Source organism: Biomphalaria glabrata, chromosome 10, assembly GCF_947242115.1.
Source record: "Biomphalaria glabrata chromosome 10, xgBioGlab47.1, whole genome shotgun sequence".
In the NCBI taxonomy this organism is placed as follows: domain Eukaryota; kingdom Metazoa; phylum Mollusca; class Gastropoda; family Planorbidae; genus Biomphalaria; species Biomphalaria glabrata.
Window position 1 is genome coordinate 10381715 of NC_074720.1, and position 288358 is coordinate 10670072.

The 288358-nt window shown below is 37.6% G+C and overlaps 3 protein-coding genes and 1 long non-coding RNA gene across 7 annotated transcripts; 1 reads left to right on the forward strand and 3 right to left on the reverse strand.

Moving 5' to 3' along the window:
- Positions 1 to 327: 327 nt before the first annotated feature.
- On the reverse strand, positions 328 to 32418 carry LOC106074578 (uncharacterized). Its single transcript, XM_013235374.2, has 9 exons — positions 31946 to 32418; positions 14414 to 14533; positions 11186 to 11331; positions 10898 to 11041; positions 10304 to 10357; positions 4587 to 4941; positions 2760 to 2892; positions 1661 to 1803; positions 328 to 559 (listed from the first exon to the last, which is right to left on the reverse strand). The coding sequence occupies exons 1-9, from the start codon at positions 32040 to 32042 to the stop codon at positions 408 to 410; spliced, it is 1344 nt and encodes a 447-aa protein (XP_013090828.1). The 5' UTR covers positions 32043 to 32418; the 3' UTR covers positions 328 to 407.
- A 22610-nt stretch (positions 32419 to 55028) lies between these two features.
- LOC129928835 (uncharacterized) lies at positions 55029 to 57815 on the reverse strand. Its single transcript, XR_008780348.1, has 3 exons — positions 56773 to 57815; positions 56181 to 56290; positions 55029 to 55331 (listed from the first exon to the last, which is right to left on the reverse strand). It is a non-coding gene; the product is annotated as an uncharacterized LOC129928835 (long non-coding RNA).
- Positions 57816 to 89284: 31469 nt separating this feature from the next.
- LOC106074577 (tRNA (guanine-N(7)-)-methyltransferase non-catalytic subunit wuho-like) lies at positions 89285 to 178977 on the reverse strand. The gene is made up of 12 exons (XM_013235373.2): positions 178784 to 178977; positions 177602 to 177705; positions 165166 to 165312; positions 154380 to 154511; positions 108102 to 108324; positions 107594 to 107706; positions 98036 to 98093; positions 96078 to 96153; positions 91511 to 91655; positions 91108 to 91303; positions 90836 to 90911; positions 89285 to 89509 (listed from the first exon to the last, which is right to left on the reverse strand). Exons 2-12 carry the CDS (start codon positions 177691 to 177693, stop codon positions 89358 to 89360), a joined length of 1410 nt encoding a protein of 469 aa, XP_013090827.2. The 5' UTR covers positions 177694 to 177705; positions 178784 to 178977; the 3' UTR covers positions 89285 to 89357.
- LOC106074576 (one cut domain family member 2-like) lies at positions 177917 to 224383 on the forward strand. 4 transcript variants are annotated; one of them, XM_013235368.2, is made up of 5 exons: positions 177917 to 178093; positions 179646 to 180689; positions 190434 to 190490; positions 214759 to 214830; positions 216110 to 224383. In XM_013235368.2, the coding sequence occupies exons 2-5, from the start codon at positions 179648 to 179650 to the stop codon at positions 216397 to 216399; spliced, it is 1461 nt and encodes a 486-aa protein (XP_013090822.2). In that variant the 5' UTR covers positions 177917 to 178093; positions 179646 to 179647; the 3' UTR covers positions 216400 to 224383. The 4 variants fall into 4 exon arrangements, with proteins under 4 accessions (XP_013090822.2, XP_055899281.1, XP_055899284.1 ...); XM_056043306.1 differs by lacking the exon at positions 177917 to 178093 and adding an exon at positions 179096 to 179532; XM_056043309.1 differs by lacking the exons at positions 177917 to 178093; positions 214759 to 214830 and adding an exon at positions 179096 to 179532.
- Positions 224384 to 288358: the final 63975 nt, after the last annotated feature.

Consider the following 288358-nt stretch of genomic DNA (forward strand, 5'->3'; position numbering starts at 1 on the left):
GCCTTCATAAAACAACTGGTGTCAGGTACCTATAATACTTAGTGGAATTAAACTGCCTTCATAAAACAACTGGAGTCAGAGATACCTATGATAGTTAGTGGAATTAAGGCTGCCCCAATTCCTTCATGACGCATGTCCAGACCTTTATGATAATGATTGGTTATGACAATAATTGCTATTATTGGCTGCTCATTATTTCATCAATATTTATATATTCGCTTCATTTTTAATTAAAATCTTAATTATTGAACAGGATAAATGAAAAGAAAAATAATACAGAATGTTGCAGATATGCCTTAAACTACAAACTAAAAAAAAAAGTAGGGATAGATCGCAATAATTATAATTTATTGTAAGGCTACACCATAGACTACAAAAACTTCTATTGAAAACGTCTTTTGACATAGTTAAGTGCAGTCTAGGTTGGAATATCCTGAAGCCACCGTGTCCCAGCAATGCTCTGGAATAGCAGACCGGAAGAGCGAACACCATGATGGTCTAGGTGAGCAGACGATCTGTATGCACAGTTGAAATGCATGAACGCTTTTAGTGCCTTCCGCTGTACAGAGAAATGAAAATAGAATATTACAATCACAGCTTTCTATATTATAAGAGGAAGCGGATTTAGGGTTCTTTTTATTGGGCTACAAGTTTTTTGTTGTTGTTTTTTTATTTAGATCTTATTTAAATAGTAGAAATTCCTCCTTTTTTTCGACCTAATTCTACTTCTTAGTATTCTCATCGTAACTTTTCTAATGGTTGCGAAATGTTAATTTAGAAGTATCTTACTATTGTAATAATATAAGGAGTTTTAAAGGACAATGGATATATTAACAATATATGATTGCATTGTTGGAGGGAAATCAGCTTCCTAGGTTAACAATAATTTTAAATGCGTATGGTGGTAGTAGCTAATGCTGCCTTGTCTACTAGCAGGGCCAGATTTCGGTAGTGGGGGGGGGGGTGCAGGTTTGACAACACTGATTAAGTAGTGTCCGCTCGTTGCGTGCTCGTAATATAGAAATGCAGCTCCGGATTTACTGCAGCGTATCAGCCCAGGACCTTACTCTACAAACTAAAAAGTATTTTTTGTTACTAAAATAGTATTTAAAAAACGTTAAGTTCCTTTTTCAGACCTTGTGGTCTTTAGGGCAGATGATGTAAAGGTCATCTGTTTCTGTGGCCTACTGTTTACGTGGGTGTCATGTGGACAACACACCGACTAACCGCCACCCATTAAAGATGGGTGGACTTAGAGGCGCCCAAGGATCCTGAAATTAAAAATCCCAGGATTCAAACCCAGGACCCTGATTTGAAAGCCAAGTTTTTTACCGCTCAGCCACCTCGCCTCCACTAAAATAGTAGCCCCCCCCCCCCCTTATCCATATTGAATATTTTGTTAACAAGAAAAGAATAAAAAAGGATGAAGTTTACATGTAAACTACAGTGTGCTTTTAGATATTAGTATTATTATTAAGTGGATTTTTATTAATGCTTTAGAAGCATCCACTTACTTAAATCCGGCCCTGTCTACTAAAACTTTATGCCAGTTTTTACACCAACACTAGTTTGCCTGAGACTAAGAATATCTGTTTTATCTGAATAAATTAACTTAGGTACTATAAAGGATGTATTTGTGTATTGTAGCCTAAACTATTACCAGTTCCTGCATCCAAACATTGAACTACTTCGTTAGAAAGAAGGAATGTACAGTTCACTACAGCCGACTCTTTTTCTTCAACAGAGTCACAGCTGGCCTGGAAAACTTTGGCGGTCGTAGAACATAGTTTACCCAGATGATCACTGAAACAGAATATAAATAACCTACTCACCGATATCTTTATATTAATAGACTATTTGTTGTTGTAAAATGCTTACGCATGTTTTGGATGTTCCTTCAGAGTTTAAAATAATCTAGCCCAAACTTCGGTCGGGACGATGGGGGATGGTAGCGGGCAGGGTATGAACCCGGGAGCATCGAGACATCCGAACAACATTTCAGTGAGCATACCGCACAACCAGGTTTTGTATAATTGAGTCATTCCTTTAATTAAATGGCAAAAAAAAAAAAAAACAATCAAATCGTAAGTTTTATCAGATTCGACGACAGAAACTGGCCTACTTTATTTAGTCCAGTGTTTCTCAAAACTTTTACTAGTGACTTGATTACTTGAGAAACGCTCATATGGTTTAGAAAGTTTATAACTACAATTCACAGACAAAAGAAATTTAGTATAAGAAAAAAAAAAGCCTTCGCTCCCGTTTTGTCAGCAGGCTTCACAGAATCTAACACTAAGCTTATGTAAAATAGAATCACCATAATTGATTCACCATCTGTCCTTTGACCTTTGTTCTAGGGTTCTGTGACAGCATAACCAGATCCCTCCACTTTTCCCTGTCAGCAGCTGTTCTTAGCTGGATATCAAGAGAGGTGAGCATTTATTACATAATCTACGGCAAAGTGGAGCTCTTGGGGCGAAATAGAAAGAGACCTAGGAAATGACCAATATAGATCGCCAGTAGAGCATAGATAGATCTACGTGTTAATACTCATGGAGTATCCTTCATGGAAGACGACCACAAGCTCTTAGGAAGACATCGTAACAGCCCCGAGGTTAAGCTTTATAGATCTACATAGAGCAACAGAAATTATATTATTAAAAAATATAAACCTATTAGAAGTCGTAAAATCTGTAAAGTTAATGAATTTTACGAATACATTTCGCATTGATAGTAGTGGTAAGTCTATTACTACTTACGACAATTGTTTCGGAGTGTATGTCAGAGCCTGGTACAACAATAGATTCTCTCCGACCAAATCTGTTTCGTAGTGCTCTTCCAATGACCTTGACCCTGCTAAGCTTCTATTGGGGTAGATGAAGTCCACGTCGTCTGGTTGGGTAGGTGGTTGGAGAAACGATATGGTTCAGTTTGTATGAGCAAGACTTATTTAAGATGAATCGAGCACTACATGATGCTTTGTTGAATGAATTACAAATGACAAATAATGATATTTTGTTTTTACTGATAATACCTAACGATTCTATCAATAAAGGGGCAGGAGAACCACATACTAGTTGATATGGACAATTTAAAAATGTAATAAAAGGGGCTTTCTATATTTATAAGATTACTAGACGTATATTACCCGCGGTCCGCGGGTCTTAATTTGCGTATCAAGATTGGTCAAACGGTTTTGATTTTTATTCGGGACATACATTCACCTTACATTCTACTTTATAGTATATATAACAGGTAGCATAATCTCTTGAAAGCCTGCCTGCCTACTCTTGCTATATGTTCCTTTTAGAGCCTTGATGATTCATAAAGCAGATTATAATATTTCTCCCTTTCTAGTCCTACAATTAATGAGGGTGTATATGGCTAGTACAAAGACCTACAACCTTATAATTTCCCAGTGCCTCCACCTCCACCAACCTTTGAATCGAAGACTTATTATGACTCCCTGGTCAATGATATGCTCTCAATACGGTCATTTCTTCCCGTGATCTTATCCAATTTAATTATTGTCACCAGCCTCTATTGAGGTTTGGGCTAGGATGCAATAATCTTCCTTACTGAAGTAATGTTTAAGGCAAATCAAGCCAATCCTTCCCGTTTTATTAAATGATGCTGCTGTTAATTTAATGAATATAACGAATGTTTCAGTTTTTCTAAGTATTTTCCGTTTTGCAAACTGGGTCTAAAAAAAAGTAGTGGAATAAAAAAAAAAAGCCTGAATTGCTCTATGCATCTTGATCCTAAATGACACCAAATGACAGGCTTGAAATGACATGATCGCTGTGGTAGCTTGATGAGGGAAAGTGAAGCGCTGTGATGAAAGAAAAAAAAAAAAGAAGTCATCGATGATACAAATGTCAAACAGATTTAGGTTTAGCAAAGACCAAATGTAAAGTACGAGAGCTGTGTCATATTAAGAAATTAAAACCTTTTACATTTCTATTACATCTCTACAAAAGCATTAAAGCTACATCGTTGGCCCATCTCTAGTAGCCCATAACACCAACGTCTTAAGCACAATCTTACTTATTGTAGCAGCTTCTTCAGCACTATTTTATTCTTAGAAAAAAAACTCTATTAAAAATGTTAGTAATGACTGCTTTATTTAAAAAAAAAATAGTATTAAGTTTTTAGATAGTTTAAGTTACCATACATATCACAGATATAAAAAGGCAACATGATGTAGATGTAGGCCTACTATCAACTTCACAGGAGACAAAGGTTTCTGAATTCTCTTTGTTGTTTTTCATTGAATTTATTTATAACATTAATTTTCGGATTCGGGTTATTACGTCATAGTGGGTGCCGGATGATATAGCTAAGCTTAATAAAGTGATAAGCATTAATGATTAGGAATAAATGTTTAATAGCTTGCATAAATATACATCCGTATGTCTCAATAGCTAACAATGCTTAGGTCTACCAAAGTGTTTAACATTAATGATTTCGAATAAATGTTTAATACCTTGCATAAAAAAAGAAAGTGATAGGTAGCGAATGGAAAGCTCTGATAAATATTGAAGGTGACCATTAAGTTCATATCAAGGTCGTGTGACACAACTTACCACTGACGTAGAGGTACAGCACGGACTGTTGAGGGTCATCCACCGCTTCTAAGTCGAACGCCCTGAATCCCACCTCAAAACCGCAGTCCGGCACGGACACCACAGCAGTGTTGTCCTCGTCCACCTCGATCTGCACCAAGTGACCCCCACCGATGTCAAAGGCCGAAGGGTCCTCCCACGGAAGTTCATCCTCCCCCGAGCTGTCCTCTTCGTCACCGCTGCTGCCTCCACCGCCGCCTGAGCTTCCACCATTACCTCCATTACCTCCGCCTCCTCCACCGGTGGAACCCTCGTCTCCGTTACCATCTCCACTTCCGCTACCATCCAAAGTTAGGTCTGGATAATTGTTGGGGTCCTGTTCAAAAAACAAAAAAGCAAACTGTTGTAACACTTTTTCCTTATTTGTTGTCGCAATGCAAAAAAATAAATAAATAAATAAATAAATTAGGACGAGTTTAATACCAGCCTACTAATTAAGTGAAGGTGCAGTGGTTGAGCGGTAAAGCGTTTAGCTTCCGACCTGGGGTCTCGGGGTCCAATCCAGGTGAAGACTGGGGATTTTTAATCTCGGGATCTTAAGGCGCCTCATATTTCACTCAGCTCTAATGGGTACCTGGCATTAAGTCGGGGAAAAGTAAAGGTGTTTGATCGTTGTGCTGGCCACATGACATCCCCGTTAACAGTAGTCCACAGAAACGGATGACCTCTACATCATCTGTCATATAGACCACAATTTATTATCTTTTAACTGTTTACACTTAAAACAAGGAAGCTGTCTCTAGATACGCACAGAAAACTTATGGCCTATTCTTTTTATCTTGGAATGCAGAGATTCTTTCACAAATAGCTAAGTGTGACAAATGTATAAGGAATTAGAAACTAAAGTGTGACAAATGTATAAGGAATTAGAAACTAAAGTGTGACAAATGTATAAGGAATTAGAAACTAAAGTGTGACAAATGTATAAGGAATTAGAAACTAAAGTGTGACAAATGTATAAGGAATTAGAAACTAAAGTGTGACAAATGTATAAGGAATTAGAAACTAAAGTGTGACAAATGTATAAGGAATTAGAAACTAAAGTGTGACAAATGTATAAGGAATTAGAAACTAAAGTGTGACAAATGTATAAGGAATTAGAAACTAAAGTGTGACAAATGTATAAGGAATTAGAAACTAAAGTGTGACAAATGTATAAGGAATTAGAAACTAAAGTGTGACAAATGTATAAGGAATTAGAAACTAAAGTGTGACAAATGTATAAGGAATTAGAAACTAAAGTGTGACAAATGTATAAGGAATTAGAAACTAAAGTGTGACAAATGTATAAGGAATTAGAAACTAAAGTGTGACAAATGTATAAGGAATTAGAAACTAAAGTGTGACAAATGTATAAGGAATTAGAAACTAAAGTGTGACAAATGTATAAGGAATTAGAAACTAAAGTGTGACAAATGTATAAGGAATTAGAAACTAAAGTGTGACAAATGTATAAGGAATTAGAAACTAAAGTGTGACAAATGTATAAGGAATTAGAAACTAAAGTGTGACAAATGTATAAGGAATTAGAAACTAAAGTGTGACAAATGTATAAGGAATTAGAAACTAAAGTGTGACAAATGTATAAGGAATTAGAAACTAAAGTGTGACAAATGTATAAGGAATTAGAAACTAAAGTGTGACAAATGTATAAGGAATTAGAAACTAAAGTGTGACAAATGTATAAGGAATTAGAAACTAAAGTGTGACAAATGTATAAGGAATTAGAAACTAAAGTGTGACAAATGTATAAGGAATTAGAAACTAAAGTGTGACAAATGTATAAGGAATTAGAAACTAAAGTGTGACAAATGTATAAGGAATTAGAAACTAAAGTGTGACAAATGTATAAGGAATTAGAAACTAAAGTGTGACAAATGTATAAGGAATTAGAAACTAAAGTGTGACAAATGTATAAGGAATTAGAAACTAAAGTGTGACAAATGTATAAGGAATTAGAAACTAAAGTGTGACAAATGTATAAGGAATTAGAAACTAAAGTGTGACAAATGTATAAGGAATTAGAAACTAAAGTGTGACAAATGTATAAGGAATTAGAAACTAAAGTGTGACAAATGTATAAGGAATTAGAAACTAAAGTGTGACAAATGTATAAGGAATTAGAAACTAAAGTGTGACAAATGTATAAGGAATTAGAAACTAAAGTGTGACAAATGTATAAGGAATTAGAAACTAAAGTGTGACAAATGTATAAGGAATTAGAAACTAAAGTGTGACAAATGTATAAGGAATTAGAAACTAAAGTGTGACAAATGTATAAGGAATTAGAAACTAAAGTGTGACAAATGTATAAGGAATTAGAAACTAAAGTGTGACAAATGTATAAGGAATTAGAAACTAAAGTATGACAAATGTATAAGGAATTAGAAACTAAAGTGTGACAAATGTATAAGGAATTAGAAACTAAAGTGTGACAAATGTATAAGGAATTAGAAACTAAAGTGTGACAAATGTATAAGGAATTAGAAACTAAAGTGTGACAAATGTATAAGGAATTAGAAACTAAAGTGTGACAAATGTATAAGGAATTAGAAACTAAAGTGTGACAAATGTATAAGGAATTAGAAACTAAAGTGTGACAAATGTATAAGGAATTAGAAACTAAAGTGTGACAAATGTATAAGGAATTAGAAACTAAAGTGTGACAAATGTATAAGGAATTAGAAACTAAAGTGTGACAAATGTATAAGGAATTAGAAACTAAAGTGTGACAAATGTATAAGGAATTAGAAACTAAAGTGTGACAAATGTATAAGGAATTAGAAACTAAAGTGTGACAAATGTATAAGGAATTAGAAACTAAAGTGTGACAAATGTATAAGGAATTAGAAACTAAAGGTGTGACAAATGTATAAGGAATTAGAAACTAAAGTGTGACAAATGTATAAGGAATTAGAAACTAAAGTGTGACAAATGTATAAGGAATTAGAAACTAAAGTGTGACAAATGTATAAGGAATTAGAAACTAAAGTGTGACAAATGTATAAGGAATTAGAAACTAAAGTGTGACAAATGTATAAGGAATTAGAAACTAAAGTGTGACAAATGTATAAGGAATTAGAAACTAAAGTGTGACAAATGTATAAGGAATTAGAAACTAAAGTGTGACAAATGTATAAGGAATTAGAAACTAAAGTGTGACAAATGTATAAGGAATTAGAAACTAAAGTGTGACAAATGTATAAGGAATTAGAAACTAAAGTGTGACAAATGTATAAGGAATTAGAAACTAAAGTGTGACAAATGTATAAGGAATTAGAAACTAAAGTGTGACAAATGTATAAGGAATTAGAAACTAAAGTGTGACAAATGTATAAGGAATTAGAAACTAAAGTGTGACAAATGTATAAGGAATTAGAAACTAAAGTGTGACAAATGTATAAGGAATTAGAAACTAAAGTGTGACAAATGTATAAGGAATTAGAAACTAAAGTGTGACAAATGTATAAGGAATTAGAAACTAAAGTGTGACAAATGTATAAGGAATTAGAAACTAAAGTGTGACAAATGTATAAGGAATTAGAAACTAAAGTGTGACAAATGTATAAGGAATTAGAAACTAAAGTGTGACAAATGTATAAGGAATTAGAAACTAAAGTGTGACAAATGTATAAGGAATTAGAAACTAAAGTGTGACAAATGTATAAGGAATTAGAAACTAAAGTGTGACAAATGTATAAGGAATTAGAAACTAAAGTGTGACAAATGTATAAGGAATTAGAAACTAAAGTGTGACAAATGTATAAGGAATTAGAAACTAAAGTGTGACAAATGTATAAGGAATTAGAAACTAAAGTGTGACAAATGTATAAGGAATTAGAAACTAAAGTGTGACAAATGTATAAGGAATTAGAAACTAAAGTGTGACAAATGTATAAGGAATTAGAAACTAAAGTGTGACAAATGTATAAGGAATTAGAAACTAAAGTGTGACAAATGTATAAGGAATTAGAAACTAAAGTGTGACAAATGTATAAGGAATTAGAAACTAAAGTGTGACAAATGTATAAGGAATTAGAAACTAAAGTGTGACAAATGTATAAGGAATTAGAAACTAAAGTGTGACAAATGTATAAGGAATTAGAAACTAAAGTGTGACAAATGTATAAGGAATTAGAAACTAAAGTGTGACAAATGTATAAGGAATTAGAAACTAAAGTGTGACAAATGTATAAGGAATTAGAAACTAAAGTGTGACAAATGTATAAGGAATTAGAAACTAAAGTGTGACAAATGTATAAGGAATTAGAAACTAAAGTGTGACAAATGTATAAGGAATTAGAAACTAAAGTGTGACAAATGTATAAGGAATTAGAAACTAAAGTGTGACAAATGTATAAGGAATTAGAAATTAAAGTGTGACAAATGTATAAGGAATTAGAAACTAAAGTGTGACAAATGTATAAGGAATTAGAAACTAAAGTGTGACAAATGTATAAGGAATTAGAAACTAAAGTGTGACAAATGTATAAGGAATTAGAAACTAAAGTGTGACAAATGTATAAGGAATTAGAAACTAAAGTGTGACAAATGTATAAGGAATTAGAAACTAAAGTGTGACAAATGTATAAGGAATTAGAAACTAAAGTGTGACAAATGTATAAGGAATTAGAAACTAAAGTGTGACAAATGTATAAGGAATTAGAAACTAAAGTGTGACAAATGTATAAGGAATTAGAAACTAAAGTGTGACAAATGTATAAGGAATTAGAAACTAAAGTGTGACAAATGTATAAGGAATTAGAAACTAAAGTGTGACAAATGTATAAGGAATTAGAAACTAAAGTGTGACAAATGTATAAGGAATTAGAAACTAAAGTGTGACAAATGTATAAGGAATTAGAAACTAAAGTGTGACAAATGTATAAGGAATTAGAAACTAAAGTGTGACAAATGTATAAGGAATTAGAAACTAAAGTGTGACAAATGTATAAGGAATTAGAAACTAAAGTGTGACAAATGTATAAGGAATTAGAAACTAAGTGTGACAAATGTATAAGGAATTAGAAACTAAAGTGTGACAAATGTATAAGGAATTAGAAACTAAAGTGTGACAAATGTATAAGGAATTAGAAACTAAAGTGTGACAAATGTATAAGGAAATAGAAACTAAAGTGTGACAAATGTATAAGGAATTAGAAACTAAAGTGTGACAAATGTATAAGGAATTAGAAACTAAAGTGTGACAAATGTATAAGGAAATAGAAACTAAAGTGTGACAAATGTATAAGGAATTAGAAACTAAAGTGTGACAAATGTATAAGGAAATAGAAACTAAAGTGTGACAAATGTATAAGGAAATAGAAACTAAAGTGTGACAAATGTATAAGGAATTAGAAACTAAAGTGTGACAAATGTATAAGGAATTAGAAACTAAAGTGTGACAAATGTATAAGGAATTAGAAACTAAAGTGTGACAAATGTATAAGGAAATAGAACTTCAGTTTTTCGACTTGCCAAAACTTCTGGAGGCTCAAGTTTTAAATTATTGCTGGTTTTTTTTTTTTGGGGGGGGGTCTTAAATATAAAAGACGTGTATACAAGTAAACAATAATTAACTAATAAAAAAAAATCTGCGTTTTGGCAAAATAGTCAGGTTTTTTTTATGTTGTCTAATTGTTACATAATTACAATCTTATTGTCATAGGCCTACTTACAGTTTCTGTTAGAAAAACTTCTGGTCCGCAATCAACCAATCCCCATTCGCGATACTGTTAGGTGACAAAAAAAAAGTATTTTAAAAAAGTACTAGCAACACATGTGATATAAAAATGGAAATAAAAACTGCTTTAAAGTCAACTTTATCTAGTCATATAATGACTCTTATCTTCTTCTTATCTTATAAAATACAGACGTTGCTTTAAAAAAGAAGATGATGACGTCCTACGCGTGTCGCTAGGTCAATCTAGTCATGCATCGTGTTTTAATATCTTGCTCAAGCCTGGGCAGCCTCCACCACGGGAAGTGCGGCCGCATGTACTTCCTGATTTCTATGATATAATGATGTATGCAAACGTGACATGAATCCGTTTTAGCGTCAGCACCAACATTTGGGGGAAAGAAGCTCTGGAAAGATCGCAAATGGTTAAACTAACCAGAAGTAGGATGAAGGCTGAAAACCTTGCAGTTTCTGATGATTACAAAATGCCCAACTTGACTGCAGATGTCTCTCTTGGATTTGCCTCTTTAGTCAAAGGGAGAAGATCGTCTCTCCTCTCGAGATATAGAATACAACAACAAGAATAACTTACGTAATATTTCCCGCCTCGCTGTACGCCTGTCACCATAAGACACACTCCTTCCTCTGACAAGTGTGGGTCATGCGGACATCGGAAGTTAATGCGAAATCCATAAGCGATCGTTCTTCCATTTCGTATGGTATTAATACCGATAATCTATTAAAAAAAACAGGTATACACATAGATAGATAGATAGATAGATAGATAGATAGATAGATAGATAGATAGATAGACAGATCGACAGACAGACATAAAGATAGATAGATAGATAGATAGATAGATAGATAGATAAACTCTGACCTGTGCTCGACAATCTCTCCCGTTGCTATGCCGGGTACAGGTAAACTCCGAAAAAGAATAGCTTCCGGGCCATACAATTTTGTCTATTGCCTCTGAAAAGCTTGTCAGTGTGCTAGTATTTCCCAGGACTTCTGCTCTCCTACTGTCTGGGGGGAAGAAAACAGACTTAGTTGAGATTCTGATTTGAAACTTTTTTTTCCTTCTACCTCTAATAGCTGATATGCCAGTCGGTATGGTGACACAAATTTTCCTTTTTTAATTTTTGAAAATGTAGTCTAGAATAGTCTAGATCACAATGATTTTATTGTACCGGTGTTTTAATTTTTTAAATTAAAAAAAAAAGGGTTGGAGGGGTAAGGCGTTTCAGCCTTAAGACAGTTAAAGATATAGATAGAGAGACAGATATAGAGAAAGATAGATAGATAGATAGATAGATAGATAGATAGATAGATAGATAGATAGATAGATAGATAGACAGATAGATAGATAGATAGATGGATAGATAGATTAGATAGATAGATAGATAGATAGATAGATAGATAGATAGATAGATAGATAGATAGATAGATAGATAGATAGATAGGTAGATAGATAGATAGGTAGATAGATAGATAGATAGATAGATAGATAGATAGATAGATAGATAGATAGATAGATAGATAGATAGACAGATAGATAGATAGATAGATGGATAGATAGATTAGATAGATAGATAGATAGATAGATAGATAGATAGGTAGATAGATAGATAGGTAGATAGATAGATAGATAGATAGATAGATAGATAGATAGATAGATAGATAGATAGATAGATAGATAGATAGATAGATAGATAGATAGATAGATAGATAGATAGATAGATAGAAAAACTCTGACCTGTGCCCTACAATCTCTACCGGACAAAAAAAAAGTTAAGTTCCCCTTTCAGACCTTGCGATCTATGGGTCCGCTCTGTTACTATGGCCCACGGTTAACGAGGAAGGTGTCATGTGGCTAGCACAACGAACAACCGCCTTTTCCCCCAACCAAAGTTGGGTACCAATTAGAGCTAGATTCTAAAAATCGTAGTCTTCACCGAGATTCGAACCCAGAACCCCAGGTTCAGAAGCCAAGCGCATAACCACTCATCCACCATGCACCATTTGAAGAACAATGCCAGGATATATTACATCTTCAAACGCACAAACAGGGTTGTTATTAAGATATCTGGGCTCATTGACAGAGCTAATGAAACAATGCGTACGGCATACCTAACAATACTTAAGTCTTGACTAGCAATATCTAACTCGTGCCTTACACTATGGATGACCTACCTATCCCTTTACACCACCTGCTCTATACATCCCTAGTTCTAAAAGGGTAAAAACCAAATGTACCTAATCCAAAAACTTACCAAACTCTACCAAACGCCATTCATCATCAATCCTAGTTTATAGGCTTGCCTAGCGAAAAATTATTCTCATTAAAAAATATTACTCATTTCAAAATAACGGTTACAAAGAGATTGCTCAGCAGAGTACATGAAATAAAGTTGCACGTTTTTTTTAATTGATGTCGTAAAATTTGTACATTTTCTGTTACATTCAAGCACATAAAATAAATGTCGTAAAATTTAAAAAAACAACGATGGGTAAAATTGAGATGCTCAAGCAGGATTCGTTTTTTTTTGCTTCCCTTTTTAACCATTAAAAGTTATTGAGACTGTATTACATTGATCTTGATCTATAATTTAATCACTTCTAAAAAAAAAAATCTCACGCCATATAATTCACGACTTGCTTTTCAAATCGATTTGCCAGATGTGTTACATGATTAGGAGAATGTGTAACGAAATTCGAAATGTGTTTTAAATTTGGCAGATGTGTTACAATATTTTGACAGATGTGTTACGAGATTTGCCAGATGCATTACACGATTTGATAATTGTATTACGAAATTTGGCGGACGTGTTTTAGATTTGCAGATGTTCTCCAATATCTGACAGAGGTGTAAAAAAAATTTGGTATATAGGGCCTATTTTACACACTTTTTTTTTTGTACTATACGTATCGCTGGTTTTAACTCTTTCTCTCCGTAATTATTTACCACATTCTGGGGGAATCAACGCTGGTACCGTCAGTTAGGAGAGAAAGAGTTAACATTGCTATAATAAAGATTTGCATGGAACAAAGCGAATGATATTTTATAAAGTTATTCTTTCAACTGTAATGCAAACATATTGTATTTGTCCTCTTCTATGACAACTAAACAAAACAAATGCGGACGAGTCACACGTCGTAACCGTATTACCAACGAGAAAATCCAAAGCTAGTCGGTCACTCACTTCCTTGGCGAATCCGTAGTCGAACGTCACATGGGTTCTGCTAGACTGTCTTAAGACGTCAACTACACCTTTCAAAGTCTGCAGTGACACGGACCACGAAATGATGACAATGTCAGCTACACTTTTCAAAGTCTGCAGTGACACGGACCACGAAATGATGACAATGTCAGCTACACTTTTCAAAGTCTGCAGTGACACGGACCACGAAATGATGACAATGTCAGCTATACTTTTCAAAGTCTGCAGTGGCATGGACCACGAAATGATGACAACGTCAACTGGGATGAAACGGAAACTAACTTTGCTTCGTACCATCATCGGCGATTTAGATAAATAAGAGATATAAGGTGAGATGAAACTGAAGCCCTCACATCAGTGACCAATCTCAGGGGAGATAATGCGCCGAACGGAACAAGAGGAGATAATTTTAAATTCATGGCGGAAAAGGAATATCTGTCAGTGTTTGAAAGAAGTTACAGAGGGATAATAATAAATTATTCATTCAAGCAAAACTTAATGATACATAGCATGCTTCTAGGAAGAAACTATTTAGTTAATAAGGTTTATGTGATTATCTGCATTCTTCTCGGACCCATTGTAGAGCATAGACTGCGGCCTGACTGCGCTAATAATTTGTGTTTTTAACCCAAAAAATAACAGCTTCGCCCGTATAGACAATATAGTAAATGTTTGCGTTTTAAAATATCACATACCTGTAGGACAATGTTGCTCAATGTATAAGAACTTTATGATGCTTAATAAATGAACACTTTTATGTCTCGTCATCATAGATCTAAGGTATATAGAGCAACATACAAATAACTATCTATCATAAAGAAAACCACAGATTCAATAAAAAAGACACTAATAGGGATATTCATGCATACAAAACACTTGGAACTCACTTGATGGGTAACATTTTAAACTTCCATCTCCGTACTTTCCACTAGGACAATCGCAGTAAGTGTGGCTCCGACAGGAAGCTTCTCTCGTACACTGGTTAGTGCCACAGTGGACCCCAGACGCTGTAAAAAAAACAGGCACATAAAAGAGCGTTAACTTATAGATCAGGGGTGGGCAGACTTTTTCTAGCGAGGGCCGCATTAAAAAAAAAGTAGGAATGGGGGGGGGCGCATATATATATATATATATATATATATATATATATATATATATATATATATATATATATATATATATATATATATATAAAGAAGATAGCTAACTGTGTATAATGTATTATACAGTTACATATCATTTCACTAATTGTAAGGACAAGGGCCTACATTCCTTAATTGTCTTTTTTACATCGCAACAGTTGTGCCTTATGTGAAGTATTTAACTGTTTACAATCATATATATTGTTCCGGAACTTTGGAACTAGCTTACTAGTAGTTATTCTTGTGACTGATATCAAATTACAGTCAGTTAGCATCGACATGTTCATACAATAATAAAAAATATTTGTTCACAGATGTATGTGAAACCAATTAATGTGAAAGCTTGGTTTTTGAAGTGTGGAAACACAGTTTCTGGTACCCATTAAATTCCCGTGGAAGAACTGGTTGGAACTTCTCAGGTCATAATTTGCTTGGAGGTTCGTCCTCTGGAGCTGAATCAGCTTCTGCACTAAATGATGAACTGAGGGTATTGAAAACTGGTTCCAAGTTCTTGACGTCTTAAAATCCCTCTTTGACTTTCCAACTATTTTACTAGAAATTGTTTGACCTTTCAGCATAGAAAATAACAAAACCTGTGTTCACTTGCTTGTCTGGAGAAATGGGAAAGCTTTGTTTGAAAAGATTTCACATTCACGTGTATTTCATGAGCAAGCAACCCGTTGCAATAGTGCGGATGATAAACTTGAAGTATGTCTTCCACTCTTCATTAGAAATATTAGTAACAAAGTCACAGTCAATGTCCTTCAAGGAACATAACAATTTCTTCCTTGAGACTCCATATTCTTCTCAGTTCATTACCTATGCTAAGCCAGCGGATACTTCTTTGGTACCGAACATCCGAATGTTTTGTTTCCGAATTTCGGAACTGCCTGTGTTTAAGACCCCTAGCTATGATAAGTTTGATCACTGAGGTACTTGGGTCAACAATATGTTTGATATTCAATGCAGCTTGGCGCATCTTTCCTATTTACTCCGTTTAGAGTTTATGATTGGAATATTACTCTGTTATTTATTTAAAAAAAAACTCTGAGTTAAAACTCGGGCTCCATCAGTTGTTACACTCGCCATCTTGTTCCAAGCCAACACTTTCAACACATTTCTTCATCGCATTGAATAAATACTGGTCTGAGTTTGTGTCTTTGTTTGAGTCTTTCAAAATATTACCAATAAGAGTAATCTTCGTTTACTTTAAACTTTTTAGAATGACATGTAGAGACAATGTTTCTTTAGCCTCTTCAACAGTTTACAGAGACATTTAAGATAATCTATTTTTAATTTTGTTGCATTTGTAGAGCCGCATAAAACACTCTGGCTGGCCGCATGTGGCCCGCAGGTCGTAATTTGCCCACCCCTGTTATAGATCATACATATCACATTCGTTAACCTAATATACACTTCTAAAGCTTTGAATGTGACAAAATGTGTATGACAAAGATAGATTTGCGTGGTCGCGTGAAATACTGCACTTCTCTGTACTAAATCTTTGAACTCGTGAGAAAAAAACTTTTATCGCACCGATAAGTGAGTCACCTTGGGTAACATAAAGAGTTATTACGTCAAACATATAGTATATTTGGCCACAAGGTGGCATGCAGTTCATGAGCTAATTGGGCAGTATCAATTTTTTTTTTTTACAGAGCTTTATGATCTTAACATCATCTGCCCTCTAAACCGCATGGTCTGTAGGGAGATTTTTTAAATATTATTATTTATCTATATCAACTCACTGTGTCTATCTGGTAACAAGTGTGTACATGTTATTGCTCCCACGCCCATTCTCGGATGAAGTTGAAACTTCGCACAATCATTCAATGACAGGACATGAATCAATTCAAAAGTAACCAGTTGGCCGATCAATCAATAGTAGGCCTAATTAATTATTTCGTTTGATACCAACAAGGGATAGTAATTATTTAGTATTCACATATATGCCTAAATTTGTTGGGTTTATTCCCCTTAAATAATTGTTAACGCTACTTCTCCCTCATGCATTCTCCGATAAAGTTGATACCTTATTTTTGTACCTAACAGAACATGAATTTTAAAAATCTCCCGATTAGTCAATTAGTTATTGGTAATTAATTATTTTGAGTGATATCGAATAAGGGAAATAACGTGTACATTACTGGTAGATAGAGTTTTAAGGGCGGAGTTCTTCCCCTTTAGATAAGTTTTGTTTTGTTTTTTTAAAGGATACTTATTTTAAACTGTTTCTTGTTTAAACATTTGATTCACAGCAACTAATTAAATTGAGTTCAGACTTCAGGCCTAATATAAAGCCTATTTATTATGCAAAGCTGATTTTTTTTTTCTTTTTGGAGAAACATTCGTATTTCTTTTCTACATTAATTCTTTATTCTTTCTACACTTTAGAAGTTAAAAATATAAATATGTAAGCAAAATAAGAATCAGACTTGGCGATTTATAGCGCAAATGATGTAAAAGTCATCTGTTTCCTGTGGTTAGCGAGGGTATCATGTGGCCAGCACAACTTTACTTTTCCCCAACTAATGTCAGGTGCCCATTAGAGATGGAGGACTCAGAGGCGCCCTAAAGATCCCGAAATTAAAAATACCAGTCTTCGGTTGAAAAAGGGGGGGGGGAGCGGTGGAATGTATTTACTTATCATGAAAAAATAAAACAATAACATAAGTTGCACTTATATAAACTAATACATAACCAAAAACAACTGAATGATTGAATTCTGGAATTTAAACTTTCTAATTTTGCAAAATATAAGACTTTTAAAAAGACAATATCGCGTATATTGATTGCGATTACTTTGAATCAATCAAGTTATTATTTCTTTTAATAGATTTAGACTAACAATAATAAATTTGTGCGATTGGAAATATTTTTAGAAATTGTTTTTGTTTAGCGCAACTTTCATGCATATAGCAATATGCTCATTACAATCACTTTTGTGGATCAGTGTGTGAGGAGGAGGGGGAGGGGTTTCGGAGAGAAGGCTTTCCGTGCTGCCTTTTCAAAAGCAATTTTAAAAAAAAATCTTAACTACTTATTCGAACTTAAACCTGCATGACGGAAGGGCGACATGATTTGCCGCTAAGCTATTTAGGTAAAAAAAATAATAAGTATTCATAAGTACCTATAAAAATAGCAAGTTTTATTAGTATGTTTAAATATTTAAAAAAAACCTACCTAATTTTCTACATTATTGTCATTACGGTCACCGGCCGCCCGTCGCCTGTCTAGTACATTTTTAACTCCCTGTACAAATAATTAATTACAAATAATTGGCCAACTGAATGTTTATTTTTTTTAATGAATTCTGGTCTTGTCATCGATGAATGATAAGTGTCAATGGAAAGTGAAAGAAATAAAGTGTAAAAGATTTTAACCAGACTGACAGGAACTTGAAATATCCTCGGTAATAAATATAAAAAAGCTATGTGGTCTTATGAGTGTTGTAAGGTCATCCTGCGGGGTTTGACACCTATTTATGACATTTTAAGCTGCTTAAATACATTCTAGAACACACACTTTATTATATTAAAAATATCACAAAGAGAGTTAGTGTTTTCAAACAAACTGAGAGACGGCCCCCATGGGTCATCACTTTGAAATGCAGGTAAAAAAGTAGAGTAAAATATATTCATCAGGATATCAGAAGCTATGAAGTACAACCTATCAACAGCCACCATACTACCTCCCTACAAAGACATGTGCGGGGCGAAAAGGATTGGATTGTATGACTCTCTGAAAGTTGTTATTATTATTACAGTGTTAATATTCAAAAGTATTCAATGTATGGATTCCTGTGGTGACATGGTTCAGTGTAAGCCAAGCCTCACTATGATTAAATGATCATCTAGTTTATGGTTGACTTACGGACCGAGAAGGGGAGTTATATGTCTTATTCACAGCCTTTGGAACCAATCCTCCCATCCGTTGGTAATTCAGCTCAAGCATAATAGTTATAAAATTAATCAATAACCCAAAACACGGGCTTTTTTTTAAATATTGTTTGAACAAAATGTGTGGGGTATATACATGTTTAATATATCATTTCTATTTTTTTAACAAAGGTAAACGTATTTGGTAGATTTTTAACGGCTCTAATAATTAAAAACACCAGTGGCATCAGTGCTCTCGTTGGCTCAGGGTGTCAGCCCACTTCCCATCAAACTTTTTCCCTAAAAAAGTTTCCAATAGAAATTACAATTAGTTTTTTTTTCTTACAATTTGTCTATTCTCATTGATTTTTGGAAAAACCTGGACACGGATCTCGAATACGGCGCTAACGATTTTTCAAGTATTTTGACAGTTGATGTATATCTTTGGGAAAATATTTACTAGTTATTTAGCCCCATTGGGAAAACTCTAATTTGACCGCTATAATTTTTCAAAGTATAAAGAAAAATTAGTATAAATTGGCTAGAGGACTAAACAATCTTTATAATGAACAGACTATGTCAGACAATAATACTGATTCAAATATCAGGGAAATCCTTTTTTCTGTATTACTTCATAGAAAAGATGTGGTTCTGTTGTGTAAAATTAAATATTATTATATGTCGGCTAAAATACTATTTGACGAGACAGAAGGGAGGCTAATGAAGAAATCAGCAACTTTCTCTTCTTCCTGCTAGCATCATGTTCAATACAATTATGTCCCTTTAGCCATAAATTTACAATGACAATTGCCAATTGCTTTTAAAACAAAAACATAAACGAATGGATACAATTACATTTTATAAAAACATTTTTTTGAAAATCTCTACAAATTAATAGATATTAAATGAATTGCAATTTCTTGACCACTCATGTTTTTTAAATTTTTGTTCTCTTTTAAAGATGTCTACAAATTAAATGTAGGTTCATTGATAATTAATAGTCCAATATATTATTATTCTTTTGGCAATCATAGTATATTTGACTTTAATGAAACTGTTTTTACGATATGTAAGTATTTCTAAAACTTTTGCTACTGTCACTCACTAAGACAGACTTTCACCCTCTTTATATAGCCGGAGTCTGTAAGCTCCAATAGCCAGGTCCAGGGCGGTGTTGCATTACTTAGGGGCTGACCTAAGCCCGTGCCCTGATTAACTACTTGCATGTTCTGCCCAGAGATTTTTGAAAATATTATATTGTTCCCCAAATATATTTAGGGCCGGACTTAAGTAAGTAAGTCCCGGTCCGGTGCAGGAGTTTCATAGAGGCCCCTACACTTTTACGAAATCTTTACTAATAATCCATTAATTAATAATAATACTGTCACAAGCCCGACGAAAAAGGTGCAGTGTTTGGCGTGGGGCTAGCGACCCCACCCTGTATAACCACAATTGCTACAGAAACGGCAAGCTTGACGCATAAAGAAAACAACAGATCTTTGTGGAGACAGCTAGCCGCCCAATGCGCTGGGTGACCTAAGTCTAAGTCTATCTAAAAAGAAGCCATAATTTAGAAGAAAATACTTGTAAATTTAATCTCATTTTCTTCTCTTTTTTTTAAATTTAATAAGCACATATTTATATAATTTTTGAGTTTGTAGAGAGTAAAACAGAGGTCGACGTACTGCCGTAAGATCGCAGCTGCATTTCTATATTGTGAACACTTTACGACAGAACACGTCTTAACCCCGACAGTGTTGCCTACCGTAAGATTCGAAGTATTGTCGGTAAAAATGCGAACAAATACATGTTTGAAATAAAAAAAACAACAACATTAAAGTTTAAAGTTTATGACCCGTCGAAATTTGAATATATTTTTTTCTATCGCTACTATGGGAGCCGCTCTATTATGTTGCCCCGCCTGCCCTCCCTTTCACCCAGCCCTGAGTAGGCTACATTATTCAAATAATTCCAAGAACTCTTTTGTTCCCTTGATAAGTACAACATTGAGTAAACAGACCTATATATATTATATCTAGACTGGAAAACGGATTGATCAACTCACAGACCTATATATAAAGATTGCTATGTATTAATCACAGAACTATATATTCACGCAAATTCATGAAATAAAGCCGTTTCCCGTTAGTTTCCATTAAGATACTGTATCGATAATCCTAGATTGAAATAATTCACGTCTATTGATTTTAGTCATCTTATGTACATTTAAATAGATTGATTACCTAGATTACCTATATATCTAAAAATTGCAAAATAATAATTATGAAACGAGAGTGCTCTTTTTTGATGTTCATTTACTAGATCTAGATCTAAAAATGAAATTATATGTTGCATAGGTTAGGGTGGAAAAAAACAACAACCTAACTTCTTATAACTACTTTACAAAACAACGTCTTATTTCAACTATTTAAAAAATGTTCACGATATTTTGTGTAGTGTTAAAAGATCTCCATGTCCAGTCTAGATAGAATATACATAGGTCTGTGATTGAGTAAAATCCAAATTTTTTATGTAAATATCACATTTAATGTTTGTGAACGTATATTTTCAGTGTTTTCTGTGTATTCTATAATTCGTTTTCTGTTATAATCTATTGTTATAGTTAGGCGACAGTTGTAAGACAAATATCCTCACGGGGAATAAAACGTAATTTTTTATTATTAATATTATTATTACTTTACTATTATTATGTTAGAAACGAACGAGCATTCATTCTCTGACACTGCCAGGGTCGAGCTTCGTTAGAGAGAAACAAAATTCATTGTAGTCTCTTTAACAGTGTCCATTGAGAAATTTTCTGGTGATGTGGCAGGTCTGCAGCAGTACTGCCAGGAATGTTATGGACATTAAAGGTATCTGTGAGGTCAGTTGATAAAACAGCAGGGCATATTGTTATTTTAGACAACTTTCATAACCACTTAATCTCCAGCTTAGGTTCCCATATTTTCTTTGTTTTTACAACGCTTATATCAACTAAATCTGTTGTCTGTCTGCCTGTCTGTCTAGTAAAAAAGTGTGTATACGTTAATTCTCCCACACCCATTCTCAGATCAAATTGAAACTTTACACAAATATTCATTGGCATAGACCAAAACATGAATCAATACAAAAAAAAAATAATAACCAATTGGTCAATTAGTTATAGGTAAATAATTTTTTTGTTTGAAACCAGTAAAGGAAAGTAATCTTTCAGCATTCACAGATATGGCTACATTTGTTGGCTTTAGGCCCCGTAAATAACTGTTTAGGCTATTTCTCCCTCACAGATTCTCCGATCTTGTTGATACTTTAAAAGCAATAATGTATTGTAACTTAAAAACATGAATCAATTAAAAAACAAACAAGCAATTAGTCTCTTAATTATTGGTAATTAATTATTTTGTTTGATATCAAATAATGGAAATAACTTGTGCATTATTGAAATATAATTTTAAGGGCGAAGTTATTCCCCTTTGGATAGGATTTTTTTTTTAATACATTGTTTATATTTTGCTTTTTATTATTATTAATATTATTTTTCCAATGAAACACCCAAATGTTATTATTTTAACTGTTTAACTTGTGTGAGTTTGTTTAGAGGACTTCAGAGCCTGTCACAAATAGAGTAAAAAAACATCTTACTATTTCTTTCTTAAACAACTTTCCTTTACTCGTGTGTAGGTGTGTATCGATTGCACACGTCACAATAGTTACACGTTGTGCATTGATTGGACAATTTATGTGCTTAATTTATTGACTGTTTTTTTTTAGAATGAGGACAGAGAGTGCAAAGTTTAGACTGCTCGCCATGTCTGTCATGTTCTTATTAATTTTTTTTCCCTTATATTAATTTTTAAAGCTCCTTGATTCTATAGTACACAAGAAAATAGACATGCTTACCACGATGAATCCATCACTACTGGCGGGTAAGGCAGCAAATACTTATAGGTTGCTGGTTGTGTGGTATGCGCTCTAGACTGTTGTCTAGATGGACCCAGGTTTGAACCCTGCACGCCACCATTTACTGCCGTTTTCCGTGAGATTTTGAGCTTGGATGTAATAATATTATTTCTGAAGGAACATCCAAAAACATGTAAAACCAATATCCGGACATTAATTCAGATTTGTGGTACCTTAAGATAAAAAGACCTTCCTGCAGGGAACAGTACCAGGAATAGAAGATGAAGCAGACAGAAAGCTATGGGAAGACAGAATTAAAGACTGGACTGGTCTGTTATTGAAAGAGATTCTATTCAAGGCAAACATACAGAGGAGTGTATAGTGAACGAACGGCTCAACAGACTAAGAAATGGGTGAAGGGTCAAATTTCTAGAAAAATCGTTAGTCTTTTTTTTTTAATACCCGTCCATCAAGTGTCCAACCATTTTATTTCTGAAATCACGAAGAATTTGTGAGTTACAGGAACAAATGAGGGGAAAAAAGAATTATAAAGCTCAGAAATTATCACAATATAGATATGGATACGGTCCAGGATACGTACTCATTGAACTGGAGTTAAATTTTTTTTAAAGTAGCAGCAATTCAAGAGACACCAAACCATAACTTCGTAATGAAAACATTCTAAAAATATTTTTTTGAAAAATTATATGCACAATGCCATATACCGCAGTTTTTATTCCAAATGCTGGAATATGTTCATATAAGATCTCTCTCTCCTTTGGTGTCACTAGCTATAGAAGAAAGTTATTTAAATCCCTTTAAAACATTTAACATAAAGGACTAAATTGAATTTCTTTAAACGTAGAACATAACTTATATTTAGGAACGTACAGATATGCTTTTAAGATTATTTACTCAATTCAGTCAACACCTTGGGGTTCGGACTTGGAGACGAAAGGCCCAGGAGAGATCTGAATGGATTTGAGTCAATATTTTTAGACAGGATACAATCTGGTGTGACTAAAAAGCCCATTCTCAGTGGCGTAGCAAGGAATTTGCCATCATTTGGGGGGGGGGGGCGAGACCTCTTTGAGGCCCCTGAAATTTGCATAATATTTAATATTTAATGTAAAAAAAACACTCTTTTGGGACCCTCACTCAAATGGGGGCACGGGAGGATTTTCAAATTATCCACCTCCCCCCCCCCACCCTAGCTACGCCTCTGCCAGTTATGGAGCGGCAAAGTTTGCCACAGTTCGTGCATTTTAATTAATCTGTTTTAAGGCTAGCTTTCGTTTCTTTCTGTTAAACTAAGGCCGCTTCGTTTCTATACTTAATGAACGCTGGCGCTCGGTATAGAAACCGTTCACTTGAATAAATCTTTAAGTTTGTAAAAGTCATAAGGGATGATTGTTATCAGCATTTCATAAACGAGTTCGTTATCCCAAAGTCACACCCGGGAGCCTTGACTTAAGATGTATCCTGCATATATGTTGTTGTTGTTTTTTTTACATTTGTTACATGTTAGGGATTTTCATCAATGGCAGTAAAATTATGATTATAGCTATGTTTCTGGTGTATCCGGTGTTAAGACTAAAGAAGTGTTGTGTTCTTTCTTTCTATTTTAGTCTTTAAAATGGACTTTCTTTCAGATTTCAATAGTGTTGAGGCTTTTTTTTTTAAACTTGGTCACCGGGAAGCTTCAATGCAGCATCCATGAAATTGTTAAGTTTACTGTGAAAATCCGATATTTCATATGTTACTGTGATTCTAGTGTTATTTCAATAAAAAATTAACACCTTATAAATATTAACGAGTATTAAATGTTAAGTATCAAATGAACATTAATTCTCTTATTGGAGTAGTTTCACTTTCGATTTTCCTCCTTACGGCTGTCGCACTTCATACTACAAATTACGGACAACAAAAATTAATATTCCACTATTCAGGTCGCACATTCTTGGAAACAAATAGATCCTGGAAACAAATGGATCCTGGAAACAAATGGTTCCTGGAAACAAATGGTTCCTGTGTGGACACGGATCTCGAAAACGACTCTTACGATTATCCTAAAAAATAGACAGTTTGTGTATATCGTTGGTAAAAAAAAATACAAAATCGTTGGCCACACTAGGAAAACTCCAGTTTGACCTTTTTTTTTTTAAAGTATATAAAAAATATTTGAATTTGGCTAAACACGAGAGTGAAAATGACAAACTAATGTAAAAAAGTTTTATTTCATTTAAATATTTTTACTTTGTTACGCAACAAATCTTCAGACTACCCCCCCCCATACCCCCTTGTAACAAATTGTAACAAATTATATATTATATCCGAATGTTCCCTTATGAACAATCCTAACAGACGAGGATCTAATGCAACACCGCCAAATGTCATCACACAAACATTCTTGGAGAAAACAAAAGTGAAATGTGTTTGTTGTTTTCACAGTTCACTAATCAACGGACTGGAAAGTTACTTAATAGCCATTTTGAATTTCCCTAATTTATTTTCAATTATAACTAATTGTATTAGACGCATGTTTGCTTTAAAAAAATAAAATAAAACATATGTTGTTCTATAGGGAAGCGTGGTCTTGAACTTGGCTTGGCTACCTATGAAGCAGGCAGAGTTGTGTTTACTGAGTGCCTAAAGGCAGCATGGAAAACCTTCTCCCAGATACTCCCTCCCCCCACTAGTCCACAAATGAGATTGGATCATATCACCATAGCCTTCTGAGCATGCAATAAACATGAAAGTAGCGCTATATAAAAGCTATAATTTATTTATTTTATAGATCAGTATAAATTTGATGAAATAAATCAGTATGCCTAAATATTAGAGTATTATAGATCTCAAAAAAGCTTGAGGTAACTAAAGGAAGTCTACCTATTATAAAACATACTTTAACAAAATTATATTGAAATAGAAACTTTTGCCATACGTAGGTGTAATACACAATCTACCTCTGACACGAGTACATATTTTGTAGGGGAGATATTTGTAGCTCTCGGTGGAGACTGTTAAATTTCGTATAAATTTTTAGCGTATAGGCGGACAAGTAGTTACATAAAAGGTAGTCTTATAAAAGAAACTTATAGTAAATTTCATATGGTGACATAGAAGAAGATATTAGATAGTCCGATTACTGATGCTAACAATCAAAAGTGCCACGGTTGCACTTTGTCAACTGTGAAAGAATTACAGGAATTAGAAATTGTTAAAATACACAATATTTTTTGATTTGTTTGAACATACATGTATTTTTTTAAACACGATGAAATCAAGAGTAAATGCTCCTGTTGGTAGCAATCTCGTGACCGTGCTAAAGTGGTAAGCCTATACGCTTCGAACTGTCACAGTGTCTCCAATATCGACCATAATGGTTTCGATTGTTACGATTGTTCTGGGCAAGTAGTCAATAAGATTCTTACGAAGAGACGCTTAAAACTTCCAAGTCAAGAGAATCTTTTGTTTCCATAGAGACAAGGTGCAAAAGAGATAAAAAAAAAAAACGTCTGAAACCTGGGAAATATTTTGCTTGAATTTTGCCTTTACTTAATTTATAGGGAAAAAAAAAGGAACAAGTGAAACGCTTAGTGGGCTGAGAGTAAACGTTTTAGTTGCCTAGTCCTCTGACAGCTGTTAGGGTCAAGGTCAGTACCCTAGTCATCAATCAGACCTACTAGTTAATTTATTCCAGTAGTTCATGGAACACTTGTTCAGGCCTCGCGGAAAGCTGGGGTTCCGCGGAACACAGTTTGGGAAACACTGATCTAAACTATTTCTTTAACCTGTTAATTTCTTCCATCCCAAAGCATTTCAATTTATTCTTGTCCATCTTATACCTGAACATTATTTACGGATGTTCTATTTTTTTTTTAATTCGGCATTTTTAGGGCACCCCTGAGCAGGACCGGCCTTAGGGCACTGCAGCTTATGCGGCCGCAGTGGGCCCCGCACTTCCATAGGCCCCGCGCTAACCATTTTAGCTTAACAGCGTTTCCGCGGCCTCCTGATTTTCCAGGAGTTCCTGGAAATCTCCCCGAAATTGCAAAGTATACGAAAAAAGTCATAAAAATGTCCTGAAAAATAGACAAAATTGTCATTTTGGGGTGTCATTCAATATGGAAAACGCCAATGCTACTCGCGATAAAAAAAAACGGCATTGTCAGCTTTCATTTAATAAAAATAATAAGGCGAATTTAAACCCAAACAGGAAGTTCCAATACTTCATTTACTTTAATTAATAGTCAGTGGCATATAAATATAGATTTAAATCTATCTCGATCTCTTAAAGAAATCAAAAGCGATATTTTGCGAGTCGATAGTAAATCTAAAAGACAGATCTGAATGTTTATCGGCTTTTTTTGGAAAACTACCTTCAATTGTAGATGGCTCATCAAGTTAATTTGACCGTGATTTTGTGCTTAGTAAAGTATAAATAAAATGCTAAGATGTATTTATTTTCTAACAAAAAATCTTAAAATTTGCACTTATTTATCCATATCCCTACCCAGACTAGGCCCCGCGCTATCCGTTTCGCATAGGGCCCCTTAATCTGCAGGACCGGCCCTGCCCCTGAGACCACCCAACTCTAATGGGTACCTGACTTTAGGAAACGTAAAGGTGGTTGCTGGTTGTGCTGGCCATATGACACCCTGCTCGTTAACCATTTGCCAAAGGAATAGATGACCTTAAGATCATCTGCCCTATAGACCACATGGTCTGAAAAGGGAACTTTACTACTTTTTGTTTACAATATAGCCCAAAACTCCAGCGGAATAGACATGGTTCATTGACCCGGCCCATCGAGACGACTGACCATAAGATCATGCGGCCATCTATGTCTGTTGGTGTAGCTTTTCTTATTAATTCTATAGATTCGTGTGGTTTTATAAGAGTGGCACTCCCCCCCCCCCCCATCAAAACTTTCTATAGTCTGCACACCGGATAGAACAAAAAGAGCTAGCTAATTAAAAGTTTAGCCACCATAGACTAAAATATCCAAAAAACTTTTGTACTATAGTGTTTCCAAGCTCTCTCTCTCTCTGTGTGTGTGTGTGTGTGTGTGTGTGTGTGTGTGTGTGTGTGTTTGACGGATGGAATAGCGTGCATAATCAAATTAGTTTTGAAATTGAAAAAAAAACATTAACATAGGCCTTACGTATAAAAATATATCATTTTTAACACTAACTTACTAAAGGTCATTCCGTTCAATATCAACTGTAAATGTCGAAGGGGGTTTTATGTCAATCATTAAAAGACGAAATGAAAAAAAAAATGTAATTGGGAAACCCCGATAAGCTTCAGCTGTGAAATTCTCTTATTATTGTAGTTATAGAATACAAAATGCAGAACTGTCAATGATCTCCAGGCTCGAAGACAAGGTTGTATTGTTTGACACTTGTTTCTTTTCATAGATAGACTAGCAAGATTCGCAGAGGTAGTGAGATGCTATAGAAGTATCTTAGGTATCACCTACAAAGACGGTTTCACAAGTGCGGAGATTCGAAACAGGATCACAACGGCATTTGGACCCCACGATAACCTGCTGACCACTGTCAAAGAACTCAAACTAAAACTTTTTAGCGATGTCACAAGGTCCTCAGGGCTCGCAAAGACCTTCCTTCAGGGAACAGTACCAGAAAAAAGAAGAAGAGGGAAATGACGGCTAGACAAAAAATGGACGGGCCTGTCATTGAAAGTGATTCTATTCAAGGCAAAAAGACAGAAAGGAATGGAAAAAAACGGTTGATATAGAATTTATGGGGCCCCAAAGGCGACGGTGCCTTGTCGGTGTCAGTCGTTTGAGTCCTCCTCGGGACTTGTCTATATTTCGCTATATATTCTTTACCCTCTTGTCTCAATAACCTTGGTGCCTTAGTTCATCTACAATTATTAGATGCTACATGGCATATTTATTCATTATTAGAACAGGATGTGATTATGTTCTTTCCTTTATCTTCATTAAAATGGCCCTAATTATATCGAAATGAAAGTTGTTTATAAAAACAAAACACTATGAATATAAAGAAGTTAAAATACTGACTGAGAACTAACGTTAGGTCATTATGAAAAGAAAATATAAACATAAATATAGACAGAAATACAGAAATAGGCTTATTTGTGACTCGAATAGTGTACTATTATTTTTATAGCATAATTACAGATGTTGCCTCAATGTAAATGATTGTATCCCACAATTCATGTTCGGCATATCGAAATGAAATAATATAGCTGATAGTAATATGGACACGTAAGATTCACAGCCTAATTATCGATTCATCGTGTATCAATTAAAACCCAACTCGGTGACTTTATAAAAAATATCCAGTGGAAGTATAATTAATATAAATATTTTAAAAAAATAGAAGAGATGGTATATAGGTCAAATCGATGTGTCTGTTGTTGTTTTTTTAAACTATGACGTGTAAATGTGCTTCATGATGTGTATAGATCTATGTGCGGTTCTTTATTAAATCTTTATGATTCTTTTATTCATTGACGTTAAATGTATGTTGTGTGTTGTTGTCCTAATATTTGTCATTACAAGTAGGAACCATATATAATGTTTCTGTTATACGCGTATTCATGGGCGTAGCCAGGATTTTTTTTCGGGGAGGGTTTGGGGGGGGGAACGACCTCCCCCACCCCCGCGCGAAAAAGAATTATATATATATATATATATATGTGTGTGTGTGTGTGTACATAATTAATCTTTATTACATTCTGACCCTTTCGGAAGACGTTTATTGTTTATTGTAGACTCCCCGCCCTTGCTAGCAAGGGGGTCTGGGGGAGTTCGCAGCGCTCCCCCAGCGCGGGGCGAAGCCCCACCGCCTAGCACTATTTCTGGTATTGAAAGCCAACAAAATGCATATTCTGAGGTATCTACAGTGCATTATCTTGCTATTAAAAAGTTTTATTTCAAAAACCTAATGTGCTATTCTTACTGACTTAGACCCTCTCGCGCCGTTGGGCGCATTTTCCGGCTAGCTGTTTCCGCAACTCTTATTTTGCGTAATTCATTTTGTCGGAAAACATGTCCCGCAAAACCTCATGCGACGCTCTGTCACAACCTTACTAAGGATTCGACTCCCAGTTCGGCATATGATTTCTTTGATTTAGACCCGATCTCTATGACTGACTCCTAAAATCTGTCTTAGCCATCTTTGTTGAGACGCATTTAATGATTTTCAATTTCGGCAGAAGACTATTCACACCTTATTAATGGAGCCCAAGCCACTGGTAGAAATTTGTAACCTTTCTTGACTACGCTCTTGGAATTACATGCCTGTATTTCGCTTTAGATTTTATATCGATAAGGAAAGTTTTTTCGTCAAATCATCTGTTGAGGGGTTTTAAACTAAGAAATCTCTGGATTTTTTTTAAATTTTGTTTTTAATTCAAAACCCCACTTAGCTACGATCATAGAATTTGGTGACTATAGTTTGCTTTAAAATAATATTGAAGAGAGAGGTTTTCAACTCTAAACGCTCTGTAGGGGAATTTTAAACTCAAAACCATCTGGAGGGGTTTTAAACTTTAAAGAAAAAGCCATCTGGAGGAGGGGGATTTAAACTCAAAACCCCCTTTGGCTACGCTCATAGATTTTATAGTGTGTAATTTGCTTTTTTTTTTATATTGAAGAGGTACTTTTTAGCTTCAAACCCCAACTGGAAGGGGGAGGGGGGTTAAACTCAAAACCCCTTTGGCTACGCTCATAGAATTTTGAGTGTGTAATTTGCTTTTTTTTTTATATTGGAGATGGGGTTATCGTAAATTTTGGATGGGGTTTTAAAATCAAAATCTTCCTCAACTGTGCTGTTGGAATTTGGGGATTGTTGTTTGCATTTTTTTTGTTTTGTTTTATAGAAGAGGGGGATTTAACTGCAAAAACCTCTGGTAGGGGGTTTAAAATTCAAAACCCCCTGTAGGGGTTTTTAAACTCAAAGCCCCCTGGTAGAGGGATTTGTATCTCAAAACCCCCTGATAGGGTTTTTTTTAAATCTCAAAACCCCCTGGTAGGGGGATTTAAACTCAAAACCCCCTGGTAGAGGGTTTTTAACTCAAAACTGCCTCGGCTGTGCTGTGGTAAGTGATGATTTAGTATTAAAATCTCACCTAAAATAAATAAAATGAAAGCAAAAATCAGTCACTTAATTCCGTCCCCCCCCCCTGCGGGGAGGGGGATTTCATTTCGGGGGGGGGGGTTGAACCCCAAGAACCCCCCCCTGGCTACGCCCATGCGCGTATTGGTTATTACTTGTATTTTTATCTGAAGTTAGTTCAGAGATGAAGATGACTACGTCCTAGCCTAAACGTCCTGCAAGATGCAAGGGGAAGACGTCAAGTGTTTTTGAACTCGGGACAATTAGACCACAGTCCAAAGCGCATACACTTCAACCAAGGAGGCACTCATTAGTCTTATCACATGTATCTATTTTGTTTCTTTCTTTTATGAGTAAAGAAACCCATAAACTCTGAGAACTTAAGCTATGTCATGTTTGAAATAAACAGACCTTACTTAGATACTCAGACTTTACTTAGATAATCAGACCTTACTTAGATACTCAGACTTTACTTAGATAATCAGACCTTACTTAGATACTCAGACCTTACTTAGATAATCAGACCTTATATAATATCAGTGTTTCAATTCACAGTTCAACAAAGCAAAGTTACGCCTCCAAACATTTTCTATAGATCTAAGTTTATATCAACATTTTCCCCATTACCTTGATATCCGACAAAATTTTTAATATATATTTTTTCTGCATACATTTTTAGGATGTCCACAGTTACAAAGTTTGCCCAGCTTAAACTAGTTTAATCTATTTGTACAATTTTATATACATTTTCTGTTATAGTTTCCTCTGTGGTAAATGTGTTGTTTTTTTTTAGGATATTGAACGTTAAAATTATGGGTAAAAAGATATTGACAAATATTATAGATTTACAATTTTTTAATATTTCAAACAGGGCAAGACTAGCCCTACATATCTACAAGTTTTCCACTTTTGCACAAATTTTTAGTTCTGGATCGATAATTAAGACTTGACCAAAATTAAGTACACATAACTTATGTTCATATTTCTTCCTGAAAGTTTCCCGTTAGTTTACATTTCATAAACATAATTATACATTCATTTATTTACAATATAAAATTTTCTTTTTAAAAAGTCTTTTAATATTATGTATTTCTGAAACTTTTGTAAAACAGTAGAAAGTGCTTGGAAATGTCAAAGTGAGATTTTCCTGAATTTTGAGACATTTTTTTGGAGGTGTCCTAATCAAGTGATGCACAAACTACGACCCGCTTTCCCTATCCGGCCCTTTACGCGTTGCCATCTGGCCTGTCAGCACTTCTGCTTACAGCTCTTCATGACGCCTCGGAACTAAAGAATGGTGCCCGTGACACCTCTGTTCACATTTATTCGGCCCACGGGTTAAAAAGGCTTGACATAATCAGACCAAAGGTAAAATTCCAACTTACGTTCAGCTGAATAGACCAAATGTCCAGCGCTTCCTTGAGAACTGACCACAGGCAACATGTATCCAACAACTAAAATTGTGGTCAACCATCTTGTCATTTTGTGAGAGTCGCGTCGGGCGTCAGGCGTCCAGTAGCCGTTCCTATGGCCAGCAACCTCAGCCCCCGATACTTTTTTCCTCCGTTTCCTGGCCGTGGCCGAGCCTAGGGCTGTCTTTGTCGTTGTGGGAGATGTTGTAGTCAACGTCGCCTTCGTCCTCTTCTGTTGACGTCTGCACCGTCTGGCGGGCTGACAGTGAACTTCTATCTTGTTTAGTTGATGTCTTTATCAGCCGCTCACAGCAGACGACAAGCGCTCAGAAAAAAAGGCGCGCACGCGTAGCTCGCGTGCACTTCCCTTATATATGATATACCTACGGTGATGTATTCAATATATAAAGGCAAAGACTACGCCAAGGGACTGGACTCTCACATAAAAAGCTTTGAAGCTACTCCCGAGACTATATAAAGGGGACTTGGGGGAAAGGGGGGCTTCTCTCCCTTCGCAGTGAATCAATACACCATTCAGTTAGTTTATATATTCAAAAGAAGAATGTGGGCAGGCGTTATTAAGGCCCCTGTCAATCAAACATTAGCATATTTGTAAAACTTGTGCCGTTGAAAATTTTGCAGAACCGAAAAAAACAAACGTTAGATCGTTCCATATTGGTCAGTTCCATAAGAAATAAACATTATTTTCACTGACTGGAGATTGTTAAACTTTGGTATATCCGGTGTGCAAACTAAAGAGCGTGTCGCTATGCTAGGTGTTTTGTTTACAGGTGTAGGATACGTTTATGTGCACTTTTTAAAACTGCCAAATCCAATGTTCTAAGCTCATCTGTTTGTGTCACAAAGTCATTCTAATGGAATAGAAGCATTAGACTTTCCTTCTATGGCTTAATGTAAAAGTAGTGGGCAACTAACTAGCGATTTAATACAATATCAACTGCTACGCATTGAGATTTTGTTAAAATTATAGCGCAATCCTTTTTGTTTCATTTCGTTGTCAAAACTGATGTAAAAGTTTAGCTCTCTAAACATTTTGTTTTTCATGAAAATCTCCAATTAAAAACATTTGTGTCAGCATGTGTTGTTGATGGGCTGACAGTTACAAAATAATCTCCCTAACAAGAGCCCGCCTCGGAGTTTGAGCGGTTATTAAACTCACCAACCTTAAAGGCAGCTTTAAAAAAAAATGCATTCGGTAGGACATAGTTGTACAAATGTTTTTAAGATTTAATAGGCTGTGTTTAGTATTATCTATTACCAGTGTATTAGCTATTACCAGTATACCCCATTTTGCAGAAGTCAACGGTTAAAACATTTGACCAAAGAGAATGACACAAGGCCATGAGAGATTGGTCCACCATCAATTAGAAGATCAATGAATGACATCTTGCTTTTCTTAGATCATGACAAGAAGAAGGGGAAGGCATTGGGCAACCAGTGCTGACCTACACTTGCATCCGCATTGGGTGGCAAGCTGTCTGCATATAGATATGTCTGCAGCCTTTTTTTTTCTCCATGGAGATGCGGCGCCAATGCCAAGTTATACGAGGGCGCCCCTGTTGCGCTTTCCTCTTTTCGACCTCCATGTCTTTGCATGTTAAACCAGAACCAGCTCTGAGCTTTCTAGTTAGTAAGAATTAAAGAAGCTACCTTCATGTTAAACCAGCTCTGAGCTTCCTAGTTAGTAAGAATTAAAGACGCTACCTTCATGTTAAACCAGCTCTGAGCTTCCTAGTTAGTAAGAATTAAAGAAGCTACCTTTATGTTAAACCAGCTCTGAACTTCCTAGTTAGTAAGAATTAAAGAAGGTACCTGCATGTTAATCCAGCTCTGAGCTTCCTAGTTAGTAAGAATTAAAGAAGCTACCTGCATGTTAATCCAGCTCTGAGCTTCCTAGTTAGTAAGAATTAAAGAAGCTACCTGCATGTTAAACCAGCTCTGAGCTTCCTAGTTAGTAAGAATAAAAGAAGCTACCTTCATGTTAAACCAGCTCTGAGCTTCCTAGTTAGTAAGAATGAAAGAAGCTACCTTTTGTTTATGATATCTTTCTCTTTAAACTAATTTCTCCTTTGACCAGATAACATTAGAGAATGGCTACACACGAGACCAATCGTTTTAAAAGACCTAAACACTGACCTACGACGTCGCAGCCTGTGGGCAGGTTATACCAATAGCGATGGATTATAGCCACTCACGTCAAAATCCTGTATCCAGCATCACAAGACAAACGCTCCCCTGGAAACCCCAAGAAAAGAGGAAGAGGCGACTCCACAGAAATACTTGGCGCCAGATTGGGATGCGGATACAATGCAAGTGTGGGTAGTTTGGAGAGACTTACTCAGAATCGCAACACTTGCACAAAGCTGGTTGGTGGTCAAAGCACCAGGCGGGAACCCCAGTCGGAGATATAAGGGACTTATAATCTTTAGATTAAAAAAAAAACTTCTGTACCTAGATCTATGTAGGTCCTACTAATGGATACATTTTTCATTTTTTGAAGCCACTGCGCAAGTAGCTTGTGACCAAGTGAATTAATCAATAGACCACGCCTACTTTTGTTTAGTTTCTTGTTTGTGTATGTAAACAAAAGCCGATGTCTAGATCTATCAACTTGATACTTACAAGGCGGCTACCACAAACAACGTCCGAGCTTATTCTATTAGAACATTTTTCCTATCAGAAGAGTTATTTCAGAAGATCAATGTCAGAAGAACGATGTCAGAAAAACAATGTCAGAAGAACGATGTCAGAAGAACGATGTCAGTAGAGCAATGTCAGAAGAACAATGTCAGAAGAACAATGTCAGAAGATCAATGTCAGTAGAACTATGTCAGAGAACGATTTCAGTTTGTGATATCCTCAGTGGGCTTTCAAGGTCCATTCGATAGAAGCAGAAGGGCAAATACCAGAGCCATTTTTCAACACAGAAAAAATATACATTAAATCGAATCAAGTACGATTTTTGATATTACATTTAAATATCAAAGTAGATATTCTAATTTGGTGATAATGTGTTTCGTTAATAAAACGTGACAGACGGTCTCCTCCAGAAGACGTCGAGAGAGGTCTGCTAGAATCTCCAGAATGTCTAGACAGAGAAGCGTATTGGTCTCATAAGCAGCCTAGTGGTAGCCTGCATAACAAATGGTAGAGTAGTCATCATCTATATATATACTGCATTTCTAGCTATAAGTAACATCAACTTCTGAAAAAAGGTTTCGACAACGAATGGCTGAAATGAAAATAAATGTTTTTAGGTGTTTCATTTCTTTTTTCAGATGCTCTACGTACTGTCTTAAACACAACACAAAAGACAACACAACAAAGTGACGAGGACTTCTGAGGGCGCAGTCGTCATAATTAAATGTTTCACAATATCTGCTTTACCGGAAGCATGTCTGATTTAAAGTGGCTACTTTTAATTCAGTAGATGAGATTACACTGCCAACAACACATAAGACAAAAACGCAAGTTCCCGGTTTACACAACAGTTAAGGTTAACATTGTTCAGAAACTGTCCAAACTTGACGATCATTTGATTGTCCATTGTCCTCTTGTTGTAGACAAATGTACGTACACGAACGAAGTCCTTGAAATTGGGATTCTTTCGGAAGGAACTGTCTTTGTTAGCTATAGCAGTACAAAGGTTCGAAAAAACATACATGTTTTTGTTGATGCGTTTACAGATGGAACACAAATTGTTTTTTTTTTTAAATCATTTGTGGATGACTTCACATTACAGTCTATAAATTTCCATATTAAATGTAGTTTCCTATTATAAAAGTATTTCTGGTTTAAATCTATTTGAATAATTCATTCAATATTTTGAATTACTAAAATACATATAAAGAAATATTTGTTTATCTAGATCAGAGATTTTCAAAATTTTTTTGACCGGTGACCCCTTTATGTAGTCAAAACTTGCTCAAGGACCCCCTAAGTGAAAAAGATACATTAAATGCATAGTATATAAGTTACAAAATTTTTTTAAAAGTTTATTGAAGGAGTCAGTGTTTATTGAGATTATAATTTGGCTAACACTAAAATTGTAAACAAAAAAATAATGGCTTGTATATGTTGAGAATTTTAAGAAAGTATTTAGGTCCTGCTCAATGTTTGGCAGCAGCAACAGCAAATCTCCACCAGCAGAAACTTCTAGTCGGTTTCTTTATTTGTAATGATGTTCCTTACGGCAATGAATCCACATTGTTCTAAGAAAGAAGACTGAAAAGCAGTCAACAACTTCTGTACAATGACCCATAATGCAGGATATAAAATTGGTATCTTTTTTTTTTTTGTAAACCAGATTTTGTAATATCTTTGTTCAAACATTGGTTTAAGTTCCACGCTTGTAGCTATTTCAATTAGCTGCTCCTATATTTTTGTTAGTATGTTTTGATGTACGACTGGGTTATGAGTTTATCCACACGCAAATGGATCCGCACAAAATCGCAAAATCCAAATGAGGAATGTCTCTAATCTTTGGTTTGGATCGACATAGACTAGAACTTCATACAGAGAATAAAGCATTAATGAGGGACACGTTTAATATTATTAAAATTATCCGATCTAATAAAATGTCTTTTAGAAAAAAAAAGTTATTTTAATTTATAAAATTTTCCTTTCTTTGGACACCCTACGAGCGTCTCGCGGACCCCAGTTTGAGCACGACTGATCTAGATTACTATATATAGATCTACTAATAACCATAGTGACTTAGTGTCTAAGACCATCCAATACATTTAATATTAATATTATCGTGGCAGCATGATGATCACTTTTGTCATGAAGGGGGCTCAGGGCTTTGCACTACGGTTCTGTGCCTTCTTACCTGGCTTGTGAGACAGCGGAGACCTATGTGAGCCCGACATGTAAGACGTGTAGAAGTTGGGTTTAATTGGGTAGTTTCTTAGTGACAATAAAAACTTAGAACGGAAATACTAACGGACGAGAAGGACTTCTTGTAGTGTTGGCCTCCTTCAGTCGTAGAACGACTATGGCTCATCTCGCACACTTCCTCATGTGGCTGTGGAGCCCTATTTTGGAGTCAAACTCCCGTCCACAAATATCGCAGGTTAAGGTGGCTTTCGCTTCGGTGGTAGAGGAGCTGGTCATTTTACGCATTGTACGCTTTTCTTCCAGAGCTGAGACCCATGTTCTTTCACTGTCCATAGCTTTCTTGGTCACTGTCTCTCTCCATCTGGTGCGGTCCAGAGCTATGTCTTCCCGATGGTCAGTATTGATGTTCACAGATTTGAGGTCCCATTTTATTACATCTATGTAACGGAGGTGGGGGCGACCAGTTTTTCTCGAGTTGTCCATAGAGGATGACTTTTGGGATGCGATTGTCATCCATGCGGCGAACATGTTCAGGCCAGTGCAAACGGCGTTGTCTGAGGGCTGTAAAGATGCTGGGAATACCTGATCGCGCAAGGATCTCAGTATTGCACACTTTTTCTCTCTTGCTTTGCGTAGATGGTCCATGATTCACTGCCATACAGTAGTGTACTCATAGCTCATGCCTTGTAGACTTCCATTTCGGTCACTTAAGTGAGCTTCTGGTTTTGCCAAACTCTTGACCTGAGTCTAGCAAAGGCCGATGTAGCCTTCACCATGCGTTTTTTTTTAATCTCCTCTTCTAGAGACAAGTCATCTTGAATTGTGGATCCCAGATAGCAGAATTCATTTACGGCATCCAGCTTGTTATCTATGAGGATGGAGGGTGGTGCTGTAGCAGGTGGTCCCATAACATTTGTTTTTTCTTTGTGCTAATAGTTAAGCCATATTCTTTACAGGCCTGAGAGAAGCGGGACATTAGTGACTGAAGTTCCTCTTGTGAGTGTGCCACTACTGTTGCGTCATCCGCGAATAACATATCTCTGACAAGGGTGGTTCTGATTTTGGCCATCAGTCTGGCAATATTTCTGTATTACATAAGATAAGATGAGATATTTTGTAGTCACGCTTAGGAATGGACGTGTTTTATTTAGCTAACTAACACGTGGACTGTGCCCGTATTGTTTGAATACATGTTGAATTTCTAAAAGGCTTGGTTAATTTAATCTATTTCAATTTGTTCTGTTGGGTGTGAGGATATTTAAGAACTCGCAACTACAATATCAGCTCAAGTAGGCAGACTCACAACCTGTTCAACACCACCACCTCCACTCTAACCCCCAGCCTTTAAACTACACTATGAGCACTCTATTCCAGCTGGAGAAGTGACTTTCTCTGAGATTTTTCATAAAAGTGAAGAGGTCACATTGACCTCACACTCTCGCCCTGAGGCCCATCCTTTCCCCTTAGCAATAATGTGTCAAGACATTCGGGGACGAGTTTTGGTACAGTGGATGACCATGGACTATTTACGTATCTTGCCCTGTTCTTCTATGTTTCACAAGGTTGTATTTGAGATTGCATTGCATTTTTTTTTAAACTTATATCAAATCACTCTGTCTATTAAAAAGTTTGTACACGCTATTTTTTCTCACACCCAATCTCGGATCAAATTGAAATTTTTGCACATTTCTTGTACCTGCCAAAACAAGAATAAAAAGACAAACAAACAATTAGTTAAGAAACTATTCGTAATTCTTTCACTGTTTGGTATCTCGAACAAGGGAAATACATTTTACTGATTTGTTAGTATAAGTTGAATTAGTACCCTTTATACTTTGTAGAAAGAAAAGTTTGAAACTAACTATAGATAACTACAAAACCTTCTATTTTCATAAGCGCTTCCCTGGGGCTTCCCTGGCACAGTGGTTAGTGTGTTAGCTTGAGGAGGCTTTTGCCCTCGAGTTCGAATTGAAATTCTTTTTAAAAATATAATTGTAAGTACGAAACTTGTTCTTTTAGATAGCTTTTTTTTATATAAATATTTTGCGTGTTCCGTTTAGTCTTACTAGATAGACATTTCGCACAGTCAGCCAAGTCCAGACAAGTCTAGGCTTCACATGCTGGGTTTGATGAAATCAAAATGTTTACTGATTGTCGTGGACCGAGACCACTCGAGAAGTGGTAAATAGCTATTGGCCTAAACTTCCCACAGTTTGCGACGTCACAGGTCAGTGTTCAGGCCTTCTGTGACGACTGGTCTAACGTGGACACGTACGATACCCTCCCCTTGGATTAGCCAGCCAGTCAAAGTCGTTATTGTCGTTCCTACACTGAAACAAGAGACACGCACGTCATTGATTTTTTTTTACCCCACGTTGTAAACTTCGCGTCTTGGTTGTCGAATAAATATGAATGTCATGTGACATGACATCAACACGAAGTCGAGGGCCCCATGAAGACTTGTGTCGATCGGGTTCAGGCGAAGCACAGCTGTGATTTTCCTTGTCATAGTTTTATGGCGCTGGTGACCAAGTCAACTTTATTGACAATAAATAACGTCACGTGAGAAAAACAAAACAAGTAACACTCTAACTCTAACCCTAACTCTAAGCCTTTTCCGTCTAAAATTATAAATTCAATAAACTTTTTGACATGGGGGCATGGTGGCTGAGTGGTAAAGCTCTTGGTATTTGAATCGATGGGTTTCGGGTTTGAATCCAGGTGAAGACAGTGATTGTGAGCTTCAGGATTTTCAGGAATCCTGGGAACCTACCCAACAACAAGATAATTTTATGAAAGGGCGGTTGACTTTAGTTATCTGTAGGCAATAGAAACAGTTTAACATTATCTGCAACCACTTATTGTAAAATAAATGAAATTATCGCTCGGGCAGAAGGAACTCTTACACCTAGGCCAGCCTACCTAAGATAAGCGACTATTCTGAATCCTAATTTCAAATCTCTGCTGAATTGCACTATATCGAAAATAGGAAAGACTTTGGGGGTCAACCCTGAGGAAAAATCAGGAGCCGGTGATCCTTAGGCAGCTTGCAGCACATAGTGCTACAACCCGCTACAACTATATTCGGTACCTGCCTTTTTTTTTTAACACATCATCTGTCTGTTCCGACCATAGTCAATGCCTAGTATCTTTAATCTCATTTCAATTAGGTAAACAGAAGTTACTCAAAGAATAAAGGAGATCATAGATTATCGATTTCGGTATGACAACTATATTGAAGTACAGAGAAAATCTTCTTTCGGTGCTTTGTAGCTAAAATATTACATAAAACACTGAACAATTGCTTACAGTTACAAAATACAACACCGTAAAGTATTCAGAAAGACACAAACATAAAGGCTTATCTCTTATTCCACGTGCTAAGAATCAACAATGTGTATACACTTTCTCTTTTCTCTCCTCCTAGAACAGGATGTTTTCATTTTATATAAACTTCAAATATAAAATAGAATAATTCTATAATAATTTTGGATTATCAAGGAAAAGATTAACCCAGCTTTAACATTAAATTATCATCGAAATCTGAAATACGTAGCATAAGCACAGGTCATGACTCGATCTAGTTTCTTATGTTGGAAATGTCGAACTGAGTCAATTTTTAAAAAACATTTGGCGCTATACTAAACTCTTGTAATGGAAATATTTTTTGCATTTCTTTGTGCCTTGGTCTCCCTTTCTTATAAAGGCACACCTTCTCTCCCACTCACTGTTTCGTGGAGTTGTATACTTAGCAAACGTCTCCTTTTTACAGAGCTTATATAACTCATTGTCTGTCTGTCTGTCTGTCTGGATGCATTCTTTCACACGTTTATTCTCCTACTTCCCATTCTGGGAACAAGTTGAAATGTTGGACAATGATGGATTGTTAAAAAAGTTTAACCCATTTATTAACCAATTAGTGTTCATAAATTAATTTTGTTTTTTTATGGGGAAATGGGAGATAAACTTTGCAATATTAAGAGATATGGCATCATTTGGTCTATCCTCTCCCTTTACTTAATTTTTTTTTAAAGTATTTTTTTTTTAATTTTTGCTTGTTTTGTTGGAAGCGTTTCTTACTGAATCAAATCTTCGTCAGGAATGCAGACAACGAGAACGAATGGGACTATAGTCAGGATGGCTGTCTGGTCGCGTGGTGTACACTCCGGACTGTCGTCACGATTGACCAGCGCTCGAACTTTCACCGCTTCCATGCCATGCCTTCTTGGAGAATGTTTGGATTTGGACTCATGTCTTCTTTTCTGTAGGAAGGTCTAAAACTTCAAAAGTCGAGCTAAAAATCAAGTCAAGTTAAAAGTCAAGTTAAAAGTCAAGTTAAAAGTCAAGTGAAAAGTCAAGTGAAAAGTCAAGTGAAAAGTCAAGTGAAAAGTCAAGCTAAAAGTCAAGTTAAACTCAAAGTCAAGTCAAAAGTCAAGCTAAAAGTCAAGTCAAACTGAAAGTCAAGTTAGCGTCAGTTTAAGTTAAAGTCAAGTCAAGCTAAAAGTCAAATTAAAAGTCAAGTCAATGTAAATTCCAGTCAAGCTGAAAGTCAAAGCAATTTAAAAGTCAAGTTAAAAGACATGTCCATTTAAAAGTCAAGTCAATTTAAAGGTCAAGTTTAAAGTCAAGTCAATTCAAAAATCAACTAAAACTCAACTTAAAAGTCAAGTTAGGGGTCAACTTAAGAGTCAAGTCAAGTTAATCTCTTCAACAGCTTCAAGTTGAAAACGCATTCCAAACTCTCGATAACATGCCTTCGCATAGTTATTAAGTCTTACTTTCTACCAAGGGATAAAACCCACATATAAACTCGCCCCTGAAGGACAGACAACTAGCTGGTGTCCTCGACGACGTCTTTTGGCTACTGAAAGAAGAGATGTAGCGAGCACTGGGTAACATATTGAACTGTAATGCATCGGCTGCAGCACGAACCACGGGACACCGATATCCGTCAACTCCTGGTCGCTGTGACATTGAGTGATGGGTATAAATTCTCGGGTCAACTAGATGCCCTGGGTCCTTTTGGGAGTAACAATCTAGTGTCGGCGCCCTTGTTGAACTTCGTCGCCCAACCTGACAACGAGATTTGAACTGTTTAGTCACGTGCATACGATGATGAATACTGGTGGCTTTAAAAAAAAAGGTCTACTATCTCACTACACTTTCGTAGACTAAACCTCAACGTCTATGAGGTATCCAAAATAAAAATAATAAAAAAAAGAAACAAGCAAGCAAATAAACAAAAACTATATTAAGTTTAGTTGTATCCATTAGTTTAGGTCAGTTATGTGATTACATTTGTAATAGATCGAAACCGACAATTATAAATCTGTGCGATTAGAAATATTTTTACTAATTGTTTTTGTTTTACCCAATTTCATGCTTCTAACCTTCTCAATACTGTCAGTTGTCTGGACCTGTTGGAAAATGGGTAGGGGACAAAGAAGGGGGTATCTGGGTTATCGCTTTTTAAATGTATTTATAAAAAAGTGAGCGACCGGAATTCAAACTCGAGTGCTATGGCTTCCTCAGCCTCCTAAGCCAGTACGATAAAACATTGTGCTTATGAAAATACGTTTTATAGCTAATGACATTTTTCCCCGTGCAAATAATAAATGGGATTAGTTCAACCAAGCATCATTTCCGTTATTTTAAGCTTTAAAAAATGCATATTCTGAGGTATCTACAGTGCAATCAGCCCGCTACTCTTCCGCTAAAAAAATTCAAAAACCAAATCTACTATTCAGTGGAGTTCAGCGACTGGTAGACAATGGTAAAATGCTTTAGTTTTTGTATTGGAGGGGGGAAGGCAACCACGAAACCCCTTTTGGCTAAGCTCATGAAATTTGGTGACTAGTTTGCTTGAATTTAGGAAATTTAGGCACCGGATATTTAGGCACCTGGAAATTTAGGCATCCGGATAATTAGGCACCCGGAAATTTAGGCACCGGATAATTAGGCACTTTTTGACAAGGCGGAAAATTAGGCACTCTTTAATTAGGCACTCTTTAATTAGCAACCTTAATTTTGAAAATAATTAAAAAATGTTAACATATACTTTATCCTTAGGCCATGGGCTATCGGTGCCGTGATAATAAATAGCAACTATAACGATTCGAACTAAAGAAAAAGCTGACAAAATGGGGGAAAAATGGCAATCATGAGAATGTGTGAAAAAAAAAGACTCATGAGTCATTATAATTTAGAGATCACAGGATTCAGGGGAGGTGAGGTAGTGATGATTCTCCGCTCATTGCTTCCCTCCATCACCAACCCTTAAGGTTGACTAGTAAGTTTTTTTTAAATTGATGGTTATGCAATTTATTTAAATATTTGGTTACTAATGTAAATACTTTATATTAAAAAGATTTATAATATATTTTATGTCTGGGAGTGTTTGCGATAAATATAATCGCAATCGCCCTCTGCTTGTGGGGAAGGTAGGGGTCGTACTTTTAAAATAGGATGGGCCGGGGAGGGGGAGGGCACACACTCCCACTTAAACTAAAGTAGTATTCATATTTTTAATAACTGCATTAATCTCTATTATCAACACCACTTTTTATATTATTAATAGGTAACCCCTTTAGGAAGATCTATTGTGTGAGTTTATAGGTGTGTTACCTCCTTCAAATTTTGTTTATGGTAATTAATTTTTACCTATATCTACGCATATATTCAATATATATGTACATTTATGTGATATAATATTTATATACAATATATATGGTTGGACATTGCAAAATGGCTACAAATCACGATAAAATATAATGTTTTGAAAATAAAAAAAAATAAAGAGTTTATGGAAAAGACAGATGAGTTGAAAGTTTCTATGTTAATTTTTTGAAATATTGGTCTCTTCTCATCTTTTATAAACAGAATACTTATTCCGCTTTTAACAGATGGAAATCTTTAAATTTCTTAATATGATCATTATGTTGACAGTTTATGATAAAACAATGAATCAGGCTTCTTTACATGGGCGGGTATCTCAAAAGAAATTGGGTCCACCTGTTGATTCTATAAGACTCCTGGGTTCGAAATGTATCAAGTATTTTCCGCGACTTGCAAAATATTATGCAGCTACATCAAAGTCGATTTGTGGTCCAGTGTTAGTGGCCTGTTTCAGCAGGTCACGTGTGTATAATTATGTCTTACATAAAAAAAAAGAAAATAGTCTCATACATGCATTATTAAACACACTCACACACATAATTAAAACTCAGTACACTATATAGGCCTACACGTGTACGTCTATCTGGCCAGGTTGTTAAAATCAGTCGGACACACCGTCTATTTACTTTCTGGGCATGTAGTGTGTGTAACTATTTTAGTGTAAAGATATATCTACGAACATGCTTGACTAACCACGCCAGTGTGTTATTTTCTTGACTGACCACTCCACATTAAGCAAACACTATTGCATAACGCGTAATGAAAAAAATGCATGGTAGTCTTGTAGTATCATCGACTACACACGTACAGTACACTAGGCCTACATGTGTATGTCTAGCTGACCAGGTTGTTAAAATCAGTTGGACACAGTCTATTTACTTTTTGGTCAGAGAGGGCGTGGGTTAAGATTTTTTTTCTAGAGTTGGTTACCCTAATGCTTTTAGATCTATATAGACCTAGCTGTTGATTTAGACTTAGATCTCAATTATAAAACTTAAGACTATAAAAGGGTGTACTTGATGTTCCTGCAGTTAAAAAAATATTGCCGCAAATGAATTGATTAAAACCACTAAATATTGACCTAACTCACTAATCAGATTCCCACTAGAAACAGAAATTAAACACCACCACGTGGCTCACAAAAAAATTCGGAACAACCTCATTCATAATACTGCATAGAAGCTTTTGGCAAACAAATGTTTAACATTTTATTATACTGCTAGTTTCAAGTGCAAATATTTACTCCCATAACTTTTACCAGCATCTTACTTTACCCTCTTCAAATGCAGACAGACTAAATAGTCGTTAGGCCTAACTGCATTATTTTTTTGATAATCAAAGTTATTAATATCACATGACCAGAAAACAGGGATGTGTGTTTTAACCCTGACCACGTGTTGAAAAGTTGTACACATTTTAATTAAACTATTTAGTTAGTAACCTATTTAAACAATGGCCTTAATTAACTTTTTTTAGTTAAACTAAAAGTTTCTAAATTTTTAGTTAACTTTTGCCCATTACTAGAAATTAATGCTGGTTTTAATATTTTCCAAAGGAAAACAAAACAATGATAGAAAAATGTGATGCAAATGTAAGTGGAAACGAACATGATTTGTTAAATTTGTAATACCATCACTTTAAAAAAAAATGAAAACTAATGAATATAATCATGTGCGTTTCGCACACCTCACATTTAGTTTATAGGGGGTGGGAGAAGTATGTTAATATCATGGTCCAAAGTCGAGGTCTGACCTTTCATACTTTGTTTATTTCACATTTTTTTGAATTTTCCCTCAAAATTAAGGATTATAACATCCTAATAAAAACCTGCCACAAGATGGCGGAGGATTGTGACGGTGTCGCACCTAATGAATTGGTTGCTTAGCGCCGCGTTCATCACTAGGCGATGACGTCATTTGCGCTGTTTTTTTTTTATTTTATTGTGTAGGCTAGGGGAATGATCCGTGACCTCCGTGACCCCGTGTATGTCGAAGGTGCCGAATGATCTCCCCTTGTTGCATGTCATTATTTCTGGTGACGTATTGTGAGTGCGCGTATGACTTTCGTCATAGATCGTCTGTTTCATTCTTTCCATCTGTAGAGACAAGTTGTGTTTTTGGGGAGCTCCAGAATTTCTCCTTGTGCTTATGTTACTGGACTGCCTTAGCATTTGCCTTGGATATAATCTAAAAGGATTATCTTGACCCCCTGTTTAGGGTGAGTTGTACTTTCTTAAGATATAGGTGTTTGTAATTGGATTCGACCATTCGATCGTATTTGTATTTTTTATAATTAGACTGAAAGATTAGAAGAATTTGTTCTTTTGTCTTTCTATAAGGTCTTAGCGTCAAGTCTCAGTCTCAAGACTCAGTGTCAGTCTCAGTTCCAGTCTCAGTGTCAAGTCTCAGTTTTTAGTCTCAGTTTTCAGTATTAAGATTTCAACTTTAGTCTACAGGACTGAGGTCTTCATCTCAGTTAGTCTGTCTGACGTTCAAGTTTGTTTCACGAGTCTGAGGTTCCAGATTCCAGACTGCGGGTTGCTGTGTCCAGACCTGGTGTTACAGTGTGAATTATGAACTTTTGATAAATGGTCGTCGGTGAACAGTATCCGGGCCAGAAGCTAGATCTACGGGATTACCAGTTGTTGTCTTGAAGGTTTATGTGGACAATTGTACTGAACCTTACAGTTAATGTGAATTATTCTTGTTTATATTTAAATACTTAAGTATTTTCTACAATATTATTATAAGTATTGAATTTTTCTTATCATATTATATACACGTATATTTGCTTATCATTTCATAGATCATATGTCATTATCATTTGTAAATATATCATTAGATTAATTTCATAATTTTATTTTAATCATCATATACCTCGTTTATTAATTTATGTATAACATAGTGTGTATGGTGTGACTGTCGGGCTGAACTTGGGCCTAAAATATTACAAGTTTTAATTGTATTACAATATAAAACACACAATTGTAATTCAAAATTACTGTAATATCTAGACACATTAATACATAATAATAATTCAGTAATTTCATTCAGCAAAGACCTGACAGACGGGAAGGGTTTGATCCCGGGATTTTCGAGACTAAAATACAACAATACTAGGCAGCCATCCATAATCACACTGTCCATTAATCATTGTGACGTATCATTAATTGCATGTCTATGCCTGTTAGTGTTTCATTTTAAAGCATTTTGACTTGTGCATGTTTCTTTACTGAGAGGCACTTTTTTATAAAAAAAAACAACAAAAAAACAAAACAAACAAACAAAGAAAAATAAAACTTTTTTTTAAAACAAAAAAGCTTATACGAAGTGTAATTATATCAATAATTTTGGATTAGTCATGTAATTAAATTTGTAATAGATCTAGACCAACAACAAAAGATCTTTGCTGTTGGTAACATAAGATAGATTAGATAATTTGTATTGGTCAAATGGAAATTCATTTTGACTTTAACTGACCACCTCAGCGTTGTCACTGTAACAATAACAATATAGATGCAAATACAATTAACATTCACACACGAAACACATACACACTCACAACCAGCGCTTGATGAATTAGTCTTCTTTGAACTACTCCGTGACGACGATATTTTTACCAATTGTTTTTGTTTCATTTCATGCTTTTAGCTTTCTTATAACTTATCTGAACTAATCGGAAAATGGTGTGGGGAGGGGGCGGGGGGTAAGGAAAAGAAAGAAAGGGGTATCTGGGTGGATTTTACCGTAATTTTATAAAAATTGAAAGCATTTACAAACGTAAACCCTTTGTCAAAATACAATTCAGTGGGTGGGGATAGAACTCATTCTATACACACAATAATAGTGTATAGTGAAATATTTATTTTAAAAGTTACCTGTTTCTTAAATTATAATCAGAATATCTCGCGCCAAAACGTCCCTTGCGCCAAAACGGCTCGCGTCAAAAGGTCTCGCGCCAAAACGGCTGCTCCAAAACGTCGCGTACCGATATCTTAGACCAGTGGTTCCCAAACTTTTTTGTCTCGTAGACCCCTTGGCATGTTTTCTGGTTTTCGGTAGACCCCCTACTCAATTTGCAAATTTTTGCTAATTCATCAACAATATTTTTAAACCAATTTCTAGCTTTAGTGCGTTGAAGAGTGAAATAGTAATTTAAAACTACACAACTAAGGATATTATGTTTTATATACGAATCTGTTTTTCTATGAATTAGTCTTTCTAACATAAAATGTTAATTAATTAATTAATGAATATGCCTTAAGTATCGTTGTAAAAAGTTTCGCAAATAGCAGTTGCTAGTGTATTTCTTGATCTTTCACGTGTGGCTCAGATATTAAATCTGCGGAACTGTTTTCATTAACAGGAGAGGGGCAAAGGTGAATAACTGGAGCCTAAACCAGGTCTCGTGGGTCAACCTTAAGGAAATATAAGGAGACGGTGACCATTCGCGCCATGTATTCCTGGGCCGTCCCCTTTTCTTCTTTCCTTGTGGTTTCCAGGTTAGGGCTTGCCTTGTTATGCTGGATGCAGGCTGGCGAAGGGTGTGACCTATCCATCTCCAGCGTCTCTGAAGGATATCTACTTCAATGGGCTGCTGCTTTGTTCTTTGCCACATTTCCTCATTCGAGATCTTGTCTGGCCAGCGGATTATAAGAATCTTCCTCAGGCAGGTATTGATGAATACCTGGATTGTTTCATGGTGGTGATGGTGGTTCTCCAGGTCTCTGCTCCATAAAGTAGTATTGGCTTAACAATGGTGTTACATAGCCTAATCTTGGTGGTGGTGCTTTTTTCCAAAGATCCCCAGGTGTTGATAAGCTGATGGAAGGCTGCTCGAGCTTTACCATGGCACCGCGATTTGGAAGCAGATGCCAAGCAGATGGGCAAGACGTGGGGACAGTTGGAGAGTCTCGCCCAGAACCGAGATGCTTGGAGAAAGCTGGTTGGTGGCCTATGCCCAGAAAGGACCACAGGCATAGAAAAGATGAGATAAGATGGTGACCATTAGACAGTATTTAGCACACAGCGCTACACCTTGTCAGACCAAACTGTATTTCTATCTTTTGCAAAGATTTACATAAGAAGCTTTTAATTTTATAACTCATGCCACCGAAGCGACCTTAAACTGTATTGTCGCTTAAAGAAATTCTTTTAATAGTAACAGATCTAGGTTTTTGTAAAACGGCTGGTAAAATCGATGTTTGACCTTTGCTGTTTTCCGTATTTTGCTATAAGTAAAGAAATCTTGAAAGACGCTCACAAACCAAAATCTTCTCTATATGATGTCGAACAGAGATTTTGTGGGTCTTTTCTGAACTCTGAGTGGTCGGAAGTTGTTCAAATCTTAATTTTTGTCAGGGTGGCATTGTCTCAGATGATCCTCCAGCGTAACTGGTCTCATATTGTCATAAAAGAGTCACTTAGGCAACTGTGTGTTTAACAAGGAAGGAATGAATCCCAATTTTAAATAATTAATGCTGTACTGTCTACATTTCTTTTTTTTTTTCTAAATATTAGTTATATGTAGACAAAATTAAGCTATTTAAATAAGTATTGAAATTGAATACAACAATGTTTCGTTTCAATAGCAGGATAAATATTGAAAGGATTAACTTGGGTACAAATCATATATTAGTGTATGAAATAATTACATTAATGGAATGTGAAAATTAAGTAACGACCTGCTTAAATGAAATCTATTACCGTAGACCCCCGTGGACATCTCATAGACCCCCAATTTATTTTTTTACTTTCGTAGACCCCTTGGAGGTCTTCGTAGACACAAAGATAAAGGCACATTCCTCGTCCCATATGCTAGGACAAATTTGTACAAATGCTCCTTCTTCCCTAGTGCTATTAGAGCATGGAATGGGTTGCCTGAGCTAGCCAGGAAAATCAGTGACTTGGCAGAATTTAAGTCATTGGTTAATATGCATGACTAAATGCATGACGTGTAGGACGTAATCATCTTCTTTTTTGAAGTAACGTCTGTATTATATAAGATAAGATAAGATAAGTACAGGCTATGCCCGATGATTTGTTCTCAGGCTTTATAATGTCTACTAGTCGACCGGCGGCGTAGCATACGCCTGTATTTTGCAGTACCGACCATAGGCCACTGCAGACTATGCGATCGCACTTTCATAGGACCCGCACTTTCATAGGACTCTGTGCTAATTCTAGGTGTATAAATTATTAAATTAAACCATATTATAACTTAAAACAGATTTCCCGCGCCCTCCTGTCGATTTACCAGGAGCTCCTGGAAATGTCCCGAAATTACAAAATATACGAAAAAGTCCTTAAAATATACGGAAATATATAGACAAAAATTGTCATTTTGGGGTGTCATTCAATATGGGAAACGCCAATCCTACGCGCGATAAATAAAAAACGGCATTATGCATTAGCCGTAATTGTGTAATCTGGTGAAAGAAGCTTCTCGCGCCTCAAACTAATGAAGTGTTGTCGATTCCAGGGTCACAAATTCGAGCCTTGGTCGGCGCAGTCCTTTATTTTCGTCGCATTTAATACACTACTTTCTCTCATTTAAAAACTTGGTCCCTGGTGCTGCTTTTCATTTATGTTTAATATGTATGTATCATCATTTGTTTCAGCACCTAGGTTCACTTCTATATTTACTTTTTACCACGCAGTTTTCACACATAATCACTATGTACACTATACACTTGACAATGATCTAGCTTGATCTAGACCTAGATTTAGATCTAAAACTAGGTCTAGATCTAGCTAGATCAATGTCTAGTTTGTATGACAAATGACAACTTCAATAATTTCTAGGTAGTGTAAATGTTGGTATGGTCTGATGGTCTAATATTGAAGTGCATTGTGTTATTTTCGTGAAGTTGTCTTTCTTGTCAAATAGTCGTGTTTTTAAGCATAGAAATTAGTTGACATTGTGCCTGGGTTTTTTTTTGGTTTTTTTTTTTTTGGTCAAAAATAGTGTGTGTGTTTTACGTTCCGCTAAGTTTCTTGTATGATTCTTTTAGCTGAGATGGCGTACTAGCTTTAGATTCCTTCTATGCTACAAGTTTCACTGTTTCCTCGTGTTAACGGTACGTAAGTGAATAAATGTGTCAATTAGGTTGATATTTCGATGCGGATGTCTCTAATGAAAGTTCTGTGATTTAGCGGCATCGTTAGATCCAAGTATTTTCTTTGTTTCAGGGTGTAAGGCTTGTGGCTACGAGGGAGCGTGTAGTTTTGAGCTCGCCCTTGGACAGTGTCACTGACCCTTGGAACCGTGACAGTATCACTGACCCTTGGAGCCGTGACAGTGTCACTGACCCTTGGAGCCGTAACAGTGTCACTGACCCTTGATTAGTTTGAACCTTGCATCTCCGTGTTCTACTATTTGGAACCACCGGGCCGTGTGGCCGGAACCGAGCGTGAGGTGTGTTCATGTGTATAAATAACAATGCATTAATTTTTTTTATCACATGATTTGCACATATAATGAATCTAAGTATTTGTATTTAGTATTAAATATTGTTATTGTTCAACGATCGCTGACCACTTATTTTCAGTTCGGTTATTATGCAACTTGGTTTGCTGCTGTTCTTTGATCAATACATTTGCCCGTTGAGGCGGGGGAATCCGGTTCATTATATCATCCCCTAGATAAACCCATAAAACCCGCCTTGACAGGAGTGAAGCTGCAAAATAGAGGCAGAGGCTTATTTGATAGAGGCGCACTAAGATCTATTGGTAAAGTTCCCGTTTACTGATACAGCATGTATACTATTAAAAGTGTCTGTAAGTTAAACAAAAAATATGTACACAGTGCACAAATATTATTTCGGCCATAATTTTGGATTTAAAAAAATGGCTCACACAATATTCTCCAACGTTGGAAAATAGTTAAGTCAGTCAGAGCTACAATTTATAATCGAGTCCATTTAGACATAGCTTTAAAAAAAAACGAGAAGATAAAGCTGATAAATTTATTTTCTTACGAAATTCTCACAAAAGTGATAACATTTCCTTATCGAGTTTTTAACAACGTGATAAAAATAGACCACGGCGTCGGGAACTTTACCGTCAGCTGTAGCGAAGTCCGGCAGCCCTTGCTCTCCACTCTTCAAAACTTACTAAGTATTCTTCAAAGTTCTGGTCAGCACTATCCCACAATGTGATTAGGTCTAGCTACATTACACTCACCCCTGAAATGTGTCACCTGGTTTTGTCCATACTTTCCGCACCTCTCTAGTGACGCCGCTGATTATAGTATAAAACACGGTTACAAAGACAGTTTGTGTGAAACACAAACTCAAAATCGGCCCCCGAAGTTGTCAGCCTACAGTCCTCACCAGGATTTCATCACGGGACTTCCAGTTCCAAGTGCTTTACCCCTCAGCCACAGCATCTCCATATATTCATTTAGCGTGCACTAATATTTTTTTTAAATAATAATTATTAACTGTATGCATACATTCAAAATTAATAACATGTGACTGTAATAAAGAGAAACTCAAAAGATTTATTCTTCTAACAAAATTACATAAGTTTGCAACACGAAAAAAATAATTCTTGAACTTCTTTAAGCTACAATTGTGTACAGGTGACCAAACTTTCCCCTTGCAAATAAAAATTAATAGCTCCATTTGCATTCGCGATACAAACTGGAGATTGATCAAGCTAGATCTAGACCTAGTTTTAGGTATTACAATCCATTCTGGAAACATATAAAATCTTTACTTCTCTAGATAGACCATTATATCTGATGAATATTAGTGGCAAACTTACTTTATTGCCCAAAATCGTTTTTTTTTTTTTTTTTTTTTTTAAATCATCGTTAGAAGTTGAACCATAAAGTACAGTAATAATGTTGAAATGGAATTTGAGTAAATAATTTGTTTGTTATCTCCCTTTGACTATTCTTGGATCAAACAAAGGTTCTTTATATATTAACAAATTAAACTCAAGGGAAGTAAAAAAAATAATGCAGTAACTAGATCACATTCAACCTTTTTTGTGTAACCAAAGACTATATATTACATGGACTGCCAACTCTACGCACTAGGCCTATATTCTTCAATAAACAAGTCCCGTTCACGGAGGCGTCCTTGGTTGCGTGGTAAATTGACTTCCGGTAGATTTTTTTTTACTATATAAAGAAACCATTCCCGAAGATTTTTACCACCACTTTTACAGCAAATCATGAATGGAAACTGAATTGTTAAAGAAGAAGTTACAGAGGCAAGTGTGCATAAATCAATTTCTGACTTAGATCTATAACTGTAAAGCTTTATAGCTGATTTTCTTAGCCAATATAGACTAATTAGCCCAGCCTGTATTTCGTGTATTTTCTTGTTTACAACATTGATTGAATTGAGGTTCTTGTGAGAGCATAGCCTATATATATAGGCTATATAAACCAAATAGTAAGACTTATTCAGAAGGATAACCCGGTACATTTAGATCTATATGCTCTTACTATAATAGGCTAAAATGACCTTTCGTTTAAAAGTTGTAAAAAAGTCCTATATTATGTGTAGGCCTAAAGTAAAGGTAATAAGTCTAGATGTAAAATTTTCTCCGAGTTGAAAAATGTAAGAAAAGTATGTTTGGCATTTAGATGGTGTCGTTGATAAAATAGAAAAAGTACATTCTGTGATGTTTTATAGCAAGTTATTATAACACAGTGCAGGACAGGCCACTGTCCTGTTGCCTCATGTTTCTCACGCCACTCACGGCTATGGCCAAATTTCGAATCCCGGTGCCCCCGTGCCTCATATTCTGTTTGACTGCCCCAGACTTGCTGATCTCCGTCTCAACAGGTCAGAGAAACCAAAAATTCTCGATCTGTATGGTGACATATATGCACTACGCAATACAGCAGGGTTTCTGTCCAGAGCTTTTGCAAGAGAAGATTTGAGCCTCTCAAGCCCTCACTCAAATGGAGTTTGATGATGTTGACTTTTTATGCCCTTTTTTCTGTCTTGGTGAGAGTTATTGTAAGATTGAACTATTGACCTGCAGCTGTCGAAGTATTGACTAGCCTTTGTAATCATGACTGCGAATGGTAGTGAGAGTCACATCGTCGTCAAACATCAGTTCCCTAATGTCGTCTCCTCGTTTTGGTCAAGCCAGTTTAAGAAGCCTTCCATCTGATCTATTGTGGATATATACTCCATCTTCAAAGGCGCTATGAGATTACAGACGAAACAATTCCGAATAGTGTTGATGGCCAAAACCCATCCTTGTTTTACTCTGCTCTTGATAGATAATACCGGTACCTAAAAGTCTTAGAGGAAGAACTGTCAAACTTTACAGTTCCTATCATGTGAAGCTGACAGTAGTTTCAATAGCTTATTTGGACAGACAATTTTCACTAGTAAAACCCACTTCTGCTTAGTGTGAGCATATTGCTAAATGAAGTTCATATTTCTATTACTTTCTACTCAAGTCACCCAAGAGAAATTTTATTTAAAGCGAAAACTTTTTATAATGCATTTTTCGTTTGTTGTTTTTTTTTATTAAAGGAGCATACTACTTCCAAAAACCTGATTTGATTGTCACTAACTTTCAAATTGAAAGGGATCTACTAAAAGTGAGATTTTTTTTTACTTTCTCCAATAACATTGTGTTATCAATACATGTATCACTTTAAATTACTTGTAATTGTGAAATAATAGGTAAAAAATCTCCTTAAGTACATGTTATATTTAATCCTATGCATAAAATTTATTTACATTAAAAAAAAATAATTAAAGCAGGCCTAATTGTAGAGAAAAAATTATTTCTTGTGATTGCATTGAAATCAGCTTTAAAGATGCTGTCCATTGTTGTAACATAAAGTAGTCTTACATTTTTTATTAGCAAATATATATATATTTGTAACATATATTTATAACATGTCTAAACTAGTTTGAATTTCTTTTCTTTTTTTTTTCAGCTGCTCATGAATTTTGAGATTTGGCAGCAAATAGAGGAACAAATTTTATCTGCTTCCACTTAGACAAACAGCATGGAAATGTGCTATTGTAATGAGTAGAAGATATTTGTCATTTAGAGTATCATGAGTCATTGACTTATGAAAACAAAATGCAACAGCAAATTATCAGTCAGCACTTTTCAAGATGAGGAAAAGAACAGTATAAGCTACATTCATTGATGCATTATTTATACAAAAATGTATAGTCAACCAAGTCATCAATCCATTTTTTTATGAAGCCAGTTACAGTTACCATGAAAGGATGAAATTTCAGATAATATTCTGTTTGTTTTATGAAATGAGAATAGGCCTACATCAGAAATTGAAATGGTCATCTTCAGTATTTAATGTTTCATCTAAAAATGATAATTATATTAATACATATTTGATGTACAAACAAATGAAAACCATTCAAACACTTTTTTTTGTGAAGTATTAACTTATTATTATAGACTTTTTACAGGAATGTATCTTAAGCTTGACTGAAAGAGAAAGTTGCTATAATTTAAATAATAAAATTTAATAGTCTGAACATGTAACTAAAAATTGAATAATGCTAACATTTATTGACAAGTTAATATTGTAATGATGTGCTTTCTATTTTAATAATAATAATAACAATAATATTAGTAAGAACAATATTATCTTCACTTTCTTAATATTATAAACACAATATTTCCTGAAAAGATTTTTTTAAATTATAGAAATAATGCTCAAGTCTTAAGAAATGGTAGTTTTCAGAATCATCAAATCAAGGACAACATAGTATTCATGAACTTCCAGCTATCAGCAAGCTACTAGCAGGTATTATGGAGCACATTCTCCTTTAACTCAGAGGATCACAGGCACTGGACAAATTCTAGTACTGTTGATGGAATAGAAACAACATACATTAAATTCATAACAAGTCACCAATTCAATCTCAGTTTCATATAGTACCAAACTTCCATATGTTCAAGTCCTTTATGGATAAAATCAATTCTGAAAACATCTAACAAAACACTTCCTTAAAGAGTATATTAGGAGTATAGTAAAGTATATTAGAGGTTTTACACAAAAAATGCTATGGGAACATATTATGAAACTAAAATATTACAAAAAAAAAGGAATAGTATAATAATAACAATATTTAATCTTTTACATTATATTCAGTAATATTATGAAAATTTAATGAATGATTAAATGCACTTGAAAGTGAAGGGAACAGATTTAAGAAAAAATTCAGGAAATTTTCTGCACAAGCATGCTGAGGTAACCCAAATAAAGAGAGTCATTGAATATTGTACTGAGTGTTTGAAACATAATTTTTTACTGCATACATTAAATTATAAACATATCTTTGCAAATTTAAAGGGAGAATTTGAAGACAGCTTTTATTCTTTTTGCACTAAGATAAAAGTATTAAATTTTAAGCTGCCCTACTTACTGGAAGGAGGCCTGGTGGCTTAGCGGTAAAGCGCTTGGCTTCCGAACCGGGGACCGGGGTTCAAATCCTGGTGAAGACTGGAATTTTTAATTTGAGTCTGAGTCCACTCAGGTCTAATGGGTACCTGACATTAGTTGGGGAAAGTAATGGCGGTTGGTCACTGTGCTGGCCACATGACACCCTCGTTAACCGTAGGCAACAGAATGGTCAGAAACAGATGATCTTTACATCATCTGCCCTATCGATCACAAGGTCTGAAAGGGAAACTTTACTTTTTTTTTTACTTACTGGAAGTTTCGTAGGAAGAGTTTCTGGCATAACATGTGAGTTTTGTGGCATTCATCCTATTGATAAACTCTTAGAAATAAGAAAGCATCATTTCTTCTTGAAATATACATCTGCGGAAAAGAAAAGAACAATTGCTTTTAATGTGAGCAATAATAAAATTATAATTAAATTTAAAAAATCTCCAAAATATTTATAGTGACTTAGTTCAAAGAATTATGTAAAGACTTTCTTTAAGCATTTTCTCAACTCATCTGACATCCTTTTCCACCAAGATAACTGGTTAATCTGTACTTCTAATTGAGAATTGTTGCATAATATATTATATTTAATTCTTATGCAAGAAAGTATAATTTGAAGGAAAACACCTTAGATAACAAAAGAGTGGTATTGGCCTGCATGAGAAAACTATCACTTTAGAAATACCCTGCACAGGCTGGAGGGAATATAATATGTTTTATTTACAACATAACAACAATATTGTGTAAATATTCACCTAAAAGTTAGCTTTAAATAAAATAGCACATGGATTCTTACAATTAAAATAGACTTACATAACGTTTAAAAATAAATGATTAATTACTTAAAAACTTACTGTTAAATGTATTTATACAGCTTCTGGCACTGTGTGAAAACTCCTTTGAAAACAATAAGAGCATATTGTGGCAGTATCTGGGTAAATACTTGATTCCACACATTGAATGGTAGCAATTAGAGCCCTTTGGGTACCTTTCAACATCCTTTGTGTACTTCTTTGGTAGTTAAGAGAAAAGTTAAGATCTAGATCTACAGTGAATAAATAGCACAATTTGGTACCTATTGCCTACTAGAATATGTGAGAATAATGAAAAACGAAAATAGAACCGATTAGAATGTCTAGTCCAATCTAGTACAGTTGTTTATATCTAGGCAAGATATGAGTTGTGATCAAAAGAGCTAGATCTAGTACATGAGTAGGGCCTATGTTAATGGGCATGGCTGTAGATAGTAGTATTGCTCATCAGAAACATTAAATCTGTAGTGTATAAATCACAAATGGGAATAGATCTAGATACAGATTCTAGATCTTATAACTTTGTCTTTATTATAAGTATAAGAGTCTAGGTCTATTATTATCATAAAAAATATAGATATAAACTAGATATAGATTAGAGTCGTTAGTAAAGATAAAGTCGATCTTCAAATAGTTTAAAGAACGATCTGTGACACTGTGAGCCAAGCACTTCCATTCATGATTCACATATGAAGAAGCTAAGCCGGCTAAGGCTAAGGCGCCTAAGGGCTAAGTAAGACGAAGTTTAAGTTAACAAGTCAGGAAGTCAGATAAAAATTAATCATCATGATCAAGGTAAGATGAAGCTGAACATCTAGACTTGAAATTATCCTAGATCTAGTCTAGAGTCAACTAGAGCTAGATTCTATATAATAGGGGGCCTATATAGATTCTATATCTTCATTCTCTGGGTTTATCAGACACACAAAGATGTTGAATCTAGAGACTCGACGTTCATAATATTTTTAGTCATAATTTTGTTAAGAGTACTATAGGCATAGCCAGATTTTTTATAAAAACAAATTATTATTTTACAAACTTAAAAATGGGCATTTACATAAATAGTGTTTAGTGTTCTATTATATATTATATATATATATATATATATATATATATTTATATATATATATATATATATACATATATATATATATATATATAGTAGTGTGTTGTGTGTAAGTTCGTATTTGTAGATAAAGTTTATAGCCATAGGTCACTACATCTGGGTGAAAGTCTACATGTTAATGTGTACAATCACTTTCTAGTGAAGTAGAGCCTAATGATTCTAAAATTTTATTGGGCGAATATATTCGAAACAATATCAGATCTTTTTATAGCTTTTAGAAGAATTGGATGTTATTTGGGATTCTAGTTAGTTTAAAAAAATCACTAAAAACTTGAAGGCCGAAATTTTTATGCAGATTTTTCAGTTAGTCATACATACTCGTTGATTTTTTTTTTATGGTTGATTTTCCATTACTATAGATAAAAATGCACATTATCTTGAAATTAAAATCAAATTGATTAATAAAAATATTTGTAGATCTGAACAAAAGTTGGTAAAGATGTAAGATTGTAGGCTTATTGACTCACTATATTGTTATTTTATTTAGACTGACTCATTCACAGACTTAACTTAGGCCTATATCACCCATTATATACAAAATTAATAAATGACACTCTCAGAAATGTATTGACTCTTTCAGTAAATCGCTTATCACATTTAAAATATACATTGTAAAAATAATGATAATAATTATCAAATGTGATGAAAAAAAAAAGAAAAACATAATCCAAACTGGCAGCACCTATGAGCAGACAATTAATGTCGTAAACAAGAATACACGAAATACAGGCTTGGCTAATTATCTATATTGGCTAAGAAAATCAGTTACAAAGCTTTATAGTCATAGATCTAAGTCACAAATTGATTTGTGCACACTTACCTCTGTAACATCGTATATGACAATTAAGTTTCCATTTATGATTTGCTGTAAAATTGATGATAAAAATCTTCGGGAATAGTTTCTTTATATAGTAACAAATTCTACCGGAAGTAAATTTACCACGCAACCAAGGACGCCTCGGTGAATGGAACTTACGCTTAGTTTCCTTAGTGTTGGCAGTCCATGTAATATATAGTCTTTGGTGTAACGCAAAGTCTCATCAGAAGTCAAAATAGGTTGGTCGTTTATCAAATATCAGTATTCTAATCTAGATATGTGCATTTTTTTAAAAAGATATTATAAGTAGAAAATGAACATAGAGGAATGAGTATTTTGAGGAGAAGTTATGTATTCATAGTATTCATAGTATCGTAGTACCAAATAGGAAAGAGAGAGAGAAAACCGTTTTAATGTTATAAGATAGTTAGAATGAGAATGTTCAAGTAAGTAATAACTATACAATTAGTGGATTGATCGCCGTGGGAACAAAAATGTCTCAAATGACTTGATTATTGAAAGTGAAATTGTTCAATGATATTGTATTTCTCTACTAAAATTACTAAAATCAATTTCTCTACTTAAATCAATTTCTCTACTTAAATCAATGTCTCTACCAAAATCAATTTCTCTAATAAAATCAATTTCTTTAATGAAATCAATTTCTCTTATTAAATTAATTTCTCTAATTAAATCAATTTCTCTACTAAAATCAATTTCTCTAATTAAATTAATTTCTCAAATAATTTAAGCTAAGCTTAGGATTAAACACTACATTGATATTTACAACTATACCAAATACATACTATTTTTAGGAGTAATTGTAAGCTGGATGTTAAGAAAAGTATTGGTGAGCGTTAGGTCAAAGGTCATATATTGAAACGCAAATTATTATGAATATTTTAGGGGAAGAAGAGAAGACAACCTTTAAAAGTAACATGAAAAACAAAATATTGGTCTAGAGTTACCTCCCCCATGTTGTGATGTGTAGTTACTGTGTTGACTAAAAAATATTGTAGACGAACAGCTATTTATTATTATTTTTCTGTTAAAAACAAGATTTATTCTCTGTGATTTTGGAGAGTCGTTCTGCCTAGCACCGAAATTCCATTTTGTTTATCTAGCAACTATGTCGTCACTTCCTGAAAACTGTCACTTTATTACTGTCGTTATCCCTCATTGAGGGGCCTCGCAAATTTCTTATTCAGCAACAAATTTCTTATTCCATACGCTAGAACAAATTCATACAATTGCTCCTTCTTCCCTAGTGCCATTTGAGAATGGAATGGGTTGCCTGAATCATCCAGGAAAACAAACGATTAGTTTAGTTTAAGTCACTGACTAACATGCATGACTAGATTGACACATGAAATGCGTAGGTCGCTATTATCTTCTTTTTTGAAGTAACGTCTGTAATGTATAAGATAAGATAGTACAGTCAAGAAAGGGGGATGTGTGGCTGGGAGGAGAGAACCGCTTGGCTACCTATCAAGGGGACTCGAATTCAAATCCTTCTTCTTCTTCTTCTTCTTCGTTCTCATTGTTATGTTGGAGTGTTCAGATGAGTAGACCAATACATGAGATGAACTGCGCAGTGGTTTCCAAATCAGGGAGCTCTCCATATAGTTTCCTTTCTATTGGGGTGATTTGGGGCCAATGTCTTATACGGGCCTCTTGGTCTCCTTCGAGACGGAGAGCCCGGCCCCCTACCTGCGCGGCGGGATTCCACAGGCAAGACGCCACATCTATTAGAATCGTTACTGAACTCCAACATAGATGAGGTTGCGTGTCAATGTGTTATGCGCCAGGAGGCCCATTGACTCCGACTTCAGCCCGCTTTCTTTCTGGGTGTGCTCCCATAGCCTTTGATCATCCAAGATCATCTGCAAGGCAGCAGGTGTTTATTTTCGGAGTTTTCTCTCCTAGATGAACTGCTTTCCCTAGCTAACGAGTTTCATCTACCCGGGTTTAGAGTTAGAGCGCCCTATACTCGCTTTTGGCAATCATTTCCCTGGATTTCTGAGATGTTTTTAGTAAATATTCTAACCACTGGAATACTTCACCTCATCCTCCATGACTGCAAACCAGTTGGTCCGCGGCTGTTCACACCTAACCCTTATATCTAAGGGTCTTTCCCCTATCCGCCACCTGGGGACGCGCTTGGTAGAAGGTGGTAGCTCCCCCAAGATTCTAATCCTAATTTGACTGAGTTGTGTTAGCTGAGACAGATGTATAGATTTTCCTAGATACCTGCCTCACCCACTGGTCCACAAAAGGAATAGGACAATGCATACAGAGCATGGTATAATCATGAAAGTTGCGCCCTACAAAATGAATTGATATAAAAGTTATCTAACTTAAATTGTATTTGTAACTTTCACGTAATTTACTTTTTAGAAGCTAGTACACAGAAATGTCACTGGTATAAAATAGAAAACGTTTCTTAAATATATCTTACACTTAAACACATAATACTAGCATGTAGTAAGGGACGTAACTGGTTCATTTTTAAATATTACTGAATCATTTCCCCTTTACCAGTGACAGTCAAAAATCGAAGTAGGTCAACTGAGAGTTCTGTCGTATCTTACCAGTATCTTATTTGATATTTTTTAACAGATCTACTTTAGCCTGAGATATCATTACAATGCCTCTATTCAAGTCACACATTCGGACTGGGCAAAATTTTCTTGGTGGTCACTGGACACGTGTCACGAGAACGTCTCCGACAATTTTCCTAGAAATGTGACAGTTAATATTTATTGTTGGGAAAAGAATTACTAGCTCGTTGGCCACGTCGGGAAAACTCGACTGTTATTATTTTTTGAAAGTATAAAAAGAAACAAATGTAAATTTGGCTCGAGAACGTGGACATATTGATCTTGAAAGGATTCTTCGGGTATTTCCGCATGTTGGTCATATTCATTGAAGAGTTGAATGAATTAATGCTCAGGAAAACATTTGCGCATCTTCTTCTAGGTGTACATCATAGACATAGATCTTATCTTTTAAAATCTTTTAAAATACAGACGTTACTTTAAAAAAAAAAGAAAATAAGTCATGCATATTAACCAATGACTTAAATTCTGCCAAATCATTGGTTTTCCTGGCTGGCTCAGGCAACCCATTCCACGCTCTAATAGCACTAGGGAAGAAGGAGTATTTGTACACATCTGTCCTAGCAAAGGCCTATCATCAGACTATTATAAAATCAAGTAGATCTATACATTCGCTTAACCTTTTAGGGCAGCCAGTTATCAAGAATTTCATGTAACATCATTATCTACATTTTGCTGATCGAATTCAGAAGCATATTTTGTTATTGTTGTTGTCGCGTCCTAATTGTGTGTGTGTTTGTGTGTGTGTGTGTGTGTGCGCGCGCGTGTGTGTGTGTCGGTGTGTGGTTTTAAAAAGGTTTGACAATAATAAAAGCCTTCTTGTCTCGGTTCATTGACTTTGTGTTTATACTGCTTCGTTAACATTTTGCTATCACCTTTTTCACCTTTAAAAAAAGGAAGGTTGGGGGGGGGGGCGTCGTTATCATCTGCCGGAGACCTGTTGGTCGATGCGTCATAACACCTTTTGTTCCTGTGAATCTCCAAACGTCAAAGATTTTCATTATAAACGACGTGTTTTTCTTTTCCCCCGTTGTCACAGACGCTGATAAGCCTATGTCTTGTAGCTAGGAACAAAGAAGGGCAACTCTGGAAGATATTTCTCCTGGTAGAAAACAGATTGTCTACCCTGCTGTTGTCTCAACTAATGATGTTTGTAAAAAAAAACAACTAATACCTCGCTGTATTCAAAGTAAGATAAATATTTAATATGCCTTAAACCAAAACATTGACAATAATATATTGTGTATAACAACTCAAAAGCTGACACTATTTGTAATGTCCTTCTCACTCAAAAAACATAAACAGTATTTTTAGGTAATCACTTTTCAATTGTTTATGATTTAATACTTGTGAATTATGATAACTTACAAATAAAAATATATACAAAAAAAAGCCCACAAAAGAGGCAAGATGGCCCATAAAAGAGGCACATAAGCCCAAAAAAGAGGCAAAGAAAAGAGGCCTAAGGCCGAAGGATTCCTATGATGATAAAGCTAAAACTGAATAGCGCAAATTCTGAGGTTTCCTTAAAAAAAAAAAAAAAAAAAAAAAAAAAGCGGGTAGGTTCTAGAATGATAATTACACTACATTTTTTTACATTTACCATTGACCTTAGTCTGTTGAACCGTTGGGGCACCAAGCAGGATTTGTCGACCGTCTTTCTCCATTCCTCTCTGCCTTTTGCCTTAGTTAGAATCTCTTTCAGTATCAGTCCCGTTCATTCTTTTATGTTGTCCTCCCATCGCTTTCTCTGTCTGCCTCTTCTTCTTTTTCCTGGTACTGTTCCCTTCGAGCCCCGAATATGGCTATAGATTTTTAGCTTGCGTTTTTTTTTTTAAGATAGTTAGCAGGTCATTACGGGGTACAATCGCTACAGTAAGCCTGTCTCTAATGTCTTGGTTTGTAATGCGGTCATTAGTAATGTGTAATTGAAAAAATGTCTTTGTTAAAATAAGGTTTTGAATCGATGTTGTTACAGACTTATCTCGTAATAGCAGTAGTCTTTGAAATAAACTGAAAGGCCGTCCTTTAAATTAATAAATATATAATTTTAAACAAAGGTAAACTGTTTTTACTTGGTTAATGCTAAAATGAATATATCTTTCTGTCGCTATAGGAGCGAGTTTGAGAAAAAGGTAATTATCTCTCTTGTCCAAACCTACATCCCTCTTAGCCGACGAAACAGGCAATTTCTAGTCATCCAGATCAAGATCAAACTCATGGGGGATAACTTTTAGACCAAACGAGACGAAAAATGCAAATCCATTTTCTCACTGCGTGTAAATTTAAGTTTCTTTGTATTATTTTAATACCTCTTCTAGTAGTATTAGAATGTCTGTTGTGTATTAATGAAATATTCTTCTTCACATCACATTTGTTGTTGTGTATGTCTACTAGATCTACTGAGTAATATTACCACAACACGTGTAGATTCATAAGTAAACTCAATTGTAGCAGACATCATATTTATTGAACATAACATTGTAATTCACAATATATTGGCAAATCCAGACATCCAGAAATACAAGAAATTATTCACATCAATCCACCTTAATACTCTAGGAAATCTGGCAAGTACACCACTAGTGACACTCTCTACACACGTCTAGACTCCTCTAAAAACATGGAGGTTACTGATTTCAAGCCATGTGGTCAACTCTCAGATCGAGACTTTTTACCCATCATTCCACGCAAAAGTGTTTCTTACCCATGAATTTGAAATGTACTCCGTGATTCCTGACTAGTTCATGTCAAACAATGTTGTGACACTGTGCAGATCAGAATAACCTCTATTGACATTATGTTTTTGTGTATGTGTTTATTATTAGTCTGCAGAGTTATTTCACTTGGTAAGAAAGTTCATATCATAGTGTTGTGTGTAACCTGTCTTATGAGTGAGTGTGTTATTAAAGAGTTTGATGTACCCAGCCTCTAGTGTTGGCGTCGCTTATTGATTTTAGTAGTATTCCTTAGTGTACATTAAAGGGAAACTCCGATGGTTTTGACAATTTTTGATACAATATGTGTTTTGATTTACAGATAATGAATGTATGATTCTTTTTTTTTCCTTTGCAATAATAACTTAGTAATTGATGTTTTTCCGACGTAATTTTCCTGCGCATCCAAAACAGTCAGACTTTCACCGGGTTTCTATGTGACGTCACAAATGTGTTTTAATCTATTGACTTATTGTATAACAGGAGACCATACAGCAAAGTTTACATTCTCGTAAAAGAAATATATCTTGGTCTATGCAGTTAGATCTAGGACCTTGTAAGCAAAGAAAAAATGCGTATTAAAAGTAGATTTACATGCTTGACTAACCACGGCAGTCTGTATTGTCTCGCCTGACCACTCAACACACAACAAACACTATCGCTGGGTTGTCTTGTCATGACCGACTACACGTAGTCTCGACTAGCCTTACACTGACCAGTTCGTTCGAATCAGTCAGACACACGATCTATTTACGCCTACTTCTTGGGACAGAGAGAGGCTTAGATGAAAATGTTACTCTTTTTGTCGAGTTGATTATCCTAATGCTTTTAGATCTATCTATACATATATAACTGTATCATAGCTCTGGACTAGGCCGTCACTAAGCTTAACAGCCTAACAGCTACTGTAAGAATGAAGCGATACGATTGGTCCAATCTCGTTTCTTTTTCAGTATTGTTGATGGAAGTGACGTATGAACTAGCTTAAAAAAAAATCCATAGAACCCCGTTTTTTTTTTAGACGTCAAGAATTTACTGTCTAATTTATTAAATATAAATGTTTCTAAGCATTTAAATAAAAAACGGTAAAATGTTTACTATTACAACTTTTTACGCAGAATTTAAATATGTCAATAACTAAAATTTGAAAAACCATCGGAGTTTCCCACAGCAATGAAGTTGCTGAAACAGCTTCTCTCAAAATGGTTTGAGCATAAATAGGAATTAGCTAATGCCTTTGTTAAATATTTGCTCTTCAGGCGAATAAATTTTTCCCATTTTCCCTTTAAAACTTCATCTCTTGGAAACAAATGAAAAGAGACACTAATTTCTGTGTCAGCATACTTGCTGATTTTATCTTTGTGATTGGAAGTACTGCAACAAGCTGAAGAACAATATTTAATTTTCTTCAAGTAGAAATAGAGGTGTATATCTAGAATATTATTTATAAACAAAGACCAATTATAAATCAACGTGGAGACTACATCTAGCTGTGAAGCGTAACAATAAATGCGATCCGATAGGTCTAGATCTAGACTAGAGAGTTTATCGATTATATAGGTCTAGATCTAAATTTAGCCAGCACCCTTGTGACGTCACGTTTTTAAAAACTAAAAACATCTCGCAAAACCCCGTTTTTTGGGGGGCGTGAAGAATTTTCTGTCTAATTTATTAAATATAAAATTTTCCGAGCATTTAAATAAAAAATGATATAATGTTTACTATTACAACTTTTTACGCAGAATTTAAATATGTCAATAACTAAAATTTGAAAAACTATCGGAGTTTCCCTTTAAGCTTATAAGTGTATTATTTAAGCTAACAACCTCCACCCCAACCCCACAAGTTAATATGTACCTAATGCTAAGGAACATGTACAGAAGGGTTATCAAAGTGTGAAACGCAGATCAAATCGAGACCAACCGTGATAGTACCCCTGGACACTGACCTGCAACGTCACACCCTGTGGGCAGTGGAGACCAATAGCTCGTTGCCATGTTGTACAGGTAGCGTCACGTTGAGTAACGTGGCAACGAGCTATTAGTCAACCTTGCCCACAGGCTACGACGATGCAGATCGGTGTTCAGGCATTCTTTTACGATTGGTTTCGGTTAAATGCGACCCTCCGATACACCTTATATGACCCGTAGATACTTTCTAAAAAGTATGATGCTGTTTAATTTGATTACTATCTTTTTGTAATTGCTTTAAATATTGACCTATGTATCTACCAAAGATGTCAAAAAAAAAAAAAAAAAAACATTTGATAAATGTTGCAGAAATCAACATAATGAAGTTGTGTAACCTTTTTCTTTGTAGGCTGTAAATACAAATGTCCGCACAACAATGAGAGACGAGAAGTCACGAGGTGTGACGAGAAGTCACGAAAACGTTGGACTCACGTTTCTCAAAATAAAAGCAGAAACATAAACTAAAGGAGTTAAAACATTTCAAAACACACACATACACACACACACACACACACACACACTATTGTATGAACATGCACAAAAAAACACATACACAACGAAAAACACACAAACACACATGACTCAAACATACACGTTCATACGCACATACATCAATGCATATACATGCACACACATATATATACACAATCTTAGACACAAGTATGTCAATTATTTTGTATTCTTATTTGGTTATTTTGCAGATTTTTATATATGGCGGGAAAACTATAAATAGCTAGTCTTTTGATGTATTCGGTGTATACAATTAAATATATATATATATAAATGTAAATGTCAAGTTTGTTCACTTTTTAGCATTGTAGAATCAAATTTCTAAACATTTGTAGCACAGATTAATTTCTGGCAGCATTAATCTTTGAACATACCGTCCTTGACATTGTTTAGAAACGAGTATTTGTCGTGATGAGACCTCCCCCCTCCCCTTGTTTCTCCTTTCCACGCCATCTGGTGGTGAATGCAAAATGTCCCTCCCCTTATTGTCTACCTTTTTAAAAGCCGAAACAAAGTTTGTCAAAGTGGACGTTCTTTCTGCTGCAAACAAAAATTACAAACATTTGTTTGGTTGAGCACAAAAAAGGCGGGAAAAGTGAAAACTTTGTAATTTTTTATTTTCCTAATCTGTATGTGAGAATATCAGTATGCCTACTATCTTTAGAACCGCCATGTTGATCATTTTAAGGCAAAGACTTTCTGTCATAAAGGAGGTTTCCCCCCCCCATGACGTCACTAAACCACAGCATCAAATTTCACTAAACACTTTTGGTCCGTTTCTTAAACACCCCCTTGACCCCCCCCCCCCCCCGATAAACGAACTTCTGTCCTCGCTCTCACACCAGGGGACACTGCTCCTTCGAAACTTAATATGGCGTTCCTTGAGAACTTTGGGATCTTTGCCATCTCTCAGCGCGCCCCTTTACCGCTTTCCCTCCTTTCGCCAAGTCCAGTCTTACTGCCATTCCAAGCCTCAACAGCTTATCCTCGTTCTTCCTCGTATAGGATGACAGCCTCATACACACACTCACACACACACACTCATACACTTCTCCCCGTGAAAGAGATGGCAGGCACAAGTGGCATCAAATGATAAGCGACTGGTCGAGGGTGTAGGGAGGGTATGGAGATAGGCTTGGGAAAAAAAAAAAGCCCCTGACCGAGGGCTTTCACCTCGACGGTAATCACATGTTTCAATGAAGGGGACAGTACTTGCCCCACCACGCGGCCTCCGTCTTCCCGCCATTTACGAAGCTAATCACCAGCACGAGTAAATCTCTCGGCTTCCGAGACCGGATTAAATGGCCGGGGCTTGCGCATGCGCCATTAAAGTCCCCGGCATTACATTTCCTGTTTAAAGCCTCGAAATGGAAACTTTTTGTTCTTGTAGCCTTGTGTCTTTCTGTTTCTTGATAAATGAGAAAATTAAATTAGCGAAGATTTCCAACAAATTAGTTGAACACCTGAATGAAGACATGGAGGAGTATCAATGAACTCCAAAAATATTTCTAATGAAAATAACTATTTTCTAAAAAAAAATGTTAAGTGACCTAATTAACCTTCTTTATATTTGTACGTTTTAATGTACGAATTGTGAGTATAATTTATTAAAATTCCTTTTATTACGTAACACTTTCGTCATTATCCAAATCTACAAATCAAAAACTCAAAACCTCAAGTAAAACGAGCAACTTTTTAAAACAAAGCTTATATAACGGAAATAAACACTGTACAATTACAGTCACATATCTCAGTACTGTAAGATTTATTTCTCCTTTCTATATGAAACAAAATTTAATAATTAAGGCTAAATAAGTAATTGTTTTTTTTTTATTCAAGTTTTGTTAATTACAATGAATAATGGTGCAAATCTCCACTTGCTTCGAGGACTGGGAAGTGGGAGAAATACCTTGTACAAATATCTGTACCAGACAGAATGAGCTCAAAACAGTTTCGTAAGAAATAAAATAACATTAAATTTACAAAATACTAATTTATTCTGAGACGAAATAGGGAGCCAAAATATTCTGTCAGGTTAGATAAGTTGTTAGACCGTTGTGCCAATAATGCGAAAATCGTGGATTCGATCCCCATAATGGGCAGTTTTTCTCTATTATTCTTCAAAGACAAATAAATTATTCTTTCTTAGTTGCTATATTTTTTTGAAGATATAGTAGGAAATTATTAGAAAATTATATCTGGTGTTTATCTTATCTTATAAATTACAGAAAGAGAAGAATGCTTATCCATTTGTAAATATTAATTAAAGACTTAAACTCCGCTACGTTGTTAGGCCTAGCATAAAAATAATAGAAATGGCTTCGATTTCGAAGATAGAGGGCGAGTGCAGCACATCACATGACTACACAAACCCAGCTGCGACCTATATATATATATATAGATGTTTCCGCAACTCACGCAGACAAAGCCGTTGTCCGCCGGTATTTAAGTCTTCTTTTCGTTTCTTAAGGCTCGAGTTGGACAGATCTCACAAAGGCTGCAAGACACACATTTGAGACCCCAAAAAATCCCTTATAGCAGAAGTCCTAGAATATGGAATAAGAAATCTTTCTGAGTATTTTATTTAGTTGTTAACAAATCTGCGATCGGGACGGAACTTGATGGTGTAGATGCCCTCGTGCAGGCGTCGTCCTTTGTATTGAACATACGGCACGTTGAAAGGGTTAAAGACTGGAATACACGAGCATCATGACATAAGAACACTGGCAAGGTTTTGTGTTGAAAGATTGTTGATAAAGTTTTGTTGATGTGGGACCTTCTTATCTTGGAATCTGGATAAAGTAATGCATTGCAAGAACTTTCATGTTGATGCTTTTTCAAGTGTTATGCTTCACTCTTTTGATTATATAAAATTATTTCAGATTCATGTAATCAAATAGTCTATTCAAACGAATTAAAGTCGCAATATTCAAATTGTTTGTACAAATTGAGGTTTCCATTAGCAAATATGTCAGTATCTCATTTGGTGTTTTCAAATAGACTTAGTTCAGCCTGAGACATCATTACAATGCCTCTATTCAAGTCACACATTCGGACAGGGCAAAACTTTCTGGGCGGACACTGGACACGAGAATCGTCCTATTGTCTATTCAAATTGTTTGTACAAATTGAGGTTTCCTATAGCCCAGTATTTCCCAAAATGTGTTCTGCGAACCCTAGTTTTCCGCGAGGCCTGAATAGGTGTTCCACGAACTACTGGAATAATTAACTAGTAGGCCATGACGGGAAATAATCTCTCTAAAAAAATACGCGAAATGTTCCAGTAAAAACTCAGAATGTGCGAAGTGTTCCGTTAAGAAAAAAAGTTTGGGAACCACTGCTCTAGCCTCTATTTCTATCTAGATGTAGAACTGCAATACATTAATGATTCAATTAAGCCTATCAGAATCCGCGTTTGCGTGCTTGCGTTCAGCTTTCGATGCATTATCAAACTTTAATTATATTTAGGCAAGATAACAATAAATGTACGTTATAGGGCAATCCAATTGTGGGCCGGAATGTCAGGGCCGATTCTGACACTCTGTCCGCCTATGATCTAGTTATTACCACGCGTGTGAAAGATTCATATGTGTACACATTAACCTCGTTCTGAAACTGGGGCATTAATTAAGACGCATTAAGAAAGTTTACAATATACTTATGTTGGTGCACGAATCAGCCTCGTTCTAAAAATATACATCCCGTCTCTTATTAACATGGCGGGAAACATATATTTTGACGTCATATATCTTTCTAATTTGCAATCGTCACGCCTCCTTACAGGACAGCAGGGAGAGAAAAAAATCATGACCTCTGAAGGGACCGTGAAGATTTGCATGCTCCGGTGTACTCCCCCACCGGCTCAGAATTTCCGGTTTCCGCAATACGGCCCCTCAATAGCGCCCTCCTCTCGCTCATTTCACCCTCTTTGAACTCGATAAAATATGGCCTTCCTTGGAGTTTGAGAACTTCCGTTGTTGTCATTCAAGCCCGAACAGCATTTTTATGTAACAGAGGAATAGGGGGGGTGTGAGAAAGAGAGGGGGGAGGAGACGGGGCGTTGGGTGAAAAAGGGGGGGGGAGGCTGGGAAACGACAAGTGACAGTAAGTTATTAGAGGTGGGGTTGGAAGGTGCCGGTGAGAGAAACAATGGCTGCTCTCTAAGACAAACGAAAGATCCGCTTCAATGCAACCTTTTTTTTTTTTCTTCATCTCTGAAGTATGTAATTATCTACAAGGAGCGATACGATGTCTTTTATTGTTCGTTCCTCTGTCACTCTATCGCTCTCTCTCTCCCTCTCTCTCTCTCTCTCTCTCTCTCTCTCTTATTCAATTTTCTGAGTTTGCCTTGTTCTCAGTGGTAATAGCCCTTGCCTCCACAATGGCGTCAAGGGTCAAACTACTTCTGCCGTTACTTCCGGCTCACACATTGCAGCAGACGATCAAGAAGAAGAATGGAAAGTGTCGAAACATGGCGAGCGATAGAACAAAAAAAAAATTTATCGATATCTTCAACCAAAGATCTTAGCCACTACCATCACTAGCATCATCTCTGTGTGTGTGTTGGGAGGGATGTATGTGTGTTTTCTCGCCCGAATACAGCATTGTTCGTCTTTTCTTTCTGATCGCTTCATGGGCAGAATGGATGGCCAGGATAAGAGCTAATGATATCTCAAGTGTTATCGAACACAGAAGGGGGGCCACGAAGGCCACTCGAACTGATGCTCGTTTGTTATTGTTGTGGCGATACTCCCCCCCCCCAATCTACTAGAGACGTAGCGCCACGAGTGTGTGTGTGTGTGGAGCGGGGAGGGGAGGGGGGTAAGGCACTTTTCATCTAAGCGAATATTTACTATATGATATCGTGAGATAGTTCAAACAATTCAGCCTAAGCAGACACACATACTAGATCTGCAATGGACATGGGTCCAAATCTTGCTCTCGTGATGTTGATAATTACGACAATGGAGCTCCGGGGTCACGTGCTAAGGGTAATGTGAGGAGGGCGTACGTTTCTAAAAATGTGAACGTTAAGTAGGCCGATGTCACATTTGACAGTGTCTGTGTTACATTGTTACATCGATGTTTGTGGGTGGTTGGTTATAGCGGGAAGAAACAGAATAGACGTACGTCCCTGAACTGTTCAGATCAGAATAGATTTTTTTTTAAAGTGTTTTTTTAAAGCAGTTTCAAAAAGAGAGAGTCAGAGGGGGAAGAGTTAGAGGAGGAGAGAAAGGGAGAGAGAGAGAAGAGAGGGAAGAAGAAGAGGAAAAGAGAAAAGAAGAGAAAGAGGGAGAGAGAGAGAGAGAGGGCAGGAAGTTCCTCAGTTTGTATTTACTGAGCTGGTTCAGATCTTTGGCATTAGCTTAAAAAAGAAAATGTCACTGAAACAAACAGTAAACTAATTGAATAAATGATTGCCATATTAGTTACACATATGCTTTCATGCTGTGTTTACATATAGATTTTTTTTGTAAAAGGTCTATTGATAAATGACTGCATTGATACAAAGACCTATGTAGGGATACACATACCAATGTAAAATGATACACAGACCTATGTGAAGTAATACCACGGACATGAAGCGGCTTAGATGTCAAGAATAATATTACAGATCTAACTGGGAAGAGTGGAGAGATGCGGTTACGCCTACGCAAACTGTCACAGCTTCCTTAAGACGAACTGTCACAGCAGCTCTACGACAAACTGTCACAGCTTCCTTAAGACGAACTGTCACAGCACCCCTACGACAAACTGTCACAGCAGCTCTGCGACGAACTGTCACAGCACCCCTACAACGAACTGTTACAGCACCCCTACGACGAACTGTCACAGCAACCCTACGACGAACTGTCACAGCACCCGTACGACAAACTGTCACAGCAGCTCTACAACGAACTGTCACAGCACCCGTACGACGAACTGTCACAGCACCCCTACAACGAACTGTTACAGCACCCCTACGACGAACTGTCACAGCAACCCTACGACGAACTGTCACAGCAGCTCTACGACGAACTGTCACAGCTTCCTTAAGACGAACTGTCACAGCAACCCTACGACGAACTGTCACAGCACCCCTACGACGTAAGGGAGATGACTATGTTTACCATATTTTTTAACACATTTATGCAAACGGTTTTAGATTTTTTGACAAAACAATTATTTGTTTTACAATTGTATTACAAAGTAAGTTAGATAAGTTCTGTCATACTAACAACTACATTTACACAAAAAAAATTGTTTACTTTAATTTTTAAAGAGAAAAAATCTATTTAATATGCATATAATTAGAACATAATGTAAAACAACAATTAATAAATAATTTTTCATATTATCGCGTGAACTGCAATGCATCTGTCAAAATGTAGAGTACTGAACTAAAGGAAGGCGAGATTTTTTTTTTAAATTGTAGCTGCCCCCGAAAGGGGAAAAGAGTTTTAGTTTTAGTTTTGTGTGGTTTGTCCGTCCGTTCGTCCGTCCCGTTTAGATCTCAGAAACTAGAAGATAAATGAAAATCGGACATTATGATATTTTAGATCATTCAAAGTTCTGATGCAACGGCTACTTTTTCTTTTCCGAAAGTGAACCATCTATTTTTTAAAATTATCTATGCAAGCAGATTTTTAAAAAAATTACACCAGTTTTCAATGAAAAACTTCGTTTTAGTTATAAGTTTAAAAAATAACGAACTACTTTTATAGCGCGCAGTTTTGACATATCCTCATTATAGGGGCCTACACTTGACAGTCTAAATAAGACTAAATAGAGCCCAGATCTAGATATATTTATAATATATATATATATTATAAATGTATTGATAATTTGAAAAAAAAATCATTAAGGCAATAACTTATCTTCTGACAGCTTAGGGGTGCAGATTTATTTATTATTTAAACAGTAGTGTAAGTGACGTCACTAGGATGGGTGTCACCAGGTGCGGTGAGCTCAGGGTGTCACCAGGTGCGGTGAGCTCAGGGTGTCACCAGGTGCGGTGAGCTCAGGGTGTCACCAGGTGCGGTGAGCTCAGGGTGTCACCAGGTGCGGTGAGCTCAGGGTGTCACCAGGTGCGGTGAGCGCAGGGTGTCACCCCCCTCTCAAATTTTCCCAATAAAAACTATCGCTGTTGTAGTTCCTTTTGTTGCAAATCTTTTCTAAGGATGTGAAGATGTTGCAACAACAGGAACAACAGAGCTAGACAGGCCTTAGAGTTGAGCCCCCAGGGAACAAGACGTAGAGGAAGAACATGGCGATGCTAGTACTAGATGAAGCCGAGAGGACAGGAGCTGGGAAGTGACCTGTTTTTACTGAGGCTCTAGGTTCCATGAGGAATTCAAAGGAAAGATGATGATGATGTTGTTGCAACTTAATTTTCCTTTTACCTTTACTTATCCCCAAGTCTGTTGGACCGTTGGGGCACCATGCAAGACTCGTTGACCGTCTTTCTCCATTCCTCTCTGCCTTTTGCCTTGTTTAGAAACTCTTTCAATGGCAGGCCCGTCCATTTTTGTATGATGTCCTCCTATCGCTTTCTCTGTCTGCCTCTTCTTCTTTTTCCTGGTACTGTTCCCTGAAGGAAAATCTTTGCGAGCCCCGAAGATCTTGTAATATGGCCATAGATTTTAAGTTTTGCCTTTTTTTTTACGATAGTTAGCAGGTCATCATGGGGTCCAATCGCTGCAGTAACCCTGTCTTTTATCTCTTGGTTTGTGATGCGGTCTTTGAATGTGATACCTAGGTTACTTCTGTAGCATCTCAATACATTGAGCAAAGTTCTTACATTTATTCCTTGTTGTTACACAGCGTTATGAGTGTCAAGTCTATTTTGAACATTTCCTTGTTTCCATTTCCTAATTAGTTTAGACACCTATTAAAATTTAAGATGTTTTAATTAGAAACAGATTTAACATTTTCGGAACACTCTTTCCATAGTAGACTTTAAAGAGCTCCTATAAACATTGTTGTGTTATTATATCGACGATAAATGAAAAAACAATACAACCATACGAAAACTATTTTAATCGGTAAAAAAAAAACTTAAATAAAAAATATGTTATTAAGCTTTACATTTCAAAGCGAACAAGAGCTTTCAAAATAAAAAATTAAAAGTTTCCTTTTCAGGATTTCAAACTTGCAAACTTATAAATAACTTTATAGTCAATATCTTTTTCCATTTCGTTTTGAAATGCGTCTCACAAAAGTTCTTAATTAATAGTTCTTAAATTCAACTTTGAAAAGTTTAAAAATTTCGCCACATGCATTCGCCAAGAAACAGTTGAAAGCTTAATCTTAAAGAGATTCCTTGCAGTTTGATGTGCATGCCATTTGAATTGTAAAATTGTAGTACTGCCCAGTTATGACTTCTTCAAGATTTATTTTTGCTGCCTGTAGATGCATTCTAGTTTTGTTGTTTCAGTCCAAATATCTTGTCTGATTCAGTGTAAAAGAGATCAATGCACTCATCATTAACCTCTTGTTCTCAAGTTGAATAGTGAGTCCGGTATCTTGAGATTACTCTCCTAAAGTATTTTTTTCTGTTGCAATAACACCCTATTTTGATTTGACAAGAGTAATCTGCCTAGTTTATATATGCCTAAGGCCGGACCTGATCTGCACCTCTAGCGTCAGTTTTTTTCAGCGCTATGGGAAAGAGCTTCAATCAAATCATACATTCATAAAATCGTTCTTTCCTGGGTCAGATAGCAGCATGAAGAGCGCTCAAACGAGTTGTTTATAGACACCTCAGTTTGATGAATTGATCAAATGGTGAAAGCGGTGAAGAAAGAAACAAAAATTCTAGAGTTCAAAAATGTTGTGCAAGAATCATTTTCTGATCAAGAATTGTGATCACGGCTTCAGTGAACACATTGTAATATACTAAGTCAATTCATAACCTTAGAAACAAGGCTTTATTTCAATAAAACACGACTGATACACACAATAACACAGTACAGACTGGTCACGATTTACAGACTACGATAATGCGAACACGATTAATAATACTAGCACGATTACAAGCACGGGTAACACACAAGTTCATTTAACGATCACTCCATTCACCCCTCCTTTATTTCTTTCTGGGTCTTAGGTTATAACCATGCGTATGAAGGGAAGGATCCGGAGGTATCTCTGGCGTAGACTTTTCTCCTTGCAAGTCGTAACTGTCCTGTACGGGACTCGAGTCAATATTGGCCTCTGGCATTGGGTGGCTCCCCTGTGAGTCACTGATGACTTCTGGCTGGTTGTACATCATTGGGGTGGGACTCTGTGAATTACTGATAGTTTCAGGCACGTAGCGACTCCCTGGTGAGAGATCCAAAGAGTCACCGACCTCTTGAGGCAGAATACCATTCTCTGGTTCGAAATAGTCGTTCGTGGAACTTTCCTTCGGCGCCAGGTGCCTAAGCGACACTGTCTCCTCCCGGCCGTTTGGAAATCGTATATGGGGGTACTGTGGGTTGCAGCTAATAAGTTCAACCTCTTGTACCAATGGGTCAAATTTTGAAGATCTTACAGGTGATTTTAGTAATACTTTGCCTGGGTTCTGTAGCCAAGTAGGCAAGGATGTTCCCGTTGGCGATCTTCTGTTGAATTTGAAGATCCGTTCGTGTGGAGTTTCATTAGTAGAAGTACACAGTAATGATCGAATTGAGTGAAGTGCCTGGGGCAACACAGATTCCCACTGTGATAGTTCCAACTTTCCTGAGTCCAATGCTAATAAAATAGCCTGCCACAATGTTTTATTCAGCTTTTCTATTTGTCCATTTCCTTTTGCATTGTAGGGCGTTGTCCTGCTAGTGGCTATGCCCTTAGAATGTAGATATTCTGTCGTTTCTGTGGACATAAATGATGTGCCACGATCAGAGTGGATGTAACTGGGTGTTCCAAAGAGGAAAAATAACTGGTCGAAGCACTTTATCACTGTCTTAGATGTCATATCAGGACAGGGAAAAGCGAATGGAAACCGCGAATATTCGTCAATCATTGTTAACAAATACTTGTTGCGAGTAGTTGATGGCAAAGGACCTTTAAAGTCAACACTAATTCTTTCAAACGGCTGTGTGGCCTTGATGAGCGTACCTGCAAATTCCTTATAGAATTGCGGTTTAATTCTATTGCAGGTTCTGCATTGTTGAATGGTCTGTCTGACCTCTTCAACCGAGAAGGGTAAGTTCTTTGACCTGACATAATGTAGAAGTCTAGTGACACCTGGATGACACAGGTAGTCATGGTACGTCTTCAGGCTACTTTGTTTCGTCATGGTTGCACAGTGCCCTCTAGACAAGGTGTCTGCTGCTGTGTTGGCGTTCCCAGGTCTATACTGTATATCAAACTTGAAGCTTGCCAGTTCCAATTTCCACCTTTGTATCTTATCGTTTTTAATTTTCTTGTCATGAGTGTCTTTAAATATGTATGAAATAGACCGCTGGTCCGTAATAAGGGTAAAATAATTGCCACACAAATAATGCTTCCATTTGCGTATAGCTTCAATTATTGCAGTTGCTTCTTTCTCTATGGCAGATTGATGCCTTTCACTAGGTGAAAGAGTTCTAGAGAAGAATGCAATAGGTCTTCCGTCCTGATTTAAAGTGGCAGCTACTGCGATGTCAGAAGCGTCAGTTTCCACAATTAGAGGATGGTCATACTTTATGGTGAAAATTGCTGCTTTCTGCAATTCTTCTTTCAAGTCTTCCAACGCTGTTTTTACTTCTGTAGGTACAGGAAAAATTTGATTTTTCATTATAGGATACAATTTGTCGGAGAAATTTGGTATCCAGTGAGCATAATATGCCAAAAGTCCTACAATCCTTTTCTGAGACTTCAGATCTTTTGGAGGTGGCAAATCTCGCAGAGCTTGAAATCTATCAGGGTCCGGCTTTAAATGTCCTTTGGATATTTCATATCCAAGCAGCTTTACCTTCTTAGTAGCAAATACACTTTTACTTTCGTTGAAAGTTATTCCGTATTCCTGAGCTACCTTCTGAAAATGCAACAGATTTTTGTTATGGGAGTCTACATCTGTACCACATATTGTTACATTGTCGACATAGGCAAACGTGTCAGACAACTTTTCTTTTTCTATAATAGTGTCTATGGTTTTCTGGAAGCAAGCTACTCCGTTAGTGACCCCAAAGGGTATTCTGCAAAACTGGTAGAGTTTACCACAAGCTTCGAAGGCTGTGTATTTCTTTTCGCTCTGTTGGATAGGTATTTGGTGATAAGCACTCTCCAGATCCAATGTGCTAAAGATTTCATACCTGGAAATTTTCTCCACCATTTCATCCACTCTAGGCATGGGGTAAGCGTCCAGGTAAGTAAATCTATTTATAGTTTGGCTATAATCAACGACCATTCGCTTTTTGTGCCGCTCATTGGTCGTGACAAGGACTTGAGCTCTCCAAGGTGATTTGGAAGGTTCAATGATACCGTTTCGTATCAATTTCTCAACTTCAGCTTTAATAAATTGTGTGTCTTGGAAGGAGTAACGACGAGATTTAGTAGCAATAGGTCTGCAATCAGGGGATAAATTTGCAAACAATTGTGGTGCCTCTACCTTAACAGCATTGAGCGAGCAAACATGAAATGCAGGTCGACCACCTTTGAATGGAATTATCAGTTCTTTGTGCAATGCGAGGAAATCTAACCCAAGCACTACATCAGTGCAAAGTTCATCTAGTAACGAAAGTTTGAATTGATTGTAAACTTCCCCTTTGTATTTTAGCGATGCAAACATGTGGCCTCTTGTGACGCTTGACAGTTGAGATGACGCCATAGAAATTTTGTGCTTTGAACGTGTCACTGACCAATCGTACTCTCTTGGTATGTTTGAAGAAATGTAGCTTTCCCCGCTACCTGTATCAATTAGGGCTTTTAGGTTCACGCCATTTACAGAGATGTGTACTGTTGATTTAGTTAAACCAGATACAGACGAAGTAGCAATTAGTGATGTTAGATGTGTAGAGTCCTTAATGCAGCTACAATCTTTACAAGATTGTCTTTTAATCTCGTGGCTAGAAGATGTTTAACTTTTGTTTTGGTTATAGGAGTGTTGCGAGACCTGCAAACCTTCGAAAAATGTCCATTTTTCCCGCACGAATGACACATGCAGTCTTTGGCAGGGCATTTCGCTCTGAGATGCCGACTACCTCCGCAAAAGAAACATTTAGTACTCACTGTTGCGATTGTTTCTGAGTCCACCATTTCTTCGGTTGAGATTGCCGATGACGAAAGAGTTGACTCTACCAATTGAGAAGGAGTACTAAACGAACTGGATTCTTTTTGGGCCATGTCGAGTGTCTTGGCAATATCTAAAGCCATTTTCAAGTCAAGGGATCTTTTCTCAAGTAGCCTCTGTCTAATTACACTCGAACGCATGCCGCTAACAAAGGCATCGCGAATGGCGTCCTCTTCATTTTTTGTCAGCACTGACAGCTCGGAACTGACAATCTCTGGCCATCACTCTCAGCTTGTGTACAAATTGATCAAGACTTTGATCGACTTCTTGTTTGCAAGTTGCAAGCAAATGTCTGGCCAATGTTTCATTAGGGGCCTTCACAAATAAATTCTCAAGAATAGATTTTGCTTCTGAGTATTTAGAACAGGTAGAAATATATTGATATAAGGATGGAGACACAAAGTTGCATAGCAGGTCAAACTGTTCGCTTTCACTAGCCCCTACCTTCGTTGCGAATCTGTCAAAACAAGAAATCCAATGTTTCCATGTAACTGAAGCATTAGTTGAACTAGGATCAGCATCCAGTCTATTGGGACGCAAAAACTTGTCCATTTAAGAATGGTTTTATTGAAATAAATTGTAATATACTAAGTCAATTCATAACCTTAGAAACAAGACTTTATTTCAATAAAACACGACTGATACACACAATAACACAGTACAGACTGGTCACGATTTACAGACTACGATAATGCGAACACGATTACAAATACTAGCACGATTACAAGCACGGGTAACACACAAGTTCATTTAACGATCACTCCACACATCCAGTACAATTGTTTTAGCGTTCTTTTCCTAATTGTACCTTCAGTCCTTCATGAACCCCAGACATTGAAACTGCCTTACCATATCCCTGAAATTAACACATCATTAAGTTAAGCACATCCCTATCCGGGCATATACGATATTAGAATAATATCAACTTTGGTATATGGTAAGAACATTAACATTTCCAATGTAAATATATCTTACAACTTTAGAAATGTTTGTTAGGTGTAGTGTGATACAAGAGATAAGTGTACATATTTGTCTGATAAGTATATCCTGTACATGGTTTTCTTAAACATTTATATCTGAGTTCGGTTTCAATTTTAGATACAAACATTTTCTTTGTGCATCGCTGCCTTTATCTCCTTTTCTGCTAAAATTTTCCACATTTTAAAGCTAATAAATGATTTTCAGTCTTCTCGTGATTTTCTAATTTTGGACATGTCCATTATTTATCAAAACAACTAAATAAAAACTTTGGTGAATTTTTTCAACATTAGGCACAATGTTATACAACCATTCTAATGCTTTTGTATTTTGTTACTGTAATATATTTTTTTTACTTTTTTTTTGTGTGCAAAAGTACACTTTTTCCACTTGGGTGTCACCTGGTGCGGCCCGCACCCCCTGCACCACCCTAGTGACGCCACTGAGTAGTATCTAATTAAGACGTGAATCAGATATGAAACAGCATAGTCTGCCAGAGTAGATCTACAGCATAGTCTGCCAGAGTAGATCTACAGCATAGTCTGCCAGAGTAGATCTACAGCATAGTCTGCCAGAGTAGATCTACAGCAAAGTCTGCCAGAGTAGATCTACAGCATAGTCTGCCAGAGTAGATCTACAGCATAGTATGCCAGAGAAGATCTACAGCATAGTCTGTCTGAGTAGATCTACAGCATAGTCTGCCAGAGTAGATCTACAGCATAGTCTGCCAGAGTAGATCTACAGCATAGTCTGCCAGAGTAGATTTACAGCATAGTATGCCAGAGTAGATCTACAGCATAGTCTGCTAGAGTAGATCTACAGCATAGTCTGCCAGAGTATATCTACAGCATAGTCTGCCAGAGTATATCTACAGCATAGTCTGCTAGAGTAGATCTACACCATCTGTCAACTTTCTTTCTTCATTCTTCTCTGTTATTTGCCTTTGATAGAATTTCATTCGTATATTCCTTCTGAAAATATTGAAACCTGTCTTTTTACTTGCCTGGGTGGACCACTTCGGGGGTCCGATTTTGAGTTTGTGTTTCCACACAAACTGTCTTTGTAACAACCTTTATTATGTTAAAGAAACATGGTAGGTTTTTTTTTATTTGAAATGTCAATTAAAATAAACAAACAAAACCAAGTTAGTGTTTAACAATTATTTGTATAATAAAATCCCGAAAATCGCTATGTTTATTCCATTACCATTTAAGAAGACCTACATTATTACAATTGTAACCGACTACACCCGTTGAATTGCTTCTTCCTTACTATTGTTATTTTGGCCAGGGACCTTGTATCTTGTAACCTGCACCATTAGGGGATGAATCATTAGAACTGAAGGGAGTTGCATCGGTCACATTTAATGTCGACGATGTGGAAGTCAGAGATGATTTGTATGTGATCAAGAAATAAATAAATCCAGCTTTAGGTATGAAAACATCTATTGCTTTGAAGCTAATTGAAGCGAAAGAAAACGTCGAAGTACATGATGTCAAGTGACAGAATGCAGTTCCACGAGAGTTGATGCAGAGAAATCAACTCAATTCAACTTGTACGTCAGGTTCTCTATTGCATGAAACAGATAGTCCTCTATGTCTACTTGTATAAACACAAAGTCTATGTTATTATTATTGTTATTATTAATTAATGTCTACAGTATTTTATTTATATCTGTGACAACAGAACAGGGGCAGAATCTGAGTTGACTGAGCAAGCCAATTCTGGAGCGGCATGAGTTTGACACACTTCGTTCATGTATATGCATCAGTGCTAGGGCTAGCTGACAGGGCAGCTTTCTTTTTCTTGGCTGACGCAGCTTCGTTTCTCTCGCATTCGGAGAAGTTCGTACTATCACTTACAGTCTGTCTCCATTCTGTCCGGTCTTGGGTTATCTCCTCCCACATACTGAGCTGACAAAAAGAATAGGAAAGGTTTCTGCAGCCATGGCAAAACTCTCCAAGCACGTCTGGGAAAATAGCAAATTGACTACGGCAACAAACTTAATGCAACAGCTGCTTTATGCTACGTGACACTACGTTTCATTTTGTAGGCTGATCAAAACCAAGTTCGGTAGAGAGGTGTGGGTGGGACCCTATGCTCCCCTGGGAGTTCAGAAGATTTAGTAAGTAATTCTTCAGAAGATTCTTCGGAAGTTATATAGAGTATCATATGATTTGGTTTTGCTGTACGCGTCGTTAGTAATATATTGCCCTTTTTCTTCTTCTTCGTTCTCATTGTTATGTTGGAGTGTTCACATGACTAGACCAATACATGAGATGAACTGCGCAGTGGTTTCCAAATCAGGGAGCTTTCCATATAGTTTCCTTTCTATTGGGGTGATTTGGGGCCATATGTCTTATACGGGCCTCTTGGTATAGAGAGCAGTTTTGGAGGACGTGGTCTGCATTCTCTAGTGATACTCCACATGGGCAGATTTCACTGGTTCCAATTTTGAGCTTCATGTGTTGTCGCATTCTATTGCCCTTTGAGATTTGTTCTTCTGCTTTCTTTAATTAGCCTTAAATGTAGGTCACCGAAACTTGCCTAAGAGTCAATCGTGGACGCTGTGGAGCTCCATTATTGGTTAACACTCGAATTGGTGCAGCTCAACTGCAACAGTCAGGGAACATTGATGTCTTTGTTTATCCCAAGTTTGAGACTCTTATGATAAAAAACGTTGCTTGCGCTCGCACAACTCTTGTAGAGTTCATCTACTTATACTATATTATCTTTTCTTATCCGATCTTATCTTATCCTATCCTATCCTATCTTTTCTTATCTTATCTTTTCTTATCTGATCTTATCTTATCCTATCCTATCCTATCCTATCCTATCTTATCTTATCTTATCTTATCTTATCTTATCTTATCTTTGCTTTTCTTATCTAATGTTATCGCTAATGAAGTTACTTCAAAAGAGAAGATAATTACTTCTTTGCGTTTCATGTGTCAATCTAGTCATGCTTGTTCTGTTAAGTCATTGGTTTTCCTGGCTGGCTCAGGCAACCCGTTCCCATCTCTGATGGCACTAGGGAAGAATGAGCAATTGTACGATAATGATATGATCTTATGATAAGATATAAACATATAAACATATAAACATATAATTATAAACATATAAACATATAAACCTACCTACTTTATGAAGTCCTCGTAAAACTGTCAGACAGTAAACTTACACTTGCAAAACATTTTTCTTTCACGTGACGCTGAGTTCTAGAAAGTTTTCAGATTTGATCATTGACATTGACATTTGAAATTGAACCCAAGTTCAAAGACTTTCTAATACTATCATGATGTGTTGTACAGTTAAAAAGTAATTATATTCTGTAATAATAATAATAATAATAATAATAATAACAATAACATTCCTAGGAACATCTTCGTTGCCTGTCAGAGGGCGGTACTGCTGCAGACCTGCCACATCACCAGAAAATTCCTCAGTGGAAACTGTTAAAGGGACTACGATGAATTTTGTTTCTCTTTAGCGAAACTCGACCCTGGCAGCGCCAGAGAATGACTACTCGTTCATTTCTAACATAACAATAATAATAATATTCCCTTCGAGGCTCTTAACATTCCCAAGAAGTCTCTTGTTGCCTGTCAGATAGCGATATTGCTGCAGACCTGCCACATCACCAAAAAATTTCTCAATGGACACTGTTAACGGGATTTTTGTTTCTCTTTAACGAAACTCGACCCTGGCAGTGCCAGAGAAAGAATATTCGTTCGGTCTTCAATAGGGGTTTTTCTTTGGCTCTCAAATGTGTGTCCCATGGCCTTTGTGAGAGCTGTCTCTTTCAGAGCACATAACAAACACCATATTAAGATACGTTTGTTACATAGTAAAGTAAAAAAGAAAAGCTCTTTCTCTAAACCCTATACTACACAGGGTAGATGATGTAAAGGTCATCTGTTTCTTTGGCCAACGGTTAATGAGCAGTGTGTCATGTGACCACTACAATGGCCAATCAACTTTACTTTTCCAAACTAAAGTCAGGTAAACAATTAGAGTTGGTTGGACTCAGGGGCGCCCTAAAAAACCTGAAATTCAAAATACCAGTCTTCACCGAGATTCGAACCCAGGACCACAGTGGTATAGGATGGATAATAATAATTTGTATTTGTAAATTATAAGTCCAACTCTATGACCCAATATTCCTTGGTATGCCGGAGATCCTTACTTTTTAGGGGAAGTAAATTAGTAGTAAAGGTTCCATTTCAGACCTTGCGATCTATAGCGCAGATGATGTAAACGAGGGTATGATGTGGCCAGCACAACGACCATTTTTAGTGAAGAACAAAAATAATTCATCTTTACGAAAAAAAAATATTTTAATGCCTCAAGTAGAGATCCTGAAAAGTTTGACTGCACAATATATCAAGCAATCATACATTATACATAAATTCAATAACAGATTTACGAAAGTAGACCTGACAAAAAGCATCTGTTTTAGGGCCAGCTAAAAGGGAAGCTTTTTTTTTTCTTTTGGTGAGGTTCTTACCAGAACGCAAAGTCTGTCTCAATTCTGTCCCACATACTTTGATTGATGCTAGTAGTTCTCGTGTCTCACTTTAAAACATCTGTATAGGTTAATCTTGGCGGCCCGTGAGTCTGACTTCCTCTGCAAGCTCAGCATATAGGATGTCTTTAGAGATTCTTCCATCTGGCATGCGGGGAGGGCCGGTCTTAGCAAGTGCGGGGCCCTATGCGAAACGGATTGCGCGGGGCCCAGCCTGGTAAGGATAAGGATAATAAGTGAAAAATAAGATTTTGAAATTGGAAAATACATTCGTCTTTATAGTTTATCATTCTTACTCAAGTACAAAATCATGATCATATTTTGAAAACATTGCGTGTAGTGAAGTCATACAGTAGAGCATCAAAGTTCTGTTTCTGCATAGATCACGCTCAACAGCAATAATCGCCAAATTGTTCAATCTATCTTCGCGAATTGTTGACCTCAAGTAATTCTTGATTAGTTTGAGGTGTGAAAAGCTTCATTCACCAGATGCTACAGATTTGGGAAAGCTGTGTATCTTTCATTAGTGGACAGATAAACTAAAATTTCTACCGGCATTTGGATGTGATTACCTTATAGAGATGACAATTTTGTCTATTTTTCAGGAAACTTTTATGAGTTTTCAGGAGATTTCAATAATTTCCGGGAGCTTCTGGGAAATAAGGAGGCCTCGGGAACCCAATTATAAGTTATAATGGTTTAATTTAATAATTTACACCTCGGATAAGCGCGGAGCCTATGAAAGTGCGGGGCCCACTGCGGTCGCATAAGTTGCAGTGGCCTAAGACCGGCCCTGCATTCGGGTGACATGTCCGAGCCAGCGTAGTCCATATATAATCATTTTATTATCGTTTTATTATCATTTTGTATCCGCTTGCAATAGTTGTTTTAGCTGATTACAAGATGTAGTTGACTTTGACCTTATTTTTAAAAGCTGACTTCATACTTTTCTACAGCAGTAAAGAAAAAAAAAAAAAAGAGTCCCCTAATGAGGTTTTTATCACTGCACAGATGACAATTGGTCAAACCGATCAACCGAATCGCTTATCTCAGAATGGAGCGAAGAAAATCAACAAGGTTGTGCACAAGATGTCAAGTGTCCAGCCTAATTAGCGCTATCTGAGCGCTTTTAGTCTCATGCTGGACCCTGCAACGTTCGGTGTGTCCCTATTCATCAGCCCTGAGTCCAGATCACTTAAGAATGGCTTCATGAATCTCCCCCACCCCCACCAACATAGCTATCAAGGCCTTCAGTGCTTCACCGCCCTTCCCTTCTCCTAACATCATCATTATCAGTGGTCTGATCGTTCGTTACAATCTTCCCATAATGCCACATCAACTTTTAAAAAATCACCAATCAGGAAAAGGTAATCGATGCGTAAAAAAAAAAGGTCTTGATTGAATTACTTCCCTTGGTACAACCATAATCTAATCTCCCCTCCGTGTCTGTTCAAGACTAGCGTCCCTTCCCTCCCTTTCTTCAGAATCAAGCCCCCACCCTCCCCCCTAAACATACTCCACCACTCAACTAATGTCCTCCATAGGTTACTACTGCACCGTATTGCACTATACTACCCCCCTTGTCGCCCCCCCTCTACTACCTCATAATCCTCCTTTCACCCTTACACCACATGATGACGGTTCTACGCACCTGACATCTTCCATTCGGCCGCTGATTAGGTAGCTTTTCGGACCCGGAATAACGACTGGGTAATTACACGTGGTCCGCGCGCGCGCAAAACACAGACCACTCACACGGAGGGGATAATCGCCGGGGCCCCTGCTAATTTGATTAAACCCTCCCGCTCTGGTGCACTCCACCCCCCCCCCCCCGCGCCAGCGTCACGTTGTTTTCCGCCCCCCTTGTTACTAATTCGCCACAACCACGTCAGTGCCACTGACCTCAACATCGTCGCTTTTATGTTGGTTTCATCTCCCATCTTTCTGCTTGGCCCCCACCCCTTCCCCCTCTTTTTGTGTTATACTTGGAGGTATGGAAGTAGCAGACGAGTTTAGTAGCAGATTGGAAGACAGTTATGTGCCATAACTCTTGGCATAAATCATAGGCTACTCGTCCCTGAGGTCCGCGGGCTAACTTGAACCCGCATGCCTATTATTTCTAATTTGTTGCAATAACTCTGTTACTATGTTATCAAATCAGACTAAAAAACATAAAGAAAGATTTTAAAAAATGTCTTTTACGTTTATCACCAGCAAAACCAGCAAAGTTTTATTTTTCTTTTTTTTTTTGTACTAGATCTTCCCCTAAAAGTAAACATATATTGGAATACTCACAAGTATATCACTCTCTAATGGGAACACCAAAGACTCTAATGGGAACACCAAAGACTATCTAATCGGAACACCAAAGACTCTCTAATGGGAACACCAAAGACTCTATAATGGGAACACCAAAGACTCTCTAATGGGAACACCAAAGACTCTCAAATGAGAACACAAAAGACTCTCTAAAGGGAACACCAAAGACTCTCTAATGGGAACACCAAAGACTCTCTAATGAGAACACCAAAGACTCTCTAATGAGAACACCAAAGACTCTCTAAAGGGAACACCAAAGACTCTCTAATGAGAACACCAAAGACTCTCTAAAGGGAACACCAAAGACTCTCTAATGAGAACACCAAAGACTCTAATGAGAACACCAAAGACTCTCTAAAGGGAACACCAAAGACTCTCTAATGGGAACACCAAAGACTCTCTAATGAGAACACCAACGACTCTCCAATGGGAACACCAAAGACTTCGATGTTTCTTTTCAATAACAAGATGCTAAAATAAATGTAATGAGGAAACAAAATGATTAAAAAAAAAGAAGACAATGAATAAAAACAAAATGATATTTGACAAAATAAATATGTGGTAAAGGGAATGGGGCATTCTATTGAGGCCATCTGTGGATGCATTTTTACAAAACTAATCTCAACTCACTCTGTCTGTCACATACAAATTTTGAACACGTTATTTCTCCCAGTTTCCATTCTCGTATCATGGTTAAACTTGGCTCAATTATTGATTGTTTCTAACAAAAAACACAAATTAGTTAAAAAAAAAAAAAATTAACCAATTGGTTTATTCGCCGAAATAGTGGTAATTAAAAAAAATGATATTGAAAAGGGCGAAAATCGTACATTATGATATATATATGATTACGTCCTACGAGTGTCCTTAGGTCAAATTAATCATGCACGTTAATCAATGACTTAAATTCTGCCAAATCATTGGTTTTCCTGGCTGACTCAAGCAACCCATTCCATGCAATGTTTCTATGTTCCTGGCACGGCCTATGCTTTGCTCGTGCTTCGCTCACCTTTTCGTCTGCCTCTCATTCTCCAGCCTGGTGAAATGCAGTTATATATAAATATAAGCCACATTATCGCAATGAAGCATAGAGAACACGCGATTTTTTTAAACATATATGTTGACAGGGGCGAGTAAAGATTTGGGCAGACACCTCCACTCTCTGTTGTGTACAAGATTTTATAGTAGGCTAACTTCTTTTAAAAGATGTCAATAGTCCATGTAGTGCTCATACATTTTTTGTTTTGTTTCATAACTTAAGTTTATACACTGTTTTGTTTTGTTTCATAACTTGAGGGCATAAACTTTTTGTTCTAGTTACATTTAACTAGTAGGCCAATCTGGATTTTTTTTTTCTGGTTACTTTCGTTTGCTAATTTACATAAAATGTAGCCTATTTAAAAAGTGATCTTACCCATTTTTTCAGACATAAACACTACTTCCCTTCCTTTGCTATGTTAATGAGATATCCAGATAGTTTTATTAATAGTTTTAATTTCATATCTTATAAATTACAGACGTTTTGTCAGAAGAAAAGATGATTACGTCCTTCACGTATCCATGTGTCCATCTAGTCGTGCATGTTAATCATTGACTGAATATCTGCCAACGCGTTGGTTTTCTTGGCGGATTCTTCTTCTGGTCAACTTTTCGCTGCTAAGAACTTTTGCAGACTATGCCAAGGAATAATAGTGGCTGTACTCTTCAGTTGTTCAGCACTGCCGTACAGGGTGTTGGTTGTGTTGGGCTGTAGTGGTAGTAGGGTCTGCCTAAGGTGGATTAGGAAGGGGCATTCAAAGAGGATATGATTACCGATGTAATAAGCATGGGTGTGTCTACTATGGGGTAGGTGTGTTTAGGATTCCAAAGGACTGTCAATGCCCGGGGGGGGGGGGGGGGAAGGCAGGGGGTATGTAACTGGTGTATGTGATAGCGTTAAGGGGCCCGGATCCAAGATGTGACGATTACACAGGGCATAGTCAACCTTAAGCTTTGTAAAGAAAAATAGCTAGATTTATATTTGGAGAGCTGTGTGGATGGTGGAGAATGGACCATTGGCCAAGCCCACCTTTTCCCATGGATACTCCAATTTGATGCTAAAGTTATTTTGTTTAAATTTGTAACAAAAAACCTCCAACAAATCACATGATTGAGATTTTTTAAAATAATTTTTTTAAGAATACTTCCACACTTTCAATCCTCAAGACTTCCTTGTACTATGTAGTCAAGTGAGGTATCACTGACACTGAAAAATAGAAGTGAGCTTTGTACTATCCTGTGTACCAAGGAAAAGTATTTTCCTTACAGTCACTGGACTGTTTAACCTGCTGGGCTTACAAATAATTGATTACTTCTGGTCATTGGTTCCATTTTCTTGAAATAACACTTTGTCCAAAGTATTGATCACTTGAACTCATTGGGGTTATATTTTAATTACATTTAAATAGAAATAATTAATTCACCTAATCATTTGAGAAATGATTAAGATTTTTTTTAGATCATCAGATTTCATGTCTGTTAATTCTGACATGACTACATTCATTTTAATATCAAATCTTTTGTAAATCTTATATAGTGTATTCCACATTGAATAAATGTAAATAAAAAATTATAAAAACATGTTTGCTGAATGTATGAGTATATTGCTATGTTTTTATTATTTACAACTTTTTTTAAACAATATGCATTCAACATAAAGCAACCTTTTTGTCTAGACATTAATTAACAAACTTTAAAATATTAGTTTCCAATAGACTGTATTTATTATGACTAAATATGAACACATTAAAAAAAAAGAGTTCATCACAAATTGCTAGCTCGCTGCTGCCTCCACTTTCTGTTTCTTCTGGTCTTTCTTGTGTTTGGACTCTCCTGATGCTCTTTTGATCTTCCAATGCTCTTTGAAGTCTTCCTGGAACCCAGACTTCCAGAGCAGGGGAAACAAATCAAGGGCAGATGGAGGAGCTGTCATTAAACAAATCATACATGGAGTTATTTTAAAAACAAAAAGTTCTCAAAACAATTAATATTTAAATGAATACATTTTTTATAGGTGCTTCTCTTCATCCCCACCCCCCTTTTATATATAAAAAAGAACTTTTAGCCCCCAAATTTTGATGATTTAAGAATGTTTCCAGACTTTCCAAGCAATGATTAAGCACATGCCTAAAGATTCTCAGATTGTGTCCTAAACTTGAGAGCAACAAGAAATAAAAGAAAGGAAAAAAAAATATGTGAAAGTAAGGAAATAGTTTCAAATCTTTGGTGACCAACAACAGACAAATCTTTGGTGACCAACACTAGACAAATCTTTGGTGACCAACACTAGACAAATCTTTGGTGACCAACACTAGACAAATCTTTGGTGACCAACACTAGACAAATTTTTGGTGACCAACACTAGACAAATCTTTGGTGACCAACAATAGACAAATCTTTGGTGACCAACACTAGACAAATCTTTGGTGACCAACAATAGACAAATCTTTGGTGACCAACAATAGACAAATCTTTGGTGACCAACAATAGACAAACCTTTGGTGACCAACACTAGACAAATCTTTGGTGACCAACACTAGACAAATCTTTGGTGACACAATAGACAAATCTTTGGTGACCAACAATAGACAAATCTTGAGCTACAAACAGAAAACCACAAAAGAACTCTTGGTGCTGATAGATAAATGGTGCACTGCAAGTCATCTGCTAATAAGGTCTCTTCATTTCTCTCTGTTTCCTGCCATACGTAGGACTTCAGTCTTTGGTGTTCTTGGCAGGTTCGTCTTTGTGAATGCTGAGATTTTAGTAACAAGATCATAGCAATGACTTAGCCTTGTTTGACATTGATCAGGAGGTCCTTACATGGCCCAGAAACTCTTTTGATCCTGTCAGAAATGTCCACATTTGTGAAGAGTCCCTGTAAGTAGTGGTGAAAAACTTTCAGAAAAATCTCATTTCTACAGCCTTGAATTTTCTCATCCTTACCACCTCAGACGTTACCTTGGCATTGGAACAAATTAGAGTGGTGGCTAAGGCAGACCCTGCTACAGCCTATCATAACCCACACCCAGTACAGTAGCACTGAACAACTGAAGAGAACAGCAGACTATTTTATCCTGGCACTGTTTGCAAAAGAGCTCACAGCTCAGCAGCAAAAAGCTGGCTAGAAGAAGAAGAAAGTTGGTGGATAAAGAGTTAACCTCCAAAATTCTTGAAAAAACAAATCACAAAAGGACATATTGTCTGAGTCTTTAATAACAGTTACAGAATCAATCAATCAAAGGTTCTTACCATTGGCCAAGTTGGCTTGTGTATTAATGGTCTGTAAAATACAATGTTCTTTACTGTCTACTTGGACGTCAGTCAACTGTGAAGAACACAAGAGAAATCTCAAGAATCATAAACCATTAACCTTGTCAAAAATAGAGCTAAAAATATTACTGGTGTATTTTAAAACCTAATATCATGTAATAATTATGAAGATGTTTTAATATTAACAATAAACAACAACGTCTGATTGTCTCTCTGTCGCTCAAACCATTTTGTCAACATTTACAACTTACCAAAACTTGACCGCCCACATCCTGAATGTTGTATGCAGACAGACTAAGTTTGTCGTCAGATTTTCTGGTAACCCACAGGACACACTGACTGACTGAAATGTTAGTCACAATTCCAGAACCGCTCAGAGCAGACGCCAACTTTAGAGAGAAGCTCGAACCAGTAGAGAGAAGTCTGTAGACCAGAACATGCCTTGACCTTGAGGTTAGAGGTGACGTCAATAAATTATCAATAAAAATGACTAGACAAATAAACTTAAATCTAGGTGTCTTCAACCTAACAGTTCTCGTTCAGTGACTCTAAATAATACAACTATATATCATTAAAAACAGAGAGAATTTCCTTTCAAATTGTAAACATTTGTTTTCAGATATTTTTTAAGAATGTCATCAGATTTGTCCTTACTTATTAAGTGAAACAAACAAAAGACGGCACTTTGAGCAGTAGACCACAGACTGGACAGCCAAGCGGTCATCATCTTTAATTGTCGGCTGGACATTAGTAGACTTCTCCTGAGACACTGGAGCGTCTCTTGTTGTGTCATCGTTCTCTGGAAAGACACCGTTAAAGGATTACATTTAGTTTTTAGTGGACGAACTAGGTTCACATAATATATATATTTTTAATTTTCTAAAGTGGTTTTATGCTAACCCCCTCCCCACATTGGTGTAGCCTTTATTGAAAGTTGGTCACTATCTATTATTACTATCAACATGCATCAGATAAAAGAGCTTGATGTATTGGACATGGGGAGGTGGCGGAAATAAGGAGTAGGGTGATCTATGGAAGGAAAGTACCCCCTAAAATAATGAACGTAACATTAACAAAAATGCGAGTTCATTTTTAGATTGAACTCAAAACAATCGCTTTGTCGCCCCGCAATTTTTTTTTAAGAAAACTAAAAGTCTTACAATTAAAAAAGAAAAAAAAAAACGACTCTAACTCGCATATCTATGTATTCCTAAATACATGTTTTTGTATAGTGCTGAAATTACCTAGAGGCAACACACAATCTATAGCTTAGGGCACCCCACATGTTTGGCGGGCACCTCAAAGATAGTTCCAGGGATAATGTCAATTATTTTGAAGAAAGAGAAAATGAACGAAGTAATGCTGATTACAAAGAGCCCTATATCTCAAAGTACCTTTGGGACTTATCAAGTCTATATCCATTCCTATAATAAGGTCAAGGAAAAGTTCCTAATCCCTTACATCTAAGAAAGTGATGCCCAACTTTTTCTTTGCCAGGGGATTTATTTCGATTTCCGACACGCCTGTGGCATCATCGCAAAATCACAATAAATAGACGTGGCTGAGCCTATCGGGATTGATCAGGTGGGAAGAGGTTTCGAGGGACCTGATAGTACCGCTTCTCGGGCCGGATATGTCTGTAAATCGGACATCACTGATGTGAAGACACACTGGCAAGCTCCCTAAACAACAGAAAGCTGCCTAAAACCTTGTTTCCCTACGAGGACAAGATTTCAACATTCTTTGTGCCGAGCTATCACACAGTGAGGACACGAAACGTGGAGACTGATAACTGGTAGTGGAAAGGGGGGGGGCGACGAAAAGGAAGTCAGGTGAAAACCTGTGACAACTAAGGTGAAAACCTGTGACAAGTAAGGTGAAAACCTGTGACAAGTAACACTTTGTGGTTTGGGTACCAGAGTTATCTGGTTAGATTGATAACCCGCTGCACTGGAAGATCACAGGGATATCTCTAGCAAGACAACCGTTTGAATGACGTCGCCGCCACGTGACCAGTCGTCAGAGACTTGAGACACAACAAGAGCTTTTGTCTTCACACGAAAAACAAAAAAACAACAAAAAACAGAGACCTAGGTAACAAGCAAAAAGAAACAAACATCAGAAATCTAGGTCACAAAAACAAACAAAGAACAGAACAGAGACCTAGGTAACAAGCAAAAAGAAACAAACATCAGAAATCTAGGTCACAAAAACAAACAAAGAACAGAACAGAGATCTAGGTAACAAACAAAACAAACAACAAACACCAGAAATCTAGGTACCGGTAACAAACAAAAATCAAACAAACAAAAAACAACAACAAACAAAAAACACTATAGATCAAGGTTACAAACAAAAAACAACCAACGAAAAAAAGCCCACTAAAGATCTAGGTAAATAAAAAATAATAATAAATTAAGAAATATCACATGGCAAGTGGTCTGGGGCAGGAGGAAAGCACAGGATGAGGCAGTAGAGTATTTCCAGGTTTCTCTGAAGAGTCTTATTTCATATTTCGCTAGCTCTATTCCAATGTTACTACAAATTAGTCTTAGTCACTCCGTCAAGATAGACAATGACAATCAATGTAAAAACCATGAAGTCCTAGTTTCAAACTATGAATAGTACTATATTAAAATAATTATACGGTGCTATTTGTACCGGAAACATCTCAAGAGAATTCTTTACACCAGGAACATTTTTCTTGATTTACAGAAAAAGATCATGTTTTTTTTTTTATTTCCCAAAAATCTTGTGAAAGTAAATTGCGCTCGTTTCTTTAAGACTAAGACTGAAGACTAAGACTGAAGCTTTATTGATCCTGACGTTGAGATTACATGGGCTCTAGGAACTACCAACAACAACATTACACAAAGAGAACACAGAAATGTTCGTTGACTACACAGAAATGTTCGTTGACTACACAGAAATGTTCGTTGACTACACACATAAATGTTCATTGACAACACAGAAATGTCCATTGACTACACAGAAATGTCCATTGCCTACACACAGAGATGTTCATTAACTACACACAGAGATGTTCATTGACTACACACAGAGATGTTAATTGACTACACAGAAATGTCCATTGACTACACACAGAAATGTCCATTGACTACACAGAAATGATCATTGACTACACACAGAGATGTTCATTGACTACACACAGAGATGTTCATTGACTACACACAGAGATGTTCATTGACTACACACAGAGATGTTAATTGACTACACACAGAGATGTTAATTGACTACACACAGAGATGTTAATTGACTACACAGAAATGTCCATTGACTACACACAGAGATGTCCATTGACTACACACAGAGATGTTAATTGACTACACAGAAATGTCCATTGACTACACACAGAGATGTCCATTGACTACACACAGAGATGTCAGTTGACTACACACAGAGATGTTAATTGACTACACAGAAATGTCCATTGACTACACACAGAGATGTCCATTGACTACACACAGAGATGTTCATTGACTACACACAGAGATGTTCATTGACTACACACAGAGATGTTAATTGACTACAAAAAGAAATGTCCATTGACTACACACAGAAATGATCATTGACTACAAAAAGAAATGTCAATTGACTACACACAGAAATGTCAATTGACTACACAGAAATGTCCATTGACTGCACAGAACTGTTCATTGACTACAGACAGACGTCTTGATCTTTTCCAAGTTCTACGAGACTAAGAGAGTAGATGAGTCAAAGATCTTATTCTTGCTTTGGTATACAGCATCGTCCAGGCTCCTATTGTGTAGTCTGGACATGTTTAAAGGGGGGGGGGGTGAAACGATTTACGTCACTCGGACCCACATCCCTTCCAGTGCAGAGCTTTGAACCTCAAACACAGCCCAGACCTCAGAAAGCCTCTCTATTAGTCTGGTGTAAGATTTGACCCTATGGGCTAGACCTTTCCAATAGTCTGGTGTAATATCTGACCTTATACTAACAAGACCTTTCCAGTATTTTGGTGTAAGATCCGACCTTATACTAACAAGACCTTTCCAGTATTTTGGTGTAAGATCTGACCTTATACTAACAAGACCTTTCCAGTATTTTGGTGTAAGATCTGACCCTATACTAACAAGACCTTTCCAGTATTTTGGTGTAAGATCTGACCCTATACTAACAAGACCTTTCCAGTATTTTGGTGTAAGATCTGAACTTATAATAACAAGACTTTTCCAGTCGTCTGGCGTAAGATGTGACCCTATACGAACAAGACCTTTCCAGTAGTCTGGCGTAAGATCTAACCCTATACGAACAAGACCTTACTAATAATGCATACGCTCGCATTTTTAAGTTCCCCTTGGAGGAAGAATCAGCCCCATATTAGTAAAATAAAATATTTTTTTTTAAAACATGTTTCAGAATACGTCATGTATTTGAGGAATCTAGCCCATGTCTATTCGAGATTTTACAATATAAACAATTCATTTAGAATTTCAGAAAACTATTCGCATTAAGTCATCCTTCGTCTTCAAAGATATTAATGCAGGTAGAGACATACATGTACACATGCCCATATACAAATTAAAAGTTTGCAAACAAGTCCATGTAGAGTAAGACTTGACCCTACACTCAGTCATTAAAGCCGGGCTTGTCAGTAACAAAATAACAGAGCCAAGGGCAGATCATTCACGGGGAATTTATGACACTAAGAAAATCCATTACCACGGATTACTTCCCTTTCCCCACAGAGTTTTTCAGTCCATAAAAAAAAAATCTTTAAAAGAAGGAAAGTGGGGGACGAAGGTTTCATTAGTGTGTGGGCGAGTTGTTAGTGTGAGTGTTTTTGGGAATACAAAATTCTGAGGGAGAAAAAAAAGGGGAGAGTTTTCTCCTTTTTTTTTTTTTTTTAAAAAATCTGAAGCATGGCCTTCATTTAGGTTAACTTTACCGTGTGTGGTGGGGAGGTGAAACAGGGGAGCTAACGCCCCTATCTGATGTTTTTCTCAATTTTGTGAATTAACTACCATGCTGGCCATTTTCAGAAGAAAAATTATCTACTGGTAACCCCCCCCCCCTTCCCAAAAAAATATGATAAAAGCTGTTCAGTTCTAGACTGCTTCCAGCAGTCCCTATGTTACTAAAGTTACATCAGATGTCATATAGATCTAGGAGGGCCTACACTGAAGTATTGACAATGTCATGAACGCAAAGGGAAATCCGAATAGTAAGATACCTGTAGGCAGGTCGTCCAGTACATTCACTGTGGTCACCTGCTTTCCGTCCAGTGTCCACACTCGTACACTAGCGTCCTGGAAGAAGGAAAAACAAATCAACAAATTTGTAAGAACATTAAAACATAATCGACTGTCAAAGGAATGGCTCTGAAGATCACACACAAGGTCAATGGTTGGACGTTATATATATATATATATATATATATATATATATATATATATATATATGTGTGTGTGTGTGTGTTTCTCTCTCTATATATATGTATGGTATGCATATAATTTTCGCAATGAATTGATGTAATAACATTCGATAGTCGAATATAGTTAACTTGGGGTAGTCGAATATAGTTCTTTGTAACAAGGCTCTAGTTCGCTTTTATCATAGTTTGCTATTTCCAATAATAAAAAGTTAAAAAGTTCCCTTTTCAGACCATGCGGTCTATAGGGCAGATGAGGTTAAGGTGATCTTTTTTTTTTATTAACTGTTAATGAGCAGGGTGTCATGAGACCAACACAACGACCAACCGTCTTTACTTTCCCCAACTTAAGTCAGGTACTCATTAGAGTTGGATGGGCTCAGTGGAGCCCTAAAATCCCGAAATTCAAAATCCCAGTCTTCATCGAGATTCGAACACAGGACCCCAGGTTCGGAAGTCAAGCGCTTAACCACTCAGCCACAGCGTCCGTTTCCAATAATGGTAAACCTGTAATTAACTCTATTCTTACACTGCTTCGTGCACTGACCATGCCACGATATTAGGAAACAGGCTACACATATTGAACAGTTATATCGCCACCGATTTATCGACTCCTTCCAGATCATTATAGCTTGACCATTTGTAAGTTTGACTGATGCTACTTCTCAACAACGATGGCAAATCCTTGTGTTTTCATGTAATTTTATTCAATAAAATGTTTTGCTTTCGTGGAAGCTCTTAATCCAATCATTTTAACCAACATTATAAGCATAAAGAAATTTCATTTTTCTTTCTAGTAAATATCATTATGTATAAGATGTGTTTTTTTACAGATATATTGTCCGCGTAATAAATTCAATTTAACAAGCACCCACGTTTTTTTTTCTGGACTAGAAGACCAATTATTCATTTCAATGAATTATAAAATTAATTTACTAAGAGTCATGTCCTTTCCAATTGGATGTCTAGATTCCTAATACATGCCAACTTATTAAGGCCCACTTCAATATGTTAAAGTCATATTTATAAGATAATAACAAGTGAACACAAGACAAATTAATCCGACTTTTATCTTTGTGTGATGCTACAAGAACATACAGATATATGTTTGTAAATCTAATTATTTTTTTTGTATTTACAATTAAACACAATGGATCTAATTTTATGGTTTTCAACTTGTAAAACGTGGCCATTTGTAAGAGTGCATCGTAACACGATTGGTAAGTAGCATATGATGTACAGATCGTAACACATCCAACAGAAACATGCCTCAGTTGGAAGATGATGTGAAATTTCACCCTATGGGGCAGCTAAGTCAATATATGCCTGCTAACCATTGTTGGTCTGCATCTGCTTGGGGTCTAGACAACTGTTAGGACACATTGAAACTAATGTCGATGGTATACATACACTCTCACTCTCTTGGGAACACACACACACTACAAGAGACTTACGCAAAAGACGTTTAAACAGTTGGAGGTCAAGAAATAACGCGATGAAACTAAAGAGAAAACAATACGAGTCTAAGGTGGTCAGCTTTAGCTGTTGTTTTCATGTGGTTGAAAAAAAGTAGTGGAGATGAGTCGTTGTGCTGGCTACATGACACCCTCGTTAACAAATGGCCACAGGAACGCCTACAGTTCTCTTGGTCTCGACGGAGAAACAATACAATAGAAACTCTACAACATAAAGAGAAGGTAAAGTGTACTTAAGAAACAAATCAAGCACGTTAACACTGTATACTAGCAGTGACTACTTACCCCGGAACCTGAAATCAGGAGCTTCAGGTCTTCATCGTAGGCCAACGTCACAACAAATCTGTCATACATAAATAGAATAAAAATTATAACAGAGAAAAACATTCTTCCACAATAGTCGACAACGAATTATTTATAAGACACTGACGACATTAAAAAAAAATTAAACAAAACAAATTCAAGAGAAATATTCTTAACACAAGTTTTTCTGTGCAAACCGCATGACATTCGGGTAGAGCGATGAAATGCTTTGAGAAAGTTATTAGGTATAGAAAACATTTACAAAGTATTAACGCTTGCCAAAGAATTGAAAAGTTAGTATAGACCAGTGGTGTAGTTAGGAATTGGCTATCATTTTGGGGCCGGGATGGGGGGCTTGATCTCTTTGGGGGCCCTGCATTTGGCGTAACATTTAATGTCATAGTACAATGGACATGCAAATAGTTAAAGTGTAGGTGTGTGTGTGTGTTTGTGTGCGTATGTGTGTGCGTAGGTGTGTGTGTGTGTGTGTGTGTGTGTGTAGGAGACTACCTCCTGGCCACATTGAGAGTGAAATCCTTTTACTTTTACGTGCTCTAGATTTGGTTTCAGGCGTAAAACATTTTGAATCCACACTGAAAAAAACTGGTTCAATGAAGCAAAGAACTCTACACAATAAAAAGTTACTTTGTCTGAAAAATGCAGCAGAAAAGAACCTTTCTTACTTAATTCATTTCTCTTAAAACTCCAACCGACTGATGATGAGGTCTTCCTTCAATAGAAAACACGCGGCAAAGTTTTGAGACCTTAATTCTAATCGCAGGCCAGCCGCTGTGCATACATATAGGCCTATAGATAGAATAAACTATTGTATATTTAAAAAAAAACAAACAACTTAGTGATGGGTTGAAGTGGACAAGTTCTCCAGACAAGATGACGGGAAGATGAAACACATGGGGCGCTCTTCCAGCAATGTTTCCATGTCAAACCTTGTAAACACAAAGTTGGATCAATGTCTTCTATGGCGATAGATGTATGATAGTACAAGTTAATATCTATATGTGAGGGAAAATATAGTTTACCCTCATTATTATATATCATCATTATATCTATGGCTTATTAAATCATGAGTAACGTCTTCATGGCAAGGTCTCCTATCTAAACAACAACAACCACCATCTAATCTAAACAACAACCACCACCATCTAATCTAAACAACAACCGCATGTAATGTTAAGAAGTTATGTTGTAAACTTAGACGCTGAAAACAAACGACACGCCTCATTAAAAACACAAGACCACCAGACTAATGTACAAAACAAAGAAGACAATGAACAGTCTGTTCTTATCAGACATACACCATGCGCCATTGTATCTCTGCATGCACAGGAACAGAAAAGGGTTTTGAGCTTCCAACACACCATTTTATTTGTTCTTACAATAACTCGGTCATACTCTCTACTTCTTAGTGTTCATTGGAACCCCCCCCCCCCTTTTTTTTTCACTTATTCCCTCTACAAAGACTCATACAGGACCCCCACACCCACCCTCTTTATCATTTTCCTCTCCCTTATAAGTAAATACCAAGATATACTCCAACAGTACTAACCACAGCAGCTACACCCCCCCCTGTCCTCCTACCCCGCCATGCACGCAACATCCCAGAGCCAGATCGATACTTTAACTCTCTCCTACCTACAGACCTGAAGGAAGGAAATATATGTACATAAAACAAACAACAAATGGGCAGAGCGAGGGCACACAACACGACAACAAAACAATTCCCCGGCCAACAATAGCAATCACGTGACTGGAGAAAGTCAGACGACAATAAACAAACTGTAATTGTGTCATAGATGGAGAGAAAAACTAAACCAGACACGATATCTTAGTGGAGATCACTAATGTGATGGTGTATGTACTTACCTATGGTCAAAACAACATACAATATGTACAATAAACGTACACAATACAGGAGTTAAAGCTACAAAACCTTGACAATATACATGTATGCATAATAGTGTATATGTGCAGTAGCACATATCTGTAACAGTACACAGATGTCACGGTGCGTACATGTAAAACTTAATTGTAACAGTACATTTATATAAAGCAAGGCATATATGATTAGATGAGGTCTCCAATGATTCATCTGAAACATTGAGATGTATATACAAGGCCCAGAAAATAATACCAAGATGCAAAAATGACAAATGTCATAGTTCAGAAAAATCATCAGACTTCACGTGACGTCGTCAGAGGTTCAATTACTCTTTTTCCGAATCCCTGGACTAGAACTCCGCGTTTGTGCGCATGGGCATGTATGCCGCCATACAGGATAGTAGCATGTGACTTCCCAGACCTGTCAAAACGGCATTCAGTTTGTTTCGGACGAGACTGTTTCCTTTCGAGGATTTGATTCAGCCCTTACAAGAGAAACGCATGATAGGTGAGAACCAAGCGTAAAGACCATCGCCGTCGTCAAAGAGGCACCATGTCATGATTACTCTCATGTCCCCCCCCCCCACACACACAATCAGGCGCTTCTTTTCCAAGTAACAAATAATTGTTTCTCCTAACAAATCTACGATTCTAGAGACACTACACCCAACACAACATTGTAGTACTATAGCGCTATAAGAACACGATTCTCTGTTTGGGACCCCTCAACTCAAGAAAACATTAAGACAATGGAACAGACACAAAATAGAGCAGTGAGATTCATAACAAACGAGTATTCACATCTGACTAGAGTAACACCTTTAGTAAAATCACTAAATTTAGAAAGACTTCAGGAGAGAAGACTCAAAAGTAAGGTAGCAATTATACATAAAACACTGAACCATAATCTTCAAATACAAAAACAAAATCTAATAAAATACTCAGAAAGACACAAAGATAAAGGCACATTCCTCGTTCCATATGCTAGGACAAATTTGTACAAACGCTCTTTCTTCCCTAGTACTATTAGAGCATGGAATGGGTTGCCTGAGCCAGCCAGGAAAACCAATGACTTGGCAGAATTTAAGTTGTTGGTTAACATGCATGATCAGATGCATGACGCCTAGGACGTAATCATCTTCTTTTTTTGAAGTAACATCTGTATATTATAAGATAAGGTAGCACAATGATTTCAAAGAACAATTTCTGTAAAAAAAAAAAAAAAGTAACAGGGAAGAAAAAAAAATCCTCTATGGTCCTGATTTACTTCGACCTCAATAATTACTGCATAATAAATAAGGGAAAAAAAGGGGCGGGGCAATGTTTACCTAGCTCTATAACCCCATCCCACCGAAACAAATCATGGTTACATTCATGTGTATATCTACTACGAGTATAGAAGATTCTAGTTTGGTGATATAAATCCGGACTAGGAAACATAAAAAGAGTCTAGTCTAGATTAAACTATTGGATCTAGTTAGAGAAATAATACTGATATTGTGAACTGATAAATTCTGTACATATGATCAACATATGTTCATTGTTACAACATAAGATGGTGCGCAAACCTGTTCCTGAAATTTATTTATTTATTTAACTCTTCACTAAATACATGAGGAAATATCAACTGACGCGTGATCAATTCAATTTTAAGACGATTATATTTTGAAAAATTATGATGGTCAAACCAGAGTGTGGTCAATAAGCTAGTAATTTTTTTCACCATAAACTCAATAATTCTAGGAAATTAGTTAGAGCCGTTTTCGAAATCCGTGTCCAAGCAGGTGATGTAGAGGTCATCTGTTTCTATGGCAGACGATTAGTTTGAAGGTATAAATCGGGACGCCATGTTTAGAAATAAAAAAGTAAGGATCAGGTCACAATATTGAAGAAACGAAAGAATAATTTTTAAACTCCATCTGTTGCCAGGATTAACAGCTTCCCCTTTTTTTTTTTTAAGCAATGGAATGACGCCACAAGCATGCACACACAGAAGATTAAGATGTAAAGAAAAAACTCCCCCCCCCCCAAGTAAAAATGGTGAACACATTGCAGAGTTGATATCCACGTGGTGCTCAGATATGACCCTGTGTGGTAAGCCTCTTGTGTATTTCGTGAGTTTGAAACCAGACCGTTCACCCGGTGACGGATTCTCACTGTCACGAATGACGTCACAGGCTCCGCGAAGAGAACATGTGTAAAAAGGTGAAAAAATGGGGGGGGGGGGAGTAGAGTGAACATAATACTGGCGTCCAGATGGAAAGTAAAAGTAAAGTCTCCCCTTTCAGACCTTGTGGTCTATAGGGCAGATGATGTAAAGGTCATCCGTTTTTTGTGGCCTACGGTTAACGAGGGTGTCATGTACAACGACCAACCGTCTTTACTTTTCTCCAACTAAAATCAGGTACCCATTATGGCTGGGTGGACTCAGAGGCGCCCAAAGATCCCGAAATTAAAAAACCCAGTCTTCACCAGGATTCGAACCCGGGACCTCCAGTTCAGAAGCCAAGCGCTTTACCGCTCATCCACGGCGCCTCCAAATGTCCAGATGATAGAACAATATTGCGGAAGTTTGTACCAAGCGTAGACCATTGATCAAACGCAGTAAATCAAGTAACCTATTTTTGTTCTTCTACTTTTACTATCAGTTTACATTCTCTTCATGGGTGGAAGGGCGAAGTTGGTCAAAAGTTAAAATCACAAGTGCGCAGCGTAGTGTAAGTGTCGAATGGTGCGCATGAGTGTTGAACTGAAGAAAAATGAAAATGAACAGGAGATGAGAGGAAGTCCAGATGATTTCTATTCATGTATTCATTGATATTCCGAAATGAACTCTTTCTCACCTAACTAAAGAACGTATCATTGATTTGACCCTATCAAAATAAATCAATTTTTGACTTTATAAACTTTTTAAATATTTGTTATACAAAAAAAGAGCATGCATTCTCCTATAATTCTATACCAAAACTAACGTTTTCTGATTATAGACAAAAATGTTATTGAAGTTTGATCATAACAGAGTGGAATGCACAAATGTGAAGAAATCAATTCTGTCAGAACGTAGAAAATAATTACGGAGATAAAAGAGTTAATGCAAGTTCTAGACACTATTAGTAAGTAACGCGAAATGTGTATGTTCTATCCTCATACTGGGAAAGTATGTAGATACTGTCACGTGCAATTCATACCTAAGTATTTCAAACTATAAATACAACAGTCATGGAATTATAACATGTCACAGCAGGGAGTAGGGGGGTGTAATCAAGAACATTTTTAAAGGTGGGGGGGGGGAGTTATAAGACAAAACCTGTTCACAAGGCACCCTAAACAATCGTACATTCGTGACCATAATCACCAGAGGTGTTCTACTTAATACGTCTCACGTGTATCAAGGCAGCTTTAGGGACCACATTTTAATGAGACAACAGGGTGCATTAAACATAGCCAAATAATGAACAGTGCTGACTAGGACACGAACAGATTTTTTTTTGTCTCAATGATCCATAAGCTATGAATGTTTCGTTCATCATACTATTCAAACATACAGTAGACATTGATACAAAAAAAATGTCTTCATAATTGTGTTACTAAATATATTTTAATAACATTGGAGCATTATAACAGGAGAAGCGACTGTGGTTATGTACACATAATATGTTTAATTCACATTCGTTTTATCGCAGGAGCTTCGGTGGTTTTCAAACCAGCATCACATTCAAGCGAGGAACCATGTTGTCCACTGTGACATTCCTTCACAATATCCCTTAGTCTGTTGGGCCGTTGAGGCACCACCCATGAACCATGTCGTCCACTGTGACATTCCTTCACATATCCCTTAGTCTGTTGGGCCGTTGAGGCACCACCCATGAACTATGTCGTCCACTGTGACATTCCTTCACATATCCCTTAGTCTGTTGGGCCGTTGAGGCACCACCCATGAACTAACGACCGTTTTTCTTCAGTCGTTTTTGTCTATCGCCTTGACCAGAATCTCCCTCATGGACAGGCCTGTCAGATCCTTGATGTTGACTTTTCATCCTTTTCTCTTTCTGCCTCGTCTTCTTTTTTTCCTGGTGCTGTTACCTGAAGGAAGGTCTTTGTGAGCCCTGAAGACCTCGTGATATGGCCATACAGTTTAAGTTAGCATTTTCTGACTGTAGTCAGCAGGTCATCGTGGAGGACATATGCTATTGAGATCCTATTTGGAATATCCTCATTTGTGATGCAGGCTTCGTATGTGATAGCTAGGATCATTCTACAGCCTCTCAATCCCATGACTACTATCCTCCTCATTAATAAAATGAAAAAAAAGGGGGGAACGTCCTAAATGAACATGGAAGATTGTTTATTTATCTATTGTTTCTATAGTCTCGACCTATTTTTCAAGGTTGTGTTCACTAAGACTCAGACAACGGCCTACAAAGGGACTAATTTAAATTTAGCTTATACCACCACTTCTGTCAAGTACAACTTCTTTTCCTTGTTCTATATACCAAACAAAATAAATAACTGTCAGTAGTTTATTAACTAATTGGGTAATTTCTATTATTGATTATTGTGTTGTCAGGTAGAAGAAATAATTGTGCGAAATTTCACCTTGATCCGAGATTGGGTGTGGAAGAAATAGCGTCTACAAACGTTTGACCAGACAGACAGACAGACAAAGTGAGTTGCTATAAGCTTTGTAAAAAGTCTCCAAAAGACGGAAACAAGACTTAGAGGTTTTGTTTTGAATTGATTCTTTATATAGCACAACCTTGTGTGACCTTTAACTAAGTTTGCAGACAAGGTCAAGGTCATCATCATTAACAGATGATTGGCTTTGTGTTTCTGTGTGCAAAAAAAAAAAAAGGCCTGACCGGGGGGGGGGGGGGCAGATATAGTAAGATAGCATTGAGGTGAACTGGTGTGAGGGGGAGCTATGGTCGAATCCGAATCAAGAAGATTCTCCCCCCCCCCCGTCATCCTTTACCGTTCGTCTACTAACTGACCACAAGACGACCCAAGCCCTAATTAGACAGAGCTGATTGCTGACGACCAAGACAAGGCTAGTCACAATTAACTAAGACCAAAGAGGCAGGCCGGGGGAGCGGTAACGGGGTAGGGGAGTTTGTGTCACGTCAGTAACTCGGTTATGTGGCGCGTGAGACGACAGGAATGAGTCAAGCAAAGCTCTACTTAATGCTCGGCGATGTCAGCAGTCATGGTTCAATCTAGACATTCCAATCGATTCTTTTTTTTTCTCATCTTTCTTACTTTTTAGCTTTTTTTAAAAAAAGATAAGAACTACAAAAAGCTGTCAATTTTTGTAGATCAAAATGTTTCTTTAGTTTCTCTAGTATTTCAGACTCAAGCACTTTTTGAAACGCAAATTTGAACTTCTATCAACAAGATCAGAATCTAAATTTAAAACTGGTCAAAATTGGTCTTTTTGTTTTGTTCTTACTTAGAAGTTGTTTAAATCTCTTTTAAAGTTTGACAATTAACGTTTTTTTTCATTGTATAAAGGTTAAACAAGTTGTATAAAAAAATACTTACATAAACACAACCCTAGCTTATATTAAAGTCAACTATATGTGGTGATTGTCACCACGGGTGGCCTGCTAAAGATTGGTTGGTACTCGCCAGGATGTGCTTGTTTGTCGAGGTTCGATTTGGGGGGGGGGGGGGGTGAGAGTGGCGAGAACGGTTCAATCGATGCCATATCTCTATTATAGCAAGATTTATATCCCATTAGCTTAGTACAGTTTCCATATACAACCAAATTAATTAATTACGACTAAGAATTGGTTATTTATTTGTAATGATTCATGTGTTGTCATCGACAATGAAAAATTGTGCAAAGTTTCCACTTGATCCGAGACTGGGAAGTGGAAGAAATAGCAAGTAACAGATTTTCACCAGACAGACGGAGAGAGTTAATATAAGCTTTGTTTGACCAAACAGACGGAGAGAGTTAATATAAGCTCGGTAAAAGGAGAGACATTATTTACGTACAAGGTCACAGTGCTAGATTTTACTTTCATCACGCATCGGTGGCAAGCGGAAGTATTGAGTTTGCCATCTTGTTCGTCGGGTCACCTGAAATGTATGCTCCGTTGACTTTTTAATTTCATTTGTAGAAATCTATATAGATCTATATTCCTTTACCTTTGGATCGTTGGGGCACCATGCAAGATTCGACGACCGTCTTTCTCCATTCCTCTCTGTCTTTTGCTTAGTTAGAACCTCTTTCCATGGCAGGCCCGTCTATATTCATTACTACATAAATATAGATTTATGTAAACTCAATAATGAGAATAAGAACTATAGCTGCCGTTGAATTGAATTGCTGTTCCCCCGACCCATTTTTTTTTAACAAAACCTCTATTCAAGTCAGAATTTCATGGAGCCTGGAACGCTGATCTCAAAAACGGTTTTCCTAGAAATTTAACTGTTGATATATATCGCTGAGAAAAGAATTACTAACTCGTTGGCCACACGGGGAAACCTCTAGTTTCAGAGTTATAATTTTTAAAAGTAAAAAAGAAAATAAATTTAAATTCGGCTATAAATTGGAATTAAAAAAAAACAAAACATGGCGTTGTCAGCAGCAGTATACCCATAACAGTAGTTTATTAAATTTAAAGTTTCTTAGACTTTATTGATAGATTATCTAAGTTTTGTTTATATATTTACGTAAATCTAATATAGATTACGTCTAGATTCAAGATCTAGATTACATCTTACAGAGTTCTAAATCAGATACGTGTAATAAATAATTGCTTTCTTATACAATGCGCGGGTAGAATCGTTCGCTCAGAAGCTGATGATGTCAAAATCACGAGTTTGGGCTACATTTAAAAAAAAAAATTCTAATATAATATATTATTTTAAGTTGTATGAGGCTGGCATTTTGGTGCCGAGAGCTAAGCCTTTGTCTTTCCATATTATTTTAAGTTTTGAAAGGGCTGCTATGGACTGGGCCACTCGGGCCACTAGTTCAGGTTTCGTTCCCTCGGCACCAAAATCAGATTGATGCGCTCCCTGGTCATGGCCACATTCTCATGGTCGCTGAGGGAGGATATTAACAATTGAATTGAGATGCTACAGAAGGATCCTGGGTATCACATTTAAAGACAGCATCACAAACGAAGAGATTAGAGACAGGGTTACTACAGCGATAGGACCCCACGATGACCAGCTAACTATCGTATATTACAAGATCTTCGGGGCTCGCAAAGACCTTCCTTCAGGAAACAGTACCAGGAAAAAGAAGAAGAGGCAGACAGAGAAAGCGATGGGAAGACAACATAAAAGAATGGACGGGCCTGCCATTGAAAGAGGTTATATCTAAGTCAAAAGACAGAGAAGAATGTGGAAAGACGGTCGACAAATCTTGAAAAGTGCCCCAACTGTCCAACAGACTGAGGGATATTTAAAGGTAAAGGAATGTAGATCTATACATTTCTACCAATGAAATTAAAAAGTCAACAGAGCATACTAAGGAATAGGTAAAGGTAACAATGGAGGCATTGTCTTTAAACCAAATGTATTTATTCATTTTTTTTTTCTTGTTTTCAGTCAGAATGCACACAAGAAAACATACGGCGAGAACTGATCACAAACTTGCGCACCAAGATCTAGAAGTAGTGTACTCACTGTGTATGTCCCAGGCAGTAGGATTCGATCTGGAAGCCATCAGGGTATCGACTGACTCTGATCTTCTCATCTCTGTCACAGGTAACGATCAAAAAATCCCTCTCGACCAGAAGCTAGGGGGGGGGGGGGGAGACAAGAAAAAGAAATGTGAAAAATGTGTCACAGTACAGTGCGAGTTCAGGACAAACTTCACACTTCTTTGACCTACATAGTAACATAGTAATACGGAATAGTAAACCTAATAGTGACAAACAATATCCACTTCCAAGGTGAATGTACCAATTGAAATTATGAAGCGGAGCCCGTAAGGTTAATAGACAAAGTATTGCAGCAAAAATGGTCGAATAATTAACGGTGATCTTAGACATTTCCAGCCAGCCGATAGTAAAGTTCCCCACATATCTAGCAAGTCTCGAGCTCATCAGATTAGCAGCTTAGTGTACAACCATCAGACCACCCGATCCTATGGTAGCGTGTAATACATGTCGGTAGTATCAAGCGACCTTACCACATCCAGAACCATCGACAGGTGACCCAGGAGCAAGGTGCCGCCGTGAACCGCCGCATCTTCGCCTTCCCTGGCGTCCGTGGCAGGGCGGGAGTCGCCTGAAACTCCAGGAAGCTGTTCCGGGGCTACTGGGAAGCGGTAGGCGTCGCCAGACCGGTCCACCACGATCACATGTTTGTTGTCCTGGGTGAATACAACACTGGTCACTCTACGAGCTACGCACCTGAGGATACACAACAAAGGAATAGTCTAATCAATGACCCCCACATTTAATGACTGAAGAATACAAAGAAACGAAGAAACAGGAGAGAAAAAAAAAATTCATTTTTATAAAACCTTTTTTAAAACAAAGCTTTCACTTTCTGCTCATGGTGGCCTTCAACTTTAACCTGTAAATGACATGCCTCCGACCCACCCATCTCCTTTAAACTAGAACCTTTACATCCTATATCTAGTTGTTTCCATTTCTAAAAAAAAAGGTCTGTCTAGTACAACGAAAATCATACGCTCCCTAGACCTACTACTAGAATAAGTAATCTTTTGTTTTATTGCCGCCTGGTCGGCCATGACACTTTCTTAGCACGGGAATGGTAACAAAAAAAAAAATTGCGTATGATTCGTGTGAGTGTTAACGCGAGTGGGTGTGTGTTTGGGTGAGCCACTCGTGCATGTATGTGCGTGAGCCTACGACCACGTCCCGCTGATATAATTGGCCCATCGCTGCCGTCTGGGAAACCAGAAGCAAGCCCCTTGTTTGTTTTGTGTCTTTAAAATGTCCACTTAATTTCCCGCTTAGTTCTTATATATCGAGATAAATGGAATTGTACTACCGCTCAGAAGAAAGGGTTGCTGAGGTGGGGAGTGCGGGAGGGGGGGATAGAAATGAGGAGACTGTGATGACGGGGTGAAGGGGCGATGGGGGGTGAGGAGTGATGCCTTCGGGGCGCAATCAGTGAATAAAGAAGAAAAAGAACGAGTTTTAAAATAACAATCGTGGAAGTGGCGCGCGTGGCTAACGATACAAGATGGAGACCGTGCCTGATTCTTCAAGCGGCACTATTGGTAAGGAGGGAAGCAACACAAACAACTTTGATCAATTCTAGGCCTAATGTCTCTGAAAGTAAAGTTCCCATGACAGACCTTGCCATCTATAGGGCAGATGATGTGAAAGGTCTGTTTCTGTAGGTCCACGGTTAGTGTGCACGTGCTGGGTGGACTCAGAGGCACCCTAAGGATCTTGAAATTAAAAATCACAGTCTTCATCAGGATTCGAATCTGAGACCTCCAGTTCGTAAGCCAAGCGCTTTACCAATTAGCCACCACTCCTTTACTATCTCTTAAAAAGAAAACAAAAAAAAACATGTCGGACCGTTACCAAATGCTTAGTTATTCCAAGGACAGATTTAGACATATAGAGACCAAGAATAGGAGATGACGTCAACTCCCCCCCCCACCCCCTCAAAAGAATGCACACCCACTATACCCTTCACGCCCATTTTGCGCTCACACACACCAAAGACTTAATCCTCGTATTTAAGTCTGAAATGAAATTTAAACATGGGAAGATTATTTTTTTAACTAAGGGAGATAATAAATGCAGAACACTTGACTTTAGCCCTTGTTAGATCAAAAAAAAAAAAAAAAAGAGTTCCATTCAACGTTGGCACCAATTGTACCCACCTGACATCAAGCGCACTTCTTAAAGATGATGACATTATGTTTCTAGAACCCAACCTGGGGTCTACGCCTCTGTCCCTGCTCCTACAATTAGCCGCTTTATTCAGTTAACTCTACCCGTACACGCCCCTCCCCCACCTTATATTTTGTCTCCAGGTCTCCACCATTTCTCCCCTATTTAAAACATTGTTTTCTCTTTCAACGAACACATTCTTTGATATTTTGTTTTAATAAAAGGTACAAAATAAAATTAGCGCTGGAAAAAAAAAAGAAAGAAAAAAAAAAGAGAGGGGGGGTCACGTGACTTGTACTTATCATCATGTGCTTTCTATTCTTGCTGCCAAACAAACACATGGGACCGCCGCCCCCCCCCCCCGACCCTTCCCTCTAAGACTGCCACTTCAACTACTCTCCGACTCCCAGGTAACAGCCACAGAAAGAAGCAACCATTTCGTGGCGCGAAGTAATGACAGTTATTTATAGAAATGTTTGGACAGAACACAAAATTAAAAAAAAATTGGAGTGGCGGGGAGGGGGGGGGAACGAGGGAAATATAATGGGCGGAGAACGAGACAGGGACAAAGGCGTAGCCTCCAGGAGGTGGAAGTAAACAGGTCTTTCCCAACAGGAGTGCATGCAGGGAAGTAAAAGACATGTTTGGCGCTCTGCTAATTTAGCGGTATTGTCCTAGTTCATCAGCTGGGGGTTAGTACAAAGGTTAAAGGCCATGACTGTGTCGTCATGTTATATGAATGTAAAACTTACATTCAAGAAAAGAACAACTAATAAACAATGGCTTAAGCATTACTTCTTAGTTAACTAAATGAAATGTCAATGAAATGTAGACTTGTTCAAGAAAAGATTAGGACATACAGTCATATGGACAAGAAATAGGAGCCTACATGTACCGAATCATCCATCTCGGAGGGTACAAGATCTTGAAAACTAAGAGATGTAGTGGTGAAGTGTTCAGTCTGTTTCACCTACTCCTCCTCCAGCTCAACCCATTAGTTTCAACCTGGTTCAAGTCTTTTGACGCGTATTAGGGCTTTCACACTACTAGTACAATCCAACAAAATGTTCTTCACACTGTGTCGTCCATATCGCGTTCACATTTTTTTTAAGCAATAAAATACACTAAGGAAAAAAAAAAAAAGAGAAAGCGACTAGAAGAAATGAAGTGACGACTTAATGGAAGCTAAAGACGAACGTAAGAAAACAACAAGAGCAATTGGAAATAAATAGACAATGTCCAGGACGCCAAAGGTCACTGTTGACAAGCGAATAATAAAAATTTACTTTGCACCACAAGCATCTACAGAATGTAGACACGTGATTCCGCGGTGCTCACCATTGCACACTTTGGTTACTACTGTTAATTAGAAAGGCTTCGTTTGTCACTACTTCCGTATTCTGGACACCGGGAACACCAAGAAAGCTATTTTTAGACTTGTCTCCGTGTATACAAGTTTTCGCTATCTTTGAACTTGTTTTCACCGACTTCCCGTCAACTTTAAATGTATATTCATCAAGACTGTTTTGTTATGTAAGAAGCTACCCGGGTAGTTTCCAATGCATATTATGTCGCATGCATGCCATACGTTAGTATCAATACAATAGTGGTGTATTGTAGCATGTCACAGCAGGAACTAGGGGTGTAATCACGAAGGATTGAAGCTCCAGTCGCCTCAGTGTGGCGCCTCTGTGGAAACGTCTTCCCGGGAAAGGCAAAGAACGAGAGCGAACATGACCCTAAGTGGGCTGCCACTGTATGTTCTAATGACCGCACCTGCACGTGATGGGGATGTGAGAAGTGCTCGCTGACCAATTCAAATCCAACGCACCGTTCCACAGCGGGGGTCATACGGATGCTTATGGCTCCTCCACGGAACGAGATGGTTCATTATAGGAATAAAGAGTGTCCCCTCGTGGGCTCGGACTCCGGCCTTCGCGTAGGAGGAGGAACCTATGACGTTGGCTCAAGAAGCCGTTTCTCATGAAGGACGGGTGTGAATAAATTTTGATGGAGGCCTCTTGACAGATGGGTCAGTGAAGAGCTACTCCCTCATCCAGACCTCGGAATAAAGGCCTATCAAGGGTCAAAACTTCTCGACTCTTGATGACACTTCGACGAGGGGTGTAAACAAACACATTTTTTTGAGGTTGTTTTACGGGAGGGGGAGTTATAGGACATACCTATTCACCAGGCACTCTAAACCAGTCGTACACAAGTGACCACAAACACCAGAGGTCTCGTTCTCTTCGTTGTCTATAAGTATTTCGAGCTTGCATGAATGGTAGTGTCACTTGAGGATACTACCTTTGGACTTAGGGGAACTCTCGTGTTGACCGAGAAGAGAAAGCGAGCTCATTGCCGAGTGACAGACAGAACGTTTCCACATCACTGAATCCAGTAGAAGCCACAAGTACTTGTCCTAATACACATGCGCTGATGTAGGGAATGAAATGAGCGAAACCATATCTTTACAACCAGTAATCGATGAAATTTCAAATCCATCAAGATAACTGACTTTCCTAAATGACAGAAGTGTAGAAAGATTAGATAACTCTCCCCGATAACACTAGCAAATAATAGTGCCTTTCATTTTCTTACAAATATATTGATTTTCATAGCTATACTATTTGATAGTGGCTAGGAAACTGACCACTTGGTCTTACCAAAAGAATGCAGCTTATTTCTATGCAAGTGGGGCCCTTTAAAAAAAAAAAACGCTAATGACCTGAAAACTGACCACCGGGCAGTACCTAGCCGACTTGAATACTGTATCATTTCTGTGCAAGCGGAGCCCCATTACAGGAAGTACCAGTGACCAGCGCGGCACGAGACCTAGGCCCCATAAATCTCTGAACTGTTCAATTTGATACCTCAAAGGGCCGATAAATCATACCTCTCCTTTCCCTACCCCAGCCTCCCCCCCTCACATCAACCAGCTACACGTGCATCGTCTCGTGTTATCAGACATGGATCTTCTTCACCTACAAACCAAGAAAATAAGGAAAAGGGGGGGGGGGTAGGAACGAGTGGTCACTCACTGGTCGTCGCCTTATAAAAGCGCGTGGTGGGGCGGCGAGCATGTCGAGAGATAGATGAAGTCTGGTGCTAGTTTTTTTTCTTGTCTGTAAATCGCTTGCACCCGTTATCTTTCGGCCAGGCGACGCGAGGTGGGGGGGGGGTATAGAGGGGAAATAACTATCGTGTTTGTATCCCTCTGTCCGTCCGGACTGATGCGACCAGAGTATTTGTGTTTGGTTGTTTAGGGCTGTTTGTTCCGGCGATCAACGACAGGTATCGGGTAGCACAAGATAAGGGAGAAAACGTCAACTCGCCCCCCATCGCCGCCCCCGCGCCCTAATGCGTGGCGCAAAAAAAAAATCAAAAAAAAATCACCAGACTGGTCAGGAGAATAACGAGATGCAAGGAAGAAGAAGAGAAGACATTTACTTTGAATGTTGTCTGTGTGACAAGCTGCTGAAACCAAAATATAATAATACGCACATCAAACTAGTAACAAAGTTTTGTTATAGAGAATTCGTCCTTGATGAAGATTGTGACGTTTTGTAAAAACAATTCCTTTGCTTTAATAACTAATGAATGGTAGATTTAAAACAAAATGAATACTATAGTTTGGTGATAGGCTTATAGGAATAGATCCAGACTAAGAAACAAAAAAAAAGTCTAGGTAGATTTCTAATACAACGGTGAGTGTCTCTGAACGTCTATTCAGTGATTGAACTCTTTAATGGGGGAATAACCGCTGACGTATGTGTTTTCAAGATGTAGATTGTCTACACCTCCAGACAAAATGTAATTTTAAGATTATTATATTTTTTATATCTATTAAAGGAATTCAAATGTATAGAAGTGATCAGCTGATGAGGACCTCGGAATAAGATTGGATTAAGCGAACCAATGTCTAACAAGGTGACATTTACGGTATGGAGTAATATGGGGGGGGGGGAGGTGGCGCAGGGAAAAAATGAGGAGGCATAAGATTGAGAAAAAAAAACTTTTATTGAAACTACTCTAAAGGAGGTACAGTACTCTCGGGGTACAGTACTCGGTCATGAGGCCTCGTGAAAAAGGAGACAGTACCATTCACACAATCTACATCAATTTTTATTTAGCTTCCGCATCCTGGCGATAAAAAAAAAACAACAACCTTAGATCAACAATAACAAGACAACAACGTTGTTTCAGTCATAGAAAAACAACAACAAAGACTGTCTTGTCATCGTCTTCTTCTTGTTCTTTCACCTGGCACTGTGCCCTGTAGGTTTGTCTGCAAAGGCCCGGTGGACTTGGTGGAAGTGTGAAGATCGATCTGTTTGGATGTTTCGCTACTACAGTTTTTACTTTTTTACTGATAATGTGAGAAAAGGTGAAACAATGTGCGCGCGCGTGTGTGTGTGGGAGTTATTTTCACGTTTTTTTTTCTCCTTTTACAAAGCTTATCAACTCACTCTGACGTATTTCTGGGTGGGATCTTGTACAGGTTATTTCTCCCACTTCCTATTCTCTGATCAAGTTAAAACATTTAACAATTATTCATTGTCGATGACACCACATTCAAATTAATTTAGTTTCATAGAGTAAATGTACTAAGCTAAGGGGAGATAGGTAGTGTTTGTAATAACAAAGTAGTTTCCTAAAATTTTCAAACTACAAACTAAAGACTTTTTAGACTAAAACTAATTTTTAAAAGTACTTCAATAATTCAATGGCTTACACGTCGGCCTTCCACTGTGGAGGCTCGAGACCTCGGGTTCGAATTCCAAAATTGAAAAAGCAGCACAGAAACCTTCTCCCAGAACACACCCACACACACACACCCACAAGATGATCCACAAAAGTGATTGGATTATATCGCACTGATCATTCTATAAGCAAGAAAATTACTATTTGAAGAAAAAAAACTTTCACAAAAGTATTATTGTTAGTCTAGAGATTTTAAAAATTAATTACACGATTGATTCAAAATAATTGATGCAATTTTACTCAATAAAAAATAAAATAAATGAGAAATGGACAAGCTCTCATCCGAATCACAAGAAAGGTGACGCCTATTATGAGCTATCCAGACAAGATCAACGTCTAATCTTTCGTCTCATAATTGGACACAACAGAATGCGACAACACATGTACCGGAAGTGCAAAATTGGAACCAGTGAACTCTGCCCATGCCGAGTGTCACCAGAGAATGCTGACCATGTCCTTCAAAACTGCATTCTTTACCAAGAGGCCCGTTCAAGACACTGGCCCCAAAACACCCCAATAGAAAGAAAACTATATGGAGAGCTCCCTGATTTGGAAACCACTGCGTAGTTCATCTGATGTATTGGTCTAGTCATCTGAACGCCCCAACATAATAATGAGAACGAGGAAGAAGAAGAAGACGCGATATACGCTTTTTTTTTTTTTTTGTTTAAATTTTTTTTTTCATTTTTTTACTTTTTTTATTCTTTTTAGCATTAATTTAAAGTAAAAAGAAAATGCAGTAAATTTGCAGTAAACTTGCGTCGAAGTTTCCAAATGTATACGCTCTCGTCGAAAATCAGAATCTTTCCTTGACAAATTCTTCACTATTATCTGAATAAAGACAATGCACATTACATCTATCTCTCATATCGGCTCCTCAGCAAACGGCCTGCGCTCATCAGCCTCAATATTAGCAATCAAGCAATCACCAGGCAATAGACGACAGACAAACTATGACAACTCGTGACAGACTGACAAAACAAGTATCGAGAGCGAACTGTGTAGGCCTTTCACTCCCCCCCCCCCCAACCCCAAATAAAAACAACCCCACCAAATTAGGATAAAACAACAAAATGTACCCCCTCTTCAACAAATACTCATTCTTCTTTCTCTCATAAACTCTTTGAGGCTTCGAACCCTCTCGCTTTCTTCCAGGTAAGTCTGCAGGCTGTTCCAGCACCAGAGAGATCGATACATTGTAGCACTCAAGGCAAACACAGATATTTATACACCAGATAAACGGTCACACGCAAGTGGTTTCACGCGCTAGCTATTTATAGAACAAAGACACGCAACTTGACAAGAGCGACAATGTTAATATAGGAGAACTCCAAACTTTGGGGTTTGAACAGTACCAATGACTTGAATCAATAGTACAATAATAGAGGCTTTGGCTTGTATCTCTTATAAACTAGCTCTCTCTATATATATAGATCTTGTGTATACAAGGAGGTCAGAACATAAGCCCGCTATTTCATTAGATGAGTCTAGAACCTAGTAAACCTCTTTCATTTTCTTAGCTCGGATACTGGATGATGCAGCCCTTTCGTCAATGTGACGAAAGACTAATATAACACAAGACCCCCAGCTGCCAACTCCAGATGTATGACTAAAATGTTGAAATTATGAAAATGTTCTAAGTGTCCGGTGAGTTTTGTGACATGTTTGCTGTCCGGGATGGGCGACCCCCCCCCCCCCCCGCTCCCCTTTATTTTCACTCCGAGTCATGACTCACGTCTCCTACAGCAGTTTCAACTTTCACACTTTCACATAAAAAAAGAAGTGCTCACCCCCTGATTCATAATCGCTTTCTTTTTCTCTCTCTCTCTCTCTCACGTGCCAATATCATCGGGTCACAAGCACACCTAAAGACACGCGCGCGCACACCTACACACGCTTAATTAGCACACATACACAAACACTCCAAATGACACGCGCGCGCACGTGAATACCTGCGTTCCTAAAGGTCATGTCAAATATCCGCTCACCCATATTCCAAACACACACGTTCACTGGATCTTGTTTTTTTTTTTACTTTCCCCCAACCACTCATCCTAACTACGATTCATCATTTTACCTTTTTATCCCTATTCTCTCTCTCTCTCTCTCTGGGTCATTTTTCTCTCCATCTAGCTCAACCGCATCTCTGTCCCCCTCTTTCTGTCCATCTATTTCTTTCTCATTCTCCCTCTCTCTCTCTCTTTCTCTCCTGTTGACAAGCCCTGTTCACGGATGACTAAACCCTTGCTCGCCCATGCCGGCTCCGCCTGTCGTCACATCCTCCGGCACCGGCCTGGCTTTTAGTACCCTTACAAAAGGACCCTTGACCAGGAAGCAAGGCCGACTGCTACAGCATAAAGAAAACGTTCCATTCAAAAAAGATAAAACCAGGGCTCGTGAAATGTGAACCTTTAGTCGCCAGGAGAGTGGGAGCTGGTGGAGAAATTAGAAGGTCAGGTAGACAAGGTTTCAATAGAAACAATTTAAAAAGCAAATAAAAACGTATACTGTTGTGACATAATGAATGTATGTCTTTTGATCCAATTGAACAAAAAAGATGTTATCTTTTATATGGTAAAAATCTCGATGCATAATTTCCAAATTTAAAACCACATATACAATTAACAAAGACTATATTTAAAACTTAAAAAAACAACACAAATAACAAATTTCTGACGTAGTCATGAAGGGACCAACAATGACCTATATTAATAAGGACTACTGTAATGTAAGAAACGAAAACCTCAACTCCCCTTGGTCATATACCATCAGCAGCATCACGTCAAAAGATCAATACAAGCAAATACAGAGTGATAGTATATGAAATCATGTTAGAGAATAAATACTGAAGACCTGATTAGTCCACATTTTCGAAAGTTATAGTAACCATAGCGAAATATGCTTTCGCTCAAAATATCCTTTGGAGTGGAACCCATTTCGTGAAGTCAGCAATCCAAAGATGTGCATGTTTTGACATGCTTCGTCAGCTGGTGAGATCACAGATAGTACATTTAAAAATATATATATATTAAAATATGCGAACCGCCTAAGTGACAAGACATTGGTGAGCAGCCTGGAGACTAATCCACATACTGTGTTTACCCGTGGGCCCAAAATATTCACTACAACCAATGACCGAAAAACAAAACAAAACAAAACCAAAATGGCCGTGATTAAAGGTGGCATTGTGCTGTCCACCAGCTCCCCCGTTCGTACCCCCCATGTCACACAAGTGATGAAAGGCGCAGGCTGATAGAAGAAACGGAAAGAAAGGGGCCACTATAAAAAGATGAAAGGGGGGAGGAGGGGGGTGTCAGAAAAGGGCGATCGGTGAGTGCTAAATGGAAAACACATGTACTGTCGATATGGGTGAGCGAACACACTAGCGTCTTGAAACACTGCTTCATTCTGAGCGCGCGTGTGAGTGGAGGAGTGGGGGCCACTGCCACGCTCGGACGAGCCCCCAAGATGTCCAGGAGAAAGAAGGAGAGAGAGAGCAAACCAGAGAGGCTGGTTTCTAAAGGCAGGTCGGGTCGAGAATCATTAGTATTAGTATGTGTGTGGGGCAGAGCGCGAGGCTGTAAGTGGGGTCAATGGGTGGTGAACATCAGTATATTCATATACCGACAATAGGTCGATAAGGGCGCACGTCGGGTCATTTCTTTGCTGCCTGAGAAGGTCAACGCAGTAATCTGTGACTGGCTAAAAGGGGAGAGAGAGTCAACAAGGAGAGAAACGTGGACAGGTAAATGGGCTACTACAATTTAATACATATTGGGGGGGGGGGGGGGAGAACAGTAGACAGCATGGTAGCCTAAAAGATGGAGAGAAGGAGTCCAGACATCAGAAACCAAAAGACTGGGAGATGGGCTTAAGACATATCTGACCAGCATATTAATTGAGTGAATAGCAAGCATGCCAAAGCCATAATGGTACTCTAATTTAAATTTTACAATTTTATAGTAGATTTTGTTACGAAGTTTATAAAAAGAAAATGACTATATGTTTTGATGGTTACTGTTTTTATTTGGGTGCATTTCACTAAATATTTGTTGCAACAAAAAATAGTAACTAACAGTTCAATCATTGACTCCTGTACTACCCATTTAACCTTTGTGAATCTTAGAAACAGTTTCATAAAAACTCAAATATTTATTTTTCAAACAAAAACACACATGGTTTATCGATCGAGGTAGAACAGTAGAGTTTGATAAAAGACCCCCGGTTCTCCCCCGCTACCAACAAACACAGTCACCGACCCACTGGCCAAGGTATTCTGAATCAGGTGACAACAATCCCCGCGGGTCACCGATTGTGTCCGGCTGTCTTTTGACAGACCGAAGCCTGGAAACACTTTTACTGGCACAATGTGGACCTGTCAGCTCCAACCGTGGAACACTCCCTTACCGCCCGCCATTCCGAGCAAGCCCCCCTATTATGTTTCATATGTCCACCATCCACCCTCGCCGTTGACAGCCCCGCTTCTCCATAGTCTGCTTGCCTCTCTTGTAATGCCTGTCTCCGGTACCACGGTCCAGTGATCACCGAGAAGAGGAAAGAAGCCATACAAAAAAAAAATACACTGAGAGACAGAGAGAGAGAGAGAGAGAGAGAGACAAAATGAGGATGAGTCGATAAAAGAGAACGAAAGAAGAGAGATTCGGTGAAAGAGAAACAAGGAAGAGAAATTCGGTGAAAGAGAAACAAGGAAGAGAGATTTGGTGAAAGAGAAACAAGGAAGAGAGATTCGGTAAAAGAGAAACAAAGAAGAGAGATTCGGTAAAAGAGAATGAAAGAAGAGAGATTCGGTGAAAGAGAAACAAGGAAGAGAGATTTGGTGAAAGAGAAACAAGGAAGAGAGATTCGGTGAAAGAGAAACAAGGAAGAGAGATTCGGTAAAAGAGAAACAAAGAAGAGAGATTCGGTAAAAGAGAATGAAAGAAGAGAGATTTGGTGGAAGAGAAACAATGAAGAGAGATTTGGTGAAAGAGAAACAAGGAAGAGAGATTCGGTGAAAGAGAAACAAGGAAGAGCGATTCGGTAAAAGAGAATGAAAGAAGAGAGATTCGGTGAAAGAGAAAGAATGAAGAGAGATTTGGTGAAAGAGAAACAAGGAAGAGAGATTCGGTGAAAGAGAAACAAGGAAGAGAGATTCGGTAAAAGAGGAGGCGAAAGAAACACAGAACGTAAAAGAGAGAGAGGGGGGAGACAGAGAGAGAGGGAGTAGGAAGAGAGGAGAGAGAAAGGGAAGAAGGAGAAGTGTGAAAGAAAAGTAATAGAGTGAGCAAAAGAGAGAATAGGAGAGCTTGGGATGGAAAGAGTGAAAAAAGGAATGAGAGAGAGAGAGAGAGGAAGAGTGCCTCTAGAAAGATAGGTAAAATGTGGACTAAAAGAGGAGTGAGGGATAAAAGAGAGAGAGCGAGAGCAGGAATGAGAAAGACAGAAAGAAAAAAAGGAGTACGAGGGAAAGAGTACGAGCTAATGTAGTTCTAGGGAGAGAGAACGGGAGGACGAAATAGCAAGAAAGAACGCGACTGAGAGAGCGAGAAAGAGAGAGAGAGAGAGAGAAAGAGAGAGAGAGCAAGAAAGAGAGAGAGAGAGAAAGAGAGAGAGAGCGAGAAAGAGAGAGAGAGAGAGAAAGAGAGAGAGAGAGAGAAAGAGAGAGAGCAAGAAAGAGAGAGAGAGAAAGAGAGAGAGAGCGAGAAAGAGAGAGAGAGAAAGAGCAAGAAAGAGAGAGAGAGAGAAAGAGAGAGAGAGCGAGAAAGAGAGAGAGACGGTGCCAGAAAACAAAAGGTGAGCACAAGACCCATTGTCTGACAAGTAAAACAAAAGGTCGGCCATCTTTCTGCGGCCCGGACTCCACGGAGGCAAGAATGAAAAGACTCTAGTAGCGTGAAATAAAACCGGAGGCCTGAATAACGAATAGGGGAGGAGTAGAAACAATGAGCTTAATGTTGGGGGGGGGGAAGAATGGGCGGCCGGGGTGGAAGGGTTGAAACAGTGGCGCCCAGTATTTTCACAGCCGCCATTACAACGATAGATAAACACAAAGACAGACTTGGAACTGGGAGGAGGCTATAATAAAGGAGAGAGGTGGAAAGAGGAATGGATGGAGGATGAGAGGGAAAATAAGAGAGAGAGAGAGACAAAGAGAGAGAGAGAGAGAGAGAAGGAGTGAAGATACAAAAAAGAAGAGTTAATGATCACGAGACTGGGAGCTCGAGAGTTGAACAGAAAGAGACACAAGAAGAAGAGAAAGGGGGAGGATGGTAAGAAGAATGTGGCAGAAAGAAAAGAGAGAGAGAGAGAGAGAGAAAGAGAGAAAGGAGAGAGAAACAGAGAGAGAGAAAGGGAGAGAGAAAAAGAGAGAGAAAAAGAGAGATATTGAAACAGAGAGATAAACAGAAAGAAAGAGAGAGAGGAAAAGAGATAGAGAGAAATAGAGAAAGAGAGAGAGAGAGAAAAAAAAGAGGAGAAAAAGAGAGAGAGAAAGAGAGAGAGAGAGAGAGTTGGGATATGGACTAGTAGGGAAAGAAGAAGAAAGAGTAGAGTGTTATTTCAACTAAGGTTATGAATGACCGAGCACTTCCATAGTTTCCCTCCATTTCTCAAAGGAAAAGACTAATACCACGACTAAGACTACTTGATTGCTCCGAATTGCAAATGTCTCAAGATATCATGGGCTCTTTTTACAATTAAAAACAAAACCATTCCGCACAAGAAAACACAGACACAACACATAGGTTCTACGAGTGACGACACACAGACCTCTTGATGTGTTCCATGTTCCCAAGTCAACGAGTAGCGCTGACAGTCTCACAGACTAAGGAATAATCCAGTCTTTGTACCGTTCACTTCTTGTCTTTAGGACCAAGAGTCGCCAACTTACGCTATTAATTTACTGATTTGTCCTGGAAGCCGAATTTATAATAAAATGAACAAAAATCAAGTCAGCAGTAGTATTTCTAAAATTTAAAACAAAAATAAATTTCAATGACCGTCTTACAACCACTGGTTTGAAAGCAAGAGAGAAAAATAGTTGTCAAAAAGGACAAAAATAAATTAAATAAATAGATCAATAAATAATAATAATTGACAAAAAAAAAAAAAAGATAACAAGTTGACATGTTGCAGCAAAGGAAAAAAAACACTAAAAGTTGGCAGCAGGAAGCCTACTCTTGTGAAGTCGCTGCAGTACCATGATGTTTTACTGTGCTGTTATAAAGAAATTGTTTTAACTTGCTAGACTCCACAACGGACGACCTCCTCGATTTCCTTTCAATTCTTGGCAAGAAGAGGAAACATTGCTACAATTTACGACACTATATCATTTCAACATAAAAGAATAAAATACGAAAAGTGGTGTCGGGTGGGGGAGTATGAGAGAGTAGTAAGGATCAAAGGTAGCCATTTTTGACGGCACGCGCTTCAATTAGGCCCACGTGACAATACCATTTAACGTGCTTCATTTCAGATCTCAAGTTATGCTAAAAATTGTATGTATATGTGTGTCGGTCTCTCAAAGACTAAAATCACACTAAATATTTTATCCCAATATAGCCAGCGGACATTTTGTGTTTTGTTTTTTTCTCAATGGCCAGCGTCACATAATTGTCGCGTCAACACCCCTTCACGTCAGGTGGAGGTGTTAAACTGTTAACCTACGTTATAAGATCAAACCATCCCGTTTTAAAAAAATGTGCCTTTATGATAATTAGCTTTATGTATGACTCATTTAAAAAAAATGGGGTCAACTTAAATATCATAGCGGGCGAATAAAAATATGTACTTCAAGTAGCGAGCAAAAGGGGAAAAACTATGTCATTAAGTGCATTGAAAATAAAAAGGCCTCGTATAATCACATAGTCAACATGGCGGAGTCCAGTTTGAATGACAGACAAATGTGAGGCAACGAAAGAAATATTTTTTGTTCTTAAATTGATATCTTCCTTCACTTATGGAACTACTGAAAGTAACGGACATTTTAAAAGCGTAATGGCCAAAGTCGAGCAGTTCATAAAGAACTCAGACATGCCATGCTAATTGTAAGCGTTATCAAACATGCTAGTTGTAAGCGTTAACAAACATGCGAGTTGTAAGCGTTATCAAACATGCTAATTGTAAGCGTTATCAAACACGATAGTTGTAAGCGTTATCAAACATGCTAGTTGTAAGCGTTATCAAACATGCGAGTTGTAAGCGTTATCAAACATGCGAGTTGTAAGCGTAATAAAAATGTTTTCATCTTGCAGGAAGCGCAAGTAAACAAGAGAAAACAAAATTTCTTTCCAGAGTTTCCCCATGAACTTATTTGTTTCTCTTGCAGACTTCCGTGTGGCTGACAACTCACTGGCGTCAGCTGTGTCGGTCACCTTACACTTTCTTAAAAAATTCAGAAGTTAGTTAATTCAAAGAACCAACAGTCAAGAATGGGGAGACAGTGGACGCCTGCCCCCCCCCCCTTCCCCCGTGGTGTCTTCTGGTAACTGGAGTAAGTTCATCCTCTTGGAGTGTTCGGTTGCGCAGCCTCCGATTCTTCCTGGCCTGGCTGCACGCTCGGTGCACAGTTCTGGTGGTGGGGGGTTGGGGGAAACGCCGAGTTCTGACTGACATGGTTCTAGCAATCTCAACCGGTGTAGGGACTGTGTCCGTCGGGGTTTAGAGCTAGTGCAGAAATTGATCAGCCGCCCCCATGGAGCCTTTTCAAATCTACAGGCTTTTCACTGGTGGTATAAAAAAAAAAGCTTCTCCTGCCTCACGCAATTTCATGGATCAAACCGTGCTGGTACGAGGTTGAATTAACCGGCATTTGACCATTTCGTACGTCTATATATAATAAAGAAGAATGGGACTCAAAGACTCAGGTCTGTCGATGATGGAGTCCCCAAACCTTCCATGACTATACAACTGAGCAGGGGCAACCTAAAACTAAATACCACTGCAGATGTTGTCAGGCGCCACTTAGGCGACTTAAAAGGACACAGAAGATAATAATGAAGAACGAAAATCACGAAAGAAAGAAAGAAAGAAGGTACAAGAACAACAAAGACATAGTGGAAAGAAATGGAGGGACAGAGAGAATGAGATGTAGACAAACAAATAACTGGAAAATGATACACATGAATGAGAGAGAGAGAGAGGGCTGGGGAGAGGGAGATAAAAGCAGACAAAAGTGTGCTACAGAAATTGAGAGAAAAAAAATGGAGAAACAGGTGACAAAGAAAAAGGCGGCAATCAAGAAATGTCTTTTGGTTCTATAGTAAAAACACTGGTTTTATAGTCAAACCAAGGTTTAGCCTTAGTTTTAATGACTTCCTTCAGCCTACAACATATATTCTAAAGTAAACATTAACAAAACGCATGTCAAATAAAATTGTTCACTTTTATAAACCGAATCAAAGACTGTATCGATACAAATCAAACCTAGCACAACATATAAAACACAAGCAAGTATTGGACCTTTTACTCACAATAGGGATACTTAGAAACAAAAAATGTAGTTAATAACTCAATCAGCCAATAAGGGGGAATCACTCCAGTAAATTAAACAAGAGATACAAACAAGGGTTGTGGTCCTTGCCACTCTCCAGTGAGATACACAGAAGAGGCCGAAGACAGAAAGATGAAGAGAATTGAGTAAAAAAAAAAAAAAAAGCTTTCTTGGAGGGAGAATGGAGGAAGGGGTGCTCTAGGAGACATGGGATTGGGATGGATATGGTCGCGGGAGGGTGAATCTCAAAGAGGCTGAGTACAAAACGGGGAGACGGTAGGGCGCTGAGAGAGAGAGAGCCCGAGTGGAGTGGGAGGGGGGGGGGGGGAGAAGTGCAAATACTGTGAGAAACCCAACACGTGGTTAGTCGTCTTGTTTTAATATTTGCTGGCCACTGGAAAATGTGGGGAGGGGGGGGGGGTGAGAGCATAAGCGAGTGGACAGAAACAGGGAGGTGGGGAGGTAAATGTGAGTAAGAACGAGAGAGAGAGAGAAAGAAAGAGACAGAGAGAGAGAGAGAGAGAGAGAGAGAACTCTAGAACATGAAAGACAAAAGCTACTGAGAAAGAAGAAAACTTAGAAAATGAATGTGTGAAAGAAGAAAAAAAAAGACTTCAAAGAAAGAGAGAGAGAGAGAGAGAGAGAGAGAGAGAGACAGAGAGAAGGGGGTGAGGTGGTGGACGAAACCAAAGAGAGTAAGAGGGGAGAACAGTTATAAATGGTTAAAATAACAGAGAGAGAAAAAATAACTAAGAAAAGGCAGAGCATGAGAGAGAGAGAGAGAGAAAAATATAGCAAGTGATTCAATGCATATGTAAGCAATAGCCATATATTTTATTTCAACATTTGAAACCCAGAAATGACCCACCTAAACGTCGAGAGTTTGTTGTACCGCCGTGGAGTGCTGTATGCACCCAGTCACATCCGATGGAAAGGAGATGTACATTTGACGCGTGAGTAAACATGTGCTCGAGAAGCACAGAATGAATACCGGCCAGCGAAAAGAACACCTTTTGTCTCAGATAAGTTAATGTATATAGTCGTCCAACTGTGTGTGGGGGGGGGGGGGGCTTCCAAAATGCGCAAGCACTTTAAAAGTCAGGAAAAAAAAATGTTTACCAGTTGAATGATTAGAAAAGCTTAATAGTTAACAGAGACAAAAAAAAAAAAACAACAACAATTTCTATTTAAAACCAGAAAAATAAATTAAAAATATATTTTGTATAAAAACAATACCTCATTTATACAACTTATTGTTCGATTGTTGTTCTCTGAATAACTAATGAATGTTAGATTAAAAAAAAAAAACTGGGACATTTTGCACCGCTCCCCATTCTTACCCCGAGATATATTCTTGATTAAGAGAATGTTTAGATCTACTAGACTTGATAATATTCCAATGAAAGGCCTTTACACTTAGAAGACGATGCCCAAACATTGTCCTGAACATTCATTTACTAAACTCTTGAATCAATAATGCCTGACATTCGGAAATCCCCGAATTCTTTCAGTTCAAGAACGCGATTCTCCTTTCAATACCGATGCTGGATCTTATCTTATCTTATATAATACAGACGTTACTTCAAAAAAAGAAGATGATTACGTCCTACGCGTCATGCATTTAGTCATGCATATTAACCAATGACTTAAATTCTGCCAAGTCACTGGTTTTCCTGGCTAGCTCAGGCAACCCATTCCATGCTCTAATAGCACTAGGGAAGAAGGAGTATTTGTACAAATTTGTCCTAGCATATGGGACGAGGAATGTGCCTTTATCTTTGTGTCTTTCAGAGTATTTTATTAAATTTTGTTTTTGTATTTGAAGATTATGGTTCAGTGTTTTATGTATGATTGCTACTTTACTTTTGAGCCTTCTGTCCTGAAGGCTTTCTAAATTTAGTGATTTTACTAAAGGTGTTACTCTAGTCAAATGTGAATATTCGTTTGTTATGAATCTCACTGCTCTATTTTGTGTCTGTTCCAGTTTCTTAATGTTTTCTTGAGTTGAGGGGTCCCAAACGGAGGATGCATATTCTATTATTGGCCTAACCAAGGTTAAGTAACATTTTAGTTTTATGTTCTTATTTGATTTATAGAAATTTCTTTTAATAAATCCTAATGCTTTGTTTGATTTTTTTGTAGTTTCATCAATATGTGGATTCCATGATAGTTTTTCATTTATTATAACACCTAGGTATTTTGCGTTTTTAGTCTGTGATACTGGTTTGCCATGAATAAGATAAGTGGAATTAATTTGTTTTAGTTTTTTTGTTACTCTTAACAACTGACATTTTTCTGGGTGGAAAGACATGCTCCAATTTGATTCCCATTTCTGTAATTCATCTAATTCTCTTTGTAAAATATCTGTGTCTTGTGTTGTTTTTATTGTTCTATATATTATGCAATCGTCTGCAAATAATCTGACTTTTGTTCCTGAACTAATGCAATTTGGTAAATCATTTATGTAAATTAAAAATAGTAGTGGACCCAAGACTGTACCTTGAGGTACACCTGAGTTTACTGTTATCGGTGTTGATTTAGAGCCATTTATTATTACAGTTTGTTCTCTCCCTATCAGAAAGTCTTTAATCCACTGATGCAGTGGACCATTAATGCCGAAATATTTTAATTTTTTAAGCAAACTATGGTGGTGAACTTTGTCAAAAGCCTTAGAAAAATCTAGTAAGATAGCATCTATTTGTTCACTATTATCTAAACCTTTTGAAAAATCATCAATTAGTCCTATTAGTTGTGTTTCACATGATCTATATTTCCTAAAGCCATGTTGGTATGGTGTGAGGACATTATGTTTGTCTAAGTGGTTTATGATGTTGCTACATATTATGTGTTCTAGGATTTTACATGTGATGCTGGTAAGTGATACTGGTCTGTAGTTCCCTGGGTCAGATTTTTCTCCTTTTTTAAATAGGGGGGTGACATTAGCTTCTTTCCAGTCCTTTGGTACTCTGCCCTGGTTAAGTGAAGCCTGAAAGAGTATTTTGAACACTGGGGCTAGCTCATTACTTAGTTCTTTGAGTAATCTAGCTGGAATACCATCAGGTCCAGAAGCTTTATTTGGTTTGGTGTTGGCTAATAGTTTTTGAATTCCATTTTCTTGTACTACTATATCTTCTATGTTGTCTACTTGGTTCAAATTCAGTAAAATGTCTTTGTCTCCTGGGGCTGAGAATGCTGATGCAAAGTATTTGTTTAGAATGTTTGCTTTAGTTTCATTATCATTATGTATTATGTTATGTTCATCTTTTAATGGCGCTACGCCTGTTGTTTCCATTTTCTTAGACTTAATGTATGACCATAGGTTTTTGTTGTTATCTTTAGATATTACATTGTTTATGTATTCACTCTGCAGCTGTCTGCTTACTTTTTGGGTTAAGTGTTTAATTTTTATATACTTTTTGTAAACTCTTTCTGCATTAGTTTCTTTAAATTTTCTATAGAGGTTTTCCTTCTGTTTACAAAGCTTCTTTAGTCTATTATTAAACCAGCATTTATTTATTTTGTTTGATGTGCATTTAGTTGGTATATGATTTTCTATTATGCTTTTAAGATGGTTTTTAATGAAATTCCAGAGGTCATCGACTGGTTGGTTAATGTCTTTTTCTAATAAGAAGGTTTGTTGCAGGTTTAGTGCAGCTTGGTGTAGTTGTGTTAGGTTACATTTATTCCAGAGTAAGATTTTTCTTTTGGGTTTTGTATTGGCTACTGCTTTTATCTGACTGTGTATTTTTATGATCTCATGGTCTGATAGACCAGGGATACTTTCATAATCAACTACTAATCCAGGTCTGTTGGTTAAGAAGAGATCTAATGTGTTGTTTAATCTAGTTGGCTTTTTAATGATTTGATCTAAACTTAGGTTGTGTAAAGTTTCTATGAAAAGCTCATTTATGTCCTTAAGGTTTTGGTGTTTATCTATAGTTGTGTTTTCCAATTTATATCAGGTAGGTTGAAATCACCCATAATCCAAAAAACTGCATTTTTATTTGTCTCTTTAAGTGTAGTAATCTGATTACATAGTTCCTGCATGTATTCTAAACTAGAATTTGGTGGTCTGTAAATGCTGCCTATTATTAGGGATGTTGAGGTGGTATTAATTTTACAAAATGTTGATCTAAGTCTAGTTCTCTAACCAAATTTAAATGTATTTATTTTATACTTTGACTAATTATAACAATCAAACTAAGAGATTTCCCCGTGCGACCAACGAGTAATTCTTTACTCAGCGATATACATCAACTGTTAAATTTCTAGGAAAATCGTTTTTGAGATCCGCGTTCAGGTTCCAGGTTTCATAAAGTTTTGAAAAGAGGTATTGTAAAAAAAAAAAAAAAAGCTCAGCGAACTGTGTCATTAATGATTCATTTTCAATGGAAGTCAAGTCCACGAATCCAATGAAGAAAGTTAAGGTAAACTCAATACCCCCAAAATCCTAAAGAAAACCTGTCGTGTCGAGTAGTTAAAGATTATTTGATTTTATCTCGCAGCACTGTAGTGTGAGGAATGCTCTGCAAATATGCGTCGATGATTCAATTAGCAACTCAATTTTTTTTTCTAGCACATTCTCATATCCCCCCCCCCCCCCACTTTTTTTTTTCCCATGTTTTACTACACATTCATGTAACAATATTTTTAGACTCAGGAGGCGCGGTGGCTGAACGGTGAAAAGCTTAGCTTCCGAACCGGAGGTCCAGGGTTCGAATCTGGTTAAGACTGGGATTTTAATTTCGGGATCTTTGGGCGCCTCTGAGTCCGCCCAGCTCTAAAGGGTACCTGACATTAGTTGGGGTAAAGTAAAGGCGGTTGGTCGTTGTGCTAGCCACATGAGTGACATGACACAATCGTTAAACGTAGGCCAAATGACCTTTACATCATCTGCCCTATAGACCACAAGGTCTGAAACTGGAACTTTACATACTTTCACGCATCAATGGTCTAGAAAGTAAGTGAATGAGAAGAAGTGGAGGGTGACAGAGAGAGAGAGAGAGAATTAATCCCTCTCCATTGGAAATTTAACTCAATCAGATATCAACTGGGACTTGACCTCAGCACTTTTCGACTCATCGCTCAAGCGTTATTCGCCTCAGCCACCTCCAACCCTACTCTAAAGAAGTTGGCGCTGGGAAATAGGCGGAGCAGAGTAGCACATGCCTCTCACTTGACATTTCTCTTTCAGTCTCTTTCCTTCGTCCACTTCTCCTTTCTCTCTTTATTTCCTTCTTCCACTCACACCCGCCCCTACTACCAGCACACACGCAAACACACACACACACACCACGTGCGCAAGCCAGTCATAATTACGTCCTGTGAATAGGGGGAAAATACTGCAAAAGGAAATTACTGCGGTAAAACCCGGTTCTCTCTCCTCGTTTCTTTTCATTGTTTGGAATCCCGTCGCCATGGTGACCAGGCAGTATGGGACGGCCCGGCAGCGCCGACATAGGAATGGGAAAGGAGATGTTGTTTAAAAAAAAAAAAAAAAAACATGAAAAAAAAAAGAGCGATCAGAGGAACTGCTTTTAAAGTACGTAAAAAGAGAACTCACCTGTGTGATAAATAAAGGCAGTGTGTGTTGTGTTGTGTGGGGAAATAAAAGATACGATTGTTGTGGTGCGGGTTGGAAAGGCAAAATAAATAAATAAATTCATGAATATAAATAGGAGGTTGAACTTACGTACGGCCGTAATGAATACGTGTATTGCCACACTCTTACACGAAACAAACATTGCGGGCTACTTGAAGAAACGAGAGGCAGCGACAAGCCCAACAGTCATCGACCAGGCGGCAAAAAGTATTATATCCAAAATGGCATTCCGAAAGCTCTACACTAAACGTCTCTAGCGCGGAGCAACACCTAGGGGGACCTCGAAATGTGAGTCAATTGTGAGCTCATTACTTTTACAAATACAAAAAAACATGCTGGAAAAAAACAAAACCCAGAGAGGTAGAAGGAGAGCGCGAACAGTAAATGCCCATTGTTGACATAAACTTCGCACATGTTTTTAAACTTAATATATATATATAAATATCTACTGTAAATACAAGTTCAGCCGTGGAATAGCGATTTAATTCAATTTCAATTCTACAACATCTATCCCAGCGTGTTGGTATCAGCAGGCTACCAGACATCCACGACATCTCAATAGTTTTTGTTATGTTACACACGCACACACACACACACAGAGAACAAATGCATCTAATGACGGGAGAAAAAAAAAGATGAGATAATTCAATCGATCAAACAACGACAATCCCGGCTTCAATCATCTTTTTTCTCTTTAAAAAAAAATAAACTTCAGTCCTTCCGTCTTCTGAACAGTCTTTCCGAATAGAAGACATAAAAAAAATGTCTAGAGGACATTGGCAATAAATTATCTGATTATCATCATTATCTCATTGTCTCTCTTTTTAAATGACACTTTATTGTAGTACTTGCCGTGACGTCAATGCCGCTAGAATTCTGAATCAGAAGATGAACCTACACAGAAAGGTATATGACTTGTACCATTACCAGGTGAGGATCGCGATTCATAGCGAGAACCTTCAAGTAGATATTTAGTGGTGCCCACCTGTGTACCATACAGATCTTGCACACAGCGATCCCCTCCTGGGAACATTACTATTATTATTTGACTACTTTTGTAAAGCGCGTCTTTCTCGCTCCCGTGATATGTGCTCAGTGCGTTCTGGTCAAATCTCTCATGGTGACACGTAAGGTGGGTGGGAAATTTGTATGGGATAAGGTCAAGATGCTGCCTTATGGCGAGACCAAACGTTATAGATGGCCTGAACACTGAACTGCAACGTCACAACATGTGGGCAGTTTAGACCAATAGCTCGTTGCCATGTCGTAGAGACCTGTGACGTGGCTAAGAGCTATTGGTCTCCATTGCCCACATGTTGTGACGTTGCAGGTCAGTCTTCAGGCCTTCTATAACGATTGGTCTCGCTTATGGGCGCTAATCTCTAGTTTAATCTCAAATACCTGGTCTACACCGGGATTGGATCTCGAGCCCCAATTCTAGGTCGTCAAAGCGGCCTATACCACTCGGTCACACATTCTATTTAGTATCCAATAGTATAATTTGTACATGACAAACCATACGAAGTCTATTAGTTCTTCATAAATAAATAATTCTATTTCCTGAGCTCTATTAACAAGCGATTTATCCGTTTCTATGACCTGTTCCTCCTGATCAAAAAAAAAATAAATAAATAAACAGACCTCTCTATTACTCCCTTCTAAAAATAAAAATCTATCGGTTTCCCCTGTGCCGGAATGAAGTCACTTCTTAAGTACAGTACTGATGGTGGTATCTGTTTCAGGCTAAGTAAACATATACATTGCCTTGACTATTATAAGGTTTCGCCATGTAGTCCCCACATTTACCTCCATGTCAGGGGTATGATAAAGCACCCAACAGCACACGCAGACTTATACCATTGTGTGTGTGTGTGTCTCTGTCCAAGATGATCTAAATACTGCACCACCAAGTGTTCTAGCCCTCCTATCGCCCTCAACACCCCCTCTCATCACCAATAGTCTGAACGCTTCTCAATTTAGGGAGCAGGATCACGTTGACCGGCGCGGAGGAAACAGGGAAAATGAGGCCCGTTGTCACATGACTCGCGATGCCTTCCTGGCTGAAATTAACTTTAAAGATTTCTTACATCTGGACTTCTGGGAACATCACTAAAAAAAAAAAAGATGGGTGGGGGGGTGCGAAGGGATACGTTGGTGTTAGGTGCTTTCACCCCCCCCCACCCCCCATCCACCACGCCCACTCAAGTTTCACACTTCGTGTAGGAGAAGAGTCATGTACAGTACATTTTAGGAACAGTGAAGTCTCACAAGAAATATTCACAAAGTAATACAGAATGCGATAGATAACAAGATTACCAAGAGAGCTTGTGTTATTAAACAAACTCAGAGGAGCCCCCCCACCCCACCCAGGATCCGATAATGGACAGAAATATTGGTTTTATTTTCATAGTCTAAAGTAAAAAGCTTTTCAAAGATTCATTTAATGTTGTTTTTCACTTGAAAAACAAAATCTATTATCGATAATGATTTCTATGGAATGATGCAGGGCACACTGGTTCGATGGACCTGATGCACCGGTTAGAGAAAAAATGTCCATTTTCGGCAATGCAGCAACCGAGCCTAACAGAAGATGAAGTTTAAAGGGTGCAATATTTCTCAACTATGTTTGACCTTTCCTCTTCCACTTTTGTACAGACGTAAAGCTAACATTCAATACGGAATCTCAATCCACCACTTTTATCTCTTCTTGAGGCGAATCAAGATTTAACCTCGATCAACATTCTAGGATACGGATGAAAGGAGAATCCTGAAATAAATCACGTTTGCAGACTTTTGCTAACAGTTAAAATGCAGCATCAAGGTCAGTCCTTGATTAGCCAATTTTCAACTAACTCAAACGCACAGGTCAATAAATATCTATGGAAAAATAAAAGGGCATTTAACATTTCCTTGACCTTCTTAAAAATCAACAGATATCCATTGATAGGGAGGGGAAGCAACTCATAGGGGGAGGCACGACGCTTCAAATAAAACCCATTCCGAGGATTAACAAAAATATATATCCATTAATAAGCTACGCCACTGTTCATATCATAGTCAATGTCACACACACACACACTCATACAAACATAAGCGCATCTCCCCCTCTCTCCTTCCCAGGCATAAGACTAACGATGCTCATTTCCCAGATTTTTTTTATGTTGCACGTGCTCAGACTCCCACTTTACTGCCAACCCCCACCAACACACACCCACCAACCTTTCCGCAGCATAACAAATTACCCGTGAGACAAGGCTCGTGCCGCCCTAATTACCCATGACCGCTTGTTTACGTACCTTGTGCCACGCAGTCCGTGACGGATCACTTCCTGATAATGTTACCCACTGCATGACGACACAGGACTACCGGGGACATGGCCAGGGCAACACAGCAGGAGAAGAACAGAAAATGCAATAAATTTAAAAACGCCATGAAAAGACTCACCCCCACCCCACAAACATATTCTATTTCCCCATCACGAACGATGCATACATATTCAAGAGCACTAGGGAACACATTTTATTGCGAGAAACTGTCAAAGATAGCGAAATAAGGGACAGTCCTGACCATAGCATGAACCACGGACCCTCCGACTGGACACAGCTTAGCAGCAACACTTTCTGTTTCCCAAGCCACACCTCTCGTGTTGACCTACACTGGAATAGTCACTTTGGTACAATCCAGACGTTTAGAGCCAAAGGCAGCACTGTTATAAGGTGGATTAGATCAGAATAGCTCATACCTGTTAAGGGAGTTTACTATGAACGTTTCAAGCAACTTAGAAACAAATTAAAATATAAACACTAAGAACATAACACTAAGAGTTCTGAGATCGTAGACTTCCAGACAGATTGTTCCATGCAGGATAGTGGAGTTCTTCGTCCGGTACACAAATGTTCTTATCCAGCTACAATAAATTTAAAGGGCCAAAAGCAACATTATTGGTTAAATACTGAAATATTATTGGTTAAATGCTGAAATATTATTGGTTAAATACTGAAATATTATGATTAGTTATATACAGAAATATTATGATAGGAAAATACTGAAATATTACGATTGCTTAATATTGAAATATTATGGTTGGTTAAATACTGAAATATAACTAGGATCCATGTGCCACAAATGTTTCTACAAGCTGAAGAAATGCCATAATGGTAAAACCAGAGTTTTCACTGCGTGGCCAATAGTCTTAATTAGTAATTTGTTTTCGCTAAGATCTGCATAAAATGTCAAATTTTTGGGGAAAATTGTTTGAGCCGTTTTCCAAAAGTGCCCAGGTTCCACATAGTGTGCCCACCTTTTTGAGCCGATGAAGATTTGCAAGCTGATAGGAGAATTGTACAAAGTAAAGTTCTTCATCCATGAAAATGATCAAGAAAAAACTGAGGTAGCGACTGTCAGATTGCAATTTAAAGAACTGTCTTTTGCTTTCATCTATGATTGCAAATGCTAATTTTACAGATTTAGGTGAAAACCAAACAAAATCAAAAGTCTCATTAAAGTTAGTCATGTTTACGTTACCTATATGTATTTTTTTCAAAAATTCTAAACTGTTAATGATGTTTATATATATTGCTGCTGTGTACAAGTTTGTGTGGCGCATTTGAATTAGAAGTGAAAAATTTGGTGCATGGAAAACAAAAGCCTAGTCACGCTAGCGGCTAGAGTATTCATTTTGGTAGACAAGTCTGAGCGTTATTCACCGTATTCGACTGTTTCCGTAATTTGCAATATATTTTGTTTAAAAATAAAATGTATTTTTCGCTTTCAGTACAAAAAAAAAATGCATATTCGAAAATACAATGTTATATACTGTGGGTTGTAAAATTACTGAAGACTATACTTGAAACAAGTGAAGCCTCATTATATCAGAAAACATCAGGCATTGAATATGAGATTTTGAAAGATGAACTTACACTCCCAGATTAAGAAGACCACAGACTGCCTAGAGAAATATCTGGTAGTACAACACACGAGAACGTTGCCCTCCCTCATCGTGGCGCTCGCGTGGAAACGGCCATTAGAGGAAGTGGCTAGGCTAAATGGGTAACAACACAGGACTCCCGTGGGGATGCCCACGGGTAGACGAGAGTCCACCCATTGCACGGGCGGGGTTGTATTAAAGTCCCCACAAACCTGTCACCAATCCATGCGCTGTTCCTCAAAGGGACCGTTACATAAATGGCGGGTCCCGCACAGTTAGCTTGGTACATTGAAGGAAAATGGCAGAAGATCCCGGTGTATTCTTGGCCTTCGGCCGTGTCTAGCCCACGCGTTGGGGGCCAAATGCATCGGTCAACAGCAATGCTTTACATAGGCATTGTCTAGGGTCTCTCCCAAACAGAACTGTGTGTTCACACAGGTTTTTTTTTTTATACTGTTTGGCGTCCAAGCAGGGTTTTTTTTCAAACTTAGGGCTCGAAGAGCCTTCGGCTCAGCCCTTAGACATCAACAAGGTAGTACAACATATGAGAACGGACTAGCCTGTCGACTGAAGCACAAATGGGGACAGTTTCTGGTATGGTTACCATAATGACATTAACTCCTGCTATAACGCACACCGTAACTACACACAGAACAATTGTAAAGCTGGGATGATGAAGATCAGGTAAACACATCTTTGAATAAAAAAAAAAGTTAACGATGGTAATAACATCTAATAATTTCAACATAAAAGAAAGAGCCTGATAAATCTTTGAAGTTAGAGTGTCACACTGAATACCTGAAGACTTTGAAAAAAAGTCAATCTACCCTTTCTTTTCTTCACTGTGCCCTCACTGCAGCTAAGTACCCTACCCCATGCTGTTACACATTGGCTACATCTGCAAGGATCAAGTCAGACTACAACAAGACTATAGTCAGAATTTTAGTTTAAGAAAAAAAATACAAATTAAAGGTACAAAACTTAGGGCACCAAAGGGTTCATATCAGAGTGTGCGCCCCACAGCTGGCGCCTTTGAACAAACGAACGTGACGTGAGCGGGCAGTCAAAGCCTTCACTCCTATCATGCAGCAAGAGGGAGCGAGATTTGCCTCTCCCCCCCCCCCTCTCTTTCTTGAGCACCCTCCCACGACACAGCTTCCTCCAGTCCATTAATCGCCGGTTGAAATATACACATAATCTTGAAGTGAGAGCCTGGGCAAATAATGTCACTCTACAACAGCTTGATAAGTTTAAGGCGGAACTAGGTCTGAAATGTGAGTGTGGTTTGACCGTGTCAGTGGCGGCGCATGGGAGGTCAGAAAGTGCACCTTGGTGTTAACTTTATTTCGATCTCCTTCCTCTTTGAATAAATTGAAATGAATTTCTAGAGAATTGGCAGATCCATTATTACACACACTTCTGGCACCCCATTTAGATATTTCGTAGTTTATATAGGTATAGCTCACGAAGCTACCAGAAGTCCGGAAAAAAGGAACACATCCTCTTTTTTGTCCTCCGTCCGGAATACATTGGCCTAAAATGCGAAAATGTCCGTCTTTCAGTCTGTTGTTTACTGCAAGTGCATATATTCTATCAACCGAGTTCATCCCTTCAAATATCTTCATCTTTAACCACACAAAGCCACTTAATAAATAACAGAAAGGTAGCAATTTACAAACAGGTGTTGGTACTGTTGATATGGTGCGCAAAGGTGCTCGCGTTCAAGATAATAAAGTATTGTTCTTCGCCAAGACACTAATGGCAGTTGTTTGCTTATTGCTGACAGTGAACACATTATACAAGTCACTTCAGTTTCTTATACCAAATAATACTAACCACGGTCAATCTCGCCTACATGAAGTGTTCAGCTAATCTTACGTCACAATTGGTAGCCCACAGGTCTCGCAAGATGACGGAATATTTTTGGAAAATCCGGACTACCGTGTCAAGTCGGACATACTTTTTTTTTTCCCGGAAACGTCCGCTCCTCCGTGTAGTGCAATTTGATTACAATTTCAATTTACGTCTGGATGACAGTTTGGTGTCTGGTGGCGGACTCGGATGACGGATGCTGGATCTGACAGATGCCAGACGATGAGAGATCAGTTCACAGAGGGCTGTGCTATTATACAGATGTCAGACAATGTCGTTTGTGAGTGAAATTAAAACTGACTGCCCGAGGGGCGACTTTCTCGAAGATGTATTCATGTATTGTTTGAAAATATTCTTCTTAAATTCTTTGAGGTATATCTTGTTGGATTTGAAATCTTCAAGTCTATTTTAAAGTACTTATGGAGTGTGTTGGTGTGTCTATTGACTGATGCAACTTTTTTATATATTGTATAATAGTGGGGAACGAATGCTGTAAAGAGAAGATGTATATTTTTGTAATCTTGTACTTTGAGTTTTTAGATATTTCTACACTGTGATTGAAAGCTGTAAATATTTGTTGATAAAAATCTTTTTTTTTTTTTTTTTAATTAAGAGAATTTGCGAGGGTTATTCGAATTTTTTAAATATAAAATTTGACCAGCTAGCTACATAAAGGAATGGACGGGCCTGCCATTGAAGGCGATTCTGTCCAAGGCAAAAGACTGAGAGGAATGGAGAAGGATGATCAAGAGATCTTGTGTGGTGCCCCAACAGATAGGTGAAGATGAAGGAAGATAAAGCTACAAAAGAGTTCCTATCAACACTAACCCTATTCAACAATCTTATATAAGCGTCTTCATAAGATAAAACGAGCCAAATGAGACAGTGTCATGTGGGGTACACGTCATGCTTGACAGAAACGTGTACGTTTTATTTACATTCTAGAAGCTTCCAGTTTCTACGCAGAAGAGTGCATTGGTTTCTGGTACAAGGTCATTGGAGAAAACATTGGTTTGGGAAACTATAAAAATGGGAGACAAGCTTTTATCAGTGTCTGTTCAGTTGATATGTTTTAAGCTATGAGTGAGGTCTACATTTGTAAATCTATTATTGAATTTGATTAGAAGTGTATTATTGTTTGATACATAATGTGTGCTGTTTTCATGATTTGTACTTGAAGAATTAAAGAATTTATCTCGCAAAGAGGAACACTGCTTTTTTTTTGTTCTTTTACTAATACAAGGACCTTCGTTATACAATGAAATATCTACCAGTTATAATACTACAGTATGGTATTCACCATCCAATTACATTAGTTTACAAGCGGATCATCTTCCATCCTTTAATACAAAATAAAGGACCTAAAAAACAACAACCTCATTGTAGTTGTTAACATGGGAAGTAGTTGAAGACGGAATCACGCTGATAGCACATTGCAGAATGATAATTATCTTAGCATTTAAGGTCGAAGGCCAAAACATTGGTTTCAACACCCCTCTGCCAAAACTAGGTGAGTAGAACATAAATGAAACGAGAACAAACCAAAGTGAGTTTCACCTGAACAGTTGAGAAGTTACGCATTCTGTTGTAAAAAGATTTTCAACTGAACTTAAATAAAACAAGTTCTGTATTTTTAAGGGTGGATATTTCGTTGTGACCACTGTCAAAAAAAAACAACAAAAAAAAACGCCTGGCCATATCACAAGGTCCTCAGGGCTACCTAAGACCATCCTTCAGGAAACAGTAGCAGGAAACGAAGAAAAAGAGTCAGAGAAAGCGATGGAAAGACATCAAATAGTGAACAGGCCTGTCATTGACAAAGCAAAAGAGAGAGAGGGATAGAGAAATACGATTAACAGATCACGTGTGATGTCCCTAAGATTGAACAAACGAGGGGACTTAGTTACAAGGCATGTCATTTTTCTTTCCAGGTAAGGGAAATTAACAAAAGATTACGTCGTTTACCGGTAGAATTATCGAAGCTATCTACACATCTAGACAAACGATCCTTCTGTAATCAGACCCTAACGGCTGAAGATAAAGACACCAAAGATGTCCGTCGTGTTGTCACTTGAAAGCTAAGATCTAGGAGAAGACTGGCAACGAACTATATTATTTATGAAGAACCAGCTGCCCCACCAGGATACGTTACTCTAGGTAGTATTAGTCACTGCTTTGTCAGCAGTCACTCAGGCGAATACGTATTTTAACGTAACGAAAAGGGAAGACAATTCACTAAACATTGGAGAAATTCTTATCATGTGGTTCCAAATCAGTTTGCCGCTAGGAATGGCCAAAAGAAAACAAAAAGTGGGTTGTTTTGTTATGTAATGCATTACCAATAAGAGAGTCCCTACTCTTCATTGCCATATGGAAGACGCAAACAGAAAGGGCAGTCAATTGAAAAAAACAAACTTGTTACTTGGCATGCAACGGCGGGTAGCCCGTGACCGAGTGTGGTGAATAACGTCCAGCAGTTTGATACCGCCAGATTATCTTCCAGACATTCTAGACCAATTCAATCAAAAGTCTGCAAAGTCGAAATGACTCAATCCGAAATCTAGAAAGACTCTAAAAATAAATAAATATTGTTTTTAAAGACGCCTAGAAATTAAGTTCAATAAAATATGTAATGATAAATGGACTTGTAATTAATATGTAGTAAATATGCCTATAGCATTGATTATCAATAACTGACTTAGCTCAAACCTAACAGTCATCATCCGAGCTCAAAAAGGTGGGTATTAATAAACTGACTATTAAGCCCAGTAGGCATCCCACAGGTTCACGACTTTTCAGCAATCTTCCTGAAATCGGATGTAACAGTTACAACCTTTACCTTATGTCAGGACTCGAATCCAAGACACTGAATTAATTGTCAAACATGCCTACCCATTAAGCCAGATAGTCACAAGCCATTTTTAATTGAATGAAATGTATTTAGATAATTTAATTGATCATAAGCTGTCATTTATGTTTAGACAAAAATTCAGCAGTCGGCATTATTAGAAGGCAACATTAGCATCAACATCGACTTTCGACTTTTGTTTGGTTCCATAAGGCAATAGTCGGAAGTGTGCTTTCAAATGGTGGATTGTTTTATTATTTCTCATCTCGTTTCGAAAACGAGGCTGTGTTTGCAAAGTGTAAATGTAAATCTATTTTTAAAAAATTCACGAAACTTGAATTTTACGGATGTTTCTTATAAACAAAGTTATTTATGTTTTATTCATTTTTTTTTTTAAATGTTTCGCCATCTTTAACAACCCATTTAAATCAGCTTCACTGATCCGGCAGTGTGCCGGCGTCCGGAAACAGACACAAGGGGGGAACGTTTAAGCATAGGAATAAAAAACAAAAAACGCAAATGGTTTTAAATGCAAGAATGTCCCGAAGTCTGGTCGCACTGCAGGGTGCCGCTTTCCGTTCTTGGACACTGGAGCTTTGTGGTCTGCGTCATCGACTAGGAGGACACGTCTGACTATCAAAGGGAGGAAATCAGTTCTTACAACCCGTAATAACTGAACAATGCCAGTCGTTGTTTTTTAATTGGATGGATGGTCAACAAAATTATTATTTTCCTTTTGTATGGCGATTGTTTGGGGCATAGGAATACATGTTGCATATACTTTTTGAAGAAATAAACAAAATCGGTGAATTAAACACTGGATATTTTCATACTACAAGTTACTTACATTAATCTGTTCCTATTTACATTTTGATTTTACAGTGCTAATAATGGTACAAAGTGGAGGTTAAATTGATTTTAAAATGTATATAGTTTATTATTACTTCCGCATTCTGTACATCGGATCCACCAAAAAGCTTGCCTCCATTAAATGAAAGTTTCCAATGACGAAGTAGAGGCAACGGGCCGAGGAGGATATGAATCTCGAACAGCCAAATCAAAACCACAGTCTAGTCCATGCTATATGAGGCAACCATCTCATACAACAATACTCTGAAAGATCCAATCGTTTGATTGGGTTGTGGTAATGGCACAGCCTAATGAACCGTTAGGGCACCACAGATGACTTGTCTACCATTTTCCTACATTCCTTTCTGACTTTTGCCTTGGATAGAATCTCTTTCAATAAGAAACCCGTCCATTCTTTGATGTTGTCTTCCAATCGCTTTCGCTGTCTGCATCTTCTTCTATCCTGGCACTATTCCAAGAAAGAAGATATTTCCGGCCATGACAATCTTGTGATATGGACATACATTTCCAGTTAGCGATTTTGACAGAGGTTATCAGGTCATCGTGGGGCCCGATTGCTGTTGTGATCCAGTTTCTAATCTCTTCGTTTGTGATTTATGTGATACCTAGGTTCTTTCTGTGGCATCTCTATTCTATTGCTAGGATTCTCCTCTCTAGTTCTACAGTCAGCGTCCGAAATTCCCAAGCATATGGCGGTGACAATGGAGTGCATCAGTCTAATGTTAGTGTCGAGGGCTATGCCTTTGTCTTTCCAGGTTGCTTTGAGTTTCGCAAATGCTGCTGTGGACTGAGCCATTCTGACTAATCAGTAGTTCGGAACATGAAAGACTAAATGTACAATGAATGACTGCCACGGTGGTATCCGTATGTTTGTTACGTGCCCTAAATTGAGTGATGTTAAGGTTAGACTATGCCCTCTTTAACGAGGTAAGCACATAGGGTCTAGAAGGTCAAGTTGGAAACTCCATTGATTTATTTTAAAACACACACACACACATTAGAAGCACGTCACATTTAAAGCTCAATAAAGAAATGGTAACAGATGGGTGGCTAGTTTCTTCTTCTTTTTCTCTTTTTAAAGAAAGTTTTTTTTTGGTCAAATTTTACTGTTACTATGACAAACTTTAAAAAAAAAAAAGAAGGGGGAGGGTGTGATGGGGGACTACTCAATTTAATACCTTTTTTTGTGAGCTGCCACAACAACCAACCCCCAACACACACAATATTTTTTATCTACACACTGAGCCACATCAATCTTGTGAGTCCGGACTTGTATTAAGCACTGCTTTTTGTAAGCTGTGTATTTTTCACTAGACCTGAGTACTTTTGCACAGACCGGTTAAAGTAGTATGTTGACAATCAAACGCACATTTTTTTTTTTTAAATTGTATTTATGAAAATTAGATGATGCGAGAAAGATGCCAAGGAAAAAAAATCAAGCCAAATGATATAGATTTTTTTTTGTTTTTGTTTATCCAAAAAGGTTGTGGACTTGGTGGCCAATGACTTTGTGACATTAGCATACAAGCCGTTTTGTTTTCATATAACCATAAATAGAATACTGGAAGTAGAGGAATTTGATTAGGTAAGTATACTATCTGTTCTGAGACAGAAACAGATGACTTTAACATCATCTGCCCCATAGATCGCAAGGTCTGAAAGGGAAACTTTTAAGAATACTATTATAACAGAAACAGAAAACAGGTTCATCTGGAAGAGGCGGAAAAGGTTCCTAGGTCCATTTGACGAGCCAAAGATCTGAGTACCAACAAGATGTTAACTGACAGCCTTTTGACAGAGTCAATGTACTACGACATAAGGCGCTGTGGAAGGGGTGAAAAGTAACATTCAGCAGCCAAACAAATTGTCTACATGAACCCGTTGAAGAAGAAAACGTGAAAAAAAAAAATTGTTTGTGAGGTTTTGACGCTTGTTTTTAGAGACTGGAATTAGTGTATTTTGTCCCCTCTTTGTAACAAAGAAATATGCCTTCATTAAAGAGCGGCTCAACTTACTATCCATGTCCTCAAACATTTCTTGATCTCACACAGTCAATACAGAGCGCGACTCAACAAATAGCCTCTGTTCTCACACATTCCATGACCTCACACACTCCCTGTCCTCACACATGCATTAAAGAGCGCAACTCCAGCCATTGCCCCCTCCGCACACCTTCCTTGCCCCCCTTGTTCTCCCACATTCAGTAAAGATCTAGGCAATCTGGCGCCATTACATAGATTCGCTGATATTCGTCAACTGTCAAGGCGATATTAAAACGCACCGAATGACAAGGTAAGAACTGGGGAGTTAGTATAGAGCTAACTCTACATGAAATAAAAAAGTCTCTATACAATCACACTGTACTCTCTCGGATGGAAGATAATAAAATAATTAGTTTTATTTTCAATTTAATTAACTGTCTTCTCTGCTGGTTTTTTTTTCTCCTGTTTTTACCTTTTCTTTGCTAGAAATTAATTTTGACAAGGAAACAGTCATAAAAAAATCGAACAAATTAAAAACTCACACACAATATAGAAACAAAACAAAAGAAGGAAGGAAAAAAATCGGTCGGGATTTATTTAGATCTCGAGCGAGCGAGTGAAAGAGATTTTTCTAGAAACTCTGTTGTGATTTGTTCATCGGCCCGTGGTCCGGTTCTGTCCGGTAGTCTTGCGTCCAGGAGGGAATCCTCTGGGCGAGATAAAAATAAACAGTTCCACAAGAGAAAGACAAATATGAAAAAAAAAAAAGTCAGGGGAGATTATTAGAGGAAAAAAAACTTTGGCTAAGGATTTGGGAGAATAGTGTAAAGGGTGAGCTAAAGAGGTGGGGCGCCTAGTCAAGACTAAGAACTTCTTTAATTTATATCAGAACACGGCTTGTCCTTGCTATATACAATCTGTATTCATCATGAATCAAAGTAAGAAAGTGATTACATATTAGTAGAGTAGATGATGTCATCGGTTTTTATGGCCGACGTTTAACGAGGGTGTCATGTGGCCAGCACAAAGATCATCCAACTTCACTTTCCCCAACTAAGTTCAGGTTCCCATTAGAGTTGGGTGGACTCATTGGCGTCCAAAAACCCTGAAATTCAAAATCAGTCTTCACCGAGATTTGAACCCTAAACCCCTCCGTTCGGAAGCCAAGTGCTTCACCACTCATACACCCCCACCACGACATTTAGAACTCAGACTAAGGGTAAATCTATGCCGTCAGTGACGTGTAGGTCAAGGCTTGCCCCCACCTTGCCCCAGACCTAGGCCTGCCACTGGTGACACTTTACCGCAAGTAGATCTCCAACGAGCCGAGCCACGTGCAGAACAGTAAGTACGCAAAGTAAAGATGACAAGACCATCTGGGTAACAATGAGAGAGAACAAGCGACACACACCAGGTGGGGAGGGGAGAGACTATATGAGAAGGTTACCTGGTAAGAAGGAAAGAAAGGTATGGCACGACCACCTGGTCCAGTAGTAAAACTTTCTCGCTCAAGCCAAAAAAAAAAAAAGCTAGACTGAAACACGTAATTACTGCTCACCATTGATTGACAGGTTTACACTCGCACGTGCTTCAGTCTTACCGTCTACGTTTTAGGGACAGATACGTGCGTTCATCTTGCGAGGTCAGATATAAACATATACATCCCCCACCCACCCCTATCTTTTTTGTTTGTAACTGAAAACTAATTAAAAGTAAAGAAACACCCCCCCCCCCTTTTCAGACCATACAGCCCATAGGGCAGACGACGTGACAGTCCAACCAACTCTAATAGGTGCCTAAATTAGTTTAGGAAAGTAAAGTCGCTGGGTCGTTGTGCTGGCCACATGACACCCTCGTTCACCGTTGAGATGAAAAGTAATAATAAATTATTATTTAAAAAAACTCACTTTTAAATTAAACGTATATTATACAAAAAGGCATATCGTAACACGATATGGATTCCTTCAGTCGTAGAACGACTGTGGTTCATCTCGAACACTTTGTCATATGGCTGTGGAGCCCTATTTTGGAAAGACACTCCCGTCCACATATATTGCATCGTTAATAATAAAGTCTAGAAATGTATTGAGGGTATCCTGCATCCACCCTCACTCTAATCAACCCAAATTTTCTCACCTTTTTCAGGGTAAGCTTGCTAAACAAGTCTCTTCATTATTAAATCAGAGTGTAGCGTCTTATGAGTAGCAAGCTAGATGATACTTTCGGGAGGGGGGAGGAATGAAGAAGGATGAAAAAGAGGAGGTCAGTGGTGCTAAGGGATGGTGGCTGTTCACTGCTCTCCACCCCGACCACCTTTCACCATCAATCACTTTAAGTGACCACCAGTCAGAGAAGCCATGGCGATAGTGTTTGCCCACTAGAAAAAGGTACCCGGATCACATACATTCTACTTCAAGTTAAGACAGATAAAAGAGGAAGCAAAAGGAGGGGTCCGAAAAAAAAAAAGGAGAAAAGAAACGGTCCTGTCCCAATAGTGAATGACACTGATCTGATAAGTGTAGAAAGTTACTTTATTTAACATTTTTATAGCATATAAACTAGTAACAAAAACCTTGGGGCAAAGGACAAGCATATCATATGTCAATCTATCTGATGGACCCTAACCTCTGGTCAGAATTTGATATTCCACTCCTGCTGAAGGTATCGTCTTTTACTCACACTCCACGGACCTGTGAGCACTAAACAACTTGCTCACCATCACTGAATGAAAGAAGACACTGAAAGCGATCTTGTCTGCAGACGTTGTGGTGAAGCTATTCCTAGACTGACAACTATTGTGAATGCATTCTTAAATACCATGCCGTCGACTGCTAAAGAGCTTTCTTTCATGTGTGTAGAAATGCAATTAATTTAGAAATGTGTTTGTTTTGTCTCATTCTTCTCCAGAAATTTTTATTTCACAAATTTAATTTCCAAGATGTGTGCTGATATGATGACCTTTATTTTTATGTACATATGTTGTTGAAAAACATTTTATGCGTGGTTTTGAAAAAAAAAAATGTTATCAGAATTTGTAGGTTTGCATGGGAGAGTATATCAACAAAGCAACTATAACATAGAATACGATACACACAATATAACAATATACGTATATACATACGTATATATATAGTTCTTGACTAAGGTAATCCATATGCTTTATTCTTAGCTCTGTACCAATAGTAAATACTCTCTTAATACTTCGGCAATGCTGGCGACTCGATCTTGTTTTTGATTCTACTTGTTCTGCAGACTGTTTGATCTCCCAACCTCGTTTTGAAAACGGAACATATTTCGACACATACAGAAAGACATATATTTCGTAAACCATACGTTTGTAATACAGACTGGGGGTACACCAGCTTTAAAAACGGGTAGCCAGTGGCGTACATAAGGTGGGGGAGGAGGGGTGGAGAATTTTAAAATTCCTAGCTACGCCCCTGTAGGTAGCCTCGGCTTTAGCTACCGTATCAGAATTGTATAAAAACCTCAGATGCATGTATGTACGTAAGCTGCCATTGTCAGACTTGAATGAGCATTGTGTTTAATTACAGAAACTCACCAACTGACAGGTGCTGGCTCGAGACGGATAGGTCTAACCAGTGCAATGTGATAGACATTTGAAACAAGTGCGAACGAGAACTTATAACATAAATATAAGAAGCAGTGCATTAATGGCAAAAATAATAATAATAATAATAATAATAATAATAAATGTTGAGATAAATAAAAATGCATAAATTAAAAAAAAAAGAACTGACATGTAAGATGACAGTACCACTGCCATTTTTTTCTTCCGTCCACGGGTCGCTTGCCTCCGCGGCAACGCATGACTGAACGTGGCATCAAAGGAACGGGGTGGGCGCTAAGACTTTAAGGTACTCAAGACACGAGCTTCCCGTTGCCAGGCAACTATCCTTTTATCGGGCAAACAAGCCATTGAACAGGAAGTTTCAACAATAGTAATTACTGCCGGGGCAGAGAGGGAGAAGAAATGGAGGGGGGTGGGGTGAGCGAGCTACTGTACTCATGTGCAGCCCCGACACACTACGATAACATTACATGTAAGTGTCCTAAGTGTGTCGTTACAAATACAGAAATAAAGGGGGGGGGGGGATTCATCGTGGTGACCACGTTCGAAAAAGAAATGAACAAATGAAAAGAAAATGGTTATTTTGGGGAATAGTCCCAAATTTCAAGGAATTGGAGACTTCTTTGCAAACAACGGGAAATGTCAATAAAATGTAGATATTGTCAATGAAATGGGGAGTTCTATTGGAAATAACGGGAAACGTCAATAAAATGCGAATATTTGAAAGAACGGGAAACGTCAATGAAGTGCGGAATTCTATTTTGAGGAATGATGAAATGTCGATGAAATGCTGAGTTAAATTTGAAACAACGGGAACTGTCAATGAAATGCAGAGTTCTATCTTAAGTACGACAAGCATAAAGCTAACAGGTTGACTAATGTTCTTGTGAGTTTTCCGAGACTGCAAATAGTCCTGTATTACACAGAAATGTATCAGGTGCCTGCAAGACCAGGTAGAATTTTGGAAGGTTCTTCAAATCTCAAAGTACTACCAAGTCCTCAAGAAGTGACAGAGGAACGAAGGTTTTATAAATGTATTAAACAAACTCTTTTTTTTTCTTTATTGTACCAGCCGTGTCACGCTGTACGTACTGACCTAATTGACCTGTGGTAGTGACCATCCATCACTGACTGACTGACTGGCTGGATCATGAGAGTTGTTGACAACCTACTTAATTAAGATTGTTTGTTTGTCGATATGTGAATGGGCAATGTGCTAGTAACACGTAGACCTGGAAACTAGACAAAGTGGTCTATAGGGCAGATGATGTAAAGGTCATCTGTTTCTGTGGCCTACTGTTAGCGAGGGTGTCATGTGGCCAGGACAACGACCAACCGACTTTACTTTTCCCCAACTAATGTCAGGTACCCATTAGAGCTGGGTGGACTCAGAGGCGCCCGAAAATCCAGGATAAAAAAATCCCAGTCTTCACCAGGATTCGAACCCCGGTTCGGAAGCCAAGCGCTTTACCACTCAGCCACCGAGCCTCCTAATCTATTACCTATACAAAGGCTTTGGTTTATTAATAAAGTTAGTTGCTCTTAGTCGCTCCACAATGAGCCAAGTTTCTTCGTTGACCTGACGTTTGGTGAGTGGATGCAAGAAAATACCCCCCACAAAAACACGATAGCACGTACTGACACGTACATCTTGTAGCATCCCACTTGCAGTAACAACTACACGCGCCACAATACTTCGCATTCACTGGAACGTGGTGTGTAGATTTTCACAATAACTTTAACAATGTCAAGGACGATAAATGGAACTTCATAATTGCCAACTAAATAAAAGTTACAAACATAAAAACTTATAAAACTTCATTCTGCCGTGCTTAAATGTACCATACTAAAAAATGCTGAACTTTTTTTTTTTTTTTGCACACCGGATACACCAGAAGGCTTGCTATTTATAGCTTTTCCGCCGTATATAAAAAAATCTCCAATATTTGGCATTTTAAAACCCAACACAATCTTTCAACAGCTGATTACAAAAAACAAATACACACACAACACTGAAAACATATGACATAAAAACAACACGTAGCTATCACCATATGAATTCACTTTGAGATTGATCAGAAACGCGCGTCTTTCTGCAATGCGATCATTCAATTCATTTCGTTTTGTTTTTGTGGTCCCTTTATTTTGTTTGACAAGAAATCTTAAGATGAAGAGATACATTAAAAAGTAGAATCGTGTGTGAGTGGGTCTGGGTGTACGTGTGTATGTGTGTTTGAGAGTGAGAGAGACTGTGCGTGGGTCAAAGAGAAAGGGATCATGTGTGTGAGGGCATTCGCGAGAGAAATCGCATGTGCGAATCTGAGTGTATACAAGAGAAAGAGAGAGGGAGAGAGAGAGAGAGAGAGAAAAAAAAAACAAACGGGAACGAGAATAAATGAAGAGCATCAATGAATCAAAAGGAAACAAAATGGAGAGAAAAAAAGTAAAATTCAACACACACACACTTAGATCTCACAGCAAAAGATATGACAAATTATTCTTAAAGAAAGAACTTAGACCATTTAGAAACTCTCAACATACGTAAAGATATAGAGTCTGTATTCGAGCATTACCTTTGACTTGTCATAGATTTAGAATGGAAGCAATGATATCTTTGTCAGGCTTCAACTTAAGGGTCATTTTTTTTTAAACCATTTTTTCTTCTTATTTACTAACGTGAAGTCTCAAAAAAAAGTTAGGGACACCTTACAATCTATACGGGAGATGATGGCAGACGGTTAACTAGGGTGCCACGTGGCAAGCACAGAGACCATCAGTCAGGGGTATCATAAATTCCCCCAAGTTAAAAACCCCAGTCTCCAGCGCGTTACCGCTCGACCAACGCGCCCCTGGAAACAATAAATATAAAGTAGTATGTGTATTACTGTAAGTGTCCATTCTTATTGATACCATTCCTCTCCGGATAGTGCGGTCTATGGCTGTCTCTCTATATCATTCCTCTCCAGATAGTGCGGTCTATGGCTATGTCTCTCTATATCATTCCTCTCCAGAGAGTGCGGTCTAAGGAATCAACATCTCTTTCCACCCTTTGTTTATATTACAATCACAAGGCGGTTAGATTACAAAGCAGTACGCTCTTAAACTCAGGTATGGCGTGGCCGGCCAAACGCCCAATCCTATTTATCTTCGCCCTAGATGAAATCAAATAGGCCTCGCTGGAGCGAACTCCGGATTATTCAAACGAAAAACTTCGGGAAGGTTTTAGAACGCTATTCATCCCTTCCTAGTGCAGGTAGCTAGTGATGTAGAATCATAAGCTTCTTTATTTGTTTGGGGAGAAGATATCACAATGTCGTTGTGCCAAGATCAACTATGTCCACAAATAATATAGACTGTTGACAGATTTTGATTTTTAAATAGTCCATATTTATCTTCACCTATCCCTATTTCTGTTGGACCGTTAGGCTGACCGTCAGTCGACCGTTTCTCTCCATTCTTTTTGTGTGTCCGTCACCTTGAGAAATATGACAAGCCCTTCAAAGCTTTGATGTTGTCAACCCATCGCTTTTTTTCTAACTGCTTCTTCTATTCCACTGCACTGTTGCCTGCGGAAAGGTATTTGCGAGCCCTGAGGACCTCGTGATATGACCATTATTTTTAGTTCGCGTTTGTTCACAACTGCATCGACAGGCCCAACCATCATTGTGAACTAGTTTCGGATTTCCTTGTTTCCTTCCGTCTTCTCCCTTGAAAATAATCACATAATGTCGTTTGAAAAAAAAAAGGCTTCGATGTCACCTGGGTTGCGGAGGTCCTGGCCCACAACACTGGATGTCCGGATTTAATCAGACATATTTTTTTGTATTATTAGCAGAATAAATAGTACGAGCAAACGTCTAATCAAAGTAGATCAAAACACGTTACTCTCAGACATTTGCTTCCCAGTCTGCAAGCATCCTTAGACTTTTTTACGTCATCGTTTTTTTTTCCTCTCTTCCTTTTTTTTTTAATTTCCTTCCCTCTTTATTTTGCAAGTAATTTAAATTAATTAATGACTAAAGAGGATTTAGTGAGATGAAGGGGAAAAAATGGAAGCAGATGAAGAGGAATGCAGAGAGGTGAAAGGGGGGGAGAGAGAGTGGGGCGAGTCCAAGAAACTGAGGACACGGTATTTAGAAACGCGGACTTGGTTAAAAAATGGGAGGAAAGACATGGCGGGGGGGGGGGGAGGGGGAGAAACACTTTTTCAGGGCTTTTTATACACGTGAGAAAATGAGGGAAAGGGGAGGGTCAACAGAGGGGGTGGAGGTGGAGTGGGTACCAGAGGAGACGGGGCGCGTGGAGTATTTCCATCTTTGTCAGTCTGAGAACAGACCTCCTGATCAACAGCTGATGTGGATCTTACAAACTCATCAGCATCCCCTCTTTGTTTTTCTATCATTCTCCGTATCTCCCAATCCTCTTCTCTCTCTCTCTCTCTCTCCCTCTCTCTTGTACGTTTTATCTCTATAATTCTGCCAGGCCAAGACTAGCGTCAGTTGTGTCTCTGTCCTTCTCAAAGTACCGCTGCCACATTTCTTCAGCTTCTTTCAATGTGTCTCTTGTTGTGTTGTTTCCTCACTCCCCCTAGGTGCCGTGTCCTATCCACCCAACTCCATCCATTAGTAGCAGACACAACAGCCGGATAGTTTGTACATTGGAATAATTTACAATGATTACTCTCTAAACGATGTCAATTAAAGACATTTTTAGTTTAAGAAATTTGTTGTTTTTTTAATGACCTCACTGAAATGGAAAGTAAAATACTTCCAAGTACCACCCATACAGGTTGGAATATATGATCAAATGTCTTGAAATCATTGAGTGAAGTTGTTTTTTTTTTTTAAATCCGTAACCTAAACATGAGACCAACAAGATGACCAGTTACTTATTTATAAGCAGTTTAAAGACCATTAATAACAACCTTAACATTTCTCAAGTCAGATTTGAGTTCTTGTTTTTACAGTTTATTTGAGAACCACTTTGCGGAAGAGCCTTATTCAGCAAAATGTTATAATGGTGTGATTATCTCTCTTATTCAGCAATTGTTTTCTGGTTTACCTGTGACGGATACGTAGGGGGTTAGTGGGGGGATATGCCGGCCATAGCAGTGATTATACTGGCCTCCAAATACTCGTGAATCTCCATTACCTGAAATTATTTTTATCTAAAACAAATCCACAAGTGTTGATCATTGATGTAAAACTGGCCACAAAAAACCAATGCTATTTCTCGCCAACACAAATGTGAAACTGTGAAGCTGAATCAACGAATGTGGCATACATATTACATCTATAAAGGCAGCACTAGGGACCATGTAGATTTACGGGACCTTACTAACAACATGCCCATGTAGCAATGCATGGCCATATAGGTCTACATGACCTTACAGACGTTTCATTTCAAAAAACCAATCATGTTGATAGAAAACAAACATGGTATAGAGAATATTATCAGTTGAGCGTGTCTGTACGCTTCTTTAGTGTGCATAAATCGCTCTTGTCCAATCTCTTTTACCAGCATTAGAGAGAGAACGTTTTTATTCTGCTTTTATGACTTTGGCAAACCACAACCCAGCTAGCGTTACTTCTTTGGCAACCACAACCCAACTAGCGTTACTTCTTTGGCAACCACAACCCAGCTAGCGTTACTTCTTTGGCAACCACAACCCAGCTAGCGTTACTTCTTTGGCAACCACAACCCAGCTAGCGTTACTTCTTTGGCAACAACAACACAGCTAGCGTTACTTCTTTGGCAACCACAACCCAGCTAGCGTTACTTCTTTGGCAACCACAACCCAGCTAGCGTTACTTCTTTGGCAACCACATCACAGCTAGCGTTACTTCTTTGGCAACCACAACCCAGCTAGCGTTACTTCTTTGGCAACCACAACCCAGCTAGCGTTACTTCTTTGGCAACCACAACCCAGCTAGCGTTACTTCTTTGGCAACCACATCACAGCTAGCGTTACTTCTTTGGTAACCACAACCCTGCTAGCGTTACTTCTTTGGCAACCACAACACAGCTAGCGTTACTTCTTTGGCAACCACAACCCTGCTAGCGTTACTTCTTTGGCAACCACAACCCAGTTAGCGTTACTTCTTTGGTAACCACAACCCAGCTAGCGTTACGTCTATGGCAACCACAACCCAGCTAGCGTTACTTCTTTGGCAACCACAACCATGCTAGCGTTACTTCTTTGGCAACCACAACCCTGCTAGCGTTACGTCTATGGCAACCACAACCCAGCTAGCGTTACTTCTTTGGCAACCACAACCATGCTAGCGTTACTTCTTTGGCAACCACAACCCTGCTAGCGTTACGTCTATGGCAACTACAACCCTGCTAGCGTTACGTCTCAGACAACAAAGTCCTGATCTTCCTCGGGATCTGAACTGCCGCCCAAATAGTTAATGCCAATCAGCCAAAGATCGGAAACTAATATGAGAAAGTGGAGTAGGGTTAACAAATATTGTAAGCTGCCCATTCGATTTAAATTTCTACATGACATTATATTAGGCATAGGTATAGCTGGAAGTCCCCACAAGACGATTCCAAAAACAGCGCGTAACATCCAGAGTACTGAGAGTCGAGTTTGTGTTCCCCAAGAACTCGGCTCGTGGAGAATTCAAATCCAGTACTAGAGTTCAGGAGGTATTTTCCCGCCACGCCAAGTCATTTACCAAAAACAAAAATACACGAGGGGAAAATGAAAAGCAGCAGCAGCTATCCACGAGGAGGACGGGCCGAGGACTTAAAATTAAACTCAATATTTGTCGTACGCTACCATACGAGGAAGTGAATAGTTTCAACGTCCGCCGGACCTAGTCAGCGTGTGCGCGCATGCGTGCGTGTGTGAGCGTGCAAAGTAGGGTCTGGGAGTGAGACCGCGTCATCAAGGAGCTGCCAATCACGACAACGTGCGAAGAAAGTACTCATCCTTGCAAAGGACGACCCTCTCGAGAGGGGTCGGAGGCACAAAGAATTGTGCACAAAACTGTGGAGTGAGGGTGTAACGTGTACAAAGTTCAACTTTTATGTACAGTTGTACTCATGAAAGTTTTATAGTCTCAGTACTTTTGTTCCAATAAACTCTGGTATGTGTCGAGCTTAACGTTGAAAGTAAATCAGTAGGCTGTTTTTTTGTTTAGTTTCTGGTTCGTGTGTTATTTACATTGTATTCATTCAAAAAGAAACCAAGTTAACATAAGAAATTTAAGCTGTAAAAGAAAGACAGAAAATTGAGCAAGTACATAGTGTCATCACCGTTGTCAATAAGAATAGAGATGTAGTATGGCTTGTGTGATAGTGAGGGAGAGGAAAAGAGAGAATTAGAGAGAGAGAGAGAAAGAAAGTGAAAAAAGAGAAAATAGAAATAGCAAGAAAGAATTTACAGAATGAGAAAGAGTGACAGAGAAAGGATGAGAAAGAAAGAGAGCATTAGAGAAATAAAGAAAGTAGCAGAGAATAAAAATAGAGATAAAAAAAAAAAGGATAAACTGAACGAAAGTTTGTGTGTGTGTGTGTGTGTGTGAGAGAGAGAGGGGGGTGAAGGGTCAATCAAAAAGTACATATGAACTGCCACGTCAAAGCAAAGAATACAACAACATGACAACGTATTCACCTAGACATTATTCTTACAGACAGGACTTGAAGGAGGCTAATAGAAGATTCCAGACGCTGTACTCACGCACATACACGACATCACACCCAAATTGTACACACACATACACAACGACACAGGCACACAAACACCAAATTGTACACACATACAAACAAAAAAGTGTTATTAATGAATAAAACGTTACAACGATGTCTTGAATCTTAGACTTTCACAAACTAAAACCCAACCGACACTGACTGCTAGTATGAGGTCCAGAACTAAGGACAACCTTATGGGGCACCGAGTGAGACGCACGTGACATAGAACACGTAAAGCAGATATCAATGCATAACACAATAAGCTAAATATACATCCCTTTTTTTTTTAAATTCAAAGTTTCAAAAGGGGGAAAAATCCGCACTTGAAACTATATATCTCAATAATGTTGATTTTTTTTTCTCTTATTCGATAGCAAACAAAATAATTAATTACATGTAATTCATAGAAAAAGTTTTAAATTGATTCATGTTTTGTTGGAGTACAATAAATAGCTTCAACTTGATCGGAGAAATAACGTGTTCAACTATCTAAGGGGACAAAACCCAACATATTCAACCACATCTGTAAATACTGACGTTTAATTTCCCATGTTGGTATAAAAAATAATTAACAATCAATAAAAAAATCGGATTAATTTGTTAATTATTTTATGCCTTGTTTATGTCAATTAATAATTGTGCAAGATTTCAATTTAATCCAAAAAATAATAATAATAAGTGTGGGATAAGTAACGTGCACAAACGTTTTACCAGACAGAGTAAGTGGATATTAGCTTTGTATAAATCTCTCATCAACTCGGATGGTTCCCAAAGAGACTTGGGAAATATTGGTGACTAATAAAAAGTAAACTAAAGATTTCTCCTATCGAAATGAGTAGAGGTGTGTTTCATAATCATTTGGTCAACTCTCAACCATCAGGTGCCACCTGACATGACACGCACTCGCCTTCTCATACAACGTGGAGACAGTGCTACTCACCTGGACGAGATCAGGCGACATCCATCTTGGCTCACCTCGTAGATGTGTAGGTGCTTCTGGTCGTCACACAGGGCCACCAGCTTGCCGTCTGGTGATATTCTGCTTGCAAGTATCCAGTTCTGGGCAGACGATCTGAAACAGATAATAGATTGTAATCACGTGTTATCAAAAACTAGCTTATATTAAACCAGTGATCCACCTCTCTCTATGTCTCTTTTATCTTTTTCTTCTTCTCTTCCCCTATTTCTCTCTCTTCCTCTCTCCTTCATTTCACCCATCTCTCTTTCTTCTTTGCTCCCTCTCTCTCCCCTTTCTACCATCTCTCTCTCTTCCCCCTTCCCTTCCCCTCTTGCCTAATCTCTCTCTCTTCATCTTTCCAAGTCTCTCTTTCTATTCCCCTTTTTTCTATCCCCTCTCTTTTCAATCCTCCCTTTAATCTCATTCTCTTTATACATTTTTCTTCCTCTCTACAATAACCCAATGATTCAAGATCTAAACGTGACATTCGTCTCTTCGGCAGGATTCGAACTAGGGACTATGTAGACGACAGTCAAGAGCGCATACCACACGACCAGCCAGCCAGCCATCCTATTGGCAAAGTAAAAGCCAAAATAATGGAGAATTTATTTCTACGGAAAGGTGAGTTATTTATTTCTTTGAAAGAAAATAACACGTTCATAAATAATGTAACACTTATTGTTAGAAAATGCAGTTCGCATAACGAATTTCAAAGCTACATATTTGAAACGCTTGTAGAATGAATAATAATGGCTGACTAAGACAAGGACAAAAAAAAAAAAGGAAATAGATCATATTTTTTTTTAGAGTCTAGTTTTCACACTGACAATGACAAGATAAAAAGTTGAATTTGACGAAAAGAAATTGTATTTTTTTTTAAATAGGCGAAAATATGATAAAAATTGTATCGATTGCAAAATGCCCCAAGGGCTCCGTCCTCTTCGAGTGTTGCCCATAGATCTAAAAATAGTCCGAGCGGAAACGTGGTTCAAGGCCCCCCCCCCCCCGTTTGTGCGAATGAGGAGTTTTGGAAAGGGGGGGGGGGGGGGTGCTGGAATCGGGTATTTGTACAAGTGTCCATCCCTGGAGCCATGGTTTAGCATTACTAAGATTGTTATAAGGATTTCAGAATTTCACAAGCTCAACGCTGGTACCGGGACAAAATGGGGGGAAAGCAATGCAGCCTGCAGTGTTGCATAGATGTATGGAGATACAAGATTAAAAGCAGGAGGCGGGCAAGTCACAATGTGCTCTAATTGAGAGAGATAGACGAGCAGACGTGGACATTGACAGACACACCAGAGAAAACACAGACACACACACACATACACACGCAAGCTCCTAACCACCTAACTACGTACCAATCTATCAAGCTATACAAAAAACACATGTGGAAAATAAACAAAATAGACTTCATATACTACTCATACAGAAACACTCATATGCACTCACACACACTGGCGAGCTTAAGTAAATGTACACGCACCCCGCCCGCCCCCTACCCCCCCCCCCCGCTTTTTTTTCTTTCCACTCTCACTGTTGCCGCTTTGCGCCGCTAATTAATTCTGAGCCCCCCCCCCCCCTCCCTCATACAGTAGTCTTAAAATTGACCGTCAAGAAGGCAGACCCGTGATTGCCTGTTAACTCTTGAACGGCGCAGACACAGAGAGGGTGCGGTGCGGTGATAGAGTCAGAGAAAGAAAGTCAGCACTGATAAGGCATTCACTTAAACAGCTACATTGAACAGTGCAATGTAAGTAAACTATATCTCTAAAATCACTCGATACCACAACACTGTTAGGTCTAGAACCTTCATTGCGTTCGATTTTAGGGTGTCTCCTCTGACGAGACTGTATCTTCTGCAGACTACGTTGGGCGGGTCACCTTGAAAGTATGCCAGAGAACAGAAGGGAGAACATAGTCACAAATGAACAGGCTACCTACGATGGCTTAACGATGTATGTGTAGACCTGCAACCTGGAGATACAACGCTCGGCACAAATCTGAATGTGTTCCAACAGGACAACGCCCTGCAAAGGTAGTAGCACCATTGGCGGGCAGATATGTTTCTTTGACTTGAATAAGCCATAGACGAAGAGTTAATACATTGCGACATACTTGGCCAGAGAGTATTGTTGTAAAGTGTATTTGACCCCAGCGATTAGCCAATGAACATTTAGCACAGCACATCATCCACTGCACCAGTTAAAGTAAAACTAAAGAAAGGAAGGTCACTTTGGACAGTTTTGCTCCTGACCAGAAGTCGACACATGACTATGTAAATGATCTACATTGACTTTTCTCTTGGAGACAAATTCTGAAACAAAAATAATCCGAATAGTAAATTATTTGCCTCAACAAATAAATCCTAGGCCTTTGTTCTGATGCAAAGCAAGAACATAATCTTTGATCTAACAGAAAGATGAACCAGATATATAATCTATAACATGGATGCACCCAGTTTCTGATGGTCTTATCGTGTGTAAGAAAAGGAAGCAATACATAAATATATTATACAAGACCCAAACACACAAGCTTGTGTAGTAGATCTAAAGCGTAAAGGTGACTGACTGAAAACCTGGGCTAGTACAGCAGGCGAGATGGTAAATAATGCATGAGCAGCGAGCTTTATCTGCAGTCTCGCAGTTAGAGACCAGTCAGTGGAGCGTCGATCTAGTTGATACGTACTTGAGATCTAGCGAAAACACTTTGGCATTCCTTTCTTTTCATTGCCTTCGTGGATCACACGAGGCTATAAGTATGCTGGCCTCCTTCAGTCGAGGAACGAATAAAGTTCGTCTGGAAGAGCACTTTGTCATGTCACTGTGGAGACCTATTCTAGAGACACATTCCCGTCCATATATAACGCAGGTTAGGGTGGCATCAGCTACGGTGGTAGAAGAGCCAGCCATTTGTCGTTTGGCACGCTTTTCTTCCAGAGCTGAAGCCAGCGCCTTTTTCGCTGTTGAGACAAAAAGAGATGATCAGATTGACCGATTTTATTTTTGAAGACACCAATCCAGGCGCTATTTTAACATGTAATATCTGCGGGCCTCTCCAAAATAGAGATATGTATCTACAAGAAAATGTGCTCAACAAGGTGAGCCGTGGTTGTTTTACGATTGAAGACGGCCAACTACATTTTTAAGGTCATGAATTTAGTCAAAAATTAGTATTTTGGCCTTAGCGATCCTGTTGCTTACATAGTAATGTGGTTTCTATATTAACAAGGGTGTCATGTTGACAGCACAAAGACCATCAACTTTAACTTTCTCCAACTTATTTCTTGTACCATTAAAGTTGGATGGACTCAGGGGAACCGTAAAAATCCTCAAAAATTCAAAATCCCAGTTTTTACCATGATTCGAACCCCTAGGTTCGGAAGCCAAGCGATTTACCACTCAGCCATCACCCCTCCCCTCCTTTTGTGAATTATTCTTGAATTTGAATTCTGGTGTATGTACATTATGTACAATAATTGTTTTTTTTTTGTTGTTGTTTTATGGTTTTAACTAGGACAATAAAATGATTCTATTTCAAAAAGAAGAGTTCTACTGGTTTCTCATTAATACTAGACTCCCCGGCATACAATTGACATTGGATCACAAGATTGAACGTCTGAAAATACAAAGTTCACAACGAAAGCGATGGTAGCAGCACTAAACTGGTACTTGGCCTTTGGCTGAGAAAGGTAGAGGCGGTGGGTCTTGTCCTGGTCACATAGCATCCTCACTAAGAGTTGCTCAAAAAAAATGTGGTCACTGACAAATATGAATATAGGTGTGGGTTTGTGTGTTGGTTCCATTTGCTGTCTTGCTATTTGGTTAATATGATTCATTTAGTTTGATGAAGTCTGAAGGAAAAAAAAAACAGGTGGAAATGTCGAAACATAGAATGACATTGGAGTTTACTAAGAAAACACCGGTTGGGCTACACCTTGAGTTTAAAGATTGGGCTACACGGCGAGCTAGACGACGGGCTACACATTGAGCTAAACGATGTTGAAGAAAACCGTGGGGTTACAATTGAGATACGGGCTACACTTTAAGGCTGTAAACACTATTAAGCTAAACCATGTTAAACTAAATCATTACAATAAGTTACCTTAATCAAGATGGAGCGGGCACGGAGTGAGGCGGAAATATGTTCCATTACTCATACGATTTAATGGCCTACTCTCGAGTCCCTTGACTTTAAGGTGTCGCATTAGACAGGGCGGCCAGCTCAAGAAGTTGACATTATTAGTCGACTTAATTATCCCATCTTTCATACAAGTCAAAGGTGTCAAGAACGCTAGAGGGCGGGAGCGATAGTGAAAGGTGTTCTAATACACTCACACTGAGCCTGCAGACCTTTGTGCCTCCCTACGTTCAAACCATTAGACCTAAAAAGGATCGCATTCTTGAAAAGTGTTCTAATGCAGTGCTGGAGCCTCCAAGCGTAGCGCTGACTTTCACAATTAATACATTTCAGCACAGCAAAGGTCACACCGCCGTCCCACTCTGCCCGGTTTATGTCCAGGACTGTTGAGAGGGGGGGGGGGGGAGGACATATGCATAGAACAAAAAGTTCATCAATTAATCAGCCTACGATCAAGTGTAGATGCAACATTTTTTTTTCGTTTACAAGCAGGGTCCCTCAAGATGCAAGGACCCTCGTCGCTGACAAGATCGCGACAAGTAAGCAGAGATAATTGCAGCTTCCCTATAGATCTGGGTTAGTCGCTCCTCCAATCCACAATCAAAAAGCAATATCCACTCAGTATACCTGACACGTGACTCTGAGGGTTTCTGAGGGACTATGAAAGAGGAGAAAAAGGAAAGTGCTTAATGGAGTTAGGGCAATTAGAAATCTCTTAAATGTTGCGCCCTGCCCCCCCCCCTTTTACTTTTCTCCGTAAGCAATGCTTCCTACAGTCTTCGAAAGTTATCTTCAGTGGGCCACTCGAGCGAAACATCCCCGGGGCAGTCAGTCACAAACCCCATTCAATATAATAACTGTATCTGTTGCCAGAGGATAACTGTAACCATTGATTAGAAGAAGTAGATGCGCCTGCCGCCATAATTTGAGAACCCTCACTTTTAATGCACTTCCCCTGTCCCTTCGAGCACGAGGACAAGGCCAAGGAAACAAAATAGGAAAAGAAAAGGAGGGAGGGATAACAAGGTATGTGCCTGCTGTAAATAGCGAGGACTTGATGGTAGGCCTATAAATGAACGCCAGTGAGGTTGTAAATAGCCAATTCTTGATGGTAGGCCTATATGAACGCCAGTGAGAATGTAAATAGCGAAGACTTGATGGTAGGCTTATAAATGAACGCCATTGAGGTTGTAAATAGCGATGACTTGATGGTAGGCCTATATGAACGCCATTGAGGTTGTAAATAGCGATGACTTGATGGTAGGCTTATAAATGAACGCCAGTGAGGTTTTAAATAGCGATGACTTGATGGTAGGCCTATATGAATGCCAGTGAGGTTGTAAATAGCCAATTCTTGATGGTAGGCCTATATGAACGCCAGTGAGAATGTAAATAGCGAAGACTTGATGGTAGGCTTATATGAATGCCATTGAGGTTGTAAATAGCGATGACTTGATGGTAGGCCTATATGAATGCCAGTGAGGTTGTAAATAGCGATGACTTGATGGTAGGCCTATATGAACGCCAGTGAGAATGTAAATAGCGAAGACTTGATGGTAGGCCTATATGAATGCCATTGAGGTTGTAAATAGCGATGACTTGATGGTAGGCCTATATGAATGCCAGTGAGGTTGTAAATAGCGATGACTTGATGGTAGGCCTATATGAATGCCAGTGAGGTTGTAAATAGCGAAGACTTGATGGTAGGCCTATATGAATGCCAGTGAGGTTGTAAATAGCGATGACTTGATGGTAGGCCTATATGAATGCCAGTGAGGTTGTAAATAGCGATGACTTGATGGTAGGCCTATATGAATGCCAGTGAGGTTGTAAATAGCGATGACTTGATGGTAGGCCTATATGAATGCCAGTGAGGTTGTAAATAGCGAAGACTTGATGGTAGGCCTATATGAATGCCAGTGAGGTTGTAAATAGCGATGACTTGATGGTAGGCCTATATGAATGTCAGTGAGGTTGTAAATAGCGAAGACTTGATGGTAGGCCTATATGAATGCCAGTGAGGTTGTAAATAGCGATGACTTGATGGTAGGCCTATATGAATGCCAGTGAGGTTGTAAATAGCGAAGACTTGATGGTAGGCCTATATGAATGCCAGTGAGGTTGTAAATAGCGAAGACTTGATGGTAGGCCTATATGAATGCCAGTGAGGTTGTAAATAGCGAAGACTTGATGGTAGGCCTATATGAATGCCAGTGAGGTTGTATTAGCGAAGACTTGATGGTATACGTGAACGCTAGCGACGTAATAATAATAATAATAAGGCCTGTCTTCGACCGCACTTCAAACAGCTAGTGACGTAACAGAGGTTTTCAAATGGCCGCTCCCGGTAAGGCCCCACTGTGGTTTGACACCATTTTCCTGCTTTATAATCCTTTGTCAGAAGCGTATGAAAATGCTACATGGTTGATACAAGACAGAATGATACGAATAAGAACTGGTGAATACGCAGCGAGATTGATGGTTACAAACTAGGGCTAATGCATAGTGAAGGGACTGAAAATATTTGAAGAGTTAGTGTAACATGAATACGTTGTAGGTTATAGGGTGTCCCTTTTAGCACACTATTAATGCATTGATGAAGAAGAAATACAAACTGCCTGTATACATACTCATAAAAACATACGCACACCCCGCCCCCCCCCTCCATATCGCTCTAGGTGCGTAAGCAATTCGTAAGTCCATTCCCGCATGTTGCTCACCTCAAGACTCTCTCGAGCAGGGTGGATCTCGCTTACGATGCATCTTGAAGGGATTACGAACTTGCAGGGGGGCGTCTCAAATTACGCTCAAGATCCCAGGTGCCCCGCCTAAATTGACCACTAGCCTAGATCAACAGTGCGCCCCAGGAACAAAACCTTCATCATTGACGTGCCTGCGGCCAGCTCGTATCTCCTCCTGGCCATTGTCCCCCTGCACGATCTCACCTCGCTAAATAAATAGGCCCCCTCTGTGTTTAGATTACGTGTATTATCTCCTTCGAGCCCGCTCTTACATTGACAGGGGGTAGCCCAGAACTGGCTACAAGATAAAGGGGAAAGAGGGAGATCAGATGGAGGGAAGGGGGGGGGGGCTGTTTTTAGTTTCTGTGTAAATATCAACTTAGTTTCTGTGTTTGCCTTTCTTAAGAAAAAAAATAGTAATGCAACATGTGCCATGCTTTTATCAGGGGCGGAGACTCTGATTGGGATGATGAGGCCACCTAACATAACACCTTGACCGGGGCTGGGGGGGGGGGACGGACAGAGAACATGGAAGAGACGTGTTTAATTACTACGTAACGGGTTGGCTAATGTTTTAAAAATGAAGGTTTTGACAACGAAAGAAAAAAAAAATTCAGGGTCATGGATAAATATGGCGGCTTTCTAAGGACTATCGCCCAAGCTTCAAAACCACGTCTCCTTGTTATGTAGGTGAGTAGTGTACGGTAAAGACGTGCATGCCTCAATAAACACACAGTTAACTCAGGCGATAACTCCCTCTCTCACCCTCTCTATATACTCTCTCTCTCACTGCTCTTTCTTTCTCCAATTTTATATTTCATTCTGTCCCGTTCACTCATTCTTCCAGCTATGTTGACACACCTGCCTTACCTCCGTGGACGTGCGGAAAAGAAAAGGAAGAGGGGGAGGGGGGAGTACGGAGGTGAGTACCAGGAAAAGGGAATGGGGGGGGGGGGGAGAGAGACTGTATTGATCGGCTCAGGTTTAATGCGTGTACGTTGCAGAAGTGTGACGTGGCTGGTGACGTAAGATATGTACAGAGGGGAGCAGGGGGGACAAAACACAAAGTGGGGGATGGGGGTGTGGGGGGTTCCTCCATTCAAAGAGACTTGGAGAAGAACGGCGCAGGGCGCGGTCCCGGTACAGGGAAACAACTGGCATACATAAAACAAAACACACGCGCGCGCGCAAACGCTTCATTAAACGCCACAACTACACATCATTGTGCTAAGTCATCAGACACTGTAGACAAGTGTTAAGAACCAAACTGACGAAACAAGAAATAAACTCGTCGTGAAAACCGACTCGGTACGTTTAGGGGCTATTAGCGTTTATGCTGTTTTTTTAAAGGATCGTTTAGCTTCAAACTCGCGGGTTCACCTTTAAGCCACGCGTTAAGTGCCGAATGCTAGGCGATCTAGCAAAGAGAGCCTGCCGTACTATAGGAAAGTTCTTGAATGAACACGAGCCACGAATGCAAAAAAAAAATACGGACCGCGGACCACATCTAGCCCATCAAAACTTCTATCCACTGTGAAATAATTCAACACCCATTCGCACCATTTCACATTCACACCGACCGCAACAGTAAATTTTTATCTCAAGGTCTCAAAAATTAAAAAAAAAAAGTCAGATTTCATTGGTCATAATAGAAAAATGTGTTAAGACTGTATTATAGTCTTTTCGAAAACCAAAAAGTAGCCGTTGCAACTAAACTTTTCAAGCTGCATCGCATGGTGAAATAATATTTTTCATTTTTCTTCTAGTTTTCGAGATCTGAGTGTGACAGACGGACATTTTGCACAAACCTAATAGCGGCTTTTCCCCTTACGGGGGACGCTAATAATTAGTTTGTGCTACAAGCTTAAGATCTTGGAATGTGCAGTGCTAAGAATTGCACACAAACCTTTTCAAGTCGTTAGTTTATCCAAATGTCCTATATCTTGTACACCGGATTACCAAATAGCTAGCTCTGTTTAAAGTTATTCGTCATAATGAAAATGTTGTTATTCTAGTTCATATATTATCACAGCGCCTTAAGCCTACATTTTGTTTGTTAACAGCGCTCTATAAATTAAATTATTATTATTATTTTACTTATTATTATAGGTGCAGCATCCGAACACGTTATGGCCTTAGATTTGAAGTAAAAGTGACAAATTAGTATCTCATTTCATCTATTATATGTACTACCAAGGAGTAAAAACACATTGACTCACTTGTGTATACATACTAGTTACACGTACTGTTTTTAATTAATACGTTTTAGTGCGTCTGTGTGGCATAAAGTGTAGTTTGTTTGACTAGCAAGGCTTCGTTAAGGGTGTGTGTGTGACAAAAACTTAATTTGTCAAATTTTGATTTGTTTTTCGTTTTGTATTCCGTAAGTAAAGTAAAGTAAAGTTCCCATTGCAGACCAGGTCATGTTTCTGTGGTCCACAGTTTTACGAGAGTATCGTGTGGCCAGCACAACGACCAACCGCCGTTACTTTCCCCCAACTCATGTCAGATACCCATAAGAGCTGGGTGGACTCATAGGCGCCCTAAGGATCCCGAAAGTAAAAATCTTAGTCTTCACCACGGTTTGCAAGCCAGGCACTTTACCACTCAGCCACCGCGCCTCCTTGTATTCCTACGCTTTAGACAATGTTCCCGGTGCCATTCCAACAATGACAATGAGTGATTTGGTGAGTCATTCTAAAATAGTCCCAACTAACACACGAGTAATGAAAGCTGAACAAAACATTATCACAGTCTAAATCTCTCCTCTTGGTCTTCTCTGTGTATGTCTTCTTTTTTTTTTTTCATTCAATCTAGCTCATTCCCAACCCCACACTTTCTTCTCTCTATCTCTCTCCATTTACCCTCCCCTTCCCCCATCCTTCCTCCAGACTCGAATGTTACAGAATACCTCTCCGGGGAATACTTCCAAAACTCTAACTAATGCTACAAGTAAGTCAATTTTCAAACCAGTGACACGGCAGTCCTCAACAGTACCCGCACTGTTTATATTAGAATAACAACATTTATTTTTTAAGTTAAAAACCCGAAATATAAAAGTGTGACAAATAAAAGAAATTAGTAACCTAGTGAAGTGTACATTGTACTCAATTAATATGTTAATATTCTCGGACCTCCTCACCTCTCCTAATACGCACACATAAAAAACCGTCTTCACATCTGAATCTTAAGCTAATAAGAGCACGATAGGAACCAATTGTCAGAAAAATCAGAATGTGTAATCCTGTCATTGGATTCTAAAATTGACTAAGTAATAACATACTTCCTCATTGCGAAATAAGACAATGGTATCCTTTGAGCAATATTTAAACACACATTAAATAATGAAGTAATAACACACATTATAATCAAAATTCAAAAATAAATTCAAAGTAGTAGACAACATGAAGCTTAAAACTTATAAACTGAAAAGACTTATTTTTGGACCCCGAAATAAACTCGTCTTCTAAATATATATATTATTAATATAATTATCTCCCTTAAATATTTACTCTTCTGTGAAGAATTTCGGCGCTACGAGAAACCAATGTGTAACTTCCTGTTTGCACTTCTCTTGCGACCTTGAGGAGTACACCACGTGAAGCTGAAGCCATTTGAAACGAGGCCGCAGTGCAACTGTGTGATCTACTGCGGTCGTATCATGTAACTTTGAAGAACAATGATAACTACTTTTCAATACTAGGCTCGAAAAAACAACAAAAAAAAAACAGCAATTGGAATTTTTAATCACGTTTCACAAGAACCGTTGATGAGAGTTTAAATCTAAGTTCACGAACAATAAAATGAGATTCGTAAATGTGCAGACATGTGTCTTAAATAAGCTGGATTATTTAGTACAGATAGATGTTTTGAATTAAGAAATTTACCGTTTCGAATTGGCAACATCTCCACCTGGTTGCTGAGTTTCATCCTTCTTGTCGCCAGTGCTGCCAGGCTTGGTGTCTGCTGGTTGAGACGAGTCTTCAGGAGACTGGAATGATGGAAAGTCTAGGTAGAAAACTGTTTCCGGGCAACTAAAATGAACAAAAAAACAAAAGTACTTTAGAGACAAACTAACACGATTTAAAAACATGTTTCAAAAGGTGATGCTTGAGTACATTGGTGTATTTTCAACACATTAGAGATAATCATTTAGGATTTAAAAAAACTATAAATAGCTAGCTTTATGACGTATCCGGTGTACAGACTAAAGGAACTGTTAATAGGCTATGTTTCTTTTTATTTCAACGGGTATGTCATTTTATTTTTATTTTATTTATTTGTTTGTACTTCTTGGCAATGTTCAATCACATTTTCTAAACTCTTCTGCTCCTTCTCATGCCTGCTTTTGTTTTGATAATTGAGTTGTAAAAAAAGAACAGACTACGTTGGGCAGGTCACATTGAAAGAACAGAGGAGCGAAAATTATATACCGGCAAAAACCAAAAGGCTGGCGACCCTAAGGCAGACCCCAAATACGATGGATTGGTAATGTGGAGGCAGACCTACAACAAGGAATTCTGAATTTATAAACTAAATAAAGAGCTATCAAAAGATTGCATGCATCAAGATGAGTTTAAATTTGGTAACTGTATGATAAGTAGAAGTCTGTTCTATAATAATAGCCCAGAATGTCACTTGCAATATATACATGTATTATAATCTAATACTGTATAAATCTATTGTGTTTGTTTTCTTCTTATGCGAGCAGAAGGTATATTATGTAAACCATTCATTATAGTGAGCAATCGGATAGTACGCCCGTGTCTGAAAAAGCACTTTACACAAATAATAAAAGAAGCACATCAAGCCTCTATGCACTTTGGACTTAAGGAAAACACGGGATTGACTAACTGAGGGAACATGAGAATGTGAACATTTCTCTCTCCTATACCTTCTAGAAAGAAGCCAATCATTTTCTTTCAGTTTTAGCTATAAGTGCAGTTCGATGTGTGAAACTATAGTTTTAGGATTTTTACTAGTTCAACAGATTCACATTTCATGATACGTTACGTACTCCTTGCGATATTACTTCAAGAGATGCTTGTTGTGTCTGAATGATACACGACCAATTTCATGCGATATTACTTGGAGACGCTCATGGAATCAGGAATGATACGCGACGAATACCATGCGCTATTTCTTCAAGAGACTCATGGGGCTGGTGTCATAAGCGACGCTTTACTAATTAGTCTATGTCATCGATTTTAATAGGACACCGAAGTATTGCAATAGTAGCCGGTCATGGAAAGTGTAATAAGATCACTAACAGAAGCAGTACACTGCAAAAAAAAAAAAAAAATTCAACTATGTTTTGCGGATAGATGTGTGGTGCACACGCAAAAAGAAAAAAAAAGAGATGTTTGCAAAACTCTTTACACGCACTCAAACCTATGCCCCACACAAGGAGTTCACTCTGTATTCTTCCTCGAGCACCAATAGCTCATTATCAACACTCAAGCGCTAAGGCGTTTAAGATGACCATTGTTATGATCCTTCTTTCGCTTTCCGGGCGGCGAGCAACCCAAACCCTTGGCCACGTAGAACAAACTCTCCAATGTTTCTCCAATTTGCCTCATCAGTTTGATCTCGATTAAAAGCCTTGTTATTGAGACTAATGCCACCCCAACACCCAACTTCCTACACCAAGCGCTCGACGCCCCCCCCCCAACCCTTTTTTTTTTTCAACATTTTCACATCGCAACTCATCGATCTATTGATTGCCCTCATTAAGGAGGGGAAATCGATTTCCAGCATCGATTTTCGGTGAACGAATACAATTATAATTTTACTTGTGCACACGTACAGACAAATACAATTGGGGAAAAAATGGCAGGAGGGGGGTGAGATGGATGGAATAGTAAGAAAAGGCATAATGGTACGCATCGGTGGCCGGTGGGGGGGGGGGGGTCTTTTCTTCTAAAAGTCTATTTGCATTTCTCTTGGCGTTTTCAGAAATCCAGGAGAGCATCAAGTTCCTGCCGGTGACGTTTCAACATGACCAGCAGCCATGGCGGCGATGAGAAAGCTGTTTGTACATTCAGGTAGAACATTTTGTTTAAACTGTGTGTGCATGTGTGTGCCTGTGTTTAATAGTTGCTTTCGTGCGCCGGTGCTATCGCTGCAGCAGCATAATGAGCGCCGCATCTCATTTGCTCCGTACATCGCCGCGAAATGTTATAAAGAAACAAAGTTTACCACATACAAAAAAAAACATAACAAGAACTGCGCGCATCGTGTTTCAGCATTGCTTTGAATGGTATGGAAATTTGCGCACAGGTTTTTCGCAACGTTGCGCCATGCCTGGAGTAAATCGTGCTTCCCCCCGGTTCTATTGGGTTTGTCTTCGTGTGTACATGCGTAATAGATTTTTCAGCTGTTTACCAAAACAAGGTCAAACAGAAAATGCAAATAAGTGATGACAATTGTTTCGTTAGAGAACAAGAGAGATGCTAAGACAAAGAAGAGAACATGCGTTCACAAATATTGCTCTTCTTAGTCTTGGGGTTTACTTTATTGAAAGATTTGTCTGAGTCAGTAAAATGAAATCTTTTATTCTATCACAGCTGTTATTAGGACCAGAGTCTCTGTTATTAATGTCAAAGTATTTGTTATTAGGGACAGAGTCTCTGTTATTACTGTCAAAGTATTTGTTATTAGGGCCAGAGTCTCTGTTATTACTGTCAAAGTATTTGTTATTAGGGCCAGAGTCTCTGTTATTAGGGCAAGAGTCTCTGTTATTAATGTCAATGTATCTGTTATTAGGGCCAGAGTCTCTGTTATTACTGTCAAAGTATTTGTTATTAGGGCCAGAGTCTCTGTTATTAGGGCAAGAGTCTCTGTTATTAATGTCAATGTATCTGTTATTAGGGCCAGAGTCTCTGTTATTACTGTCAAAGTATTTGTTATTAGGGCCAGAGTCTCTGTTATTAGGGCAAGAGTCTCTGTTATTAATGTCAATGTATCTGTTATTAGGGCCAGAGTCTCTGTTATTAATGTCAATGTATCTGTTATTAGGGCAAGAGTCTCTGTTATTACTGTCAATGTATCTGTTATTAGGGCCAGAGTCTGTTAAAGCACGTGATACCCTAACTAAAGCCCTGAGCGCAAGGGGCGCCAAATCGTGTATCAAAACACTGCAATAAAATATCTTTTATGTCGCTACGATCGTCCTCCGTTTACATTATATGCACGACTAGTATTGCAAACTGGTTGCAGTTCTTATGTACATCTGAATTACTGGCACTATTTAGAGATTGGGTGGGGGCGCCAACAGGCCTTGTTGCACTGGGGCCTTGCAGCCAGGGTACGCCTATAGGCACGATTGGGTTAAAAGTGGCGAACATCTAAGTCACACCGGCAATAAAAATGACACCGTATAGAACCCAACGCTTTTCACAAGCGAACCCTCTGATCAAGACCAATGGGTTGACCTAATATGAATGCCATGAACAAAGTGTGATGGAATGTGGATCCTCGCTAATCAAAGTTTACAAGCTGTTGAAGGGTGGGGGATATAAAACCGTGTCTCTGGTGGGGAAAAAAGGAAATTATAATTCCTACACTGTTGAATGCAGGTTAGCTCAGTTCAAGCGCCGTGCTAACAAAGCGAATATCGCGAGATAGATTTCTTATACTGGCCATTTTATTCTTCTGTAGATTTTTCAATGGCCCACTGAGTTTTAGGGAAGGAAAAAATGAGAACTTATAGAGCACTATCAGGGTGAGGATTAAATCGAAGGGATAAAGAGTCGTAACACACAGAGACATCATGCAACAAGAACAATGTAAAAAAGCAAGGAAAAGAATTCGCTTTCTATTTCGCCACTTGTATGTTGGGATATTTCATTAGAATTATAACCAATCTATGAAAAATGAATGTTTACTTTAGTATATTATTTCATCACAAAGTAGGACATGATTTAGTTTATATAAATATATACATATAATGCAAGTTAAGGTGTTTATGTAGGGTTTGTCTTTTGATCTGCTGTTCTCGGGTTTAAAAACACAACTGATTTATACCGGTACTTAAGTTTGTGGCTGTCAGTGAAACTGATGAACTCTTTGTATCAAATAAACTGGCACACACACACATAAAAGTGACAGAGTCCGTGTGTCGAAACAAAACAACTGCTTATAATAAGCAAGAGATCCTAGATGCCTTATTAAAGAAGCTAGTGTGTTCTGAACTAAAGATCCTATCTGTCAAAGAAGCTAGTGTGTTAGCTAAAGATCCTATGTGTCAGAGAAACTAATATTATTCAGCTAAAGATCCAATGTGTCAAAAAAGCTTGTGTGATCAGTTAAAGATCCTCTGTGTCTACGGAACAGTTTAGCCCCACAAAAGACTATCCGGAGCTCTTAAAAGAAATTTATAAAATCGTAACGCCTACTGCTATTTACATGTTGTCCTAGTCACTACAAGTATGTGCTTCGAGTGACACATTTATTTATTTTTTTTTTTTTTGCTTTCTTTACAATAATTAATATTCCTATTTAATGAATTTCAATAGAATAGTCATATTTTCGTCTCGAAACAAAACCAAAATCTCTCTCTCTCTCTTCCTAACAAAAAGCCGAACTATTTTTTGATCCATCGCTCAACTTTTCACGTAGTCTAGTTAGCACAATATGACTCTACAACCTCTGTCTATCGCTTGTTTAATTCAACATGTTCTAGCACAATCTTTCTTTTACTCAATTCCTTTTATGCTTCTGTCTCTCTCTCTCGTACATTCCTTTTGCATGCCTCACTCTCTCTCTGTCACTTTCAAAAAAGAGTATTACCAAGTACAATTCAGATGTCAAGAGATAAAACAGAGCAACACGCGGAATCAGACCCACAACGGGTCAGGCTTTCCAGCCCATCATTCAATTGGACAGTGTCCCCGGCGCCTTTCTTGTCTCCCCTTATCTTTACGCCTCCGGGATCCATTGCAGCATCGGAACACTTTCATCTACAAAGCAAACATGTACACCAAGAGACGCATTCAAAGCGCAGAGAAGTTTAGTCAACAGACCCCCCCCCACCCTCTCTGTCGACACCCCCCTGAAACCCCAGTACTCCATACCCTTGGGTATTCTCTAGTCATCGCGTGAAATATTAAGAAAAGTGACTAAATCCCGAGTCTCTTATTTTTGAGGGCCGAGCTTTTCGTTTAATACGGTATAGACATGTACATACACCAAAACATGTACATACACCAAACATGTACTTATTTATATCTTGCTATTTAAGTTACTGAAGCTCTTTCAGAAATGAAGGCCAACATATGGTCTGGTCGAAACTTCCAAAAATAGTGGGGTGGGTGGGGGAGGAGAGGGAAGAAAGACGAGTTGGGCTCGAACTCAGGATAGTCGTGGCGACAGTACAAAGCGTAAAATAACTCGGCCAAGAAAACCACTCAATGCTATGTTAAACAAAGCGTAGAATATCTCGGCCAAGCAACCACCCAATGCTATGTTAATGACACTAGGATTGATTTGGACACACTATACTTATTATAGAGAGATGTGAAACCAAATCTGAATGGAATGAACACAGAAAAAAAAAATGAAATAGAAATTAAATGACAGCTATTTAAAACAGCCTTTGGAAAGAATACAAGTGTTTAGTTTATCATCGTCAAACATTTGGGTGTTTTCACGATAAATGTTACCAACAGCAATCTCATTTTGGTTTATAACTTGATGAGTTTTGTAAGATTCAGTTTACATTATAAAAGTAACAAAATACACTAACAAGGAAAAAGAACAGAAAGTGACAGAAAGGGGGAGGGACATATAAGGGAGCCTAAAAAAATACCATCAGAAAATAAACAGGGGAAGATTTGGGGAGATTTTGAAATAAATACATAAACAAAACAATGCCAGAAAACGTTATTGAAAGATTACTGTTGCCAGTTTACTTTGCGCTACAAGCCAAAAAGATTTTAAATTTGTTTTTACAGTGCCAATAAGTGCACATTTTTTTAAATGCAAAACTTGATCTATGCTTTCTATATTCTGTACACCAGATACCAGAATAGCTAGCTATTCCGTCATTGGAACAATCTTCAATAGTTCAAATACCGTTACAAATCAATATAAATATAATTAAGAGATTATGTAAATTTTCAAAAGCTAGAATATGATTTAACATTCCTAACCTGCCATGCCTATTGAACAAATGTAGTTTCAATATACAAAGAAGTCGCTAACTTGTTGAACAAAAGATTCTTAATACTTTTAGAAACTTTGTTCCATTTCTTTTACAATAATATTGCTATTTTTAAAATATAGAGTAAGTCTTTTTTTGTCCCTCACCGCCACCTTGCATGTTAGTACTGCCGTCTATAGTGGCGTAGCTACGGTTGGGGGCTGTCCTAATTCAAAAGTCTCCCCCCCCCCCACGCCGCCACTAGAGTGGGCCACCAAATGAATGTCCTAATTTTTTTTTTTTACATTTTATATTAAATATTTATTATATATAATACCAAACAGTTAGATAATGTTATAGATGCCTTTGCTGCACAGAAAGCACGACGTGAGGCTACATGAATTGAGATTTGTCACTTGTGAATTATCTCACCAATAAACAACGATACTATTCATTACAATAGACATAATGATTATTTTTTTGCTAATTTTACTTAAGTCACTACGCCATTGACTAACTACTACAAGGGTCAGTCATTTTAAAGACTCTTTCTTATCAGAATGAAAAAAAAATTGTTCCCTAATGTAGACCTTTTTTTTTTAACTTTTGAATTCTCGGTATGTCTTACATTTACTATAATACTAATAATTGATTTAATTTAAATTTTGATTTGATGAAGATCTTTTTCTTAGCTTTAATATGTATCACTTTTTTTTCTTTAATCTTGGACTGTGATTTTACGCAACAATAATTGCTCCTGATTCTTTTTTTCTGTGATATATTATTTTTGCCAATGTTTTAAATTTCAAATGTTGAAGCCTGAATTATACATTTTCTTATTTGATGACAAGGTAGCCTATCCATTTTTTAGATTTAGGGAGATTTGAGGAGAAAAATTTGAGAGACTGAACACACCAAAAAGTTTCTGACAACAACATTCACCTTGAGGTCATTAGCAGCACACATGATAAATAACATTTATCTGAGACTTGTGTACAAAACAAATTATGTACCAAACAATCATTTTAATTTGAAAATAGTTCAAAGGTTAATATATACAGACATCTAATAAATATTCATGATATTTTAACAAGCCCCTAAGGGTTAGGTGGAAAGCAACCAAAACAAACAAGTATAGAATATGGTGAGGAGCCTGGTGGTATGGTATCATTATGTCTCGTTTGTCACTCCGGTAATCCGGGGTTTGAACCCTGCCCACTGACATCTTTGCTGCCCTGTGGGAGATTGGGTTATGATGAAATCTTTAATTTTAAGGAACATCGGAAACATGTAAAACAAACTAAAAAAAAAAGGTTTCCATTGAAAATCAAGCATTTACCAAGGTTTTTATGTTGATTACAAGAAATATATATTTAATGCAGTAGTACAATTATTGTCTTAAAAGTTTAAATGTAAGGCCTACAAACTTCAAATACTCAGATTTTTACAAGTTACTAGTTTTACTACTTAAACTATAGTGGTTGAAACAATTTTTAAACATAGAGTTGTTTAAAATTTAGCTCTAGCTCCCTGTGTAATATTTCATCTTTTAAAGACAATAGAATTTTTTTTTGTTTTTTTAGTTTCGGTTTTATTGGTCAGACTTTAATTTTTGAGTTGCTCTGGCATGTCAGCATAGAAAATGTAGCTTAAAGACAATTGGTTTGTTCACAAAACATTTTTTTTGGCAAATGGTATAGGCACAATCAAAATAGCCGCTTTAAGCCTTAATTAAAATTTTGTCCTATCATTTAATTGAAAGTCTTTTTAAGTTTATTAAGTGACTATCAGTCTGAAACCACCAACTTATGAATTACATCAATTTTGTTTGGCAGGCTTGCTAGCTATAGATGACAATCTTGCACCCAAATGCATTATTGAATTTTATTTTTATGTCTGAAATTGACTATTACTGACTTTTCCAAATAAATTTCCTAATCAATATAGAAACAAATTATTACTGGAAACAAATTTATATCACTTAATATCAACATCTATACTAAAAACTGTTCTATAATTCATCCTCTCCATTGCGTATTTCATTTTTTAACAACAAAAAATTATTTTCCTGACCTTAATTTTAAAGTTGGAACATTGAATTGAGAAAGAATAATTATTGTAAGAAATTATTTTAAATTTTGATCAGAACCATTTCACTTTTCTTCTAAAGGCATCTATCACATTGTTACTGCTAACTTGATCAGTCAAGGATGACCTATTTCTCAAAGATGGAAATGCAGTTGCTGGAATGCCTTCAGATGTCAACAGGCTAGTACAGAGACATTTTATTCTGGGTTTATAATATTATAATTAGTGGACATGTTCTCATTTTAAATTAATACATTTAGATTTTGGTTTTCAGCGCTAGTTATATCTATAGCATTTATCCTTTATCTTTGTCAAGCATTTTGATTTTCATCGCTGAGCTCTAGCGTGAATGCACCGAATCTTACTCTCATAATTTTGTTTATTTCAAATATTTTAAATAATCCAGAAATGAAATAAGATCAAAATCTACTCAAATTTAAATCTAGAGGTACATTTAGTTATTTACATAGTACAATCAGTAAAGTCTTTAAGAAGATATTTTGATTTTTGATTTAATGAAAACAAGATAAAAATAACTTAAGAAATTACTAGAATATATATATATATTAATATAAATGAGGGGTGCACCAAATAGTAGTTTTCAATATCCGGCTGAAGCCAGATTTGACTGTGTAGTGAAATAAGATTATATTCAGTTCCAACTGAACATCATTTCTATGTGTCTAATAAATAGCTCTTGGTACAGCAGATTTTGCAAAACTTCTAAATATAGATGTTACTTTTATTTTTGTTTTACTTTTGTTTCCCACCTAATTGTTTTTTAACTCTACCATTGATTATTGCATTAAAGTTGATCAGCATGTTTAAACAGATACTACTGACTAATCTGTGTAACGTTATGACGGTGTGTTTGTACAAGACCCTAACTGTAAAGGGTGTGTGTAGGTTGATCGATATAGAATATATAAATGCATATTTAACTAATGTAAAGCTCCAAATGTAAAGTGCATTCTGAATTGTTTAGTAGGTAGATGTGGTAGTGGGAATATCTTTATGTATTTCAGAGCATCTACTAGTCATCAGGCTTGTATTTAAAGGCCATGTACTGCTTCTGGTACTGGCGTCTTGGGCCTGATACTGATAGTGGCTAAGTACATAGAGTGGGTAATAATGAGGAGTTACTTGACACGCCAAAATTATCAACAATAATGTAGTCAACAATTTAAGACCCTTAATGCAGGAGAAGATTCCAATTAACAGGTTAGGAAAAGTAACTTTAATATATATATATAATATAATACATATTTCTCATTAGACATTTTAGTGTGATTTAAATCTAGTTAGTATATATACATATAATCCTAGTGGCTGAAGAAAAAAGTTCCCCTTTCAGACCTTGCGGTCTATAAGGCATATTATATAAAGGTCATCAGTTTCTGTGGCCTATGGTTAACAAGGGTGTTATGTGGAAAGCACAATGACCAACCGCCTTTACTTTTCCTCAACTAATGTAAGGTACCCATCAGAAGCACTTAAAGATCCCAAAATTAAAAATCCCAGTCTTCACCAGGATTCGAACCCGGACCCCTGGTCCGGAAGCCAAACGCTTTACCGCTCAACACAGAGCCTCCTAGTCCTAGTTTCTAGGCAGTTTAATATTGGCCAGTGAAATAGGCAAAGACAGAATCATTTTCTCCCTTAGACAATTTTTAACACATTCCGATAAGATTGTCTAGAACTATTGTATTTTGTGTTTGCTAATAAAAAAAAAATTTCTTAAATGTCTTGTATTTATAATAATTATGTTTATTCAAATGAAGAATTTATATTTCATGAGGGCTAGTCATAATTACAAGTGTTGTCATCTTTTAAACTGGATGTAAATTTACATGACTATATATATATATATTATATATATAAATAAAATATGTTAAATCATAATTTATTACATGAAAAAAAAAGGCCAGAGCTTTATTTTCTCTCGGAAAAGATTACATATTTATGTTTGATTTTTGATAAGTTTTACATATATCCTATCAACCCTTAATTAAGGACTTGATATAATGCACAATAATGCAAGTCAAAATGATTGGAATTTATTTTCACTATGAACATCACATAACAAAGTCCAAGAGCCCACTAGATATACTAATCTAGATATCTATATTTTGAATAATATCTCTAGTCTAGATATATATATATTATATATATATAATGACCTAGATTTAAGAATATCTAGATGTAGATTATTCTAGATTGATGTAGATCTCTATAAATAAGTATAAATATATAATACTAAATAGCCTACAGACTAATCTAATAACTTTTAATTTTCATAAACTTAGTTACACTACTAATCTAGAATCTAGAGTCTAGATCTAGAACTATTTTAACTCTATTTTATTATGCACTGTCACTAGCCTGTTATCACCCACTGCCATTGGGTCTTAGTCTGGTATTATCTAGTTAATTGGATCTATGTCTAGCATTTCAAATGTTCCCTTCACATTTTTTCAGATTTTGTCATTAAAATAAAAGTACAATGTAAAAATGGCTTTACCAGAGTTGTTAAAAAGTTTCCTTTTTAAAAAGAGATAAATTTTGTGTTTCTTTTTTATTTAGGACCTTTCACTTGTGGGAGGGACATTAAACATACACTACGGTCTCCACCATGATCTAAGGACAATTATAACAAGTTTTATCAAGATTGGTCGAAAGCTTTGATTTCTATGCGGGACATACATAATACATTATATGACCTTACTTTCTGCTTTAAATATAGATTAGATGATTCTAGTCAAAAGTCTAGTAAAACTCAAATCTAGACTCCCTTTAGCTACTATTATTATATATAATATAATTATATAGTAGCACTAGTCTAGGTTTAGTTACTTAGTTACATTAATATAATTTATTATCTCAGAGAGCTCAGACATAAATGAGTAATTCAGAGAAATAGAACACATTGAAAAATACTGTAAAGATAATTTTTTATTCATATATCTCAATAAAAAACAACAAAGAAATGTTAATCGATTTTCGTAGCTAAAGAGACCATTGAAATAGTGCAAACTTTTAAATACCTTGGTACTATCTTAGACAATAAATTAAACTTTACTGCAAATACTGAGTATAATAATCAGCAGCAAAGATCACGATTACTTATAAAAATGTCCACATTTATTTAATGTTAGCGAAAAGGCATCAACTTGGCTATGTTTTATCAGCAATATTTTAAATTTTAATATCACTGCCTGGTATGGCAATCTGAACATTCAAATTAAACTACATAGAATCCAAAATGCTGCTACAAAAAAGTCATCGGCAAATAACAAACCCCATTTGGGTAGCTGTATGAGACAAACTCGTCACAAACATTCATAAAAAAAAAGCTAAAAATATTCTAGACTAGAAATAAAAAACTAACCTTTGCCTTTGGGTCAGGATTTAAAATCCAATTTTGTGATTTTACCATCACAAAATCCAAAGTCAAAAGAGATACAATTTACATCATGAATACACGATACAGTTACTGAGTTAGCAAAGACAAACAGACACAAAAACTTTTGTTCCCCTGGCAATCAAAACATTAAATTTAAATAGAAACTATCTGATAATTGAATTCTGATTCACTGATAGATTATATAATATATTAATATATATTATATATAGTATAGAGATTTATATCTAGATAGATTCTACTTCAAAAAAGAAGTCGATTACGTTAGTGTTAGTCGTTATGCTTTGTTTGGTGTAATGCACAAATACTATTAGTATTACTGACTATAATTTAAATTTTTAATACGATTAATAGTACTAAGTCTATAGTAACTATAGAGTATAGACTCTCTAGTACTTAGATCTAATAGTATAGTCTTATAGTATAGTAGTTAGAAAATTGCCATATCCTTTATTATAAGGCCTATACTGTAACTTTATAATTTATAGATCTACTCAGACTCAGTTAATGAGTTATAATCGGCTTGGTAGTCACTTTCACTGACTTTGTTTTGACTAGGACTTGATCTAGTCGTAGACTAGTTAGCGGACTTACTACTTTACTTACTACTTAGACTTCTAGTACTTAGTCTTAGTTATTAAATGTATTATTCCATTTGTTCAATTTACTATACCTAAACTGAACAACTGCGGCTTTTATTCCATTGGAAAATAACACACAAGCGTTGCAAGCACTGAGCGCTGCCATGTTTGAAGGAAGTAACATATCGCACCAAATCTTAAAAATGTAAACATTTCAAATTTAGTCATATTATGAATTAAAATGCCCGATTTTTTAAAAATAAAATTATTAAAAATTAAATACTTTAATTAATTAATAAATTTTGATAATATTTAAGATATAGACACACTATTTTTATTTTGTACATTTTATTATGAATAATAATTACTCCAAGCGGCAAAGAGTTTAATTTATGAACAAAAAAGAGTTCCCTGCTAGCGAATGTCAACAAACAACGGTAACTAGCCTGGCGGAGTTCTAAAGCTCTTTCGTGATTTTAGTTTCATTATTTTTGTCATCGTGATCTAGATTAGTATCTTTCAAATGTACACTGCGCTTACTTTAACTTTATCCACTCAAACTGGCTGGATTTATTTTTTAAAATGTAAGTAAATATAATAATAATGGTACGAGCACCTGTTTTTTTTTTTTTTAAACGGAAATTAAAATAAAATTGTTAAACTAATTTCTAATATTAAATAGGCTGATGCATTTGGCCTAATAGTGATAGCCCATTGAAGAAAAACAACAACTTATAGGCCCTAAAAATTAAAAAAATGACATTTGGCTTTTATCTTATCATGCATAAACAAAAGCTATAATAATTTTAAGCGAGGAAGAAAATATTTCTGTTGTTTTTGTTTTAGGTTTACGTAAATTTAGACATTGATATATTTTTCATTCAAAACCCGCCCAAGCTTGTATCTTACGACTATTACACTAAATAAGGAATTAATTGACTTAAATGTCGGGCATATAAAAGTACATTTTCAAAGTTATCATAAAGAATAGAGATTAAAGCTATTAATTGGGATTTTTATAAATAAACCTAGTCCGTAAAAAAAAAAAAAGTATTATTCGACTATTCGTGGCTATACTAAGATATATCATAAAAAAAAAAAGTTAGTTTTGATAGATCTTGTGTAAAAATAAACAAAATTTTACGTAACGAAATTTTTAAAGATATATTCTTGAAAAAAAACAACACACCAACATTTAAGCCTATAAAGTCTATTAATTTTTATACCATTTCACATTGGTAACAAAGTAAAAAACAAAATGAGACAAGACCTACTTGTTTAAAATAAATAGGTTCCGTCAATTAAAATTAAACAGCCGTACTCCCTGAATAACGAACTTAGGACGAGGGCTTAAAACTACGGCTAGTGCCGCATCTTTGTTGGCAAAAAATAATAATAACAAAGTGTGAAAAGACGAAAAGAATTGTTGAAAATACGAGTTTAATCCCAGTGCGCTATTAATGAGGGCTCCTTTCACACGACTAGTGCTCTGTCTTGTGGGGGAAAGCCGGGCTACGCTATCTGTTTTAACTAGTCTGAATATTGAACATTTTCTCTGATGAAATCGAAAATCATTGGGGCTGTTTTGCCACCTGTTAAACTTGTCAAATTCGCCAGAAAAAGTTCGATCTAGACATTGATTAGGGGGCAGTCGTTTGTTTTATTGAATTATTTCTTCTTCTTGTCGGAGGCGAAGGGGTAAACTTGATTAAATTAAGAGTGAAAAGCTAATTGGAAGCGTGTAGGGCGCCTGGTTTCATTTTAATTTTTTTAAGGGGGTTGGGTTTATAAAGTAACATGCGTTGGGCAAGTGTGTAGTACGAGCTTTTCGAGAGAATAAAACTCAAAGCGTTAAACAGATGCAGACCCCCAACAACATTGCAAACTCGTGTCTTCGCGGAAAAATTATTCACGCATGCGCACTGCTATACTTGGTATGCGCAGTCCGTTGTGCGCAGGTCGTTGGGTGACAGCTGTCCAAACATGGAGGCTTGCCGAGAGTATAGACTGCCTGTTTCCAAGCGTACGTAATTTTTTCCTTTCTAGGCTGAACGAACCAACCAGCAAAGCTGTACCAAAGGTTACACGCGGTGTCAGTTTATCGTTCTTTATTGTTCGATCGTTTTTTGATTGTAGGAATGACGATGGAAAACATGGGCGAGCTCCCGGCTGATCAACAAATCAACGGTGATTCGTCTAACGGAACTACCACTCAGAGCCAACCCTCGCCACAAGAACCGGATTACGTGAACACCCAAGACGAGCTCGAAACGAGCATCACTCGCTCTGAGGCCATACCGGTCAGTGTGAGCAGTATGATCGACTCGAGTGAGTTCCGCTCCCAAATGGGAGAAGTGACCTATCATACACTGAACGGAAGGATGAGCCCTAGTTACAGCCCAACAAACAACTACGCCACTCTGACTCCACTACAGCCACTTCCACCCATATCAACAGTTTCTGACAAATTCAACCATGTCACCGGTGCCAATGTCAGTGGCAGTTTTGCACTTATGTCGCAGAACAATGGAATTGGCAACATCATGGATATGTCTGCCTATGGACACAGGTACCATGATAAGCTCGGAATGGGGGTGAGTATGAACATGGGCCCCACCCTTGGGGCCACTGCTATGACTATGATGTCAAGTAACAACCTCAGCTACCAACAGAGCCTCGGCTCCTATGGTTACGCTCAGAATGGACTGGCATCCCCTAAGTCTGAGCCCAAAATGGCTTCACCGAACAGCTATGTTGACTCTTACGCTGCATCACCGATGCGAGTAGACCTCAACACAGGTCGCTTACACTCGCCAAACTCTATGATGGTTTCCATGAACGGAATTCACAGTGCCCCAACCCCGTCACCTCACAGCGAAAGTCCACAGCGCGACCGGCCAGGGACATCATTGGACTTACAAAAGCCGCAGCAACAGGAAATCGAGGAGATTAACACAAAGGAACTAGCCCAGAGAATCAGTAGCGAACTGAAACGCTACAGCATCCCTCAGGCTGTTTTCGCTCAGAGAGTTCTATGTAGAAGCCAGGGCACCCTCAGTGACCTTTTACGAAATCCCAAACCGTGGAGCAAACTTAAATCAGGACGGGAAACGTTTCGTCGTATGTGGAAGTGGTTGCAAGAGCCAGAGTTCCAAAGGATGTCCGCTCTTCGCCTTGCAGGTAAATTTCAATCGCAACACCTTTTAAACTCTTTATTTAGCTCATTGTATTGTAGCCTTTTTTTTGTTTTGTTTTAACTTCTTTTAAATTGCTTTTTATTATTTAATTGCTCAATATCACATCATTCACTGGCAAAATCAAACTTTTTTGTTATATATATAGATATTTAAATATTTGAAATTATTGTTGGCCATACATTTGTATGTAATAGCAAGTAGAAAATTGTAGATTATATTTTTTTTATTTCCAGTTAAATGCTTATTAACTGTATTGTTCAACATTATTGTTATGTCACAGATTTCTTGTTTTATCTTGAAAGAAAGTGTAAAAATAATAAGTGTCATTCAGTTGTTTTTTTTTACTTACACAGCATTCACATTTATTAGTATGCTCACATTTTTTAAAAATTATATATGTCACGGAGTAGTCATCCAGTCCACATTTCTTTTTAAATGTTGTTTTTGTTTTTAGAAACAAATGTCAAATCCATCTAGACCGATATAGATGTAGAATCTAGTTCCAATACTGAAAATGTGTAAATCCTTAATCAGAAAGCAAAACAAAATTGTTAACTGTGACTTCTTAGTGAAAAACATAATTTAATTTTAAGAAATGTGTACATCTTTTACACATTTTTCAATAGTGTTAAATCTAAACTCAAAAATACTTACTCAATAGTAAAACTATAAATATTTTGTTTGAAACCACACAATTTATTTCTTATTTTAAAAAATTTAGAAGAAAAGCCTTTTCTATGTTTACATTATTTTATTTTTATAGACTATTAATTTGCTTCTTAAAGATTTATAACAGTATACTTTAATATATATATATATCTTATATTAATCTTAAAAACAAAACAGTTATTAATAATTATGTAGAAAAAAAATCTTTCAGAAATAAATTCATTTATTCTAAATGTTCCCCCAATCTAGGGCATTGTAAAAGGGAAGACCTTTGTTTTGGTTTGTATATTTGACATGACATTGGACATTGATTTGTGACCCCCCCCCCCCCCCTCCTGACAAGATAAGCCACATTGATCTATCTGGTATATACATTGATTGTGGCCATGGCCTGTGGTGTGTTTTTTTTTTCCAATGTCAAGATCTATATCTGTAGCTATTGATTGGAATATTTGGTGAACTTGACTCATGGGTCAAATGGAATTACTGACTTGAGGATCTTTTAGTTGTTTTTGTTTTTTTTTTATATTATACATTTTAAATATTTATTTTTTTTTGCCTTTTGATAAATATTTTTCATTGCTAGGAGCTTGTAGCTAGTTTTCACAGTGTTTATGCCCAGATATTTTTAGTTTCTCTACACAATTGTTTATACATGTTATTTAATTTTCTGCATAGTGATATTACTCAATCTTACACACACACACACACAAATTAATCAGTTTGAATTGAAGGTTTTTACTCCCCTAGGCCTGTCCTTTTTAACATTTTCAGTTTTATTATTATGTGCTCGAATATGTAGGTATATATTAATTTACATTCCTATCAAGCACATGAGTTCAACAACGTTTAAATTAGAAATGTAAAAAAAAAATAATAATAATAGCACTATTTTGGACCAAGGATGCTGGTTCTAGTTTTTTTTTTAATCTTAAACACAAGTTTTCGTTGGGCAATGACCACTTTTTTATTTTCAGATACTGTTTTCCTCGTCATTGGTTTCGTTTATAAGTTCGTTTTCGCCCTCGGTAACTGTCTCGTTTAATAAACGTTCATTTTTAACTTTACTCCACGACACTCGCGGTCTTCATTAATAATAAATAGCTACTGGCTAGAGACCGCCGTTACTTCAGCCATTAACGAGGGGTTGGTCGAGTGCCACCATTATTAGTACACACTGCTGATACCGGGACTCCTTTGTCCCACCGCCTGAATAATTATCAGTATTAGTCTACATGTGTGTTACTCTGGTTAGGTGTGTGTGTGTGTGTTTTGTATCTTTCGGTTTGTTTGACTAGCAAAAGGCTGCTAAAGCCACATTGTGGCTGTGTCTTTTTTAAACAGTATAACTTGAGGTCAAGGCGTGTCGGTGCTAGCACCCAAACACAAAGTACAGTAATGTGAGTGACACCAGATTACCTTTCCCAGTTGTGCGCTGTGTCTTCCCGCCTTCCTTTATCGCCGATGGCACGCGCATAAGTTTCTGTTCTTTGTTTCTCAGGTGGTAATGAAACAATGAGTACTATGGTTTGGACAGGTGAATAAAAAAGAAAATGTTGTCTTTTTTTTATAAGGATGTCTGAATGTCATTCTGAAATTAGTTAAAAGGGGTGGGGGTTAACTCTTTCTCTCCGTAATTATTTACCACATTCTGGTGGAATCAACGTTGGTATCGTTAGTTAGGAGAGAAAGAGTTAATACGGTGTTATTGCTCGTGTCGTACGTTTTGTTTTTTTTATCTCCTGAATATTTTATGAAGTCTCCGATCTTAGATTGGTGTGTGCGTGGTTTAAATATTTAGTAATCAGGCTAAATTTCACCTGGTAATGAATGAATATTGTGTTTGTTTGCTATATACATACTTCATTGTTTATCACTGCTAACTGAAAAAAAAAGGGGGGGGGAGTAGTAATTTTCAGTGACATTCAAAGACAAGCAGTGGTGGTGGGATAACGTACTTCACCTATCAAACTTTCTGGACTTTTGTTGACCATTTTACTCAGTTATCTAGAGGAGGGGGGAGAGTTGGCATTAAACGCAATAATTTATCGTTAGATCGATAGGAAGCAGGGATATGTCTTCAACTTTTTAAACTTTGCATCTCCTAGTTAAACCATAGAGATGTTACAGAAATTATCTGCATCTTCTAAATGTGTTATGTCATTAGATTTGGCTGGTCAACTGAGTATCAATTGACGCATCGCTGCATTGTGTTTTTGCGAGATCAGTTTTTGCACGTACGACTGAAATAGTAAGCAGTTGTGTTTATAGCTTATTTACACTCTTTTGTATATCAACTCTGTTAATTTTTTAGTTGAATGTCACCGAAATAGCCTACACTCCGTCTAATGAACGAATACTGATTTTTATAATGATTATACTTGTGTTATAGACAGGGCAATAATAGTTCGACCCCAGCACTTCACGGAGTGAATATCCTTTATAAAAATGCTAACAAGATCTTTTTTTTTTCGGCGGGTAGGGGGCGCAACTTAGTCGCTGATTACCTAGTGGCACAAGAGGGCATTTGGCAGCAGCTGGTTACCGAAGGGGCACAGCTGAAGAACTGGCACAAAGACCGCAGCACATACCGCTGAGCCCTAATGAAAAGTTAAAGAAGGGGCGCAGATGACAAGAAAAAAAAAATTCGGCCGACAGACATACTATTTTATTAGCGTCAAATCAGACAGACATCTTTCTTGTATTTTTTTTTCTAGTAGTGATCAACAGTGCCTAAGAAGTGTTATCGTATAGAACTGTGCCTAATTTACACAACAAAGTGCTATTGTATTCTTTTCTTTATTTTATTTCTGTGTGATTAGAAAGGCTCAAGTTTATACCAAAACTTTTCTGTACCTATAATGCTACTTAAGTAATATTGTAATAACCCCAACCTTTTTTTTTTTTATCAAGCTTTCAAAGTCCTTTAATTCGGGCATTACCTTGCTCCATCCATTCGTCATAAATAAGTTTTCTACCTAAAAAGGGAGAAAAAAAACGTATGAGAAAAAAAGTCGTGCGACGGGCGCGTGCCTTTGGCCGTTGTGAGCATTATCTGATGAATGCATGAGTGGAGGCGCGCGCGTGTGTTGAGTGGGGGGATGAGGAGGAAATGGTGTGCTATGGCCTTTTGTACACGCCAGTGCTGCCGAGTGGAAAATGCACAGACAACCCCCCTCCCCAACCCAAGGTATGACTTTTTTTTTTATTCCTCTCTTCTATCGCGTCTTTACAAAGACGAACTGATTTGTGTGGGAGACACATTGTTCAATCGTTTTTTTGAAAAACAAAATCTCTCTGTTATTAAGATTTATATTCTACAGTGTAATTGTAAGAACTTCAGTATCTATTAAGTCTAATTCTCTCTTTTTCTCTCTCTCTTTCTCTCTCTCTGATAGCAGAAAAGATAGAAACACTATTTCTTGAATCAGCGAGTTATAAATTGTTTTCATCCAGATCTATAAAAGAATGTTCTGGGTTGGACACGTAACATTACACACACACACACACACAAACAAAGTTGCTTACACAGAGCACGTCAATGCCCCAACTTCTGTACCCAGATCATTACATTCTTTAAAAATACGTTGTCTTGTAAGATCATTTTGACACATCTGTTCAAATCGACGCTGTAAAAGCTCACTTGCATAGACACATTGTTTTTGAAAGATCAGTATACAAATTACTTTATAATATATACTTTATACTCGTTGGAATTCTAGTGCCTGGGATTTAAATTAAATATTTCAGAATGCTCTCATATTTTTAGGTCTGTTCAGCTGGTCAGTCGTCATTTGTCCGTGGAAAGTTACAGCGATTTTGCGTACTGAACTGCTTTTTTTAACCCTCGGCTTAAGCTCGAAGCCAACAGAGACCAAAAGGAAAAAAAACGAGGTGTCACACTTTGTTTCACATTCGTGTCACTTATTCTTTATTGAACTGGCACCCGTTGTGTCACGTCCGCTTACGGATCTTCTCAACCGTTAGTTTCTAGCACTTTGTGTGTTAGCCTCTCTCCTGGCTGTAAGTGTGTTCGAGGTCTGCGTGTACTTATGTACGAAACAACGAAATCTTCTCTGATCCATTTCTCGCTTCACGGAGCGTTTGTTAGGGCCGGATTCTAGAGTGACAGCGAGCAATTAGACCACAAACAAATTGGACTGAACACGTTTTTATTTACGTTCTCCCCCACCCCACCCCCACCCCAAAAAAAACCTTTTCTTTTATAAGCTTGTTATCGCCTTCTTGGCGTTTCTCTTGGCAGAACCGTTTCGGATTGAGGATTCTTGAAAATTTGGGCTTTTATGGAACTTATTTGACTCTATGGCAGACTAAGCCTTAAGTAGTTTTTTTACTAACCCCCCCCCCTTTTTTTTTTATTTCTCCCCGCTTAGGTCGAGTAGAATAGCGTCGAAATGGACTTTCATAATTAGGGCGGTCGACACAGAGATAATTTTTATTTAAATAGCAGGCTAATCCTTTAGACCGCATGCCTGTTAATATTGATTTTTGTTAATACAATCCGTTATCTTCATTAGAATCATTTTGGAGGGCGTTTGCAGCTCCGCTAGGGGACACGCGTCGCTTAATACCACACCCTGGTCGTTGTCTCTTTAATGTAAGTACTGTTGTGGAACCGCTCTTTAAGATTGTCGTGCTGTTGATATGTAACAAAACTTCTAAATAGGATGCACCTTACGCCGATTGAGCTCTTGTGGGCTATTTTTGTCCCTCTGCTTACCCTCGGTTAGGTTGTGCTTACTGGCGTGGAAACGTTTCTTGTCTCTTAACAATCTGTGCAACATGAATGTTCTTGTTGTTTGTCTCTATGTGATCCAGCTATCAAAGATATACAGCTAAGTAATATATGGGCCGCACGATACCAACATGCCTTTCTCGTTGACTCAAGTGTTCGAGAATTATTTTTTATGAGCCTAATTCTTTATTGACATAAGCTGGAGCCTTTGGCTCGACACAGGTCTCTGTCGCCCAGGGACCAATTGTCTTTGTGAGGTTAGAGCTGTTATGATAATAAAGTTAATTGTCTGACCACTTTTCGTGAAGACTTAGTAGACGATTTATAATTAAGCGTAAAATATATGTCAGTGTTCACACCAAGCAGGGCACATTTAACGGATGCTGGCCAGTAAATAATATTTGCCTTGGTCTTTCTCAATTACTATGTTAGAACTTGAATTCCTAACTCTGCTTGTTATACTGAATTAGATCTATTTCGGATTCTCAAGTTCTTCTTTGTTTAGTTCATGTACGTTTTGTACACCCCCACTTTATCAATTTTTTTCCCACACCACAGCGGACATTGGTGACACTGGTTGAGATCACAAGAAAACGGGTTGTCGAAGGTGTGTCTGTGTGTATGTATATGGCTTTTTAGGATTACTTTTGACTTATAATAATAGGGGAAGGTGAGTTTATGACACACGGGCTCGTACAAATATATGGAAACAGGTAAATGGTTAACTTGCAGCATTAGTTCCTCAATATCACATTAAACGGGGCACTAGGTGCCAGCATACATGCCTTAGAATCTGCCATGTGGCCGCTTGATTAAATCGTCACATCGGGGCCGTCGCTTTGACATTGAATGCAAAACTTTACGCGCTCTACGAAAGCCACATCTTTATATTTAGACAACGTGGAGACTCATTGACCTATATCTGCTCGGACGAAATTACGCAACTTTGTTGTTTTGTCCAGGTGAAGCACGCGCTGACATTTTGTTCCCAGACAAGGACAGCTAATATTGCTAATGGGGCTGAGCATTATCTGGCCACGTCATCGTTTTGTCTCACGTGCACACACCACTTGTGTCATTTTCGCTCTCGACAAAGTTCCTTTGTAATTTTTTTTTATAGTTTTTTTTTTTAATTTCTTGCATTGTTCTCGTGATATTCTCTACTATTTGATGAATACTTTAAGAGGTTAGTGAGGTTAACCTTTGAACTCCGTTGTAGACAGTGGAAAGTGGAAGAGAGTCACGTAAAGGGGGGGGGGCGAGTTGGCTGAAGCGTCAACGCATCTTTCTATTATACAGTTTTAATATTTAAGTCATGTCTTATACACAAGAACGGTAACTCGTGTCCGAGGATTCCACCTCGCGTGGCGCCTCGTTGGGAACGTTTGATAGTGCAAGCAGATAGGCTAACAACAGGTAGTGAAACCTCTTCAGGTTGCCTCGGAGATTTTTCCCATCTGAAGTGGAATGTAAGAGACCTGATGACCATGTCCAGAAAAAAAAACAACTAGCAGACCGTTCCACAGGGAGCAGTCATAAATAAAGCACTAGAGTGGCGGAAGAAATCCCATGTAGCTGACGCTTATAGCTGGACGGTACCGGAAGCCTGTGCACTAAGTCTATGGAATAACCCAATGTAAAAATAGTCGCTGCCATGGCGTAACTTTTTAGAACGGAATAATGAATAGGTATAGACGTTCCGATTCCATAATGGACATTTTTCAAGGTATTTCCTGGTTCTCACCATAAGTCAAATCTTCCATAACGTTCTGGTTCCATTATTGTGTTAGGACGGCCAGCACCATTTCAGTTGCTTCAAAAAAAAAATTTAAGCACGGTCTGAAGTCAGGCACAGAATTCATTTTCGTTTCGCTGGTATTAAATATATTTCCAGGGCCGGCCTTAACAAGTGCGGGGCTCACTGCGGCCGCATTGGTTGCAGTGGCCCAAGGCCGGCCCTGTCTATACCGGAACTTGTATACCCATTAGAGGATTGTCTTTACCCTCTCTTGGGGGCTGTTGGTCCAGCAGATTAGTTGGGCGCTGATGATATGTAAAACGTGTGCCACGTGAAGATGAAGGTCAAACTTTGTTTGTTATGGTCGTGTTTTTTTTTTTTTAAATATGTGTTTTGATTTTTTTCCCCAATAGCCAGCAACACTGGCTCCCCTCGTACTCCAACCGCCCCCCTCCCCTCCCTCTTGCGCTCATCTTCGACCCATTGTCTGCTGGCCTGACCGCCATTGTCTCCCGTTATCGAGTTGTGTGGGAAATCGGATGGTGGGGGGGCGCTCCAATCCAGCGCCATCACCGTAATTGTTATCGATGTCCGGATCCATGTAAATTGCCTCCCTTTTGTCATATCGTGTTTTTTTTTTTTTTTTTTCGTCTGCTTCTCTTCTCTCCTTCTCTTCTCTCCTTACCATGTTTTGAACGTGTCACACTTTTGTTAAATACGTAGACAAATAATGCTTACTCTTTTCTATAATGTCTCTCTTCTCTTCTGGTCATCCTTCTAGCTGGCTGTCCCTCTCTACACTAATCCTTAAGTTGTGTGTGTGTTAGTACTGACCAACATATGTTTCTATTATATCGTTTGTTTACTGTATCTATTTTTTTTTCCAGCACTATTGATAGTAAAAGGGTAGAACTACCCATTTGTTCTCTCTCGCCAGACTTCGGTAAACACGTTTTCTTTCTTGCATTTTGGTCGAATGCTCTCGTCAGTATTCCGACTCTCAGGCATGCGCTCGGGTAGAGACCAACGCACTCCATTATCAACGGAACAAGCGGAGCGTTCGCTACCTGGCAGACCTTTGGTCACTACTAACTTTTTAGAGTATACTCATTCTAATTGCATGGTGCATCCTTGTTTAAATTCAAGCATTTTTTTTATCATATTGACATAAGTTTTAAATATAACAGTTCTGACTTCTTTTATTTGAGATTGGAAAATATCTGCATGAGTATTTTGAAAAAAATGTGTAAAGACCTTATTAAACTCAGAAAAAAAAAACAGCAACGCCAACTTTAATGTTGCTCATATTTAAAAGCAAGATTAAGATTTTTAAACATTCTACTTAATTCGCTTTTATTGCAAGTTTGAAGCACATTTTGATGAATTCGCCCTCATCCTCGGGCTCATTTAATTGCTTGAAAGGCTTGTTGATGACATGCACTAAATATATATATCTCTATATATAAAAGAGTTTAGATGCTTCTTTGTCATACTTTATTATTATTATTATTATTAGTTTTTTAATAGTCTTGTATCTGATTCTAGATGAAACAATACTAACACCTTAGCTGCACCAAAAACTATTCGCTTTATTTTGATACACTAATATTTACATCATTTTAAAATGTTTTTTTTTTATTGGTAAATTGTACATTAGAAAAAAAATCGTATTTAGTACATTGTTTTAAAACCTTTCATGCTATATTTATGACAGAATCACTTGTATAACGCAGCCTTCATGTTTACATAGATGATCTCTGGGCTAGTACATTTTGTGACTGTAGTAGTTCCTAAGCCCTCGACACTTGGGCTCAATCAGTTCTTTAAAAGACGGATGACGGCATGCTTAATGACTTACTCGCGGGCATCTGGGCTAGCACACTAACAGCATGACGGAAAGGGAACATTAACTGCATTGTACACATGACATCGTTAATAATACAAGTCATAATACAACACACACATACTCGCATGAGGAATACAATGTGCCCGTACTTACTCATGCATGAGGGAAGCTGCTGAACAAGTTTCCACACGGATCACATATACATTAATTTTATAGGATTCTTTTTTAGTTTTTAATTATTTAACTTATTTTAAGTGTACTTACTTAGTTGAAGGTTAACATATATCTTGTTAGATGCTTTCAACGTAAACATTTTAATTTTTTAAATTTCAAGCTTATTATTATTTATATTTTTTTTACAAATATATTTAAATGTAGTGTTTATCTCATGTTTAGAAATGTGATTATATGCGTCACTTTTATTAATGAATTAAAAAAAATTGACTTTTATTTGAAAGAAATGAAAGGGAAATAGAGCTTCAAATAATCAGTTAATCTTTTGATCAAGGGGGGAAAAAACAGGAACTACACACTGTAGTAACCAAGTAATTACTTTTTCTAAACATTTAGCAATGTATTGCAACATGTTTTGATTCTAAATATTCTAAAAATAAATGCACATGCCCTAAGTTTCATCATGATTGATTATACTCTTAGGGTCTCTAAGGCAGGCCCTCACCTTGGAATTATCACTTATTTTATCCTTTTCTGTTCAAAGGGGCAATTACCGGAGTAACAAGGGCCAACAACGTCTACACCTCCTCGCCTATTGCTGGTAAGAAGAAATATTCAGACTCGCATGAACCTATTTAACATTCATATTTATAACAATTATATGTGTATTAGTTGCTTCATATTAAGTCTCGAAAACCGAACCCTTATTATTATTATTATCATTATCATCTTTCTTTTTCTTATTTTATAATATTCAGTTGTCCTAATTACCCTGTAGAAGAACTAGTAACATGACACAATGGTTAATAGGTGTGCGGCATAGATTGATCATTTGAACTCATTCTAGTTTACACATTAACCCTTAAAGTGCTGAGCTGCTTGACAGTGAGTGCATACAAAATGGAATTAAAATTCTGATGTTAAGAGGCTAAACTGACTCACTCGTTTTAAGGGTTAAAAAACGCCTTCTATTTGTTTGACGTATTCAAACCAAGTAACGTATCGGTACCTCAGAATGAAACTAAACACAAAGTTATTCTTATTTTGAAACCTCGACTGCTCCTCGACTGGTGTCCTCTTAGATGTCATCATGCTGCCTTCATTTCTCCAATAATATGTCGTCCGAGCACTTTGACGAGGGCTACTAAGTTCATGTCCGAGTAGTTTGTTTCCTTATCTATTTATTTACAAACATTGGATAAAGCATTGTGAGCGTGGGTGACGTCATCTTTTGAGAGCCTAGAATAGAGTTTTTTTTATTACTATTTATGTCTAAGACCAGGGCCGGTCCTAGCAATCGCGGGGCCCTATGCTAAACGGATTTCGCGGGGCCCAGTTTGGGTAGAAATAAGCATAAGGTCAAGATTAAGATTTCTTATTAGAAAATACATTCGTTTTTTACAATGCCATTTTTTAATCACGCGTAAAATTAGTACCCCAAAATAAAAAAAAAAAACTTTTGTCTATTTTTCAAGAGATTTTTTTTTATGAGTTTTCAGGAGATTTCAAAGGACTTATTGTTATATTGTGCAATTGCGGGAGATTTCCAGGAAACACTAGAAAATCAGGAAGCCGCGGAAAACCTGTTATATATTAGTTTTAATGTTTTCATTTAATAAGTTACACCTAGACTTAGCGCGGGGCCTATGAAAGTGCGGGGCCCACTGCGACCGCATAGGTTGCAGAGGCCTAAGTCCGGCCCTGTCTAAGACTTTAGTGATAAAATAACAGATGAAGGGCCTTATTTGACACACCCTCACATTCAAGAAGTTATTTTGAAGTGAGAAGGGAGGTGATAATTAAACACATAGATAATAACTAGTGTTGGTATTTAACAATGAACACAGGAAGTGAGCCTTGTGGGATAGATAAGTAGGGGAGGAAGTCTCTATTATACACAAGTATTCAGTGTACTCGTAACTTAATCTACATTCTTTTTTTACACGTTTAAATCTAAGTGCAACGAGCGTAGAGCTGTTGTATATGTAAGGATTCCATATATTTTGTGTAAATCACTGTATTTTGTTTTTATTGTTCTAGATACCCTGTTTTTTAAATAGTCTTTATAAATGTAATCCGGGACAGTCATCTAATGCGTTTGTCTTCTCCGGGACAGTCAGCTAATACGTTTTCAGTTGAACGTAATGTACGTGTAATCAAATGAACGGAGAAATAGATGCTACAGTGTTAGTGCATCGTGACGTTGTTCTGTGTGAGTCAGTTCAGTGCGTGTGTGTGTTGTTTTTTTTTTTTTTTTGCTTCTTCTCCCCGTTCCAAAACCACTTGGCGGGAAAAAATCGATAAGTCCGTAGCGGTAGTACGTCTTCTGTTCTCGTATTTAGATGTGCCTCTGTTTTTAGAGAAGTGGGGGGAGGGAAAGAGGAGATTAAGACCCTGATTGGAGTGGGAGGGAAATTTACCTAACAGATTATTATCTAAGAATAAACAAACCGCTTTTTTTTTTCATTATGAAGCTTTTCCTTTGCTTATTGTTTTGTTGTCATTATTTATCATTTGCATTGTTTTCGCTTCCCTGCGTGCTAAGTGGCAATTACCGGTAAAAATTGCGTAAATGTGCGTAATTTGCGCATGGCGCAGCAAAGAAGTGGACGAAATGGTTCGGATGAATTCTGTAATTCTGATGCTCGAGGTTTTGGAAATTGTCCGTGGTCATTGTCAAGCAGCGGTGTAGACAAGGCTCATTTAGAATTGTAGAAACAGTACACCCCGAGAGAGAGAGGACAGAAAGAGGGCTGTAGAAAACGAAGCTCCACTTAAATAAGATTGTTATTGCTAGGACACGTCCCAAAACAACACGGCATTCATTAATAGGACTTTGTTTCTTTCGCTTTTGTGTGTGTGTGTGTGTGCGTCTGTGTGTTTTCCCTGGAGACCCTTACTCCTAGCAGCGAAGCTTAGTCTCCTCTTCCTCTCCCTCCCCAGTCTCCACCTTACCATCTCCAGCTTTGCTCACACACACCCACAGCCTCCCCCTCTTTTCCGCGCATTTGGATGAAACAAACTCATTTCCACTATACAAGTGTCCTCGCTGCTGGTCTCGAGGGTTGGTGCATTCTCTCATTCCATGGGACTGCGAGAGGGGAGCGCTAGAAGTTTTTTTTTTTTTGTGTGCCAGATAAGGCACGCGCTCAGTTCGCCTAGGTCCGGACAGTAGTCGTCTAAGCTTGCCAGTGAGTACTCCCATGGCTGTGAGTTAGTTTTATTGGAGACAATGGCACCTTTTCTTCTTACCTCCCCCCCCCCCCCAACCTTTTGTGTATAAATTCGTGCGCTCTATGTCGCGCCAACTACAGCATCTAAATAAATTACAATGTGCAATTTCTAACGCCTACTTCTGTTTGTCGTTCACCGTAGGCCACAGAAACATATGACCTTTACATCATCTGCCCTATAGACCACAAGGTCTGAAAGGGGAAACTTTACTTTTATTTCTGTTTTCAAGTGTGTACACAACTCGACATGATCTTGAGAGAGTGTGTGAGACTTTTATGTCTTTGTAATTATCTTTGTTTAATTTATATTTACGAGATATTTTTATATTTTCAGCATGTGTGTGTTAATTTGTTTGGGTTGTTTTTTAATGGGGTTTTTTTTTCGTCTTAACGTTTGGGCACCGGTCGAACTTTTATTTTAGGTGCTTTGATGAAGTACATTTTGGCATTATCTTTGTGTCTCATTTAGTCCGCTTTCATTCCTTCTACACACCTTTATCACCCCCCTCCAATTTTTTTTTTCATATTTTCTGTTGTTTTATTTTTTTTTATTTTATTCCTTTACTAAAGATTTAAAAATTAAAAAACTCAAACCCAACATTGTCATTCACTATACTTCCGTTTCATTTCTTTCCCGCCCTATTCCCTGGCGTCTGCGCTATCTTGAATACTAGTAGCTCAACTCCCCCTCCCCCTTTTTTTTTACCCGTCCTATTCTGTTTTTCCTTGAGTACGCGTGTAGTCGGTCACAATAGTCCCCTTGTATCGCCTTTATGCGCCATTGTCATGTTAATAGTAGTCACCAGTTTCAACTTTATTTTTTTCTTGCGTTTGTTTTTTTCTGTATGATGATGTGCCTTATACACACACACACACACACACATAGAAATCATCTCTTTCTACGTTCACTGTCGTGTTCTTGCAAGCCCGCCTGCTTCCCTCTCTTGTCACTTCTGCCATTAGTAATGTAGGATGTTGATTGAAGATACATAGAGCTAAGTTGATTTCGCTCACCTACGTAAATACATCAGCCCTCGTTTTGCTCTCGGCCAGTCATCGTGCTTGGCTCGTGACATTTCCCTCCATCTTACAAGAGACAACACGTTAGCCTTGGCATTCTCTGATTTGTACTTTTTTTTTTCTTATCAAGATGAACATATGTATTTTATGCGACCTTAGTCGTCCTATTATTTTGATAAATAACTCGATTGCACCGTTTCATTATGGTGAATCAAACACATGCGCTTCTAACAAGAAACCTCGTAACGTGTTTTATATATGTGTATTACGTATTCCCATATTGTATGACGGTAGATAGCCATTCACTTAGAAATTTCGCGGTTGTGCCATTCGTTTAACTCTAGAACTGCTGACCTGTTGTGCTCTCTCTCCCTAAACCGATTCCGTTGGTAATCTTCAAACAACCGGCATGTAGGCAACTTTTGCAAATCTAGAAAGACATAGCAACGAACACTAAGACAGATGCGTGGGGGGGGGGGGGGAGGGGAGAAATTTTGAAAATCCCCCCTGGCCCCCATTTGATGGCTGGCCTTAAAAGAGTGTTGTTGTTTTTTACATGAAATGTTAAACATTACGCAAAATGCAGGGACCCCAAAGAGGTCAAGCCCTCCAGGCCCGCAAATGATGGCGAATTCCTAGCTACGCCACTGCACTAAGACAATAGTTATATAACTTTATCTTTTGCAGGCGCCCTGACCATCCCACGCAAACACCAAATGTTTTAAATCTTGAACGTATAATAATCACTTCCGCTCCCCCCCCCCCTTTTCTCAAATGCCTCACGGATTTCCTTGGTATTGTGTCCCTCCCGCGGCTTGACTTATTATCTATCCCAGCTCAAATTGTTATTTCCTATCCAAATACAATGTTAACTTGGGTCTTCATCATTATTTCAACGTATTTTAAACCAGCGTCCAAATTGTATGTCTTGCACTACACCCAGGTCCATAGATTTTTTTGTATTCAATATGTTAAAGAGTGAACAAGATTATTTTATTTTTTTATTTCTAGGTAAACTCAGAATTCTTAACGTGGTAAATACTTGCCAGCTGATAACTCACTAAGTGTATCGATTTTTCCATTTCCATAGAGCCGGCTCCTTCAGAATTCTCATCTTTTTAATGTATTGCCAATTAATCTCCGGGAAGATCACTGCGGCACCAGAAAAAGACGGTACGGCCGGACTCCAAAGCTGCAGCCCTCCTTCTAAACCTCGTGATTTGAGGCTGGTGCCGTAGGAGGGACTCTTTATCATTTCCACTATTTTTTTTTTAAAGGAAGGTTTTTTCTAAGAGAGAGGGGCTTCGATGGCAGAGTGATATTAAAAGGGGGGCTTGTATCGTACAGGTCTTGCCCCCAAACCGAGTACCGACCCTGGTCTCATCAATCGGCAAGATGGCATGGGGGATAACTCGGTGAATCCAAAGGAAAAATCCTTGGGCATTAGAAAGAATTTGTGCGAAATGGACATTCACTGTAGTTTAACCAAGAACAGTGTGTTAGGAGGAAAGGGAAGGAGGGGTAGAAGTTAAGCTTTGAGCCACACTTAACTTGCAAAGAAAATTTTTTTTTGGGACCAGTGGGGCCTAGAAATGGGTGGGGGGGAACGAAAAAAGTAAAACGGTAGGGCTTTTTAACAGAGAGAAGCGCCAAATGAGTAGACTATTTTCTGTCTTGATCTATCTCGCTCGTTCTTTCTTTCACTCTCTTTCTTTCTAGTTTTCTCTTTCCGTTGACCCTCTTTCTTTTTTCCATAAGCCAGACAGACCTTAACTTTTCTACCACTGAAACTTACCAGTTTTTGCCTGTAGTCAATGAAACATCTTAAAACGACAACATTGGCGAGGGCTTTCTGTGAACATCGCTTGACAATATCTTAGGCCATTCATTTACCTAGTAATGGCTATTGTAACACATTATTGTTAAGTTCGAATACGTCTTTATATAAACGATATGTTTATTACATTTATAAGATTTTCAGATTGTCGTTTCTTCTTATCTTATATAATACAGACGTTACTTCAAAAAAGAAGATGATTACGTCCTACGCGTCATGCATTTAGTCATGCATATTAACCAATGACTTAAATTCTGCCAATCTTGGGAATATTGCTGTGCGGTTGTTTTTACCGCTATAATATTTATTCTATATTTTAAAAAATTAATTATTTGAGACTGGTCGTGAATAAATGTAATTTAGAAAATAGGTACACAAACCATTTTGAGACTACGAAAATTTGTAATTATTTTAAACAATCAAGCGAACAATGTTTCCAATATAGATGCTTGTAAATTGAATGAACTTGTAAACTCTAAACCTAATAGCTTATTGTATGATTTTCGCTTTCAAATAAAGTATGGAGTCAAATAGCAACATTCATACATGCCCTTCTTTCGTCAACGTGATTCTGTACTAGAGGCTTTTATCAGTTTCTGTAAATCAGTGATAGCATGACCAGGGTTGAACATTATAATCAACAGACATTGGATTGTTGCTCTTGTACAAGAACTTGTTGGATGTTTGGCTTGTGTTAGAATAAATGTTTCTCTAGTGTAAATTCTCAGTTGCCTTTTTTTTTTATTTTGAAGCTATAGTAAAAAGATGCTCGCCTTCATTCTCTCCCTTTCCCCATCACTTAAAAATATATTAAGTTGTTCTTCCACCATCACTTCTACTATCTCCCATTTTAACACACACACGCTCTTATAATTTCTCGTCTCCTTTAATCTTATATGTAGACACTGACATATTTTGTTTCCATTTTGAATATATATATTTAAATTGTGATTCTGTATTTCGTTCAACGGCATCAAAGCTGACACCAGATTTACTTTGTCGAATTAATGCTTCTCTTAATAGATTTAATTAATGACCTTTCTATTTATTCGAAAGTTTCGCATAATTTCTGCAATCGTATAAACTACCTTCTCCTAATATATAAAGCCTCGTGATAAGCTCGTGAGTTATCCATTGCATAATTTCATTTGCAGACAATAATCATTTGTTTCGATAATTTTAACTTTGTTTTTCGTGTTGTTGTTTTTGTTTTGTTTTTTTTCGTTACACAAAGATGAACTAAATGTCCTCGGCAATGCTCGCAATATATATTTGTATTTTATTTTATTTTATTATTTTTTTTTGTTATCTCGTAAACATTTCTGCACACCGATGCCTTGGTCACTCGTAATTATAAAACGCACTCAACTGCCCCCTCGCGATGCAGCGCTAACTTGACGTTAATTAGGTACATGGCAAAATTACTCGTGCGCCGAGCCCAGTTGCTGTCTGTGTGTGAGTGGATTTCGATTGACGCTAAAGATCTATTGAACGACATGGGCGCGAGTCGTCCTTATCATTTGGCACGCGCAAACTCTATAACAACCTCCTCCTCCTCCTCCCTCTAACTCCTCCGATTGTCCCCCCTTCACAGTTATATAATGTCAACTTTTTTTTATTTAACATGGTGCATTCCTTGTGTAGTTTGAAGCTTTTGATTGGCAAGGCTAAAAAAAACGCGGTTGATGTTACAGGCCTGTCCCGGATTATTTTTTTTTTTTATAGACTGGTGCTATTGTATATCTCAGACCCCTACGCGACATAAGTTCATGATATTAAATGTAAACAATTGTGTGTCGGGTCGTGATCTCCCGGTGAAGAGTTTGGAGTTCCTGTTTCCAACCAAACTCTAATGGGGACCTCACAAACGTTTGGAAAAGTAAGGCAGTTGATCGTTGTGCTGGCCACGGGACACCTTCGTTAACCATTGACATCAGCCCTCCCCCACCCCCATGGAGTGCAAGGTGTGAAAGTGGTACCTTTTTTTTAAACTTCAAAACACCGGGATTCGAACCTGAAAGTCAGGAGTTCAGCAACACTAAGAGGAGTCTCCAACATCTTGTAAAGATACTCCCATGACGCCTGAGTATCAAAGGCAAATACGAATCGTTCAGAACACTGTTATTTATCTCCGGCATTAGTTAGAACAGAATAACATAATTTTAATGGAGGGTGTGTGTGTGTTTCTATGGCGACGGTGGGAAGGGGTCAGCGTTTGGTTGTGAATGATGCAAGATAAGCTGCATTGTCGTAAGCAGTCAGGTACGACAGACGACTCAATTCTGCCATAGTGAAAAGCCGTGTTTTGTAGTGAGATTTTATTCAGAATACTATTTTATATTATTAATAAACTTTACTACATTTAGTAAATTGTATCTTAGATTTGTTTATGTTGTAATAAAAGTTCTATTTAGAATCGTTCACAAAGAAGTTATTCAAGTTATTTAAAAAACAACAACAGCAACAGGTAATTATTTAAAACAACTAAAGCGGCATTTAGTATCTGAGCCGCGAATAAAAGATTGTTAAACTACGCCTGTGGATAATAGGAGGATCCATGGGAATATTTACCAAAACAAGAGACAAGAAAATGAGTCGGTAATTAGGCTCACATTTTAAGTAGAAAAAGGAACCTATTTTTCGACGCGTGAAAAAAAAAAAGGGATAAATTTCAAATATTTCATTAATTAATGTAAGTACTATATCCACACTGGTTTCTAATAAAATAGTTGTAAGTCAATGTCATTTCGTTTTTGTACCTATTCCCTGTTTGTTTTTTTATGTGGCCCGCGTCACAAGGGTCGGAAATTAAAATGGCCCGCAAGTCGAATTAGGTTGGGCATCACTGATTTGTCTTAGCGCAATGGGCAACTGTCAGGTTAGGGTGACTACCAAGGGAGCCCTTGTTTCGACTTTATTGCTCACGCCCCTACTGAAAAAGACGTAATTGATCTATGTGTGTCTTTTAACTTCATTTGTGTGTCCCTTTCATTCGTGAATCATTTTGCAATTCCAGACCTTCAATTTTTTATATATTTTTTTATACGCCAGCGCCTATAATTTAGGTCAGGTTAGCCTAAATGCATTATTAAGAACTCCGGCCATTGATTCAACCCATATAGAGTCGCGTTACTCCATCCTGGGATTTTCGATTACCGTTAAACCAAAATGTTTAAGTCGTACTAGCTAATGCGTGTGTGCCCGTCAAAAAGTGGGTTAGAGATATCGACATTCGGTTTACAATGTGGGGTTGCCCGTAACCTCGCGAATTGATCTGAAGAGTGACTCTGAAACTTTCAACAATGGTTTATATTGTACAGTTCCTAATAAGCTGTAAACTCGTTATAATGGAGACAATATATTATGCGTATATATTAGACAAACAAAAAATGGGTTAGCACACAGTTTTAATTTATTTGATCTATTTCTCGTCAACTTTTGTTTTTCAAGATTTGTAAGTTAGTAGATTTGCTTTTGTTGGAGAGAATCTACTTTTATATACAGTGAATATGCAATACTAATTTGTTTTCATTTATGTTTGAGTCTTAATTTGGACGTTATAGAATGCGTTTAAATAAATTGTGAAGAGAAAAATAATGTAAGTCGTCGACATAGTTTTAAAGCTAACCTTCACATAATGAAATGACGAAGATTGCCTCCATGCGTGTTGGTGCCTCCATGCGTGTTGGCCGTGTCACCTCTGGGACATGATGGTACTTGTGTGCTTGGCGAGTGACGTCGTTTATTGTGACGCCCGGACCTGCTGCCAGCGACTGGTCCCAACACAGACATGACTTAGAGGTTTCGCCATTCAGCCACCTCTCCCGATAACGTTTCAACCCAACCCACCCACTATATTTTTTCCCCCTTCGGCCGGTCATTTTAAGTTCGGTGCTTTATGGACACGGGTTATGGAAGAGTCAATATGAAGTAGATGTAGTTGTTGCGATTTTTACCCCATTTGCGTTGCAAAGATGTTTATGTTATTTATTGTTTTAGATTTGATGAGAATCCCGTTATGAGAGCACTCCCCCCCCCCCACTCACCAGTTCCTTTCAACCTGTACAAGTGTTTTGATCGCCCTTGTCACCACGAATGGGTGTTGGTGTTGTGTTCTGTACAATGGGACTTATTCTTCAATAGCTGACTTCTTTCGTCTTCACCCCCTCCCTTCCCGAGACAGTGCGCGAGGGAGTTAACTTAAGTGTGTAATGCTGGAGCGTTTCACACAGAGATAGGTGACGTACACGCTGTATCAATATACAAAATGGGAAAACTGCCGAAGCGTGGATGTGTCAGGGTTAACTATCTTGTCGAGTTTAGTTTCTTAGCATATTCTGGTCATTTCAAGACAGAGTTTCTTAGCATGTTTTGCTCATTTTCCAGACAATTTTCAGCTCGATCTCCCGACCTTCTTTAAAAAAACCCCGACGTCTTCTGCTTTATTTCATTGATATAGTTGATTTTAGTCTGCCCCCCCCCCTCTTCTTAGCTATTCCACCCGTAAACAAAAGCTATTTGTACCTAGGTATTATTGCCCCAATTTGTCACCTGAAAGTTCTCTTTTCATGTGGACCTTTTACGATTGGTGCCAGAAAACTTTGGGCCTTTTCTCGTATTTACTGGAATCTCTTTAAGACCACACTGAAGTATACCCTTCCCTCCCCCCCCCCTTTTTTTTTTCTATGAAGGAAGTAAGTATTTGTGGTTGAAAAATAAAGGAGGGGGGAGGGTATAACAGGTGTGAAAATATTGTTCAGTGTTCCGTAACGTTGTGAACTGTATCACACCCGTCTATCTTGCTTTAGTCTATACCCCTACCACCCTCAACTACAATTACAGAACTCAGTCTCTTTTTTTTTTATAAGGAAATAACTCGACTGTTTAAAAAAAAAAAAAAAAGCTGTCAGAATGCGTGTCTGAACTTGCTGGACTCTCGTGGCCTGGAGCTGACGTCTTTGTTTCTTTATGTGACGGATTTGATTTCCTCTTGTACACACACGCACACACCACGTTTTATGCGTGCGTAATGGTTCTCTCTGCTGTCATGTGTTTGTGTGTGTTATGATAATATGTAACTTTAGCGTAACTTTGGTTATGTTAGTTAATGTGTCTCTGGTGACTTTATTATTTGATAGGAAACTGGGCCACCAGAATACTTTGATAAACTTTAGAAATCATGACACAGCTTGCCTAAATAATAGAGAAGTTCCGATACCAAAGCCGTGGTCATCTAAGTCTAAATATAGTTTTGAAAATAGCAGATTCTATGATCACTTATATGAATAAATTCAAATCTACGACGTTTTTTGAGCCCCTACTCGTGTGTCACCGAGACTGTTTGCCCCAACCACAAGAAGAAAAATATCCTCGGCTAATTAAGCGCGATAGATAATCGAGTTCCACTTGTCTTTTTAATGAATCCTATAGTCTAGGTCTAGTGCTTAACTACATAACCTTAATGTTCAGGACAGCCCGCATCTCTCAATCAATGTGTTCTTTTGGGTCGTAACTGCAAGTTGTTCATAAAATACTACCTTGCTAACTGGCTCGCGTGGTGATCTCCTTAAACGAGCGAATGCCAAATGATGTCAGGCATGGCATTATTTCCTCCATTGACCTTAAATCGCAGACGAGGAAAATCCGAGCAATGTAAAGTCTCGAGTTTCATCTTCCCAACCCGTGTGAGAGAAGTCGTATGCGTGTGTCTCCAGGTGTTCTCAAATGTGGGCTCCATAAAACCTAAAGCAGTCAGCCTAAAGTTTCTAAAACCTAGGACAATACAATAATTTTCTCCTAATACATCCTCTTATATAGGCAGGCTTTTTTTTTTTTAACTTTTATAAAATCTTGATTAAAACCGTACTCTAAACGTTAAAACTGCATACTTTAGGTTTTCATACTATTTCAGGGAAGACATGTGTTAAATACAATGAATTTGTGTTGCATTTACGCTGCCTGTGATCTCCATAGTTGTCTCTGGCTACCTAGCAAAGTTAATATCCAATAGTCGATGGCTTGAGACTCTATGGATTGTGCTGTTGTCTACATGGTCATCCGCACCGAGTCTGTGTAAGCCAAGAAGTAAGCCATTCAGTTTGAGCTCGCTGTAAAAATACAAAGGACGCTTGGGGACGCACAATGCCCACATGCGAACGCTTACGCACATAGAGATGGAAGATAAAACACAAATCTTTCGTCCAATTACGAGCCGTTGTTAACGTTATTGCGGCGCTTGTCTTCCGGTTTCATCTTTCTCTTTGTATGTCGTCTGTTTCTCTTATCTCCTACACTGCAGTGTCTCTTCTTGTTAGAGCTCTTTTATTATTATTTCGTTTTTGTGTTCTTCTCCACCCCCACCCCACGAACACTTTAAGCCCTCGCTTATTCTCGTAAATTGTTTAATTGCTGTTAAGTATCAAGACAGTTTTCTGGTTATTATTGCTCCTCTGGGGAGCTTTTTTTTTCTCTTCTTCTTCTCTCTCTCTCTTCTCTTGATATCTTTCTCTACTCCATTTTGCTATGATACTTTAGTGGTTCAAACGATTCTTTTTGTTGCTGGATAGTGGAAACTAGCGAACGCCTTTTGTTTATGGTACATATTATTTGCTTTACTAATTTGACGGAAAGTTATTTTAGCAATTAGCGAAGACATTAAGAGCCGCTGGTGCAATGTCTAGTAGCTTTGTAACTGGGCCAATGGCTCCTGTCATTTCCTTATTGCAAACAAGTTATACGTGTTATAATCATTGCATTTAATATCTCTTAATGTGAGGAGAGCCTTCGTGATTGTTTTTTTTTTTAGTTACTTGATTGTTAAAGGACAACTGGGACAATGTCTGGACTACGTTCCCCAAAATCATGATGTTAAACCCAAAAGTCAAACCTTGAGGTTACAGGTGTACACATAAGTTCAAACGCTATAGAATAGATGTTTATACTTCAGTCAAAACATAAGACTAGAAGTCTACACATCAAGTCAAACCTTAAGAATTTGAGGTTTACACATTCATTCAAGCCTTAAGACTAGAGGTCTACTTAAAAGGTCAAACCATTTCTGAAGCTTGAGATCTTCGCTTACAAAAGTCATAGTTTTCATGAATAAATAAATCCTCGTTCCATTCTGTTTGGCCAAGGACCGCACGGTTCGCGTCATTTAAAGCAGCCGCCACTCCAAGCGACTGTTCGAGTCGAGCCAGGCACTACCTACCCCGGCACGTGCCACGTGAGCACACTCACACACGCACACACACTCAAACACTCCGCTCACCTTGCGCCCAGGCCATGCTAAGCAGATTGTTATGACCTGGTAGGTTGTCACCACTGCGTGCCAGAGAGAGGCATCGAGGCTCTGTCGGAGCTTGACGACACATTCCGATTTCGCACGAGGTCCTCCGTTCATCATCTCGACACTGTTCAGTTGAATTATTTTTTTTTTAATGTCTGCTTCCGAGCGTATCGCCAGCAGCTCCGGATGGGTCTCCGAGAGAAAGGTTTGAGTCGCTCTCACAGCACGTATTGCCATGGCGACAGGAGGAAATTATTCATACTTTTTTTTTATCTCTCCATTTTTTGTTATGAATTGTCTCAGAAATGGTTGAACGAAAATGAAGGTTTTGTTGTGATGTTTTAATGTCTTGTAATATTTCTACCCCTCCAGCTTCCGCTCGTCTGATGTGGTTTGAAAGTGAAGAGAGACGTTTAATTTACCGCCATTTAGATTAATGTATTTGTTTTGATTTGGGAATGGCTTGATATCTACATATTTCTGCTCTTGTTTTAATCATGTGATACTGAAAATGGAAAAAAAAAATTGAGTTATTCGTTCTTGTTGAGAATTTAAAAAAAAATGCATTAACGTCGTTTTCCAAACTTTATTATTACAAGAGAATTTACTAATTAAATTACAGAGTATTAAAATGATGGCATGAAAAAAAAAGCACAGATGTCACATAGTGCACGTCACTTCCTGTTACATTGTCTTCCATGCCTTCAACTTAATATTTGAGAAAGCGCATTTGATGTCATTTAGATAAGACGGACTGTCTACTACAAAGCCACCTCTGGAAATATTTTTTTTTGGTAGAGGTTCGGGGGGGGGGGGATAAAAAGTGGAGTCTTCACAAAATATTTTTACAGTTGTATTAGTTAAGACCATTAGTGCGGTTTCGCATTTTGTGTTTACTCTAAGCTAGGGTGGTCATTTTTTGTTGTTGTTGGCAGTGATTTGAGAGTCCTGGTAGCTGTGGAAGCGAGACCCAGTCTGACCATACAGTTAACTAGACTGTTTGACAAGTATTCGTCTTTCGATCGCCAGTAACCAACTGTCTTAGCTAGTTCATTATTTAGAGCGTATGTGTGTGTGTGTCGCCGTCACGAGCACCGAAGCGCTCACGTGGAACACGGTCATAATAGCCTCGCCGAGGCCTCGTTGCTGCAGTCAGCCTCACAAGTCTGTCAACCCAGTGCGACGTCTCTTTGTCCGTGACTCGGAGTGTATGTTTTTCAGTCTTGGTGCTAGTATCCTAAACGAGACGTGCACGATGGCCAATAATTGTACGAAAAGTATATTGCCACATCAAAAGTGTCCAATAGCGGCGGAGTCTATTTATTGCAATAACGAAATCCAATAGTCATTGTCATAAACATACTCCATGCATTTTATTTTCCTTTTTCAAATCGAAGTAATTTATTGGGCCATATCTCAGCTGTAAAAAAAAATAAAAAAAATAAGAGAATAGAATATTCTATATCGATTGAAAGATTGTTCGCTAGGGCTTTGTGTACATCCATTCGAAACATTTTCATTCCCCGTACATTTCATATTTGGACACACATTTATTGAGGATTTAACGTGTAGCTAAATACCAAAACAAAACAACAGTAGACTAAAAGTAACACCGTTATGGCTCACGTGTTGTATAAATAGTTGGATACATTAACACACTTGTGTCCTCTGGCGACGGGGATTGGTGGGTGGGTCCTAGTTTAGCGTCTTTGTACTAGCCATGGTCCAGCTTGACGACCCTGGAGTGTTTTTGACCAGGTGTGAAGTAAACAGCTGACCCGTGGTCAAGAAGTCCGTTATAACTTTCTCTTTCATAAGTGTTAATGACATTTCGATTCATTTTTTTTTTTTTGCTAGGAGATCAAAGTCCCGTCGTTTATCAGAGAGCTTGAACACCCCTACACGTCGTTTAACGAAACATTAGGTTTTAAAACATGCTAGTAAAACAGTTGTAGGTTTCTTTAAAACGATTTGTATAGTATAAATCTGTTCCAATCTGTTGAAATGTGTTAGTTAGTAGCGCCACTGTGTTATCGATTGTATCTCTCCATTCAGTACTTGTAACCGCGAATGCTTCGGCAGGCCCCTGGTTAGTAGCAAAGAGACTTTGATGGTTTTGCAGAAAGATAACTCCTGGCCTGTCTGTCCATACTTATAAATAAATCGTGGCATTTACTTTAAGCATTTCCTTTCTTACTTCCCCTCACATTTAAAAATAAATACTTGGGTAAAATAGTTCAAGTATATTGTCATTGTAGAAACTAGCAGGTAAAATATTTCAAAGTATCTTGTCATTGTAGAATCTAGCAGGTAAAATAGTTCAAAGTATCTTGTCATTGTAGAATCTAGCAGGTAAAATAGTTCAAAGTATCTTGTCATTGTAGAATCTAGCAGGTAAAATAGTTCAAAGTATCTTGTCATTGTAGAATCTAGCAGGTAAAATAGTTCAAAGTATCTTGTCATTGTAGAATCTAGCAGGTAAAATAGTTCAAAGTATCTTGTCAATGTAGAATCTAGCAGGTAAAATAGTTCAAAGTATCTTGTCATTGTAGAATCTAGCAAGTAAAATAGTTCAAAGTATCTTGTCATTGTAGAATCTAGCAGGTAAAATAGTTCAAAGTATCTTGTCATTGTAGAATCTAGCAAGTAAAATAGTTCAAAGTATCTTGTCATTGTAGAATCTAGCAGGTAAAATAGTTCAGAGTATCTTGTCATTGTAGAATCTAGCAAGTAAAATAGTTCAAAGTATCTTGTCATTGTAGAATCTAGCAGGTAAAATAGTTCAGAGTATCTTGTCATTGTAGAATCTAGCAAGTAAAATAGTTCAAAGTATCTTGTCATTGTAGAATCTAGCAGGTAAAATAGTTCAGAGTATCTTGTCATTGTAGAATCTAGCAAGTAAAATAGTTCAAAGTATCTTGTTATTGTAGAATCTAGCAGGTAAAATAGTTCAGAGTATCTTGTCATTGTAGAATCTAGCAGGTAAAATAGTTCAGAGTATCTTGTCATTGTAGAATCTAGCAAGTAAAATAGTTCAAAGTATCTTGTCATTGTAGAATCTAGCAGGTAAAATAGTTCAGAGTATCTTGTCATTGTAGAATCTAGCAAGTAAAATAGTTCAAAGTATCTTGTCATTGTAGAATCTAGCAAGTAAAATAGTTCAGAGTATCTTGTCATTGTAGAATCTAGCAAGTAAAATAGTTCAAAGTATCTTGTCATTGTAGAATCTAGCAAGTAAAATAGTTCAGAGTATCTTGTCATTGTAGAATCTAGCAAGTAAAATAGTTCAGAGTATCTTGTCATTGTAGAATCTAGCTCGTTATCGACCATATGCTAGATTTGCTGTTCTTGAAATCTTAATAATAACAACGCTGTTTGACCTGTCCTGGTCTCCTCCATGTTTTAACCCCCCCCCCCTTCCGTTAGTCTTCCCACCTCTCTATAGAAACCAGGGCATACATTAGGTGTGTATTTCTTTTCTCTAACATTTCTCTTAATGTGTCACGTGTGTGTCTGTTTGTGTGGGGTGGGGTGGGGCTTTGAGAGACTAACAATCACACGTCGAGACATGCACTCACAGGAATGGGATATTTTACACCTGATTAACGCGCATAATTCTGCCATATCTGACTCCACACACATATTATATGAACCACATGTGGGCCTTTAGATAGATATAAAATACGTTTTGTATAGACAAACAGACGTACGCACATAAATTTCTCGTGTTTATTTTGTTCCTTTTGTCGATCGATAAGGCCTCGGTGCCTGCGTAGACCAAGATTCCAAGTAGACAATCTGGACGAGAGAGAACTAGTGGAGTCGAGTGGAAGGTAATGGGGGGGGGGCGTTAGATTTCTGAGCGTGTTTAGACTAGACTCCACAACCCTTTTCCCCACTTAAACCACATACATCTATCACTCGCAAGGCCATATCTATCCTTCCGCGTGCCTATGCTAGAGGGTCTTTATTTGATTTCCTATTGTTATTGAACTATTTACATCATGACACCTGACTTGTCGGGGTAGGTCATTTCGGTGTACTTGTGTATACACACTCTTACACACGCGCGCGCACACACACACACACAATGGAAGAGCAGTTTCTTCAGCTACATATATTCGATATCTAGGATCTACTACATTTGTTGTCAAGTGTAGAGCCTTAACATAGAACTCAAGATATTTATAAATCACTAGGCTTGTTCTTAAGTTGTTGTTTTTCTTTCAAAAATTAAGTATAAACTAATGTTCTTTGTATTTTTTGAATTAGAAGAATGCATTTCCCATTGTCAGAGATGTGATAACTGTCTTATACTTATATGTTTGTGTTCAGAAGCAGGAAATATCTGAACACTTGCCTATATGTAGGCCTATATCTGGTTATGTCGCCCTGTATTTGTGACTCCTGTTTTCTATATACCTGTCAAGGCAATGCTTGGGAGAGGGGGGTGGGCTCCTACTTTCATTTTTTTAATAACTTGATCTCATAAATACACACATTCATGCAGCTATTTCGTACTTGGGGGGGGGGGGGATAAATATCACATTTCCTGTTTTTTAAGCAGACTTCCAGTTTTACATTTTCTTTTACCTTGACTTTGAGTTACTTGCACGATCTTCTTGTTCTCTCAGTATTTTAATGGCGTCTCCCATCTTACCGTTACAACACGCTTTTTTTTATCCTTGCAAACCGTCGACCCAAGCGCCTTCTAACAACTTCTAGGTCTCAAATTTCCTGTCTGGTTCTTTTGCTTGTGATGTCATAGACTGGTATGTAGAATATTACTTCAGATCAGTAGAGCTGTATGACCACATGGTCGAAAGTCTGTTTGAATGTGGTCACGTGTGCTGACATAAAATTGTGGTTTGTCTTTTTTGCCGCACCCTGCTGTTTATGGTAATGCGAATCCGCTGACTTTTATATTAGTACTAGATTTGAGGTAGACATCATGACCCAAAGAAAAACAACCCAATAATCTTATGTTGTTTTTTTTTGTTTTTTTTTTTACAAAGCTTATATAAACTCGATGGCGTTTGCTTCCGAACCCGAGATCCTGGGTTCGAATCTGAATTTCGGGATTTTAGGGCGCCCCTGAGTCCATTCTAATGAGTTCCTGACTTTAGTGGGGGAAAGTAAAGGAGTTGTTCGTTGTGCTGGCCACGTGACACCCTGCTCGTAAACCGTTGGTCAAAGAAACATATGACACAGTACTTGCACATCTCACACACAGTACTTGCACATCTCACACACCGCAGTTGGTTTGCTTAATGATTTCTAGCCTTCTGTTTTGTTTTGCTATCGTAAAAGTAACTTTCCCCCTCAGAACTTGTGGTCCAGGAGTAAGATCATCTCGCCTACGGTTGGATTGTGTGGCCAGGACAACGGTCAACTTCCCTTTTCATTTTTCACCAAATAATGTCAGGTCGGACTCATCATCTTTACCTGTCCATTAGTCTTTTAGGACATCACGCATGATCTGTAGACCGTCTTCCTCCATTCATATCTGTCTCTTTTGCCTGAATCTCTTCCATTGACAGGCCTGTCCACTCTTTGATGTCTTCCCATGGGGCCATCGCTTTCTTTGTCTTTTTTTTTTCCTGGTACTTTTCCCTGAAGGAAGGTCTTGTCGAGCCCGGGGACCTTGTGATATAGAATCATAAGAAAAATAATTACGAAGTTTATAATTCCAGTCTTTATAGGGATTCAAACCTATACCATTAGGCCATGTTGTCTTGTAAGTACTATTTTATTTTGTTTCGTGTAATTATTGGGTCCAAATCCGGATTGCGTCATAGCTAGATAGATAAATGAGAACGCCGATGACGAAAACGATTCACTTAAAATGTCTTCTGAAAGGCTCTTCCTTTTGCAGATGTTCAAAGATCATTATATTTCTGTCATTTGAGTCTATCTGTTTCGTGCATTGGAATAAGTTTTAGCAAATAAACTATTTTATAATGTCACTTTGTAGAGGCTGTAATGTTCTATATATTGTCATGTGTTTACGGAAGTTCCCGGAAAGGCATCGGTAATTCCCCAAACATAGGAAACATCAACATTGTTGTTTTTTTTCCCATTTCAATTGAAGGTGTGTGTCCCATTTAACTTTTAAATCAATTATTTGTGTGTATACAGCGGCAGGCCGTTTGATCGTTAAAGTGTCGATTTAAGAATGCACCCTCTCTGAACCCACTCCCGCCCCCACATTGTTGACAGCGCACAATGACTTCAGCCCCACACAGATACAAAACGAAAATCTATAATTAAGTTAATCAATTTGCTGTAAAGTCGATATCTTTTTTCTTGGCTCATTCATGAAAATTGTGTGGAATTTTGATTCGAACATTCCCTCCGTTTGATATATTGATTCGACCTTCAGCTCGTGCGGTGGAGCTTTAAATATATGGGCCACATTTTTTTTTATTATAAAGTGCACGCATATTAACGGGTGTCCTTGACTTCTTTTTTTTCCCCTTTACTTTTTTTCGGTGTTTTTTGTACATGTATATATATTATCCACTTATTATCTTTTTTGGAAAGAATGTCTGCTCAGCATTTTAAAGTATTGACATCATGTACAGGGATTGTGTTGCTTGCATTTGGTGAAACTAAAGGTGGGAATTATGAAAAGGAGGGGGGGGCGGTTGGGGGAGCAGTAGTATGGATTATTGAATTTTGTGAAATACTTTGTGTTTAATTCTGTTGAGATTAGGGCTGGGAGAAAATGGTAAGATAGCTGCTCTCGTGTGTCATTGAAAACCAATTATACTCGCGATATCTGTGAGCAAATTATACACATCGACAGCGCCTCGTCCCCTGCTCGCTTCCAGACCTTCATGCGAGTGTTTCGCGTTGAACACGATAACTGGTGTCCTCTCCAATAACACGTGTTTAATGGAGATCTCTGATAAACACTGCACTCGGTTCGGTTTGGTATCGGAAGATGTTTACAGCAAAAATTCACTAGCTCTGTAATGCGCTGTCATTTGTAGCCTCTCTTTGTTCATTGCCCTATGATTTTGTTTTAAAATGTCTACGCTAGAATTGTTTTGAGCAGATCGAATAAATACGAATTGCGACTCTTTTGAAATAGACTAATAGTACCTTGATACTTTCTAGTACGTAGGTTCACATTAGACCCCCACATATCGTGAGCGTCGCCTAATAATAAAAGTTAATAAAATAATAATAATTACAGCCAAAGTTCTTATTTAAACGTTATATATGTGTATGGGTCCAATTATATATATATATACATACATTACTTTTTTGTGCGGCTGTGAAAAAAAAATCGTGTGATATTCTATAAAACACGTTTCTTGAGCTTTGTGTCCGTTGTATCAAACTCGTTGTCGTAGTTTGGAAATAAGAGAATTTAACCGGAAAAGCGATTGACCTAAGCGATTACAATACGACCTCATTAGCACACGCGTGGTTGTCATTTTACTCCATACTGGAGTAACAATTCTGTCTCCTTTATCTAAACAGTATGGAGTTAAAGCCCTCTAGCTTACCGCTCTTGCTGACACATTTACAACTGTGTCAATAAAAAGGGGGGAAGGGGCTGGGCTTGAGTACTCAGACTTGCACGTTTGTTCTTGTTAAGTATGAAACATAGGGGAGGGGGAAGGAAGGCGGAACATGACTGTTTAATACTTTTGGCGACTATGTTGTAGGTAGATTTAGTATTGTGCCCCCTGGGGAGTACCAGTACTCGCCCAGTCCTCGTGTTGTGTTGCCAGAACGCTCACGGACACACTTCTTTAGCAATCTGCCGCGCTTATTATAGACGCTGCCGACCCAGGGCGTAGCGCGGTACTTTAAAAGCGCCCCCCTCCCCCGCATATTTTTTTTTTAGTCCAGTGTGCCCCTGTTCACCTCCGTTTCTTGATGACAGATGGGTCCCAGCGACAAAAGGTATGGCGTCATAGGCTGCTGTGCGCAGTGTTCTCCCCCCCCCCCCCAATACCTTTTTTTTTCCACCTGGGCAGATTGTCAAGCAATGAAGCGGAGGGGAGAGGAGGCGGTTCGGGACGGCTGAAAGGAAGGGGGCGTTGGTGGTAAGCATCGTTGTTCTATGTGGGCTGAATGACATCTTTTGAAGTCGGTTTAGCAGTTTATACTGGCTGACCACAAGGCCGCCACGCGACCATATGGTCCTGGGCTTTGTGTGTGTGTGTTCGTTACAATCGCGTGGATTTTTCTAGAGTATGCATTCTCTAGAACAAGTAGTACACTGTTGAAACTACTGGAAAATGGCTGTATAAAAGAGGTTGCTCTTCAGAAATTTCTAGAAAGTACACAGACACATTTCTCACAATGGCCCGTTGCTTATTTTCTCAACGCCTGTTGGATTCTTTTCCCTAAGCCTTCTGTGACAATGTGATCAATTAGTCATTTTGATGCTTTGGATCAAATTCCCTTAATGTCTGAATATATCTCATTCAAAGAAATTGATGTTAACCGATTAATACGCGAGTCAGATTTTCGGAAAGTCTAAATAACCGAGATCACGGCGCCCTCGCTCTTGGGCTCGGTGTATATAGTTCTAGGTATTTGCGTTGAATAACGAGTGCGTTACATTTTGTTTGATTTTGTTCCAAGTAGAATTCTGAGTTTTTAAACATTTTTGTATTTAGTAGTTTATTTTGTTTTTCTTTGCGCCATTTGTTGTTCAAGGTAAAGCTGAAATCCCGTGTGCTGTAGCTTCCACCCATAGTTCACCAATTCATCCTTCGCTGTCGTATTAGTAGCCTCCTCCTCACACTCCCTCCCTTCCTCTGTCTGTGGCCTCCCCCCTCATTCTTTCTCTCCTTCTCTTCAAGCTACCACCAAAGTGTGCCATGGGTCCACCATGAGTTGTCCAGCAGCCTCCACTCAAACGTCGAGCCAACCGCCGAGCGCTAGTATTAGTACGTATGACGAGATCGTGGACTGGGTGAGTGTTGTTTCTGTGCGCACCCAGTCCTTCACACCACACACATGCACACAACACACTGCCTGGAGAACACTGCCTCCTCCTGACATGCAGATACTAGATCTTAGTTTTTGTATTTACCATCAGTTCTCATATTTATTTTTGGCTCATATAATAACCTTGGTTTTTTAAATCATAGGGGAAAAAAATCTAAATTACATTTAGTACTCCGCGACGCAGAAGACAAAACGAAAAAAAAAAAAAAAACTAGGGCTTTTTGCAGCGTCCTAAAGTTGTTTACAATCATCTAGTAGCGCTATTGCATCACCACGTTTCTATTGTGCTTGTATCTCCCCCCCCCCCCTCTTTTGAAAACAAAATCCACTACAGACGCTCATCGATAAAACTAACCTTTCTCGACTCGCATGCTGTGGGGCTATCAAAATCATCCACCCCCCCCCCTTCCAAACTTGTTCTAATACTCTCAGCCCCCATCGCCAATCCATTTTCGCACCCCCCCCCCCCCCTAAATGCAATGCGCTGCCGAGTTGTTCCTCTTCCTATTTCCGACCTGTTTGGTGTTCATTCATGAAATCAGTTATTGATTTTTTGTGTGTCTCTCTCTTTCTGGCTTTTGTCTTTTCCCCCACTGTGTTCACAAGGACCCTTTTATTCCATTGAACTATTTCACCTCCCCTTATCAACTGATGAACTTCAACCCTTGCTTCCAACAGGATAATTTAAGGCCTTACAATTTAGACTATTTGAAATATACTGTTGTTTTTTTGTGTTTTTAATATCTCCTCAATGTTCTTATAAATGTTTATAAGAAATTTATTCAAATCCCATTTCATATATAAAGGAAGTCTTACAGTTTGTTGTGGGGGAATGGTGGCTGAGTGGTAAAGTTCTGTGGCTTGAGGGGTCTCATCTTTGAAACCTGATTTTGAATTACTGGATGTTTAAAACATCCTCAAGTCCACCCAACTTTAAAATGTTTGTAAAATGTTTTACATGTTTCGGATGTTCCTTCAGAGTTGAAGATAGTTTACCTCCTAGTCCAAACCTCCCACAGGACGACGGGGGATGGGAGCGGGCAGGATTTGAACCCTCCACCATCGATAAATCCGAACGACAGTCCAGCGCGCAAACCTCACGACCAGGCAGCCATCCTACCCATGGGTACCCTACATTAGTCTGGGAAAGTAATGGCAGTTAGTCATTGTACTGGCCATATGAGGCCCTTTTTGGACCGTTGGCTATGGACACAGACAACCTTTACATGTTCTACCCCAGGTTACTTTACTTACTTACAGTTTATTCAAGTCTACTATTATTCTTTAAATGTTCAGATTCTTTCAGTTTCTAAACTCTAATCATTGAACTACAATTTAGTAAAATAATGAAGTACTCGTAAACCTAATACATATAATATTAAATCAAGTATATATAGAGTTTGAGTGCACCTTTAGTTTTTATTTTTCCAGCTCATAGTTACATACTGCTGGTCTAATGCTGGGAGTTACAATTTCCTTACTTCTAGCCTAATGTCTCAGCATTGTGACTTAGTAACTAATCTGAACAGAAAGCCACTTAATTAAACAATCAGAACTGTTTTGTTTTTAATCTGATTTCACTGGAAACCCAAACTCTCCCCCCCCCCCCCCCGTTTTATCCAGCTATATCAATAGTAAATACTAATCAAGTATGAAAGTGATGTCTGATCACCATGGAAACAGTCATGTGACAAATTTTTTTTTTTACTCAGTCTAAAAATAGTGAATTCTGAAGTACACAAATTTCATTGCGTTTGATTGGCTGACCCAGTTTTAACTTGATTTTTCTGTCTCAGATGAAACCCAAGTTACAGTTTGTTTGTTTTTCTTTGAACTCGTTACATTTATCATAGAAAGTATTGGCTATAAGACTGAATAAAAATAGACACTTTATGCTCATAGTGTATAACTCTCTTGTAGCTTAAAATAAAATAAAAAAAATTCTTAGTTATACTGGCAGTCATTTGTTAAATATATGAATAATTGAATTTTTTTTTGCTTTTCACAATTTTTTACACAATACAATTTTTTTTTATTATCCAATATATTTACACAGCAAAAAACAACATATTTGAATCCCATTTAGAAACTCAATAAAATTTTGTTTTGTTTGTGTGGGTTTTTTTTTTTAGTTTGCCCCCCTTCCCTCCTTTTTTTTCCCTTTGAAAGACTTCGTTTTTTTCTCATATATTAAAAAAAATATTTTCTTTGATAATTATTCTGTTCTTTTTTCTGTGATATAGCTACTGAATTACTCAAAGTTTTCAAAAAATTAATGTAAATATATTAATAGCTAATACAAACTTTAAAAAAGTAGGTTTTTTTTTTTAAGATTTTAAAATAAAATTCGAACTTAACTCCCAATTCAGCACTTTATTCAAATTGTCCAGAATTTCTCTAGATTTTGTAAATGTCATTTTTTTATCCTACCCCCTATCTTTTTTTTTTCTATTTTTCTATATTATTAGCTTTTTATTTTGTGTGGTCTAAGGCTTGGTTCTTTTCACCCAAACAGGTTCGGCTTTCAAACCCTCCCAGTCACCTACAAAACCCGGATTTGTTGGCCAGCAGAGCTATATACCAGAAGGTGAGTTCCATGTTGGCCGTACAAACACAACAAGCGTCTGTTCATATTAAACTTTAAAGCAGAGATGATTCCTTTGTCTCCATTCTAGATGATTGTCAATGTGTAAAATATCATCATTGAATAATTCATTAGCATTTTTTTTTTAATTAAAAATTACTTACAGTATTTTTTTTATTGTTTTTTTTAATTTGATATTTTTTCTGCTTTATTTTTATTTGCATTTTAAAGGTAATTGGAAATCCCTTTTTTTTTTAATTATCCCCATTTTTTTTTTATAAAAAAATTTCAACCTGTAGTTATTACTTTATACAAAATAAATGATAAAATAATTTTTCAAGCTAGAAATTTTGTATTGGAATTTAACATTCATTAGATTTCACTTTGATTCTTATTATGTGCGATCCTTTGATTTTTACTTTCCTTTGACACTATTAAACCCATAGTTAACACTCAACCTTTGGTCTTTCTTTATATGGGAAAATTGATCTGACGCAGCAGTATAATCTTTTTAAAGTTGTGAAAAAGTTTTTGTCCTAATTTATTACATGTCTAATATCAAATTGTTATATTGTACTGTATATCATAATGAGTCATATGATATATATTCTTAAAAAAAACAATAGATCAATATATCAATATTGTAAATATAATATAGATCTATTATAATCTAGACCTTCTATTTATGTTTAAAAAAAAAAAGAAAGAATTGATTCAATTTTAAATCTGGAACCAATAATTGAGACTGTAATATATTTTCATGCTTATAATAAAGTTCTATAAATATTTTTTATGAAAGTAATTGTACTTATTTTCTTTTAGTAAAATAAGTTCAGTTCTTTGAGCCTAAAGACTAGATCAACTTATTATTAAGAACTTGTCTTTGTGAATACTAACAGAATTTTGTTAGCAACAAACCACTAAATGAAGAAGTTCAACAGTGGAATTTTTTCTTTATTTACATATTTAGTGACTTGTATCTTGGCTACATTCTGGCATGAACAATCACACATTTTTATTTGAACCATAGTTAAACAAAATTATAGTTTAAGTCAAAATGTCAGTGTTTTTAATTTATCATTTTGCTTTTGAACTATTGGGTCATTTCAGTGGACACTGTTGTTTAATTAATTAATGCTAGAGAATTAAACTGCTGGTATTTCATGTCCCATAAACCCTAATTTGCAATATCTTTTGACTTATAAATCAGTTCATAATTTTTATTACATTTAAAGAGATCATTTCCATGTAACTGAAAGATTTTTATTTATTTTTTTTCTAGCTTGCAAGCGAAAGGAGCTAGATGTAGATAAATCACCGGAAGAAAACAGACCTCCGAAGAAACCTCGTTTGGTGTTCACAGATATTCAGAGACGTACGCTACACGCTATATTTAAAGAGACCAAACGGCCGAGCAAAGAGATGCAACAAACAATAGCCCAGCAGCTTGGCCTGGAGGTCACCACTGTGGCCAACTTCTTCATGAACGCTCGCAGAAGGTCACTGGATAAATGGCAGGACGACAATGGCAACAACAACCGTGAAAGTGTTTCAGTTTGTGGTAAGAGCTAACCACAACACCTGCGGCCATTTTCTCCTGTGAAATGGTGAGGTGTCTTTTTGTCTACTCATGTTGTCACCATGACCCCTCAGTGTGTTAAATGAAACAAAATAGAAAGAAGAAAATATAAAAAAATGGAGGGCCCAAGGTCGCTCGACATTACTGTTTTAACTGTAGTTTACTAACTCAGCCAAACTGAAGCGATGCACGTCCAGTATACATGACTTACAGTAAGATATTTGATAATACTTTTGACAATGACTAATACAAGTGTTGATGTTATATTTTGAAAAAAAATATAATCGAATTGGTTTTTATGCTCTCTCTATTTAGACGTTTTCTATATATGTAACACATACTTACATGCAGAGCTTTGCACTGGTTCACTTTGCAAAGAAGACATGAATAGATATCATCCTTGTTAAGCCAGAAACTGACTCTTGCTTTCCTTCAAGGAAGGATAATCGGCTATCAGGCTCGTGGACTAAAAAATACAGAGCCCTAGCCGCTTCTTTTGTGTGACAGCAACCTTTTTTTCCAGTGGATAATTCAATTCATACCATATCTCAAGGATGGACTCCTCTTGAAGGAAAAGTCGTTAATTGTGCGGGTGACTTCTGAGGGGCCTCTGTGACATCTACCAAGCCCCCATGAAACACTGGACAGGTGATGATAATTTCACTATTAGCACTGTATAATAAACTAGCCTGTCAGTCCTGTTGTCCATTTTTCATTATTGCAATACATTTCACTGTCACTTTTAAGAGAAAGGGTGGTATCTTTTGCTTCATTTATTGACTGTGTATATTTTTCACAGGGGGAGAACATTTTGTTGTATAAACATATCAACCTTGGTCTTTATTTTTTTCGTGTACAATACTGTTTCATTCAATGTATTTAAAAATGTTAGATTTAACTAAAATATGATACAAAACAAAATTTTTTTTTATCAACTTCATTGGCAGATTTTTTTTAAAACTTTGACCTACTTTCTTTAGCCAGATCTTTCTACATGTTTACACACATACACAATAGAGGGTTCTTTTTTTTTTGGTTCATTTGTTGTCGTTTTCTGATTTAATTTTTTTTCCTGTAGTACCACAGTATGTCATTTTGTTTTAATCAATACCTTGACCACAGCAGTGATAGATCTGTAAATATTTTTATTTATACAATTATATAACAAACTTATTTTTATTGATTATATAACTGTTTGTGTTGAATGTTTTATAGGCAAGTGCACATTAGAGACCCTTACCATAAAAAAAAAATAATGGAGTATTCTGAACATTTGGCACAGATGTGTTAACTACTTGTTTTCATTGTTTAATTTTTAAACAAAAGTATTTTATTTACTTGTTTTAATGTTTTTATTTTTATTGGACATTCCACTCAATTTCAAAACTCAAGTATTCCTTAATATTTACACTTTATTTGTCAGCTGAACAGTGATCAGGTTCTAGTTTCAACAAATAGAATATCCCAGAATTCCAATTTCTTTTTAATAAACATTCCAAAGAAGATTTAATATAGCTGATGAAATCCAACAACTTTTTTTTTTATATTATTGTTTGTTTCATTATATATATATAATTTTTTTTTTTTGCTTCGATATTTATTTATTTATTTTTAATTTTGATTTTGTAGTTTAGTTTGCTATCATAATCCACTTTCTATTCATTGAGGTTCAAAGAGATCTTTCATGACCTAATTAATGGTGTAAGGCTTACTTCATGTCAGGTCTTTAGCAAGCTCTATTTTAGATGTTTGAATCTCCATTTTAAATTTTGAAAACTCCATGTTTGCCACATTTTCATGTCAAATGTCGATAATATAGGAATTCCTTCCTTTTCAGCTGGAAAGAAGATATTTATTATATTAATTTGTGGTGCCATCTTTTTTTTGTGTGTTTTGTGTGACATATCCAGTTTTATTTAGTGTTAAATTATTTATTTATATTCATGGTGTTGCTGTCCACGTTGTAGGTTCGTATTTCACTGGTGTTGCGTAAATCCATGACCTAGTTAAATTGCCAATCCTACAAAGTATAGATTGTAAGAGGCTTTGTTGGAAAAAGTTGAAAGGAAAATATTTTTTTTTTTAATCAGTGGTTCAAATATTACTTGAAAGATGACAAAAAATGTCTGGCATGGCACTGGTGTTGTTTTAACCTGGTGGTTTTGAGGCAGCTTCCAAGGCTCAAGAGATAAATGTGCAATATTTTCACTTATGTTTTTATCACTGTGTCTCTTTCTGTTCAGTTCAAGATGGCTTCTAAATTCAGTTCATTTTGATAGTGATGACCAATAATACTAGACTACAGAAACTTTTTAAAAAATACTAAATGTAAAATGATTATTCCTAGATATTCATAGTTCATATCCATTTGTCTTCATTAAAATGGAAGGCCTAAAACTTCAGATTTTCTTAAAATTTTAAGATTTAAAATTTATTTCAATATCATTTATCTTTTTTAACTTTTGAAATGCTATAATATATAATTATTTTTATTTAATGGAATTTTTAAATATAAATATTAACCACTTTTTTTTAGAATGGTTTAGATTGCAATTACTTATAAAATTTGACATTTTTTAAGGGATGTAGAAAAAGAGTAATTAATACAGAAACAAAAATCATATTAAATTTCAATTAAATTTTTATGAAATGGCTGATTCCACTTTATAATTTTATCAAGTTTATATTTTACATACAAATATTTAAATTTAATAAGGTTATTTTTGTAGCTGGCAGCCAGGTTTAATTCATTAATTTTTTTACTGAAAGTTAGTATTAAAAAAATATATATTATTTGTAGTGTTATACCTTATGTTCAATGCAAACAAAATAATGATATATATATATATATATATATATATATATATATATATATATATATATATATATATATATATATATATATATATATATATATATTATTATATTCTATTTGATTACACAAAAGTATAACTTACAAAAGAAGTAGTATTATTAAATCAGTAATAGTGATAATAATTTGCTTTTGACAATGGTATTTAATATATTTTAGTATTTATTCAGCATGCAGTCATTTTTAGTTTCTTTTTAAGTTTACAACATTAATTCGTCCATTGGCTAGCAATTTTTTTAGAACCAGTATTTATTCTTATTTTGAAACTAACAATACCTAAATATATGGTATCACACAAGTTTTACCAAGTACTAAACCATTTGAAAGTCTAGTCGGCGGAGTAATCCAGCTAATACATCCATCCATAAGCTCATTATAATTTTTGAACATTCTGTCCAATTCTACTTGTGATTTTTGTTTTTTTAATTTATTTTTTTTTCTCCGTTCTATTTATTTATTGTTCAACTATTGTTTGCAATGTCATTTTATTTAGCAATTATTGGATTGTGTGTGTCATAATCTTGTTTACTCATTTATTTTGGCCCTCCTAAAGTTTGGTTCTTTTTTTTTTTTTTTGAGGTGGTTGTCCAGTTTTAGCAGTTTATTTGATTTGCTGATGCTGTATTCAGGATATATAATTTATTGTCAATAACTTTGTGATCTGTTTATTTATTCATTGGTTAAATTTTACAGTATAACATTAGACCCCCTCAATGTAACTGCTTTTTTTTTTTTTGAATATCACTTTCTATTGAAATATATTTTACAAGAGATCTGATTTTTAAATGTTTGTTGTTGCCAGTTTGTGTATCACATTTAGTTCCATGGATATCACAGTTGATCTTGATATGTGTAATGCTTATAGTTTACTTCAAAAAATCAAGAGTGTTTTCTTACATTTTTTCATTCAATATTTTCACAGAATCAGAGATTTAAAAAAGAAAAAAACTACAAAGACTAGATTGATAAGCTTGTTTTATTTGATCTGAGTGACAAAACTCTTAACACTAGTACATTGTTTGGTCCTATGGTTAGTACATTTTATAGCATAAACTCTAAATTTGTATAATTCTAATATTACTATATTTTTTTACAAACATCTTTAGCCATGATAAATATTTTCAAGTAATCTCAATTAATATTAGAAAAGTGTGTTTGTATGAAACATCAAATACAAAATGTATCATTTGAGTAAATTGGAAAGTTACACTTCTGGATGTAATAAGAATTATTTCCTTTTATTTTTAAAATAATATTTTTTCTTGAATGTTGAAAATTATCCTTTAAAGGCAAATTTAGAATAATGTGGATTTAAAGGGAAATAATTAAATCTTTTAAGACAAAAGTGAAAGAAAATGGTGTAGCCAATCAATGAGAGATTTTCAAGACAAATGAAAGAATGATGTTTAAGTTGAGAGAGGGATAAAAAGGGATGGGCGGGGGGGGGGGATATCTGATGGAGAAGCCAACAGTCCAGTTCTCACTCAACAGTGTGTGTTTGCCTTTGTGTGAAGTTTCACACATGTTCCAAAGAATGTTGAGCTCTCACACATTATTTCCCTTTATTCTCCTACTGTTCTTCTCTCCCCTTCTTAACACCATACAAAGAAAATAGGGACATTATTTTTTTTTTTTTTTATTTGTTTATTTGTAATGAGAGTTAAAGTAGCTGAAACATTATTAAAGCGACTAGGATGAATGTTTAGTTTTTTACTCTAGGGATAAGATAGCAATGTTCAGCTATATGAGAGAGATTTCTGAAGGGAAAAACAAATTTCCATTAAAATTAGTTTGGTTAACTACCAAAATTGTTGCTGAAAAAAAATAACAAGCATCATTGTTAGTTTATATCAGATGCAAACTACATTATTAGACAAGAAGTTTTACAGGTACTAACATTCATCTGTTCAAATTTATTTGTTTTTCAACAAAAAGACAAATGTTTATAAGCTTACACACACAAGATTAATTTTTTTGTGATAAGATTTAAAAAAAAAAAAAACTTGTTCATTTTTTATGGTCTGTTTTAATTTTTAGATAATTTTACTCACTGTGAATCTCAGACCGTACTCTTATACAAGGCCTCCATTTAATGCTTATTTTATTCATTTTTTGAATCATTAATGTTTTTTTTTTAATTAATTTATTTAAATTACTTTAACTAAAAAAAAAAAAGAAACAATAAGAGAGTCTCATCAGTTTGACAGCACTCGAAATATATCTAATGAAATTATTTTCTCTGACACTTTTACCCAATCTAGGATACTGTTCTGCTCCTGAATTCTTTGATACACCACATTTGCATATAAATATATTCACAACGCTTTTGTTTTATATGTTTCTATTGGGGTCATTTGTACATAGATATTTCTAAATATTGCCTATATTTAAATATGTCATCCTATGATTGCCTCTTGTTTTGCCCACGATGACAATGTTCTAGAGATCAATGTTTTAGTTAGTGCGTCAATGTTTATACAGATTTTTATCACTTGTATATTTCACTGTCATCCTCACTGTGCATTGTCTCACTCCTCTCTCTCTCTCTCTCTTGCTCCCTCTCTTTCTCCTCTCCATCATATTGCATTGCAAAAAAAAAAGAAAAATCAGGTCAAACTAGCCTATCATCTTTCATATTTTGAATGCCATTGTTTTTTTATTTCATAATTTTTTTTTTTTCATCACATCATACGTTGTTGACTTTTAATGTTTTAGACTGAACTACGCGCTATGTACTCTAACAATTATAAGGCCTGTTATATGTTTGTATTGTCCATTCTGACAATGTTGGTACTTCTTGTGGTGAATAATATTTCTCTTCTGTTGCTTACTCTAAATAGAACGGCATCCTCTTACTTTAAAAAAGTGGATTTAAATTGCTCACAAATAAATAGAATAAACTCTGAGGTTCAGAGAAAAGAGAGTTAATGATTTCAACATGTTTTTATATTTTTTTCGGTGGGGGAATGAGTTTCAAGCTACAAAACATTGCGGTTTGTTTTTACTAGTGTTTCTTTTTCTGTAATTCTATTTTTAGCTTAGCTCAATATACACAATAAGTATTAATTTTTATCACTGTCAATTAATGTAACATATGAAATGACTAAGCCCAAAAATTTTATGAATGAAATAAATTTAATTTCATTTTCTTTCAAGACAATTTTTCTCCTTATTTTTAACTCTTTTAGTTATTTAACTTGTAGCAAAAGGTCTTTCACCCATAATTTTATTAAGAAATTAATTTTAGTAAAACTTATAATGTTACACCTAAATCTAAATTGTATTAGTTTTCGTACTATCTATCAGTAGTCCAATGAAATTGTAGGGGAGGGTTCAAATCTTTTCAAAATGTGAATTTTAAAATTGGTTTATTTCTGTTGTTAAGAGTGAACAGGGTATAGGGTTATCTACCACAGCTCCACTCATATGCATGTATGTACAATCTAGCATATCATTACATTATGAACTATATGTATGTGTTTATATGTACTATCATTAAACAAATGCTCTTATTCATGGTAAACATAAATGATTCTGTCATTGTACATAGTCTTGCCTAACTCTTTAGTAGTGTTGCAGCTGGAACAGTTACAATATGTATAGACTTGCGTTTTCTACTCTTTTTTTTTTTTTAAACTCTTGCGAAACTGTGTGATGAACTCATGAATTAGACACGTTCCATTTTGTTGACTAGTCAGATTTCTTGCACACATCTCTAGCTGTTTCTTCTTTTTTTTTTCCTGACACCAATATCCTCTTTATTTTTCATGTGTGACCTGTTTTCTTTTTGTTTCAACTTGATAATATTTTTTCCGTCAATGTTTAATGTTTGGTTCCATTTGATATGTTTTATTTTTCTTTGTTTCCTTTTGGTTTCACTCTCATAATATTTGACGATAACAGACAACTAGTGCAATATAAGTTAAATCATAATGTATATTTTTTTGGTTCTGTTTGTTTGACAAATTAAGCTTTGATGCATAGCAAGATAAATATTCTTAGTAGAAACAAAGAAGAGAGCTGCATCAATAGTGTGAGTTCATTTCTGAGTCTGTGTGAGTGACCAATGCTAATTTTGTTATGTTTTTTTTCTCTCTCAAAATACAAAATCTTATACATAAAAAAATGTCTCAATTATTTGTTTAAAAAAAAAAAGGAAAGATCTTTCTTCATTTATATTTTTTGTTCTGCATTTTTCAGATACATTTTTTTTTAAATTATAAAAGCAAACAAATACACTTAGTGTAAAGAATATTTAGGAGATTTGAACATGTATATTGTGATAAATAGATAGTTTCTTATTTGGAAACAGAGCTTGAGTCTTATTTGGTAGCTCACTGAGAAAGTTGGTGTGACTTAGTTTTGAAACTTATATAGGCTAGGGCAAATCTAAACAAAATTACTTTTTCTTATAGATTAGAGCAAATATAACAAATTCAGATCTCATCACCACCTACAAAAAAAGTGTCTCATTAATTTGAGATTTTTTTTACCAATTGTTCAAAAAGAAATGTTTAGCATAATTTTAAAACACAACTGACCTTTTTTTTTTCCAGATGTTTTCATCACTGCCTTGCATAATTGTGTGTGTGTAATATATATACATATATATATATAAATATCTATAAATATTTATGTTAGTGAGTTTTAACAATTGTGTGTTATGTTAAAGCAGCAGTCTGATCTAACTATTGCTCCATGTTTTTTTGTTTTTTTATTTAGACATTTTAAATTCATGTACTTTAAACAAAAAAAAACATTTATTGATATTAAGTTTGATCAATTAGTTCACCACTTACCTGGCCAACTTTTGTTAAGAAATCCATTTCTGGCCAATGGACAATGAGTTTTCTCAAAGTGTCCAATAATTTTGCAGTTTGTTTGCCATATTGGAGTGTTTTGATGTCGTAGTTGATTTCTTTTTTTTTTTTCCTTTTTTTAAAGTTAATTTTATATAAAATTCATCATTTCTGTTGTCATAAGGACTGTCCATTTATGGGGGCCCTCACAGATATGCAACTATTAGAACTATGTCTCTCTGTCCGTCTGTCTGTACGACATCTCAACATAAATAAAAATTGATAATAAACTAGGCACCAAGCTTACGTTGAGTCTTGTTGTATGTTTTGTGTCTGTTGCATGTTGTAGTGGTATGATTGCCATATTGTTAGATTTGGTTACATTCCATGTGTTAACATTTTATCTATTAATAAACAGATTTCCCACTAGATCTTCAAGTTTGATCTAAAAGGAAAAAGTATAATTTGTTTCACAAATAGTGGATTTTTAAATATCCTTTACAAATAAACATGAACAAAGAAAGTCTTGAGCCCTTTTTAAAATGTTCATACTAAAGTTTATAAACATTAATGTTGTTTGTTTTATTTTATTTAACTTGATAATATTGTGTTAAAAATGCACAGAGATTATTACCTAGTGTTATACAAATGTATACTGTGCACCGGTTACACTGAAAAGCCTATTTTTTTGGATGTGCCTAAATTTTATGAGTTCTGGCCCACTTAAAAGAGAAGTAACTAAAGTGTCTGCCTTCATCTCGTCACTTACTGGAAACACCGTGCCTTGTAATCACATCGCTCTCCACATAGTGCGTCAAGAGCTAAGTCTTCCCAACAGTTAACTTCTATGGCGGGCATGACCAAGCCAAGAACTTCAGCTTTGTCTGAGAATGTTGAGGAGACCTGTTCCAGTAAGAACCTTTGTGTTGCTTACTCTTTTCGTGTGAATTACACGATACGGTGGAGACTGCGCAACGAAAATGGGGTTAAGAGTGCCTCGCTCCTTTAGTTTCCGTCACACGCCCGTATAGTAAGGTACTCATTGTAGACCTCCATGGTTTTGTATGTGTGGTGGGTTGAATCTTCCGCGAGTCCAGGAAAATTGAGGCAGTTCCCCCCCCCCTTATTTTTAATTATGAACCTAAGTATAAATAAGGTAGTGGTCGTGTTGTAGCTTCAGATAGCTAGTCCAAAGTATAAATAAGGTAGTGGTCGTGTTGTAGCTTCAGATAGCTAGTCCAAAGTATAAATAAGGTAGTGGTCGTGTTGTAGCTTCAGATAGCTAGTCCAAAGTATAAATAAGGTAGTGGTCGTGTTGTAGCTTCAGATAGCTAGTCCAAAGTATAACAAACAACCAAGTAGGCGTAGAAGTTTACTGTCACACAAATCTTGGATGAAGCTTGACACCTATTTTTTTATACAAACAAAACAAACTTAGAGCTTTAGTGACAAATATCTAGAACAGCTTTCAATTTCATTGTAGGTGTACGTAGAAACACGCTTAAAATAACCAGATGTCGAATGATGTAAACAATAGACTTCCACTCACTTCAGACTTCTGCATTTGTCATACATATGGTTTTGTTTTTTCGTTGGACTGTCTTTCATCAACCGATCACCTCCTTTTTAATCCAATCATCTTCGTCAACCTAACTCTAAAGTTACATCAGACACTCTACACACACACACACATACACACTCCATAACACCAAGGGAGAGAAATGTTCTCGACGTGTAACAACTAAACTTAATTTTAAATAGCGGAGTACGGGGGGTGTGCATGGTCTACAAAACTAGCACCACGAGAAAGTAGTCGTACAAATAGTACTGGACAAATCTACCTACAGAGTGTGGATTAAAGTTGAGCAAGTGAGTAATTGAAAAACTCTCATGGAATCCCCATATTGATGAAACTAATTTTTAAAAAAATCAAACAAAGCATTAGGGTTTATTCAAAGAAATTTCTACTTCTTCTTCTACTTCTTTTAGCCAGCTTTTTGCTGCTGAGCTGTCAGCTCTTTTGCAGACTGTGCCAAGAATATAAAACTAAAATGTTATTTAACCTTGGTTAGGCCAATAATAGAATATGCATCCTCTGTTTGGGACCCCTCAACTCAAGAAAACATTAAGAAACTGGAACAGACACAAAATAGAGCAGTGAGATTCATAACAAACGAATATTCATATTTGAGTAGAGTAACACCTTTAATAAAATTACTAAATTTAGAAAGCCTTCAGGAGAGAAGACTCAAAAGTAAAGTAGCAATTATACATAAAACACTGAACCATAATCTTCAAATACAAAAACAAAATTTAATAAAATACTCAGAAAGACACAAAGATAAAGGCACATTCCTCGTTCCATATGCTAGGGCAAATTTGTACAAATGTTATTTCTTCCCCAGTGCTATTAGAGCATGGAATGGGTTGCTTGAGCTAGCCAGGAAAACCAATGACTTGGCAGAATTTAAGTCATTGGTTAACATGCAAGACTAGATTGACCCAGCAACACGCGTAGGACGTAGTCATCTTCTTTTTCGAAGTAACGTCTTTATTTTATAAGATAAGATAACGAATCCTTCCTATTCAGTCCCTGCTGTGACATCAAATTGGAAGCCAATGAAAGTTCCCTATGTTTTCATGTGTACTGCGTACTGTGAATTCATTTAATAGTCTATCCCTTTGACCCCCCCCCCTTATTTTTTTAAAAATTATTTTCCTTTTCCCCTATGCACACATAGGCCTACACAGTTTCCGTTTCATCTCTCTAGGGCGTTTTAAAATAGAAGATCGTGGGTAGGGGTGTTGGAGACGCCTTTGTCAACATGTTTTTGTTTTGTTTCCCCTCTCTCTAGTTATCCATTTTGTGAGATTCGATTAGAAATGATATAGAATTAGAAAGAGTTCGAGCGAATACAACGCAGCACCATATAGAAGAAGACAAAACTAATCGATAGTGTTTACAACCGCGCAGGTCTGGCTCGGCTGTAGTGACGCTGTCTGCTCTAGAACTTGAAGGGAGAGAGAGAGAGAAACTTGGAGGGAGGGAATTTTTTTTTCTCTTCAGGTTTAAAGGGGGAGGGAAGGCGGGACAATGCCGGGGAGGTTTCCGTATCTCTATGTGTTGTCATAGCGTGTTTACAAATGTGTCCAAGAAATAATTAATTTAAAACCACGTAGACTCGAGAGAAGAAAAAAAATGTCGGAAAAAAAAACAACACAGAGCATGATGGGAAGGCCACAAATCTAAACGGAAGTCTGAAATTATATTTAACAGATGACACAAGTGATCTCATCCTAAGAGAATTGTTGATAGCCACGTGAAGATAAAGACACAAAAAGTACGAAGATAAACACACACACAAAGACAAAGACACACAAAGACAAAGACACACAAAGTATGTATTAACGACAGCTTATTCATGCTATTTAAAATGAGTGACTACCCAGCAGTCATGTTTGTAAAAGAAAATGTTATTAAAAAAAAAAAAACAGAGACCTGCATTGCAGCGTCCACCCATTTAAACGTCAGTAGCTTAATGAAAGCACTTTGCACCACGCTGCACCATTTAACCACGTGCAATGAACACAAGACGATACAAGAGACATGACCATAGACATAAATAAATATAGACTGGCCGATTAAAGAGTTTTATGAAACGAACATTTGTGACTTGCAATTTTGTGTACTTTATTATACAGCATTTATGAGCAGTATAAAAGTTAAGTATTCATACCTATTTCAGCCATAACCTATAAAAGTATTACATTATTTTCACTAGTGTTTTTTTTTAAATCTCAAAGAATGAAGATCATGCAATTTTACTATGAATTTTTCATAATTCGTAAATCCGAATACAATAGATATACATGTTTTCAAGTTACATGAAGTTACTTCCTTCGGCCAGTCTATATTTATTTATGTCTATGGACATGACTTAAACATGACTTAAAGTATACATTTTTTTTCTAGAAGGAAAGCTTTCTACGTATAAGAAGTGGTCGTCTCCTCAGAAGATTTAAAAACTCCTTTATCCCACTTTCGGTCAGAGTGTTACAAGATCATCTGTCGTCATCGAGACGTTCATAGAAGTCTAGTTCATAAAACGCTGGTTGTGAGTGTGTATGTGTTTCATGTGTGAATGTTGTTCGTATTTGTATCTATACTGTTATTGTACAGTAGTTACGCTGAGGTTGTCAATTATAGTCAAACTGACTTTCCATTTGATTGGACCAATAGAAATTATCTTATCTTATCTTAAATATAAGGCTACATTTATTATTGATATTTTAAATTTTCCGAAGCTATGTCTCAGCAAGCTTTATCAATCTTAACTATGTCCATCAAATAACCGAACATCACATAGGCCTATTCAATATTGAATAGTGTAGGGTAATAATATTAGTTATATGATTGGAGAGTTCTGTCAGCCCATAATTGCTCGGATGTTTGCCCATCCAGGTAAATAGACACTGCACTTGCGTAGCAGAAACTGCTTCATGTTGAGGGTCTGTCCCAAAGATTTCTGGAGATGCCTTGGTTTTTTTTTTTAGAAGTGAGAAGAGTAGCCAGGCAGAGGCTACCTTAGCAGTGCGCGGGCCCTGGGCGAGTATCATCTGGGCCACGAATATTCGTATGATGGACTGATGATGACAAAAAAGTTTCTCTTTATCGCGGGGCTCCAAAATGGCGCAGGGCCTGGTGCGGCTTCCCCACTCGCCACCCCCGTAAGACTGCCTCTGAGCTTGATATGTAGACCTTGCCTGGTACGTCTTTTGTGGCGTTTCTGGTTATTTTAAGGATGCGTTGACAGATAATTAAGTCACACGCAAAACAAGCTTATCTTTATCTTCTTTTGTTTTTCACATAGCTATATGACCAAGATATACACTGGTGAAGATGTATGACTATGATTAAAATAGTGACACAATATTATCACATTGATTGGTCCAGGGGCTATATTCTCAAACATAACAATTTGATTGTAACAGAGAAATATTTTGTCCATTAGATTTATCACGCAAGGAATCTGGAGATCTTTGACTTTAAAAGTTTACAAACAATGACAATGAATTTATTTTTTGTTCGGAATTTTGGTCTTTCACATCGGCATTAGAATAAGCCATTAATCAAATATCAATCAATTAATCCATCTTGACAAAAAGTGAACGAAGAAGAAGAATCAATTTATTGGTTTCTCACTGTTGGAAGAACTCCGACTTTAGAGTGGATACACTTTGTTATAAGCCTTGTCCGGTCTAGATAGATCTATATTTAGTTAGTCTACGACTTCAAAGTGACGGATTATTTTTTTTTATTACGTTGAGTTTAGCTGGTGTTGGAGTGTGCGTAACACCTGAAGCTGCTTAAGGAATGTACTTTTAACTCGAACTAGGGAATGTTCCAGAGGCGTAGTTAAGAATTTTCCATCGTTTGGGGCCCCGGGGAGCTTAACCTCTCTGGAGGTCCCAGAATTTTGCGTAATATTTATTTTTTAATGAAAAAACTTTCATTTGGGCGCCTCTCCTTAATTGGGGGCCCGGGGGGATTTTCTAATTCTCCCCCCTCCCTAGCTACGCTACTGGAATGTTCATTACTACTGAATGTCTTCTTTATATTGGACTACGGAATGTTCATTACTACTGAATGTCTTCTTTATATTGGACTACGGAATGTTCATTATTTTGGACTACTGAATTTTCATTAGCTTGGACTATCTTGTATAATACAGACGTTTCTTTAAAAAACAAGAAGATGATTACGTCCTACGGAAAGTTCATTAATTTAACAGACGCTCATTACGAACTACAACTTGTATATAAATAATAACACTTCTAGACACGCGCTGAGAGTGACCAGCTCAGTAGTGCGAGTTCACTTCAGCTGACTACGACGCGGCCGTCAGCACCAACAAAACGTATTTTAAAATAATTTCATTACAGTCAGAGAATAATCTCATTGTCTATTTCCTTGGATGACGTAAGTGGCTAAGTGGTAGAGCCCTTGGCTTTCCAACCGAGGCGATCTCGAGTTCGAATCTTGGTGAAGACTGAGATTTTTAATTCCGGGATCTTTAGGGCGTCTCTGAGTCCTGCCAACTCTAATGGGTACCTGAAAATAGTTGGGGAAAAGTAAAGGCGGTTGGTCTTTGTGCTGGCCATATGGCACCCTCGTTAACCGTGGACCACAGAATTAGATGACGTTAACATTATCTGGCCCATAGATCACAAGGTCTGAATGTACTGGAACAGTGGCGTAGATAGTGATTTGGGGTGCATGGGAGGGGGCTTGACCTTTTTAAGGGCTTCTGCATTTTGACATTAGACATCATTTAATGTAAAAAAAAAAAAAAAAAGGACATTTATTTGGGGGCCCGGGGTGGGCTTTTTAAATCGGCCCCTTCCCCTGCTACGCCACTGTACTGGAAGAAAGTATTAAGATGTAGTAGGTTTTAAGATATTGAGAAAAGAAAGCTCTTTTGATACCAGTGTTGTTGTTTTAATTGTTTTAACTGTCTTGACTTCATGATGGGACATCATATATATTCTTTAACACCAATTTTATTTTGACCACTAAGATAAATCTCGGGACTGGAATGTGGATTCCTTATAGCCATTCCTCAGTTTGTTCACACATTGCACAGTTATCTAAAGCAGAACTTAATAAGGGGAAATAATTTAAAATAGAGGATCCAGAACGAGGCTGTCGTTTGTCTACCCGTCCCACCCTGTTCTCTCTATTCTACTAGTTATCTTGTCTTCAGGAAACTGAAGGCTTAGCACGCATGGAGCCTGGCAGTCTGGGGGGTAAGTTTGGGTTGACTGAGAGAGAGAGGGAGAGAGAAGGTTGGGGCGCCACCACCGCCACACGGCAATCTTCACAGTAGAGTTAGTACACTGACCCCTGACACAGCTATAGTAGCCTCGAGGGACCGTGCGGGTCCACCATCGGCCGCTGCCCTGACGTGACCAGCACCAAAGCGTTTGTGGCCAACTTATTGGCTTGGGCAGCATCGAATATCACAGCTCATCTCGGGCCAATCAGATTTGTTTGATTACTCTTCACTTCCGGGCCTTGGTTTGTCTCCCTTGATTATTTAGAAGGAACTCTTCTTTTTTTTTGTTCGTTTCCTTCCGACATCCTTTAAAATTCAGTCTAGTCTATATTATTATCTTCATCTATCTATCTATCTATCTATCTATCTATCTATCTATCTATCTATCTATCTATCTATCTATCTATCTATCTATCTATCTATCTATCTATCTATCTGCTGTCTGTCTGTCTGTCTGTCTGTCTGTCTATCTATCTATCTATCTATCTATCTATCTATCTATCTATCTATCTATCTATCTATCTATCTGTCTGTCTGTCTGTCTGTCTGTTTGTCTGTCTGTCTGTCTATCTATCTATCTATCTATCTATCTATCTATCTATCTATCTATCTATCCACATCAATGTAGACTTCAGACATGTAAACGCTGGATAAGTAAAGGATCCCTGTAAGAATGCAATGTAATTCTCTGACTTAAGACATTCGAGTTTTTTTTTTTTTTTTGCATGTTTCTTCCTGTTTAAATATATCTCTCTACTTTACAATGGAGTTACTACCTATCTAGTTCGAGGATGATGACTTTTGTCGTCCGGATAGCTGAACGCTTCTCTCTGCGGTTTTGTACCTCCTCCAGTGGCAGGTGTGACCACGTGATCTCGGAATATTAGGCTGCACATTGGGCTGGTGTGACCACGTGATCCTGGAATATTAGGCTGCACACTGGGCAGGTTATTTCAGCTGGAGCTTCTGAGAGTTACTTTACTATTTTTCTCTAATGCTTTTCTTCTGCTAACGCTGTTCTTTTGTCCTTTGCAATTTTGGCACCAGTACTCACAGTGTGGCTCTTGGATGCTCTAGCGTGTGCTTTCATCGTCCATGTGGCAGGGGTCGAGGTGGAAGACTTTCAGAGACGCTTTGAGGGTGTCCCTGAAGAGTGGAAGCTTTCCTCATAATTAGCCTGTCATAAAGAAGTCCTCTAAGGATTCGTGAGTCTTCCATTCTGCAGACGTGGCCTGCCCATCGCATTTAAGACAGCCATCAGGTTTATCTGGATGCTCTACAAAAGTGTATATTATGTACATGTATGTATGTATATCATCAGACGAAGTGGAGAGAAATGAACAGAACATTCTGAAAGTAAGTGACCAAACTACAAACTTCCAAGCTCAGCTGACTAAACCCGTCTCTCTTGCAAATCAACTTGTCATAAAATTAATACTTCATCCTTTTGACTTGCATATGTCTTCACGCTCTTAATAACAGATAGACAGGGCCGGATTTAAGAAAGCGGAGGCCCCGAGAAGGAGTTTTGGTGACTTCTCTACTCTCTTTCGCAGGCTTAAAGTTATATTAGAAAGTATATCTAAATGAATGCCATTTCTTGAAAAGAAATATATATAGATACTATTTATATATATATTTTTTGAAAGTATTTATTTAGTGTGAATCTTTTATTGTAAATTTTTAAGTTAGTGGATGTTCCCTAGTGAGGTCTTGCTGTCTGTACTGATCTGTATTGAGATAAACCTTAACTCTCATAAACATATATTTAGTCTCTGTATATGTGTCTCTGTCTTTCTTTCTGTGTGTGTGTGTGTTTGTGTCTTCTGTGGCTTTATGGTCAGTCGCCATAACGCACTCCACATCAGCCTGAAACTGTATCTTTTAATTTCCCTGGATGTGGTCTCATCGTCTGCTAAATTCTTTCTTCTTTTTTTTTCTTTACCGCATTCCCCCTCCCCTCCCCGACTCAGTTCGTCTGATAAATTTTCCGCCCGCTTCTGCTTGGATGACGTGAAGGGACCCAGTGGATGGAAGAAAAAAAGTCTCGAACCAGATCTCTTTGTGAACCAAGCCAAGAGTGTCTTTCTGAACCAGGTCCGACCTTCCACAACTAGATCCTGTCCGACAGTATGCCCACCAGGCGCCTGAAACCAAAACATGGGCGTCGACAGCTTGGAGGGAAGAATGTAAAAGAGTTACAAGAAAAAAACAACATGGGTTATATTCTCTTGTACACACACACATTATGTACACAGCATTCACGATGTCACGAGAATCACTGGGATGTAGAAGTAACACGTTGATTTTGTGATTAAATTACAACGAATTTAATACTTACTGGTTGGCCAACGTTGTAACCCTTCCGCAACGAGTTATACGTGAAGAATGAAAGGACACATTTTATTCTTTAGAATTATACTATTTTCGATTAACAGCAGCAGTACAGCGAGTCAGGTTTACGATTCTAGATAGTATTCTTTTTACACTAACATTTAAGGAATTCATTTTTTTGTGTGTTTCGTTAGAAAAATTGTGTTAATTCCTTTTTTAAAACAATCGTCATTGACTGCATTAGATGTTGCAAAATATGCATGTCAAAACTTGGTTTTGTGTGGTGACCTAGTCCTCTCTCTTTCACTTTCTCTCTCTCTCTCTCTCTATGATTTTTTCTCTGCATGACTTCCTCTCTTTCACTCTCTCTCTCTCTCTCTCTCTTTCTCTATCTCTTTCTCTCTCACACACTCTCAATGATTTAAACAGTTATGACCACACACTTTTATTTTATTGTATGTTTGAAAGTCTTGTAAATATAGAATGTAAAAAAAAAAGGCCCTTTTTAATGCCAGAGGCGCCTGAAGCCCGTCAGCCGTGTGTGATAGCATCTCAACACAGACCTGGTTATGAATGCCGTGACGCTGCTTGCACGTGAAGAGTGAGTAAACGCGTGTGTTCAGTATTCACAATGTCCGGCATGTTTCAACTGAGCCCGAGGGGATGAATTATCAACTAAGTTTTGAAAAAAACAATTCTTAAAAAAAAAAAAAGGCGGGGGGTGGCGGATGGGAGTAAAGACGTGTCTGCGTTTTGTGAGTTTGTGTGTATGTACCGCGTAAGTTGGTTTAATGACAACTTAAACCTTGGTTTAATGACAACTTAAACCTTGGTTTGAAAGTCAGATTGAACAGCATAGTGTATTTGATAACATGAAGCACTTAAAATAGAGCAAGGAGTATACAAGTATCTATGGAAACGTTTTTTCGTAATATATAAATTAAAATTTACGGGTATCTAACGAGGCAGAGCGTAGGTATAGAGCAGAGAGGGGACAGGGCAGAGAGGGGACAGGGCAGAGAGGGGACAGGGCAGAGAGTAGGTATAGGGCAGAGAGGGGACAGGGCAGAGAGGGGACAGGGCATGGATTACAGAGAATAGAAGAACGGCTGTAAAGCCCCAACTGTACAGCTCACCAAAAGTTAGTTTTGGTCTAGATCTTTAACTAGTACAATGTATGACCAAAAAAAAAGTGGACAAATACAATCTATAAAAAATGTAAACGCAAAAATGGCGGCAAAAACAAAAATAAAACCCCACTGACTGAGTGATTCATTAATCACGAAATCTCTTAAACTGCCGTACGTATCCAGATGAAAGTTCGTACACATGTTCCTTTTATATCCAAGGTGCTCACTAAGAACATTTTTTTTTTGACAAAATCGTAACCTTGGGACAGCTATTCGCGAAAAACCGCCAGCTTTCTGTCAAACCTTTGCATTTTATTCTCGGTCGTGCGGTTTGCACGCTGGACTGTCGTTTGGATTTATCGATGGTCCCGGGTTCAAACCCTGCCCGCTCCCATCCCCCGTCGTCATGCGGGAGGTTTGGACTAGAAAGTAAACTATCTTCAACTCTGAAGCAACATCCGAAACATGTCAAACATTTGACAAACAAAAGGGGGCACTCTACATCTACATATAAAGCGTTTGAAAAATATCACGAAAATAGAGAGAGAGAGAGAAAGAGAGAGAGAGAGAGAAAGAGAGAGAGAGAGAGAAAGAGAGAGAGAGAGAGAAAGAGAGAGAGAAAGAGAGAGAGCGAGCAAGGACTACATATATTGTCATTTCACTACATTAAAAAAAGGTGAGATAAACAATACAAATTGATATTTCTTTCCTTATGATCGTTAAAACGAGGCCCGTTTATAAAATTCAAACTAAATAAATAAAGAGAAGAAAGGAGGGGGGTGTTTAGGACTGAGAGAGCGTGACGTGAAATGTTGTGGTAAAACATACAACAATTCACGGGCTAAACAAAAGTACGTCAAGACCATCATTACAATTGTGGTGCCATATTAAACAATATAAAACCTAGGATCAAATCAACGGGCGTAGCCGGTGCGAACTGATAGCTTCTGATAAGGTAACAAAAAATTTAAGTTGAAAGTATTTTAAAAAAAAGTAATTTAAAGCTTCAAATGAAATTAATTCGAAAGAAACTGAAAACATGCACTACTTTACACGTGCGCAAGGACATAGCTGAAGCCATAAATTTGTGGCTTGATCTGGACAGTTAGAAAGCTATAATTAACATTTATTGATGAATAAGGATAAATGATCTCTGGAATTTTTTATTTTTTTTTAACGTTTCATACCATGATTTTGTGGCAGGTTAAATTATGCCTTCAAGCTTCTGTCTTTAATAATGAAATAAATCTATTTTTAGAAGTATTAACTTGTGAGCTAGGAAAAGAATCAAACAATTATGTACTCTCCCTTTCTCTTTTCTTCGTGGTATTCTCTTTCTTTCTCTTTTTCTCTCTTTCTCTGTGCTCTCTTTGTAATCTTTTTTTTAAAGCTCTTTACTTCTCTCTTTATGATCTATCATTCATTTTTCTCTTTTTCCTTATAATCTTTTTCTCTTTTCTCTCTTTCTCTTTCTTTCTCTCTCTCTTTCTCCATCTCTCTTTCCCATGGTGCTTTGAAATGTAATCAGCACCAGTTCTAAGCTGCTACATGCGTGTGTAGAGTGAGTTCAAAGGAGAAAGATAGAGGTAGTCAAATAAAATGTGGGCTAGAACCGGAAAAAAGAGAAATATATATGTATACACACAGAGAGAGAGAGAGAGAGAGAGAGAGAGAGAGAGAGAGAATAAATAGAAACGAAAAGAGAGAGAGAGGGAGAACGGGAAAAAGAGCAAAAAAGAATGAGTGAAGCCAAACGGGAAAGGAAGACAGAGAAAAAACACACTACTAAAACACAAAGCTAGTTAAGGTGTGTTTAAATGACACGTGGCCCTTTCTCCCCTCCCCTGACCCTTTAATTGTAACTCATCCCTAGACAGACAACACAAACGCTATACGACAATGACGGGAATAAACCCGACATTATAGAAACTTATCTTCCCACCTGCCTTCGCACTGGCGCACGGACATTGTTATATTGTTACATACGTAGGCTCCATGCGAGGCAAGGTATGCGGTATGAGCAGAGAGGAGGGGGAGTGTTCCAGGGCGCCTACTAGGGAGTGACGAGAGATGGTTAGGAAGTGGGGCGCGGAGGGGGAGTGATGAGGTGTGCCACGCTATTGAACAGATCGATATTTCTTCTCGACCTGTTGTGCGAAGCAGACGAACTAATTCTAGCGTGAACTTAAGAGATTCCTTGTGAACCAGGGCGTACACCGTTGGGGGGCTAGAGGAAGGGGGAGACGAATATGTAAATGTTTGGACTTCTTCTTTATAAGGGCCGTAAGAGATGAGTCAAACAATTCTTGGAATTCTAGGCCCTCGGAAGCTGCCCTACATCGGCCTGTCTGAACAACCAAGCAGATGTAAATTCGTGACATCCCTATTACCGATGGCGCGTATCCCGAGAGGCTCGGATTTTGAGCCGAGGTCGAAGGGAGAGCTCACCAGGGAAACGCCAGCGTGTTCGCGGTAAAACAGCCCCTTGAGGAACGGTGTGTTGATAATGTCAAGGTTGTTAATGCTCTCTTTTCCATCCCCGCCAGTGCAATGAACTCGCTCCCTAGCCACTTGGTTCTGTGTTACTGGCCTAATCGTCTCTTCTAAGGTTCTGCAGTGGGTTGATCTAGTGCGTAACGTTCTTCATTTCTGGTGGGAAGTCTGAAACATGTACAACTCAAATATAGCAATAATTAAAGTGGCGGCAAAGAATAGCAACCAATGTGAACAGAATAAAAGAAATCGACGAATGCAGATATCTAATAATATCTGCTCTCAGGAAAGACTACTATCAATGCCTGCTCTCAGGAAAGACTACTACCAGTATCTGCTCTCAGGAAAGACTACTATCAGTATCTGCTCTCAGGAAAGACTACTATCAATGCCTGCTCTCAGGAAAGACTACTATCAATGTCTGCTCTCAGGAAAGACTACTATCAATGTCTGCTCTCAGGAAAGACTACTATCAATGTCTGCTCTCAGGAAAGACTACTATCAATGTCTGCTCTCAGGAAAGACTACTATCAATGTCTGCTCTCAGGAAAGACTACTATCAATGCCTGCTCTCAGGAAAGACTACTATCTATGCCTGCTCTTAGGAAAGACTACTATCAATGTCTGCTCTTAGGAAAGACTGCTATCAATGTCTGCTCCCAGGAAAGACTACTATCAATGTCTGCTCTCAGGAAAGACTACTATCAATGTCTGCTCTCAGGAAAGACTACTATCAATGTCTGCTCTCAGGAAAGACTACTATCAATGCCTGCTCTCAGGAAAGACTACTATCTATGCCTGCTCTTAGGAAAGACTACTATCAATGTCTGCTCTTAGGAAAGACTGCTATCAATGTCTGCTCTCAGGAAAGACTACTATCAATGTCTGCTCTCAGGAAAGACTACTATCAATGTCTGCTCTCAGGAAAGACTACTATCAATGATCTAAAAAAATGTGTAAAAATAATATTAGGCTAATAAAAACAAAGTGGTTGGCAGTATCGATACGCGAATGTAAACATTTGAACGATACCAAACAAAATACGACAACTAGGAAAGTGTCTTAGATTTATTTTTCTTTAATTTAATAAAACAACAACAACAACAACATAGTAATATAAACATTTTTGACCAATTGACTGTGTCGCCTGTACTGCGTGATTTCAAATTCTAAGACGTAAATCTCAATACACAGTATTCATACGTTTTACTGAGATCTGAACACACTTTGTATTCATGAAACACGAAACCACTTTAGAAACTTAAATATATTAATTTAATTTAGTAGGCCTTTAATAATCAACTAAATACCAACACATAGTAAACACAAAATATACTCGGCCTTGGGCAGAATACTAGTTTGTGTTTTTCTTCTTCTAGATAATCTCAAGAAAAAAATACTAAAAAAAAACAAACAAAAAAAAAAAAAGCAAAACAAAAGCAACTAGCCATTAAATCTAAATATGTGGCCAAACAAGCTGTGCTATGACGTCAGCAAGAAACTCACCGTCTTTTTTTTTTTTTGGTCTCGTCTAGTGGGTGTGTTCTGTGGAGCGAGACTGTGTGAGTAACAATGTCACATGATGTGACGTCATTGAGAGGATTTTGGTTTGGCGTGGAAAAGGCTTCAGGGGTAGGGGTGGGAAGGGAAGTAGGTGATCGCAATGATGTCGACGAGATAAAAAAACTTAAACGTAATAACCACGAGTGTATGTGTGTGAGTGTCTATATAAGTGTGTCTATGCATGTGTGAGCGTGAGAGCATTTATATGTGTGTGGGGAGAGTGTGTATGCATGTGTGTTTTAGTGTATGTGAGTATATGTGTGTCAGAGAATGGTGCTTGTGTGTGAGAATGTAGCTTCACAACTCTAGATATCAGAGGCCTGCAGGCGACCCTTATGACAGTAAAATTGAAAATGTAAATTGATGGTAACTGCAGGTAATCTCTTGAGTGTTACAAAATAATAATACAATAAATTCAGTTAATTATTTTCCAGCACTGCCTCGCCTAACGAAACACTGACTCGGTGACCGAATCACGAAGTTAATATTTAAAACAGAATCCTAACAAAAAGAGGGGAGGGGAGTTTCTACATAATATTTTCTATCTTCTTTTTTGAAGAGTCAAACTTCTATTGGGTCAAGCAAAAAAAAAAATGGCAGCAAACTAGCATGACCGATGTCTGGAAGGTCTTCTGGCTTGCGCTCCGGACTGTCACCACGATGGTCCTGGGTTCGAACCATGCTTGCCGAGCACTTCCTTGCTGTCCTACAGGAAGTCGGGGGATAAGGCGTTGTAATCTTTATTTCTGAAGGACAGTCCGAAATGAATAAAACTGGCGATAAATTTAATAGGTCCGAACCTAAGTAAAGTTCCCCTTTCAGACCTGGTGGTCTATAGGGCAGATGATGTAAAGGCCATCTGTTTCTGTGGCCTACGGATAACTTGGGTATCATGTGGCCAGCACAACGACCAACCACCTTTATTGTTCCCCAGCTAACGTCAGGTACCAATCAGAGCTGGGAGGACTCAGAGCGCCCGAAGATCCCGAAATAAAAAAAAATACCAGGATTCGAACCCCGGATCCCGGTTCGGAAGCCACGCGCTTTGCAGCTCAGCCACCGCGCCTCCGTGTTCGAGTTTGGGTCTGTACAAAATCTGCGACCGCTTAAGGACCACACAATTTGTTAATATCTAAAAATATTCTGTAAGACAATACGAGACGCGAAGACTAGTACAAGGCTTCAACATTTCTAAGTCCGGCCCTGAGTGTAGGTACTGTACCTGACGACATAAAGATAACCAAAAAATATTTGTCTGACTTCATATAACAACAGCGCTAATGAGGTAAGGAAATTATTATACAAAATCCTCTCTTTGCACGAGGAAGGATCAACTTTGATAGAAACATAGCAGACAACATTCCACTGGCTTAGTTTGATTGCCCAGATGTGAAATGTTTTGTGGCCGTGGCGAGACCTCACCGTCTTGACCTACCTCTGCAATCAAAGTTTGGATGTCATTGTGGACGTGCGTGAGTAGGTTCGTGAATGTGCGTGCGTGTGTGTGTGTGTGTGTGTGTGAGAGAGAGAGAGAGTTTGCGTGTGTGTGTTTAAGGATTTTATATTTCGAAGAAAAAAAAAACGAGCTCCGAAGTTGAAGGCGATGCAGAAAAGTGTCAGGTCGCTGAGGGCATTTTGAACACTTCGCAATGCGACATTATGTAAATAGGGGGAGACAGAAAAGGTTCTGGGGAGGGGGGGGGGAAAGCCTTTTATACTGGTCATTTGTGTGTGTGTCTGTGTGTGTGTGTGTGTTAGAAAGAAGAGCTTAATGAGTGTGAGAAACACATATACACACACATACATTTTCTGTCCTCAGCTCACACACACATTCATACACAGAGAAACAAAGAAAAAAAGAAACAAAAAAAAGTATCAAATAGAGAGATTTGACTGGGAAGAAAAGAAAAAAAAAGTGAAAAGAGTAAAAGAGAGAGATAGAGGGGGATGAGAGAAAGCAAGCAAGAAATATAGAAATGACAGAGAGAGAGAGAGAGAGAAAGAGAAAATGTATGGGAGATATAAGCGTAAAGAGATATATAGACAGAGAGAGAGAGAGAGAGAAAGACAGAGAAAGACACACAGAGAGAGAGAGAGAGAAAGAAAAATATATATATAGAGAGAAAGAGAAACAGTAAGAGAGAGAGAGAAAGAGTAAGAGAGAGAGAGAAAAAAAGAGAAAGAAAGAGTAAGAGAGAGAGAGAAAAAAAGAGAAGGAAAGAGTTAGAGAGAGAGACAGAGAGAAAAAGACAGAGAGAAGGAGAAAAAAAAGAGGGAAAAAGTGATAGAGAGATAGAAGGATACATTTAGAGAGTCAATAATCAAGTGAGAAACTGAGAGGGAGAGAGAGAGAGAGAGAGACAGTAAGAGGAAGAGAGAATGAGTAAATTAATGACAATTTGGCTTTTCTTTCTTACACCTGTAATTGTGTATCTTATGCAAGAAATCCGTCCAAATACAGAAACAAAATTAAATTCATCCACACATCAAAAGTACAAAATAACAAATGACGGACTAAATCTTGAAATGCCTCACCTTTTCATTTTCTACCTGACTGTGTACACTTTTTTTTTTTGTTCTGCAACCGCCTCAGCCCTTATGACCCCGTTAATCCACCCTTTTCTTAGTCTTCCTCTGGCCTGTATACTGGTGGGCAATGTTAAGGTTTCATGTTCTTTTTGTAATAACTGAAGGGAGGCAAATCAAAGAGACATACATGTTTATTTACACGAGGACATCACACATACAGAAACATCCGCCTTGAGCACAGCATCTTCATCTCAGCTCCAGACTTGGGGCGGAAATCGTTCTCTTCTCTCTAATGTCAACATCCTTCCTAGTCTAGTCTCTAACAGTGCGCACCTTTTGCACTATCTTGGGTAGTGGTGTGCATGGCAAGGTTATAACATTTTGGTGACTTTCCTTGGGCCTAACAAATTTAACCCACTAGCTGTTCCTTCTATCCATCCAGAAAAACTTATTCTAGTCCAGCTTTATATGAACTCCTTTTGTGCGCTATTTATAAAACCGCCACCAACTCATCACCTTGTCTCACTCTCTTTCTTTCCCTCTCTCCCTCTCTCGTATTATTATTATTATTATCATTATTATTATTATTATTATGTTAGAAACGAACTAATATTCATTCTCTGGCACTGCCAAGATCGAGCTTTGTTAGAGAGATACAAAATTCATTGTGGTCCCTTTAACAGTGTCCACTGAGAAATCTTCTGGTGATGTGGCAGGTCTGCAGTAGTACCGTCTCCTGACAAGCAACGAGAATCTTCTTAGGGATGTAAAATTCCTTGAAGTTATCTGCGAGATCACTTGTCATTTTTCACCTCAGTTAATATAACAACAGGGTATATTGGTAGTGTAGTGTCAAATGACGCCTCGCTTTCATGGGAAGTTGATAACCGTCTGGCCAAGGCCAGTAGCCCCTTTGGACGCCTTCAGGCGAAAGTTTGGCGGAACAGATCGCTCCGCCTGCCTACAAAAATCAATGTCTACCAGGCGGTGGTTCTCTCAACTCTTCTATATGGAATATGGATCTGCGACATAGTTACAGACAGCAACTAAGACTACTTGAGCGCTTTCACCAAAGATGCTTGCGCTCCATCATGGACATACGGTGGCAAGACCGCACTACAAACAGCGATGTCCTTGCGAACGCCGGTATGGATAGTTTAGAGGGACTTCTTATGGTCCGACAGTTGCGCTGGGCAGGGCACGTATCCCGTATGGGAGACGAACGTATGCCAAAGGCAGTCTTTTTTGGTGAGCTAAAAGGTGGTCGACGTAACAGAGGCTCCCCACGGAAACGCTTTAAAGACCAGCTTAGGCGCCAACCTGCCCTAGATGACATAGAAGACAGCACCTGGTTGCATGCGGCCTCAGAACGAGACAGCTGGAGGTCACTCATAAAGGCCGCGGGATACACATTTGAGACCAAAAGAAAATCCGCTGCCGAAGACAGACGCAGGCGGCGAAAAAAAAATCTTAATTAACCACCGGCGTACAATGGTTATGCTTGCCTTGGATCTGGCAAAATATCTAGGTCAAGCGAAATACTGCATTCCTCATCAATCTTCGGATTCGAAGACAAGCCTTATTATTATTATTATTATTATTATTATTATTATTATTATTATATTGTTATTTTATACAACTTCCATAACCGCTTAATCTCCAAACTTAGGTTCCCATATTTTTTCTGTTTTTCAATTTCAGTTTGCTTAAAATTATGGGATAGTGGAACGTCGATGTCAATGATTGTAGCGTTTTTTTGTTGTTTTTTTTGTCACTAAACGGTAAATCAGTGTGATTAAAATCCACCGTTTTGTCAGTTATTATTATTATAATTATCTCTAGTGTTAGGTATAAAGGATGCAATAAGAAATAGAGTAGTTCAACTTTATCTGTGTTAGTATCTAATCAACTCTCTTTGTCTTTTACTTCTCTTTCTGTTATCTTCCTTCTTTATCTGTCTATCTCTTTATTTATCTTCTTGTCTCTCGTTGTTTCTCTGTCTCATTGCTGCGTCTCTCTCTCTTTCTCTCTCTCTTTCTCTGTCTCATTGCTGCGTCTCTCTCTCTTTCTCTATCTCTTTCTCTCTCTCTTTCTCTGTCTCATTGGTGCGTCTCTCTCTCTTTCTCTCTTTCTTTCACTCTCTTTCTCTCACTCTTTCTCTTTCTCTCTCTCTTCTCTGTCTCATTACAGCGTCTCTCTCTCTCTCTCTCCCTCTCTTTCTCTTACTCTATCTCTCTCTCTCTCTTTTTCTCTCTCTCTCTTTCTCTCTCTCTCTCTTTCTATGTCTCATTGCTGCGTCTCTCTCTCTCTCTCTCTTTTTCTCTTTCTTTGTCTCATTGATGCGTCACTCTCTCTCTCTCTCTCTCTCTTTCTCTCTCTCTTTCTCTCTCTCTCTTTCTTTGTCTCATTGATGCGTCACTCTCTCTCTCTCTCTCTCTTTCTCTGTCTCATAGCTGCGTTTTTTCTCTCTGTCTCTCTTTCTTTCTTCCTCTCTCTTTCTCTCTATTTTTTCTCTCTCTCTTTCTCTCGCTTTCTCTCTTATTTTCTCTCTCTCTTTCTTTCTCTCTATCTCTTTCTCTTTCTCTTTCTCTCTCTCTCTCTTTCTCTTTTTTTTCCAGCTTGTCTTTGTCTTTACGTCTCTCTTTGTCTCTCTGTCTCATTGAGGCGTCTCTCTTTCTCTCTCTCTTTCTCTTTCTCTCGCTGTCTCTCTTTTTTCAGATTGTCTGTGTCTATACGTCTCTCTTTGTTTCCGTCTCGTTGCTGCGACTCTCTTTCTCTCTCCTTCCAGAGGAAAAATAATGAAAAGGCGTGCTTTCTATCAGTCTTCAATGGAGTTTTTGTTTTTGGTCTTTAGTAGCTCAGATGACGAGGCGGCAAGACGGGGGCGGGCTGCACAAGTGCCACTGCCGTTCCAGACTCTGTGGCTGACTCGGAGACAAACTGGCGACCTCAGGTGTTCCCCCTTCGCCACAGTAATAGAAGATAAACATGTGCTTTTAAATCTTCCTGCTCACCTAGAGTTCAGAGGAGCGCTCACACAGACTCTCACACTCACCTACAACACACAGGTAGAAAAAAAAAACAATACAAAGGAGTGGCCCGGGGCCCTTGGATGCCACCCATTGTTCCCCGCACAACACCTAGTCAGCGTCGCTAGCAACCGAGGACTGGGCAAAGTCACACGCGCGGGAGAACCCTGGGTAAATTCAGGCACTTCCTGTTCTAATGGACCAACCACTGTTCTAATAATAGCCCCAATCACACGGAGACAATGGCCACAATTGGACTGCACTGATGCCGTCAATAGACGCAGTGAAATACCACAATTTTACCCAGGATCGGCCAGGAACCAGAGAGTTCAAGCCGAAGAATTGTTGGACAGGAAACAGCCAAAATCAGCACGTCTCTAGATTTAAGTGTTATACCCGACATTATTTATACATATTTATATATATATATACCTAACCTATATATCTATATATTCATAGAATGTACGCATTTAATGGTAGTGTGCTCGAACATTAGATAGAAAGATAGGCCTATAGATAGACAGACCGACGTACATAGGATATATTAGAATAAAAGACAGCTGCAAAGTTTTATCTTATAGATACTTTGTTACTTTTAAATGTTCCATTTTTTTAAAAATCTAACATTCATTAGTTATTCAGAGAGAAACAATCGCTCTATAAGTTTTAAAAAGGAGGTATAGTCTTAAAAAAAAAAACAGTATACTTTTATGATTGTCATATTTATTTGCACATTGAAGAAGGTTGCATGATGTATGTGTGTGTGTATGTTGATTTTGATCTCTTATTGTTATCTCTCCTTTCACCCTGGTTCAGGGTGACTAGGTTTTTAGACTCAGGTCTTGGTCTTAAAGATCCCCGGCTAGCCTGGTCCAGATTAGAGCGAGTGTCCAGAGACCACAAGGTGAAACAGATGAAACATGCTACATGACATGCTTGTATGACAAGACTGCTAAGGATTTGAACCATGGGCCGCCTTGTAGGCAATCTGAGATGCCAACTCCACGACCTGATAGTGATTCTGCTCATCAATCACAAAAACGAAAACCGATGTGTTAACACGCCCAGTATGTTTTAGTCTAATTGAAGAAAGAAACAATATTTAATTTGGTCCTGTCGTGTCTAAAGGGGTCTTACAATATAATATAGACCAGCGTACATTTAATGATATTGAAACAGAGACAGAAAAAATTATTAGAACTCTTAATAATATTGACACACAACACTAGTTACTGAGTAGTTAGACTCGACATCAGGCCCTTGTTTCTTACAGACCACGTGATCATGGTTGAGACCACGTGATCATAGTTGAGACCACGTGATCATAGTTGAAGCTGCGGTAGTTTTTTTTTTATTTCTAATTTTTATTTCCTATGCAAATAAAAATAATAAAAAAATGTAGGTCTAGCAGCAGTTTATTAGATCTTAGTTCTACTAGTACCATAAACGTTTTGCAAAGCCTTTAGTTTCCCCAGCACGAGATAAAATAAAAATAAAAATAAACCCCAACCCAGCATTATGATTCATCAAACAGACATAAATCATCTCACCAGTTAACCAGCAGGTTGCTTGTAGAGTTCCAGCCTTCTTTTTTATTTTTATGTCCCACACAACCCTGCTGGCAAGTTGAAAGAAGAATTTAGTCAAACAGATTTGGACTTTCAAAATGAAGAGTTTTCTGCTCATCCTAGAAGTGTATCACCCTGGCCACAAACTTGATCATAGAGAGCACGCGGCCCAGTTTTCTTAGGCGCCTATTCGATTTCTGGAAAATCATTGGGTGTTAACTAAGGCCACCATTTTTTTTTTATGAAAAGGGGAAAAAGTGGGAAGAAATTAAAAAACGAATTTTTTTTTTCTTCTACAATTCTGTCGAGCGGTGCAATAAAAAGTTTAATGCTAGACAATGAAGAAAGGAAACAACATACTACAAGCGCTAGTAACAATGTTCTTTTGTGTATTTCCGTGACAAAATGAAAGATGAACACTTTTGTAATAATTATAAAAAATAGTTATAATAAGAATTAGAATAATACAATAATAAAAACAACAAATGTAAAAAAGTAGACCTAATAGATATCTTCATTTACATTTTTTAATAATAATAATAATCTTATCTTTATTGTCCGTATGGAGATTTGTCTTACAATTTGTGCATTACACCAAACAAAAAACATTATAACTATAAGAAACCAAAGTGTACATTCACACCAGACTCACTCATAATTTACATGTGACAAAGTTTATACCAGATTGTTCTTATTTAATGATTTGATTGCCAGGGGAACAAAAGAGTGTTTGTGTCTGTTTGTCTTAGCTATCGGTGTCTTGTATCTCCTTTGTGATGGTAAAATCACGAAATCCTGACACAAAGGGTGATTCTTTATTTCTAGGATCTTGATAGCTTTGAAATGTTTATATAGAATAATGTTTCCGTAGTACGATTAGTACTTGATATGCGACTAATTAGTCATCGTAATGGTTGCATGGTTAACTTTGAATTTAAGAAATACAAAAACAACGAATGTGATGTTTGACAAATTTAAGTACATTTAAAAAACAATATTCTTACTATTTAAATTATGTTAATTAAAAAAAAAACATTCAAGAAAAAAAAACAACTAGATCTACAAACTATTGAATCTATTACAATATCTTTTCCAATTCAATAAGGTAACTGCGGTACTCTGTGTAAACTATGCAGATGATGTTTCCGCGGCCCACGGTTTACGAGGGTGTCATGTGGACAACACAACGACCAAACATTTTTACTTTTCCCAAATAATGTCAGGTACAAATTAGAGCTGGGTGGACTCAGGGGGCGCCCTAAAATAATCTAAAAATAAAGATCCCATTCTTCACCTAAATTCGAACCTGGGACCCTTGGGTTCAAAAGCTAAGCGCTTTACCTCCCAGCCACCGCCCCTCTTCAATAAGGTTAAGCAAACATAAAAAAAAGAGGTTTTGGCGGGAGTTCACGTTTGCTCTACATGCTTAACCTGCTTATTTTTGACACAGTATACTCTCGAAGACAGCCAACTCCTGAGATAGAACTTACTCCATTTAAAATTAAACATCGATTTTATTTTAAAAAAAAAAAAAAAAAGAAAATAGAAAAGAAAGTAAAAGCTATAAATCTCGTCTGCTACATACAAATTTTCCCGCCCAACATCTGTTACCTAACTTGCTTTCATTTTCAAGGGCTGCAGTGTCGTGACGGGAGAAGACACAGAAGGTTGACGGCTTAAAAAAAGAGACATGTGTAGCCTGGGAATAAAAATTCATATCTTTAGCAAAAAAATATGAATATCTTAAAAACGAAATTTAAACCGAAAGGAAGAAAAAAAGGAGGGGAGTTACAGCAGACGATCGTCAAACTCCCCTTCGCGCGCCGCAAGGGCAGGCGCGCTCGATCGAAGCAGTAGTGCAAGGGAAATAACTCTATCGTCTGCTCGGAAACAGGTGGTTGGCATCGATTATCGGCCCGGGAGGAATCAATATTCACTCCCTTTAAAAGTTTTCAGTGAAAGACAATGGCAAAGTAAAGAAAAAAAAATTAAAAAGAAAAAGTTTGAAGTCGAAGATTATTTGGTAGGGATGTGTTGAAGGAAGGATAGGACGGGAGTGAAGGATAAAGGATAACCTATGTGTAAAAAAAAAAAACTACCAAAAAAACAACAACTGGGGGGTACTTGGTGGTCTCGCAGTGTTAGATGGGTGGGTCGGGTGGGGTTTTAAAAAAAAAAACGACGCGATCATGTGAGTTTAACGGACGAGCAGCGGCAATTTATGATGTGAATGGAGACCAGGGGGGTGGTAGGAAGAGGGAGTCTGATTAAGTAATCGATAAAAGAAAGTTTAAAACAACACGGGTGAAAGTGTAGTCGAAAAGATGTTATCAAGACTCTACATGTTTGTCTCTAAAGAATCATTTCAATATAATTATATGTGTATAGAAATGGACGCTCAAAATAAGGCTATAGTCGAAATATACCTATTATATATATCTATATCTATATTATAAATAAAGTTCTACCTAGTTTGTTCACAAAAGGAAGTTATTAAAGATTACGTTTTATTCGTTCAGAGACATTACTCCTCCAAAGGTGTTAGTTCTCTACCAGCAGTTTGGTGCTACGAGACAACGGACGATAACAACACTCAACTCTAAGTAGTACCTGAAATACATTGGACTTTTGTCTTCATTGGACTTTTTAAATAATTGGACTCTTGTCTTTATCTGACTTTTAAAAATATTTGGACTTTGGTCCTCATCAAGCTTTTTCAAAAATTGGACTTTGTCTTCATTTTTTTTTAAATATTGGAACTTTGTCTTCATCTGGCTTTTTAAATAATTGGACTTTTGTCTTCATATGGCTTATTTAAATAATTGGACTTTTGTCTTCATATGGCTTATTTAAATAATTGGACTTTTGTCTTCATATGGCTTATTTAAATAATTGGAACTTTGTCTTCATCTGGCTTTTTAAATAATTGGACTTTTGTCTTCATATGGCTTATTTAAATAATTGGACTTTTGTCTTCATATGGCTTATTTAAATAATTGGACTTTTGTCTACATCTGGCTTTTTTAATAATTGGACTTTTGCCATCATTCGACATTTGTCATCAAGAGACGTATTCCATCATTGAACTTAGTAATCACCGGAAGTCTTGATAGCTGGGACAGAAACTGCTTGATGGGACCTGTGGACCAGTAATCACCGGAAGTCTTGATAGCTGGGACAGAAACTGCTTGATGGGACCTGTGGACCAGTAATCACCGGAAGTCTTGATAGCTGGGACAGAAACTGCTTGATGGGACCTGTGTACCAGTAATCACCGGAAGTCTTGATAGCTGGGACAGAAACTGCTTGATGGGACCTGTGGACCAGTAATCACCGGAAGTCTTGATAGCTGGGACAGAAACTGCTTGATGGGACCTGTGGACCAGTAATCACCGGAAGTCTTGCTATCTGGGACAGAAACTGCTTGATGGGACCTGTGTACCAGTAATCACCGGAAGTCTTGCTAGCTGGGACAGAAACTGCATGATGGGACCTGTGGACCTACATAGCAGGCAATTACAGTTTTGGAAACTGGAGCTGTTGGTAGGGGAAAGCATTAAATTGAAACTCCAATGCTGGCAAAAGATAGAGAGACTGTCGACATTTATTGTGCTCCAACGGTCCAAAAGACATAGTCACAGGTGAAGGTGATTATTTTAGAATATTAAGATAATATGGTTAGTTTCCTTTCCAAGTTTCAGAGCGTGGCCTTAACCCCACGAGGCGATGTTTTGGCGGGAAAGTTTATGCGGTTCTTAACTAATATTTCGCTCTGATCTTTACGGTCAACAATAAACATTTTCATTTAATCAAGCCTTTTTTTCTTTGGTCTCCAGCATTCATTTTTTATTTTATATCTGAAAATTCAGTTTCGGTTTTGTTTCGTTATTTCCATTTTTTGTTTTGTTTGCATGGGAGATTACTTTTTAACTTTCCCTTTCATTCATTGGCTAGTCAGATCTAAATCTTTTCATGCTGAATTGATTTAAGAATTAGACTTTCATTTTTTTTTTTTTACTCCATGGTCTGTCCTGCTCTTATTCGTCTGATCTCTTTTTCTTTTTTGTTTGCGCCATCTTGTGTGAGGCTTATTACGAGGGTGTTAGAGGGAAACACTCGTGGGTTAGTTTTGTAATATAAAGATTATATCTACAGAGAACCATACTGTATAGCTAGAATGAAATACTATATAATCAAGGGTAAAAAAATTTGACCATTTTTTTTATTACTTATCCTATACTCGTTAGTTGGAGAGCTCTCATAAAACTTCGGGTACACATCCGAGGCCCAAAGAAAAGTCCTTGTTGACAGGCGAATAAAAAGTAAACAAAACTTAGAAAGACCCCCTGCGGACAACTTTGTCTCCATCAGATGTGGAAAAATATGCAGGTCGCAACTTGGTTGGCTAAGTCACGTGAAACGATGCACTTATTCTTAATCTTCGGAAACGAAAACATTGATCACATTGCCACATATATCTCTCTCTATATATATGATTCTCTTCTTCCCTCAACAGTTTGGACGAGCAAGAAGTAAAGGAAAGATCACTCTCTTATTTCTGCGGATAGTCACCCCACGAAAAAACAAGTGGGGGAGGGTGGGGGAGAACAAGTGGTATTCACACGTCACTACGGATGGCTGCGCGCTGGACTGTCATACCCTGCTCGCTCCCACCCCCCTTCGTCCTGCGGGAGGTTTGGACTAAGAAGTAAACTATCTTTAACGCTTAAGGAACATCCGAAATATTCCGAAACATGTAAAACATTTTACAAACACTAAATAGCAGCGCCGGACTTAACCAGTGTGACCAAGAAGTCTTGGAAAAAGAACTAGTAATCTGCTATGTATATTCACCCCTCACTAAAGAATAGGGTCGGACTTAACCATTGTGGGGCCCTATGCGAAACGGACTTCGCGGGGCCAAGTTTGGGTAGGGAAACGGATAACAAGTGAAATTTAAGAGTTTGTATTAGAAAATAAATTCTTCTATGCATTTTATTCATTCTTTACTACATACAGAATTGCTTTACGAGCCTTGCGTGTAGCAAAGTCATACAGTATATATCATAATAATTTTGTTTCCTCAATAGCAAGAATTACCAAATGTTTCAATCACTCTTTGAAAATTGTTGACCTCAAGTAATTCTTCATTAGTTTTAGGCGCGAGAAGCTTCTTTCACCAGATTACACAATTACGGCTAATGCATAATGACGTTTTTATTTATCGCGCGTAGGATTGGCGTTTTCCATATTGAATGACACCCCAAAATGACATTTTTTGTCTATATATTTCCGTATATTTTAAGGACTATTTCGTATATTTTGCAATTTCGGGAGATTTCCAGGAGCTCCTGGTAAATCGACAGGAGGGCGCGGGAAATCTGTTTTAAGTTATAAAATGGTTTAATTTAATAATTTATACACCTTGAATTAGCGCAGGTTCTATGAAAGTGTGGGGCCCACTGCGTTCGCATATGTTGCAGTGGCCTAAGGCCGGCCCAGCAAAATAGCTGCGTATGCTACGCCACTGGTCGACTAGTATATCTAAAGTGGAGTTTAACACCGGTGCGGTTAGGGGAGGGGGGAATCTGCACGTGAAATATTTAAAAAAATAAAGACATAAACTTGGTTTTAAATAAATGTTAAAATTTGCATAAATAATTTCTACTTTTGTTTGACTGAAAACTACGTCGTACCATGAGAGGTCAAGAAAGTCAAGACCTTTTAGATACTACTACCCATACAGATCTCGTGACCTTCCAGATACTTTTACCAATCCAGATCTAGTGACCTTCCAGATTCCTTTTACAGTACAGATCTTGTGATATTTCTCCCCATACAGATCTAGTGAACTTCCAGATACTTCATATCAAAGATCACAAATCTCGGGAGACATCCTTGACAATATACTTGACAGCCTCCATCTTGATTTCTTATTTCTCGTCCTTAAATTTGATGAGCTATTAAAGTTGTTTACTAAATGTGCATTTGGAATATTGTAGATATTGAAATAAATGGATTAAAATTCAACAATAACGGTGTGCCCGTTGGATACAATTATTGCAAGGGTTTCTTATATTGTAAAATTAGCGTTTTAATGTAGCTATCTTGTTTGTCCATAAATGTTCTGTATGGTTTTCAATGCTGTTGGAGCTTGGACTGAGTCAAGTTTTGAGTTGGCCCCCTTTACATGCTAGAACAATTTGAAGTATGATGACCAGTCGATCCTTTCATTTAATAACTTTTTCTCAAAACAAAAAAGGGGGAAAAAATTGCACCAGCTTCGTCTAGACCCCACGTGATCAACTTCACATCAACTAATGGCAGACGACAGGGTCAACTTTTTGAAATACAAGTGTCCCCCCTCCCCCGCGTCATTACACATATTTTTTTTAGCCTTCGACCTACCCCCCCCCCACTTCCCAAATGTGCACTTCCCAAATGTGCACTAGCTAAATGTGCACTTGCTAAATGTGCACTTGCTAAATGTGCACTTCTTAATGACTGGCGGTCAAAACTAGAAGCAGACGACATGTTAGAGATGATCAATAGATCAAGTATCTTCCAAAACCACGGAGTCTTAAGTGTTTATGTGTTTGTGTGTGCGTTTGTGTGCGTGGTTATGTTTGTTATGTGCGCATAGTTTGTTGGTATTTTTGAGTGTGTGTGTGTGTTGGGTGATGTAACTTTGAGTAAGATTGACGGTATATGAGTATACATGAGAGGGAAGGTCTGATGCAAGAGATGTTGAAGACAGAACAACGTCTGAATTTTGAATGCTGAGACCCAGTAGACTTGAAGTGAGTTGAGAGATATTTAAATCTACATCTACATCTAATTTAAGATACATTTTATACATCACTACACAGAAAATTAAAGGCCAGTAAATAGTTGTCACTATAAATGAGTAATGAGATAACATGATGAGATTACGTCATGATGAGATTATGACATGTTGAGATTACGACATAATGAGATTACGACTTAATGAGATTACGACATAATGAGATTACGACATTATGAGATTACGACTTAATGAGATTACGACTTAATGAGATTACGACATAATGAGATTACGACATGAGATTACGACATGATGAGATTACGACATAATGAGATTACGACTTAATTAGATTGCATTAATTAGATTTTGTTTAAACAGAATTTTGAACTTTATTTCGATTTCCTCATCAAGTTAATTAATACACCTACAAGGGTGAGCTGGTCTGGCTCTTTGGGGCTTCCTCACAACACCGACCCTGCTCAACAAGTTTTATGTTGGTGTCAGAAGTGCATCAACTATTTTACAAGCCTAAACAAATGAATGAGTTGATTCTCTAAACTTGACATCTCTCGGGAGTGCACACAATTTAAAGCAGTCGATAATGAGCGAATATAAATTTTTTTTTTACTGAAACCTTGAAAAGGAGGGTGGGGGTATAAACGAACCACCTGTCACCCTCCCATCCGTCTCGAGACACTGTCTCCAATTGAGTGATAAACAAGACACATTGTCAGACTTGTCTACAAGATATTGGGGGGCCGCATCCACACCCTTAATTTTGTAATGCAAAGTATCGCCCTGGGGGGCGCCGAAGCGAGTGAGTCGATAAGTAATTACGTTCAATTAATTAGACTCTAATAAGTTGGAGCCTCTTAGAAAAGATTGTTAGTTAACACAAGCCAGCCTAGTGGGCCTATCTAAATCTATTAGGACACATGCTTACTAGTTGACTTGCTGCAGAGAACTTAGAATCTATTAGGCTAAAATATAATTTAAAGTTGAGAAAAGAGATAAATGAATGAATTTTTAAAAAAATGTAAAACTTGACAACTTTGAGTTTCAGTTGGAGGACAAAAGAATCACTGTCTAGCTATCTATTTTCTACCCATAGACCTGAATCACTGTCTAGCTATCTATGTTCTACCCATAGACCTGAATCACTGTCTAGCTATCTATGTTCTACCCATAGACCTGAATCACTGTCTAGCTATCTATATTCTACTCATAGACCTGAATCACTGTCTAGCTATCTATGTTCTACCCATAGACCTGAATCACTGTCTAGCTATCTATGTTCTACTCATAGACCTGAATCACTGTCTAGCTATCTATTTTCTACCCATAGACCTGAATCACTGTCTAGCTATCTATTTTCTACTCATAGACCTGAATCACTGTCTAGCTATCTATTTTCTACTCATAGACCTGAATCACTGTCTAGCTATCTATTTTCTACTCATAGACCTGAATCACTGTCTAGCTATCTATTTTCTACTCATAGACCTGAATCACTGTCTAGCTATCTATTTTCTACTCATAGACCTGAATCACTAACGGACTTTAAAATTTCAACTGAATATGAACTAAATCAGCCACAAAAAGGAACTCGGCAATCAGCTAAAAAGATGCACTCACGTTTGGGAAGCTCTTGATGAAAAGTTTTTCTTTCAGAGAAGTTTCCTGGTCCAGTAAGTGTACAGCAGCTTTAGACTTTTAGTAAAAATAAAAACTTGATGACTTAACTGACACTGTCTGGTGCTATTTCTTTTGGACTTGTGGTACAAGAACCCATTCTTACTTTTCGGAACATGCCTTATTACGTAACTATTTTATTGAGCTATTTTATAGTACATTTGTATCTATTGTAGCTATTTTATAGAAATTTTGAATCTATTTTAGCTATTTTATAGAAATTTTGGATCTATTTTAGCTATTTTATAGTACATTTGGATCTATTTTAGCTATTTATAGAAATTTTGGATCTATTTGAGCTATTTTATAGCACATTTGGATTTACTTTAGCTATTTTATAGTTTCTTTAGTCTAAAGTGTCTTGTAATAGCGTGTTATTTGTATAGGTTAAACTTCTTATAGAATTGTTTCATTCTACTTCTATGTGTAACAGCTGCAAAGATCATGGTCTAGAGCTCCGCCTCAGATCCCTTGAACTCGAAGATGACTGTCAAGTCCAATAGCGAGCCGCATACGTGGCATGGGTAGGTTTGGTCAGTTGCAGATAGGCCTGCTTCTTCTCTCAGCTTTTTGTTGGTTCGGCGCTCTATCACGCTGGCCACTCTTCTTGCTTCACAACTCCTGACTCCGAGACTCACAGCTTCACGCCATGAGGAGAGATCGAGAGCTAGTGCTTCCCAGCCGTGAATGTCGATATAACACTCCTTAAAAGAGCTAATGGTAGTCCTATAATCTAGATATTTTCTATTTTATTCCATGTATTAAATTGAGCCATGTTTACAAATGTGTAGTCAACATGTCGTGTGCATTGACCACATGTCTTAATCTTTAATATCCATGACGTCTGCCAACTATGCAATTTTTTTTCTGCCTCCCCCCCCCCTCTCCTCAGAACGCTTCCTTCTCAGACGTAATTTAGCAGACCATTGATTAGTAACCATAGTTACTAGTGCCTAATTTTAGAATAACTAAGAGAGAGAATTATGATTTAGAAAAAGAAAACACTGTTTTGATTAGCACTGCGCCGTTATTAGTTTAAAAGTATCGATCCTGTGTTTTGAATGAAATAATCGAGTCACAACTGGAGAGAAAGTTTGGTCTATTGTTTAGGGTAAGCAGTCTTGTACCTCTATTAAACTCAAATATTACAAACAACCAGACTATGTCAGCTAGATAGACCGACTTAATCATGTCAACTTCTACATTTTTGCAATCAGAGTTACGTGAATAAACCGGCGAGAACTAATCATAGTAACAAGCAAAATATTAAAAAATACTTTTAAAAAAAGCTTATCTCTCTTAATAATGTATTTTCCCTTATTCGATATCAAACAAAATAATTAATTACCAATAATTAATGCCTAATTGTTGTTTTTTTTCAATTGATTCGTGTTTTGTTAGTTACAATAAATAGTTGTTTGAAATTTTAACTTGATCAGAGAAAGGGTGTGGGAGAAATAACGTGTTCAATTATCTAAGGGGACGAAACTCTACATAGTTAGCCGTATCTGTGAATACTGAAAGATTAATTTCCCTTGTTGGTGCCAAACAAATAATTACTTACCAGTATTTAATTGACTAATTGTTGTTTTGTTTATTGATCCATGTCTTGTCTAAGCCAATGAATAATTGTACAAAGTTTCAACTTGATCCGTGAATGGATGTGGGAGAAATGACGAGTTCAAACTTTTGACCAGACAGAGTGAGTTGATAGAAGCTTTGTACAAAGACTATATAAGCGACACGACACATCACACTCAATGACCTCAGCCGCAACTAGAACATGCGGAGATACTGAAACAAAAACAAAAACTGCCCACGTAAGTCAACAAGATCCTAACTTCAGATCCTTAGTCAGCAAGTCAGAGTACCAAGTAAGGTAGACAACATAAAGTCCAGGATAAAAAGGTTGGATTCAGGTCCAGAGGTAAGGCAGTTCAAACTGGGTGGCCGTCCTTCATATTGTGAGTGGTATTCCATTATAGTAAAACAAAAAATATGCAAACCTAACATAACTAAAGGAAATTTACATAAAATCTACAAGAAGTCTTGTACATGACCATTTCTATACCAACATTTCATCATTACACAATTGTATATGCCACCATATTAATGACAGTTGGCATTCTGTAATGAACGTAACACTACCAAAGTCTCTAGACTCACGTGGGTCAATCTTACTTCTTAACATTTCTAAATCTATAGGTATGCGACCAACTTTTCAATCTTTAGTTAATCTTATCTGACATATTACAAACGTTAGTTTAAACAAAAGAAGATAATTACGTCCTACGCACCTTATGTGTCAATCTAGTTAAAGTAGGGATCCTCGAGCATCAAAACGAACTTTTATCAACTCTATAGCAATAGATATAGCCTTTTATAATTTAACTTACTCATTATATTAAAACTGTTCTAAGTTACAATGGATTAAATGTTCTAAAGATTATTTATCTAGACTTGTTAATTTCAACTGTGCTGGTTGATCCCAATTTATAAAAGTCCATCCAATCTTTTTCCACCTATTCATCTTTAACATCGTCCCGTCGGGTTAAGAAAGAATGCTTGAAATCTAACGTTTTAAGATGATTGAATTTTTACCGTAATCGATGAATCTGTCTCGGCCCTTACTTTAGAAGCAGGTAACAAGACACCAACAAATCTATTGAGCTAATTTTATCTAGATCTAAAATCTATGAGACCTTACCATCTATAGGGCTGGAGATCTTGAGGTCATCTGTTTCTTTGGCCAGCGGTTAACGAGCAAGGTGCCATGTGGCCAGCACAACGACCAACCACCTTTTACTTTCCCCCACCTAATGTCAGGTAACCATCAGACTTGGGTGAACTCAGGTGCACCCAAAAAAAAAAAAAACGAAATTAAAAATTCCAGACTTCATCGAGATTCGAACCCAGGACCTCAGCTACAGCGCTCCCATTAAAAACGCAGTGCTTCTTTATATAATCTCTGAATGCCATTGGGTCAACCTTCACAAGATAAACAAAGAAGGCGGGTAGCTGCAGGTCGGCCACTCTTAGGTTTCACTGATGTACGGAAGCGCGGACATGTTTGGAGAAGGAAGTACGTAATAGGTCCACTGGAAATGCAAGCATTAGGGAACTCTCCTGGATAGGAGATGGTAAACATACCAGAAGTAGGAAGTAGGCTGAAATCGCTGCAACGACTTGCGATTACAAATGCCTTAGCTTTAACCCTGGATGTGAATCAAGGATTGGCCTATTTAGTAGCATGAGAATTGGAAAAAGGAAAAATAACATATGTACATATACTAGACATATGTTACCCGCGATCCGCGGGTCTTTATTTGCGCATTACTGTCGATATAGTCACTGAGAGTGTTTTGTAAACAATTAAACGAAATAATAATGTAATAAGTAAAGCGAATGTGTCAATGTAAAAATAGTGTGAATGAAGCTATCAAATCAAAATAGCTAATAGGCTTAATTAAATCCATTTTTTTTTCAAATTAAAACATTTGCTTGTAGGCCTACATATATTTGATTAAAATTTGAGATGAATAGACTAAATTTTGTATGTTCATGTGTATAAAGTATAAAGTAGATCTTGAGGTAGACGTAGATCTAAATCTACACTAATCTAGAGTTCTGTGCTGCGCATGCGTGAACTTTTTTTCATGAATGACTATAGGCCTATCTCAACACGGCTACGCAGCTTTAGCGAACAGCGAACGAATGTATTAAAAATGCTTTAGAAAAACAAATTTGAATGTTAATTTGATTAAAATATCAAATGAATGGACAATAATTAGTATGTTTATGTGTTAAAGCAGGGGTTCCCAAACTTTTTTATCTCGTAGACCCCTTGCCATGTTTTCTGCTTTTCGGTAGACCCCCTGCCAGTGGCGTAGCAAGGTACCCGTGGGCCCGGGTTAAAGAACATCTTGGTGGGCTCGGGTTCAAGAACATCTTGGTGGGCCCCCCTCCAGCCAATAAGACAAATTTAGTGTGTGAAAAAATGAGTAATTTAAATGCAAAGACATTCTAATGTAAAGATCGTACCTTTTTAAAAAAAAAAATAAGTTATTTGAATGGATGGTTTTGAGGTCATACGATGAGAATGTATGGGCATTGGCATCATATTGGTTTCAAAATCAACCACCGCAAGAAAACAAAGAAACAAACTTCGAATGGATGGTTTTGAGGTCATACGATGATAATGTATGGGCATTGGCATCGTATTGGTTTCAAAATCAACCACCGCTGGAATCCGCTATCGGAATAATTTAATTAGGCACTCGCTGAACCTCCAAGAAAACATTTAACATGTATATTTCATTTAGTATGGGGATCCAACCCAGGACTTGTGTGACAGGCTCGATCTAAACGGGAGATGGCATAAACACGGCTTGGAGTTTGACCGAATTGATGTTGGAAATCAAGTGCCAGTGCTTCTTGTGACTGAATTAGAGACAGTATTATAAGCGCACATTCTTAAAAGCACGGGATAAAACGATATTATTAATTAATATCTATTCGTTTTAAGACACATTAGGAAGTAATATGTAAGCATGTAGTTTAAATATTGGACTATTAGTTTTAAGTTAAATTTTAATTTAGGTGATGGCCAGATGTATACGACGTAACCACTGCCTACTACACAAGTAAATATTACACCAGTACTGCGAGAACTATAGGACGTAACCACTGCCTTCTACACAAGTAAATATCACACCAGTACTTCGAGTACTATAGGACGTAACCACTGCCTTCTACACAAGTAAATATCACACCAGTACTTCGAGGACTATAGGACGTAACCACTGCCTTCTACACAAGTAAATATCACACCTGTACTGCGAGAACTATAGGACGTAACCACTGCCTACTACACAAGTAAATATCACACCAGTACTTCGAGGACTATAGGACGTAACCACTGCCTGCTACACAAATAAATATCACACCAGTACTTCGAGGACTATAGGACGTAACCACTGCCTTCTACACAAGTAAATATCACACCAGTACTTCGAGGACTATAGGACGAAACCACTGCCTTCTACACAAGTAAATATCACACCAGTACTGCGAGAACTATAGGACGTAACCACTGCCTTCTACACAAGTAAATATCACTCCAGTACTGCGAGGACTATAGGACGTAACCACTGCCTGCTACACAAGTAAATATCACACCAGTACTTCGAGGACTATAGGACGTAATCACTGCCTGCTACACAAGCAAATATCACACCAGTACTGCTAGGACTATAGGACATAACCACTGCCTGCTACACAAGTAAATATCACACTAGTGCTCCGGGTTTAAGAACATCTTGATGGGCTCCTCTCCAGCCAATAAGACAAATTTAGTGTGTGACAAAAAAATGAGTAAAATAAATGTAAAGACATTCCAATGTAAAGATCGTACCTTTTTCTTTAAAAAAGTAATTATGTCATAACGTTTGATTCAGTTAGGACTGCATATAAGTAATAGTGTCTTAAAAGTCAATGTTTTTACAACTTCTTAACAGAGTTAAACTACTCAAAAGTGTTTTTACTGGAATCACCAAAACACACTGGAAATGTTATGTTTTATGTAGGAATTTGTTGTTCTATGATGTAATCATCAAACATTAAAAATTAATTAATCAATTAATTAATTTGTTTTATGTATCATTGTAAACGTTTTCGCAAAGCGCAGTTTCTCGTGTATTTCTTGATCTTTCACTTGTGGCTCAAATATTGGATATACAGAACTGTTTTTACTAACAGGAGAAGGGGCGAAGGTGAGTTACTGGCACCTAAGCCAGTAACTTTGAGCAGGAAGGGCTCATTAGCCTTGACTTGCTGCCCACCAAGCAAAAGTAAAACTGAATTAAAACCTCTGCTGCGTGCAACTTTACCCTAACACTGGAAACATTTCTTGGGTCAACCCTGTTAAAAATAAGGAGCCGGCGACCCTTAACCAGTTTGAAGCACACAGCACTACATTCTGTCAGAGCCTGTGACACCGCTGATCCAAAACACTGAATGTATATCGTTTACAAAGATTTACATAAGAAGCCTTTAATTTTATAACTCATGCCACCAATGTGCCATTGATTTGTATTGCTGCTTAAAGAAATTGTTTTAATATCAGATGTAGGTTTGTGTAAAACAGTTTTTACAACTACTACGGCTGATAAAATCAATGTTTTGCCTATATTGTTTTCCGGTTTTTGCTATAAGTAAAGTGATATTGTAAGTCGCCTACAAACCATCATCTTCTCTATATGATGTCGAAGAGGGATTTTGTGGGTCTATTCTGAACTTTATCTTTGAGTGTTCGAAAGTTTTTCAAACCTTTATCTATTTTGTCAGGGTGGCATCGTCTCAAACGATCCTCCAGCGTAATTGGTTTCATATCGTCATTATACCGCTTCTTTGACAAAGAAAGGATGAATCCCAATTTTAAATAATCAATGCTGTACAGTCCTTCTTTTTGTTAAACATTAGTTACATGTAGACAAAATTAAGCTAGTGAAATAAGTATTGAAATTAAATGCTACAATTTTTCGTTTGAATAGCATGATACATATTTAAAGGATTAACTAAGGTACAAATCATTGATTAGTTTAGTAAATAATTACATTAGTGGGATGTGAAAATTAAAGTCGCAACATGATTAAATGAAATTTATTATCGTAGACCCCCGTAGACATCTCATAGACCCCCAATTTATTTTTTCACTTTCGTAGACCCCTTGGAAGTCTTCGTAGACCCCTGGGGGTCTATATAGACCACTTTGGGAATCACTGTGTTAAAGCATAAAACTATCTTTGCGAAAAGAAGTTTTATCATCTTTGAGTTCAGTAAGAGTTTTAGACCTAGGCCTAGGAATAGACTCAGACCTCAGAAGAGAGATGTGTTAATGTGTAATCATTTGGTAATGTCTAATGAAATAATGTTCGCCAGGAAATCTGTAGATATCAGGAACTAATTTATGTAAAAAATGCTTTTGAATAATCTAGTGGATTGGATTTATATGTATGTTAAACTTAGCTAATGATCCTTTCACGTTATTTCTCTTTCGCTACGAAAATAAAATTAGGTTTGCGAAAATGGGTTTACCCGAAGTCGATACATTCTTATCTATTAAAAACGAAAAGAGCGATAGCTTTGTTAAATGAGTGGGATTATAAAGTGAACAATTAAACGAAATTATATTTAGTACGCTATTCATGAATGAATATAGATCTAGGCCTATCTCAACTCGGCTTCGCAGCTTTCGTAGTTGAATGTAGCTTTAAAAACCAAATTTGAATGTTTATTTGATCAAAATATGAAATGAATGGACTTCAATTAATATGTTTATGAGTTAAAGTATAAAACTATCTGTGCGAAGAGAAGTTTTATCATCTTAGAGTTGAATTAGAGTTTTAGATCTAGGGATGGGATTATAAAGTAAACAATTAAACGAATTAATTTTTAGTACGCGATTCATTACGGTATTGTCTAATGAAAGAATGTTCGTCAGGAAATCTGTAGTCACAGATATAAGGAACTAATTAATGTAAAAAATGCTTTTGAAACACAAAATTGAAGGTTAATTTTATTATATAATGAAATCAATGGATCTTCTTTTGTCTTTTCATGTGTCAAAGTAAAAAACTATCTGCGCAAAGTGTATTTCTTAAAATTAGATCTAGGTCTAAATCCTTTCTATCTTTTCTCATGTCAACATTGTAGACATGGCCTAGATCCATAAAATACTATAGCTGTAATAGAGTCGGACAACTTTATTTTTTTTGAGGGTCTTAAGTTTGTTTTAGGGCTACAATACATACACTACGGTCTAAGTTGGTACCCAAGGAACATTCCTGCCTAGTTTTATCAAGATTGGTCAAGCGGTTTTGATGTCTATAAGTAACATACATCCATACATACATACCCCTCACATTCTACTTTATAATATAGATATTATGCTCTTCGTGGCCAAACAATGTGGGACACCACGATGAAAAAGTCATGGTACGATAGCTCTTTTATTTCTGCAAGTCGGACTTGAGTTACCCCACGTAACTTTCGCGGCGACAGAGAGCGAGGCTCAGAAAAAAAAAGAGAAGTGGGGCGTAAGCTACGCCGCGGGTCGGCTCGTAATATATGTTACACTTATTTCGTACACCGCGTTCAACTTATGCATGTATATTTGTTTAGAGAATCGTCATTTTTCTCAACATTTCACTGTATAATGTCTGAATCCAACAAATACAAAAAAACAACAATAACAACAACAACAAACGTAATGAGACCAAATGAGCAAAATGTTCTTTCAGACGTTTACACAGTACCGTGTGCCCCCCACCCCTCGCTTTTACAACCTAATGTTTGCAATTACTGACCTTCGACCCTGCCACCCCTCCCCCTTTCATATCACCACCCCCCTCCCCACCTGACAACAGTTCCTGCGCCCCAGACGAAGAAGTTTGACTACGCTTCAACCTCTCCATGTCAATTTGCACACGGGACGTTGAGTCAATTTGTTCTAGTTACTCACTTGTCGATAGTCGCTTCCGATCAGCGGGCCTCACCCATAGGTTCTTACTGGCCCGATGTCGATACGGCCATGAAGGGTCACGGCTCTGTTACTTTCTTTTTTTTTTTTCTTCCCTCTTCTTGTTTCTTTCACTCCATGATTTTGTTTTGTTCTGCTCGCTCTATCCTCAAGGATTGATCTTTTCAATGCCGAGACCCCCATCACGTGATCACAGTCCAAAAGTAATCGAACAAAATGCTGCCCTTTTTTTTTTTTTGCAGACGAGAGTCTGTTGAATAGGGGAGGAGGGTCAGAGGAGACAGGGGAATGTGTGTGTGTGTGTGTGTGTGAAGGGGAAGGTCAGAAAGGACGCGGCGATTCAACGCGTTATTGAACACTGCAATGAACGGAAACAAATGCTCTCAACACTTGCACGTGGTTTTTGTCAATGAACTCTTTGGCCCAAATGGTCGCGAGTCTCAGAAAGACAAATGCAGTCTATGACATCGGAGGATGTTTGGTGACTGCCAAAATTAAAGACCAACTATTTAAAAAAAATTTTTGACAGCCACTTAACCAATCCTAAGGTACTAACCATCAATTACAGGACCGTAGATCTAGCAAAAAAAAAACAAAACAAAAAAAAAACCCACCTCTATCAGGCCTCAGACTTTCCAATAGGTGGTCTATTATTAGATTTGTGTACAAATGAATTTGAGTAGGTTTAGGACCCAATCTGTTTGGACAATTTCGCTTTAGTGAGCATAGTCTTACCAGGGGGCATAAATAAAGGCTTCGAATCGGAAGCGCCAACGCAAAAAAATAGATGGTGAATGTTTGAAGGGGAAAAAGCGCGTAATTTGTATACAGCATGAAGTTTTGTTGACCTTCACTTCTGCTGGAGCTTTGTTAGAATGGTGGGTGTATTGTTAGAATGGTGAATGTTTTGTTAGAATGGTGGGTGTTACGTTAGAATGGTGGGTGTTTTGTTAGAATGGTGAATGTTTTGTTAGAATGGTTGGTATTTTGTTAGAATGGTGAATGTTTTGTTAGAATGGTTGGTATTTTGTTAGAATGGTGAATGTTTTGTTAGAATGGTGGGTGTTTTGTTAGAATGGTGAATGTTTTGTTAGAATGGTTGGTATTTTGTTAGAATGGTGAATGTTTTGTTAGAATGGTTGGTATTTTGTTAGAATGGTGAATGTTTTGTTAGAATGGTGGGTGTTTTGTTAGAATGGTGAATGTTTTGTTAGAATGGTGAATGTTTTGTTAGAATGGTGGGTGTTTTGTTAGAATGGTGAATGTTTTGTTAGAATGGTTGGTATTTTGTTAGAATGATGAGTGTTTTGTTAGAATGGTGAATGTTTTGTTAGAATGGTTGGTATTTTGTTAGAATGATGAGTGTTTTGTTAGAATGGTGAATGTTTTGTTAGAATGGTTGGTATTTTGTTAGAATGATGAGTGTTTTGTTAGAATGGTTGGTGTTTAAGTACTGCGGCGTGTTTTGTTCTTTGTTGATGCTGTGTTCTGTAATGTTGCCATGCATTTCGATCAAGTTCACTAGCGATGGCCCGGGGCTGAACGGATTGGGAAACTGTAAATGGGGAAACCAGATGATGCAGGAACTCAAGGGCAAGCACTGCTAAAAAAAGACTATTAAAAGATTTTTATCGAAAAATTGCCACTTCAGTGTTTCATAATCTGCTCCACAGGGTATTACAACAGAACTAGCTTACTTTGTTATCTGACTCATTCAACTCCCATTGTCAACTCGCGTATAAAGTACTTAGCTATTCTAAATGCATGGTAAGGAATAACTATAGAGATTAAGAGACAGGATAAGTGATGAGGGAATCAGGGCTACGTGCTTTTATACAAATTCACACATTTTCTCTTAGATTTACTCAAGAATTCACAAATTCACAAAATTCAATTATAGTATTATAGTAGTAGTACGGCTTTTATATAGCGCTACTTTCATGCTTACAGCATGCTCAAAGCGCTTAGGTCCACCAATCTCATTTGTGGACCAGTGGGGGGAGGGGGTATCCTATGGGCGCTCAGTAAACACTACTCTGCTAGAGTCGTGTGTCGAACCTCGATCCCCCTTCATAGGTAGGCAAGCCAAGTTCAAGCGTACTTAGCCTCTCGACCACAAAATGTAACACAAGACACAAAAACGTACACTTTCACTCACAAAATCACACTAAAAATAAATTCACACTATCACTGAAAAATTCAACAATCTAACCACTCAATTCAATTCATAAATCCACACTTTCAATAGAAAAAAAAGCGCGGATAAAACCTATGCAAAATAATCAAAATCATATAATCTAAAAATGTACACTTTTACTTAAAAATTATACCAGCTAATCACAAAGTCCTTTAATACACTTATGAATGCACATATTCACATTTCACGTATTGACTGTCTCACTGACATAATACTTTTCCAGCAATCTCTCAACTTTTACAACGCCATACCTCCAACTTTTACATCCACTCCTCAGCCACACATAGAGCCCCACCTCAGCCACTTATAGAGCCCCACCTCAGCCACACATAGAGCCCCACCTCAGCCACAAATAGAGCCCCACCTCAGCCACACATAGAGCCCCACCTCAGCCACACATAGAGCACCAGCTCAGCCATACATAAAGCCCCACCTCAGCCACATAGAGCCCCACCTCAGCCACATAGAGCCACACATCAGACACATAGAGCCCCACCTCAACCACACATAGAGCCCCACCTCAGCCACACATAGAGCCTCACCTCAGCCACACAAAGAGCCCCACCTCAGCCACACATAGAGCCCCACCTTAGCCACATAGAGCCCCACCTCAGCCACATAGAGCCCCACCTCAGCCACACATAGAGCCCCACCTCAGCCACATAGAGCCCCACCTCAGCCACACATAGAGCCCCACCTCAGCCACACATAGAGCCCCACCTCAGCCACACATAGAGCCCCACCTCAGCCACATAGAGCCCCACCTCAGTCACATAGAGCCCCACCTCAGCCACACATAGAGCCCCACCTCAGCCACACATAGAGCCCCACCTCAGCCACATAGAGCCCCACCTCAGCCACATAGAGCCCCACCTCAGCCACACATAGAGCCTCACCTCAGCCACACAAAGAGCCCCACCTCAGCCACACAAAGAGCCCCACCTCAGCCACATAGAGCCCCACCTCAGCCACACATAGAGCCCCACCTCAGCCACACATAGAGCCTCACCTCAGCCACACAAAGAGCCCCACCTCAGCCACACAAAGAGCCCCACCTCAGCCACATAGAGCCCCACCTCAGCCACACATAGAGCCCCACCTCAGCCACATAGAGCCACGTTTAATAAGCAATTCCAACTCAAAGGAATGCCCCGGTACGCCCTGTTTGTCTAAGACCCCCCTTCACCAACTCACCACTAGCTATTAAACATAATTATCACACTGACATGTTTGCCACATCTCTGTTTCACTGGAGCGAAACATTCTTTCTTTTCTTTCTTTCTTTCTCTGACATTCTCTTCCTTTTCCCCAGTTAGAATCTCGTTTTCATTCAGACCTCTTCTGATTGACGTCATTGGCTACGAGTTCACAGATCTCTTGTAATAATTGTAATGAAAAGAAATTTCTATAAATCAAATAAGAACATAAAACTAAAATGTTATTTTACCTTGGTTAGGCCAATAATAGAATATGCATCCTCTGTTTGGGACCCTTTGGGAGTAACACCTTTAGTAAAATCACTAAATTTAGAAAGCCTTCAGGAGAGAAGACTCAAAAGTAAAGTAGCAATTATACATAATACACTGAACCATAATCTTCAAATACAAAAACCAAATCTAATAAAATACTCAGAAAGACACAAAGATAAAGGCACATTCCTCGTTCCATATGCTAGGACAAATTTGTACAAATGCTCCTTCTTCCCTAGTGCTATAAGAGCAAGGAATGGGTTGTCTGAGCCAGCCAGGAAAACCAGTGTTTTAGCAGAATTTAGGTCGTTGGTTAATATGCATCACTAAATGCATGACGCGTAGGACGTATTACTACCGATCCATCAAAGAAAAAGTGAGGTCACTAACGTAGATAAAAATTATTTTTTTTTGAAAGGGGAATTTTCAACACTTTGTGATGACGTTTCGGCGGGCCGGATAGAACCGGGTCGCAGGCCGGATGTGGCTCGCTGGCCGGGTGCGGCTCGCGGGCCGTATTTTGGGCATCACTTATCTAGACTAACAAAAATAAGACTGTGCGATTCATATTATTTTTACTAATTATCAGTGGCGTAACTAAGGGGGGGAGGGGGGGGGGGAGAAATTTAAAATCCCCCCGGCCCCCACCTAAGGGGGGCCCCCAAATGGGTGTCCGAAATTTATTTGTAAATACATAAATTAATATATTTGATTGACAAATAGTGTCAACGGGTGTCTTTTTTCTTTCAACATTTATGGATTAAAAATTTATCACAAAGACTAAACCTAGATCTAGGTCTATCAATACGTTGACTTTGTTGACATTTTAAAAATATTTTTTCCCACAGAGATCAAAGATTTTTTTTAAAGTTAGTTTTACATTTTAAACTTTGTTGCCACGAATAAAACTGCATGATATACAGCGAATTCCAGGTATCTTGTTACCTTTACTAATAATAGATCTAAATGTCGAGTATTTTATGGCTACACTAATTAACATTGAAGCAAAATTTACAGAATCGAGTATAACAGATCCAAAAGTTATTCTTAATAATGCTAGAATAGTCCATTATTCGGGTGTGGGGTCTATAATTTCAGAATTAAACTTCACACTCCAGTTATTACCCCTCTATTCATCTTTCCTCAATCCAATGGAAACTCTCTTTTTATTTCCATCTAATCCTTTTGCTTTCGCACAAAACATAAACAAACAATGACGTAATATCATATAATATTAGCACATCCTTCCTTTTGAAGTTATTATCACACCCTTCCTTTTAAAGTTCTTAAGAGTGATATCTACTAGCAGGGCCGGCCCTAGCATTTGAGGGGCCCTATGCGAAACGGATCGCGCGGGGCCTAGTCTGGGTAGGGATGAGCATAATGTCAATATTATTTTTTTTGAATTAGAAAATAGGCCTACTTTCGTCTTTGCAATACATTTTATCAAATGAAAGCTCGCTATGCCACTTTTTATTTAAAGGCACCCCAAAATGTCCATTTCGTCTATTCTTCAGGAGATTTGAATAAATTCAAAAAAAGTTCAGGACTTTATCGTATATTTTGACTTTTCATGAGATTTCCTGGAGGCCCTGGAAAATCAGGAGGTCGCGAAAACCCTGTTATTTTATATACCTTATAATAGTTTAATTTAATAATGTACACTTAGAATTAGCGCGTGTCCTTTGAAAGCGCGGGGCCCACTGCGACCGCATAGGCTGCAGTGGCCTAAGGCCGGCCCTGTCTACTAGGAACTTTAACAATTCGTCCACTTCTGGTTGTCTTGACTGGCACAACAAGTTCTCTAGACGTTGGTCTATAACTGTCTGTTTCGTTTGTTCCAACAGTTTGCAGTTCATTGTCTCCATCGGTATCATAGTACCCAGAGATGTCTTCATCGAAACTCTTATTCGAAAAGCGTTGATTTCTTCTGTATGTTTTTCCGTTTGTCTTTATGATGTTAGATCTGGGTGCTGAATGTTTTTTTATGACAACTGCTTTCTGCCATGTTTGACCTAGACGAACTCTCCGACAGAATAATCTTTAGGTAGCCTTGCTTTTGCATTGTATTTCACTTTGCTTTTCATATGTCGTTCGTTGAGTAATGTCTCTGCATTTTCAGCTACCGATGGTTTCAATAGTTTGGGATCAGTTGGAATGATTCCCTGAGTCTTCTACTCGTCATCAGTTGTGATGGTGAATACGGCAGTCCACTTATCGGAGTATTTCTATACTCTAGCATAACGAGATATGGATCTTTCCCACTTTTGTATGCTCTGAATCCTTTTGCTTGCGCACAAAACATAAACAACCAACAATGACGCATTACCATATAATATTAGGACAGAATCTTCTTCATGCAGTGGAAAATTAAGAATTTTTTTGCCTATCTTGAATTCTGGTCAAAGCTCTTGCGCCCAATTAATATAGTTCGGAAGAAACTACAAAAGTCTGGACTGCATATACGGGAAGCTGCTAAAGAAATTAGTACCCTTTCATGCTTTCTGCACAATGATGAGAAACTGACAAAAACCCAAGCCATCAAAAAAGCAAAAGAAGGTAGTGAATACTATGGATTCCCTGTAATCAAAACAACCAGAAGAAAGAAAAGACTTGATGGGAAGCTGAGTTCTAATGTAGGACTGTCAATAGAACTGCAATTCAAACGTGTTGCGACAGAAGTGCTGGACAGAATGCATATGGAGATGAAGGGCAGATTTCAAAGGCTGGAAAGAAAATGGATACCTTTGAGTTTCTTCTTGAACCAAGACACCTGTTAGATGAAGACCCGCTTATGACAAACTGTGCTACTTTTCCTGTTTGTATGATGAAATAAATGGAAAATCGCTTTTTCAATGATGTCATTGATGCACGAGCACTTTTCATCAACAAACCAGTAATACAATCACCAATAGACATATTGAGGAAACAGGCTTCCTATGGTAATTACGTGTGCTCAAACTTTGCAACATCCTCCGAATACCGCTAACTCAGGCCACTTCCATTACGTCATGTGAGAGATCATTCTCAAAGCTCAAGTTCATCAAAAGCCATCTCAGGAGCACAATGACACAATGTCACAGTCTTAGTTGACATTGCATGATCTAAAGTTCACGTCATGTTAATAGTTTAAAAGACACGTGGAATTCCTGATGTAGAAAACAGGAAGTAGAATGAAAGTTGACTTTGAGTCAGTCAAATCAAGTCAGTAAGGTCTTGCTCCCGGTACAGGAAGGTTGGACGTTCCCTCCTGGACTGGTGGATATGTATGCATATAGCATGAGAGTCGAAGGACTAGTCATTGTTGATTAATAATATTTGAGAGTTGATTTCATTATGTGCTTATTGAATATTAAGGTATTATTCGTATTTCAATGGATATCTATAGTTGAAGCTCCAGTGTCACTAGTAGTAATTGTTCTTATTGTTACCCGCTGAGATGCGGACGTGATTTGTTGTTAACGTATTGGATACTTTTGATACCGCTGTTATGCGGATATGATTATTATTTCTTGACTTGTAGCACTAACAAGGAGTGCAGTATATTATTATTATGTTGTAAATAAAATCTTCATGTTGTCTGCTGAACGGACTTGAGTCAGTCGTATAGTGTTTGTCTCGTCACGTGTCTAGAGCACTTCAGGAAGTAAGAACCCAGTATTACACCATTCAATCAGTCTCTAATATTCGTAATGTCATGCATTGACACACAAGAAAGGCTTATCATGGCTTTAATGTTAGTGAAGTCACAAATACCAGAAAGTATCGATGTAGTTGATGTTATAGATGTCTTTGCTGCAAAGAATGCACGACGTGAAGCGATATCAATTGAGATTTGTCACTTGTGCATTATTTAACTAATAAACAAAGGTATTATTCATTAAAAGAGTCTTGATTACTTTTTGTTAAGTTTACTGATATACTGAACCAATTTGATTTGGGGCTTATATATTTTTGCGTACATTATTCCATGTCATATGTCGAATGTCAAAATGCAAGGGGCCCCCGAAGAGGTCAATCCCCCCGGGCCCCCAAATCCCTAGTTACGCCCCTGCTAATTATTTTTGTTTAGCGCTATTTCATGCCTTCTCAATACGCTATGATCCTATCATAGGGGAGGGGTAAGAAAGAAAAGGATATGTGGGTATATTTAAACGTTGTTGGTTTGAAACGCATTTACAAAAAAAAAACAAAAAAACAATGGCCCACGCCTCCTTGGGCCGACGTGCTAACCACTCTACTAGTTAGGTACTTATGAATAGAGAAGACTGTATTGTTTGTTTCATTTAGAGTGGCGACATATAAATTGTGACTAATTCAGCGTTTACCACCTCTTCAGTCAAGTAAAATGTATTTCCCTTGCTCGATATACCAAACTAAATAATAATTACCAATAGTTAATTAACTAATTGGTTATTTTTTTATTTATTACTGATTGTTGTGCTTTCTGGTAAAAGAAATAATTGAGCAAAATTTCAGCTTGATCCGAGATTGGGTGTCTGAGAAATAAAGTGTACAAACTTTTGGCCAGACAGACACACAGAGTGAGTGGGTATAAGCTTTGTACTAGGTTTGTGCTACAAGAAATGTGAATTTACACACACACAAAAAGTGAGCCAAAAATTATCGTAAACCTTTTAAAATGCGTCATCAATACAGGATATAGTCTCTACACCGGATAGACCAAATTGCTTCCTATTTATATGTGTCCGCCATTAATGTAAACCTTAACATTGTCAAACCTACACATTTGTGAAACTTTCTTTTCTCATCCATACAATAGGAACCATACTGTATATAGGTATATTGTATATTTTCTTTGTTCTAGAAACTTGATTCTTAAGTCTACCACGATGCTGTACTCTTCTGGTTCTAACAATTTGCATCATTTTGATATTTTACAAAATTGATAACAATTTGTGAAACGGAGATACATTTCGGTTTAAAATAGCAATCCTCGAGCTCGCCCAAGCAGCGAAACCCGCCCCCTGCATGCATCCTTGAGAGGTCGATACCGTCTTGAGTGAATTCATTCAAGCGTAACCAGTTCATATCTCTTACCGAAATGCCACACTTAAGTTTATCTGTCTGTAAGATTGTCTGTACCTGCGAATGTCAATGTCTGCATGAAAAACAAAATACTACACTACTGTCGACCACTGATGTAGTCGATTTTTCTTACAGGTGGTAGATTGGTTCTGTTCTTTGCATATTTTTTAAATTCAAGAGTATTTTTTTTTTTTTGCCTGTCATTAAAAATCTCCTGTAGAGGTTTTCTAGTATGTAGTTACATTACACAGAAATAATCTTGAAAACCAAAACGTGGCACAGAAACTGATGACGTAAGAGTTCAAGGAAATGACGTCACAGCTGGGATGTCAACAAGTAAAAGTGATTTGGAGCTAGATATTGTTATAAATTTAAGGAGAGGTCTTTATTCACAGGCCATCACTAACATAACTCATACCAGTCCGTCTTAAACAGAATTGATACTCAATCTCCTAGATTTAAGCTGAACTCCGTTGTTTCTCTGTCTAATGTAAACATTCCTTTTAAAAGTCTAGTCTCTAACAGGGCACGAGCAAGAGCGCACCTTCTGCACCAACTTGAACGACGGTGTGCAATGCAGGATTATGACAATACGAACAGAGCGCATTTTGCAGTGATAGGGGGAAAACCTTATTGGTGGTTACAAGAAGCCATATCGTACACTCTAGTCATGTTTATGAAACAAGTAGACATTGTAACCCGCTGCTTTAATCATTAAAAACAGTTCACTATACTTTCTCCTCTCCCCATTTCTTTCACAAGTCCCAAGAAACCATTTTGATATAAGACGCCTGACTGCTTAGGACATTACATTGTAGTCAAACGAGAATTTCCATTTGATTGAACCAATAAAATTATCTCATCTCATCTCATCTCATCTCATCTTATCTTATCTTATCTTATCTTATACTACCAAGGCATTAGCCAAATATTATTCTCATCAAACACCATAAAAAAAAAACAATACTAAACATGAACGTTTGCTGCGTTTCATCTTTTTATCTTTCTTTTTTTTTTTTCATCATTCTTTTTATTTCCTTTATTCTTTCAATTCTTCATATTTTATCTTATGAGCTTCTAAAAATTGACAAAACATCGCTATGAATTCTAAGAGATTTTACCTTTTTTTTAAGTAGCTCTTTGCAAAACACAATATAGAACCCTTAAAAGTATTGTGATCATGTCATGGTCATGTATATATATATCAAGTTATTTGTATGAAAACAACAACAGCCTGTTGTCTTACTTTACTAGGCGCCATGGGAAGTTGACAGACGGCTGGCCAGTGCCAGTAGTGCTTTTGGACACCTCCTAGCGACATAGTGAGAGTTTGGCGGAATAACTAGCTCCATCTGCCTAAAAACAAAACAATGTCTACCAAGCAGGGGTTCTCACAACCCTTCTATATGTATATGAGACATAATGAATGCTTACAGAAAGTAACCAAGACTTTTTGAACGCTTTCACCAAAGATGTTTGAGCTCCATCATGGAAAACGGTGGCAAGACCGCACTACAGCGATTAGCTTGCGAATGCCAGTATGGACAGTATAGAGGGACTGTTTATAGTTCGACAATTTTGCTTGGCAGGGAAAGTATGCTGTGAGGTTGACGAACGTATACCAAAGGCAGCCTTTTGTGGTGAGCTGAAAGGTGGTCGGTATAAAAGAGGGGCCCCACAGCTGGAGATAACTTACAAAGTCTGCAGGGATATCTATGGGACCAACAGAAAATCCATTGCCGAGGAAAGATGAAGTCGGCGAATACGATATTTAAATATATATATATTGTTGTAACTCTAGGTTAAGGCACTCAACGAATAGGCAGGCAACTCAACACAGTGTAACAGGAAATAAAGATAGGTGTTTATTCACTAGGACAAACACATAGCATCCTTCAGCTTCCTCAGAGTCTTTCTACTAATTTACCAGTCCTTTAGACTGCAACCCGAATGTGGACCAACGACAGCCTTCCCCGCTTCGCTCCAGGTCCCTTCTGCAACCTTCAGGCAGCACCAAAAGCTGGCTTCTTAGTTTCCAAACATTCAGACTCTTCACAATCCCTGATGAACTGTTATTCTCTCCATTCTAGTGTCTTCCTGTTTTCGTTCACTAGTGCGCTAGTGCGCACCTCAAGCACTGGTGCAAGGCAGGGTTACAACACTACCCCCACCTTAGTCTTTTCGTCCCGAAAAGAAATATGTTCACGGTTGATCAATGCAGGTGGAGGTCGGTCAGTGGGAGTCACAGATTGCATGGAGCGTGCTCCCCACAAAGCGATCCACACTGCTCTCTGCAGGTGCCGTTTTCTCCTTCTCCAGTTGACCAAGTTTCTTTCGACACGATGTCGCAAACGTGGCCTCTCCCTCCTGACGGTTGTCGTTGGCATCAGCCACCTGACACATCGAGTGGTAGTGAAAGCTCTTGTTGTTGTTAATGCAGTTGATTCAGAACTGCGCTTCATCAGACCCTTTCTAAGGATGACTCGCGAAAGAGCTGTAGACCCACATGAAGCCACGCTGTTTAACAAACTGTCAGCCTCAGCCGTCTCAGGGAGAATTGTCTGTAAGGCACCTTTACAACGTTTAAGGTGCAAAAGTTCATCAGCTGCAGGGTTCTTCTGACCACCTTCAGGGCCTCTCTCGCTGGTGAAAATAGAAGTATCGAAGTCTACTGGTTTCAGACCCTGTTGATGAGCTTCTTGACATTTGCATTCCCTTCGTGAAGCACCGCATGCACAGTTGTTGCTTACCGCCTGAATCCAACAATCAAAATTCAAGTTCCCCTCGTAGGCACTGGCAGATCTACAGGGGTCCATAAGGTCCAAAGTGACAGGCTCTAACGCAGGCTCAAAGTTTTCCTGCTCCGTCCAGGTCGTTGCTGCACTCAAAGCTGTTACATCAAAAGTTTCAGTCGCGTAGCAGACTTCTTCTATTGCTTCGACTGTCTCTTTCTGTTCATCTGCGTTTTTCTTGTTAAGATTGACGCATTCTTTGTAACTATCAGTACAGCCACAGTCTTGAATGAGTAACGGTTCATTGTTGTTGAATGATGTTAGATTCCTCTCTCTTACAGGATTGATCTGGCCTTGCACGTTACGTATCAGTTTGTCCATAGAATGATTCATCGAATCCTGGAAGGTACAAAGTTCACTTCTTAACCAGTTCTGCATGGTGTTCAGCACCTCACCAATATCTGGTTCTATCTCAAACAGGTATATTTCCGGATCCTCCCCTTCATCAACAAGAGCCTGCCAAAGACTGGCTCTCATTTTTTCTTTGGCACAGAAGATCCTCAGCTCCCTGGCTCGGAGCTCCTCTTTTAACTGTTTACAGCTAAGTTCATCTAGCTTTCTCAGCGTTGTCATTGTTTCCTTTCGTTGAGCTGCCTAAATCCCACTTCTGACACCAATTGTTGTAACTCTAGGTTAAGGCACTCAACGAATAGGCAGGCAACTCAACACAGTGTAACAGGAAATAAAGATAGGTGTTTATTCACTAGGACAAACACATAGCATCCTTCAGCTTCCTCAGAGTCTTTCTACTAATTTACCAGTCCTTTAGACTGCAACCCGAATGTGTACCAACGACAGCCTTCCCCGCTTCGCTCCAGGTCCCTTCTGCAACCTTCAGGCAGCACCAAAAGCTGGCTTCTTAGTTTCCAAACATTCAGACTCTTCACAATCCCTGATGCACTGTTATTCTCTCCATTCTAGTGACTTCCTGTTTTCGTTCACTAGTGCGCTAGTGCGCACCTCAAGCACTGGTGCAAGGCAGGGTTACAACAATATATATAGAGTGATACACATATATTGTATTATATAAATATATTCTTTTGATAGTCTTTGGTATTAATGTAGCTATTACTTTCACTTTGACTGAAATCGATCTAATAACAAACTGACAAATGTACAAGTGACAGAATGAAAGACAAGATTGTTGAGTCCAAGTAGACAAAATCGAATAAAAATCAACCCACAAATTTAAAGAAAGAAAGAAAAGAGAGAAGAAGAGAGGAAAAACAGAGAAAGGAAAGAGAGTTAGATGAAGAAAGTGAGGGGTGAAAAGGATTAGAGAGATCAGAGGAAGAAGAGAGAAATATAGAAAAAGGAAAAGAAATAAAGAGAGAGAGTGAGAGAGATAGAAGGAGAGATGGAAAGAAAATAAGAGAGAGAGAGAGTACGAGATAAAGAGAGAGAGAGAGAGAGCCGAACAAAATAGACAAAAAAAGATAAATAGAGAGATCAAGGAATGAGAGATCAAGGGAGAGTGTGGGGGCGGGGATGAAAGTGAAAGCGAGGGAGAGAGAGACAGAGGAATAGAAAGATACGAATGGAGGTGCTCAGGTGGGTGCTAGGTGTGAATCGGGTCAGATAATGATACTTAATCACTTCTGCTTGTTGCCAGAATGGTGAGAACGTCAGAAGGTGTTACACTGGTGAAGCCCCCAGGGCGCGGGGTGGAAGGAGAAATGGCTGGTGGGAGAAGGGAGTTGAATTAAAACAAGTCACAGTGAAAGAAGTTGAATGACACGTTGCATACAGTAACGGGTCGGGCCCTTCGGGTGGGGGGGATACATGGATGGAGCTATACGGGTGAGGGAACAAGGGTAGGGGCGATACGGGTGAAGCTTAAAGGTGAGATTATGTGATTCAGATTCCTAACGAAACATAATTTCTCTGTTCGAGCTTTGATTCGAATCCCGAATGACTCAAAGAGTGGGGAGGGTGGAACGAGAGAGATAGGGAGGGGGCGCCAATTAGCTCAAAGACAATTATAGATAATTATACATTACCGAGTAGAATTCCAAGTTTATATCTGAGCGTATAAAGAGAGAGAGAGAGAGAAAAAAAATGAGCACTAATGATGGACGAACATGTTCCACGTTGGCAATAAAGATTTTTTGCAGCTAGGTTTGAAGTTGTTTGTTAAACACGGCATTGAATGAAGATAATGTGCTGAGTTTATTGAAACTATCGAATACACTTGAAATGAGATGATAACAACACAATATTTTTTTAAAATGCTTTTTAAAAAACAAAGCTTTAATTAAGCATAAGTGTATCAATTAGTTAGGATCAGTCATGTCATTAAGTTTGAAATAGATCTAAATTTGGACTAACAATGAAAAGCATTTATACAATTTAAAAAAAAAAAGACCTGAATTCGAACTAATGGCTCAAGCCTTCTCAGGCTTCTCAAGACAACACGATAACCACTCTGCTAGTGGAATGCTTATGAACAGGAAAGATTGTGTCTGTTGTTTCTAAAGACTCGTCATATGTCTCAGGTTGTGTTCACTAAGACTCAGACGACCACCTTTAATGGGAACTAATTCAGCTTATACCATCACTTCAGTCATATACAATTTCTTCCCCTTGTTCGAGATACTAAACAAAATAATTATTTACCAATAGTTCATTAACTAATTGGTTAATTTTTTTAAATTGATTCTCGTGTTGTCAGGTAAAAGAAATAACTGTGCAAAATTTCAGCTTGATTCATGATTGGCTGTGGGAGAAATAACGTGTACACATTTTATACCAGACAAACAGACAGACAGACAGACAAACACACTGACAGAGTGATTTGATATAAGCTTTGTAATGAAATTTGGAGTTACGTAAAACACTAGAACGACAGCTTGAGACATGAAATCGTGTTTGTTGGTTGATTTCATGTGTGCTAATGGGAATTGAGGGAAGATTATTAGAATTGTGGGTTCACTAACTCCACAGCCCTCTTTATGAAGTAGCGACTAACACTACATAATTCTCAATGACTATAAAATACAACGCTGGATATGGAATATCTCAAATCAATGAAACTGATAGATTATGTATTAAAGACTCATTCTGCTTCGAAAGAGTGGAAGCGCCTAAAACATTCTTCAACGCAACACTTTTCTAGGTCCAGGGTTTTCTCTGCCTCATAAGAACGCTCTTGACGTGGCGCCCGTAATTAAAAAAAAATGCCTAAAAACAATTATTGATGTTGATTCCAACGGCTTAGGAGGCCTTCTTAGGTTCTGGTATTGCACCCATTGAAGTGTGGTATGTGCTCTGGACTGTCGTCTCGATACTGGGTTTGAATCATACTACCCCCATTCCCCCCGCCGTCACACGTGAGATTTTGGCTGCCATTCGGGACGTTTCGGTCGTCACACCGGCAGTTTTGGCAATCACATGAGGTTTTTGGAAATCACATGAGGTTTTTGGAAATCACATGAGGTTTTTGGAAATCACATGAGGTTTTTGGAAATCACATGAGGTTTTTGGAAATCACATGAGGTTTTTGGAAATCACATGAGGTTTTTGGAAATCACATGAGGTTTTTGGAAATCACATGACGTTTTTGAAAATCACATGAGGTTTTTGGAAATCACATGAGGTTTTTGGCAATCACATGAGGTTTTTGGCAATCACATGAAGTTTTTGGAAATCACATGAGGTTTTTGGCAATCACATGAGGTTTTTGGCAATCACATGAGGTTTTTGGAAATCACATGAGGTTTTTGGAAATCACATGAGGTTTTTGGAAATCACATGAGGTTTTGACAATCACAGGAGATTTTGGCCCTTAACGTGGTTTTATCAAAGTGCATAATGAAACAACAGAGGCTCGGTTCCGTTAGACACAAATGATTCTTTTCGAGATTTTTTTCTACCCGTGATAATTGTATAGGAAATAGAGATATGTCCCTTAAGCTGAAATGATTGGGCGTTACTGATACAGCAGTTTATAAGATGAGATTTTGAAGCTATCGTAGACGGAGAATGTTTACACTAATATAAAAGCATCCCAAACTAAGATGGGGTTAATGCACTAGTACCGCTGCTAGAAAACTTCCAAAGTGACTATTGAACGGGAAGTTATTGCAATATGATCCGTCCACAAGGTCGTTAACACAATAGGTGTGGATCAAGGTTTTCCCTTGAAGAATGTGGAATCGATCCCTCAACCTTGTAAAAATTACTTCAAGATCGATCCCCCTTGACAGGTAGGGTATCAGTGGTGGAGTTTCTGGCTTGGAAGCAAAGGGAAAAAACGAAAGCTACAAAGTCTGGCTAAGAAAGTTTTTTAGAGTTAAAGCTATAGACCAGGAGTCGTCGTTTCTGCGCATTCTCTCTTTCTGTATCTGTCTCTCTCTATCTCTCTTTTGTTTTATTCATTCTGCTATTTTGTAAATTCATTTAATTAAATCAAAGTTTGTACTTTTTCATAGTTCATAAGTTAGGTCAATATCTTAGCCTACAGGCGCTCTTAGAATCTTTTCCAGGGCCATTAGAGTACAATACGATCATATGGATACGCGTAAAATGTAACTTCCGTTTTGAAGGAACGTCTGTAATTGATAAGATAAGATAAGATAAGAAAAGTATATACTATTTTTTTAAGTGGCTCTATTTTTGTACTAACACATATTTTTAGTGATACAAGCAAGTATCAAGACACGGACCGAATGCGATCAGCGGGCCTTCGTTTGCGCATCACTGATTTACGTTACCCGAATATTTCATTTGAACATTTTACTTTAGAAAAAAAAAAGGTTTATACAGGCAGGTCTTAATGTTCATCTTAAATATAGTGTAGCATGTTGTCGTCTGAGCTCCATAGGGAGCGAGTCCCAAACCTTTGGTCCATGCACTGAAAAAGTCCTTCAGGCGTATTAAAACAATGTGATCAAGACTTCCGAGGACGCACTCGTCCTGACTGAATGTTTGACTCTATTTTACAGTATCTACTTCATCGGATACATTCATTTTTGAATCTCATTTATTAAGACAGTTCGTCGTTTATCAAACAAAGAGGAAAGTGAATTGTTATCTAGAACTCGGTTTGTCAAAGACGAATTTCCCAAAAACTTTGGACTAGTCCAAGGAGTCAATGCGTCCTAGGCATCCCCCAGTCATGGAGAAACTGTGAATGAGGTTTGTGATCTGTAACATTATGGGCTTGTCTGTAACATTATGGGCTTGTCCAGTGATTAGGTTTCGTCATTATGCAGACTCTTCGGTGTTTGCTCTAAATGAGATTTTCAAGTATTATATATATTTGTATGTAATAATGAATATTTATGTAGTAATCAGGGGCGTAATGAGTATCAAAATCGGCCCGGGCATTACTATATAAACCGGCCCACATATAACATGTCATATGTTGATTTTTTTCTCAAACATATATACTTTTTCTAAACAAATCGCAGAAAGAAGAACGCTATATATTGTGTGGTTTGCTATTTCGCGGCTTGTTGAAGTTAATTTCTACTAAGTATTGTTAAAGAGCTAATTACGAGTAGGACATAATCATCTTTTTTTTTTTTTAAGTAACGTCCGTATTATATAAGATAGGAAGATTATGGAATTCTCCAATAGAAACAAGACTATCCAACATAAACTTTTATAATTTGCTACTTTTCCTCACAATTCAGAAGACCTTGTGACATTCTCAGCGGTCCTCAAAGGTCTATCCGATAGAAGCAGAAAAAGAATATACCACATCTTAGTGGAAACATGTATAACAATTGGTAGGGTATTCATTAGTAAATACAATACATTTTCTAATTGCTAACCTCTCAACTAAGGGGTACCTGACATTAGTCGGTGGGGGGGGGGGGGAGTAAAGGCGGTTGGTCGTTGTGCTGGCCACATGACACCATCGTTAAGCGTAGGCCATAGAAGCAGATGATCTTTACATCATCTGCCCTTTAGACCACAAGGTCTGAAAGGGGGACTTTTTTAAACGTCAACTTCCAAACCATTATACAAAATCTCAGATTGTGCTCTTTTAAGAATAAGTATTCTTTTTCTTTATAGTAATTCAAATATAATTACCATTATTAGGTAATAAAAATATAATAGCTAATAGTCGAAATCTTCAGATATGGAGAATTATTGGGGAACAGAAATAAAAAACAAAATCAGAATATCAAAAAACTAATACATAATTAAGCCATACCAAATGTAAGTACACACCAAAATACTTAGCACATTATACATGTATAACCTAGTATAACCATACAAACATGCACCATATACATTTATACGCATATATATATATATTGAGACGATTTCTGTTTTATTTATTTCTTGGTAACTCTTCTTATATTAATTATTGATCAAACAGAATCATCGCGCCGAGATTATATAAATGACCTGATAAAGAAACATCTGTGTTCTCTTTAAACTTCTTTAATAAACTTCTTCAAATTTCACATAGAAGTACATTCTCAATTCAATAACTTTACTTAAGTATCTTCACAAAATGAAACTTTCTAATACTACAACTTTGAGGATTTGAGCCTCTCAAGCCCTCACTCAAATGGAGTTTGATGATGATGAATACTACAACTTTAACTGATACAACTAATTACTGAAATAATTTTATGATACAAACTCAATTAAAGTAACTTCAACTACTGGACCCGCAAATGTTTAAGCATAAGACCGTTACTATCAAAAATCGTTACAATGCGAGGACCCCGACTGACTTAACGTTCCCCTAATTTATACTTTTCTAAACCGTACTTTCCAGAATCATAGAAACTTCTCCCCTAAATATTTAATTCTCTTGCCCTGATTGGATGATTATAATTAACGTGTTTACTCTGGACTTTTATGACCTGACCTCGGCTTCTAGAAACTGGTAGAATTAGGTCACAGTATCGACTCGTGACATATACATACACATACACTGATATAAATGTAAGTACACAATAAAAGAATTATGAGTGATGTACCTTAAATCTTTAACTTCCACGCGTACATACAATTACTCATGCTGACATGTTATAGTCCTTTTTTTTGGTATTACATTTGCTGATTCTAAACAAATTAATAGAGTTATTATTTAATGTACCCTGTTCAACAAATGTCAAAAAGATTTTGGAATTGCACTAACTTCTTTTTGTTAATGTTGTTTTCAAAAAGGTTTATTATTTGTGCATAAAATGTGTAACTTAAAAAACGGGACTTTAATGGTAGAAATGCTTAATAGAGATGAGAAAAGAACCGAACCGAACTAGAACCTCACTTTCGAACTTGAAAACTGCTCGAGCTGAACCGAATGAACAGCCTATAGAATCAATGAGCTGAATGTTTCAGACAGTGACACTATGCGTGATTTAAAGGCAGCACTAAACTGAGCACTTCTGTACAATTTGGATTAAAACTATATTATTCATCCACTGTATCAGCTTTAAACACTTAATTGTGCCTTGTTACAAATATGTTTAAGTAGTGAATGCACAAGATTGAAGAAAACGAAGGGTTACGTAAAATGGTACAAATTAGTTATGTTCTCTTCAACCCATCAGGTGGTTTCAATGCACTCCCATAGTACACAGTTAAGCTTAACACCTAACCCTAACCCTAATGCCTATGAATGCAGTCATTCAGATCAACAGCCATTTCAAAAAAGAGTAAAGTTGACCCTGAAATGTATGATTTATTAGCAAAACTTTAAGATAGCTGTGATTCGTCTGTCTAATGCTGATAGTAATGACAGGAGACATGAACATGACAAATATTTGGCACTGTCTGTGACTGACCGCAATTCATTGCCATTCTGGAAAGATAATGATTTTGAACCTAAGATTCTGACTATTGAATCGATTGTTAACCCTAACCCTTGTTGACTATTGAATCGATTGTTAACCCTAACCCTTGTTGACTACTGAATCGATGGTTAACCCTAACCCTTGTTGACTATTGAATCGATGGTTAACCCTAACCCTTGTTGACTATTGAATCGATGGTTAACCCTAACCCTTGTTGACTATTGAATCGATGGTTAACCCTAACCCTTGTTGACTATTGAATCGATGGTTAACCCTAACCCTTGTTGACTATTGAATCGATGGTTAACCCTAACCCTTGTTGACTATTCTTGCCACAAGGCCTGCCTGTGAAAGGTTATTTTCAGTGTGTGGAGTGACAATGAGCGATCGCAGGTCTAGGATACCCCCCCCCCCCAACCCATAAAAAAAAAATGCTGACATTTCTCATGTACAACATGCAGCCCTGATTATTATACTCACAGTCAGCTACTTAAGTCGCCATTATGTGTTAGTCATCAGATTTACTGATTCAATGTTTTGTGAACTGTGACCTCAGTGATTTAAATGTTTGAAGTTACACTAGCTGGAACGATGTAAACTATTTATGTTTTATCTTTAATTATGTCAAGTTTTAATTTCTAGCTTTTTAGTTTTAACTAATAAACTGAATTGAGCCTCATTTCTTAGTTTTTCTATTGATTAATTTTAGAAAATCGAACCGAACTTCAGATTTGACCGATTCGAAATGAACCTGAACTTGAGCATTAGATCTAATGGAACCGTATTGGAACCCAGACTTTGTATCATCCACGTAGTTTCTGCACCAATAAATATCTAGCATACAATTATGACCATAATGAAATTGGATTGATTAAAGTATCCCTTTAAGCTAAGACCAACAACAATATGTAAGTTATGATATAAAATAATTAAAAAAACGAAATAATGACCTTTCAGACTGACGTAGTCCTAGATAAGGCAACGGTAAAATCAAATTTTCAAAAGCGATATTATTTTTTCAAATAGTAACTGACGACAGCCGGGCAGACTACGCAAACACAATATCTACCCTGTACTACAGTGGCTGCTAAAAAAATAAGCGTTATTTGTTTTTTAAGGACAAATATTTTTAAAGCGCCATTTCCCTGAAGAGTTATTTTTCTTGTATTCAAAATGACGTATTACGACGCAGCACTGCGTCATGTTGTGACATTATTTTTCCGAGTCAAGGTGAAGGTTGTTTAAAACAAAAGAGGTGGGAGATACAGCCGTTTATTTGTATTTAATTGTCTATGAATGAAGGTTTGGGAGTATACCAAGTTGTGGTGGATGGGGGGGGGGGGAGAAAGTAATGGCAGCGGTATTGGTATAATTATTTCCTAGGCTGGGATAAGAAAGCACCAGTTAAGGATAGGAAGCCCCGGCGTCCGTAGCAACCACGTTTCGTAGACAACGAAGAGAAAAAGAGACTAATTATGATGCAGCCAACACGCAAGCCTATGATCACATGAAAGTAAGTTGGTAACCCCAGGTGAGGGCTGAAACAGGTAGTTAAGACTCTCTTTCCCCAGACCTTCTGTAAGTAAGCAGTGTGCACGATGGGAATGACATTTTGGTGTCAGCGGAGAAATCTGACTTGGGAAAGCACTAAGAACAAAAGCAAGGAATTAAAAAACAAAAAGATCGATATAGTTTCTTTCTTAAGTTAGTTGAATGTTTCTTGTAAATGTATACTACAAATTGAAAAGGAGAAGAAAAAGTCACGTGGCAGATAGACTTGCACTCTGAATACTGAATGAATGTTCTCGGGTTTTAGCCCTCGTCAATGACTAGGATGTTAAAATCTTTATCTACTTAGGATTGTACTTTGATTTCAACTGAGAAATCGTAATCCACGTATCTTGAATCCAATGGATATCATGTTGTTGTTTTTTTACATGATTCTTCAGAATTCATTATAATTACGTTGAAGCCAACACCTTCCTTGGGACGGCGGGGCAGGGTTCAAAACCGGATCCATCTAGGCGACATTTCAGAGCGCAAACCACACAACCAGGCAGCCATCCTGGGGCTGTATAACCCGAGTTCTAAAAATTGCTGGGGTGGGGGAACATTGAAAAAAAGGTTGAGGGTGAAGTAAAGACTTAACTTTTCTTCTCTATAAAATTCAGAGTCCTAGAAAAAGCCCCAATCTTAAGCTTGCTGTGTTGAAACGCTAGGTTTTGATAATGGAGGCTTTTTTTATTTTACTATTTGTTTAGTGTAGTGTTTCCTTGTCTGATCTCAAACTAAATGTTTTGTGCCTTATTCAAACATTCTATTTTGATTTACGTGCAAATATTCATAATGTTCTACAGTGATCCTCAAACTCGAGGTCCGAATCCAGCTGTGCTGTCCTGGCTGTCCCTGGTAACTTCTTTCCACAGTCCATAATGAAGCCGCAGTGAGCAGTTCCACTGGACTCCACAATTTTTTTGTGTCCGTGTGAAATCTATATGGTCTTAGGCTCTGAAACATTGGGAACACTGTTGTTTGTTTATTAACATTATTTTTGATTGTATGTTTTCTCATAAGTCCCCTGATTTTCATCGTAGGAATGCTGGTACAGTTCGCGTAACAAATCTCTTCAATTTTCCCGGTCAGAATCTGTATCTTTCACAAGAAAGAAAAATAAAAAGTTACATTCGTTTTTTAGCGCCAATATTTCTTATGGCTCTCACGTGACTTTGGATTATGTTATTGTCTGCTCTTTCGCTTTCTTCCAGTGATTTGTTGATCAATGATGATGAACATGAATGACAAGGTAAATGATAATAACAATGAAAATTGTATTCCATTAGTGTGTGTTTGAGAAACGAGAGAGAGAGAGAGAGAGAGAGAGAGAGAGAGAGAGAGTGAAAGAGAGAATTAAAAAAATAGTTATGATTGTCCAGTTGTAAAGCGCTTGGTTTTTGTAAGCAAGGAACTCTAGTTCAAATCCGAAAAAAAAAATTAATGTTGCGGAATGTCCAAAGCCGGACAACTCCTGTGTATAGCTTCACATCTTATGGGGAAGGTCAAATGTTGCAAAAACAGGTTCCTGATCGGAGGTAAGGAGAAAGTCTGTGAGACCAAACATGGAGGAGGTCAGTAGAACAAGATGCAAAGATGGCAGGATGGACAATGACTCAAAGGAAGTTATTTCCCAAACACAGTCCCAAACACAGTCCCAAATTGAGTCCAATAGTGAACTGCAGTTGCGGCCCTTTGCTCCACAAGAAATTAAAAGGATAGAGTTACGGGGAAAATAAAGGCGAATTAATAACAATGTTGTTATGGAATGTGTCTCTGTATGTTTCTATAGTGACGGTGGGGAGAGGTCTTGATTGGTTGTGAATGATGCAACAAAAGCGGCATTGTTTTCATTTGGTTTTAGGACAGACGACTCCAGAACGTAAGACTGAATGGTTGTGTTATTTTAGTGAGTTGTATTTTGTTAGAAAATATTATTACTCAAGTCTACTACATTTATTTGATCCATTGTCTTCCGAGACATAAGGAGCCATATATTATAAACATAATTCTATTTAGTCTTGGTCACAAGGAAACTATTCAAGTAATGTGAAGGTTTTATTAATTCTGATATATTACGCCTACAGCAGTTTGGTTGTCTACCAGCAGTTTGGTGCTACAAGTCAACGACATGCAACAACAGATATACACAGATTCAACTTGAAAGTAGATGAATGTGGAAACACAAGTGAATTGATAATTTCAACAAGATATAACGCACTAAAAATACACAAGTCTTTTGTGTCTCAAGAGTCTTGCTTGTCTTCTACTCAATTTTTACACCAGTATTTTGTACCTTGAACTACGACATTGTGATTTTAGCAGAATTTATTCAACACAACCAAACCATCCGCTCACTTTTTCTCATGGTTATATCAGAAACAAGCACAATAACAATACGCCTGACTCATGTCTTATTTACAAGCAACTTCATCTTTGGAACAATTATCAGTATCCAAACAAACAACTACACTCAAAATGCAGATACATAATTAATTGATTTGTTGATTTCATTATGCTAATATGGTAAAATTTTGCTAAATTATATCTTGGTGGCGAATACCCAGCCTCCTCCATCCCAAACTCGACTCCAAAACACAAACACAAACTCACGCACGCTTACACATCCTGCCCAGCTCTCTATTACAAGCAATACGAAGCTTCTCTCCTTCATTGTAAAAATTAGCGAGACTTGAAAAAAAAAATCCTTTTTTTTTTCTCGGAAAAATGAAGTTAATTTTCTTGCTCGCGCTGTCATGTCCTCTCTACCAAAGTCCGACATTTTTGGGTTACGGAGAATGGAAGAAGAAATAGAAGAACTTGAAGAACAGAGTTATAATAGACATGAATATATTCTTAAATAGGACTATTTTTTTTTACTCATAAGCTAATCTACTGATTTAGTGTGCTGACTCCTCGGCATTGATCTGTGGTGTATTTTTCTAAAACAGAAGAAAAAGTTATTTCTCAGTTTTGTTTCAAATCTTTTCCTAGGGAAATTTTTTTTTTCATTGTTTTTTCTTTGTTCTTTTCCCGCATTGTTTTCTTCTTACATATATAGCTTCCTCTTCCTTGGTGGTCGAAGATGAGCACATTTCTCATTTCCTATGGACTCGAAGATGGCAGTAAAGTCCAATCCTCACTTTAAAAAGCCGGCCGCATACGTGGCATGGGTGAGTTAGGTCAGTTACAGATAGGCCTGCTTCTCCTCTCAGCTTTTTGTTGGTTCGGCGCTCTTTCGGAGGATGGAACAAGACATAGAAGAACTTGAAGAACAGAGTTATAATAGACTTCATGTCTTTAATTTCACTACTTTTTTGTTTACTAATAAGTTACCCATTTCTTACATACAAACACAATGAACCATTCACATTCTTTTTTTTTCTTCAAATCTTTTCATTTTCTTTCATTCAGTCTTCATTCCTCATTTCTTTCTTTTCTCACTCATGTAATTTCTTTCTTGTGTTTCCATGAACTCCCCTTATAGTCTATATGTTCATCCTTTTTCTTTCTTTCATCGTTCATTCTTTCTTGCTTTTTTTTCTTAATTCTTTCTTTTTTAAAAACTTTTTTCTTTCTTTCATTCATTGTTTATCTTTCTTATCTTTCTTATCTATCTTTCTTATCTTTCTTTTTTTTTGTTTTGTTCTTTCTTTTTCTTTCTCTGTCAGTCTTTCCTCATTTCTCTCTCTCTCTCTCTCTCACTCTCCATCTCTCATTCACTTTCCCTGGTTAAGACAATGCACTCACACTCACTCACACACTCACACGGTTAGCGGTTGTCTTTTAATTGGCTACCAGCAGAACCATGAGCGGGTTGTTTTTCTACCGTGCCTCAATTTTCCAATTACACATCGATTCTGGTGTCCTCTGTCTCTCCCTCTGTCTCTCCCTCTGTCTCTCCCTCTGTCTCTCCCTCCTGTACGCCCCCCCCACACACACAAACCTCTACGCCTGAAAGATTGTACAAAAAAAAATTCTTGTCGGTTCCGTTTGCTTACCTGCTGTTACGGCTGCTGACACCTAATAGATATGTTTGCACTAGCAATCTTTTTTTTTTTTATTTCCCCACCAAGTCTCTTCTACACTCTCCGGGCATCATGGGAAGGAGGTGGGGAGATAAAATGTTCAATGTCTATGACTAGGGATGTCTAGGCCTAAAGCACTTGCTCTAATTATTCATTTTATTAAATATTCTAAATCTTTGGCTTTTGCATCTTCCCTCTCTCCTTCCAACGGGGCTCATGCCATCAGCAGCTTCTCTATGGATGCTTCAACTTCTGTGTTACGTTCTGAAGAGTATTCTTTTGGAGTGAGTCCGTAAATTATGATTTTTTATTTTAGAGTCAACACAGTATCAGAATGACCAATGAAGAGTGGGGTATTGTGGGTGCTGAATGGTCGTTAGGACGACAATAGCCCATTAGTGGTAGCACCAGTTCTAACATGATGACTGACTTGTGACGTTTTTGAATGTGTTTTTTTTTTTAATTCGAAGTCTTAAAGTGGAATATTTTGAAAGGATTGCAAGTATAATGAATTGGGAGCGCGGTGTCTTAGTGTTAATAGTTTGGTATTCGGACTGAGTGATCTTGGGTTCGAATCTGGTTGAGGACTGGGACTTTGAGTTTGAATGTCCATCCAACTCTTATGGAAGTTGTGAAACTAAAGGCAGGTAGTCGTTGTGCTGGCTTAATGAATATTGCTAAGAGTTTTATATGGAAGCGAGATGGCTGAGCGGAAAAGCGCTTGGCTTCCGAACCGAGGTTCCGGGTTCAAAATCCTGGTGGAGACTAGTATTTTTAATTTCGGGATCTTTAGGCGCCTCTGAGCCCACCCAGCTCTAATGGGTACCTGACTTTAGTTAAGGAAAGCAAAGGCGTTGGTTGTTGTGCTGGCCACATGACACCCTCGTAAACCGTGGGCCACTGAAACAGATGACCTTTACATCATCTGCCCCATA

Coding starts and splice junctions, on each gene's coding strand:
- LOC106074578 (XM_013235374.2), bottom strand. CDS start 32,042: ATGACAAGATGGTTGACCACAATTTTAGTTGTTGGATACATGTTGCCT. Junction 14,534..31,945: donor TTTGGTCTATTCAGCTGAAC/GTAAGTTGGAAT, acceptor TTTTTTTTACAG/CGTCTGGGGTCCACTGTGGC. Junction 10,358..10,897: donor AGCGAGGCGGGAAATATTAC/GTAAGTTATTCT, acceptor GTCACCTAACAG/TATCGCGAATGGGGATTGGT.
- LOC106074577 (XM_013235373.2), bottom strand. CDS start 177,693: ATGTTACTTCCTTCAAACATGGCAGCGCTCAGTGCTTGCAACGCTTGT. Junction 98,094..107,593: donor TACTGCCTGGGACATACACA/GTGAGTACACTA, acceptor TATGTATGACAG/ATTTGTTGTGACGTTGGCCT. Junction 89,510..90,835: donor ACAAGCCAACTTGGCCAATG/GTAAGAACCTTT, acceptor GTTTAATGACAG/CTCCTCCATCTGCCCTTGAT.
- LOC106074576 (XM_056043306.1), top strand. CDS start 179,493: ATGGAGGCTTGCCGAGAGTATAGACTGCCTGTTTCCAAGC. Junction 179,533..179,645: donor TAGACTGCCTGTTTCCAAGC/GTACGTAATTTT, acceptor TTTTGATTGTAG/GAATGACGATGGAAAACATG. Junction 180,690..190,433: donor GTCCGCTCTTCGCCTTGCAG/GTAAATTTCAAT, acceptor TTCTGTTCAAAG/GGGCAATTACCGGAGTAACA.